Source organism: Notamacropus eugenii, chromosome 1 (genome assembly GCF_028372415.1).
Source record: "Notamacropus eugenii isolate mMacEug1 chromosome 1, mMacEug1.pri_v2, whole genome shotgun sequence".
Lineage (NCBI taxonomy): Eukaryota > Metazoa > Chordata > Mammalia > Diprotodontia > Macropodidae > Notamacropus > Notamacropus eugenii.
In genome coordinates, this window is record NC_092872.1 from 756,429,127 (window position 1) to 756,712,209 (window position 283,083).

Sequence of the window (283,083 nt, forward strand, 5' to 3'; positions counted from 1 at the left end):
CAGGGCTTGACTCATGGTGGATGTGGATAGATGACTGACTGAGCTTTGTCCCTTTCTAAAAAAGAGCCAAGAGCTGACATAGTCACATGTACTGGTTGGTCACCCCCCCACCCCCCCTGCACCACCCCCACCATCTGAATGTCCTCAGGGTAGACACAATGTAAAGGAATTTGTGAAGAAAGGCCCTGGAAACCAGAGAGATTCTACTGGAGAAGGAAGACCTTGAGCTGAACTTTGAAAGAAACTAGGATTTCTGAGGGACCAAGATGAGGAGGAAGTTAATTCTGTCTGGGTACAGGGTCAGGGGAGGGAATACTGTGTATCAGGAATAGTGAGAAGGCCACAAGAGTGAAGGGAATATATGAGTATGGCTTGTAGCCAAGCTGTAAAGGGCTGGAAATGCCAGACAAAGAAGTTTCTACTAAATTCCAGAGGCGTCAGGAAGACACTGCAGAGAACATAGTAGGGGAGTGACATGATCAGAACTTCACTTCAAGGAAAATCACTTTCACATAGAGGATGGATTGGAGAGGGGAGAAATGAGCCAGAGAAAGCAGTTAGGAGGCTATTGTAGGAGGTGATGAGAATCTGAGGAAGGGCAGTGATTGTGTGAGAAGAGAGAAGGTGGTGAACATGGGCGTCCCTGGAGGGCGAATCAAGAAACAATTAGATTTAGAAATTGATAGGGGGGGTTTCAGAGAGAGTCAGTGATATGAGCAGGTGAGCCAAGGGATACTGAAAGGATGGTGGTGCCATCAGGGGAAATTAGAGAGGTTGGAGGGGGTGGGGTGGGAAAGATAATGAAAGATCAATTTTACTCTTTCATTTTCCACTGAGTGAACTGTCCAAGGCTGCTCCACACCGCTCACAGAACTACAGAATATGACAGAAGGAAAGGGCCTACTGTCCATGTAGTCTGACCCAAACATGAAAGGAATTCTCTCTGCCACACCCTGGATCAGGGGAGAATCAGCCTGTTGGAGTTCTCCAAGAAGGGGAAGGCACCACCTCTGAAGCAATCCATCCTCTTTGGACAGCTCCCGAGGAGAGGGTGTTCTCATGGAACCTGAATCTGCTTGTGGGTTATTCTGGCTCTGCCCTGTGGGACCAAACAGAGCTAATGAAACATCTCCTCTTTATGAGGAGTACTTGAACCCAGATCTCATGTCCCCCCAAAGTCTTTTCTTCTTCAAGCTAGGCAGCACCCCCCCTTCCGATGACCCTGTCTCCTCCAAGAAGGTATTGGGAACGAAAAGAGGAGAGAGCTTAGGGAACATCCCAGCTCTCTTACAGAGATGAAATGCGCTGCAGCCCCTGCTCTGGTCATTACAGACATTAATGGATTTTTAGCAAAAGCTACAAATCTCACACTTTTCTAGCCCTTATCTAATGAACCTGCATTATCTCGAGTTCCAGAAGAGCCTTATGAAAATGCAGGTTATCTGGCAGGGCAGCAGGCAAGCTTTGCTAGTCCTTTCCCTTGGGCAGAGATGTGTGGATTAACTCACTTTAGCCTTGGAAATTTTGAAAAATCATCTGGAGGGGTAGATGAGAGAACAGCACTGTTTGGAGGGAGTGGGGCTGGGGGAGGTGGGGGTAGAAAGAAGATGAGCCCTGCCCCATTGGGGATAAAGTGGTGATAGAGGTCAGGACCCAAAAAGTGAAACTTCCAAGATAGTACCTAGGAGGGGGGGGGGGGGGGGGGGGGGAGGGGGGCGGGGGCAGGGAATGGGGATTATAAAGCCAGTTTTCCTGCTTTGCTACAGTGCTGAGCCATCCTGTGTAATCCTTGCTCACTTTCTCCATGTTCACCTAGCCCTGCCCTCCTCCCCAGTGTGCACGTGAATGATCATGGCTTCCTAGTACCTTTATTGTGTACATCCTAGTGTCTTCATGATCCTCCACTAAGAGAGTCACTCTAAGGGGAGGCCCTGAGGCTGGTGGAAAGATCCCCATGGTATACTGGAAGGCCTGAGTGTGAATGGCCACTCTGTTCCTTACAGCTCCAAACAAGGAGAGATTCCATTTCTCTAGTGCTTTGAGGTTCACAAAGGGCTTTACAAATATCATCCTTTTGGCCCTCACAACACTCTGGGAAGGAGGTGTTATTATTATCCATTTTTTACAAATAGAGAAACTGAGGCTGAGAACAGAGCAACTTGCCCAGGGCCACGGGCCAGCAGTGCCTGAGGTGGGATTCAAACTCAGGTTTTTCTGACTCCCATCCAACACTCTGCATGGCTTCCTGCATTCCCTCCTTATCTCTACCTTTAGACATTGTCTAGGCTCAGGCTCCTTGCTTACACAACATCTTCCCTGATCCCTCCTCTTATTTACATCATGTGTGTTGTGCATTTATGTGCCTGTGTGCATGGCACATAGCAAGGGCTTACTGAATGTCACCTGGATTCCAGGGAATCCCCTTCTGCACAGTGATGTCACTTAGGGCTATGGCCACTTCCAGGCAGCTCAGCACCAGGCATGTGCAATAGCGTGATCAGGCCTGACACATGCCTCTCAACTAGCTCTTGGGAGACCCATGATTTGGGTGCCTCAGAATCTGTTGTATTCCATGACTCTCAGACATGCAACACCACTGAAGATTAGTAGTATTCAGAAGATGGACCTTTTTATTCACAAAGACGCTTGAGGTTCTTAAGAGTAAGTTCCCAAATGCAATCTAACATACCCTCTTTCTATGCAGTAGTAAGCTCCACTCATCATCCATCCCCAGCATATTAGAACCAGCCCTCAGGATCACAGGATCATGAGGCTCTGAACTGAGTTGTCTAGCCTTCTCCATATCGTCTTCCTTGATACTCCCATCATTCCTTCTTCCTCTCTCCTCAAAATTTCTGAGTTTTGTCTGATCTGTCTTTTATCACCTATTTGTGTTCACACTGCATCCATCAGGTGAAATTTAAGCCTATGAAGGCCAGATTTGCTTTGTTGGTGTCTTGGTGTCCTGGTTTCCCCATGCCAAACATAGCATCATGTTTCTTGAATTTCAATCTAGTAAGGATGAACTTAGCCCGAGGTAGGTCAGAGTTAGATCTTGGTGACTTGGCCAAGATTACAGAGGCAGTAAATCAGACACAGGATCTGAAGCCAAGTTAAAGTCTTCCAATACCCACTGCTGCCTACCTAGAAGCAGGAATGACCTCTACCAAAAACCCAGCAACCCTTCCTGTGAACCTTAAAGTTGCCCTTCAGCTAATTAGAGTCTCCTGGAGCACTGAGGCATTAGGGAACGTGGCTGTCTTCCTAAAGGTACTCTGTGTCAGAGACAGGACTTGAATCCAGGTTTTCCTGTCTAAAAGGCCAGCTCTCCACGTTTCTCAGGCCTTTTCCACACTAAGCATTGCTGATACTTCATGACAGTGATCACATCCCCATAATTATCTTTTGCAGGCAAAACAATCAGTAAACACTTATTAGGGGACTGCTGTGGACCAGACATGGTGCTAAGCATTGGTTCTTTAAACAGAACTTGAATTGCAGAATCATTGTGGTCCCACTTCTATGGAACTCCTCCTTCTAACCAACATCCTTCCTGAAACATGGTGTGTAGAGATGAGAAAAATCCTCAAGATGCGTGTGACCAGGACAGAGCAAAATAATAGAATGTGAGTAAAGCAATATCATGTGTCATAATTCCCTAAATATAGCTTAACTACATTAGAGTTTTTTTTTCTTCACTTTTACTCTCTCCAACCTGAATAGCCTGTGAACTTGAGGGAATTGTAATTGAAAGGTAATGTAATCTAAAACAGTTTGAAAGAAAGATTGGGCTTGAGAGACTGCTACGAGTCTGACTCACTCGAAAGCAAAGATATCCTTGAGGCTATGGGCTAGCCTCAGAAAAGAGCTGTCAATACTTCACTGAAAAAAAGAGGCTACTTAGCAGCTAGAATTGAGCAAAGAACAAATATGTGACAGCAGCAGCTTAGAAAAGAATCCACAAATGTCAATAGCCGCTCATCAAGGATCAGCATATGGCAGGTACAACTGAGGAAGGTGCCAAGCAGTTGGCGACATCAGGAACTCTGTGAGTAAGTACCCAGAACTAGCTCTGGATGCAGAGAGAAGTATCCCAGCCTAGGATACAACCCTAGAAGCATTCTTTGTCTAAGCTTCTTAGATTCCCTATGTGAGTTCCCTTTCCATCATGGTATTCCTTTTCCCATTCAGGTTCCTTCTCTCATCAGTAGTATTGGAACTTGTGAGAATTTCTGTGTAGTGTATATGTGTGTGTGCATGTGTGGTGTTGTATGTACCATGTTCTTTGTATATGAAAATGGATTTTATTTAGTCCTTTTGCTATGTTATTTAGTTGAATGTTTTGAGTTAATGAGTCCTTTACTGACAACATACAACCATGAGAAGGCTGTTTTCTGTGGAGAATGGTTTGTGGATCATGCCTTAAAAGTAATGACAGGTTCCTGGCCACGAATGGAGCATGTCTATCAAGGGATGGAAGAAATGTATTTGGATAGAAATTTGTGTATCGAATTCAAATGGCTTTAAACTGAGAAGAAGTAGAGAGGGAAATTATCCTACCAGAAAAGAAACCATAACGCAATTAGAATCAATAGAGAAATATTTCTATATTCATAGTAGACAAAATCTAAGAAAGAAGCTAGCAATAAAAATCATTGCCTTGGTTGTCTATAGGAAAACACACAAAGTGTAGGCTACAAGCAAAATGAAGTAGAAATTCTGCTTTTGAAGTCTTTGAATAAAGGTTAATTGGATGACCCTTTGTTGGGGATATTCGAGAGGGGACCATTATTCAGATTGGGTTACAATCAATGGCTCCTGAGATGTCTTCTAATACTGATACTTCGAAATTCTGTCATTTGGTAGGACGTAAGTTCTGTCAGATCCTACCAAATTGTAGAGATCTTCCTACAGGCTGGTAATGAACTGGAGTCAGGAATAAAGGACCAGCCTCAGAGAAGCTCATCAATAGTTTGTTTCCACGTTGATTAGCTTTATGGCAGTAGCCATCTACACTGGTAAAGAGGAATTGTGACTATAGATCATTGAAGTTGAAAGAAAGTCTGAAATTCATTTTCAATCACCAATCATTTTTGAAGTTCTAATTATGTGCCAATCTTTGTGCTAAGTGCTAGGGTTACAAAGAAAGGCAGTAGTATGTTTTAGTATGTGTGTGTGCATGTGCATGTGCATGTGTGTGTAGTGGTTTTTATTACGTGGACATTATATTTGCTGAAAGAGGCAGGAAAAAAAGAAGCATGTGTGAGAAACTCAGAAAAACAGCTTACAGAGAAACATAGCTATTCCTGAGAGTGTTTGAGAGAAAAACATCCCCTTTGATAAAAGTCCTTGAAAAGAGATAGAGATGAGGGAGGACCCAAAAGCATTTAATTTACATACGGCTGTTTTTAGAACTTTGAAGATTGCATCTGGAAAATTCTGTAGCATAGATGATGGCACTGTATCATAGTGACTATTTGTAACAACATATCTTACAGAAATGGGAATTTATGTTTCTCAGCCTAAGACAGAGGTAGGTCATTACACACGAGGAAGCCCTATTTTGGGGCATGAAAAACAACAGAAGTAGAAGATAAATACTGGTGTTAGTTGCACATAGAAGATAGAAGATGAAGGAACTAAAAAGTACAGCTGAGAGCTTCTGACTAGAGGAAGAAGTCTACAAATTATGTGGAGGGCTGATCTGATTGGAGGATATCTGTGTTGCTGAGAGCTGACTAGAAAAAGCAAACTCCTCTGTTATTTGAAGAGTTGACAGGACAAAGATTGCTTTGTCCTCTATTGTCACCTACCATTTGAAAGAGAGAATATCCCTAAGAGCCCAATCTACATTGTCCTTTACTGCTGTCTATGGTTCAAGATGAGGAAAACTCTGAAAGCCCATGGAGCTGACCTGAGTAGCTTTGCAGATCCCAGGCTTAAGGGAACTGTTTTTCATTGAAGAAATGTCACACTGCCTCAGCACCCAGCTGAAGGAAGAAGGCAAAGGAAGCTCTGCAAATCCTAAGCTTAAGGTTTCTGTTGCTAAAAATAGCTTAACACTATTTCAACAACCCAAGAGTAGCAGCTGCTTCTTCCAGCAAAAGGAGGGAAAGGTCCAGAAGAAATGGGGCAAGAATAAAAATGTCTACATTCAAGAGCTGTGAGTCACCTGAGCACATGGGTTTTCCTACACCTGTGCCTCACAGGTTTCTATAAGAGGAAACCCGTCTTCCCCCATGTGTGCTGTGTACACTGGTGGGAGAACACGACATATATTTATAGGTAGACTATTATGTTGTGATTATCATCACTTTGCCTTAGCAAATGTTTCATGTTTAATTGCTAATAGTGTTATGTCAGCTGATTTGTTTAAATGGGAAGCACACTGGTGAGGGCTCAAGAGTTCAGTTATAACAGATGTACAGTTTTGTCCCCTAGGACCTTGAGAGTGAGTCATAGATGTGTTCCTGCGTTGACATGTCAAAATAAGCTCAAGTTTACTTTGGTAAGCCAACTCCAGACTGGGAAGAGAGTTAGGGGGAGGAGAGTAAGTTCCATGCCTCCATGTATTACTTCTGAATATGTATGTATGTGTGTACATGTATCTAAATAATTTTATTAGCTTATATGATATTTCTGTTTGCTGTTGCTGTTCAGTCATTTCAGTCATGTCCAGTTCTTCATGATCCCATCTGGGGTTGTCTTGGAAAAGACATTGAAGTGGTTTGCCATTTCCTTCTCTACTTCATTTTACAGATGAGGAAACTGAGGCAAATAGGATTAAATGACTTGCCCAGGGTCATACAGCTATTAAGTATCTGAAGCAAGATTTGAACTCAGGAAGATGAGTCTTCCTAATTCCAGGCCCAGCACCCTGTCCACCATCTATGCACCATGTAGCTGCCCAGTATTCCTACTTAACATATAATTGGTGACTACTACATAGAACCAGACACAGCTACCGCCTATTTTGGGGTCAATATGCATGCCTCCATCCTCTCCTGTGACAAAATCCAGTATGGGTCTCTCTGAGTTGGATGTGTGTTTGAATACACTGAAATTTAGTGCCATATCTACCCTTCAAAGTCCTACATCAAAGTGAGGTTCCTTTCAGCTGCAGTACTAGAACTATCAATGACCTAATGTTAAATGAACTAACAATATATATTCTCTCCAAGGGAATGATTTTAAATAAACTCAAAAAATCCAAATCCATGAGTATGATTCATTTTTCAGTTTGAAGAAACTGGCTTCACATCATCTTAGAGACAAGTTGGCACTATTTTGAAATTTACTGTCCAGAATAAAGATTTAGGATTTCCAGAATAAATGAATGCAATTTGTTCTCTCAGATTCCAAAAGCTTTTCTTGCATTTTAGAATTATAAAGGCTCAACGTGACTTTGAACCATATGCTTTTGCACATAATTGGGAAATTTAAAAACTATTGCAGAAAGCTATTTGTTGTTGTTTTTCAGTTGATTCAGTCATTTCTGACTCTTCATGACTTCATTTGGGGTTTTCTTGGAAGAGATAATGGAGGGGTTTGTCATGTTCTTCTCCAGCCCAGTTTGCAGAGGAGGAAACTGAGGCAAACAGAGACAAGTGAGTTGCCCAGGATCACCAAGCTAGTCAATTTCTGAGACTAGATTTGAACTGAGGAAGCTGAGACTTCCTGATTTCGGATCCAGTGCTCTGTGCACTATGGTGCCACCTAGCTGCCCACGATAACACCTCTTTGTACATGCAGTGTCTACTTGTAGTCTATGTGTAATGTCTAATGTCAACTTGTCATAGAAATGGGTCATGGCATCTCTTGACACAGTACTAGGAAAGAACCACGAACTCTTTGAGTCACAACGAACCAAGTCTCTCCATTATTGCTCTCTCTTCTACAATCTTGCCCAGAGGCTACAGTTTCACCTAAGTCACTGCGCTTCAGCAATTGCCCAGATCATGGAGGTGGATAGCAGCAGGACTGGGACCAAGGGTCCAGCTTCTCCAGAGATCCTGACCAAAGCTCTATAGGGCCTCCAAATCCCACTGACTTTCTATTCCTGCAGTGTGTGCTTAAAAAAGCAACAGCACTGGGGGGACCCAGTTCAAACTATGATGTCATTGTTCGGTGGTTCATCAGCATTACCCAGGATCACACAGCTAATAAGCCTCTGAGGTCATTTTTGAGCTCAAGTCTTCCTGACTTTAGGTCTGAAACTCTATCCACTGGGGCACTTAGCTGCCCCAAAGCATGATGGAGGAGTTTAAAGGCATGGAGCCAATGGGAAATGAAGAGGCATATGGCATGGACAGGTGGGAGGAACCCCCACAGGACCCTCCAATCAGAGGAGCCCCATTGAGGACGTGACCTTGCAGCTCAATAAGGATCCTGGAGGCTTGAAAAAGGTGAGATAACCAACTTCTCAGGACTCTTCCAGCTTGATAGCCTACAGCCCCTGTAGCATCTATATCCTATGATCCCAGGCAAGACAATAAGCATTTCTTAATCATCTATGAGGTTTTATTAATTACATATGTGCCAATCATGGTTTTAAATGTTGTGGATGCAAAGAAAGGCAAAAATCAATAAATGAACAAAAAGTCCTCCTCTCCAGAGCTCACTGTCTAATCAGAAAGCAACATGGAAACAACTCTATGTCCCAAAGACACATTGCAGACAAGTTGAAAGTGGGCACTATGCTCAAGGAGGACTTCATTTTTGGCAGAAGGGAGAACTCTCATCAAGACCTGAAGAGAACCATGGAAGCCTGCAGGCAGAGATGAGCATTTCTGGCATGGGAAACAGTCAGGGCAAATGCCCAGTCAGGAGATGGAAGACCACATGCCAAGAAGAGCATGGTAGCCAGCGGCAAGAGTCTGTAGAAGGAAGGAAGGAAGGAAGGAAGGAAGGAAGGAAGGAAGGAAGGAAGGAAGGAAGGAAGGAAGGAAGGAAGGAAGGAAGGAAGGAAAGAAGGGAGGGAGGGAGGGAGGAAGGAAAGAAGGGAGGGAGGGAGGAAGGAACAAAGGAACGAAGGAAGGAAGACACTGGAAAGGAGGACACCAGGTTACAAAGGGCTTAAAAATCAAACAGATCATTTTCTTTTGATCCTGGAGGAGGCAACATGCATCCACTGGAATTTATTGAGTCAAATGATTAAGTGAACACTTAAAGAAGCAACATGAAGGATGAACTGGCAAGGGGAGAGGCTAGGGGCACTGGGACCAACCATGGGCTAGTGCAATGGTCCGGTGGGAGATGATGAGGACTCACCCCAGGCAGGAGGGAAGGGGGTGGAACTAGAAAGTGCTGTGACCCTCAAATACACAGGCCTGGGTCATAGAGTAACATGGGGGGAGGGTTAAGAAAGAATGAGGAGTCAAAGCAGAGGCCTGGGTTTGAGCCTGGGTGACTTGGAGGAGGAGTTTGACCTCAGCAATAATCTGGAAGTTGGAAAGAGGAGGTTTGTGGGAAAAGATAATGTTCGGTTTTAGAACTTTTGAGTTCAAGATGTATACAAGATGACCAACTCAAGATGCCCAGTGGGTGGATAGATATGTCATACTAGGAGGGAGGTTAAGGCCAGATAAATAGATTAAACTTAAATTTAATAATAATAATAAATAATATTAAATAATCATTGTAAATAATCATTGACTCCCTGGGAACTGATGGGATTGCTGAACGAAGCAGGCTAGAGGGAGAAGACAAGAGGATCCTTACCAGCCTGTGGCAGAGTCATAATTAGGGGGTGTCCTGAGGATCAAGAACTTAGGAAGATTTTCATCTCATAATTTAACAATTTAGCCACAGGCAACTGACTTCTCAGTGCCGATTCTCATTATTTTAGAGTATCCTTCATCACCTAGTCATACCTTGCAGATCGTTGACACAAAGAATCAGAACATTTCAAAGTTGGATCATTTGGCCGAACTCCAAACTAAAGAATGAACTCCTTGATCCCATCCCTGACAAGGGGTCACCATCCAGCCTGTACTTAGAGGTCCCCAGGGAGCAGGAAACTGCCACCTCCTGCAGGGGCCCCTTCCAACTCTTTAGGACAGCTCTGAGGCTAGGTTGCTTTTCCTGAGATCAAGCTGCAATCTGTCTCTTTACAATTTCACCCCCATGCCTACCCCAACTCCACCTGCCCCTTGGAGATTAGGCTGATGTTGGAAAATCCTCCTAAGAGTCCTCCTAGTGTGGAATGTCCCACCTTGGAGAACAAGTGCATACTGGATGTATCCTAGCCCATCAAGGGGCAAGGGGAGACTCCTGATAGAAGCTTCCAGATGTCTGAAGGAGAAGGAACATTGGGGAACCATAGTCATTGTATTTGAAGCCAGTGTCAGTGATCAGAAATCTCTTGGAAATGACCCAATGATTCCTACTCCCCAGACAAGCTTTCAAGAATTCCCAGTTAACACAAGTATCAACATAGAAAGAGGGCCTCCTTTATCCATAGTAGACTCACCAGAGCAAAGCCACCTGTCTGTCTGGGCATGCTCTTCAGAGAGTCCTTTTTGGTTGGCAGTGTCTGGAACTGACCAATACCACTTGAGGCTGCCCATTGACAGTGGAGAACAGAAAGCATTGAAGGAAGGGGAGCCATGATGAGGGGTGGAGGGGCTCCTCTTAAGGGGAGGTGGGCACCAGCTGATGATCCCAAGGACTTATGAAAGACAGTACCTGCTGGGAGCCCTGCCTCCTCAGGACTAAGTGACTAAGTCTGTCCACAGGTCAGGGAAACCCTGGCTCAGTGGACGATGTCCTTATTCCTCAACATCATTGGTGTGACTTCTATTTTCTTCAGCCTTTCAATCACTCTTCTTTCTTTAATTTTATGATCTGTATGCTTGCAGGGGGATCCAGCTTCAGCATATGACATGGGGACTAAAGTGGATTTTACAAGATCTTGTGGAGAAATGTTCTGGTGGGTCCTATCCAGGTGCCACGTCTTCAAGCAAGAGCCTGGTCAGTAACTGGTTTCATGAGAGGTGCCGTGCAAAGTGACTAAGAGTGGAGAGGCCCACTCTCTAGTTGGATGACAACTGAGGAAAATGAGTGGATTTGGACATCAAGTGGGTAATTGTGGGAACTGAGGGAACCGCATTGGCTCCTTCTTGTGGCTCAATTTTGGAGCTTTGTGATAAAACTACTCAATTATGGGACTTGTGAGAAAACTTTATTGCATTGTTTGAATCTAGCCCTGCAAGGCTAGAAAGCTGGACGGTCTCTACCTGCAGTTTAGAGACTCTTAACTCAGGACCTTAGTTATGCTGACTAGAAACCCAGATCCAAGTCAGATCCAGGATTGATGCAAGGGTTTTTCTCACAATTGTATATCTCAAGCAGCCCCTATGACTTATCTGAACACTGGCCCTATAGGGATCAGTTATCCTCTCCATGGTCCTTTGATTATTTACAGACCCTTGATGCCCATGGGACAATTCTTTTTTTCTGAATTCAGAGAGTAGTATCTATCTGTTCATTCTTCCCCTCCCAACTTGGAAAATCCTTAATCTTTCTTACAATTAATAATCAGATTGCCTAACATGGGATTGTTTCCTTTTATTTAATTGGTCTTATTTGATTAATTGCTTTTAACGTATAAATATCTGTCTCCCCCTGGATTCGGGGTCCAATGCCAAAGTTGAGGATGTCTATTGGTCCCAATTTGTTGGCAATTGGCACATATCACTTAGTAAATCTATATGCTTGGAAGCTCAGACCTTTGCTTCCTCGGTCATTCCATCTTTCAGCCACCACACAACCACACAAGGAGGTATTCTTGGCCATAATCCTTCATGTGGACCATCTCTTACAGCATAGCACACTTGTAATCTGCGTCAGTTGGGGGAGGACCAATGAAGTCACAGATCTTTTGAAGTAGAGAATAAAAATCCTGTTTTTAAGATTCCTGACTCAAGAAGACTGAGTCATTTCCACTGCCTAGAATCCAATTACTCTGGCAGGTATGACATCTGAAGCTAAGCTATTAAAAGAAGGTATATTCCACATTGCAGTTTAACTCGGGCGGAAGTCTCAAACCGATAAACTCAAATAATTTGTTATTTGGTTAGCTAGTGTCACAGTCACAGTCTCTCTGTTTGAATATGCTGAAAACTCTTCCCCCAAATCAATGATGACTCATGATATTTGTTAAACTCAATTAAAGAATCATTTTATAAGGATCTACTATGTCCTAGAGTCTACGCTGGATGCATTGGCAGCACAGATGGGAATCAGGATGACTGTGATTAGATTTTGATGTTTCATTTCCACCCAGCTCAACCACTGCCCATCATCATTCCAAAACTTAAAATAGAAATCATGGGTTCTACTCACACTCATGGCAACCTATAGAAAAGGTTTTTTTAAATTATTTTTTCATAACATAATACAATTTAAAAATGTGATTGCACATGAAGCTGCAAATCTACTGTGTGTACAATTTGGTACTTCTTTTGAATATACAAGAAAATTAACATGTAAAATGCATTTTTCCTTTTCTTTCTCTACCCCCCGCCCGGCACAAATAGGTATCCTCTTATAGATATATATATTTATTATTCTATACATACTTCTCTTTATCCTTCTTTCTCTGGATGCAGATTGACTTTCTTCACATGTCCTTTTTAGTTAATTTGGGTATTTATAATAGTCAACATGGCTTGTTTGCTCAAAATTGTTCTTAAAATAGTTTTGCTGTTCCTATATATGATGTTCCCTTGGTTCTGCCCATTTTGCTCTTCATTATTTCATGTAAGTCTTTCCATGTTTTTTTTAACATCATTGAGCTCATCATTTTTGTTTTTCTAAGATCATGGAGCTCATCATTTTGGGGGTTGTTTTAAGATCATGGAGCTCATCATTTTTGTTTTTCTAAGATCATGGAGCTCATCATTTTGGGGGTTGTTTTAAGATCATGGAGCTCATCATTTTTGTTTTTCTAAGATCATGGAGCTCATCATTTTGGGGGTTGTTTTAAGATCATGGAGCTCATCATTTTTGTTTTTCTAAGATCATGGAGCTCATCATTTTGGGGGTTGTTTTAAGATCATGGAGCTCATCATTTTTGTTTTTCTAAGATCATGGAGCTCATCATTTTGGGGGTTGTTTTAAGATCATGGAGCTCATCATTTTTGTTTTTCTAAGATCATGGAGCTCATCATTTTTTGGGGTTTTTTGAGATCATGGAGCTCATCATTTTTTGGGTTTTTTTGAGATCATGGAGCTCATCATTTTTTGGGGTTTTTTGAGATCATGGAGTTCATCATTTTTTGCAGCACAGTAACATTCCATCACAATCATACACCACCACTTGCTCAGCCGTTCCCCAATTGATGGGCATTCCAGTTCTTTGCCACCACAGAGAGTGGCTCCAAACATTTCAGAACATAGAGCGTCTTTTCCTTTTTCCCTAATCTTCTTTGGAAAGAGACCTAGTAGTGGTGTAGTTCCTAAACCGCTCTGCTCTAGTCCCACTTTTGTTCAATACTGTGCCAGCTAACTAAGATACAGACAGAGAAGGACAAAGGAAGAGCTAAGATGTTGAGGAGCTGAATCCAGATTTCGAAGCTCTTACCAGAATGCATCAGTGGGCCATTAGTGCACAAAATGAAATGCGCAACTTCATCATCTTTGGCCTTCAGGCTGCATCTAACCCTGAAGACCAACCATTCCTCCTGCCTCCTTGGAACTCTTTTGCTTCTTGGCCTCCGTTCAGGTTCTCTATGGCCTCTTCATGCTTCATTGACCACTCCTCTGGCTCCTTCCATGACCCCTTTCTACACTTCTCTTACCCAAATCTAAGCAATTCATTAAAGTTCAGCCTCTAACCCTGAAGACCAGCCACTACTTCTTCTGCCTTGAGTCAGTTTTTTCTATATCAGGAATAAACTAGATTTCTTTTAAGTAAGAACAAGGGTGTCCATCGTTGCCATGACGATTTGATTTAGTGCTAGAAATTCTAGTTATAGCAATGAGATGAGAAAAAGAAATTAAGGAAGTAAGTGTATAAAAAGAATAAATAAAAGGATCTTTTTCATAGGTGATACAATCATATACTTTAAAAAATCCTACAGAGTCAATTAAAAATTAATTGAAATAATAACTTCTGTAGTTACTGATATTAAAAAATCCATAGAAATAATCAGAATTTCCACATATTGCCAAGAAAACCTATCAAGAAGAATTAGAGAAACACTATTTAAAACAACTACAGAATATACAAAATACATTGGAGTCTACCTCCAAAGACCCACAGAGAATACTACAAAGCAGTGATTACAGAAATAGACATGCCTAAATAATTAGAGAAATATACCTTATTGGGTAGACTGAGCCAATATGGCAAAAATGACAGTAATACCTATATTAATTTAATGATCAAGTGCCATGCATACCAAACTTCAATGCTAGTTAAAAACACAAAAACAACAATAAAATTCATCTGGAGATTCAGAAGGTCAAATCTCAAGGGAAATCATTAAAAATATAAGATATTATATTACAAAGCAGGAATCATCAAAAACAGTTGTTTTTTAAAGGGAGGTTGATCTCCATTTTATATCTGCTGCCTGGTCTCATTTTAGCTCCAGGGAACAAGATGCTCCACCCAAGATAAGCTCATCATTTTTAAATTCACCACCACGCTCTTCACCCTGTTTGCCTCAATTTCCTCATCTGTAAAATGAACTGGAGAAGGAAATGGCAAACTGCTCCAGTATCTTTGCCAAGAAAATCCCAAGTGACTTGCCTAGGGTCACACAACTAGTAAGTGCCTGAAGTTGAATTTAGACACAGGAAGATGAGCCTTCCTGACTCCAGGCCTGAAATATGTAAATTGAATACATGAGAACTGATGAGATACCGAAGCAGAATAGTATAGAAGTAGAAGAGAAGAAGGGGGAATACGCACAGCGAGCAGATGTTGCCTAGATGAAGATCTTGCAACGGAGCAAGAGAAGGAATCACCAGATAAGTAGGAGGATGACCAGGGAAGAGCATTATTATGAAAACCTAGAGAGAAAAGAATGTCAAAGAGAGGAATGTGAAGGTGTCAGAGGTAGAGGAGAAGTATAAAAGGGCAAGTGGTAAAAAAAAAAAAAAGTTATTAGATTTGACAACTAAGAGATCATTGATAACTTTGGAAAGAGGAGTTTCACTTGAATAATGACATTGGAAGCCAGACTGTAGGCAGTTGAGAAGAAAGGAAACAGGAATTGATTGCAGTCTGTCTTCTCAAGGAGTTTAGCCACAAAGGGAAGGAAAGATATAGGATGATGGCTAGTGGAGATGGATGGATGGATGGAATGAGTAAGGGGATTTTTAGGATGATAGAGACATGGGCAAGTTTGGATACAGTAAAGAAGCAACTGGTAAACAAGGAGAGAATGAAGATTGGTGAGAGAGAAGGCACGATAGTGGGGACAGTCTGCTAGAGAAGAAGTGATTTAATGGGATCACTTCTGCATGTCGAAGGAATAAAGACTTACTATTTGGCAAAAAAACAAAAAAAAACAAAACTGGGGAAAGTGGACAGGAGTTTGGCAGAAATTAGGTTCAGACCAACACCACGCCAAATACCAAGAAAAACTCCAAATGAATACATTGTCCTTAGCTCAATGTTTGGCATGTAATAAGTGCCTAAGAAATCCTTGTCAACTTAATATGACATGAGATCATGAACAAATTAAAGGAACAAGGAAGAAATTGCCTTTCAAATTTATGGACAGGGAACAGTTCATGTCCAAACAGGAGCTATAGGCCAAAAGATAAAATGGACAGTTTTGATTACACAAAATTAGAAAGGTTTTACACAAACAAATTCCATGTAGCTAACATTAGGAAGAGAAAAGTTAAATTGGAAAAAATCTTTGTAGCAAGTTTCTCTGATAAAGGTCTCATTTCCAAGATATATAAGGAATTTAGTGCAGCTAGGTGGCTCAGTGGGTAGAGCACTGGCCCCAAAGTCAGGAGGACCTGAGTTCAAATCTGATCTCAAACACTTGACAGTTACTAACTATGTGACCCTGGGCAAGTCATTTAACCCTGATTGCCTGCCTCTCTCTCTCTCTCTCTCTCTCTCTCTCTCTCTCCATGTATGTGTATATATATACACATATATGTATAAATACACAATATATGTATATATACACACATATGTATATATACATATATAGTGTATGTACACACATACACATATAAACATATATTTATGGAATTGACACAAAATTATAAGAATAAGAACCATTTGACAATTAATAAAGGGTCAAAGCACTTGTATAGGCGCTTCACAAGGAAAGAAATCCAAGACTATCAACAGTCTTCTAAAAATCACTAGTAATTAGAGAGAGAAAAATTAAAGCAACTCTGAGGCTCCATCTCATACCCATCAGATTGACAAAGTTAATAAAAAAGAGAAATGAAAAATATTGAAGTAGGTGTGGAAAATCAAGGACATTGAGGCACTGTTGGTAGAGCTGTGAACTAATTTGACCGTTCCAGGAAATAATTTGGTACTGAGTCCCAAAAGTTACTAAACTATGCATACCCTTTGAGTGAGCCACTGCTAGGACTATACCCCAAAGAGATCAAAGGAAGTGAAAATGGATTTTATACATATGTATTCATCACAAGTCTTCTTGGAGTGGCAAAGACTTAGAAACAGAGAGGGACAGCCATTAAGTGGAGAATGGTTGAACAAGTTATAGGATGTGGATGGAATGAAATGCCATTGTGACATAAGAAATGAAAATTATTTCAGAGAAACATGGGAAGACTTGTATGAACTGATGCAGAGTAAAGTGATCAGAGCCAGACCAATGTATATTATAACAGAAACACCATCAAACAAATGACTTTATGAGAATTAAGAAGTCTGATCAATGCAATGGGCACCTTTGATGGCAGAGGATGTTTGATGAAGAAAGTTACTCACGTTCTGATACAGAGGTATTGGACTAATGTACGGTGTGGGAATTGGTTTGGTTTGAGGAAGCTTATTTGGCACAGATGCTTTGTATATTTCTTTATTCATTTTTCCAGTGGAGTTGGAGTTAGGAGGGGGAAAAATCAATGTTTGATCATTGGGAAAAAATAATTTTCAAAAAGAAATGGGAGACCATTTCTTATTAGCAGGAGCAGAGAAGATGGAAATGTACATTACTCCTCCCCACCCTAGCCCCATTTCTCCCGGGAGGGACAAAAAAGTATATATCATCATCCCATAAATATAGATAATGGGGCCACAGCATAAAAGGCCATTGGAGCTGAAGACTGCTGGCTGAGTTTTCAGGGTGCACCACTCATACTGTAGCTGCTAAGAGGCCCTGGGATCATTTGATAGCGATTGCCAAGGGTGGTCACTCCCAGCTCCTACACAGGGGCTCAGTTCCATATCTCACTTACTCATATTCACCTTCCACAGGAAAGTTCATGTCAACATGCATCTGCGGGCATTTTTATATGTGCTATACTAGATTCCTTTGCCTAGAATTACCATGTATATGGGTTGTCTGACTTTTTGCACATGCATTTACAATACATTATGTATAAGTACATGTGTATATTTTCTATTTTTCTTTGTATGCTTTTTATGTATTCTTTTATGTGGAAAATGGAGGCAGCTAGATGGCATGGTGGATAGTTAGATTTAGAGTCAGGAAGTCCTGAGTTCAAGTCATTTAGCCACAATCTGCCTCAGTTTCCTCATCTGTAAAATGAAGACAATAATAGCACCTACCTCCCAGGGCTGTTGTGAGGATTAAGTGAGGTAATATATGTAAAGCATTTTACAAAACTTACAGTGCTACATTAATGTTATTATCATCATTATCATCCTATGTAGACACATGTTACTTCCAACAGAACGTAAGCTCTTGGATGATGAGGATGGGTCATTCATTATCTCTCTATCCCCAGCCCTTAGCACAGTTCCTGGCACCGAGTAGATGCTTAGAAACTGCTAGTTGATTGGTTAATTGATTTTGCTGATCATATTCCCCAGAACTAGGACATAGAATGTAAACTTGGAAGCATCCCCTGTGACGACTCTGGCTCCCTGAAACATTTTCCCAGATCCCTCTCTAGAGGGTGATCTGCTCAGAAAAGCCCAGCAGACTCATGGCTTGGTTATGGTACTAAGCTACCAGCACCTGTTCCCCCACAGTGGACACTTCATACAAACAGAAGTCACTTCGAGAAGAAAGCAAGGTAGTAGTCTTTTCTTTTAAACAGAAAGCTTAAAAGTCCTAAATTCATTTTGTTTTAGCAGTCAGTCAACACGGACTTATTCAGCACATAATATGTTCCAGGCACTGTATTAGCACTGGCAATATAAACACAAAAAGGAAGTCCGTCCCTGCCCTCAGAAAGCTTATGTTCTAAGGCACACATAAGAAGTATGTACAAGATTCATATTGAGCAAAGACAAAGATCCTGCTCCCCTGGAGCTTCCTCTCTTATACTGGGGTTAAGAAACAAAGGCCAGAATAATTGTACCAATAACCATTGATAGATGCAGCAGAGAGAGGGACAAATGTGAGCAGGAGAAAGGTCACCAACAGAGGGAATCAGAGAAGGCTTCATGGAGGAGGCAACATTTAAACTGGGTAGAAACATAATAGACAAAGGGGCAAAGAGAAAAGAAAAGAGGTAATATGAGAGGAAGGTTCTGCCCTGTTCTTCTGTGGACATTTTATGTATTGAATGGGGCAGAAAAGGAAAATTTTGTGTGAAACAGAAAACCCATTTGAGTTCTGAGGACTAGAGAGAAAATAGCCCCTCACAGGCAAAAAAGACTGAGAAGATGTGAGCTCTGAGCCAAACTCTGATTGAAGCCAGAGGTGGCTGCAGGACATCCTTTCCTAGCAGCTCTTTGAACTTTGAGGTTGACTGCTGAAGAATTTCAAGTCAAAAAACTGTTTGGGGAGTATGGAAAATTTGTGTTTCCCCTTGGTGTCATATATGACAGAAATGTGGATTGGGGATTTTGGCTTGTAGGTCACACTACACATGACGAGGCCCTGGTTTGAAGCATTAAATCTTGGATAAATCGTTGAGAAGATTCAGAGAAGTTGGGCTGGGAGCCAAAGCCTTAGACCAACACCAATGCAGGTTGAGCTATTTTCCTTTAAAAGACCATTTCTGGGACTTCATTGACTCAAGAAATGAAAACTTTGAGTGATTGACATTCCTTCCAGATCACCCACCTGGATAGGAATAACCACACAGTCTTGAGCCTGGCTCTGCCCACTTGCAATTCCAAGGCAGGAAAGCTTCCCTCAATTGAATCAACTTAGGCTGTCTTCAAGGTGTATTGTTAATTGAACATCCTTTCCTTGTGAGGACTAAGTAAATCTTTTGTCAACTATAAGCATCTTGTTGAGATCCAATATTGAGCCTAAATGACCAGAAAACTGACTTAAGTCAGGACCAGACCAGGCCAAAAGATATAAAAAGAAGTCTTTGGAGAGAAGCTAATCACAGAACCCGAGAAATTTGGAGAAAAGGAGCTGAGAGGTGACAGAGCCTTTGTAAACCGTTAAGTGCTAAAGAAAGGCTAGTTTTCAGTACCATTATTTATTATTGCTATTAATGTTGTTGTTATGCCAAAGGAGCTGAGAAAAAAACACAAGCTACACTCAGCTCATATCAGACTGAGCAGAAATGGTGGGGGCTCTGCAATTGATGTAGAGAACTGATCTGATTGGAGAACATATTAGATGTTTGGAGCTGATTGGGAAAGGCAACATCCTATGTAATTTGCCTTAGTTTCCTCATCTGTAAAATGTGCTGAAGAAGGAAATGGTCAAACCAATCCAGTATATTTGCAAGAAAACTCCAAATTGGGATCACAAAGAGTCAGATAGGGCTGAAATACAACTGAAATACAATAACATGTAATGTGAAGAGTAGGATAGAGAAAGGATATCTTGCTCCCCAGCACCATCTATAGCTTGGGAAAGGGGAAACCCCTCAAATCCTTGTTCCATGAGTGCAGATGAGAGAACCCCTCAATGCCTATAGAGAATAAGATAAAAGCTTGACAGATCCGAGGAGATTGTGAAAAGCAGTCACTGAAAGGTTATCATACTGCCTCAGTGCCTCATTCAGGAAACAGAATTGGGAAACTCTGAAGAACCTAGGCTTAAGGCTGATGTTAACTAATAGAGCTAAATGCTGTTTATTCAGCACAAGAATGGATAAGTTCAGGGAAGAGTAGGTGACATGTCCTATTGACTGTTTCCCAAGATAACCACAACAATCCAGGTCTTTAGGTCCAGAGTTGTGAGTTTCCCTGAGCGCATGAGCATTTCTACTCACCTACCTCACTGCTAGTTTTTGGTAAGTCTTTCTCCACTCTCCCGCAGGGACACTGTATAAACTGGTGAAAGACTGTGATCTCAGTTTATGAGTTATCAATTATGTTCTGATTATCCTTCGGTTTTTTCTTTTCATTTTTATAAATGTTTCATTTTTAAGAGTTAATGAGGAGCTAGAATGGCAGAAAAAAGCCAGGAAGTTGCCTGAGCTCTTCCCAGTTTTCCCACAGAAAAAACATTAAATCAAGGCTGTAAATGTATTCTGGAGTGATAGAACCTACAAAAAGACAATGAAACAATTTTTTTCCAGCTTAAGATAACTTTGAATGATATTAGGAAAGATCTATCTTACTTGGGTAAAAAGGAAGCACAGGCCAGTGCAGTGGCAATCCAGAAAGAGGCTCTTAGCCACAGAACAAGGCAGTAACTGAGAAGCCTCAGTCTTGGCTCAGCAGGCCAGCTCCGAGGCCTCTAGCCCCATTTCAGAAAGTAAATTGCCAGTCCACTCCAGCACAATGAGCAAGTCACAAGCAACTGAGGTCCCAGCATGGAAAGCCAGTGACTAGGCCCCTAGCCCACAGCACAAGAAGCTTGGGACAGTACCCCCGCCCTGTGCTCCAAGGACAGAGCTCAACTTTAAAAGCCATGAAATGAGCTATAAAATGAGTAAGAAACGATAAGAGTCCTGACTATGGAAAATCACTGTGGCAACAGGGAAGATCAAAACACAAACTCAGAGCAGGACAACAACGTCCAAATGCTGACATGCAAACCCTCACCCAAAAAGCCTGCTTGGAAGAGATAAAAAATAAAGAAATTACAAGTCAAAGAAAAGGGTAGAAAAAAATTGTAGAAAGAAATGAGAGGTATGTAAGAGAGAGTCAACAGCTTGGGAAAAGGATAAAAATTGACTGAAGAAAGCAATTCTTTAAAAAAAACTATAATTGGCCAAATTAGGTGGGGGGAGAGGGAAATCACTGGAGGAAACAACTCCTTAAAAAGTAGAATTGGCCAAATGAAAAAGGAAGTACAAAAGCTAACTGAAGAAAATAATTTCATAAAAATTAGAATTGGGCAAATGGAAGCTAAAGTTATGAGATATCAAGAATCAGTCAGATAAAATTGAGAGAATGAAAAAGTAGAAGAAAATATAAAAGCACCTTATTAGATAAACAACTCATCTGGAAAATAGATCCAGGAGAGATAATTTATGAATTATTAGACCACCTAAAAGCCATGATCCAAAAAAAAAAAAAGCCTGAACAGGATCTTTCAAGTAATCATCAGGTAAAACTTCCCTGACACCCTGAAACCAGAGGGTAAAATAAAAATTGAAAGAATCTACTGGTTGGTTGGTTGTTGTCCTTCATTCTCAAAGAGGATCAAAGTGATATCACTATGATAAAATCAAGTTTCACTGTGTCCAGCTGTGGCTGATCAAACCAATAAGAGCTCAGAATGCTCTACCACGGGTTGGGCACAGATAGTCTGTGTGAACATGTGGGTTGTTTGTATAAATTTGTATATCTACTGATCACTTCCTGAAAGAGATCCCAAAATGAAAACTCCAAGGAATATTGTAGTCAGATTCCAGAACCATCATGTCAAGGAGATAATATTGTAAGCAGCCAAAAGAAACAATCTAAATATCAAGATCCACAGTCAGGATTACACAGGACTTAGCAGCTTCTACATTAAAGGATTGGAGGATTTGGAATATGATATTCTGGAGGGCAAAGGAACTTGGATTACAACAAAGAACTATCCAGCAAAATTGAGCATAATCTTTCAGGGAAACATATGGACATTCAATGAAATAGGGGACTTTCAAACTTTCCTGAAGATCAGAACTGAATGAAAAAAAATGATCTTCAAATGCAAGAATCAAGAGAAACATAAAAAGGTAAACAGGAAAGGAAAAAAAAACTGTTATTCAATAAAGTCAAACTGTTTACATCCCTACATAGGAAGATGATACTTGTAACTCTGAGAAACTGTATCTTTATTACAGCAGTTAGAAGGAATGTGTTCATCCTTTGTTGCCAAAGAAGACCATGCCATCAGAGAAATGATGACATGACTTGCACTTGACTTTGTTGTGAGTGAGGGAGAGCTGTGCAGGTCACCAGCCTCACTTCTCCTCCAGAGTCATCTGAATCCAGTGACCAGATATTCATCAGGATGACTGGAGATGACCCAGGATGAGGCAATCGGGGTTCAGTGACTTGACCAAGGTCACACAGCTAGTGAGTGTCAAGTGTCTGAGGTGACATTTGAACTCAGGTCCTCCTGACTCCTGCACTGGTGCTCTACCCACTGCACCACCTAGCTGCTTAGATAGAAGGAGTATATATAGACAGAGGATATAGGTATAAGTTGACTTTGATGTGATGATATAAAAAAAAGTAAAGGGCTGTAAAAGCAAGCAAAGAGGGATTTTTGTTGTTTTCTTTTTGGAGTTCAGTTTCTCAGGCTCATTGACAACATCTGAAGCCTCAATCTCCTTTGAACCCTGATGGTTCACAGCTATGCTGAGTCACATAGATTTGTGCCTACTGATTGAGCCAATCAGGAGCTGAAATTTTGTTTGTTTTATATAGATATAATAAAGCATATATATACGCTTTATTATATATATATATACTGGGAGGGTGCCACTTTGTTCTGGGGGTTTGCTTATGAGAAGAACTTTTTGATTCCCTGGATGGGACTCGGAGTAGCCATTTGTTAAGAGCCCCCCAACTACTCAGAGGTTTGTGCTCTACCATCTGGTGGTACATGTAGGTGGTTGTATTATTTTGTTCAGACAGTAAGAGCTCTGTCTGTTGAATCTTTGTGCTAATATCTCTGCTTGTATTTTCTCTGTTTGTACTTTCTCCACCTTCCGGGTGTTAACCTTTCCCCTGAACTAGGCAATGACATATATATATGTATACATATTTAATTAAAGGATTGTTAATCCTTTTGTAGCTGTCTTTCCTTTATAAAGCAGATCAAAGAACCTGTGCTAGTAGGTCATCCTGGATGTGCTTGCTGGGAGTATAGCATGTTTTTCATCCACACTATGTAATGAGTGAGTTGTAGCCAGTGAACACCTCTCTGGGAAACCATTCTAACTGGCTAGCATGGTACAGGTGAGGGATAAGCAAACTAACCCCAACCCAGGAATAAAGAGAGCCTAATGCAACCACTGTATAAGCAAAGACAAGCAGGTTGGAAGTCTAATCCTTAGGGACACAATATGGTCAGACTTGCACTCTAGGAAGATCACTTCGGCAGTTATGTGAAAGAAACATTAGAGACAGGTGAGGCAGAGAAATCAATTAGTCGGTCCATGCTGTCATCCTTCTGGAGAGGACGGATGACTTTGTTGGGTGAAATCTTAACCTGCATGCAAATTGGATTAAAGTGAGGCAGAGATGCACAAAGACATCAACCTCACTCTCTCTTCCATAGTCATCAATGTTCAGTGGCAGGGCAAAAGTCAGGACAACTGGCGATGGCCTGGGATGCACTGGAGGACCTTGGTTTCTGACCAAGCTCTTAGAGCTCCCTAGCTCCCGTCTCAGCCGCCTTCATGGTTGCTGGGCCAAATTGTTCTCATCCACCTATGGAGGAATAGGGTGAGGGGAGGGGCCATCTTCACATGCTTGGGCTATACGTCCCCCTAATTCACTGATGCATGTTGGCCTCTGAGTTGTCCCCTGCCAAGATGGTTTTATGGCGGTGTCTGCTGTGCATGCTATACCTTGGAGCCATGGGTGAGAGTCGGGTGAGAGGTGGACACCAAAGGTGGATGAGCAGCCCTGAGAAGTGCTCAGCAGCCCTTATCTCAGGGATGCTGGTCCTCTCTACACACCCTATACACCCCAGTTAGTCAATAAACATTCATGAAGCAAGTATTTGTTCCAGGACATGAGCTCGGTGCCTGGGATGCAAATGCAGATAAAAACAGAGACCGTTCCTATCCAGAAGGAGTTTGTAATCTAATGGGGAAAGTTAACACACAAAAGAAGCTGAAAAGGGAGTGGGGAATAAAGTACCTGGTGTGGGGCATGGTAGAGAGCTCCAAAGAAGGGGAGAAAAACTGTGCTGAACCCCCCTTTATGTAAAGGCTCTGGAGCCCCTGGCCCTGCCTCCAGTCAGAGGGTCCAGTCAAAGAGCAAGAGGGGACGGAGGAGATGCTGCAGACCAGGTAGATTCAGTCTTACAGTATGATGAGATTTCTAAGTAATGAGTTTCCTGGGGGAAGGGGGGGAGGGGTCCAGAGCAGGGAGGCTAATGCAGAGCGGGGAGGGCACTGGAGCAAGAGCTTAGGAAGGCACGAATTAGAACAGTGTCTGTGTGACTGGGAAGAAAGGGGTAAATGAGGCAGATGTTGTGGAGACTAGACTTGCCAACTTGTTTACTGAGTGTGTGGAATGAGAGGAAGGAAAGAAATCAAGGATGATTCCAAGACTTGAAACCCAGGGCACTGGATGGCTGGCAATGTTCTTAACAGAAATCGAGGCTTCTGGAGGGGTGGGTTTGGGCAGTGCTGCATGCAGAATAGATTGTTGACTGCAAGGGGTGGGGCTGAGACAGCCATCTGAGAGTCAGCACAGAGCCTGAGTCCTTATAATGAAGCAAGATTCAAAATATAATACCCCCAAGATGGTGGGTTAGAGGTATCTTAGGTATTCTTATCACTCATTTTCAAAAACACCCTCCTCTCACATGCGCCTAGGGAGAGCACAGAGGAAACCCTGCACCGTGGGTGGATTCCCTCCCTCCCCTTCCCCTCCACTTTTTCCCTCTCCTCCTCCCTCTGCATTCATTCTTTCCCTGCTCCAGGCCAGCGAATTCCACCACAGCACTGCAGTTGTGGGTTTTAGAAAGCTCCCTCAACCACTGATGCCCAAGAACGTCATGTGCTCCTGAGGTGGATGGGATCTGAACCCCTGAAAGGAAAAGATCATGTCTTTAGGATCTGGACCCCAAAAAAGGAAAAGACTTTCCCACATGGCTCAGGTCCCTGGCATTCACCTGGGGCAATTGACCCTGCCCAGTTAATTAACTGCCCTTTCCTCAGCTGGATCTAGCCCCACCCTAGACTGCCACTCCCTCCATTCCATCTAGACCTCTACTCTGCTCCCACAGTCTTCTGTATATAAATCTTTCTTGCTTCCATTAAAGGGCTCAGATTCAATCTGGCCCACTCGTACTGACAAGTATCACAAATGCTCAGATTCCTTCAGAGACTGGCCTATGTGGCAGACTTTAGAATCACATCCACCCTCTATCAGTGTTGTAATAAACCTTGTCTGTGACCGAAAGAAAGCTTGGGTGAATTCATTCGAGGCAGGACCTGTGTGTCACCATTTTGAGGTCCAAGCACCCCTAAACCTCAACATTCCCACACTGTACTGAGAAGCTTGCCAAAGACCTCCAGCCTAGCAGTATTGGGTGGTTAGTGGGCTTCCTTTTTTGTCCAAGCCCAGGCTGGATTCATTAGAGGCAAGACCAGCAGCCCAGCCCAGACAGACAGCACAACTCAGAGACAGACAGACAGACAGAAAGACTAGCAACAACTTTAGAGACAGGTCATTGGATGCTAGCACCTTGAGCTAGAAAGGACTTTTGAGATATTCTAGTTTAAGCCCTTCATTTCACAGAAAAGGAAACTGAGTCCTGGAAAAGTTAAGTGGCCTGCCCCACATAATACAGATTTTGGTACTAGGGATAGGAATTCTAACCCAGCTTCTTTACCTCCAGAAAGGAGGCTGGGATTTAACATGGCTGCCCTGTCTGGTGGGTGCCTCCACCCTCTCTAGCAGCTCTCAAGGCTCTGAAATCACAAGGAGGCCATGAGGCCTAAAAACCTCAAAAGTCTCCTGAGGCTGGCAGCCAGGAGGGTGAAGACTTCTCCACCTCTGAGATCTGCAGGGCTCTCTGACTGTGGGCATGCCACTTTTTGGCTTTGGTTAGCCAATGGAAAAGTTGGCTCCTACCTTAGGCATTACAAGCTTCTTAATTGCCTTTGTCATCTAAGAGAACCATGATTTCTAAGCACATTAGGCCATGAACCCTTAGGAGTAGGGACTGATTTGTACCTTGTATCCCCAGTTCTTAGCATAGTAGGCACCCAATAAATCCTTGCTGAGTACTTGTCCTTCTAATGCTTTACAATGTCTGTGCCACAGAATGGACTGTTTTATACGTCATGAGGAATGGGTCCTAGGAACCACACATTGAGACCAGGGGCCACTTCCAAGAATGGGGTGCTTAGTGCTAAAGGAACTGGTGCTTTGGAATGACTTAGCAGTTAGTTGGTGTAGTGGACTGAATACCAGACCTGGAGTTAGAAGGGCCTGAATTCAAATCTAGCCTCAGACACTTACTAGCTGTGCAATCCTAGACAAATCACTTAATTCTGCTTGTCTCAGTTTCCTCATCTGTCAAATAAGCTGGAGAAGGAAATGACAAGCCACTCCAGAATCTTTCCCAAGAAAACCCCAATGAGGTCACAAAGAGTCAAACACATCTGAAACAACTCAACAGCAACAGTCATACCTTGGTCGTCATGATGGCAGCCAGAGGAGCCAGAATATATCAAGAGGATTGACAACTGGCCTAGGAAGGGCTTCCCACTTAATAGACCAAGGGGAGGCATAATCACCCCTGCTCTCCTCTTCTTCCCTCCGGAGCATGTGGTGTGGAACTCCCTCTGGGACTTCCTGGGTGGGAGGGAGCCCCTCTTCTCCACCCCCCTCACCCCCTTTTAGGCACCCATATGGCAGCTACTCCACATCACAGCTAGAGCATGATCCATTGGAAAAGCCTGGCTGCCTCTTTCACTCTGTGTTCCTTTTTCTGAGCATTGAAGCCCAAACAGCAATGCAGAGTTGGATATGCCAGCCTGAGAGGCAGCCTCCTGATGTTTGTCCTAGCAGATGGGAGGCGTTCCGTGGGACCACTGCAGTGATTCTTGGAGAAGATAGAGGGCTGATCCTAACCTAGATCCTAGTACACAGAAATACTAAAGAAGACCTTCTTTCTAGTGCGGGCCTTCACCCTCTGCTTTATGCCTAGACCCTTCTGGCAGTCAGTCTGGTGAACCCAGGGACTCCTCACAATCATGTTTTTCAATGCAAGACCCTGGAGCCGTGAGGCCTGAAGTCAGGAAGACCTGAGTTCAGATCTGCCTCCTGGGTTCCCAGACTTGGAGATCCAGCTAAAACACAGGAAGCATTTTCAGATTCCTCTTAATTCCAATGCCTTTTGTACACAGATGTTTGCATGCTGTCTCCCCATTAGACTGTGAAATCCTTGAGGACAAGAACTGTCTTTTTTCCTTTCTTTGTATAGACAGCAGCTGGCACATAGTAGGAACTTAATAAATCTTTATTAACTGACTGAAATCTAGCTTCAGACATCTAATAGCTGTGGGATCCTGGGCAAGGTCATTTAACCTCTCTGCCTCAGTTTCTTCAGCTGTAAAATGGAGATGAAAATAATAGTACTTACCACCTGCAGTTTTTTTTTGACAGACACTTCTTATGTGCCTACTACTTGCCAGAAACCTTATAAATATTAATTCAATTGACTTAAACAACAACCCTGCAAGGTAGGCACTATTATTATTTCTATTTTCCAGTTGAAAAAACTAAGGCAGACAGAAATTAAGTGACTTATCCAGGGTCACACAGCTAGCAAGTGTCTGAAGCTGAATTTTAACTTGGGTTTTCCTGAATCCAGGCCCAAGGTTCTATCCATTGCTCCCCTTAGCTGCCTCCTTTCATTGTGAGGGAAAATGATGGTTTTTTTTTTGCATGGCACTGAACAAACCTTAAAGCACTATGGAAAGGTTAGCCATTACCATTTTTAAAAATAAAAGGCACAGGATTGCTAAGGAAACTGATCAAATTGAAATGGTTACCAAAACATTAAAAAATAAACAAATAAAAGCCTGTTTAGGTTGAGAACCCCTTGTCTAGATGAAGAATTGATGATTTTCTCTTCATTTTCAGGAAGTTCTCTTGCTTCAGGCCAACTGTGAGACTCAGTGGACTTACAAAGAGCCAAATTTAGGTTGGATATCAATGCATCTGATTTTAGAGACATTGGCCTCCCTGCTGTCCGTTTAAACCACAACCACACCCACCCTCACCACACCCGTTCTCATAAACTTTCATTCATCAATCTCACAATATCCTACCCTGACTTTGTGGGTTATGTGCCTTACAATTTATTAACAATGTAACAGTGGACACAAAGGCATATTTCAACAATGTATCAGCTAAGAAAGAGATCCCAGGCAGCATTACCTTTAATCAACAACTGTAACTACTGACATCTCCACAAAGGATGGAACCTTAGCCTCACTATTCAGCTCTCTCAGGGTAGGGGTCCAAGTCTCTCCAGAAATATCTTCAGGATATTTTCTTCATTGCATATCTTCTCTAAGGGATCAAAGCTAAATTCAGTTCCCTCAAAATGTCTCTTCAATCTTTCTCAAACACGAGAGTTCACTGAGTCTCTCAGCAAAGAAATCTCTCTTCATCTTTTCCCTCTGAATCTCCTCCAGACTCTCCAAGCCAGGCAGGTCAGCCTTTCCAGACTGTACCCTGTGCCTCTGAAAGATTCTATTCATCTTAAAGAGAAAGTCATGGTATCCACAGCCTCTGAGGCAGGGCCAGGAAGCCAGAATTATCTAAGGAAAAACTTCCTAACAATGGAGGTGAGCCAAAAGAAGATCTTCAAGCAAAGACTGGATAACCATTTTTCAGGGATATTGGAGAACGTATTCTTACTGAAATATGCATCATAAAAACTATAGTAACAACCATACTCACAGCTCACATTTTACAGCAACTTAGAGTCTGCAAAGTGCTTAATTTCTATACTCAATCCACAAGCATTTATTAAACACCTACGATATGCCAGACACTAAAGACAAAAGTGAAGCAGGCCCTGCGCTCAGAGATTGGATTCTATCAGGAAAAACCAAGTGCACAATTGTACTTCTTTGATCTTCAGAGACAAGGCATGGGGAAACAATTTCTATTATTATTATGATTCTACTGACGAAGTAAGTAAAGTTTATTGTAAAAGAAACTTTACTTTACAGAACCTGAGGATAAGAAAAATGAAATGACTCACTCCAAGTCACCCCAGGTAGTCAGTGTCAGAGGCAGGACTCCAGATCTAGCCTTCTGTCCTGTAACCTGTGGAGGAACAGTGCTTGGGGCAGTTTATACAAAGACCTCAAGGGCCATGCCTTCCACTGGAGCCATTTGAAGTCTCTTTTCCAACACGGAGCTTCTGTGAATTTTAACTGTGGCCATCCTAATTGCCCTTTAGAATTGAGATGGTCCTTCCAAATTTGTTATAATCTCCCCACCCTCCTTCGCCCATCTAAAGTAGGCAAGAACCAGATAGCAGAGATCAGTCATGGTGGTGAGCTCTACACTGTGGGAGCCTCCAGGCTGCACCATTTGCTTGGCCTTTCTGAGCCTGAGCATGCTCAAGGAGGGTAAGGGGGGTGTTCAATGAATTAGAAGAGATACAACTGTCAATGCACCATTTGCACTGAGCAAAAGAGTGGATAATATTTGTTTATTTTTTTAAGGTGCTCAACACAACACCTTGTACGTAGTACGTTCTTATATAAATACTTATTCCCTTCCCCTAATCCAAGACAGAGAAATAATCCCCAGATCATGTGGATTAGGTTTGGGAATGAATGCTCTCAAGAAGCAGCTCATTGAGTCAATCTCTGCCTTCACTGCTTCAGGCCCCAGTTTCTCTTTTTGTTGCATTGGCCAGAACCTAAGATTCCATCCTGCCTTAATATTCTGAGCAATTCTCTTTGCAGGTGCCTCAGTCTAATGGCTCAGGCTGTAGGCCAAAGGAGGACCCCAAGGCTGCCACTCTGGAATCCTACGACAGGATGAGCCACTTGTCCATGACTAATCAGACACTGTACATCTTAGAAAGACTAACACCCGTCTGAGGGACCTCCAATTTCCCAAAGCATTTCCATGCATACTTCAGTCACAGCCACAAGATTTGGAGCTAGTCATCTGTGGATACCATCTAGCCTGGCCCCTTAGTGTAGAAAGAAGGAAATGAAGTAGAGGGAGGCCCAGAGAGCTGAAGTCACTTGTCCCAGGTCAAACAGGCTATACATCATAGGACTAGGATTCCAGTGCACGTCTTCTGCATTTATGCCTCTTGGATGGTCTTTTCACTGTACCCTGGAGCCTGCTCTGGCTTAGTAGCACCTCTTAAAAATGTTAGGAACTAAGCAGGCCAAATCAGAACTTTCAGTAAACATTGTTAAGGGGCTCCTGTGTGCCAGCCACTGCGTTAAACTACAAAGGAAAAAGAGAAACAGTTCCTTTTCTCAAGGGCCTTACCTGCTACTAGGCAGAAACAACACATTGACAAAAGAGTAAATGCAAACTGACATTGTGTTCATCCTTCATTGCTGAAGAAGACCAGGCCATCAGAGAAATGATGACATGACTTGCACTTGACTTTGATTTGAGTGAGGGAGGGTTGTGCAGGTCACTAGCCTCACTTCTCCTCCAGAACCATTTGAATCCAGTGAGCAGATATTCATCAGGATGACTGGAGATGACCCAGGATGCACTGGAAGACCTCAAGCCTTTTAGACCAAGGTCTTTACAGGCACTCCCTTAGGGTGAGGTAACTCCCATTCATTGAACAGGCCTGTTTAAGAAGTATCGAGGGCATGGCCCCTTTAATGAGGCCAAGAAAAAGAAAGACATCAGTCTGGGAGGGAAACAGCAATAGTTACTATTAATAATCACTCCAAAGCCAGGTGGGTCCAGGGGCCCATTGGGGAAAGGAAGGGAAGGGGAAGGGAGGGAAGCAAACTGACTAAGGGAAGAGGGACAAGTTACTGGGGGTGGGTAGGCTTAGGGGGAAGTACTGATTACTGGGTGTAGGGGGCGGTGCTCAGCGCTTGAGCTGAGTCTGGAGGGAACCTAGAGATTCTAAGAGGCAGAAGGGGAGTGGGGAGTACACTCTGGCCATGGGAGACGTTGTGGGTGGGGTAGGAGCTGTGAAAAATGATTATTGATAATCAATATCTTGGAGATTTCGAGCTTCTCCCTGCCCCCGTTTTCCAAAGTCCTGACTTTAAGTTCAGTTTTTCTTTAGAAGGACATTGCTGATAATGAGATTGCAAGGACTCTCCTTATCTTGGTCAGCCCTCCACCCAAACTCGCAAGTAATTTAATCCAAGGTAGGGAAGCCCTGGTGTTCTACTTAAGCTTGGGTGGAGACAGACTTTTTTGTCTACATAGCCCAAGGCTGGGAGTGGTCTGGTATGGGGGTGTTTTCTCTGTCCTGGAATGAAATGATGACAGAGTGACTTCACCCTCAGTTGGAAGGATATATAAACTATAAACTACACATGCGAACCCCAAAGGGAGCTCAGTTACAAACTGCAGGTCCCATGCATGATGCGTGCATGTTACCTGCTTTGAGAGAAATAACCTAACTCTGAAGGGGGACGGAGCTAAGGTCCTACCCTGCTGGGGCAAGGCTAGCTTTTCAATAAAAGCTACCAAAACTCTCCTTGAGACTTAATTGGCTCAGAGAACGAAGACTCAGGTCACGGATCTGGGATTCTAGTGTCCTGAGTACCAAAAAGCCAGGGCACAAGAAGTCAGCAGCTTCTCTGTCCAGTAGAACAGCACAGGCACCACAGACACAGGAAAGCTAGAACCAAAGGCTGCCACCTTGTTGAACATGCCATCCCTACACTTGGGTAACGCCCCCATGTTCAATGGGTGTCTTATCCTATTCCAATCTTGAATCTGACCTGCCAGACTGGCCTAAGGGAGGCCTGAACTACCATGCTGGACAAGAGAGAGATCGAATGTTGGATACAGGGAAGAGTGGGTAGGTCAGTTGGGCTACAGTATAATGTATTGTGAGATGGAAAACTGTGGGATAGTCTGGAGAAAGTGTGCTGGAGACATAACGTAAAGTTATTTTGTTTTGTTTAAGGACAAAAGAGCATGTGTTTTATCCTGGAGGAAAAGGGGAGCCACTGAAGGTTCTTGAGCAGAGGAGGAATATGTTAAAAGCCTTGCTTTAGGAATATTCATTTGGTAACTGTGTGAAGGATGGATTCTAGAAGGGAAAGACTAGAGGTAAGGAGAACAAATGGGAGGGGGAGGAGTTTATTAAGTACAAGGAAATAAGGGCTCAGAAAAGTTGAATGACTTGCCCGGGGTCAGAACAAGGTCAGAGACAGGACTTAAATCCAGGATTTACTGACTCCAAGTCCTGTACCCTCTGGCATCATCTTTCCTCTCAAGGTCGTGGAATGGACAGCCTGGGTGAGTTCTAGCTCAGCTCTTGGTTAGCAGCTTGGCTCGCCACAGGGATCTTGAAAGGGTACATGTTAATCTCCAACCACCAATCCATCATCATCGTTGCCACCACCACCATCATCACCATCACCATCACCACCGAAGTTATCATCACCCTTAAGAATAGCTCCTTCCTTATGTTTCTACAGCATTTGGGGTTAGCAGAGCATTTGCCTCACTGCCTTGTGGGTTGGGTAGAGAAGTTCATGGGCTCTGGACCCAGGTTCAGATGTCAACTTCTGACCCTTGGATGCTTAACCTTTGTGGGCCTAAGCTAATCCTTCTATAAAATGAGACAACTGGACTAGAGGACCTCTGGGATATCTTCCAGCACTAAGAATCTAGGAGTACAAGTGTGATTCATCCCCTCTCCCAAAAGAAAAATGGAGTCCTAGACAGGGGGTTGGAGGTAATCTAGCCCTGCAGACATTATCTGGTGAGTAGGAGGCTGGGAGCTGCTTCATCAATGCTTGTTGACTGACTGAGTCAGTCAGACTACTGCCATCACATAAGAGTGGGTACAAGGAGGAGAGGAAAGGGCAGGATGGAGAATCACCACTCCCAGAGTTCCAAGGACAGTGAGTCCCACAGAGGCTAATGTCATAGAACTCGAGGATCTCAGATCCACAACTGGTGGCCACCCTCCCACATGACCTTGTGGTTCACAATATTGGGTTCATTGTCTTCTTTGATCCTGATAGTGCTAGGAGAGAAGTATATCCTGATCCTCATTTTATGGATGGGGAAACTGAGGCAGGCAGCAGTCACGTGACTTGCCTACACTCTCTGCTGGGAAGCGTTAGAAGCTGGATTCCAACTCAGTCTTCTGACTCTGGGCCCAAAGCTCCAGTTTTGCTCGCCCGTCCTACCAGTTGACTCCACTGGGTTGACCAGAGGTCCCCTTCAGGCCCAGGACAATTAAGTGACAAGAGCAGGGCCATGACTTGGGGTGGCAAGGACACTGGAGGCCCCTGGTCGGGAGATGGGGCCGCCCAGGAACCGCTGTTCTAAGCCAACCTTTTTTTGGAGCCGAGGAAGCTGAGACCAGAGAGAGGTCCTGGGTCCCGCCCAAGTGTCGGGAGCCGGGCTTCGAACCCTTGTCCTGGCAGAGGGAGCGGCCCCGGCGCCGACGCAGCAGCGACCCCTGGCGGCCTCGGCTTTCCCGAGGGCGGGGCGGGGTCACGAGCCGGCGGCGCGGCAGCAGCCTCTGCCCGCCCCGCGTACGCAGGTGCGCCCGGCTGCGGAGGGGGCGGGGGCGGGGGCGGAGGCTGGGGCTGGCGCGCCTGCGCACTGAGCCCAGCCCAGACTGTCACTGGGGTCTCGCTGCTGAGCCGCCGCAGAGCCTAAGCGCGAGCGCGAGCCGGGGCGGGAGCGGACGCGGGCGCGGGCGCGTGCTGCGGCGGTGGCGGCGGGGCCGGCGAGGCGCGCGCCGAGGGGACCGAAGCGGCTGCCGCGGCTGCTGCTGCTGCAGAGAGACAGCCGAGCCCGCGACGGACGGACAGGCGGCGGGACCGGCGCACGGACAGACGGGCGGGCGGACGCACGCTCCATCCCCGAGTCCCAGCCCGAGCTGCGGAGCGCTTTCAGTTGCATCGAGTGGCAGTGCGTGCTTGCCCCGCGCCCCACCAGTAAGTGCCCGGCGCCGGCGAGCCTTCCTCCTCCTCCTCCTCCTCCTCCCGGGCCCGGGCGGGGGGCGGGGGGCCAGGCTCTCCTTCCCATAGTCCCAGGGTCCGGAGGCACCCATCAGAAATCCCGCCTGGGGCAGCCGCGGGGTCCGTCCGGGGGGAGGCAGCTGGGAAAAGGGGGGCTGCCCCTCGGGGGATCGCGCAGCCCGTGCATGAACAGCCCCGGTTGTCCCGCACGTTCGATCGGCCCAGTCCTCGATGGGGCGGACGGCTCGACGCCAGCCGCGTGTTGCTGCCTGGGCTGCTGGCCCGGGGTCCGCCGGGTGCGCACTCATGGGCCGGGCAGCGCGGGGAGGGGAGCGGATTCCGGGGCTGGCTGTTCGGGATCGCCCGGGAGGCCCCGGCCCCGCATCCTCGAGGAGCGCGGGGCTTTTCTGGGCCCTGGGGGCTCGCGAGAGGGTTGCCCGGGTGGTCCGGGGTGGCTTTGTCGGGAGCAGGCTGCCGCGCAGGGTCGTGGGGGCTGCGGGGCGGGCGCCAGGAGAGCCTTCCTCCGAGAGCCCGAGGGGCTCCCCGCCCGCCTGGAGGAGTGTTGCGGGCTCGCCGCCCGCCCGCCACCCAGCAGCGCGGGGGGATGGGCTGCCACAGGAGCCAAGGTCATTGGGGCTTCGGGTCGGGAGGTTCCTGGTGCCCAGCCCGAGCAGCCCCTTCTCGCGAGGTCCGAGGCAGCCGGGGCTCCGGACGTTAGATGGGGGGTTTAGGAGGTGGGTGCGGGCTCCCGCAGAGGACGGGCTGAGACGGCCTCGCTGCCAGCCTAGTTACCTGGTCGGGCTGCGACCTGGGCTTTCAAGCGAGCCTCGCGGTGGCTCCTCCCGCCCCGGGAAAGAAAGCAGATCTTGGGGAGGGGGAACAGGAGGAGGACGAAGAGGGAGGGTTTCCTTGGCGGAGGCGTTGAGGGTCCAATTGAGACAGATCTCCAGGGGAGCGGAAAGGGCAGGGGGGGATGCGTGTGGCCAGCTGGCCTTTTACTGCTTTACCCTCTCACCTGGCTAACCTGGGGGTCCAACCTTGCGTGCAGTCCGAGGCCGCCGGGGACTTCCCAGACTTACATCCTCCCCATCTCCCCCCGGTGCCCTGGTAATATCCGAGAAAAGGGCCCCCTGGGAGCGTCGGGGAGAGGGTCCTAGGGTACGGAAAGCCAGGGAACGGCTCTGTGGCTGGTGTACCAGAGCGGGGCGGGCGGGTATGTGAGGGAGTGTGTGTGTGTGTGTGTGTGTGTGTGTGTGTGTGTGTGTGTGTGTGTGTGTGTGTGTGTGTGTGCATGCGCGCGTGTGTTTGTGTGCCCGTGTGTGTGCGAGTGTGTACACGCACGTGTGTGTGCGTATGTGTGTACACGCACGTGTGTGCCTGTGCTTGGGTGCTGAGGAGGACGTCGACCATTCCAACACCGAGGGCTTCCAGAGACCTTAGAGGCCGGTATCTCCTATCTCTCCTCCCCCCGCCCCCATTTTACACTGTGAGAAACGGGGAAGGGGGCGGGTGGAGGGAGCTTGCCCAAATGAGGGGGGGGGGGGGAGTTATGTAACAATAACTTACATTTCAAAGCACTTTCGTGTTTACAAAAGGCTTTGTACCCGCCTGGGGCAAGCTCCGGAGCCCCTTTGGTCCCTTCCAGCCCCTGGCCATCTCTAGTTGTATAAGCAGAGGCTTGGGGTCCTCGGTTCAGGGTTGGGAGCACCTCCCGGCCCTTGGCCCTCCTTTCTCCTTCATAGCTCTTAAAGGATGCGTTTAAATGGGTCCCCTCAAACTCAAGAAATCCCTTTCCACCAAACAAGGTTTATCCATATTCCCAGGCAGTGGGATGGAGCAGGGCAGCCTGTAGGCCAGGGGGCTTCGTTAGCACTGCGTCATGGACGGTGGAGGATGATGTGTGACTTAAAGCCTAGGCATGCATTTAGGTGTTAGGACTAGGGAAGAACTCTGGCTCTGTGTATCTTCTGTTCAAGAAGAGGTTGGAATAGGTAAAACATTCTTAACCTGGGGTCTATCAACTTTATAATTAAATATATATTTCAATATAGTTGGTTTCCTTTGTAATTTTATGTATTTTATTTTATGCATTTATAAACATTTCTGAGGCTTCCCTAGACTGAACCCCTTGCCTGGATTCTCTCTAAGAACCTGTCCTCAGATGTTAGGTGCTAAATTTCCTGTTTGATTGGAACTCAGGGCTTAGATACTCAACATGTGTTCTTGGTTCTATACAGATTAGTCTCTCATTAGTCTCAGCTCATGTCCTAAGCTCTTCCTGTCCTCCAGACTGGTTTTCTTTCGTCCATCCATCCAAAAGAGGTGGAGGTGGGGGCAGAGAGGCAGGGGCAAGAAGGTGAAAAACCAATGAATTTGGAATCGGAGGACCTGAGTTCAAATCCAGGCTTTGCTGCCTCTCCATACAGCAAGGGGGTAGGGCCAGGCGATCTCTAAGGTCCTTCAGCTTGGTGCAGGGAAAGGAGAATCTGCTCCACAGTCAGAGGAATTGAATCTCACCTCTTCTGCTTACTGCCTTCCAGATTTGGGACAAAGCCCTCCCCATCCCCTGGCCTCTGTTTCCTCCTCAGTAACATGGAGGGGCTGGTCAGATGGTCTTGGAGATCCCTAGTGCTGGCCCTATGCAGCAGTCCTATGATCTGGAGCCCTTTCTTCTCCTACCCTCATCCAGCCGGGCCCCCTGCCCCCCTGCTCCTAGTCCCCAACTAGCACAATCTGTTTACTGGGGATTTTCTGAGAGAAGGAAAATTCAAAGCAACTGTCAGGGCAGAATCAACAGTCCCTTTCCCTCCCTTCCCTGCTCCCCAATAAGGGGAGCTAATGTGTCTTGTCCGCCAGTCTGGTGAATCACCCAGACTGGGAGGGCTCATCTGCAGAGGTACAGGAGAGATGCAGCCGCAGAGATCTGGCTGCCTGACAGCCCCCTCTCCACAGGAGAGGGTGGGGTGGGAAGAGAAAGGAAGAAGACAGACACAGGGAGACTGCTGCTTTGGGGCCAGGAAGGATGCTGTACCGACCCCTTCATCAGTGATAACACAGCTTCCCAGGGATGGCAGCATTTAGAACATGGGGGGGGGGGGGGGGTGGCATAGTCCCTCCCCCATCGCTTTTACTCAGGGGTAAAGTGAGATCTAGCAAAGTTGCCCAAGCAAAGCCAGGATTTGAACACAAGTTCACTGGCTTTAAAAACAGTTCTTTTTCTCAAAAAAAAGGGGAATATCTGTAAAGAGTTTTTTAAAACCTTAAAGTTCTGTATAAATCTTACCTATTAGTATTATTTCTCTGTGTCCTTTCCCCTTCCTCTTTTCCCCTTTCCCCTCCATCCTTTCCCTTTTCTTTGCTTCTTAATTCCCCCTTCTCTCTTCTCTCCTCCTTCTCTCTGCCTCCCTTTCTTCTCTTCACTCTCTCCCCTCCCCCTTTCTCTATTTTTTGAACTTCCCCCACTTCCCCATCTTTCTATTAGTTACCTTACCCCTCCATGTATCCCATTAAGAAAATTCAATTAATCCCAAGAGGCTGAGTCGGGGGGATGTTTGTTTCCTTCTAATCTGAGCATGTGAGTGCAAAAATAGAGTCCCTAGTCTTTGATGAAGTCAGAGAGATGGTAACAGTCAAGTTTCCCAACTCAACACAGGCAGCAATTTGTAAACAGATCCCCCCTTTTCCTCCCCCACTCCCATATTAGGACTTGAATGAATTCTGACAATTCCACATCCTTTTCCTGGAATCTTGCTGCTTTCCTGCTCTGCTGGTCTTACCTATATGCTCTGGAGTCAATGAGCCCATGCAGGGGAGGCTGTTACGGGGAAGGGGGAGATTCCTGGGCCAATGGAAGGAAAGTGAGGGACCCAACTCACCCAATGCTAGCCGGCATGCCTACCTCCCTCGGATTTCTGGTCCATCAGTTAGACACACTCTGGCCTCCTGTGTTGGAGGGAGGAGCAGAGGTTGCTGGGGGGTGGCCTGCATATTCAGCTGCAGCTCCCTTTGGGGAGGCCTTCCTAGAAGACCCCCGCTAGCCCCTCTGCCCTCCTGCAGTGATTGGCCAGGAGGAGACTTTCTTTTCCCGAAGGCTTTCCTGTTTGCTCCCACGTCCTGGATACCTGAAAGGACAGAATAGAACCTTGATTGTATCCTTACAGAAGAGATGAAATCCCAGTCACCCAAGATTGGAATAGACTCTTCCCAGTTGGCTGTGTGACCTTGGCCAAATCACCTCCCCTCCCTAGGCCAATTTCCTCACCAGTGAAGCCGAGGGGGAGGGCACAGGAGGGAAGGTGCAGGTATAGGCTAGATGATCTCTGAAGATGCCTTCCAACTCCAAGATCTTTGCTCCCTCCCTCTGGCCAAGGTGCTGGCCAGTGCAAGCATGGTGATAAATGGGAGCTTCCTTCAGGGAACCTATTCAAGGGTTAACCTAGCCTGAGTATAAATAGTAAGTCATTGATCTTCCTGGCGCTCTAGCAGTTAACTGGCAGGAGATCATTAGTAAAATAATACAGTTTCTGAAGGAAAAATGCCTTTCCTTAATCCCCTCTAATAAGAACCTGCCATCCCTGTGGGCAGAGGACATCCTTCTCACTCACTCATCTTTATGCCTCCAACCCTTTCCCTCCCCCATAGCTCAGGCCTAACCCAGGACCCTTCACATAGTAGGGCTCCATAAAATTTTCATTGGGTCTCATAAAGACCACAAAGGACTGTCCTGAGGGAGGTGCTTTGTAAATTTTAAAGCTGTAGAGTCAACCAAACATGGATTTATTAAGCACCTACTACTATGTTTGGGCTATATGTGATAAACCAAGGCTACAAAGAAGCCATCTCTGTCCTCACAGAGCTGCCTTTCTACAGAAGGGAGGGAACAACCTTTGTGCAGACACTTGAGGAAGATTGAGAGGGTGAGGACAGCTGGGAGAATCAGAAAAGGCTTCCACAGGAGGTCAGCAGGGCTCCTGACCTGAACCTGAAAGAGGCAGCAATCAGGAGAGGCTGTGGCTACAAAGGCATGGATGCCAGGGACAGAATGCTGAGGCTGGGAAGGAAGAATTCACATTCCTCTAGGTCTTGAATATCCACAAAGTGCCTTTCTTCCAGCCACATTCTGAGGCCAGTGGTCCAAGAACAGTTATCCCTGTTCTGCAGATGAGGAAACTGAGACTACAGGAAGTTAAGGAATGATCCAAGGTCACAAAGCCAGTAAGTGCCATAGCGCGGATTTGGGTTGGCCAGGTCTCATGCTCTCCTCAGATCACTAAATGTATCGATCAGTTCTCAGAATGTTTGTGTCTGGACCTCATTTACTGCTCTGGGGAGAGATGGCCAGAGACGCAGAGGAAGACACTATGACAGCTGCCCCTAGATATTCTAAGATCCCCTTTCTCTGGTGCATCTCTGGGCTCTTTGATTGAAGATGGGGGGGTATTTGGAGGCTCAAATTTGATTAATGTGCAGTTTCTAATCTCCATATAGAGGCATTCATAAAAGCTCCTCCTTCCTCCTTCACAAATAAAGACATAAACGTCATTTATATTTTTATAAACCTTGATGTCATTAAGCCAGTCATAGGAAAACACCAGCTTCTGCTTTCACTTGGGATCGTAGATCTAGAATGGGAAGAGACCTTAGAAACTATCCAGACCAACCCCCTCATTTTTCAGATGAGTAAACGGAGGCAAAGAGCTTGATGACTTGCCCAAGGTCACGCAGGTGATAAGTAATGAAGGCATGATTTAAGCCCAGTCCTCTGACCCCAGACATTCTGTATCAGCCTGAAGGGACATTCCAGGTTACCTAGTCCAGCTTTAACATTTTACAGATGGGAAAATTTGAGTCCCAGAGAAGGAAAGAGACTCACCTCTGGGCACCCACATGGAAAATAGCAGAGTTGGGAGTCACTCCCATGGCCCAGGGCTCTTTTTTGATGCCAGCTGCCCTGAGGTCTCCCCATCCATAGGTCATTGTGTCCAGAGCCGAGGTGGGGATTGGAAAGTGCTCACACAGTGAAAACCACACAGCCATCCTCCATGCTTTACAGTTTGTTTCTACAGATAACTGCCATTCCCTCACATGAATCAGAATAGAAACATTTCTTTGCCCTGGGCTCTCATTGAAAATTATCTAAATGGAAAGATCCCGTGGATGCTGCAGAAACTGTCATAATGAATGAGCTGGGGAAGAAAAAGCAGGATGCCACAGACTCGTCAATGAAGCTTGACGCTAATATCCAGGTGTCTGCAGATATGCTCCAGAGTGCTAGGCTCTCCAGTGATAATGCATTGCTGCAAAGTGCAGTCCTGGACTGAGAGCCCAAAGCCTTCCGTGCACTGGCTGGGTCTGACCTAAGCCAGGGCTGCCCAGCATGGTGGCCATCAGCTGGCTGGGGTGAAGCAAAAGCAGGGAACTGAAGGCAGCCTCAGACCATGGCTCCTGCCCATGCTCGGAGTTTGGTACATAGCATGTTCTGAGGAAGCAGAGGAGAAATAGAGGAGGATGGTGATGGTGGTGAGGAAGAGGAAGATGGTGGTGATAAGATCTGCCACAAGATAAATATCATCTATACTAGAGGGTGATGGGAACCAAGGAAAACCCAAACTTCATCCTGCAGGTGGCTCTCTCAGCTGGGCAGGAGCACAGTAAGGGTAGACATAAGCCCCCAATCCCTGAGAGGGAATCCCAGAATCCCAGAGTTAGAAAGGAGGGATGTCACCATTCGAGAACCCCCTATATGAGACCCAGGAAGGGATCTGATCTGGCATTGAAGCCCTGTCCTGGTGGGAGGCAGTCCATTCATCTGGGAGACAGTCTCCACTGAGAAAGTGTTCCTAACAGGGAGTCTTAAGTGGCCTCTGCAAATTGTCCTCATTTCTATCAGTTCTGCCCTCTGGGGCCAAATAGAGCAGGACTGACCCCTCTTCCACATCCCAGGTAAATACTTGAACACACCTCTCTTTTCCACTGGGGTCTTCTCTTCCCTGGCTGAGCACCCTCAGTAAACAGCAGTCTGCGCATGACATGAACTCAGGCCCTTCACCCTCTGCTGGCCTTGGATATTCTCCAGCTACTCACTACCCTTCTTAAAAGGCAGGCCCTGAAGTGAATGCACACATTCCATGTGAAGCACCCAGGGACTCTCCCCTCCTTATTTCTGAATACATAGTGCACAGGGAGCTGGGCCTGGAGCCAAGGAAACCTGGGTTCTAATCCTGCCCCAGACACTTACTAGCTGTGTGACCCTGGTCAAGTCACTTAGTCTTCATTTCCTCATGGAAACAGCACAGGGCTGTTGGATAGCTCCCATGCTCAGTACTTTGAATGCTGGAAGTTCCACATCCTTGGTGGCCTCAATATCTTGTTGACAGATTGAATGAGTAGTGGTCCATTCAAACCTCCAGATCATTCTCGGAACTGCTATCTACCTATATTTGTCTCCTCCCCATATTTGTATATACTAAGTTGATTTTTTAAAACCCTAATTTAAAACGTTTTCGTTTATCCTATTGAATTTCATCTCATCAGATTCAGCCTCATGCTCCTGCCTGTCAAACCCTTTTGGATCCTCTTCCTCTTCCCTCTAGTGTGTTAGCTCTCCTTCCCAGCTTGGCATCATCTGCAGATTTGATAAAGATGGCGTCTGCGCCATTATCCCAGGAACAGAGCCAAGCACGGAACTCTGGGGCTCTTGGCTGGAAACTTGCTTCCAAGCTAAGACTGAACCATTACTGAACACTCTTTGAATAGAGCTCCAGTTCCATAGAGTCTCTTCTAGCCTGGTCTCTGCATCTTTTCCAGAACAGTAGCAGGAAAGACTGTAGCAAGTCCTCTGCTAAATACAATCTAGACAAACTAGATCTGCAGAATTTCCCTGATCAACCTAGTTCAGTAATCCTGTCCAAAATGGAAAATAGGGTTAGATTGGCGTGACCTGTTCTTGATGAAGCCATGTTAGCTTCTTGTGATTGCCAGTTCATTTTCTAGATTGAGACTTCCAGGAACAGGAAGCTCGCCACCTTCAAAGGCAGCCAATACCACTTTTTTTTTTTAAATATTCAGTGATAAGCAGTTATCTACTTTTTTTTTTACATTTTTACTTAAAAGTTTTGAATTCCAAAATGTATTCCACCTCCCCTTTCCCTGAGATGGTAAGCAGAGATAGGTTTTAAATGTGCAATTATGTAAAACATTTCCATATTAGTCATTTTGTACAAGAAGATGCATAAAAGAAAAAAAAAGAAAGTGAAAAATAGCCTGCTTCAGTCTGTATTCATTCAATATCAGTTCTTCCTCTGGAGATGGATAGTCTGCTTCTTCATGAGTCCTTTAAGATTGTCTTGGATCGTTGCATTGCTGGGAAGAGCTAAGTCTCTCCTAGCTGATCATTGCTACAATGTTGCTGTTACTGTGTACAGTGTTTCCCTGGTTCTGCTCACTTCACTCTGCATCTGTTCATGTAAGTCTTTCCAGGCTTTTCTGAAGTTCTCCTGTTCTTCATTTTTTCACAGCACAATAATACTCCATTACAAGCATATACTACAGTTTGTTCAGTCATTCTCCAATTGATGGGCATCCCTTTGATTTCCAATTCTTAGCCACCACAGAAAGAGCTGCTATATTTTTGTACAAATAGGTCCTTCCCTCCTCCCCCCTTTTTTTGGTTGTTTTTGGGATATAGACCTTCAATACCATTTCTGACTGCCCACGGTTTTAGGAAATTTTTCCATCTATTTCAGAGTCAAAATCTTCGAGACAACTCTCCCCCAGTCCCCTTGCTTCTAGTGTATCCTTTGGGGCAGAGGATGATAAGTAGAATCCTTCCACATGAAGTCCTTCAGAGAGAGTCCTAGAATGTCAGAGCAGCAAAGGGCCTCACTTAGCACCTCTGTTGGCTCTTCAGTGAAATGAGAAGATGGCACTTGGTGACCCGTCCCAGCCTTGCCACTCCTGGTCCAACCCTGGCTGGTTGTGCCCACCACACCTAGTGCATGGGAGGACTAGACATTCCAACCCAGATCGACAGTCACTGCATCACATCCTGTTTGAAGGCTGCTGCTAGCCAGGAGCAGTAGTGGCTCAGAAGTCAGAGACATGGATTCAAATGCTACCTCAGTTCCTCACTCACCATGTAATCTTGAATTCACTTCCAGCTCCTTGCTCCTCATCTGTAAAATGTGGGTAGATAGGTAGGCAGGTGGTGCAGTGGATGGGCCTGAAGTCAGGAAGACTCAAGTTCATATCCAGCTAAAGTTCATATCCTTGCTAAATGTGTGACTTTGGCCGAGTCACTTAATCACTGTCTGCCTCAGTTTCTTCATCTGTAAAATAATAGCACTTACCCCTCATGGTTGTTGTGAGATTCACATGAGATAATGTTCATAAGGCATTTTATAGACCTTAAAATTCTCTACAAATGCTAGCAATCATGAGCAATTATTAGCTATAAAAGGAGGATTTTGAACCTTCAGGGTCCCTCTCGGCTCTGACATTCCATGCTCTATGCTCATCGTTTGGCTGTCACAGATTTTCAAGTTGGGTCCAGGTAACTGTTCCCAGGTTTAAGAATGCACTTTTGGAGTCTAAGCTCCTAAAATTTGAGCTCACTGGATTACTTCCAGCAAACATGTTTAGATCAAAACAGTGATACTGGCTCAGAGAACATCGGGAGACCTATAATTGTGAAGCCTTCCCTCCATCAACCTGGGGCCCACAGTCCATAAATAGCCCCAGAGTCTATGGGAAGAGTATATATAGACTCAGAGCACACACCCAGTGAAGCAAGCAGGTAGGGAATAAGGAAACTCATTCTTTTGTGACTGAGCCCTGACGACCTTTCTTTCTCTCCTTGTGGAGTCATCCTGCTACCCCCTGTCAGGCTCAGTGTCTGTGGCCCCTCTTCTGGGCTCTGATGGTCTGCTCCTCTGGACTGCCAGAAATCCCCCATCAGCTCTCTTCTCTGCTGCCAAAGGTCACACTCCTTGAAAAAGGCTTCCCACTCCCGGACATTGCCTGAGTGTGCCTGTGTCTGGAGAGGGTGTATCCCTGTTCCCCTTCCCCGGGGGAGCTCCAGACTATAGCAGGGACTGTGCCAGGTACAGGGGATACAGAGATAAAAATGAAACCGTTCCTACCCTCAAGGCTTTTTCATCTCTTGGAAAAGCAACAAGTAAATACAAAATAATTTCCAGGGGCATGAGCAATGAGGGACATCCAGAAAAGCCTGGCAGAGGAGATGGCCTTTATTCCAGAGCTAGGAGTTTGTCCTCAGGTGAGGACAAAAGGCGTTCCAGTTATGGGGGAGATGGGATGTCACAGAAGAGGAATAAACCTAGGCCAGCTTGGCTGAAAGATGTTTCAAAAGCCTGGGATGGTCAGCTGGAACCAACCCAGCCTGAGAGCCTGGGCTCTCAGGCTCCAACAAAGGAGCTTGCTCTTATCCTTGGGCAGCAGAAAGTCACTGGAGTCTCTTCAGTTGGGGAGTGACTGGGTCATCTTTGTGCTCTAGGAATAATGATGTGTGAAGGCTGCAAAGGACTCTAAGCCTGGAGAGGCAGGAATGCCAGGTAGGAGGCTACTGAGATAGCCCTAGGGAGCTGTGGTGGGAGGGAGGATTCAAATCCAGGTCTCCTGACTCAGATTCTGCTGTTAGTGTTTTGTCTGGAGCTTTAAAGTTTGCGAAACCTTTACACACGTTACCCCATCTAGTCCTCACAACAACTCAGAGGGGGAGGAATGACTTTTACTACGCCCATTTTCCAGACAAGGTAACTGAGGCAGTCACATAGCTACTAATGTCTGAGGTGGAGAGATGAACCCAATGTTCCTTCCCCAAGCCCATTGTCCTACCCAGTGCACCACCCTGGTAGGAGGAAGGCATCTGTGGTTTGAGGGGAGGCTGGACAAGGCTTCGCTTAAGGTGTGGCCCTTCCCAGCACATACCCTCCCCCCCTCCCCCCAGCATTACTGGGTAGGACTCACAGGCAGTCTGAGGCCTCTTTCTTTGAGGCAGGAAGCCTGAGGGTGATGTCATTGTCACCCCTAAGGCTGAGCCCAGGGCCCCTTCCTCAAAGTCCCCAGCAGCTCTGCACCTCCTATCACTGGAGGGCCCTCCACTCAGCAGCTGAGAGGTAAAGAAGTTGATGAAGCTTTGGGGGGAGGCTAGAGTGGGTGGGCCTGGAAGGATTCACAGATTCAGAGCTAAAAGGGACCTTCCGAGGCATGAGGCCAACCTCCCTATTTTATAGAGAAGGAAATTGAGGTCCAAGGAAGTCACCTGGGTGCTAAGTATCACCCTTTCCATATCCAAGATGCTGGGATTAGAAAGTGGGTCCCCTCCCCTTTCCCACCCCACCCTTTGCAGGGTGTAGTCTGTGAACCTGGCCTCCAGCCCCACTGACTGTGTCTCTGCTTCTCCCCCCTCCCTCCATAAACGCCTTGTTCCCTTATCACCATTTATATAGCACATCTGGGGTGAGTGACTGAGAGATGGCCAGAGGTCACTCCATCCCAGCTTCCTGATGGATCTGTGGGATGTCAGCAGGAGAAGCATCCCTCAAATGAGGCTTAGGAAACCCAGGGTCACCCAGCAGCGCCAGGTCATCAAACACAGGGCTTCTGGAAGGCAGTGGGGTTCAGTATGAGAGAGTGCCAAGTCTGGAGTCAGGCATTGGGCCTGCCCTTTCTTCCTGGGGGTCCTGGGATGAGCCTCATCACCTGTGTCCCTCATCTATGGAATGAGGAGCCTGGGCCAGGTGACTTCTAAAGACCTCTCCAAATGATTCCCATGTTCAAAATGAGGAGGTGGGTTACATGATCTCGAAGTGGCACCATTTTACAGATGAGGAAGACTGAGGCTCCCAATCCTACAATTCAGTCATTCAGGCAACAAGCCTTTTCTAAGCTCTTACTATGTGCCAGGCACCATGGGATATTTTATGAGGCATTTACTGTGGACAAGCCTAGCATAAAAAAATAATAATCCCTTCATTCCAAGAATTCCCTGCTTCCTGGAGGCTGCCTCCAATTCCCTCTCAGGGTCTCTGTCCTCCCCTGCCTGCCTCCTCCCTCCTCTGCTCGCCTCCTCTTCCTCTCCCCCCATCCTCTGACATGGCCAGCAGCTGGAACTGTGGAGAGTTTTCATTTTGGAGTTTAGTATTCCTTAGATGGATTGAGCACAGTTTTCTGTTTCCTGATTTTCATTTGAAATCAAGGCATTTAGAGATTTTATGTTTCTCTAATGGAAAGAAAGGCAATCATTTCCAGTGCTTCCACACAATGGCATGGCTCTTCTGGGGATGGTGGCACCAGACTGAGCCCAAGGTTTCTCCCTCTGGCCTCCTGCCTCCAGCCCTCAGGCCTCTTTCCTGAGCAAACCAATTATTTCTATTTGCCTCTCCCCTGCCAGCGACTTCCTCTGCTGGGCTCGGCCCATTTTATGACTAATCTGCCTTCCATGTTGGATGTAGGAGGGAGGGAGAGTCATTCATTCCCTCCTCCCCAGGCTTTTCATAGACTCAGAAGGCTTAAGGCCTGAGAGCTTCTCACATCCCACAACCTCATTTTACTGAGGAAGAAACTGAGGCTCCAAGAAAGGGAGAGAGCTGCTCAGGGCCCAAGGACAGCTGCCTTCAGTTTGAGTTTGTTCTGTAAACCCCAGAACTGGAGATATTTTAGGATCCACTAATCAGTTGGCTATCTGTACTTGTGAAGGAGAAGGAGCTGCCTTGGGAGGTAGTGAACTGTATGGGAAGGGGGTGGAGCCCAGCTGACGGGCTGGTCACTTCGGGAGGTGGTTGTGGAGGAGATATGGGGAGATCATCTCCATGTTGCCTTCTGTCAGGAGTTCTTAACCAAGACTGTCTCGGTGGGTGGATGGATGGATGGATGGACAAATACATGCATATGTGCATGCTGTGGCATTCATGAACTTGAGTGTGAAACTATACCTTTGTTTTCACTAACTGTGGAAATTTAGCATTTTCCTTTCAGGGATGAATCTTTAACAAAAAAAAAAATTCTCAGAAGAGGTCTGTGGTTTTCACTGACCGTCCTCAGGATCCATGACCCCTCAGTGACTTAGCTGCTGTGTGATCATGGGTCAGACCTGTCTGAGCTATTGTCTGTTTCTCTGTGTAGTGAGAAGGGACACTTCACATTACCTACTGTCGGGGTTGTTAGGAAGACAGTACTTTGCAAACAAACCTTAAAGAACACAGAAATAGGAGTTGGGGTGATGATTCGCTGGCATTCAACACCCTCTTGGAGACAATCAGCTGTTGTGGAAGTAACCCTGATCTTGGATTCAGAAGTCTAGAACCAAAGACATGTCTTGGACATTTCACTGGTAGTGTGACCCTGGGCCACACAGTGAGCTTTGCTGAGCCTTGATTTTCTTATCTGTAAAATGAGTTTGAAAACACTTCGTTTACCTGCTGGGAGAACCTAGAGCAGCATCCAGAACTTGGTTATGTTAACCAAAATTAAGGATTAGCCCTGGAAGAGTGTCTATGGCCTCCCAGATTAAAATTAGCTTGTTCTCTCATTTGTTGTATCTGACTTTTTGTGACCCCATTTGGGGTTTTCTTGACAGAGATACTGCAGTGGTTTGCGTTTTCCTTCTCCAGTTCATTTGATAGATGAGGAAACTAAGACAGAGTGAAGTGATTTGCCCAGGGTCACTCAGCTAGGAAGTATGCAAAGCCAAATTTGAACTAAGAAAGATGAGCCTCCCAGCAAATACCACTGTTCCACTCCGCTGCCCTGAATCGCTAAGAAGTCAGGACCCTTGAGCAGGTCCTGCCCAGAAGGGGGTCTTCACTCTCCTTCACTCAAAACCACCATGGAAAACTGTATACTTTTGTCCTTTCACGACTGTTGAATTCCTTCCTCTTTTGTCCCTTGCTTCCTATAAATGTGAGTTGGAAATCTCTTCAGTGAGAGTGAATGTTCTGGTTATCAGCCCCCATCTGCCAGAGCCTCTCTGCAGGCAATTTGCTCACAAAGGTGCCTCTGATGAGACGTTAGCTCTGTGAAGAGTGTGGATGGTTTTTCTTCCACGTTTCCCACTCCACTTGTTGAGAGGAACAGCCGTGTGGATAGAGAGTTTTATTTGGAGTCAAGAAAACTTGGCCTGGAATCGAACCTCCAACACTGTAGCTCTGTGTGTCCCCAGGGCAAAGTGCTTCATCTTCTCAGCCTCAGTTTTTACTTCTGTAATATGGGGATAATAACATAACCTACCTCAGGATTGTTGGGAGGATCTTTCCAAATTTCTTGTGTGGATTGTTCCACCAGCCCCAGAGAGCTAGGATCAGTATTGGTTGTAATTGTTAGTTACCTGATTTCCTGTCTTCTAATGGAGTTCAGATAGAAATGATTCTGAGAGGAGTCACTTTTCTGTTCTTTAAAGCTGATGTTCTAATAGATAAAATAGATGGATGTTGTGTATGGATATCCACAGATGGATAAAACAATTCCATTCTGTACTTGAAGGGAGGGGATCTGAGTTCTGCGCCACAACTCAGGCTGAGCATCCCCATCCTTAGGATGACTCCAGGGATTGACAGAGCCCTGGGGAGGATGGAATGTCCCCTCATCCAGCACCCCTGGGAACCTGACTTCTCTCGCTCCCTCTGCACGCTTGGAAAGTTCTCTGGTCCATGTAGCTCAAGAGATCGATCAGCTGATTGGTTGTTGTCCTTCATCCTGGAAGAGGAACAAAATGAGATCTTGTGTCGGGGTTAAGGTACAGTGGGTCCCACTGTGGCTGCTCAGATCAATAGGAGCAGCCGAGCAAAAGAGCCTCTCTTGCTTTATCGATGTCCATATTAGAATTTCACAAGGTCGCTGCTGCCACTGCACTAGAAGTCATCACACAGTGAATGAACAGGAGTGCCTTTATTCCCTGCTAGGCTTTGTGTTGGGTGGAACAGAAGGGTTTGGAGGGGCCAGAGCACTGTCATCTCAGGCAAGATGCTGCCATCTCAGGTAGGGTGCTATTCTGACAACAGAATTTTTGGGTGAAAGCCCTGGCTTCAATATTTGCTAGCTGTGCGGTCCTGGGCAAGACAATTTCTCCCAGTCTTTCTCTTCTGTAAAAGGGGTGCCTGCTGTGACTGTTTTATGGAAGGCACTTTGGAGACCTCAGAGCAGTAGAGAACAGGAGTTTTCATTCATTGGCACTGGACCATAGACAACTTCCAGGTAAGGGAGGTCCCTCTACTGACACAAGTTAGCACCCGCTCTCTCGGTGTCTGAGCTGCCTGAGGCACTACCAGCTTCAGTGATTCACCCTGATCACACAACCAGCATTGGTCAGAATACAGCTCCTCTGGCCACTATGCTGTGTTTTTGTTGAAAAAGATCATTGTTCTTCCTCTCCCCCACCTTCAGCCACTTTCTAGAATCAGGTGATCTCTTTGGAGCGGCGGGGATCTGGTCTCCATGCAGATGCCAAAGCAAGGAGGGCAAGTGGCCACTTGTGTCTTCTAGAAAGTGAATTTTGCTTTTCTACATTCAGCAACAGAATGAGCAGAGGGATGAGCCAAGCTGCTCCAGGAAGCTTTGGCTCGGGGCAGGGGGCGGGCCAGGAGCTCCCTCCCAGAGTGCTTTGAAGGCTGCTTGGTGCGGCTGAGCTTCATTTGCCCAGGAACTGGAACTCAGACACCCTTAAGGCCTTGCTGTGGAGATAGAGAAAGAGAGAGACAGAGATAGAGAGACAGAGAGAGAGAGAGAGATACAAAGAGAGAAAGAGAGAGAACACAGGGTTTAAAATTAGAGGGTACTTACCTTCCTGGCTCTGTGCCTTAGTTTCCTCCTTTGTTAAATGAGCTAGGTGACCACTGGGGTCCTTCTGAGTCTCTGGTCCTGTGCCATTTGCAGGGTTGTAGAGACCATTGTCTCCATTTCCAGTCACTAGACAAGTATTAAGATCCTCTTTCTGGGGAGCTCTGGGCTCAGCACTGGAGGAGAGGCCAGGGTTACTTAACGCCCAGTCAGTGGAGCAGGTTGTTCATTGAGTTGGGCTTGAGCTTTGCCTGAAGTAAGAATGATGGAGCCTACAGGGAGGATGATAGAGCTGGATGGAGGGGTGGATGATGGAACCCAGAGTATGTGCTGGATGAAATAAGATGCATCAATTTTCTAGCTGGAAAGGCTCCAGCAAACCCCCAGCTACCCAGGCTACCCAACAGGGCCGCCCCCTCCCCCAGGGGATCCCAGTGATCACTCCTTACTGACTGGCCACTGCAGAATCACCTCGAGAGAGCTTTGTCCTTATCACAAAAGCTCAGAGATTTAAATCATAAATGTCCTTTCCTGAGACTGGCCAGAGGGGTGACTCATGACCCCAGAGCCTATGGGAGTTCCCCAGGGGTTCCCTGACCCCCTCCCTCAGCCCAGGCCATTGGAAGGCACTCCCCTGGGGCGCCTGGCCCAGGGTCCCTCTCATTCCGGATAGTGTTGGAGCTTCCAGCCTTTCCGCCCTGTTGTCTGCTGATGATCTCATGTGATTCGGGGCAGGATCCAGAGATAGGCTCTCCTTTCCTAGTGCCTGGCCATACTGATTTCTGGAGAACATCAGCTCCCTGAGGGCAGGGCAGGATCTTTCCTGATCTCCCTATTTGATTTATTTCTTTAACTTTTTAAAGTAACATTTTCTTTTCCCCAGTTACATGTAAAACCAAATTTTAACATTCATTGGGGTTTTTTTTAAGTTTTGAATTCCAAATTCTACCCCTCTCTCCCTTACCTGATACGGTAAGCTGTCTGATACAGGTTATCCGTTAGCAATCAGTCATGTAAAGCATTTCCAGATTTGGTCTCTCTGCTTGCTGCAGCTTCTCCCCCCTCACCATTCCTCAGCCTTTCACTTTGTACACAATACTTGTATTTTCTACGCTGATCACATGCTGCTCCCCTCCCCCTCCCCCCAGCCCTTCTGAGAATGGGAATTCCCTAAAGGCTGAAGATCTTTTCACTTTTGTCCACCAGTTCCCTGCTCGATGCCTGGCACTTAGGAGGGATATAATTCACTCTTATTGAGCTGAATTCACTAGAACTTGCAGTTGAGAAAGGCATATGTGATATGTGCACAAATATCCTTACACAGAACAAAACGTAAGGTGTTTTTGTCTTATTTGGGCATTTTCAGTCACATCTGACTCTCTGTGACCCATTTGGGGTTTTCTTGGCAAAGATACTGGAGTGGTTTGCCATTTCCTTCTCCAGCTCATTTTATAGATGAGGAGACTGAGGCAAACAGGGGGAAGTGACTTGCCCAGGGTCACACAGCTAGTAAATGTCTGAGAACAGATTTGAACTCAGGTTTTCCCAACTCCCGATCTAGTGCTCTATCCACTGCACCACCTAACTACCCCAAGGTGAATATAATTAAATATAAATTAGTCACTCAAGCATTTCTTGTGCATCTACTGTGTGCCAGGCACTGGGGCTAAGCACCAGAATGCAAAGGCAAAAAAGAAGATGTCCCCTCCTTCAAAGAACTCACATTATTTAAGGGGAAACAGCAGGCATACTTTCAAATAAATGCAGAATATTTGGGGGAGTAGGGAAGGGAGGCTGTAGAAGGTGGGGGGGGTGTTGATCAGTGAAGGCCTCCCACAGGAGGTAGGCTTGAGCTGAACCCTGAAGGAAATGAGAGAGTCTAGGAGGCAGAAAGGAGAGGAAGTGCCTTGCAGGCATGGTGGCCCACCATGCAAAAGCATGGAGATGGGAGATGAGACTTCCTGTGCAGGAAATTGTCAGCAGGGTGGTTTAGCTGGATGGTAGAGCATGTGAAAAGGAGCCGGGTATCAAACTGGGAGCTGGATTATGTAGGGTTTTTGATGCCAGATGAAGGAGGAGCAGTGGGAAGCTTCTTTAGTGGAGGCCTGGCAAATGCAGGTGTGATTAGGCTACACAGCAGGACTCTGGCAGCCATGGGGAGGATTGGAGAGAGGAAGGACTGCATCCTGGGAAACCTCTCCTGAGGCTGTTCCAGTCATTCAGGGGAGGGGACCTGTTGGGGAAGTTATGAGTGGGGAGAAGTAGAGGTCATGGGGGAGCTACTGAGCCAGTAGAATTCACAAGGCTTGACATAGGGTCAAGAGAGGGATGACTGGTGGACCTGGTGATGGCAAAGGTGGTGGTGGATCTTGGCAGACATTGGCAAGGCCAAGCAGAGTAGATGCATAGTCAGAGACTATCCCAGCTTAGAGACAGACCATCTCATCTGCCCCTCTCATTATGCAGAAAAGGAAACTGAGGCACAGAGAGGGGAGATACTTGACCCCATACCACATAGCTGGAGCCATACCAAATGGAGGTACCAGATGTCTGAGTCCAAGTTCAGGGGCATTTCCCTTGCCCTATGCTGTACCTCAGGAATAGGTGAGGCTCTACCTATCCGAGCCCCATAGGGCCATGCTAAGGATACACAGTGAAGCTGTCATGGCACAATCAGCCCTTGGCCCCTGCTGAGGGGTCCACAGCCCAGGCCTGTCCTGTTAGGTCAGGAAAGAGGCCTTCGGAGCCTAAAGTGGTCACTCTTAGTGACGTCCAGCGTTTAGATGCTGACTTCCTTTCATCCAGAGTTTTCAGGTTCAGTTTTGTTTGGTTTTAAATTTATCCACAACCCAAATAAAAGGAGGTGATTTAAAAAAATTTTTTTTAAATTTTATTATTATTATTTTTTAATGTTTAGCAATCACTGCCATACAATTGAGATTTTATCCCCCCCACACCTACCCCTACTACCCCCCTCCCTCCCCACAACTGCATACAATTCTGTATAGGTTCTACATATACTTTCCTATTGAGTATATTTTCACTATAGTCATGCTATGTAGTCAGACTAAAATAAATGAAAGAAATCGTATAACAAATCAGAACATGATACACAAACACATACACATACACAAACGTGATCTGCTACATTCTGCGAATGACTTCCATATTTCTTTCTCTGAGTGTGGAAGGCATTTTACCTTGAGAACCACCTTTGGGATTTTTTTTTTTTAAGAAGTTCTTGCGTTATTACGAATTTCCAAGTCTACCAGAAAAAACTCTCGCACACTGTGGTTGTTGCTGTGCATAAAGTTCTCCTGGTTCTGCTCCTTTCACTCAGCATCAGGTCATATAAGTCCTTCCAGGCCTCTCTGAAGTCTTCTTGTTCATCATTTCTTATGGCACAATAGTACTCCATTACATTCATATACCATAATTTATTCAGCCATTCCCCAATTGATGGACATCCCCTTGACTTCCAGTTTTTGGCAACTACATAGAGTGCTGCTATAAATATTTTTGTACATGTGGGACCCTTTCCCATTTTTATGATCTCTTGGAGATACAGTCCTAGTAGCGCTATTGCTGGGTCAAAAGGTATGCACATTTTTGTAGCCCAAGGAGGTGATTTTGAGAGATTGTGAAACTCTCATCCTAGAGAAATTGACTGGCCCCACCAGCAGAGTGCACTGAGCAGGCCATCCTGTGTAGCCAATGCAGAGAAGAGGCATGGGCGCTCACCAGGGTGGCTCACCTCCTGCCCTCGCCAAGGCCTGGCTGAACTGGCAGGCTGCCCCTGCCTGCTTGTTCCCAATTGCCTTGGAGAAAGAGGGGGTGACCTTGGATAGGAACCCCACAGGAATACTGTTCTCCATATTGGACTCTTCCCCTCCATGGTTCAATAAAGGTGGGAGGCCAGAAGCAGAGATTCAGAGCCGGCAGGAGCTTAGGGGGTCCTCTGTGCCAACTCCCTCTCTGAAGCAGATGAGCAGACCGAAGCCAGAGCCTTGCCAAGCGGCCAAGCTCAGGTTCTGACTCAGGGTACCTGACTCCAAGGCCAATGCTCTGCCTTCTGATTCTCTCCCCTGCATCGCTGGGCCAGGCATCTCCCACTCCCATTTCCGTTCTTTGTCCTGACCCTCTCTGTACCTCTGGACCCTGTGGACTCTGGTGCTTAGTCTGAAATAACGTGGCACAATGGGTAGGACCCCCAGCCTGGAATCAGGAAGACTTGAGTTCAAATTCAACCTCAGACACTTACTAGTGTGACCCTGGTTGAGTCACTAAACCCTGTTTGCCTCAGTTTCCTCCTCTGTCAAATGAACTGAAGGACATGCCTAACCACTCTGGTATCTCTGTCAAGGAAGCCCTAAATCCAAGTAGAGTTGGACAGGACTGAACAACAACCAAGTCGAGGGGTTGCCTTTTGTTTTTCCAGACCCCAGCACAGTGCTGCCACAGAGTGGGTGTTTGATGATTGAGCAGCTAGTTCAATTGATTGATTGACTTTATGTCGCCTCCTTCCCAGCTCTCCCACCCCTCTCCAAAGGAGCCCTCTCTTCTAATGAGGAAGAGCAGGGGAACAAAGCCAGCTGATGGAATGATATTCACCATTCTAGACCCAAGCAGGGACTCTAGAACATAGAACAAGGAGGGACCTTAGAACATAGAATAGGAAATATCAGAGCTTGGAGAGATCTTGAGCACAGAACAGAGAAGTTCAGATCCAGAAGTGAGCTTGGAACATAGAACAGGGAGCAGCAGAGATGGGAGGGACTGTGGGAATGATCTAGTCCAAGTCCTCCTTTGGTTAGAGGAGAAAACGGAGACCATGGGAGGTTAGTTGACTTTCCCAAAGCCACAGAGTGGCAGAGCCCAGACCAGAACTCAGACGACCAACCTGGCATCCCTTCCTCCCATTCTAGAGCCTCTGGTCTTTCATTGTTCCCATCCACAGCTCTTGAGGCACGGCCAGATGTCAGCCTGCCCTGATTCTGCACCCTGGCTTTGGGTTTGCCTGCAGGACACTTAATTAGCACTTTGGAGGAGGCATGATTAGGTCATCGAGGTTTTTCAAAGTGAAATTAAATCCATTAAATTTGATGGAGATAAAGCTGAAGAGGAGAAGGGGAGTTAGAGCACACTTGGGCAGATGCTATAAATCAGTCCATCTAATGTGATGATCAGTCACAGCCAAAAGAAGATGGTTCCATTGCCCCCCTCCCCAGCCCTGCCATGCCCTGTTCTAAAGCCCTTCCAGCTCTGCCATCCCCTATTCTAAGGGTCGTCCTAGCTGTAGGTTCTATGATACAACACTACAGGGAGCCATCTGCACTCTTCCCTCCTGGCCAGTTTGTTTTGGAACATACTCGGGATGGAGGTGTTTAGTTTCTGAGTCTCTGGAGACCTAGAACACGAGCTCTTCTGTCCCCAGGTCATGATGTTTTGATCTGAAACCGTCCAGCAGGAGAATGCAGGCATCGGCAAGGCCTGACCTTGATCTTTCCAGGAGTCCAGGAGCTGGCCCTTGAGGCTGCTCCCTCCACTGGTGCAGATCTCAGCTCCTCTGCATTCTGACTGATCCTCATCCAAGTCTTCCTGAGTCTTCCCGGAGATCCATCCTGCCCCCTCCAGGCCTTACATCAGATCCTCCTGTTCTTAGAGCAACTGCGTCATGCTGCAGCTATGCTTTTCTATCACTGGCCCTCTCAAGGGAACTCAGATCATACTGACTCAGCCCCCACTTCTCTCCAGGAACCTCGGCAAGGGGCTTCTAGCCACTGCTGGATTGCCCGGAGGCAGTGCGCATCTCCTGGTACCCCAGCCTGCTTTGGAGGGACTTCAGCATTAGACACTTTTGTCTTACCTACATCCTTTTCTGATGGCTAAGGCAGCTGGGTTGCACAGTAGCTAGAACTCTGGGCCTGGAGTCAGGAAGACCTGAGTTCAAATTCAGCCTTTGCACTTATTAGCCCTACTACCTTGGGCAAATCACTTAACTTCTGTCTGCCTCAGTTTTCTCAGTTGTAAAATGGACAACAGCACCTTTCTAGTAGGGTTGTTATGAGGACCAAGCAGGACAAACTTTGTAAATGTGCCTGGCACATCATAGGCTCTGAATGAACATTTCTTTCATCCCTGATTATACCTTTCTAGGATGAAGTCATTTGCTGCCCACTCCCCAGCCAAGCTTTGCCATTGTCTCTTCTTAGTCTCTGCCATGGCTCCTGCCATCCTCTGCCATCTTTACTCTTCTTACTCCCATCTACCATTCCCTGGAGCATCCACGCATTGTGGGGAAGGAGGTATGAAAGCAGGACCCAGTTGTCTTGTCCAGTTGGGCCTTAGACTCAGCTCACTGTCCATCTACAGTTTCCATGCAAGGTGGATGCATTGAGGAACAACCTGTTGGCCTGCCCATCCAGCTTTGACAGGTGCCCCAAGTCATGCCATCACCATCTCTTTCCTTGCATGTATCTGTTCAGCGGCCGTCTTGTTCTGACAGAATCCCTGGATTTGAAGCTGGAATTGTCCTTAGAGACCACATCATCCAGCCCCATTCCCTAGTGACCATGTAATTCTGCTTTTCCTATTTTATAGATGAACACAGAGAGGCCTGAGAGATGAAGCCTCTTGCCTGAGGCAACCTAGGTCCCAGGAGCCAAACTTTGAACCCCCATTTTCTGGCTCTTCATCCTGTATTCTTTCCTCTAACCCGCATTCCTGAGGTGCCAGAATCATCTGTGAGATAACATTTGTTGCGCCAACACTCCATCTGCTGAGCTGGTTGCTGCCTCCTCAAGCCTTCTCAGAGATATTTTTGAGAAAGTCCGAGTCTGGCTAGGTCTGTGGCCCGCTGGGTTCATGACACAGAGAGCTGGACAAAATGACCTTGAAAGTTGCCTCCAGCTCTGAGGTTCTAGGATGAGGTGGAATCCCGGCTCCCTGGTCTAAGCACATGCGTGGTTTCCAGGGATGGTACAAAACAGTTAATGTAGCCAGTGATGGGGGGGCATGGATAGATTCAGTGTGCTCTCTGCCATGTGTATGTGGGGCTCCCTCCTAGAGCAGATCCTAGCCCAATCTACCTTCTCCCACCATCCAGAAGACCTGCACAGGGTTTACCCCATGCACCAGGGCCTGCCTCCCTCTCGGGCTGACCCATGGTCCCCTCCTGCTCACACTGCATGACTGCCCTTTGCAGACAACACCTCTCCCAAATGACGCGTTTCTTCTATGTGTAGTCGTTATCTCTCAGCTTCAGCTTGCACCTGCCCACCAAGCACATCCTCATTACTCTTTGAGTTGACCAATGCAAATGGTGAGGTATCCAAGGTCCTGAAGAGCCCGGGCCTTGGTGGCAGGTGAAACTTTGCCACTAGCTTGCTACAGTGTGACAGATAGATGATGGGCATCAGCTGAGAAATTGGGAGGGAGGAGGGACATAGCAAAGAGGCCAGTTTAGACTCGACCTCAGAAGCTTACTCACCACAAGAGCTGTCCAAACCTGGAAGGGGGGGCCTGGAGACAGAGTGGTGGGCTCCCTGCACTGGGTATATAGGCAGGGATCTTAAAGTGGAGGGTCCTTTCTTGTGTGATTTGCCCTAGATTGTCAATGAAATCCCTTCCAACTCTCACATTCCATGATTGGGTAAAAATTACTTCCCTGCCTTGAGACTCAGTTTCTGCAACTGTAAAATAGCATTGAATGCTATCATGGGGAAATCCTTTGTGTAGCATCATACAAATGTGAGTTGTTACACAAACAGGCTTTGTTTCTGGTCTGGGGATGTTGCAGGAATCTGCCAGGGGAGGGCAGATGATGGCAGGAGGCCAGATCACTTAGGAAGCTTCTCACCCTCTTCTTTCTTCTTGTCCTCCTCCTATGTCTCGCAGGGTCTCAGAAGACCCCAGGGGTGGCAGCTTCCTTCTCACTGGATTTGACCCATCCATCAGCCTCAGCTGCATTTGACGGTTGTGTTTTCTTGTGATTTGGGGTTTTCATTAGATACATTGTTTTGAGAAGATTCCCCAAATTCTATGATGCATCAATGAATCAGATTTTCCCATAAGGCATCAGGAAGTTGCTCATTCTCTTTTCCCTAGAATTAGTTACTAATATCAATGAAAGGGATATTTTCCTCTCACATATAAAATAGATTTTGACTATTTGGGGCAGTGAAAAACAAACAGAAAAATTTATTAAAAAAAAGGTGACGCCACAGTGCTCTGAGGGAGAACTGGGCTTGAGTCAGGAAGCCCCAAGTTTAAATCCTATCTCAGACACTTACTGGATGTGTGACCCTAGGCAAGTCACTTCACTGCCACCTGCCTCAGTTTCCTCATCTGTGCAATGAAGACGTTGAACTCATTGGTCTCTTGGGTTGGTCTTTTTGTACCTCTGATGTCTTCTCCAGCTCTAATGAGTGTTCATCTGCCCCATTTCAGCATCAGAGAACACTTGTTTTTAAGCCTAGCCAGATTTTTCCACAGGAGGCTGTTTGGCTTTAACCTAATTTGGCAAATTATGATTTCTTAATTAAGAACATTGTAGTGACTGAAGCACTTCTGAACTTGGTTCTGGGTTGGGGGGAGGAAGGGTTGGAGTTGGACAACCTGGGGACGGATCTTGGGTGGAGCCTGGTCATGGTCCCTCCATGGGCCTCAACTCTCTCATTTCTAAAATGGGAATGATCAGCCTTGCACTCTGACATACTCTCCCTAGGCTGGGGGGATCCTTGGAGGACAAATATGGTAGAATGTGCTTTGCCAGCTGTAAAGGGCTTAGAAACGCCAGCTCTTATTCTTCTGTCTCAGTAGCCACAAACTCTAGCGGGGTGTGATTGACATTGGTGGCTCTCCTTGGTTGGAAGAAGGATCTGTAAAGTTAAGGAGCTGCCCTGAAGTGCCAGAGGGATCCTCCTCTCCATCTCTGCTTCTGCTCACTGGCTCGCTTGGTGCTGCAGTTCTGGGGAGGGCTAAGTCCTACAGCTGGGGCAAGGGGCAGCTGGGGTCCAAGGGGCCTTTGGGGCTGAGGACTCACTCTGCTTCAGAAGAAAACCAGGAAAGGTTTGGCCAGCCTCAGCCAACACTAGCCAGCTGATACTGGGGGAGTGTTACAGGGTCTGCAAAGTGCCTGACATCCATCTCCTCCCTTATCCCTCACTTCAGAGTCCTAGAAAACTTCCCCAGACAGAACTCAAACTCTCACCCAATTTGCGGATGGAACCTAAGGCCAAGAGATGTTAACTGATTCCTCCAGGGTCACATAGCAAAGAAGGGTGGGATGGAGAGAGGGGTTACTGTCTAGCAGTTTCTTTCTTCATAAGACAAGTGCCAAGTCAGATCCTTAAGGGGATGAAAACTAGGAAGAGGATTTAGGAGTGTGGGATTTAAGGTGGGAAAGGCCCTTTAGGATCCTCATTTTATGGATGAGAAAACTGAGGCACAGAAGGGAGAGATATCCCAGGGTCACTTCGTAAGGTGGGGGAAGGGCTGAGGTCAGAATTCCTCAGGGACATCCTGAGACCTGGTCTCCCTCAAAGGCTTCCATTCTAACATGGACATAGAGGGAGGGAAGCGTAAATGGGGCACTAGAGAGAAAGTAGAAGCTATGGGGGAACAGGAAGGGCCTCATGCAGGGGAGATCAGAGCTGGGCTCAGAAGGGAGAGCATCCCAGGCCTGGGGGATGGCTGGGGCACAGGCAGGGAGAGTGGAGATATGGAGTGTCCTGGGAGAGGCCAGTGGGGCTGGATGGTAGGGAACAGGGAGGGGAAGAAAGAGGGGAAGGGGCCAAGCTGTAAGGGCCCTGAAGGTCATCCAGAGGACGGATGTAAATGAAAGCTGGTCTGAACCAGGCATTATCAGGGAGGAGTGGATGCCCTCCTAGAAAAAACATGGGTTTGGAGGTAGAACTGGGATCAGCTCCCCGACTCTGCTATTTCTTGGCTGGGTGACTCCAGGCAAGTCATTCATCTGGTCTGTCTCCCTGTGCCTCAGTTTCCTTATCTATACACTGAGGGGTTGGTAGGATCTGACGGCTTCTAAGGTTTCTCTCCTATCTAAATCTTGTCATTCTGGGCGCCTGCCCCTAGAAGAAAACAAGCTGGCCAGGGAATCACTCATAAACAGAGGCTTTTATAAAGCCATCCCCTGTCACCGGACACAAAGCAGCCTGTCTTCTCTGCTCAATCTCTAATTAATTGGACGGATTTTCTCAGTTAATTAAAGAGGGTGCAGGCAGACCACAGAAAATGGCTTGCAGCAAGTTAGGAAGCGAGACTGTGTGACAGAGCGCTTTCTCCCTCTCACAGCTAGGGAAGAAAGCATTTCTGCTGAGAACAGCTGCCCTTTCTAACACCTATTCCAGATGTGCATGGGGCTTCCCCAGCCAAGCCCTGTACCCTGGAGCTAAGGGAGGGCATGGCGTACCCCTGGTGTTTTGGGGAGAGGGGGGTAGCTGATGCCTTCTCCAGGAAGCCCTGGATACATCCCTTCCTTCTCATCCTATAAAGCCCAGCTCAAACCCCAATTCCATTTGGAAGCCTTGATCTCCCTGGGCTGTCCCATTCCCCCCCCCTTACCCCCCAGGGTCTTACATAGCACTTTGGGCCTCTCTGATCTGTGCACTGTGTAACATCAGGGTCTGTGATTTATCCCCTTACTAGATAGGCGGGAGCACTGGTCCACAGCCATACAAGGCTGTGCTCTCTATGGGGGCAGTGTTTGTAGGGGAAGATCTTCACCAAAGGCAAAATACCAGGCCTGAAGCCAGGAAGACCTGAGTTCAAGTTCCCACTTTAGACACTGACTAGCTGTGTGACCCTGAGCAAGTCACTTGACCTCAGTTTGCCTCAGTTTCCTCATCTGTAAAATGGGAATGATAACAGCACCACCTCTTTCCCAGGGCTGTTGTGAGGCTCAAATGAGATAATGTTTGTAAAGCACTTAGCACATAGTAGGCGCTGTAGAAATGTTTATTTCCTTCCCCCTCCTTCACCAGGAGCTCCCTATGGCCCATGCGATCACGTCCCTCCTCCCCAGCATTCTCTATTAGAGTATAAGTTTCTTGAAGGCAGGCTCCCTGGTTCTTTTACTTCTCTCTTCTTGCTGTGGTGAAGGCCCCGAGTCTACCTTGCCACTGTCAGGGAAAAGATCTGGGATGTTTAGCCATAAGGAGAGCAGGACAGAGGAGACAGTCCTGGTTCTCAAGTACTTGAGGGTCATCACGTGGAAGACGGATTGTCTGCTCAACCCCAAACCTTGGTGGAACAGGAAGCACTAAGGAGAATGACCAAGAGGCTGATTTAGAATTCAGGTCAGGAGAGCCTTGCTGGCTCGAGAGCGCTCCCAGTGAGGAGTGGACTATCTACAGAGGGGACAGGCTGTGTCTCACAGGAGGATCCAAGCAGAGACTGCCAAGGGGATCCAGGGGTCCGTGTAGGGCCTGAGTGGGCCACTGAGATGCTTTCTAACTCTTAAAAAAAGGATAAGGATTCTGGGTTCTTAGCACAAATCCTTGGTTCCCACCAAACACACCTGGACCCTGGTTTACCTTCTTACTTGACTGAGAGTTGAGCACCCTGAGAGCAAAGATCTCATCACCCCCTGCCTCTTCAAGACCATTGCCAGAAGGAAGGATCCAGGGGAGGGAGGTCATCACTGGGGGCAAAAGGGAATTGTATTTGGAAAATCTTGCCCCCAGGGACTTCTCCTGAGTCCAACTCTCCCCAGAACAGGAACAAGGATGCTCCTATATTTCTCCTCTCTTTATAAGGTTTACAAAGTTCTTTCCCTCCCAAGGAACCCTGTGAAGTACTGTGTGTGTGTGTGTTTGTGTGTGTGTGTGTGTGTGTGTGTGTGTGTGTGTGTGTGTGTGTTATCAGCCCCATTTCACAGGTAAAAACACTGAGGCTCATGATGTGGCCTGGGAGGTGAGAGGCCTGGCTTCAAATGCTAGATCTCCTGCTGACTCTAAGTTCCACCTTAGGCCAGACTTTTCTCCACTTTGAGCCTCTCTTTTCTTTATAAATGGCCTCCTGATTCCAGGACCAGTGCTCTATCCACTGCGCCACCTCGCTGCCCCTCTGCAAAGGAGAGGAGGTGCATCCTCCTGTCTCTTTGGGGGGGAAGCCATCTTCTACCCCTTTCCTTCAGTTCTAGTTGGAGCTGCTGTGTCTTGTTTCCTTATTTTGCGCTCTCCTGTCCTGTCTCTGGGTGTCCTTTGGAGAAGCCTCGCAGGGAACATCTGGGACCTTTTCCTCATCAGTCAGTTCTGCTGGGGCAGTGTCTCCCCTATGGCTCCCTCGTTCTGCCAGGTTCTCTGGCCTTGGGCTGACACTGGCTCATTTCTCTGCCTTTCCAAGCAACATCCCTTTATTTCAGGTCTTACACTCAGATTGAGCAGTTTACCTGATGCCCCCATTCACTTCCTCAGTGGGATCAGTGGCTTCTTGGCAGTGCCCAGGTCAATTCCACAAACATTTTCTAAAAGCCAGGGACTTCCTGGAGATATACAGATTAGGGAAACGACATTGTTCCTACCCTCTCAGAGCTTACTGCCTCAGCTTCTTCATCTGTAAAATGGATATCCTAATGTTTGTACCACATTCCTTGCAAGGGTGTTGTGGGGCACATGTTTGGTGAAGCCGAAAGCTCTCAGGAAGGTCAGTCAGGGAGCCAAAGGGATTCGAAGAAGGTGCTATCCAAATTGGGGCTTTGAAGGAAGACAAGAATTTCATCTAGGAAAGATAGGCGTGGGCTTCATAGAGACAGGTTTAGAGACTCATCTAGTGTAGCTGGAGGTGAGGGAATGGCCCAGGATCACACAGCTAAGGGGCCAAGACAGGATGTGAACCCAGATCTTCTCACTCCAAATCCAGGCTGCCCAAATCCAGGCTGCAGAGTCAGTTGTAGGGACAGTTCGGGTGGCCAGAACATCAGTGAGGCTGGACTGTATGAGGGGGAAGAGTGGGGAAAAGGCAGGAAAGGTGAGCAGAAGCCTCCAATGCCAGGGTAAGTCATCTGGAGGGTATCCTCCAGGCTGTGAGCATTGGAGAAGAGGGTGGCATGAGGAGGCTGCACAGAGGAGAGGCTGGAGCAACAGTTTAGACCTGAGGGGCCAAGGGTAAGGCCCAAGGGTGGCTGTGGGAGTGGAGAGAAGGACATAAGGGATGGATAGATAGAAGGATGAGGGGCAGCTAGGTGGCACAGTGATAGAAGATGGAGCCTGGAATCAGAAAGCCTCAGCTCCTTGAGTTCAAATCCAGCCCCAGACACTTACTATCAGTGTGGCCTTGGGCAAGTCACATAACCCTGTGTGCCTCATTTTCCTCATCTGTAAAACAAACTGGAGAAGGAAATAGCAAACCACTCCAATATCTCTGCCAAGAAAACCCCATATGGGGTCATGAAGAGTTGGACACGACTGAAATGAATGTGAGAAGGAAGGATGTGAAGGGTGGATGGATAGAGGGACAGACGTTTGGGGGGATAGGAAGGATGGAAGGGAGGGAGGGATATCATGGCATTGGCAGCTGGGCTGCTGACTGATCAGATGAGGCTTTTTCCCCACTAAAGAATCGCTGAGATCTGAGCCTTCTTTTGACTCTTTTTGCCCATAATGTGCTAACTGGTCTCTAGGAGGCCTTAAACTATAGAACATCACAGCTAGATAGACCCTTGGAGGTGAAATTGCTTGTTCCTGTTATTGTCCAGCTGGTGAGCCTGAGGGTTAGAGAGGGCAAGGCATGGTTCCTTCTGGGGGACCTCAGGTCTAGATGCTACCATGGATGGCTCAAGTGGAGTGGGAGGATTGGTTCTGGGAATCAGCTCATGAGGAGCAGGGATTCATTTTCCTTGGTCTCTGATGTAATTGTTGGGGGCTGAGGAAGGTGGGCAGCATCCTCGGACAGCTGGGCAGAGAAGGCTGGGCCAGGCAGGCTGGGCTGTGCTCCCTGCCAGGGGGGCAGTGCCTGCTCTGCCCAACTCAGTCCCCTCCCTGCTCCAGAGGAGCTTGTAGGCTGAGGGAGTGGAGGATGGTCCATCAGAGCTACGCACTCTCGATGCCAACACCAGCAAAGCCAGAAGGGCTAATTTTAGCCCTTGTATCCTTGGCATTGTCCCTCTCTGCTCCGAGATGTTTCAGGAGATACAATAAAGTGCTTTGTTCCCACATTCCCGGATGCTTTGACAAAAGGATGGCAAGGACAATGGGGGATGTGACTCAGGGCTTGGTGCCCATCCGAGGCAGAGGCTGACATTCCTGGAGGAGCTGAACAAGGCCAGGGACACTGTAAACACCACCCTGGCCAGGGAGCCGGGGGAGCCATCCATCAGACAGGGGCCTCAGCCACGCTCATGCATCAGGGCCCACCCTTGACCTCCTCCTGACCCCTGACCCTGATATGGAGCCAAGTGATTTCTAGGGGTACTTTTATTAAGGAGTCTTAGAGAAGTGTATTGACCACCCACGTGCTGCACCCTCTTCTTGGTTCTGCAGAGATGGCTGGTCTGTCCTGCTCCCAGTGAGCTTCTCCCATCCCCCTCTGGCAGAGCAGAAAAGTCCTCCATGACCACCTTGGGCCAGTCCCTTCCTCTCAGACTCAGTTTCCCTAGCTGAACAATAGGAACTTGGGCCTCCCCATCCTCTGCTGCTACCACAGAGAAGCCATTGTGGAAGATTGCTCTGTCCTCTAGCTTGTAAAACCCCTAAGAGCTCAGAAAATGTGACTGCTGTGATGACCATCATGATCACTAATGTTCACACGATTCCATGCATGCCCATTCCTGACACCATGCCCCTGTGACAAACCTTGATCCCCTGATCCTTGGCCCAGCTCTATCAGCTTTGCCAAGTTGTACTCAAATCCATTTTGGAATGGGGCAGAAAGCATTTGCAGAGGGCTTCCTGTGTGCCAAGCACTGTGTTGCTAGCTAGGAATGCCAATGACCAAGCCAGAGACAGTCCCTGCTAATTAGAGGAGACAGCCCTGACTTTATCAATAAAACATTCACAACTCGAGATGGTCAAAGGGGAGGATGTAGTCAAGTCAGGAGTCAAGATTCCCAGGCTTGCATCCTGGTCACCCTGCTACTGCCTAGGTCCATGACCTTGCAAGATATGTATTGTCAGCTTGATCCCCTCATTTTCAGATGAGGAAACTGAGGCAGAGAGAGCAGTAGCAAGTAGGGATCAGAATCAGAATGAGGCCCGGGGTCTCCTGCCTCCAAGCCCAGACTGCCTATCGCCAGATCTCAGTTTCCCTGTCTATAGAATGAGGGGGTGGTCCCTAAGGCTCCTTCCAGCAGTCACGATCCATGTGCAGGGAGAGCCAGGGCACCTTGGCCATCTCGAGTTGGCCACTCCTTGGCAGGACAGACTGCTGGACAGAAGGCTTGTTTGTAATTACTAATGAGAGCATTTCCTCCTCAAGGCTTCCAGAATTAGCGGTGTTCGATGCTCCCAGCTGACAGCCTGCTTCCTTTCATAGAAATCTCTGGGAAATAAATAGGATGGCTGGAAACAGGATACACAGGGAGAGAGGTAAAAATAAAATGCAGAGAAGTGGGGAAGGGGAGAAACCTTAACACCCCACAGATAAAAGGTGACCAGCTCCTATTTAGCACCTCTCTCCCTCCTATGTGTTGGACACAAGGCCCCATTATAGGGCAACCTGGAATCAAGAAAATGACTTTAAATTCTGGCCTCAGCCACTTCTGACTCCCCAGTGACCCTGGGCAAGTCACTTCACCTGTGCTGCAGTTTCCTCACCTGTGAAATGGGGATAGTAAAGATACCTACCTCCTAGGGTTATTTTGAGGCTCTAATAATAATGCAACCAAAGTCAACAACCCTGGGAGGGAGGGAGGTACCTTTACTATGCCCATTTCACTTTGGAGATGATGAGTTGAAGATGTCTCCTAGGCATTCAGTTAGAGACATCTAAAACTTATCATGTCCAAAGCTGAGCTCAGTACTTCCCTCCAAAACCCTTCTTTCTCTCTGAATTTCCCCATGCCTATCCAGGGTAATGTCTGCTCTCCCAGTGCCTCAGACTTCTAACGTAGGAGTTATCCTGGACTTTTCTCTCCTCCTCCCCACTCCTGTGATCCAATATGGTGCCTGTCAATTCCACCTTCTTATCTTTTTTATATTCACCTCCCTATCTCTCCTCTGACACAGCCCTCACTGAAGTGCAGACCCTCATCACCTCACACTTGGACAGTAGCTGCTGAGGGAGAGAGTCTGTCTGTCTCTGGTTCTCCTCCCCCAGTCCATCCTCCATTTGGTCATCAAAGGGATTTGGTCTCATCATGTGTCCCTCCCCCCATCCTCGCTCCCCCCCCCCCTTCCCCCTCCCCACCCCAATAAACTACAGTGGTTCCCTCTGGCCTCCAGGCTCAAACACAAAAAGCTCTGCTCAGTAACCTGCCCTCTCCCACCTCCCCCCGACCCCCACCAGCCTCCCAGCTGTTCCTGGCAGGCCTCCATGCCAGGGATTTTCACTGGCTGCTGTCCCCTAGCCTGGCATTCTCTGCTTGCTTACCTTTGCTCCCGGCATCTCTGCTTCCTCCCAAGTCCACTAGAAACCTCTCCCACTCTATCTTACTTAGGGAATCTCTCTGGGGATGATGTTCCTGGCCTTTTATGGTATCTCATTTGTGAGGGGACTATTTGCTTGTGGCCTCCCCTGTTGAACTGGGAGCTCCCTGAGGGCAGGCACTGGCTTTTGCCTTTCTTTGTATCCACTGCACTTAGCCAGCACCTGGCATGTAGTAGGTGGTTAATCCATGTCTGCTGAGGGGCAGAAAGGACTTGGGCACTCAGGTCTTCTATGAGCATCCCAGGGCTCATCCCTTCTCCTGCCTCAGGCAAATACTCTCTCTGGCCCTGCTTCCCTCACTGGGAAGCTGGGGAACAAAGGAAGGCTTATCTTTCTACAATTACAGAGAGACCACCCTGGCAACCCAGTGCAGATGGCCATCTCACTGGGTGGTCCTCTTCCCCCATCACACCCTGAACTGAGGACCTTCTTTGGAAACAATTCCTGCTGCAGGAATTGGTCTGTTCCTGAACTCCCTGGGGCTTGGGCCAGAGCTAGAGCCAGGAGGAAAGGACCTGAGCTCTGGGTCCTGGGAGCCCAATCTGAGCACATGCCAGAGCTGATCTCAGAGGTTTCCCTGGGAGGGATTCTTAAATTGGGGTCCATGAGCTTAAAAAACCTTTTTGAAAACTATTTGAATATAATTGGTTTCCTGCATAATACTGTGTGTCATTTAAAGACATTATTCCAAGAAGGGCATTCAGTTGGGGGTCATAGAATTCAGAGCCTGCTAAAAGGAACCATGACCCTAAAAGTGGGGGACCCCTGCCCTAGACCCTCTGGGGCCTCCTTCCGTATGGGGCCACAGGCTTCTAAAAGCTTCTGCCACATTAGCCAAGCTCAAGCCTTCCCTTCTTACCCAGTTCCACAATTTCTCACATCCTCCCTTCTCAGATTCCATTTAGGCCTTGTTGTCTCCACCATTATCATGAAAGGTCCTTGAAGACAAGGATGGGCTTTTTGCTTGTATCTGTATGCTCAGAGCTTAGCCCAGTGCCTGGCACACAGCAGGTGCTTAATAAATGCTCTGTCTTGCAGTGTTCAGATGCAGAAATTAAGGCTACCTATAGTCATATGAAAAAATATTCTAAATCACTAGTGATTAGAGGAATGCAAATTAAAACAATGCTGAGGTACCACCTCACATCTATCCAATTGGCTGATGTGACAGAAAAGTAAATAATAAGTGTTGGAGAAGATGTGGGAAAATTGGAACACTAATGCATTGTTGGTAGAGTTGCAAACTAATCCATCCATTCTGGAGAACAATTTGGAACTATGCCCAAAGGACTACTGAACTATGCATACCCTGTGATCCAGCAATACGACTACTAGGTTTGTATCTCAAAGAGATAAGAAAAAAATGGAAAAGGACCAACATGTATAACAGATCTTTATAGCAGCTCTTTTTGTGGTGGCCAAGAACTGGAAATTCAAGGAATATCCTTCAGCTGGGGAATGGTTGAACAAGTTGTGGTGTATGAATGTAATGGAGTACTATTGTTTCGTAAGAAACGATGAGCAGGCCGACTTCAGAAAAACCTGGAAAGACATATATGAACTGATGCAGAGTAAAGTGAGCAGAACCAGGGAAACATTGTACACAGTAACAGCAACATTGTAACAACGATCAGCTAGGAGAGACTTAGCTCTTCTTAGCAATACAATGGTCCAAGATAATTCCAAAAGACTCATGATGGAAGATGCTATCTATATCCAGAGAAAGAATTGTAGAGTCTGAATGCAGATTGAAGCATACTATTTTCTCTCTTATTTGTGTTTATTTGTTTCTTCTTTCTTGTGGTTTTTCCCTTTGGTTCTGATACTTCTTTACAATGTGACTTATGTGGAAATATGTTCAATGTGATTATGCACTTATAGCCTATATCAGATTGCACGCCATCTTGGGGAGGGGAGAAAAATTTAGAACTCAATTTTATAGAAGTAAATGCTGAGAACTAAAAACAAATAAATAAAATTCTAAATAAATAAATGCTCTTTCTGTCTAAGACACTGGGGGCTGTTGTAAGGAAAGTTCTTCATAAGCCCTAAAGCAGTGAGATCTGGGGCTGCTGGACTGGCGTTTGTTACCATGAGTATCCCTTGGCTTCCGGGCATAGGCTGAGACTGAACCAGCCTTCTGAGTCAGGGGTTCAGCATTGTCAAGAAACTCAGGCATAAATACTAGTGAATTGTGGAAAATGTCACTCTCCAGTGGTGGCTTGGGGTGGTCTCCGGGCTGGGGATTTCACCCCATCTCTTCCATGTTCTAGCTGCAAGACCTCAGGCAAATGCCAACTCATGCCAACCATGAGTATGTGGCCTTAGGTTGTCTCCAAGGCCTCTCTTCCCTCTTGGATCTTCTCCATTCTAGGATGTTAAGGTTTTTGGAGGCTGATCTAAAATTCCCCTTTCACAGACCATGCTGAAAACCAGGGGAGGTGTCCACACCTAACACAGCTGATTAACTTCCCTTATCTTTAAAGATCAGACCAAGAACTGTATGGAAATCTTTGATTTTTAAACCCCGCCCCCTTCCAAGTTCCCCCACTCCCACCCCTACCCCAGTTCCCATTGACTTTTGTACAGAATAAAAATGAGAGAGCAAAAGGCAGATTGGCAAAACCAAGCACCCACCTGTACAGATAGTATTCTGTACCCAGAGTGCCCCTACCCCTACCCCCTGGCAGGGTTCCTTGATATCTATCACCTCGTCACACCTTGTCAACAACCCCAGGGGAGGAGGAATCAACTCTGTGGTGTCTCTCTTTGTCTCTGTCATTGTGTGTGTTTGTCATTCTCTTTCTCTCTCTCTCTCTCTCTCTCTCTCTCTCTCTCTCTCTCTCTCTCTCTCTCTCTCTCTCACACACACACACACACACACACACACACACACACACGCACACATACACACGAACCTTTAAGACCTGGCCAGGGCTAGTTTCCCTCCTTTAGCCCAGGGCCATAGCTTTAGCCCACACTCAAGTTTCTGGCACTTCCTTCTTGGAAGATGGGGTTCAAGTGCTGACAGCCATTCCTTCATAAAGAATCCCCTTGTGCAGGCTCCTGGCCCAAGCTGGCTGCCATGGGTAGCTCTTTTCTTCCTCCTAGGAGTGCCTTTTGAGAACACAGAGTGTCAGAGCCAGATGGGACCTTCAGACTAGAGCATCTGCTAAGGACTCTAAGCCTGGCATCTGGGACCTTTTGTGAAAACTATTTTGATAACTGGATTTCAACATAATTTGTTCCTTTTGGAATTCTCTCTATTTTATTTTTATTCATTTAAGAACATGATTCTGAGAAGAGGTCCACAGGCTTCACCAGACTGCAGATCCAATGACTCACCTTATTGGGGAAACCAAGATCTGAAGAGTATACTGGAAAAAAGACCCCACTGGGAGACAGGAGATTAGGGCTCACCGTGGGACTCTGGGCAAGATAGTTCCTCTCTCTACATTCCAGTTTTCCCATATATGAAGCAGGAGAATTGGTCAGGAAGAAAGATGGACAAACAGAAAGGGAGAGAAGATAGATAAATGGATAAAGAGAGATAGATGACAGAGATAGATGACAGAGAGACAGGTAGATACCCAGACACATAGATAGACAGACAGATAGACAGATGGGTAGAAAGATAGACACATAAATAGATGGATAGAAAGACAGACAGGTAGATTGATAGATGGATGGATGGATAGATGGATGAATGGATGGATAGATGGATAGATAGATGATAGGTAGATAGAAGATGGCTAGAGATGATAGAAATGAGAGCTAGGTAATTCATAAGACACACTAATTGACCTCATGCTCTGTCATGTGGACACAAATACAAGCCTGCTCCACTGTGTTTGCCCTCAGAGAACTCATACTTCAACAAGGCAGACAGGACATAAAAGGGTGCTAGGAAGCGAGTGGAAGGGGTGAGGGCTCATGCAGTGTGGTGAACCCGGGATGGAGCAGGATAAGGCCAGATCATGCTAGCCCTTCCAAGTCTGGAGAGGTTCAGAGTCCACACTTCCTCTGGGGAGGTGACAACTCAGCAGGAGAGGACAGTGATAACAGCTGGTGTTTAGGGATTGCCTCAGAAGCCGCCTGTGAGGCAGGTGATACTCTGAGAGCATGGAATGTGATCTGGAACAGATGCTAGCCCCCTGCAGAGTCCCTCATTTTACTGCTGAGGCTGTTGGAGCCAGGGAGAGAAAGAAGCAGCCTGTGGGCCCTTGGCCCCAGACCCAGCCTAAATCCATTATTCAGGTGTGTCTTGGTTCCTGGGATTTCTCTAGCTTAGGTTCCTGAACCCTGCTCCATTTCACCAGAGCCACCTTTTTCAAACACTCAAGTTTATAAAGCTCCTTCCTCCCCTCATCATCCTGGATCTCCTATGTGCACAGACACAAAGGTAGTTAACATTGCTGGGCTTGCCCCAACATACCCACCCCACCAGGTGTGGTGTGTAATTTCAGCACCTGGGGGAGGTCTCCTGCCTAAGAGTGGGCAGCTCTTTAGGAAGATTCCTCAGGAGGAGGGAGAAGAGCCCTGGGCTTAGGAGGTGGGAAGGAGGCCCCATTGCCAGCTTGGACTCTGCCACTTTGACTAGGGCCTCTCTGGGCATTAGTTTCCTAGGTACTGCCTATTCTTACCCCCCCCCCCCCACACACACACATACACAATCTCTTTCTATGCTCTGACATCCCTCAAGTGCTCTATCTTATGGCCTCATGCCAAAGCTGTGCCCCCTCCTGCTGTCCCTTCACCCCACTTTAATTTCCAACCAGGGCACCATTGACAAAACTATGTATCAATGAATGCCTTCTGAGTAGGACTTGGAGATCCCCACCCCAGCCCTGGAAGCAGCCCTGAGGCTAGCCGGTTCAAACCCCCTCATTTTAGAGATGAGAAAACTGAGCGCCAAAGGAGGGGGGGCGGGCAACTTGTCTTCTTGAGTTCGTCCGGGTTGCCTGAGGTAGAGCCAAAGCTCCAGCCCAGATCTCTGATTCCCAGACCAACCCCAGGCTTAACGTCAAAAACCTCAGCAGGTTGGATCTTTATGTGCCAAGAGTTCACTGCAACCCATCGTCTGTCATTAGGACCTGGACCCTATCTCTGTGTGTGCTCCTGTGAGTTTGAAATTAGGGGGACTCATGCTAGAGGGACCCCAAGCCGTGTTTGGGCTCAAATGTGCACACACACGCACACACACGCGTGGGGGGTGGGAAATACCACAATGAGGAGGCAGCAGCTGATCATTCTAGTTGACTACAACCTTTGCAAATTAGAAGCCCACATGACAGGGAAATCACGTCACATCACCAAGAGGCCTATGTTGTGGGAGCGTCCTCTAGTATTTCGCTGGAAGCCTGGGGATGAGACATCTGCAGATCTTTGAGGGGGGTACTTTGATTTGGGAAACAAAATGATGACAAAATCATAATGAATAATAAATAGCTCACAAAGTTAAACTTGAAATCAAGCTGATTTTTCACAGTGTGACGGGGTCAGGTACAGCCAGCCCCCTGTCACAAACTAGTCTGATTCTCCAGCTCCAGGCACGGACTGAATCCCCGAAGGTTTAGGTAACAAATTTTGATGAACAATTTCATCTGTGAATTATCCTTTTCTTCCCCTAATTAATTAGTTCTGTGGCAGCTAGACCCCTGGGTGGCTCCCTGGCCTGCACCACAGGCAGCGGTGGCCCCTGCAGAGATTTAGTTAAGAAGCCCTTCGTGCATAAGGGACTGGAAGCTAGAAGCCAAGGTGGGAGACAGGGACAGGGGACAGAGAAGGTGTTGGGGAGAGAATGGGGGGAGAAAACTGTAGTCACAGATAAGTCAAAACTTCTTTTCCCATCAGAAAAACTGAGCAGAATGCCAGCTGTCTCGTTGGAGGACAGTGCCTAGGGCTGAGTGAATTGTCAGGATCCAATCTCAGAATTCAAGTTAATCTACAGGGAGGACTTAAAATTGCCCAAAGAATTGAGGGACACTCTGGTTTTGACTCATCAGTGTGTTTGCTGATAGGCAGAGAGAAAAATATACACAGATGGATGGAGAAGCTGGACTTATTCAGCCTAGAGAGGATTCTGGGGCCCTGGGGCCTTCCAGTATTCTGAGGGCCATCAGAAGGAAGGGGGATTAGCTTTGTTCTGCTCGGCCCCACAGGGCAGAACCAACAGCAAAAGGCAAAATTGTCTTGGCTCAGTGGAGCTGTCCACTGGGTTTCTGGAAGACCTGCTTCTGAGGCTCTTGTCAGGGATGTTGTAGAGGAGAATGAAGCTTGGGAATGGGTTGAACCAGAGGCCACTGAGGTCCCTGGCAGCTCAGAGGCTGACAAGATGCTGGCATTCTTGGGAAGAATGAATGTGGTCAAGAGGCAGTGGGGAGGAGGGAGAGATGGATCAAGGGGCTGTGGGTCTAGTCTCAGGAAGTCGTGAATTCAAATCAAACCTTGGCAACTTCCTAGCTGTGTGACCCTGGTCAAGTCATTTAACCTTCATCCACCTCAGTTTGCCCATCAGGTAAAATGGGAATAACCTACCTACTACCTCTGAGGGTTTGGTGAGGATAAAATAATGTTTGTAAAGTGCTTTTGTGAATCTTAAGCGTGCCAGAGAAATGCCCCCTGTGTTACCATCTAGGGCGGGGGGAGGAGGTCCTCCATGGACTGCTTCATCTGGTTAGTGAGGAGGTCAGACTTGCTGCTCTGGCATTCAGACCCCTTTATGCGTGACTCTTCTCTGGGTCTGACAGCATCCTTTTAGACAGCCCCATCAAGAGGCAGAGCAGAGCTGAGCTGTCTTCCCAGAAGAGATGAGGTAGTTGAGGCTGCCTCAGAGTACCAGGTTAATGCCCCAGGCTCTCTGACTTCAGGTCCACTAGACAGCAGGATGATTCACCTTCTCACTGTGCCTGGCACCATGGGTGTGCATGGGCATTTAGTGGAACTGTGAGTGGGAGGGGAAGAGGAGGGCAGCTCCCTGCCTAGACTGTGAAGGGAGGCATGCCAGGGGCCCTTACCCTAGGAGATGCCCTAGATTTTAAAACGTGCCTTTGTGTGGGTCACCGTCATTTGGGGATCTCACCCTCCCATCCCTTGCCCCACTGAGCCCTCCCTCGGAACAAGGGACAAACAGACACTGTAGAAGGACCAAGAGTGGAGAAGTCTGCACAAAAGGGTATGCATCATTCAGGACCACCAGCTCCCACCTCCCCACCTAGAAGAGGGAAGAGTACTTCATCATTTGTTTACTATTTGTTACAGTTTGGTTCCATTTAGTCCCATCCTTTTTTTTGCACAGAGAAGGAAATTAAGGCTGAGAGAGGTGTTCTTTAACACCAGATTGGAGCTTTGAGACCTTGGATTCCAATTCCAGCTCTGCCCTTGATTACCAGGGAGCTCTGGGCACATCTTCCCCACTCTGGGGCTCAGTTTTCTCTTCATTAAAATGGGAGCGTTATAAAGATCCCTTGACATTGGAGTCCCGGTCTGCCCACCACTCACTATTCCTGTCCTTCTTTTCAGGCACCATGGGCAAACAGAACAGTAAGCTGGCCCCGGAGGTGATGGAGGACCTAGTCAAGAGCACTGAGTTCAATGAACATGAGCTCAAACAGTGGTACAAAGGCTTCCTCAAGGATTGTCCCAGCGGCCGCCTCAACCTCGAGGAATTCCAGCAGCTCTACGTGAAGGTGCGCCTGCCCGGGATGGGGAGGAGGCCCAACTTTGGGGGGCAGCATCTGGGAGGGGGACCCGACATTGGGGGCAGTGCTGGCATCTGTAGGGAGGGCCACGTGTGGCTCTGATTCACCCTCAAGAGAAACATCCTGCATACGGTTGTCAAATGGTCTCCCAAAGGCAGAGGGGTCTGGCCCTCCCCGGCTTTCCAATGCCCCCTGGCTCCCTGGGGCATGTAGGAAGCATCGCAGAATTCAGCAGCATTTTGGAGGGGCTCCTCAGTGCAAAGTCCTAGGCGGGGAATCAAAGGAAGTTTACCCTCTCCTCAGGGGATACAGCCCAAATTCGTTGGCATAAATCATAGGGCCCTAGATGGAGAGCTGACAGGCATCTTTAAGACTAAACCCCTCATTTTACAGTAGAGGAAATTGAAGCAGTCAGAGTGACTTGACCAGTGTCACATGGCCAGCCAGTGTCTGAGGCAGGATTCAAACCCAGTCCTCTTCACTACAGCACAGTGCCCTCCCTTCACTGCCTGCACAAGCCAATTCCTCCTCACCTGTCCATGAAAAATCAGTTGGAGCCTTAGCAATTAGCCTCAGTACAAAGGGCCTGGGGTATACAGTTCATTTCAGAGAGCACCTGAGCCCTTTGGGGTGCTTGCTGTACTCTAAAACCCTCCCAATTCCCTTCATTCTCATTCCCTTGTTGGTTCTGATGGTGGTGTGTATTTGCTTCCTTCTCCTTTCAGGGCATCAGGGCTTTCTGGGTTGCCTCTGCCCATTCACTCTCTCCCCTGCCTACCCACCAGTCTGGCTTCTGAGATGGTCCCATGCCTAGAACCTTTACTTTCCACGCTCTGCTCCAGTACTGCCCCCTCCCCCATGTAGTCCTCCCTGATTCCCCCAGCTGACCAAGATCTCTCCCTCCTCACACTTGCCTCTAGGATGAATCGTTGGATCTCTGGTTACCTTGTATCATGCATGGCATACCCATAACCTAATCTAGTGGTCCCCCTCAATAGATGGGAAGCTATTTGAAGGCAAAGTCCACTTTATTTTTCAGGAGCAATGGGAGGGGGCTTTCAAAGAGGCTGATTGTTCCAGAGTGGAAGGGGCAGCCTTGAGAGCTGGTGCACTCCCCCTCTTTGACAAGCCTCAAGCGCTGTCTGCGATTCTTGATTGGAATTCCATTTGCATAGGGGCTGGCTGCTTTCAGAGAGTATGGTTCATCTCTGACTCCCAGTGCCTGTCTTAGAGAGGTGAGGCGATTGGGTCGAGGTTTTAGACCTGGTCAATGGTTGAGCCAGGACCTCAGTTCTCAGCTCCTCCTTCTAAGACCATCACAGACCCACCCAGAGCTCTAGAACCCCAGTCCTCGCTCAGCCGCTAACTCCCTCTGTGGCCTTGGACATTGTGCTGCCCCCATGTGCCTCGATGTCCTCTGTAAAATAAAGGTGTTTGAGTTAGGAAGCATCTGAGTTTCCCTCCAGCTAGTCCTCACTGTCATCCAAGTTTCTGCCATTGCATTGAAGGAAAGGAAGGTAGACAAAACAGTTCTGAAATGTAGTACAGACTTCTCTGCATGTTTTATATGGACAGATCAGATGTCCCCTGCATCAGTGGGGGGCAGAGAGGGGTATGGTCAAAGGAACAAGTCCTGTACAGAAAGAGGAATTGTTTAAGTAAATGGGGAGGCTGAGTACAAAAGAGAATCCCACAGTTGAGGAAAGAGCATTCGGAATGTCTGTGGAGGAAGTAAGGGTTGCTTATAGCCCAGCCAGCCCTGTGTGGCTGGACGGGAGGTGAAAGTAACTCCAGGTCTGGACCCACCGAGAGAGAGAGAGAGAGAGAGAGAGAGAGAGAGAGAGAGAGAGAGAGAGAGAGAGAGGCCAAGAGAGAGAGGGCTCTTATTGCCCATCCCCAATCAGCAGGGACAGAGTTTGCCTCTCAGTCATCCATAAAGCTCAGATCCTGCTACCAAGGATTCCTGCACATCTCTCTGGGTTCGGAGCCCTGTGGGGTGATGGTCAGGCTCCTAGCTCAATGTCATCTGTTAGGAGAAGCCAACCTTCTCCCCCATGGTGCTGGTCCACAGCTGTCAGAAGCAGCTGCCTCCCTAATTCATCTCTCTCCAGGACAACCCCCGTCTCCTGAGTTCTACTTTGTCTCTGTCATAGAGATCCAAGCTTCATGGGAGGAACAGCCTTCAAGGCAAAGAAAGCCAGCAGGAGAGGGTATCCAGACTGGCTTCCGTCTGTCGGCCTCCAACTGGTCCATTCTTATGTTGTACATCCAAGGCCTGAGGTGTCCCTCTGAAGAGCCATCCCAGGGTAGGGCCAGGGCTCCAGATATAGTAAGGAGGGGTCAAGGGAGGCATCATCGAGGAAAGGCAGGGCAAGCAGAAAGGATGTTAGCTGACCGACCGCAGAGAGGCGAGGGAGGGATTATGTAACAGGACCTGAGAGGAGTCGGAACTAGACAAGAGATGAGGATGGAATGTTTATAGAAACTTCCATTAGTGTGTTGGGAAAGTGCCAGTATTTCCACCCGCTGAGGCCCCTCCCCAGGTTCCCCCAGCGGCTCCCTATGGGCCTCTGAGAGGAGCTGAGCACAGTGGCCCGATCCGGCCAGGGCCGCTCCCTTGCGGGGAGCTCCCAGCCCCAGGCTGCTGGAATCCCTGCCTCTGCATGGGGCAGCCAGGACCTGGAGCCACACCTGGAAGAAGGTCCAGTCTGGCTCTCCCACCTGCTACCCCGTGGGATGCGGGGCCAATCACTTAGTTGTTGGAGACCGTTTCCTCCCAAATGCAGAAGGGGCTACCTCCGCCAGAAGGCACCATGGGGAAAACATTTTGCAGACTCTAAATCATGATGGACGGCAGTCAGCTGACAGACTTCTGTTATGTGCTAGACCCTGTGCCAGACTCTAGGTGGAGATGTGAGGGCCAAACCACAAATATCATTTACCTTCAAATGTGCTGATATTTGTAAAGCATCTTGCACACAGTAGGTCTTAATAAATGTTTCTTCTCTTCTCCTTCCTAGAAAATTAGATTCCACAGAGATGCATGGAGGTGGGAAATGGAAATGGGAGGAAATGGGGTGGAATGGTGTGTAACAACCTGGAAAGATCAACCATTCAACATGTATTGAGCACCTACTATGTGCTAGGCCTGTGCTTAGCCCTGGGGATGCTCCATGCCTGTAAGGAGCTAACGGTCTGAGCACAAACAGGTGCAGAGGTAGAGACAGGAGGCTGTAAGTGACCAAGCAAAGGGATGAAAGAGGGAGCCATGGAGAGGTCTGGAGTGGGCTCACTGCCCAGACAGGGAAGGGCCAGGACGTGCCTGCCTGCCTCAGTGTCCTTAGCTGTAAAATGACAGGGTCGAACTGACCCCTGCAGCCTCTGACCCTGACGGCCTCTGATCCATGCCTTTCTCACTCTCTCCACTGCACGCACCATGGTGTAATGAAATCTGCATATTGTCTGTTTTCAACAGTCCTCTTGATTGCCGGCCTGAGATGAATGAATCTGATTGCCGATTCAGGGGGGACAAACCCAGCATTAAGAGGATGCACACACTGGGAAGGGGCCTGGCCACTGCCCAGTAATTGAGTTAGGAATGAAATGCACCCCCCTTCAGACTGGCTGAACTTCCCAGGCCTTCCCTAGCCCCTGGAGCATAGAGGAAGCTAGGCTTAGGGGCTGGGGGCCCCCTGGAGCATAGGGCAAGCTGGACTTGGGGGCTGGCCTTCTCTAGCACCTGGATCAAGACTGAGGCCTGGAAGTGCTAGCTGGAGCTGAGTCAGGGTTTGTTGAGTGAATGCATAAAGGCATGGAGGAGGGAGCAGGAAGGCCCTCTCCTGACCTGGGCTACTGACTAGGGGGCCACACTGGCCTACATCTTGGCCCTTTCACCTGAAACTTTCTTCACAACGGCCTTGGAGGGTTGCTATGCCTATATACTGATCAGTCAATCCACAAGCTTTGGCTGAGACCTAGTGGGCTCCAAGAACCAAGCCAAGCATGGGAGAGGTAAAAGCCCAAGTGAGACAGGCCTGTCCTCAAGGACAGGATAAGCAGACAGAAGCTCCCAGAGGGAAGCCACTCCCCAAGATCCCTCCCTCCAGCAGGAATTTCGCCACCTGATGGGAACAGTCAGCCCCGCCATGCCTGTCACACTACATCTCTTAGCCCAGCCTTGGCCAAGTCCTTTCCCCTCCTGGGCCTCTGCTCTCTTCTGAAATCGCTTTTATCTGACTCAGAAATCTTGGGATCTAAAACAGAAAATCCACATGCCGAATCTCCAGATGAGGCTGCTTTTAATACATGGTTAGGGAATTGGATTGAATCAGAAAACCTGCCAGTGACCAGCTGTGTGGCCATGGGCAAGCCCATGACCCCCTGAGGCCTGAGTTTCCTGTTCTGTAAAATAGGGATGATAAACGCTACCCAGTCTCCTTCCTGGAGCTGTTTTGGTGATAAAATAAGGTAGTGCTTTTAAAACCACTTTATAAGTGCTAAGTTCTCTATAAACTACAAACGGCTGTGGAAACTCATTCCACCCAAAAGCCATCAGCCGGAAGAGCCCTGTGGGAAAGCCTTGCTGAGACAGGACAGATGAGACTGCGTCCGTTATCTCTCGCCCCTGCTGGAACTTTGAAGCTAACTAGGCCATCCTTGGCCCTTCAGTCACTGTCCCTGGCAGCAAATGATGAGGTAGGGATGCAAGGGCTACTTATCTTGAAAAGCTCTGATGCCATCAGGCCTGGGCCCTAAAAATAACTAACCCAAGGCCAGGGAGCCTCGGCCTCACCATCAACCCGAATACCAAGCCCGCAGCACATGCCCCTCTCCTGGCTGGGCTTTCCCCAGGGTGGTGGTGGCTGAGTTCTTTTCTCAGTCATCACTGAGGGTGAAAAGTGTTGGGCATTCTGAAGAATCTGACCTACATCTGAAAATAGCCAGGCCGGTCCCAACTCCAAGGATGGCCACACATAGAGGGTATACAAAGATGGTGTTTACTAATGTAAAGCCCAGGACTTGGGTTAAAACAGTCAGTCACAGGAGTACAAGATGGAAGAGACGTGGGTAGGATGTGGTGTAAATAAGATGGAGGGGCTCTCAGGATCTGTAAGCACACACTATTAGGGTCATGTGCCACATAGTTAGAAAAGCTCACGGAAACCCATGATGGTGGGGGTGCCCAAGTGCAGAGAAGAGGAGGGAGAACCTTGCAGGTGCAGGGCACAGCATATGCAAAAGCATGGAGGGGAGAGATTCTGAGTCACAGAGGGAAACAGGAACATTGAGTGTGCAAAGGGCTGTAGCAGGAAAGAAAATCTGGAGACAGATTGTGAAGGACTTTAAAGGCCATATAGTTTTATGCTAGAAACAATAGGGAGCCCCTGGGAAGTCTTGAGTTGTGGGGGTCTAACAAGGTCAGTCTCACTCCTTAGGAAGGTCATTCTGCCAGCTGTATTGCTGAGGGGTTGGAGGTAGGTGAGGCTGGCTATGGGGAGACCAGGGGACAGATGAGTGGCAGAGCTAGAATCTATGAGAGGCATAGCTACAGGGGGATCTAGAAGCCCCATGTGAGTCAGTGATGGAAGATGTGTCTGCCACGAAATCCAGTGACATCTTGGGCCGATTAACCACACAGCCAATGAGCATTTATGAAGCACTTACTGTGTGCAAGGCAGGAATCCTTAAGGAAAGGAGAGCCCTGCTGGGCTTTGTCCTGATCAGACCATATCTGCACTCTTACGTGCAGCTCCAGGGTGGGGAAAGGCCAGAAACATCACTTGGAGAAACTGGGGATATTAGCCTGAATGTGCTGGCTGTCACTGGTCAGAGGGATTGACTTGCTCTGGGTGACCCTTGCAGGCAGTCCCAGGCACAGGTGGGATCAGCCCTGGGGGGCAGGGCACAGGTGGGATAAGCCCCAGGTGCAGGTGGAGTTGACCCAGTTAGACTTGTTCTAAAAAAGAATTTCCTGACCATGGGAGTGATCGAGATGTGGTCAGTTGGCCTGCCCTGGTGACGCCTGACTTGTGTTATAAGTAGCAGGCTCTCTTTCAGGGCATGGATTGAACTAGAAGGCTGCTGAGGTTTCTTCCAACTCCAGAATTCTCTGATGCTGTAGCTAAAGCTGTCCAAGAGGAAAGGGACTTCTATCTGTTCCCCCTACCCCCACTCCACATCGCACACATGTAGGCATGATGCTCCATTTCCCACCTCCATGACTTTGTATAGGCTGCCCCCACTGCCTGGAGAGGTGGTGAGTTTCCTGTCTTAGAAACTATCTCCTGTCTTAGTGAAAACAGAGACTTGGTTACGTGGGTGCTGTGCAGTTCTGCATCAGCCCAAAGGTTGTTCCCGGCTTTAGTGAAAGTATAAGAACGTGGCTGGGTATTAGGTATTGTGACAGGCTCAATGTCCAGCTTCCACCTGAGTTAAGGGGAGGCCGAGCTGCTGCCTGAAGAAGGGGTGCTAAGGGGACAGTCCTGCCTCCCCTCTGCTCCACATGGCCTCGGGGAGCTGTCCAGGCTGTAAGAATCCCCAACGAATGAATGGCCATCATCCCCAAAGCACTTTGCTAGGAGCAGATACAAAGACAGAAACAGAGTAGTCCCTGTCCTCAGGAGGCTTGTGGGGTTTGTCCTTTGTTCTCGACATCAAGGAGATGATGCCGGGACTTGCATTGATTCGATTAGAGTGAGGCAGGACTGTGTGAGGTCACCAGCCTCACCATCTTCCCTTGAGCCGTCAGGGTCCAGTGGCCAGATGTCATTTACATTCTGAGATGGACGCAATAGTAGCAAATATAATGTAATTAGTAACTGTATGGGGCCTTAAGGTTTGCCAAGTCCAGTTACACGTGCTATCCATGTTGATCTTTACAATAGTCCTGTGAAGTAGGCGTTATTATTTGTCCATTTTACAGATGAGGAAACTGAGGCAGACAGAGGTGAAGTGACTTGCCCAAGGGTCACAGTACTGTGACACAGTATCTGAAGCCAGATTTGAACTCAGGCCTTCCTCACTCCCGGCCCGCCACTTGTTTATGCAAATGGGTAAATAAACATACATACATACATCTATAGAAAGAGAGGGAGAGAGAGAGGAGGAGAAAGAAGATGGTGGGAGAGAGAGGAGAGAGGGAGCGAGTGTGCTTGTGCACTGTTGGGTAGAGTAGGAGGGCAGCCAGTGAGACAAAGGAGAAGTGGACCCGGGAAGTCCATGAGGCTGAGGCCATCCTCAGCACTGAGAGGAGGGCAGATGGTGGATGAGGAGGAGGACATGCTGGATAACCTTCAAGACAGCAGGTTCAGCTCTTAGTTTAGTTTTAGTCACTTTTTATAAAAAATTTTTATTTATTTCTTCTGCTTTATGTCATCTTCATTTCCCAGTGGATCTCTGTCCCACCCCTCTCCAAGAACGGACCCTTTTTGGCACAGGACCCAGCCTAAAGGAGGCATTATGTCAATGTTAGTGGTGGTGGCTGTTTTCTTGGCTCTGCCCCCTTCACTCTGCATCAATCCATACACGTCTTCTTATGCTCCTCTTTGGGCCTCACATTTCTATCAGGCCCATGTGCCACATGGGCACCCACTTTGCTTGGCCACATTAATGCTGCCACTAGGAAGGCTTTGAGTTGTATGGGACCCTTCTAACTTCGTGTTTTTGTTTACCCTTCATTATCTCCTTCATAAAGAATTCTCAGTCACACCCTCATCCCCAGAGATTATGGGAAGAGGGTATGTAGAGATGCCAGCTCCCATCCCAGACAGTGAGGGGAAGGCTAGAGTGACAGCAACAGCAACCTGGCCTGGCTCCAAGTGAGATATCAGAATGGAGCCTCTGCCCAAGAGCAATAGACTGGGGAATATGCATAGAAGCTGTATAGTGGGACTGAGATGGAGGGTCCAGGCTGCCAGTTCTCTCTCTCTCTCTCTCTCTCTCTCTCTCTCTCTCTCTCTCTCACACACACACACACACACACACACACACACACACACACTCACCTGTCAATCAATAAATAAGCATTCACTAGGTACCTACTACGTATGAGGTGCTGGGAATCCAAGTCCAAAGGATGAGATCACCCACAAAGAGATCCTGCTCTAAAGATGACGGCCTGCCCGTGGGCCAGAAATGACACTATTGGCAATGGAGGAACATGCAAAGAGGTACCATGTAGGCTCTCTATCAGAAAAAGCTTCCGAATGGCTTTCTGGAAGTGGGATGGTCTGGTTGGGGAGGTAGTGAGCTCCCCCTTCCTGGGGATCTTCCAGCACCAGTTAGATCTGAGTGGAAATTCCTTTCCTTCACCATTGGACTCTCCAGTTCTGTGCTTCTGGCTTGAATGTCTTACTTCCTCTCTGCCTTTGGCCACATCCTTACTATTTTCTAAATCTCAATTTCCTCATCTGTAAAATTGGTGGGAGGGTTGGATCAGGTGACATCTGAGGTCCTTCCTGGCTCTGTGACCCTGTGGTGGCACAGAGTGATCTCAGCTGAGCTTCTCACTGCCTGTGAGATCTTGGATTTTCTGTGGGCCTGTTTATTCCTCTGGAAGCTGGATCTTGGACTAGATCCTAAGTGACACCAGGGTAAGGGAAGTCGGAAAGGGGGCAGAGCCAAGTCTTGGATCCCTAGATCCAGGATCTCAGGACGTGGAGAGCCCCTCTTGCCAAGGCCAGTCTCTTTCCAAGCTCAGGTCATCCCATTCTGTCCCATCTTCTCTGACAGATGAGATCACCTCCTTTATCTTCATCCTCTGCCTCTCCTCTGCCCTGTCTGCTCCCCTGCTGCCTGCAAACATGCCCATTTTTGCCCTGTCCTCTGAAGACCCTCACTCCATCCATCTGTCATCCCATATCTTTCCTCCCTTTTGTGGCTACCCTCCTAGAGAAAGCCATCTACACTGAGAACCTTACCTTCCTCTCATGCACTTTTTTAGCTCTCAGCAGTCTTGACTTCTGACCTCATCAGCCTACCAAAACCGCCCTCTCCAAAGTGATCAATGATCACTGAATGGCCCTTTCTCCATCCTCCTCCTTGACCTCTCTGAGGTCTTTTACTCTGCTGGTCACTCTCTTCTCTTTTATAGAAGAGAGGACTCTCAGGATTCTGTGACCTCCTCTCTCCTGGCTCCCCTCCTTCCTGTCTGGATACTCCTGCTCTGTCTCCTCTGCTGGGTCTTCATCAAGGGCATGACCTGAAGGCATCCCTTCAGGGCTCTACCATGGCCCTCTTCTCCTATACTAGTATATCTGTGTGTATGTGTATGTGTATGTACATATGTAGACACACATATATGTACATACATGCATACTATTATACTTGGCAATCAACGGTTATATGTTGTGTATGTACACACACACACATACACACATACCTGTGCACACACTATTATACTTGGGCATCTCATCAGCTCCCATGGATTCCACCATCATCTCTTTGCATATAATTCTTAGCTTGGTTTGTCCATGTAATCTGGCTCCTAACTCCAGACTTACATCTCCAGCTGCTCATTGGATATCTCAAATCTTACATCCACTAAACATCTTAAACTCACCACGTCCAAAACAGGACTTATGTTCTGTCTTCCAACAATGTACCTCCTTTTGGAACTCGATTATTCATGTTGAGAACACCAGTATCCTCCCAGTCACCCAGGCTTGCAACCAAGATGCCATCCCCTCCTCGCCCTCAGCCCCTCTGTCCAATAATCACTTGCCAGTTCCCATCAGTCAGTTTTCTCTTTCGTGATATCTCTCACATACACCCCCTTCTCTCCTCTAGTGTTGCCTTCACCCTGACATCAGAATTGTAAAGTGCTTAGCCCAGTACGTGGCACATGAGTGCTGTAGAAATGTGCGCTATTATTAGCCACCAAACCACCCCGAGCCTCCACCCTCCATGTGTAATTCCTTCTTGGTGACCAAGCCCTGCTCCGGGGCTCCTGCTCAGACTGCTCCTGCCTGCATAATACCCACTCTCACCCACTCTCTCCTTCTACCCAGTTAGACTGGACTAGGGTAACCTGTGCCTCACCCCAGTTCAAGGCTGCTATCCCTAAAGCCCTTCAGGGAAAGAAGGTGGGGCACCCCTCCCAGAGGACCACACCTCAGCTTTCCAGGACAATTGAAACCCCTTCAACTGCTGCTGAATCATTTCCCATGGAGCTCTGGCTCATGCTATACAAATGAATCACCAGAAACAGAGCACTCCCAGGAATGACTTTAACATGGAATCCATGGAAAACGAAGGAGTGGGTCTGCCTTAGCTGTGAGCCCCCTCCCAGTGGTACCCACCTATATTTCATGTTCCAAGGTCCTTTCCACTTCTGACGTTCTCCGATCCATGTTCTAAGACTTAATAGTATATTAAAAATTCTACATGTTACTTTCAAAGCTGTCCTACTTGTATGCGCTTTCTTCCATTTTTTCTATTCATTTTGTTCATATATTTTTACTTTCTTCCCTCTTTTTTTCCAATTAATATTTATTTTCTCTCATTCTTATTTCCTCCAATATCTAATTTTTAAATGAAAAATGAAACTCATAACAAGTATGCACAAACAGAGGAGATTGCCACGTTGTGTATGTGCCATTCTGCATCCCTGGGAGGAGGCAGGGAGCATCCTTCATCTTGGGTCCTCAGGATTGTTCATGGCAGTGATCCACGGTTTTTACTTTACAATCTTGTGTCTCATGGTGTGAATCACTGTCCTGGTATTTCTCACTTTGCTCTGCTTCAGCTCATTGAATTTCCATCTTCCCAATAGTGTCCGTTTCATATGGCTCAGAATTCCATGCCCTTCATAGACTTCAGCCTAACCATGTAGTGGGGTCCTTCAGTTAGTGCCCAGCTCTTTCCCATCACAAACAGAGCTCTGTGATTATTTATGTTTGTGTGGAGGGATCCTTTTCCTCTGTCCTTGACCCTTTTGGGTGGAGTGGTATCACCAGGTCAAAGGTTATTAACCAGATTGTGACATTTTTGGCATAACGTTTTCCAGAATGTCTGGACCACCTCACAGCTCTACCAACTATGTGCCTGTTTTCCCACAGCTCCTCCAGCATTTGTCATTTTCCTCTTTTGTCATCCTTGTAAGTCAGAAGCCCTGATCCCAAGGGATTCATGGATAGATTTCATTTTTTTTTATTTACTCACTTTTGGTTTCCTTTTTAGTTTAATCCTATGTATTTTACCTTAGGTGTTTAAAAACATTCTCCTGAGAAGGGCTCCAAAGGCATTACCAGCCTAATGAGGACACAAGAAAGATGAAGAACCCCTGTCTTGTGGTCTGGTCTGGCTCTGCCATTCCAAAGTCCCTCTGTCCAATGACCCCTCCAAACCCTGATATCCCAAGCGTAATGTTCCTTCCAGGGGCAGCCTGAATTGGGGGAGAGGAGTTGCAACCTTCTAGGACTGCATGGGAGGAGGTACATTGCAAGTGGTAACCTTTGACATCTCAAGCATGGCTGTCAGCTAGCTCAGGTCTGCCCACATGTCGCATGCCCTCAGACCCCTGGGCCTTTGGTCAGCCACACTCCCTCATCTTTGACTCTTTGCTTGGATCTCAGGCACCCCCACACCTGGGCATGCAGCTGCAAGGCTGGTTATTCTTACAGAGCCAGGTGACTAAGCTGAAAGTCACTTGACCAAGGAGCCAGATTGTTCAGAGCAAACTGCATTCCTCTCATCGTAGATGTGGCGCTGGGAATGGGCACCCCCCCATATTCCCACCCCTTGGCTGAGTCCAACCCCATCATGTTGTTCAGATGAGGAAAATGAGCCCCAGAAGGCCAGGGGACATAGGTGCTGTCCTATGGTGCGATTTCATAAATGTTTGTTGAATGACTGTCCTAGAAGGTCACACGGAAAGGAAGGGGAAGAAGCATTTATCAAGCATCACTGTGTACCAGGCACTGTTCTAAGGGCTTTACATATATTACCTCCTCTGATTCTCACACCAACCATGAGAAGGAAATGCTCTATTATTCCCATTTTGCAGATGAGGGAACTGAGGCACAGAGATGGGAATGACATGCCCAGGATCATGCAGCTGATCAGTATCTGTGGTCAGATTTGAACTCAGGCCTTGCTGACTCCAAGCTCTATCCACTGGGCCACCTAGCTGCTTGGTTGGAAGGAGAGGCTGGATTTGAGCCCAGATCATTTCACTCTCAAAAGCCAGGGCTCTTTCTACCCTACTCCCCACTACCCTGCCCCATCATAGACTCTTTCTGAGCTGGGAGGAATTTCAGAGGCAACTTACCCCAGGCCACCAAGGGCTTAGGTTCTCTGAGCCTTATTTCATGCCCCTGCCCTCCCAGTCCCTCTGGGCTTTCGGGAGGATTCAGCGGGCATTTGAAGTCTTCTCAGAACTCGGTGATAGCCCTGAGGTGGGGTCATCTCTATGGAGGAGGAGGTCAGTTTCTTCTGTAAAATTAGAAAGTTGAACTGGGGGCTCTCTCTATTCCCTTTCGGATCCCTAAAATCCTGCCTTGGATGCTTGCTAGCTGAATGACCCTGGATAAGTCACTTAACTTTTGTGCCTCAGTTTCCTCACCTCTATAATGAGGAGGTTGGGCTTGGTGACCTTCCCACTTGGAATCAGGGACCCTGTAGAAGCATTCACTTTCGCTTTGAGGTGCTCTGAATCCCCTCCCCAGGTGATGGAGCTTTTCCTGGGCTAGAATCAGAGAGCCAGAAGCCTGAGGGGCCTCACTTAGGGGCTGCTAGAATGTGCCGAGGGTGACCAAGTTCCTAGTAGGGAGGGCAGACTTAGCTGAGACACCCCAGTGGCATCCAACCCTGAAGACAGGGTGTGACGGCAGTAATGTGTGTATTCTGCCCCACAAGCCCAGATCCCTCCCATCTACAGAAACAGCCGGACTTGGCTCGTCTTTCTTCAGAGAATGTGTCCAACCCCTTACTCAGCTGCTCAGGTCTGAGTGGAGGCCCAAGGGGGCCCCTCCTCTATCATCATGAGTCAGGCTTTTTAGCCAAAATCCGAGGCTCCAGAAATAGCATTTTATTTGATTTATTCATCTAAAATGTGAAATATAAAAAGCCTTGAGTTTAGTGGATGGAGAGAGCCCCACAGAGAGTCAAGGAGCCTGGTGTTGCCTCCCACACAAACACCCACTTTTGTTTGACCTTGGCCACGTCCCCCGTTCCCTCACTTCACCTTTTAGGCCCTTCCCAGCTCTGATATCATCTCTCCCCTTTTCTAAGAGCAGCCCCAACTCAGAGCGTCATCACAGGAAGCCCTAAGCTCAGACCACATCTCCTAGCCGTGAGACTCTGGGTAGATCCTTTGACCTCCCTCAGGTAATAACTGTCCTTACCTCAGAGCATTTTTTGGGAGGGCCCAGTGAGGTGAGTGTGGTATCTTACCTCCTACTACCTTCTCAGACCAACCACATCGCCCTGGGGCACCCTGACCCATCACCACCACGAGCTCTGAGAGTTCACCAATGAACACCACCGTTCCTAGAGAGGACGAATCAGTCGTCTGCCCTGTCCCCCAAACCTGCAATTCTTTCCCTCCCATCTCCCAGCTTCCCCCGCTTCCTTCCGTCCTGGCTAAAATCCCAGCTTCTTCAAAGATTGCCCCAGTCTGAATGCCTTCCCAGTTACCCTGCATATACCTGGTAGGTGCCAAGTTACTTGCATGTCTCACCCATTAGACTGGGAATGGCTGGGGAGCAGGACTGGCTTTTTTGTCTTTCTTTGTAACCTCAGCAACTGACACCGTGCTTGGCATCCGGTAAGTGCTTCATAAAGGCTCCTTGAGTTGACCCAGCGGCTTTCCCACTGAGGACTGGCAGCTGTTTTTGCTACTTTTTAAACAGATCTTTATATATTTTACCTGCTGGATTCTTACATTATTTGCCATAAGTATTTTCCCATCGTAAGTTTTCTCTTACATTTTTTATGGCATAGAAATGTATAACTTTTATGAAGTCAGGTGCAGCTCTCTTGTCCCCAGTAATTACTCCAGTTTATTGGATAGGAAAGAAAGATTTTCCCCTCTCTAGGATGTTCAAGCACATTATTCCATTTCTCTTCAGGCTTTTAGGTACTTCATTTTTAAACGTTTGAGTCTGTCATCCAGCTGGAATTTACTGACAGATGGCGTGAGATGTGGGTCTAAATCCAGTCCCCCCAAAATTTGTACCCAGTTTTCCAAGCACTTTTATTAAATAGTTATTCTTTTTTAAATCTCAACAAATCAGTATCCAATTTTTCAAGTACATTTGTGAAATAATTATTCTTTTTTTAAATCTCCTATGTGTAAGCCTCATTTCTAACCCTGCTTCTCAGTAGTGACTGTTACTTCATATTAAACACCAACTGCAGGGTGGAGAAAAGCAGTTTGTGCTTAGAGGTCAGGGGGCTCGGTGTTGCTCTGAGAGGCTTTTCTCTGTGAAGTCAGGGAGAAGCAGGCTGCGTTACTTCTCTGATCTAAGAGGCTGGGGAGGCATCTGTGGAGGAGACAGAAGAAGGTTGGCAAAGGCTTCCTTGTCAGAAGGATTTAAGTGTTCTGTTATTAAAAGAGTTCCCTGGGGAGTCTGTGGGAGCTGAGGAGTTCAGTGCATTCTGAAAGACCGTCCTGTCATGGCTAATAAGGGGGCAAAGAGAAGGGGCTAAGCGTTGGAATTGGACTCTTCTTGTGAAAGTAAAAATACGTTAAGACACTTCAAAATCAGTGTCTGGAGAGAACAGAGAGGAGAAATTGTATTTCTGGGAGTGGAGATGGACTGCGGGGGAGCAAACAGATAACGAGCTGTTTTCTGGGCCCTTTGAGGTGTCCGAAATGCTGTAAAGAATCCTGGCTTGGCGTGTCTACTGACCTCATTTGCTAACACATAGTAATGAGTGTTGGGAAAGAAGGGTGCCCCTGGACATGGGATAAGTAACATTTGGAGCTGGGGGCTGCGGGAGTCCTGCCCTCTCATTTTTGCAGAGAGAGACACTGGAACCCAGAGAGGGGAAGGACTGGTCCAAGGTCTCACAGTAAGTGGCAGAGCTATGATTTGAACCCAGGTTTCTCTGACTTCAAATCTAGTGCTCTCTGCACAGGGGCAGAACAACCTTTTCTTCGGAGGCAGCTTGTTGGTATGGCGGAAAGAGCCCGGGGTCTGGAGTCAGGGTCAAATCCTGCTTCAGCACTGGCTGGCTGTGTGACCCCGGGCAAGTCACTTCACTTCTGTTTGCCTCAGTTTCCTCATCTGTAAAATGGGGATAATGATAATAATAACAGCTCCTACTTCCCAGAGTGGTTGTGAGGATCAAATGAGATGATTTTAGCCTGGCACACAGTAGGTACTTAATAAATGCTTGTTTCCTTCCTTCCTTCCTTTTTCCCCAAATATAATTTAAAACAGACAAGCTTCACCATCCAATGTGTTTAATTAAGTGAAACACCACCTTCCCCAGTAGGAGACTGGCTCTAACATTCTCAGAAGACAGAGGGATGGGTGGTGAACATGCTATACATCTTTTCCTGAGATGAAAAGGGGTCTGATATTTGCCAAGAGTCATAGAGGGGAATGTTAAGAGGCCCGACAGGAAGCTGTGGGACCGGGCATCTTCTCATTTACATCCTTAAAGAGATGGATGGAAGGGAAGTGAGAAAAGGGGAGAATGTATATACATACATATGCACACATATATACATATATATGCATGTACAATTTTTTGCCCCTGAGAAATAGAGTGGAGGCCAACACAGGCAAAAACGCTTCTGAAAATAGTTTAAGTGAGGGCGCCTTCGAAGTCAGCTTGCCACACGGTAAAGGGAAGTTTATCTTTTTCCCCAGTCCACCAGGGGAATGACCAATGAAGAGGGTGAGGTCAGCGCCCCCCTTCCATTTGACAGCTCTGTGATGGTGGGCGCACATACTGGTCCTGTCGTGGCAGACATCCCTTCATGTCTGAACCTCCAGTCCTTGGGCATCGTCAGACCCCTCTTGCCATGCCCTGGTGGCCACTCCTCCGGGGCGCTCCATCCCCTTAGACAGGCAGCTTTTGCAGGCTCTTCAGCATGTAGGTGTCCCCCATTCCTTTACGCCCAATTCATATATAATTTGGGGGGGATGCACCATCTCCAATAGTGGGCTGTAAACTCCCTGCAGGAGAGGATAGTTTCATATTTGTCTTTTATGTTTGTCTCTACTTGTTAGTGCCTGGCTCTGTGCCTGGAACGTATTCGGTTCTTTGTAAAGACATTAATTATCTGAAGAATTGGAATTACTTAAAGAAATGAGCAAAAGAAGGGGAGTGCTCTTAGCAGATGAGAATGAAAGTGACGGATATCAGAGGTCCAGGATGGTACAAGCTAGTAAAGTATCTTTATATACAGGGAAGGGAAGTGATCCTGTGATTCTGTGGCCCATATCCTGCCCTGAGCCAGGTTCCCAATACCAGGAGCCTCCTGGGATGCATCTGTGTGTTGGCGGTGGGTCCAGGGATGCCCTTTTAGGGACTTGTCCCGTATTTGGAGGTGACCTCCACTGGGGCCACCCCAAGGAGCTGTGACTCACCAGTCTAGGATCCTGAAGGATCAGGCTCAGCACTCGGGCATCTTCTGAGGTGCCATTGTCAGGTTGCTAGGGCAACTCCAGAGCAGAGTGCCAGCCGCTGAGAGGGATGTTACATAAGAAACACCCAGCAGCAGATGGGATGTGCAAGGGGATGCCCTGGAAAAGGAGGCAGAGTTGGGGCTGGCCCTGCAGCCTGAGGCAAAGGGGGTGGCATTGGGAAAGTGCCCGTGACGCTGCTCGGCTCCTTAGGATGAGAATCCAGTGTTCTCATTAGCTGAGAAGTGAAGTGTGCCAGGCAGGGACTGCGGGTATCCTCCCAGTGAGGATGCACAGGATGCAAACATCTTCCTTAGCATAATTTAAAGCTGCCCTGGCAGGGCACCTTGGGCCAGGTCCTCTGCAGAGGCCCTTCCCCCTCCAGTCTCAGCTTACCTTTCCCGCCTTATTGTTTCCTTTTCCTCGTCTTGGGACTCAGCCAAACCGGCTTTCTCCCCATTCCTTACATAAGACATTCCAGTTCCCAGCTGGGGACTCTGCAAGGGTCACAATCCATGCCTGGAGGGCCCTCCTCTGCTACATGAATCACTGGTTTCCTTCAAAATGCAGCCCAAATGATAGTCAAGGAGCATTGCTTAAGTGCTTGCTGTGTGCCCAGCACTGGAGATACAAAGAAAGGCAGAAATGAAGCTTTTCTTTACCCCCCCACCTTATTACTGGTGCCCACCTCCCAAATTACTCTGAACTTGGGCACAGTGATGGGACCTGGGATGACTCTGGCCTGGGGAAGCCCTGGGTGTGCCAAGGCTGGTTGGCACCTTCTCTGACTGGCAGTCTTAGCTGCCTGGAGCAGGAGAAGTTGGGTCCCACAGTCAGGATGTATCAGGGGCAGGATGCCAAGCCAGGCCACACTACTCCTCACATGGCATTTGCTCTGGCTATATTTAGAGGGCCGTGTTGTGTGCCCGGTGTGGATGTAACACCCTTGAGGGCAGAGATGGATTCCTGCTTTGCAGTGGTGCCTGAGAAAGAGCAGGAGCTTAAGAAATGTTGGTTGACTGAGTGGATGGATGGAAGGCTGTGTCGCTAGAGTTAGATTGGCTTCCCCATCTGATGCCCGGCTCACACTTGGCACCTCCCCAGCTTGGAGGGATCTCAAAGCACTGAGTGCTTTGGGGAGATGCCAGCTGTGAGCTGGGCACCAGATAAGGAAGACACAGAGAGGCCTCGCCCAGCCCAGGATGATTTGGCCACAGCAACACATGAGACCACTCCGTGAAATCCCCTCCCACAGACATTGATTAAGCAGTTCTGTGTCAGACTGCTGCTTGGCACTGGGGGTTTGGAGGCACTCAGAAGATGGGCAGTGCCCTGCATGAGCTCATGATCTGCTGGATGGGTGCAAGCTGATTCAAAAGGGAGAGTGGGCCACTAAGGGGGTGGGGCAGGGCAGGGGGAGGGGCTGTGTCCAGAAGCTGCTGGGCTTGCCCTCCTTCCCCCCACCCCTGGTTGTGCCCCAATTGTCAGGATGAAGATGGAGCATAAATGAGTGGCCAAAGTCATGAGGTGTGTAAGTCTGAATCAGACCGGGGCTTTGCCCATCACTCCCATGGGGCCCTCCCAGGCTTGACCAGTGACAACGCTCTAGCTGGCCTCCCAGGCTTGGCTTGTCCTCTCAGCTCCCCAGTTCTCCTAAGACGCAGAATCCTGGGTTCTGGTCCATTATTCTAGAAATCCGTCTCATGTCTAATGGACATGGCTTGTTGGCCAGACTGCCCAAGTTTCCTAGGAGAGTGCGGGGTCCTGAGAGGAATCCCAGAGTGTCCTGGTGTCTGCCCTGGGCTGGGCAGGTCTTGCTTCCTTGTATTCTATCCCTGGAGACCCCATCCCCCCAGGGGAGGCCTGGCCCAGGCGCCTAGGGGGATGGAAAGCAGGAAGAGCCAGTGGCCCTTGGGCTGGGAGTTTGGTTTGCACTGCTCCCAAGGCGCCTCTGGTCTCTCTTTGCCTCAGTCTCCTGACCTGTAAAATGGGAACAGTGCTTTGAAGAACTCAGAAGCGCAGCATTGGTTGGAAAGCACATCCATGGCCATCTAGCAGAATCCATCCACCAGACACTTAGGAAGCAGTTAACAAGCCCTGCTCACAAGGGCCTTAAACCTGTGACGCCATTAGAGCGCCAGGCCTACAGTCAGGGAGTCGAGTTCAAATGTGGCCCCGACACTTCCTGAGTCTGTGACCCCAGGGGAGTCACCTGCTCTGTGCCTCAGCGTCCTCATCTGTAAAATCAGGATCATAATAGCACCTCCCAGGTGTTTGTTGTGAGATCCTATCTGCAAAGGCCTTGCAGACCTTGTAGCACTGAATAGAGGAGGACTGTGACCCTCAGCCCAGCCCTCCCAGTGCTCTCCAGGGAGCATTTGGGCCACCAGGAGAAGAGGGACGCTCCCCACAGTGAGGGTAACAAGGCTCTGGGCAGCTTCTGTCGAATCTCAGCCCCAGGACAGACCTCAGGGTGCTTGAGTTACCCTTCATAGCTCTCATGCTCCCACCAAAGCCTCTATTCCAGGCCATGCCAACCCCTCCACTCCAATCATCTCCTGGCACTTACTGTAGATTTAGACCTCCAAAGGACCTGGACGGCTGTCACTGAGTCCCACCTCCTCATTTTACAAATGGGGAAACTGAAGCAAAAGTTGTGACTCTCTGAAGTCCACACATTGACTATCATTATTCAACTCCCCTCTCCCCCGTCCTGGACCCTTTATTCCCAGGCCCCTCCCCAATGTAGGAGTCTTGGTCCGCTCATCTCCCCATCGAGCCCCCAGGGCTATGCTTTGTCCAGTCTGCCTTGATAGGATCTTTCCTCTGTGCTCCCCTGACACTGCCCGTGCCCTCTGGTCCAGCTCCCAGGCTCCAGGTTCTTCTTCCTGCTGGCCACCGTCCACCCACAAGCCCATGCACCCCTCACCCCATTCAGTCAACTTCACTGGCTCCCTATTGCCCCCAGATGAAACATAAAATGTATAAAACACACAGTTGTCTGGCTTTTAATGCTTCTTCCTACACTTTATGCACTAACAGATACCCTATGTGACACTATTCCTCAAACTGGATCCACCATCCCTGGACTCAGGGCCTTTGCCCAGGCTGTGCCCCACACCTAGAACACCCTCCCTCCTCATCTCCACCTCTGGGCTCCCCTGGCTTCCTTTAGTTTTAGTTCCAGGAAGCCCTTCCTGATCTCCCTTAACCTCAATGCCTTCACTGGATATCTCCAGTGTTGAGGTCTACAGATCATTGTAAGTGATGATTTACACTTTGTCTCCCCCATAGGGGAGTCTTTCTTTTGTATCCCAGTGCTTAGTGCTGGGCACACAGTAAGTGCTCAATACTTGCTAGTTAACAATGGTTAGCCCAAGCTTTGTACTCTCCTTCCCCTCCCTCATCAGGTCCCCAACTATAGGAGCTGCCCAGGCTGCTGGATCTGTTAGCCAGCAGCTCTTCCGTGTGTCCCTTTGTCTGCTCCCACTCACGGTCCATGTCCTGGTCACTCCCATGGACTTCGTCACTGCTGTCCCTGCCTTGGGCCTCCCCAGAGCTGCCCTCCTGGTTTTCCTAAAGCTGACTCTGACTACAGACAGGTCAGCCTATTGGCAAGGGCTACAGATGTGGGGTCAGATGCCACTTCAGACACTTTTTGTGAAACCAGAGCAAGCCTCGGTCTTCTGTACCTCAGTTTCCTAGATTCCATGATGTCTACCCCCCCAGATCTAAGTCTCTGATCATAAGACCTTGTCCCTCCCCTGCCCACCGAGCTCCAGGATTTCCCCATAGCCCCTTGGGTACCCCTTGTTTTTTGGCATTCTAGTCCCTGGACCCCAGACTCCAGCCAGCCTTCCCAGGCAGCTTCTCCTGGAGTCTGATTTCCACCCAATCTGCCCTCTGTCTTTTAAAACCTCTCACTACAGTCCAAGCCCCAGGCCCCCTCCTCCCCCAGGCCTTTCTGATTCCCATCCCACCCCCCCCAGTCCTGTCTCTTTACCCTGTGTGCATGTATGTACATACATATATGTGCATGTGTATATAGGTGTATGTGTATATTGTGTGTGTAGGGACATAGATACATCTACACACATGCATATATACATATGTGCTGTTTTCCTAGGCCCAAGGTAAGGGTCTGATTCACTTTTGTCTCTGGGTTGTGGCCCCTCCACCCAACCCCCACCCCCATTGCCAACTGGGAGGCACTGAGTGAAGTCCTGTTGAATTGAATTAAACTTTTCCAGAGGACACAGATGGAGGGAGTGACTGACTGGGGGCCTGAGGGGAAGCTCTTTCCCCAGGACGCACAGAACCTCAGGAGCCTAGCCCACCCTGAGGACCCCAGCTGCCCTGGCCCGCAGGCCTCTGCCTTCTCCCTGCCCCATGGCCTCTGGCTCAGTTCTTTGTCACCATGGATGCCGGTTTGGGGAAAAATCTAGATTAATGGTGGCCTGCTCCTGCGGGCCTCAAGGGCCCCTCCACACCCAGCTGATGGTGCGGCTGGCTGTCTCCATGGCAACTTCAGAGAGCCATCTCACCACTTGGCTGGTTGGCAATGCCCGTGGCTGGCAACAAGCATGGCAGTGTTGACGGGCATGCTGATGTTCTCATTGTGGGGGAAATCACCCCCCCCCCCTCCCCCTGTGGCCCATTTCCCTCCTGCTGGGAGTCAAGTCCCTGCCAGGAGATGGGGGTGCAGTCATTATAGCCAGCTGTCCTGGGTGTGGGTGTAGCAGGGAGACAGGCAGACCCCCAGGTCCCCCAGTACTGACACCCCCAGGTCCAGAAACCCCTAGGTCTCTCAGCACTGACCCCTCCAGGCCCCCCAGGACTGACGCCCCCAAGATCTTGGACCCTCAGATCTCCCAACACTGACCCCTCCAGGGCCCCCAGGACTGAGCCCCCCACCCCAGGTCCTGAATCCCCCCAGGCCTCCCAGCAGGGGCCTCTGGAGCCCTCCACCTGGGAAAGGACAGCTCACCTGCCCAAACACACCAAAAGCTGATTAACAGAAACAATGATGCCCCATCTCAGCTGCACTTGGAGGTGAGCTGTGGGGGCAGGGTCTGTCCTGTGGGGTCTTGAAGTGCCCTTTGTTACTGTATTCTAACAGGGGCTGCCCTCCAGGTCACAGCAGGGGGTCACAGCCTCAGCTGCTGCCCTGGCATTTTGCAGAACTGGCAGGGGCCTGTAAGGCCAGCCAGGCCAAGCCGCTCATTTTTCAGATGAGGTGACTGAGGCCCAGAGGGATCAAGAGGCTTGTCCAGAATCACAGAGGGAATAAGTGGCAGCTCAGTCAGAACTTAATTATTGTTGATATAACCCACTAAGGTTAAGTGACTTGCCTAGGGTCACTCAGCTACTAAGTGCCTAAGATTACATTTGCACAACCAAGGTCTTCCTGCCTTCAGTTCTAGGGCTCTGTCTGCCTCTAGTAAACAGCTTCTCTCTGCCAGGCCACATACACAACGTGTGTTGGGGAGAGAAATGACAGACAGATGGACTGGTTTTTGTTCTGTCCGTCTTTTTTCAGTCACATCTGACTCTTCATGACCTCATTTGGGGTTTTCTTGTCAAAGATATGGGAGTGGTTTGCCATTTCCTTCTCCAGCTCATGTGACAAACAGGGTAGAGTGACTTGCCCAGGGTCACACAGCTAGAAAGGGTCTGAGGCCAGATTTGAACTCAGGGCTTAAGGACTGAAAGCCTGGCGCTCTATGCACTGTGCCACCTAGCTTCCCCACATATATCATAGGTACTTTGTAAATATTTGTTCCGTTGTACTGAATTGACCATCATCTCAGTTGCCCAAGGACCTGTCCCAAGGAATGGGACAGAAAAGTTGGAGATATGAGGGCAAGGTTTTCTTTCCAAAACACAGCTAATTTGGTGTGAATTTGAAAAAACACCACGTTTCAAAATTCCAGAGTAAAAAGGGGCCTTGGGGATTACCTTGTCCAGTGGGGAGGTCACAGAGCGCTTGAGGTCCAAGGGAGATGGGACTGGCTCAAGGTTATGCAGGCTGGTTCCAGCGCCCAGACCTCTCCCTTCCATCCTGGCCTTGTGTCTGGGCCACCAGCCTGGTGAGCTCCCAGGGAAGAATGCTCATCGGCTCAGGAAGCCAAGGTTCCCAGGGGACGTACATTCTCTGCCACTCCAGGGAATCTTCCAGGTTTCCTAGGTTTCCCTGGGGATGGGCACAAGAATGGTGCAGTGCCATCCAGGCCTGCCAGGCCTGCTTTCTTCCCAGACATGAATTTCCGTAATTCTGTGCCTCATGGCGCCTCCTGCCCACAGGTGACCATTGGTCCTGGGCTACATACAGCCTACTTGTGTCTACCTTACAGATCTCCCATCACCCTTTGAGTTACCAAGGTGCTGACTGCAGACTGCAATGTTCTGGGGCCCACACCCACAATCAATCAGTAAACATTTGTTACGCACCTACTACGTGTCAGGCACTTTGCTAAGCGAGGCGTTACTCCTGGCCTCAGACAGACAGACAACATGCAAAGCCGTACATACAAAGAGAGGATAATAAAAAATATGTAAGAGAGGGAGGGTGAAAATTAGAAGGCATCCACAGAGCATCACTGGTAAAATTTGGGTGGCTTTTCTAATGTTCTCTACCCCATGCCGGCTCTGGATTGGCATCCAAGGATCATAGGACTGAGAGGGTCCTAAGGGGTCATCTAGTCCCAGTCTATTCACTTTTTCAGATGACTGAAGCCCAGGGAGTGTAAGGGATCAGCCCAAGTTCACACAGCTACTTCATTAGTGGCAAAGTTGGGTTTCAAGCCCATGTGATGGAACACATTGTTCAGAGTGAAAGCAGCCTCGGACATCGGCAAATCCAGCCCTCTCATTTTATGGATGGGTTACCCGAGGTCCAGAGAAGGGATCCTAGACCTTGTCCTCAGGTCATACTGGGAAAGCAGGGCCAGAAGTTCTGGTCCACCACTCTCATTCCATGGATCAGGAGCTAGCAGGGCCAGAGCTCTGAGTCCAAAGGCAGGTCAGTTCTGCCCACTAACTCCTGGCCAACTTTTGCTCCTAGCATGGCTGCAGGGCTGAGGCTCCTGGGGGAGATAGGCAGGCCGCAGGTGAGTAAAGGCTACGCTAACTCATACCTTCCCAGGGAAAGACTCTCGCTCTCACATGTTTCCATTATCTAGTGATCTTAGAATAGATGATGAATCTTGGGCTCAGAGGATGGCCCAGGTGCCAGGTGGCTCCCCGAGGTGAGAGCATGCTCTGGGCCTCTCCTGAGTGACTTGGAGATGTGCAAATGGAAATGTGCACCCTAACCCTGCCTCCGTGGGTGAGCCTCCAAAGAAGGCACAGGGACTCAGGGACTGCAGTGACAATAGCCCTCAGAAATAGCCCTGGTCTCTCGGGAGCGACAGGTGCGCAGCGTGCTTTCTTCCAATGACTGTGTTGTAAGGGTAACAAGGATTTCCATCCCCTTTTTACAGAAGAGAAAACTGAGGGGCCCAGAGGGGGAGGCTGAACAGAGTTGATGGACAGGCTGGGATGCCAGGACTTGACTAGCACCTTCTGTCTCTTTGACCTAGACTAAATTCATTTCCCCTCTTTCTGCCCACATTGTAGACTGCAGCTGGCAGTTCCTATATAAAAATCAACAAACCCCAAACAGAATAATTCAATCCTTCCTGTTCCTGTCAGGTACCATCATCTTCCCAATGACAGGGATGGGAGGCTCCTCCGCATTATCCTCCTCTCCTCCTCGGGGCTGCCTAGTGGCCAGACCCTGGCCTCTCCCCCTCCACGCCTCTCCCATGTACCCCCTTCCCTCCATTCACGCATCCACTGCCCCAATGGATGCCATCCTCCCCTCTCCTCTGCTGGAGAGCAGCCTCCCACCAGGACTTCCTGCCCCAAAGCTCTCAGGCCTTGGCTCCAACCTCTGCTGTGCTGCCAAAGTGAGCATCCCAGAGGCCAGTCCTGTCTATGTTGTAGCCTTGCTCTGTAATATAGTGGCTTCCTGTTACCTCTGGTAATGAGTACCAGCCCTCCATTGGCCATTTAGAGCCCTTCCTTATGCCCTGGTCACTTCTTTCTTTCCTTTTTTCCTTTCTCTGTCTCTCTGTCTCTCTCCGTGTCTCTGTGTCTTCTCTCTCTCTCTCTCTCTCTCTCTCTCTCTCTCTCTCTCTCTCTCTCTCTCTCTCTCTCTCTCTCTCTCTCTCTCTCTCTAAAACAATGATGTACAAAGAACAGATAGTGGGATAAATTGGGGGTTGTCAAGTCTGGAAGATGAAGGAGTGCCAGGAAAGGTTTCCTGCTGAAGGTGGATGATCTCCATCTTCTACCTGTAAAGTTCCGAGCCCTGGCAGTCCGAGTAGGTTTGGATAGGGCCTCATGCTACAGCTGCCTTCTCTGATTCTTACTTACAGTGACCCCCCCTCCAGGCCTCAGTTTCCTCCTCTGTCAGAAGGTCCCACTACATTAATAACCCCAAGAGCTCTTAGGGGCAAAGTGCTAAAGAGACTGGAGATGGCATTTCCTGCCCGGCTCTAGCTGAGGGCTTCCCCATCTTGCCCCAGGGACCATCATTTCAGTCCTAGAACTTCCCTCCTTTGGGAAATAGGACCCATATCTAGCTCCTCCCTTGGGTCTTCAAAGATCCAAAGGAACAAAACTTGCAAATGAGTTCCCTGACAGGTGAGGATTCTCCTTAGGTGTTGACACCCTCTGAGGCTCAGGGAAAGGGTCAGCTCCCCTGGGCATCCTCTGCACTCCCACAGTGCACTGAACACTCTTGAAAGAATGAATGAAAAAAAAAACCGTTTATTAAGCACATACTGCATACCAGACTCAGTACTAAGTTCTGAGGACTCAAATACAGCAGTAAAAGATTGTCCCTGCTTTCCAGGAGAGAAGCCGTTAATAGGAGACAATCCCCCAGCAATGACTTGGGGGGTGCCGTCTCCCATACTGGCACTCAGCAGCCTCTCCTTTCTGCTGGTACTCGGGTCCCTCTGACCAGTAGGAAGGATGGGAAGGCCCGCATTTCAACCTGGAGTGGCCATTGGCTTCTGGGTGACCTTGAGCTGCCATTTTCTCTGTTTTTCCTCTCTGAATGAGACTCTTTGGGAGGTCTGTGGAGGTGTTGGTGCAAAGGGACCTCCCCAGGAGCTCTGGGTCTGAGCCTTTGCCTCTGGCCTGTCTTTGGGCCTCCTCCTGGAGGGACAAAGGCTGCCCAATGACATTATTTGTTCCATGGAAAGAGCCTGGTTTGGCTCCCGGCACCCCAAGGCCTTCGAGATTTGGCTCCCCAGGCAGGGATATGTAGCCTCAGCTCTCACCCAGAGGTGCCTAGGCTGGGTCCCTGGGCCCCAACCCTTAACCCCAAGATGCAGTTTACAGAATACAGGAAACCAAGGCCCTCCAGAGAGTAGTTTGTGACTTGGCTAAGGTCACAAAGGAAGTAAGCGGGTGGGAGCAAGGATTTGAATGAGCATCCTCCTAGGTAGGACAATAGCGAGGGAGGCATATGGTGGGAGGGGAAAGAGCTCTGAACTTAGCCCTGAAGGACCCAGCTCTGCCTCTTCCTGTCTTTGTGACAATGGGGAAGTATATTCTCTCTGCCTCAGTTTCCTCGTCCACATCATGAGAGGGTTGGATGAGATGACATCTGGGCTCTGGTGACCTATACTTCCATTGTACTCTTCACAACAGCCCTGTGAGGGAGAGTCTCCAGGAATCACCAAGCCCATGTTAGAGAAGAGGAGCTGAGGGTCATGGAGTTAAGGGACATATGTCCCCGTGGTTATGTAGCTAGGAAATATTGGATCCAAAATTCAAATCCAGGGAGCATCACTCCTTCCAGCCACTGCCTTGCGAGGGACCCTAGATGAAGACAGAGTCACCTCCCACTTCGGTCCCCTCCAGACGAGTCACTTTACCCCTTTGCCTCAGTTTCCTCATCTGTACAACGAGGGTGATATCAGCATCTGCCTCCCAGAGTTGTCATGAGGATCATGGGAGATTTGTAAAATGCTTTTTATACCTTAAAGCCCGATATCGACGCTGGCCAGAATTACCAATATTTGTTATTACTATTAATTAGTATTAGAGTTTCTCTCTGGGAAGTAGAGATCTGAGGGCTTTCCTAAGACGGTCATCTCCAGTGAATGGAGAGAGGGTGCTGATGGGCAGACACTCTCCCCCACACCCATTAAGGTCTCCTCCAAAGCCAACATTCTCTGAGATTTCTCTGAAGTCTCGTCTTTACTTCTGGCCTAGGTTCATGACTTCATTGCTTTTGGGAACTCCAGGTAAAGAAACTCCATCCACCAAAGCAGATTGGCCCCCCAGTCAGCAGCCTCTGTCTGTAAAGGAAGTTAAGGGACTCCTCCAGGACCACCGAGCCAGGAGGGCAGGGACAGGGGCAGGAAGGTCAGGAGCCTGCACCAGCATCTTCCTGAGACCGAGGCCAGCAGTTGCACTAGGGGTGAGGGATGGAATGGGCCCCCAGGGAAAGTGAAGACAGAGTTTCCATAGCAGATAGACCCAGGTTGTGGAGGTTGCTAGGTGACCTACAGAGGTTTGCTAATTGGCCTTTCTGAAAGGATCACATTAACTGCCACCCTGGGAAAGAGCCGACTGTAAACAGAGTAGCTGTGTCCAACATTTAAGGAATGTGTGGGCATTTTCAGATATGATGGAAAAATGGTAACGTCCCCAGAATACGAGGGCTCGGGAGCCACCAGGTTGGAAGCAAGGTTCCATCTGGGTCATCTGGATCAGAGGAATTGTGGTGAGTGGGATGATAGGATCCACCCTGGGAGTTCAGCCCGCTCCCTTTACAGGTGAGGGAACTAAGGCCCAGGGAGGGTCAGGACTTTCCTCCTTCCAATCTTGGTGTTTCTACAACCCTGTCAAAGGGTAAACTGCCAACTACAAGGTGAGAAGCCTAGGGAGAGTCTGGGCCTCTCTCTGGACCTCAGTGTCCGCATCTGTAAAATGAAGACATTGACCTGGCCAGCCTCCGAGGTCCCTCCCATTTCTGACCCTCTAGAGTCCACTAGGCCTGGTCCTTCCTCTGGGCTTCCATGTAAAAGGCAGGGTTCAAGCAGCTTGGGCAGTGGAAAGAGCCGAATTATAACCAGAGGAACTGGGTTCTCGGGCAGATTCCCCCCTGTCAGGGCTTTCCTCCTCTATTAAATGAGGCAGCTGTTCTAGACAAGGTTCCCTTCAGCACCAAAGTCGGATGATCTAGAAATGAGAGGAAAGGGGCCAAGGTACCTGAACCATGACATCTCACATGGTGCAGCCAGCAGGGCACTTTTCGTATTCCTTCAACGAAATTCATTTGTAGCATCTTTCCTCTGGATAATTAATTTCCAATTATCTATTTGTTGTAAAACATCAAGAGCATTTGGTTGACGAAAAAAAAAAAAAGCACTTTATCAGCACTGTGAGGAACCTTAGAACAGGGGATGTCAGAGCTGGGAGGGGCCTCACAACCAAGGATTGCAAGGGCTGTAGGAACTTTAGAGGTCACCGAATCCAGTCCCTCAGGAATCATGTCCCTCAGCTAGCCAGTGACAGAGCCAGAACTGAGGCCGTGCCTCCTGCCCCAGCCCTGGCAGGTAGACAGAATGTAAGCAGCCAGTGGTGGAGGATCAATCTGAGGAGGTTCCTGCAGCTGGCATCTTGCTGGGATCTGTCTCCAAGGAGGCCCTACCCCAAGATCACAGCAGGAGAGCTCACAGAGGCCTCAGAGGGACCCCCCCACGCCCCAAAGGACCAGACTCGGCCGGCCTTTCCTGCTCTCTATGCAGAATTCTCTTTAATAACAGGGACACTGAAGCCCAGAGGGGGATGGAATGTGCTCAGGGCCTCAGAGGAAGTGACTGCCCCCAGCACCCTCGGGCTGTTGGAACTTCATGTTCTCCCCCTCCCCCAGTGAGAGCCCTTGGATGGCGGCTCAGGGCTGCTGGGGCAGAAGGGGTAGGATCCCTATTCTTGTGCCCAGGAAGGCACCTTTGCCAGCCCTTCCCCCTTCCTTAAAGACTAAAGATAGATATGGAAATGAGAGCTTTCCTGGGAGAGGAGGTGGCGGTGGTGCCGCCACTGGCGATGGGTGGCAACCCTCATTTAATATACAAACAAGCAGGCATCTCAGCCTTACCCACCTGGGACAGGTAGCTCAAGCCCCATCCACCAGATATCGGTAGCTGCCTTGCCAGTCCTGCTTGGAATGGGAAGCAGCTCCCCTAGCGCCCAAGGGACTCCAAGGGCTCTGACTGAGCCTCACCATGACCCTTGAACTAAGTGGTAAGGTATCATTGTGCCCATTTTACAGATAAGGAAACTGAGGCTCAGAGGTTAAACTAAGCTACTCGTGGTCACACAGCTAGGAGGTATTAGAGAGGGGAGATCTGAACCCAGGTCTTGCTGATCCCGAGTCAGGCATGGTCTGACCTGCTCAGAATTCCCAGATTCTAATGGACCTCTGATGCCATCTGCTGACGTAGAAGTGGATAACAGCATGCTGATGCTCTGTCCCACTGAGACCAGAGAAAGATTGGGTTGGAGGCTGGGCCTTCAGGCTCCCACCCAAGATGTTTCTGTATTCACATTCAGCCCTCCAAGGCCCAATGCTGGGGGCTTGCCCTGAGGGCCCAGAGATGCCTTGCCGCCTTGGCCAGGAGTTCAGCCATCCACCTGTCCACACTAGGGGGGCGCCAAAGTCCCAGCTCCTCCTTGTTGGCACAGACAAGGGGAAGGGGCTGCTTCCCATCCCAACCACCCACAGCCTAGGGGAGGATGGAGCAGGCCTCCCTCAACTCAGCCGGGGGATTTGCTGCGCCAGGATTTGCAGAGTCCCAAATCAGAAGAGCTTTGGGCAACCAGTCGTGGATTTAGAGCTGTAAGAGTCGGCTCCTCTACATCCTTCCCATCCATTTTATAGATGTAGAAACTGAGGCAAGGAAAGAGTGCTGGCCATGAAGTCAGAAAGACCTAAGTGTCAATCTTCCCTCAGACTCTTACTAACTGGGTGACCCTGGACAAGTCACTTGATCACCACTATCTGCCTCAGTTTCCTCATTTGCAAATGAGGTTCAAAATAGAACTGACCCCTCCCCCTTTGTGAGGATATATAATGAGACAGCATATGTACTTTGAAAACATCAAAGCATGTAAGCAATTTTTAAAATTATTATCTAAATATACCCAAAGTTGCATGAGAGATAAGTGGCAGAGATGGCATTTGACTGCAGGCCTTTTGAATCCAAACCCAAAGCCCCTTCCCATCATCTAGGATGCCAGTCAATGACAGGACTCTAGTGACCTCTATGGCCATGCCATCCCACCCTGTTTAACACAGCAGAAAATGGAGACCCAGAGTGGTTCAGTGACTTGATTAAGGTCACACTGATAGTGAACACCAGAGTTTGGATTTCACCTCAGGTCCTCTGACTCCAAAGCAGTGAATGCCCTTCTCATTGTGTCCTCCATCCTTCCTAACCCTCAACTGGCTGCTCTACACTGGTCTCAGGCCAGGCCCTATCATACTATGTAGCCCCTACTGCTCAGGGAAACAGAGAGAGAGAGAGAGAGAGAGAGAGAGAGAGAGAGAGAGAGAGAGAGAGAGAGAGAGAGAGAGTGTGTGTGTGTGTGTGTGTGTGTGTGTGTGTGTCCACAACCTCAAGAGTCAAGTTAAGTCTGGGTTCAAGGGCTAAAAGACGAATCCAGGGTGTGATTCAGGATGAGGCCGGGTTCGTATAACTGCGTGATCTCTCACAGAACCCACTTGTAGTGCAGTCAGGCTCAGGGAGGGCAAAGGTGCTTACCCAAGGGTCCAGAGGTTTTATTGACCCCAGACCCCAACGAGGTTCAACCTTTCCCCTGCTTTGAGCCCTGGGAGGACATCACTAGCCTGATTTCTGTTTCTGACTTCGATGCCTCTGGTGCCCCTCCGAGCACAAGGCTACCTTCTCTTCCCTGCTCCGAGTGGTGAGTCACAGTCACCGTCTCTGTTTTCAAAGGACAACAGAAGTTAGGAGTCTGCGTGTCCTTAAAGTGAGGCTGCCCATACGACATTCAGAGCCCCTCAGGTACCCTGTGTGGGGAGGGTGGGGGGCAGGGAGGGCTCTGTGGAGTTAGAAGGGAAAGTGAAGCCAGTCACACGTGACTGATGTCGTCTCCTTTTGGGATACAGTTATGAAACCGGTAGAGCGCTTTAGATACAATGTTTGATACTGTCTGTCATGTAAACCAGATGAGTGTAGCACCGTTGGACGGTCAGACTCGGAGTAGTCATTAAGGATGGAAGGTCAGTGTGGCGAGAAGTCTCGGTGGAGTATCCGAGGATACTGACCAGCCTGACTAGTGATCCCAAGCTAGGAGGGAGAGCCAATACACTGGACGGCAGTTAGACTCCACAAAGCTAAAGGCTATCATCGAGTGCCAGCCTCTGTGTGGAAAACGCTCCTTTGGGAAAAGACTGCCCCCAGCCTCCGTGTCCTACTGGGTCTTCTAGGGTTGGTCCAGCACCTGGTCCCAAGAGGCCTGTCCATACAGGCTTGGGGGCGACCCAGCTCTGGTCCTGACTGCCATGGGCTTGCTGTGGGGCCTTAGGCAAAGCCCTTGCTTTCTGTGGGCCTCAACTTCCCCCTCTGTCAAAGGAAGGCGAGATGAGGCCCCTTCTAAGACAAACGTTCCACATTCTGTGTCTGCTAAGGCAGCTTCTCACAGCAGAGTCCTAGACTTGAGTTCTGTGGGCTCAGATCCCCATACCTCATCTAGACTCAGTTTCCTCATCTGCAAAACAGGTTAAAATGGTCCCTACCTGTGAAGACAGCTGTGACCCTCCCATGAGATGTTTGCCGAGGGCTTTGCTGTACTAGTCTCACTGGTGTCTGTCCAGGCTAAGGCTCTTCTCCCCTCCGCCATCCTCTCAACCCTGACATTCCTCATGTTCTGACCAGGGTTCTAAGAGTATTCCAAGCTCTCATGTTCCATGTCCTCTGTCCCAGCTCAGCCCCCCTGTGTCCTAAGGTCCTTCCCAGGCCGGCCCCACCTCAGCCTCTGCCCTGAGGTTTGCTCAGCTGGCCCAGGCTTCCTCTGACTGACCTTCCAGAAAGCATAGGATGCTGGGAAGGCAGAGGAAGGCTTTTCTGCATCTGCCATGGGTGCCACTGGAGCTGACCTCATCTCCCCGATCTGCATTTTTCCTCAGACTGTGCCCCACGCCCGTGGTGCTCTGCCTCTTCCTGGGACTTCCTCCAGTCTCAGACAGTCCTGCCTGCTACTGGAAGCCCTCCCCATCCCCTCTAACATGGGCACCTTCCTTCTGGCCATCCCATCTGATTTGTCCTGCCTAGGGACCGTTACATGGTTGTGTGCCTTGTCTCCCCCACTAGACTCTGAGCTCCCCCAGGCATGGACAGGCTGGCCTCTCTTTGTGTCACCCTGTGTTTAGCACAGTCCTGGCACGCATTAATAAAGGTGTATTGACTGACTAAAGAAAAAACACTGCCCCCTCCACCCTCCAGGACCTGGTTCCAGGCTCTGCCTTCTCCAGGTACCAAGAACAGGGAGCCAGCTCCATCCCCATGCAGCTGTTTGCCGGCTATTGGCTGCAGCCTCAGCCTGGCATCTGGCTGGGGCCACCGCATGTGAATCTATTTTTTTCCAAATCTAATTAAGACTAGCTTGCCTTGAAAAATCAGTTCACTTCCTGTCCATTAATGACTAATTCCCCGAGAGGCCAAAGCAGACAAGGGCTCTCTGGTCTCCAATTACTGACTGCTCAGTCCTCAGGTGAGCCCTGTTGGCTAGGGCCAGGCTGTGGCAGGCAGGGGGTCATTCAGGAGGGTCCAGACCACGGGGTTTGTCGCGTGCCCACCGCTTAGAGCTGGAAGAGATTGACAGAGGCCTTCTAGGCTGGTCCCATCACTTGTTAAAGGAGCAAACTGTCCCAGCCCAGATGATGCTCCTACAAGTAAGGTCTCACAGCCTCAAACCCTGGTCCTCTGATGCCCTCCGGGGCTCTTTGCATCTGCATTACACTCCCCCTTTCCCTCCTACAAGCCTGGCCATGTTACCACGGTAGAGAACTCATGCAGGACCACTGACCCACAAAGGGATTTCTACTTGGTGAATCCAGAAACCAGTACAGCCAACTTTTCTTTTTAATTAGCATTTTAAGATTTGCAGCTCACTTGACAGACTACTTTCTTCAGTCCTCATGATCTTAGAAGGTCCATACTACAGGTTTCACCCCCATTTTACAGATGAGAATCTGAGCTTCCAAGAAGTTCATCAACTTTCCCAGGGGTGACAGAGGTGGAATTTGAGCCCAGGTGCCCAGCCCCAAGCCCACCAGCTCTTTCCCACACCTGTCTTCCAGTAATAGTAATGACACCCATTTCTAATACCTTTCCTTCCCACACCCCTTAGAGACCCTTTACAGACAAAGAACCTCAAGATCAGCAAAGTCCAGAAACTTATCCAAACAGCTTCTCAGTAACAGGCAACTTGAATTCAAACTTGTAAATCGCCAGGTTTATACAGCCTGCCCTCACGGAACTCCCATTTTGTCTGGGACGTTCACGGATCATTTGGCTGACTTTGTTTCATTTTGTTCTGTTGGGGGTGGCCATTGTGGGTTCTGCACAGAATTGGGCCAGTCCAGAAGGATGCCTGAAGGAAGTGGTGTTCAGGCCTGCCACGAGGTCAGTGACAGGAGGAGTGATGAGGCAGGACCTGGTCTTCAGGCCAGTGGCTGGAGCGTGTCAGAGCAGAGAACGGGCCAACCTGGAAAGGATACCTCAAGCCCCTTGCAATGGCATTTAAATGTTAAAGAGAGGAGTGGGCATTTTAACCTCAAGGTCTTGGGAACCCAGCATTTGTGAATACATAGGGATTGGGAACCGAGTACTCTTAGCTCCCAGTTCTGGGTGCTTTTCAATGTCTAGATCCCCAATGGATGTGTTATAGCCCTGGAATCCTTGGACCAAGGATGTCTGGGACCTTCAACCCCTGTCTTCAGCTTCTATTGACTCACTTGGACCATGGTGAGGAGTATGAATCCTGCCCCTGGCTCATCTTTCTCTCTCCCTCAACTGCAGAGGAAGGATGGATGGCCACCCACAAGCCATGTGTTCAGAGTCCCTTTTTTGGGGGAGGGAGCCCTCACAGGGAAAAAGAAGGCTTGGTGGTGGAGCTTGTCCAGAGAGATGGGGTGAGAGAAGGTCCTCTGGTTTGAGAAGGCAGGAAATGAGGTTTCCTAGCATAGATGATAGATGATAGATGATAGACAGACGGACGGATGGGCGGATGGATGGATGGATAGAGATGATAGAGAAAGATGATGGAGAGAGAGATGATGGATAGACAGACAGGTAGGTAGATATTTATTTCCATTTCGTAAACGCTCACTCTATGTCACGCACTAAGTTCTGGGGACACAGACCCAAGAACAAGATGGTCCCTGGTTCTAGGAAGGGAACACAACATATGTAGGAGAGCTGGAAAGGGGGCAGGCAGATGGGGAGGAGAAGGGCCACGATGTGAGGCAGACATCACCCTCACTTGGCAGTTTCTCTGCACAGACCATGGGCACTGAGTGGTGGGGTCACTTGCCCTCAGGTCACGATTGAACCTTTACCTGAAATCCCCAGCTATGTTGCTGGAGTGCTTGCTGGCCCCAGTTGTCCCCTTCCAGGTGTTGCCCCAATGCCTCCATCTACAGAAAGCCTGCCTGGATACCCTTCATCCCACTTACCCTCTTTTTCCTAGAAATGTTGGCTTTAATTTGATCTCAGAGTACTGGGCATTCTCTCTGGTTTGTTCCTGGGGTCTGATTTTCTCTCTTTGTGTCTCAGCCACCTTCTGACTAAACCATGAGGGCAGGGCAGGAGTCCGACCTGGACTTTGTATCTCTTCCAGTGCCAGCACAGTCTTGCACATGGGAAATTAATAGTGAATGAACAAATGAATGAATGAATAGATAATGGGATGGGAGAGATGTGAGCCACCAACATCCACCCCAGGAGACTCTTACTTAAATCTTAAAGTCAGGGAAGGGCTCTGGGCCATGGATCCCTCTGGCAATCTGACCAAGCCTAAAGGCCCCTCTCAGAGGTCCAGGATCTAGGGATCATGATCCAGGATCATGCCCCAGCATCACCTCATGGGGGCTGTTATCCATTCTGCCTATCCCAGCCTGGCTGGTGATTCTGGGAAAGAGCAGAAGCCAAAAGAGATTATTTGGGGGCAAACATCTCTCAGAGGGATCCTGGGAAGAGGATGAGAAAGTCCATCTTTTAAAGGTTTCTAATGTTTTTAAATGCATCCAATAAAATGCGGGGAATTACAAAGAATGTACAGGTTTCTCATTGAAATTCGCACTCAGGTAAAGAGCCCTTGTGGTGGAGGATGCCAGTAGCTTATACTCTGACATTTGCCACCCACACTGGCTGTTACATCTGCCTCCTTCCAGCTGTACTTCTCACTCAACTGTGGGAAGCCACGGGAGCATCCTCAGGAGCCTCTCCTCCCCTTCTCTTTTCTGACTCTTTTTCCTTCATCCCTTGTAGTTTTTCCCCTATGGAGATGCTTCCAAATTCGCCCAGCACGCCTTCCGAACCTTCGACAAAAATGGGGATGGCACCATTGACTTCCGAGAGTTCATCTGTGCCCTTTCCATCACCTCCAGAGGCAGCTTTGAACAGAAGCTGAACTGGGCTTTCAACATGTATGATCTGGATGGTGATGGCAAGATCACCAGGGTGGAGATGCTGGAGATCATCGAGGTGAGACTCATGTTGAGGAGACCTTCCTCGGCTCCGCAGATCATCGGTCATAGCTCTACAGCCACAAGGGACACTTGAGTCCAATCCCATGTTACAAATGAGGGGACTAAGGCCTACTGAGGTGGCATGACTAGGCCAGGGTCATATAGCTATGTGCCTGAGGCCGGATTTGAACTCAGGTCTGCCTGACACTCATGGGGCGGGGAAAGGGGGTGTTAATACTTGGAATCCCAGCTACCAGATGGGGCCGAGGCTCAGAAGTTCTGAGCCCTCAGGTATCCCAGCTAAGTTCAGCATTAATAGGGCAGGAGCCACTACGCTACCTAAGAAGGTGGGAACCAGCCTGAGTCAGATCTAGGGCATGCCTCCTGCATTTGCAGCCTGGCCAAGATGGACACCCTGGCCTTAGAAGAGAAAAAGTATTTAACATTAAAAGTAGAGGTCAGACTCAATGACCCTATAAACTCCTCTGATCCTCTGCCCCCAGAGCCTCTCCCTTCCCATGGGTTCCTTTAATCCACATACATTTCTTAGATAAAGCATCTGACAGGTGGCATGGGCTTGAAGGTGGGAGAGCTGGGTTCTAGTTCCTTCAGCTCAGGAACCTCCCTTTCCTCACCTGGGAAGTTGTCAGTAACCTTTGAACCCCTGGTGTCTCAGAGATTCTGGGAAGTCTATGGAGTTGGGAATTGTGTGCAGAAGGCTAGAGGAGGGACGCAAAGATGAAATAACAAGACAGCCCATGGGGGCTGCCAGGCTTGAGAAGTGGTGTGGTGAGACAGGAAATTAGACTAGCAGCTAGGTTCGCTTGCTGGGTGATCCTGGGCGGGTCTGCCTCAGTTTTCTCAACCATAAAATGGGGATACTAATAGCCCCTGCCTCCTTAGGTTGTTGGAAGGACCCAATGAGATGTGAAGTACTTTGTAAATGTTGTTCTATAAAGGCTAGCTATCGCCATTATCACTCCTACTCTGTTAGGAGAGATTCACCTGTATATGAATTGGGGTGATCCAAGATAGACGGCCAAGAGATCCAGGCAGAGTACTTGGGGACCTAGAGGAAGGTGAAAACCTGAGTCGTGAGGGGAATCTGGGCAAGCTTCACAGTGGAGGCTGCCTCAGACTGAGCCCTGAAGGAAAGAGGAGGAGGATTTCAGAGGGTATGGAGGAGGAGGAGGAAGGTAAGGATAATCAGGATATGGACTGACTCCCAGCAGAGGAAATTCCTTCCTTCTCTGTAATGTACAATTTTCAATTCTTGCCTCGGGCATGGAGAGCTTAGGAACCTTGTCTAGAGTCACTGGCAGGGTCCTCCCAGCTCCTAGGCCAGCCCCATCTTCACTAAGCTGCCTCTTGTTGCAATATCACCCCAATGGAGCCAAGCTGGACTCTGACCTCCTTGTCTCTGACTTTCCTCCCTCCCTTCTCCCAGGCGATCTACAAGATGGTGGGCACCGTCATCATGATGAAGATGAATGAGGACGGGCTGACGCCGGAGCAGCGAGTGGACAAGATCTTCAGCAAAATGGATAAGAACAAGGATGACCAGATCACGCTGGATGAGTTCAAAGAGGCGGCCAAGAGTGACCCTTCCATCGTGTTACTACTGCAGTGTGACATTCAGAAGTGAGGCCGGGTGCACCAGGACTTGCCCATTTCTGTCAGCAGCTACACACACACACACACACACACACACACACGCACACACACAACATTGCTTGGATTACTTGTATCAATGGATTTGCTTTCTGTGTTTGAAACACTTGTGTGCATGAGAATTTTATTTGCTAAAGAATTTTAAAAGTCTCTATACTATAAAAAGAAAAAAAAAGAGGACCCCAACTGCGACCACGTGATGTGTCCAATGTCATTCCCTGCCCCCTGCCCTCCCTGCCTCCTCCACAGAGTGGCCCCCCAATCGTCTCCTCCCCCTACCCCTCATGCTCATCCTTCTGTGTCCCCTTGCCTAAGTGATGAATCCCCCGATTCTGTAACTAACTGTTCGATCTAAGCTGTGTCACCATCCCCGCTGCCAAGCGCTGCCAGACAGACAGACAGACGTTGGTGCTGTCCTGAGCTTCCTCCACTCTCGCTCACTGGGGGGAGCCTGGTCCCCTCTCCAGAGCTTGTGCTATCAGTGAATGTCGATGTGTCTCATCTGCATGCATGCCTCTTAGGCAGGTCTGCCTTCCATCTGGTCTCATTTGCATCTTTTCCATCTGGAAGACCTATGTGCAAGGAATGCAGTATCACATGTAATAACCCCTGCTCAAATGCTCCCTTAATTAAGACATCTATCTGTCTATCTATCTATCTATACACAAACACACAAAAGTCTATTTATTGGAAGTAAAAAAAAAAAGGTTATTGGAAGTGTATGGATTTCTGCTTGAATTTTCAGAAGCTTCCAAAGAGGTTGCAATATATGTCCCAAATAAATTTATAATATTTGACTTTTCCCCTAATTCTTATTTTCCGGCCTTCCCTGTTGGGCCACTAAGCGCCGCTGTCCCTGACCCCTGAGGAGGGGGTCATCACCCTTAAGTAAGCAAAGGTTTTCAAGAAATCCCTCAAACCTTACCCACCAAAAAGGGTCGATTCTATGGCCAGTGAGGCTAGAGATGAGATGACCAGTGATATCACTCTCAGAAGCAGGCTAGGGGCACCATGGGGCCAACATGGAGAGGTAGGGGGAAAGCAAATCATGCTAAGGTCACTTGAAGGTGACTGTCCACAATCAGTCTGAAGAGGAAGAGGGTCAGAGGAGATGCAGCTGCTGTCCCTAAGTTTGGCAGGATTGTCCTGGGGAAGAGAGGTCAGCCTTGTTCTATTGGTCCTGGGGGGGTGGGGGAGGGGAGGCACAGTCAGGATCAATGAAGGAAGTAGGGAGGAGAAAAATTTAGGTCTGATGTCAGTCAGACCCTCCAAATAGGGAGCACTGTTCAAGAGTGGAAGGAGAAGTGAGGAAGCTGAAGGTTAGGGCATCACAGATTGAGACAGAAGAGACCTTGGAGGCCATCAGATCCTTACTTTGCAGGTGAAGAAACCCAAAGGACTTGCCCAGGGTCACCCAAGGAGCTAGGAGCAGAGGCCGATTGTAGCTCAGGTCCTAAGGCAGCGTTCCCTACCAGACCATGCATCTGCCCAGAGTGGGGAACTGAGATGAGGCACCATCTTGGTTTTTCATAAGGACCAATATTTCTAAAATTCCAAAGGCTAGTGGGATCTTGGGCATTGATTCCAGGAGTAGGGAGGTGATCATCCCACTGTACTCTGCCCTCATCAGACACCACCCAAAGCTTCATGCTTAGGTCCGAGGTCTAAGGTTTCAGAAGGACATTGAGCAGCTGCAGAGGGTCTAGAGGAGGACAGGGGGAAGGTTGGGAGTCACTGATGTGGATCAGCTGAAGAAACTAGGTGTGTAGAGAAGGCTCAGAGAAGACTTGGCACCCCACCATCCAGGGTAGGGATTAACCCTGGGTTGTCTGGCCCCAGAGAGTAGGGTTCAGGGACAAAGGGTGGATGCCAAAAGGGGTCAGTTGGGGTTTGACCTTAGGATAACCTTCCTAACAGAAAGCTGTGTGGAGTTCTTCAAACAGACAACCCCTTACCAAAGGAAGTTCCATTCAGCAGCCTTGGAGACCCCTTCCAACTCTCGGGTTCAACCCTTGACTCATCACCCAGAGGCTGCATCATTCATTAAGCATGGCCCAATGTCACTGGAATAGAATGCTTGATGTTTCGGAAGCTGGCTGGCTTTAGGGTGTCTCTCTGTGGCAGCATCGGTCCTTTGCTGGAGCTGCTGTCTCATGGAGGGCCACTCTAGAGCCAAATAACCAAGAGAAGCCCAGGGAACATTTGGCTTGCCTCTTTCCACTCTGAGGAAGCGTGCTTTCACCATTTCCTCTCCCAACTAAAAGGGAGAGTCCAGCTCTGAGATGCTTTGGGAGTTGCTATAGTCAGAATTCAATAGTAATTCAATAGTAATGAAGTGATTAGTGGCTCTGCCTTTAGCTAGGCTGGTCCTCCAGGGACTGGTGCAAAGTCCATGCATTGCTTTGCCAGAACATAGGACCTGCCAGGGCCTGTACTTATCTGGCAGATCTTTGAAGAGCCCAGGGTCCCCGTGGGCCACAGTAACATTTATATGCATACAGACACACATATATCTCAGGAGACAGGAAATGAAGTGCCTACTGTGTTAATCGAAAGGGAGAGTGGCATAGTAGGTTGAGAGCAGGGCTTGAAAGCCAAGAACCCTGAGGTCAAGCCTGGCCTCTGACATGCACTGGGCATGTTGCTTCCCCATTTGGTGTTTGAGTTCAACTTTGAAGTCCAGTAAGGCACACAGAGAATGCAGAGCTACACTGGTAAAGGAACTCCTGTCCTGGGAGTTCACTGATCCCAGAATTGCAGCCTGGCACTGGGTGACGCTCACCCAACTGCCACTGCACTCAAGGTCACACTCGAGAGAAAGAGACAACATGTACACAGATAAGAAAATGCCAACTTTAGAGGGAAATCTTGGGTCATTTTGAGGGCTAGGCAGAGAGTGGCCAAAGGCTGAAGAGGGCAAGAATGAGGATGGAGAAAAGGTCAGTGGTAACTTTGGAAAGAACACAGGCAGTCAGTGAGGAGGTCAGAAGTCAGAGACCAGAGTGGAGAAGGGAGTTTGAGGAAAGGGAGTAGAAGAGCCAGTTGTAGATCATTTTCTCAAGGGATTTAGCCACAAAAGAGATGGGCACTCTAGAGCAGTGTCCTGGAGACAGATCAAATGAAGGGTTTGAGGATGGGGACACATGGGCGTGTTTGCACCCAGCAAGGAGACAGGAAGAGAGTGAAGATGAGAGTGAGAGGGCAGGGAGGCAATCTGCTGGAGAGAAGAGGATGGACCAGGCTCCTCTGTATGTGGAGGGGCTCTCTTTGGCAAGGGCCACCTCATACTACGAGGCTAGAGGCACCTGAGCGATGGCAGATGAGGAGGAAGGGACAGGAGAGAGCCCTTAGGTTAATGCAATGTGAAGCAAGGTTCTTAGCTAAGAGGGTGAAGGGAAGGGGAGCTCTGGAAGGTCTGAGGAGGGAAGAAAATGTCACTGCCATAAGTGGGACAGTGAATTGGTTAGGAAAACAGCACAGTGCCTGGTTACTGTTGTTGGTCATTCAGGCAGGTCCATTCTTTGTGACCTCATGGCCCATACTGTCTGTGGGATTTTCCTGGCAAAGATACAGTAGTACTTTGCCATTTCCTTCTTCGGCTCATTTTACAGATGAGGAAACTGAGGCAAAGTGAAGTGACTTGCTTAGTCACACAACTAGTATTTGAAGCCAGGCCCAGGGCTCTGCACTGACTCATCTAGCTGCCTCCTGGCACACAGTAGGCGCTTAATAAATGTTTATTGAACTGAAATGGTTAAATTGCCTTCTGGTTGAGGTTATGCAGACCCCATAAGAACAGTTTCTGGTTTTCTCCATGCAAGTGCATGAGAGAGAAGGCAGCAGATGTTGGAGTGACCCTTGGATAAGGTAAAGCTTGGAAAAGTTCAATCAGGTATTTGGGACAGGGACTCAAGAAAAGAGGAGGGGGGAGAATGGAACTGGTTCAGCAAAGGGTCAGGATGGACAAGGGACAAGTGTACAGGGTGATGGCCTGGGAGAAGACTGACAGCCAAAGGGGATAGAAGTCTTGGCCAAGATGAAGGACAGGGTTCGGCTGTAGAAAGCAGTGGGAAAGGACTGAAAAGATTGTGAGAGAAAAGAGAATTTAACAAGAACATGGAGGTGAGTGACAGCCAGATGGATGAGGCAGGATGGAGAAGGTCACAAGTAAGCTGAGGGACTGGGATGTTTGAGGAGTCTCTATGTATGTGGAAGTCCCCTGGTATGAAGGTAGGAGTTGGGGAAGGAAGGCCTGCAAGCCAAGGAAGGAGCTTATTATTGAAGAAAGGAGGATGTCTGCAGGCTGTAGACAACAGCTATCAGAATCCTGAGTGGTAGGGGTCCATAAGATGGCCTTCAAAGGAGGAAGTGTTGAACATTTCCCCAGTTGACAAAGGTCATTGATGAGCAGGACAATATACACGCATCGTTTGAAGAATACGCGGCTGTTCTAGAGCTATTAAGTGGAGAATTCAATGAAAGGTTCCCTGACTGAGAATCGTGACCTCACCCTTGGCCTCACCAACATGATGTCACCAAGACACCTAAAGAACCACAGGTGGAACTGACTGTGCTCCCAGGAGAGGACATTTTAAAGTCACTGATGCTAACAAAGAGTCAACTGAAATATGGAAAAATGCAGTCATTGAGAAGCACAAAAGCATTTTTCTAGCATGTTGCTGAAGGTGTAGGTATCCAACTGCACATCTGGAGGAATGTTGCATTGCTGTGGGACGTTGAATCAAAATGACCTGAATATGTCTTTGCAAGATAAAACTAAATCTACACATCTGTAGCAAAAAAATCCAAGCATTTCTAAAGGTCTCTTCTTCAAAACGTGTACAAAAGGAAACTGCCGTGAATCTGCATTCTCCTACCTTACCCACAAGATGCCCTTAAGGTCACAAAGGACTCATTGAGAGCGTCAGCTGAAACTGTAGACCTCCACACTGCAGTCAGACACAGAGTTATTAAAAGGTCAGTTAATATTAAAATGAAGAGAGCTTTCATCTTTTGAGATTACAAAGTACACAGTAGTTTGATTTTAACAAATGAATGTACATTTTAACGTATATCCAATTGAAGTTTCTTGAAGTCAGCCTTATTTGATTACAGTTCAGTATCGAGGTGGCCTTCCAGCGTGCAAAGGTTCCCCACCCCTGAGCTAGGGTGACAACTAAGAATCGCCTTCTCAGCAAAATTAAGCGTCATCCTTCAGAGAAAAAAATGGCTATTTCATGAGACAGGGCTTTTAGATGATGGAAAGACCAGAACTGAATAGAAAATCTGACTTTCAGATACAAGACTCAAGAAAAGCATAAAAAGGTAAACGTAAAAGAGAAATCCTAAGGGATTCAATAAGGTGAAAGTGTTTATGTAAGGGAAGATGGTACTTGCGACTCCTCAGAACAAGCAGTTTTCAGAAGAAATCACCACTCGTTAGAAAAAGGCAAATTAAAACAAATCTGAGGTACCACCTCACACCTGGAAGGGATGAGGGAAAAACAGGCACTGCTGGAGTAGTGAACTGATCCAACCTTTCTGGAGATCCATTTGGAGCTACGCCCACAGGGCTATAAAACTGATCGTACCCTTTGATTCAGCAGTACCACTACCAGGTCAAAGAAGAGACCAAAGAAAAAGGAAAAGGATGTCTACGTACAAAAAGATCGATAGCAGCTCTTTAGTGGTGGCCAAGAACTGGAAACAGAGGGGATGCCCATCAACAGGGAAAGACTGAACCAGCGGTGGCATGACTGCGATGGAGCACCGTTGTGCTACAAGAAAGGACAAGGCAACCACAGCAGGACTGCGTCAGGCGAGGCAGGAGGTCAGTGTACACTAGCAGCAGTGTCAGAGCAATGGTCGATCGTGGAAGGCTAGGCTGCTCTGATCGACACAACGGTGCCAGACAATTCCAAGACTCAGGGTGAAAACAGGCTCTCTAGAGACAGAACTGAACTCTTGCGTGCAAACTGAAGGATAACTTTCCTTTTCTTTCTTCCTTTCTCTTTGTTTTACGCTATGGCTAACAGGGAAGTGTTTTACACAATTTGATACAAGTAATACCAATTTCACATGGTGTTGTTATACCATATTTTTTGCCTTCTCAGTGAGTGGGGTAGGGATGGGAGGGAGAGAATCTGGGGCTCAAAATTTAGAAAGGAAAGAACACTGAAAACAATAGTTGAAAAAAAATAAACGTGGTACAGCAGAACAAAGTTTCTTTTTTAAACGTCAGCTGGGCTCCTTGAAGCCAAGGGGTGCAGGTGACACGGCCATCGCCCCCACCCCCAGCATGATGGCACTTGACCTTCCTGCCTGGCCCCTCTCCCAGCCCGTCGGTGCCAGCCAGGGCTTCTCTAGGGCTAGGAAGGCAGGTGACTGCTACCTGTTCTTAGGGCCAGGTCTGTGGGTGGAGAGAGGAGCATCCCCTTCACAAACAAATTTTTCTCCACTTAACTTTGGAATACAACGTTGGTGGAAGGGAATCAGTGGAAACAACAAGCACTCTGAAACGTTTATTGGGAGTCTGCAAAACCACGAGTGAACACAAACCCAGAGCAAATGCGCAGCAGCATCGACAACTCTCCCAAGAGAGGGGGATGGTCACAAAACTGAGCTTCTCAAGCCACACAGTGGAGGAAATGGAATCCTGGTTCTCTTTACATACAACTCAAGGTTGGGACCTACATTCTATCACTGGGGGAACAACAAGGCTTGTCTAATTTCTGAAAAACTTTTAATTCTCTAATATTCTCTTTAAAGCAGTGCAGTTTCACACGTAATGCCAGAGACACTTTGAGATGATAATGATGACCACTGGCTTCAATCTTCCTCCTGGTCTCTGTTGGCTGGCTGGAAAGGCAGGGCTTTCTGGCCCCTTTCCGGGTCTGGCATTCGCAGTATTCTGATCAGTCCACTTAGGGGAAGAGAGCTGGAAACACACAGAACGGGCCATTACTCCCAGGCCCTGGTTCCATCCCCTCTGAGGGCCTGACATACCTGGGACCACGCACTGGGCCAGCCTGGCTTTATCTCTCAAAGGCCGAAGGGAGGGATGGCAGAAGCCCCACACCAAGAATGGGGCGGCCCCCAGGGCTAACGGAATATTCCTGGTGGACCTCCCTAGTAGACAGGGACTCCCCAACACGGCCATTACAGGGCACAAGGAGGCCAGACTATGACAGTGTGTCCTGCGTCCCACAGCTCAATCGGGGCCCAGAGCCCTGAGTGACCAGCTGCTCAAAATACATAAAATCAAGGCCACCTCCTACTGTCCCAGAAAGAATGGTAACCTTAAAAATACATCCTGAAAGAAGTTGCAAGCAGGGGCCCCAGACAAGGATCCTTACCTCATGTGCTGTGGAGTGAGCAGGATGAACTGCCGGTAGAGCTGGGAATCGGCCATCTTCAGGATCATGTCCATAGCAATTCTTCTATTGACCATGTCCTAAAGTGGGGGAAAACCCAGAGGTTCATGGTCCTGGCTCACTGGGGAGACCCTGGAGCATGGAACGTCAGGTGCAGGCCCCAGAAAGGCAACGGCTCTGGAGAATGTGGTTACTAGGATGGAACCAACCCTACCTGGAGGATGTGGGGAGTGTGGGGCCAGAAGGAATTTTTCACATTCCCAAAACTCCTTGCTATAGGAAACATCCCAGTAAAGCGCATCTGGCTCTTAATTAAGGCTAGTGGGTGGCCATCCCCTAGTCTCCAGGTGACGCTGAAAGGAGCTTTCACAGAAGCTCAGAGTGCCCCTAATATTTACAAACTGGAAATAAATGAACAATCAGAATAAATTACGTAGCCACCAAACGAGTCAGTCATGACTCATGAACCTCTCAATTTCCTCTAGAGCACAGCTTAAAAAAAAAAAAAAGTCAAGCTACACTCCACTCCCTGATCTAGCGTCCTTCTCTTCTGTACAACAGGCCAAGCGCACACTTTAACCCTGGCCTGACCTGGCCCTGAGTGGGCCCCAAACTCGACCATACTCCTGAATGCATGAAAAAACAGAAACACAAGACAGCGCCCTCATCTCTCCTCTGCAATCTTTCCAATGAAGTGAGTGAGGTCGGGATGTCGCAGTCGTTGTGATCATTAACCATCCCATCAAATAACAAGACAGAGGACTGCCTGGTACAAATCCTGTGAACTGAAGGAACCACCACTTCCCATTTTCATTTTAAATGTGAAACACAGATTTGTCTTTTTCCAAGTGTGGCTAGGAAATACCTGGATGGATTAAAAACAGGTCACACCTGAACTTGTTTCTGTCTACATGCTCTCACTTCCCGTGATGCCCTTTCTAAGGGACCAAAGGAAACCACAAAGAAGTGGACGTACCATGTAGACATCAAACTCATCCAGGCATCGGAAGGGAGATTCTGCGATGGACCATAACGAAAGGATGAAACAAACAGTGGAAAAAGAGCGCTCCCCTCCAGACAAGGACCGCATGTCACTGAAAGAGGCGTGGTTCCCCTCTCCGGGCTGGACCTGGGGGAGAATTGAGAGAGGAAGGTGGCAAAGAGGTACTAGACCATTGGCCAAGACTCTCTGGGCAGAACCTCCCAGACCCTGGAGAGCAGCAGGGAACATGCTGAGACCCGGACAGAGATGTGCCCTGCCCAAGCTGGGCAGTAGGAGAATCAAGATTTGAACCCAGGGCAGTGGCTGAAAAAGAGCGTGGCCTTGGGCAGGTGGGGAACCTCTGCAAACCCTCTCCAGTTGGAAGCCCAGGACTCTAGTTCAGACCCTTTTCCCAACAGGCAGAGAGGGAGGTATTTCTACCAAAAGCGTGTCCTGCTGAGGGATCTCCAGAAGTCTTACAGTGGATGTACCAAGACTTCTGGGCACTGCAGGAGCTCTACAAGCTTGGGGATGTCTGCCTTGAGCTGGCACTCAAGGCTCCAGCAGGTGAATCAATCATAAAGAGGATGAGGATAATAACTGCACATTTATGGAGCACCTACTGTGTGCTCACCTCAGGACAATCCTGAGAGTTAGGTGCTTCAACAGATGGGAAACCGAGGCAGAGGGAGGCTAGGTGACTCACCCAGAGTCACAGGGTTACACAGTGTCTGAGGCTGGATTTGAGCCTAGCTCTTTATTATTCATATATAAAATGGGTGTGCCACCTGCCCTGCCCACATCAGGGGACTTTTCTGAGCCTCAAACGGGTGTCATCAGGTGAACACATTCTCCTCCCTGTAGGTCCGGGGCTGAGGGGAGCCCGGCGGGCATCCTCAGATGGCAAGGGTAACAGCATTGACTAGCACTGCCCAGGTCTTGTCCATGTGCCCTCCCCAGCCCATTTCCCTGCGCTGGTCTCATCATTTGGGGACTTCCCAAAGCCCAGAGCCGATGGTCTATATTGAGGCGAGCACCCAGGAGGGGCCAGGGAGAGCCTCAGGCCCAGGACCGGGAGAGAGCTGGCTGAGACTTACTGTGATAGCCAGGGTCTCGTTCTTGTGGTCAAAGAGCATCTTGCCAGAGTAGGCCCGCTGGGAGAGCAGGTTGTCGAAGTACAGTTTGCACCGTAAGGTGAGACACCTGAAGGGGACAGAGACCACCATTCGTAGTCTGCCTTCTCCAAGTTAAAGGGCTGAACCCCTAGACCTGCCCCCGTAGACCCCACCATTTTAGGGTACAGTCTGGGAAAACCCCTGCCACAAGGGAGCACGAGAAGACTTTCACTGACACTTTCTTATTTTCATTTGAGTCAAATCAGATTTTAACAGGGAAAATGACAAAGTCTTACTTACACTGGACAAGGAGGAGGTGCCACCTGCCAGGTTGGGAGCATTTCGGAAGACTGGGCTCCACCCATGTTGCTGATGCCCCACCACAAGCCCCAGAGTTCAGACAAGGAAATTTCCCCAAGGTAAAGGAGGGCAATGGTCCTCTCGGTTTTCAGTCTCCCCAGCAGGCCCATTCCCTGGACTGAGCATGGAGGTGGGCCCCGAGCCACATGCGCGCCAGCACTTGGAACCTCTCACTTTCTCTCTAGGAGGTGGATGTTCATAAACCCAAGGGGGAAGCTGGGCATTTACCCCCGAGTGTCCTTCTCTTGGTGGGTGTGCTCACCCCCCCAAAGTAAGTACCAAGGAATAAAGCAAAGCTTTGAGAAAGTTCTCCTGGACAAGGCAGAATGGACGAGCCAGAGGATCTCAATCTCCCTAAATTTAGTTACTGTGGGAGGCCCCCTCTGTTGGGCTGGCTTTTTGCTGCCTTGCCCCCAAAGCTTTCTCATTTACTCTTGACCTCTGTGCCTCAGTCTCCTCACTTGTAAAATGGGGGTCCTTACCTCAGAGGTGTGCAGCAATGATGCCGGTGAGACCATACCCAAACGCACACACCCAGGGCTTTGTAAGCCATGAACAATGACATGGGCCAGGCTGTGGGCACAGAGAGGCATGGGGGGCACTCACCTTCGGAACTGTTGGTAGGTCTTGTATCTCTGGGTCATGATCTCATCCAGCAATTTAATGAACTTCTTCAGGCTCTTCACCTTGCCCTCAAGGTCCTGGTAGGTCTCTTTGGCCTCCTTGTACTGCCTGTTGGATGAACAGAGTTAATTCTGAGTGAGAAGCCATCCATGCCTTCCAGGGTGCCCCAGGGCAGGGGCAGGAGGCCTCTGGCAGGTAGGCATCCTGGAGCTGGGCTCCACAGTACAGAGGCATCTGAGGCCTCACCCACCCTGAGACACTGCTTCCTCCCCACCCTGGGCACCCAAGACAAGCGAGAAGGTGAGCCAACAGGAAGGAACATTTCAGGGGCTGGGATGCCACTGGGGACCCCATTCATATGCTTTCTTTTTGCTGCCGAAAAGTGCTTTCAATGGGCCACTGCCGACTCTAAAAACTGCCCAGCTGCTCCTCTGCATCTCCCCCTGAGCTTTCTCCCCTCACGAAAAGGAGGCCCTGCTGTTCTTTTTTTGGGCAGCCCTTGCCAGTGCCCAGTGAAGTGGCCAGGCTAAGTCCTCGGTGTAAGGGCAGGCATGGGGCACTGTGCCCTTGACTGTGCTCAGGTTTCTGGTTTCAGCTGCCCTGCCATTTCTTGTGGAATCACTGTATACCACTGCATGCAGACACAATTCCTAGGTCTATGGGCTGCAGATGGGGCTTCTCCAAGAAACATGGCAGAGCCATGCCTTGCAGGCATCTCCTTCAGGCTATGCCCAGCCCTCCCCCTGGACTCCTGATCAGAGGCTCGAGTGTAACTTCCAGGCCCGTCCAGGCCCACTGGCCCATCTGGGGAAAGGATAGTCAAGGGCTGCTAGCAGACAGCTGGGCATCCAGAAGCCTGCAGTGTAGGCAGAGTCCCCAGGAGTTGACCAGGGACGGGGAGCCTGTAAAATGAGACTCGGGGGAATTGGACAGTTTGCTCTGCAGTGGCTCCTGATGGAGCCTCAGGACAACAGCTCGAGTCAGCTGGATGATGACAGCTTGGGAGAGGCCCAAGCATTGGTTAGCAAGCCCATTCACTGACAAAGTTGGGGTGGAAGGGGGCAACATGTCCTCCTCTGGGTGGGCAGGGTCCCGAGGGGTCAGAAGGAACAGCTGAAGCCAAGAGGAGACAAGTGAGCATCAAAGGAGGTCACAGCGTAAACTGAGATGCTCCCACTCCATCACGAGAGGTTCTTGTAGAGCCGATGAGCTCAGTGGCAATGAATGATCCTGGGATGCTGCTGCTCTGGGAGGGGAGGCCACTGCCAGTTCTCCCTGCGGGCCCGAGGCTGGCGGCCACCATGACAGCTCTCTTCACCCTTTGACAGGGCAGCCACTACCATGGCGCCCTTCCCACTCTCTAAAGGGGGTGGCTACCACAATGGCAGCGCTCTTTGCCCTTTGACATGGCCTCCGCCATGGCGGTGCTCTTTGTTCTTCAAGGGGGTGGTCTCTCTCTCTCTCTCTCCAAATGGGGCAGCAGCCATCTTTACTGGGGTGCCTTGAAGGATGAGGGAAAGGGAGCCAACAGGGACGGTGTAGAGAACACCAGCTAGATATCTAGCTGGGGGAAGGCTAGATGGCAAGGAGGAGGAGCAGGGATGGACAGACCTAAGGACGGCCGGCAGGAAGTGATAAAGGCACCAACATTCTCCCAGTACGAGGGAAAACCTTCTAATAATTAGAGCTATCCTAAAAGATACCGTAGGAGGTCATGCTCTTCCCAACCCTGGGAAGTGTGCTCTAGGAAGAGAGCTCTCACTTAGTCTAACAAACCGGCCACCAAAACGGTCACTCGTGATTTTTCCAACACAACCTGTCTGAGTAAAATCAAATCTCATTTGAAAAGAACAGACTGGGGCCATGGCTTTCCTGGTAAAGACTGTTTTCTTAAATGAAAAAAGAAAAAGGGAATTAGTAATTTATCCAAGGTCAGAAAGATAAGATGTGAAAACAACCGCAAAGCCAATCCCCAACAATTCGCCTGCCCCTGAAAGCCCAGGAGGGACATCAATTTTGTGGAAAGGAAACAATTCCAAGAACACAAGAGAAAAGCCAAGCAGGCCTGAGGCAGCCCCAGGCGACAGGCTTCCGCTGGCCAAAGGGCCACCTGGGAGGCCTGGCTGCGAGAGAGAAGCAAGGATGGCGCCCCCTACCTGATAATCTCTTCCCGGTCCCCGTGACTGTCACTTTCTGTCTGTATCTTCTGCCTCAGCCGAGTGATTTCCTTGTCAAGGAGGGAAGGCGTCTTCTTCACTTCTATTCGCTCAGGGCAGATCTTTTTGGCCAGAGCCATTTTCTCCTAAAAGATGAAAGTGTCATTTTGCTCAGTAACAGACTTAAAAACTCCTTTCCCGTGAATACCCTGGATGTAAGAAAGGCCTTAGGAGACACGACTCTGGCGCCTGGAGCCACACAAAAGAGTCGGGCAGGACTGAGCAGGGCACTCAGGAATGTTGCAGAAGGGCCTGACTATGTCAACCCAGCAGTGACTGGAAGGAGCTGGTGACTCCAGCAGGGAGTCAAGGGAACAACGGGCCGTGACCTCTCAATGATCACCCGTGTTCACTGGAAAGACACCTGAGCGTGGGCTCCCGGTGCCCCGTACATTTTTGGCTCCAGCACCCTCCCCTCCCACTTTAACCATGGCTGTAAGAGATGGCTCTGAAGAAGGGTGCTTGGGGAAAGAAAGGTAATGTAAAAAGGAGGTGTCAAAAAATTCTTTCAAAGAAATAATCTTGGGGCAAAGTATCCTCTCTGTGACCCTTTATTTACAAATCTCACCACAAATTCACACAACTGAGGCAGCCAGAAGGCCTGCAGAACACATGCTCTCCCTTGTCTTGTGGGAGCCTCCCGAACCTGGGGCTCAACCACCCGGGCCCTCCTCAGGTCTCTGCCTATCACCTGAACACTGCCCCCTGCTCCTCCATCAGGGTCAGGTCACTCCTCCTCCATCTCCTTCCCTCGCCACCTTGGCCATGCGTAGTCTCCTGTCTTGGCTTTGCCCTGGCCTACCTGTGTGAGCCTGAGAAAACTAAGTCTCTCAGGGCTCAGTATCCCCATAAGGAAAACAAGAGGGTTGAAGGTAAGCTGGGTCTGCCTGCTCCTCACGTCTCCTGGAGGATGGGGTCGTGGCCCCTGGGGAGGGACTAGCTTTTTATCTGTATTTGTAGCCCCAGAGCTTAGCACAGTGCCCAGCATACAGTAGGCACTCAGTAAGTATATCCCTGAGGGCTGTTTCCTTTGTGGTCACTGCTTCTTATTCTCCACGCAGAAAACCTCCTGAGGAGGGTGCCAGGTTCCCTCTCCTTCCCAGATGGGCAGGTACCTCGAGCTCCCTCTCCGTCTGGGCCAGCTCGTTTTTCTTGGCCTGGAGAGCGTCCACGTGCTGTGTCAGCCTGTCCCCATAATGGCGCAGCGACCGTTTCTGGGTGTCAACCTCTGCGTAAGCCTTATTCAGCTCCTCCTGTTGGAGTGAGAGTGGCGTGAGCCCCATAGCACCCCCAGAGCCTGCAGGGAAAGCCCCCCAGCCTCCGCTCAGGCACCTCCGGGAAGCCGAGGGGCACAAGTTTGGTGCGGACAGATCAGCTTCACACCAAAGCAGGGCCTTAGGCAGCCTAGGGGACCCAGAGGGGGCATGCAGGATCAGCCTTGGGGCCCAGACCTCCACAGGCCCCTCCAGCTCCCAGCTGGCTCTGCCGCCTTCTCAGATGAACTGTTAGGGCTTAGCACAGCACCTGGCACCTAGTAGGCCCTCAATACAAATAAAGTATGTTGTTTCATACTGTGACATAGTTGTGCTGAGGTGAAGGAGAATGAACTGAGGGCAACTGGAAGGATGCACTAACCCCAAAGCAGGAAAGCCGGGATGGGCAGGGGAAGATGATGCCTGGGTGCATCAAGTTTGAGGCAGCCCCCGAAAAGAGATGCCAATTCAATCCATGGGAACTGACGAGGTCACAGAGAGAGAAGAGGACCCGCTCTGAGTCCAGGGACAGTTACGGTCAAGGAGCACAAATATTCAAATGATGGACGTGCCAGAGAGGTGGGAGGTGAGAGGATGGCCAGATGGGCAGAAGGCAGACCAGGGAGGTCAGTGTCCCCAAACCTGCAGGAAGAGCTGCTGAAATGAATGAAGAGGGATCCACAGGACAAGGGTGGAGAAGAGGCCATGGCTAGAGATGGTAACCCAAGAAGGAGTGATGAGAGGGAGGGGAGAGAGGGCAGGAGTCATGGGAAGAAAGGAAAACCAGGATGTGGCCTAATGAGAAGGGAGAGCAGGCTGCCAGGAGGGCAGACAGGAAAGGCCCCAAGAACAAGGACAAAGGAAGGGCAGTCAGGATGTGGCCTCCTGCTCAGCCTCCCTGCCTCCGCAGGACAGTCCCTCCTTAGCACACAGGCAACACCTCAGTCCTGGCCATCAAGGATCATGGTACAGGCTTAATAACAGGCAGGAATATGGTGGATGGAATATGGTGGCCTTGGCTTTGACACGGAGACCTCCAGGTGCAGCCTAGGAACCACTAGTCCATTCTCACTGGCAACCGTGACTCTCGACTTCTGTTGGTCCCATGACCTTGGAGCTTCCACACCCTGCCCTCCCACTGGTAGCTCTGTCCCTCCCTGAGAGCTCTGCCCAGGGCAAGGTCTGACCACTGGTCTCATCTGCTAGAGAGAGAGGCAAGCGCTGCTCCTCTCACCTATAAATGCAGCAGGCATGGCTGCTCTCCTGGCCACATCACTGGATGATCTTGTGAACATCTCACCCCTCTTTTAGGCCACAGGGCCAGAGCTGCATGGTAGCCCAGGGCAAGGTACTGGAGAGAGCATTGGATCTGGAGCTCAGGGCTCTGGGTGCCAATCCTAGCTTGGCCCCCCCCCCTTCCCTCTCTCTGGCCTCCCTATCCTCCTCAGAGCCCTGAGAGGTGGCTCCAAACCCACAGCCCCTCTCTCATGGCTCAGGGGTCCCTGCTCCCCAAATTCTCTGACGGCAGGCAGATGGGGCACACACAGTGCACATGAGACACAAAAGTACAAACCTTCACAGGCTCTGCTAATTCAGAAACCTGATGGATTTTCAACTTGAAGTTTTCGTACGTCTGCTCGGCATCTGCTTTCTGTTTCCGTAAATTCTCCATTTCTTCCTTCCGAACCTTCATCTCGTCCTCCACTTCCTTCATCCGCTTTTTAATTTCTTCATCTTCCTCCTCCTGTTCACAAGAGAAGTCAAGAACAACATTTCTGAGTGCAAGAAACACGTCACTGCTCCCCAGCAGAGAGTCCAGGAAGCGCAGAACGGAGGGCCCGGAGGGAAGGAAGCTGGCGGAGGGGCCTGGAGTGCAGAGCAGACAGGGCAGAAATGAGGCAGGAGGCGAAGGCGGCCCAGCATTCCACGGTCTGCCTCGCTCTGTTATCACTCAGACAGAGGAGGGGTCAGACCCCAGCCGGGTGGCGGTGCCGAGGGGACCGGGGGGACAAGAGAACCCCATCGCGACAGCAGGCCCAAGACGTGGGCCAGGCCAAGCCCATCTGATGGCAGGCAGTGTCCTCACCAGAGTCGAGATGTCCACACACTGGCTTTCTTCTTCATTGTTAAGATCCTTTATTTCTCCGCTGATTTTTCTGATTGTAATCTGGAAGAAAAACACTTAGTTCTTTCTGATCCAGTGTCTAAGATATCGTGGCCGCCTCCCCCCCGCCCCCCCTCACGCTGGACAAAGCCAAGGCTGGCAATATCGCCAGGGCCCAAAGCATCAGACACAGCCCCCAAGAACCGGCAGGACCCCTGGGCCTCATCTCCTGCCCCTCCCTTCACCCCATCAGACCCCCAGACATGCAGATCTCACACACAAAGTACACATAAACACTGCTGCTGGTGGGTCATGCCTAACTCTCTGGACCCCAAATGGGGTTTTCTTGGCAAAGGCACTGCAGTGGTTTGCCATTTCCTTCTCCTGCTCATTTTATAGATGAGGAAACAAAGGCAAATAGGGTTAGTGACCCTAGTGACAGCTAGGAGATGAGGCTGCATCTGACCGGGGTCTGAGTCCAGCTAAGGTGCTCTGCACACTATGCACCCCCTCTTACTCTGCCCCTGCCATGGCCCTCTAGGTAAATATGACTGTACCAATGCTACAATACAAGTGGGCTTGATCTGGTGGGAGTCATAACTCCCTGGGCCAGCTTCCTCACTTACAAAATGGGACCCCCAGAGTGACGGTGAGGCTCTAAGGAGATAAAGGCAGCCTCTATGCAATCGGGAATGTTAACTTTTATTAATATGGCAGATCCATCGAGTAGTATGATGCAGTAAGGCCTGGAGTCAACTCCGGTGTCAGAGGCGTTCTAGCTATGAGGCCCTGGGGAGCTCGCCGGGTGTCTGCCAGCCTTGGCTTCCTCATCTTCAGAATGGGTACATCCCTACCAGGTCCTGCCTCCCCAAGTACATCACACAGACCACCAGAGACACTGCCCCACTCCCCCCCCGCAGGAACTTGGGGCCTACGGGCATTCACCTGCAATTCTTTCCGGTGCCGTTGATGGCTGTTGACCAGTTCCTGATGCTTCCGGATGTCGCTCTTGAGGGAGTGCATGTGCTTCTGGAATGAAGCCAGCTGCGCAGTTCTGTTCTCCACCTCCTTCTCCAAATGGCTGGGAAAAGACCATAATGCCCTAGTCAAGCGCTGCCCAAGCTTAGGCGTTTCTGAACCATCTACCAGGCCAGGCCCTGGGGGGATTTGATCAGTCCATCTGACTCTGGTTTGCAATGTGGTTTGCAATGAATGTCCTTCTCCAGCTCATTTTGCAGATAAGGAAACCAAGGCAAGCAGGGTTAAGTGCCCAGGTTCACCCAGCTAGAAGTACCTGATGCCAGATTTGAACTTAAGCCTTCTAGTCTCCAATCTTCTTCCAGAAATGATCACTTCAAATTTCCTCCCCTGATTAACTGAAAATGTGCAGGCTGGGTCAGGGAGTCAATGTGCAGCCTAGCAAGTATCCCCATCTGCCTCTTCCACTTCACAAACAACACTAAGCTTTCTCCTCTTAGAAAAGGATCCAACAAAATTCAAAGCAAATGAAAACATCAGACAGGTGAAGGAAGGAAGGAGGACAAAATGACCTGTTTGCTGGGGACAGGGAAGGGGAGGCAGTACTGGTTCCCCTCCCCCTCTCTAGGCAATGCTGCAACCACCTTGGGCCACCTGTCCAGGGCACCTTCCCTCAGCAGCCTGGGGAAAGACACAGGGACAGAGGAAGGCATTGTGCCAACCGTGAGACCATCCCGCTGGAGAGCAAAGTCTCCAGATAGCAAGGAGAGTCAACTTCAGACCGTCTACCCCTGCCCTGGGCCAAGAAGGCCACTGGCCACGGCAGATGCAAGGAATGGAGCAAGCCTCAGTCTCCAGCAGCTGACCAGCAGGGAGGAAATGTCTACACAGATCAGTAAGTAAAGCAGCAACACAGGTGCTTAAGAATTCTCTTCTGGGGAGAAGAAGGTGGTCAAGGGAGCCTAGGATGAGCAGGGCAGGGGAAAAGAAAGGAATCTGCTCTGACTGTTCAAAAGGAGTGGCTCCCCAAGCACCAAGATGCTTATGAAGAGGTCCAACAGCCCATACATCGCCCATGGACAGCCCGGTTCCTGGGCCACTGCAAAGAACGGCAGAGAGACTTAGGGAGGTTCAGATTGTCAAGAGGAAAGAAAAGGAAGCCTGCAGATGAAGGAGATTCAGGCCAGAGGGCTTTGATTGGATGCCTGGACAAATTTCAGACAAGTTAATGAACAAATATGGTAAATGCAAAAGGTCATGCCAGACTGGGCTGATCTGTCTTTTCTGGACAGTTTCTAAACTGTCAGGTCAGGGGAAACTAAAGACAGAACTCTTGGGTTTCAGGACATCTGACAGTCCTGTGCTCTGTCAATGGCAGCTTGGAATGAGGTCTCCACTAGAGTGCCCCAAGAATCTGTATATCAGTGACTTGGAAAGAACAGACAGAGCACGTTCAAGTCAGTGTGGGCATGGCACCAACAGGGTAACAAGCCAGGCCACGTTACAAGGCAAAATTTAGAAGGGGTAACTGTGAAGTCTTACTCTTGGGGACAAAAAATCAATTTCCTTAGAGCAAAGTTGAGTGGTGGGTCTACAGAAGACCCAGGGCTTCAGTGAACTAATCATCCAATCTCACAAGCTCCCCCTCTGTGCCAGCCACCAGGGGAACAAAGGAAGAGACAGCCTACCTTCGAGGGGGCAGCTGGTGGAGAGGACAACCAGGCCTGACCATCCGCCTGCCTCTCTGCCCTAGCACCACCAGCTGAAACATTTTCGTAGTCTAGGTGTCTCAAGGCGACTTGCTGTCTGCCAAAGCATCAGCTCCTTGAGAGCAGGGACTGTCTGCCTTTCCTATCCTTCTGCCCAGAGCTTAGCCTCGTGAATGTGCTCATCATAGGCTTTCTCAATTATGCTATGCTGTGTGTGCCCTGGCCTACCCATATGAGCAGGGCTGGGTACCCATTTTAGAAAACCCCTAGCCAACAGAGGATGGGGGACAACGAGGGGCCCACACCAGACAAGGACCAAGCAAAGGTCCAGGGAGGGTGAGCCTGGACAAAAGACAAGTGCAGGTGGACATGAGTGCCATCTTCAAGTATGTTGTCTGGTCGCTTAGGACTAAAGGGGAGGCTGCTGCAAAGGAATAGAGGCATAAAATGCAGAAAAGCCTCACAACTCTCCGAGTGGACCCCAGCACGGCCAGCTCCCGAGTAATGGAGCAGTGGGCTCCTTCTCTGTGGAGGGCAGGTCACAGAGGGAATTCTTTTTCATGTACAAACTGGACAAGATACATGGCCACAGTGGTCCTAACTAACACCAATGCCTCACAGAGCTCTACCATCATGTTCATCAGAGATGTATGCATCCATGTCTCTCTTTTAAAAAAAAAAAAGTTTTATGAACGTCTTTCATTTCAGAGGCATTTCTGCATCCCCCAGCCCCACCACCAGGAAGAGAATCTTCTCTTGAAACAAAAAACATGGGTGTGAAAACAACCAGTAAAGAAAACGTGTATGATACCATATCAAACACTGTGCCAATTCTCCAGCTATTTTCCCGTCCTGTCTGACTCTGTGACCCCATTTGAAGTTTTCTTGGCAGAGATACTGCAGTGGTTTGCCATTTCCTTCTCCAGCTCATTTTACAGAAGAGGAAACTGAGGCAAACAGGCCTAAGTGACTTGCACAAGGTTACACAGCTGGTGAGTAACTCAGGCATTCCTCCTGACTCCAGGCTGGTCACTCTGTGCACTATGACACCCCTAGTTGCCCATGCATCAATTACATTTTAATTAAGCACTAGCTGTGAGCTGGGAATGATGGCCCATGGGTGCTGGGGAGGGCAAAATAAAAATGTTTCCTGGACTCCCCCTTCCCTCTCTAGTGCAGCTTCCTGACTCTGCCACCCACCTTATTTCTTTCTCGACATCCCCAGTGAGATAGCGAGGCCTTGTTCTTTCCGATGAGTAGTAGCGCCGTTCAAACACTTGGTCACCTTCAGCAGTGAAAGCTTCATTGCAGTTCTTCGGGGGTTTCTGAGACTGCATCACAGCGCGAGCCACGGGGCTACTCTGAAAACCAAGAGGGGTACAACAAACAACTATCACTGTCGGTCAAGTGTGGCACCCAAACACTGGCAATTCTGTCCAGGGTGTCAAAAACAAGATGGAGCCCAGGGCTTTGTGAATCAGGACATCTATTCAATTTACTTAAAATATTTACAAAGGCTAAAAAGTCAGCTTTCAACGAAGGACGCACAGGTTATTCCTAACAAATCTTAACTCCAAACTCTTACAAACATTGCACTTAATTAATACTCAAATGGATACTGTAAGCTATTAAATTTAATTAAGTCCTTTGCTGATAAAAAAAGCAATGTATTTTGGTCCAGGGTGAAAATGAATTGGATATTTACATTGTGGAGACAAAGTTTTGAGAAAAGCCAAACTAAGTCAACTGACGATTCTGAATTAGTCTAGAAGACAACACTGTGCTGACAACCAGGGGGAAAATGGAGGAGGACATAAGTTAGGGAAGGAAAAAGGCAGGAGCTAACGTAACCCTAAGTCAAGTTTCTCCTCACTCAGGTGTCGTTTCACCATTCTCTATGAAATCCTGTGACACTCCATGAGCATCTACCATGAGACTGTGAGCTGGCTAAAGACAGCAGCTGGGTCAATGTGTCCTCTTTCAATGATGGACCAATGCCCAGGGACAGGTGGCACCTGAGAAAGACTGCTAAGAATGGACTAGGAGTTTTGAAAATGTACTCAGTCATTAAGTGGAAGAGGAAGGAGAAGGAGAAGGAGGAAATGACCTCTGCCCATCTGCTAGACAAGACACCAGGAAAACTGGGCAAAAGATGTTCACAGGAGACCAAATCCTATCCAGTCAGGCTGCCTGTGGAGACTGCCTCTCAGTAGGTCCAGAAAAGCCAAAGGTGACCTAGAAACCTTGGTGTGAGCAAAGAAACGACCTCAGGGATGTCCCTGAGGACCTGCCATATGGTTGAGGGGATAAGCCAGACAAAAAAACACAGGATGGGGAGAGGGTGAGGAAGTGGGCTGGACTAACATTCTCCATGGCTGCAACACACTCATGGTGGAACCATGGAGGCAGCAGCAACATGGTGTCCACTCTGGACACTTGGAGACTTGGCTTGTCATAAAGAGAGACCTAAGGGAATCTTATTTCTCTCCTCTTCTCCTCCACCAGCAGAGCATCCAACAGCTTCTTGACTGGCCTTTACATAATTTCACTCTTCACTTGGGGGAACTTCCTATTCAGGATCTGATTTTTACCCACAAGCAGGAATTGGCTTCTAGGATAGAAATGCTAGGGGAACATTATGGTCAGCACAGTGGGAGGTTACCTGAGATTGGATGGAAGGACAAATAGGATGCTCCACAGAAACAAAGACAACCCTGACCAGAGATAACACACAGATGGTAGCGTGCAAAGAATAAACTCAAAAAAAAATACAAGGTCGATTCAGGAGGGAGATGGTCACAGATGGGCAGATGAGGAAAGGTCTGCAGCAGAAAAGCGGTGCTCAGCTGAGACCACAAATCAGGGATTCTGTAAAGAGGAACTGAGAAGAATACACGCAGGAAGGAAGAAGGTCACTTTGGCTGGACTGGAGAGCACAGGAAAAGGAGTGACACAGAATAAAGCTGCAAAGGCCTTTCAGAGCCACACAGTCCTACCAGGCTTATTAAGCAGGGGTGTGCAAGGGTGAGAACTGTGTTTAAGGATAAATGTGACAGCTACGTGGAGGACATATTAGCGTAGGGAGACCAGCAAGTGAGCAAATTTTTGTAAAAACTGCCTCAAAGAACGCAAACATTCAGATTAAGCTAAGGATGGAAAGACTCTTGAAGGACAAAGGGGGTCTTGTTTTACGCTGTCAGGAAAAGAGGCTTAGGGAAGGAACAGCTAATGGGAGGAGGGAATGATAAATGAAAAGAGAGAAGGCAGAAGGGGAGTGCTGTGCTTCCTCTGCCCTGCGCTTTGGAAGAGCATTCCAGCAGCGAGGTGAAGGATGGACTGGGGATGCAGGGAGAGCAATGAGACCAGGATTGGGGTCCATATGGTCAAGGGGAGCTGGCAGCTCCCAGAGGAACCAAGAGGATGAGAGGCTGAAGGAGAACCAAAGATGTCTTTCGACCGCATGGAAGATGGTGCTACCATCAACAAAAAACATGAAAAGTAGGAAAAGCAATGAGTAGTAAAGGATTAACTGAAGTTGCCCAGTGGGGACCCAGGAAGCAATCAGGGCTGTAGAGAGAATCTGCGACTGGATCAAGTCAAGAAGGAGTGCCAAGGACAGAATCCTGGGCAGGAGTATAGACACTCATGCATGGGGAATGGCCAGAGGGTGAAAAACAAAGCCACAAAAGTGACTGGAGCAACAGAGGCTGAGGAAGGCAGAACCAAGGCCCAGGAAGTAAAGTGTAAAGGACAAAGTGACTGCTGGAAGGGCAAGAGCCATACAGAATCAAGGATGGCCCCTGCCCTCAAGGAATTCCAGGACAGATAGAAGGAACTCAGATTGGAGGAGCTGCCTCAAGAGGTCTCTTGCACAAGGTAGGGTTTTGACTGAGTCAGGAGACAAAGAGAAAGAAAGAGGGAGGGAAGAAGGGGGCGTTGCAGACCTAAGTGATGGTCAGAGAAAGCACAAGTGAGAAGACAAATGGGGTGTGTGAGGAATGACAAGAAGCTCAGTATCCTTGGGGGCTGGAAGACTAGAAAGGCAGGATAGGAAGTAGGAAGGATTTTACACTGGATCTGTAAGGTCATAGGGACTGAATTTATTGAATCTCTTTAGTGTGTGTGTGTGTGTGTGTGTGTGTGTGTGTGTGTGTGTGTGTGTGTGTATGTATGTATGTGTGTGTGTGTGTGTGTGTATGTGTGTGTGTGTGTGTGTGCACGTGCGCACATGCCCCAGGCTGGGGCCACAAAGGGAGGAAGGACAGGAGGATGAAAGGCAGCTCAGTGGCACAGTGGATAGAGAGTTAGGCCTGCAGTTGGGAAGACCTGGAGTCTGGCCTCAGACTTACTAGCTATGTGATCCTAGGCAAGTCACTTAACCTCTGTTTGCCTTCATCTGCTGGAACAGGAAATGACAAAACATGGCAGTATCTTCGCCAGCGCCTGGCTCAGTCACCACAGCACATGGTTAAAACATGCTCATTGATGGCTGGGTCAATTTCTTTCGCAGAAATCAAATTATGGAAGGGGGGAGCCAAGATGGTGGAGTAGAAAGACGCACATACACTAGCTCTTCCCCCCACAGCCCATATAATACGTATAAAGAAAGACTCTCCACAAATTCTAGAGCAGCAGAAGCCACAGAACAATGGAGTGGAGATTTCCAGCCCAGGGTGACCTGGAAGGCCAACAGGAAAGGTCTGTCACACTGGGACAGGAGTGGAACCCAGCCCAGCCTTAGCCTCGAGGCACAGCTTCAGAATCCGAGCAGACCTGGGGGCAGGGGGGCAGTAGAGGCGGTTTGCAGATTCCTCAGTCCACAGGCACCAAAGGTTAGTGAGAGGGTTTTTCAGCTGGCTGAGAATGGAGCTCGGTCTTCCCACAGCTTGAGCCTCAGGCAGCCAGTGGCGGCACAGGCCTTATTGGGCAGCAGCAGCTCCCACAGCAGTCTGCATCCACTGTTGGAGCATAAAACCCCTGGGGGCACTGAGCAGCTGATCCTTACCCCAGCCCTGTGTGGAGGCCCTGCCCCCACCTAATGCTCCTGGAGGAATTGAACAGCTTATCTGAATCTCAGCCCCCAGTGCTGGCTTGGTGGAACTGGAGGTCAGGTGGTTGTTGAGAGGAAACTCACAGATTCTGGGCACAAAAGTTTCTAGTTGCTCCCAGACCAGAGTACATGCTTGATTGTGCTACCTTGGAGGAACTGAGATCTTACAGATCCCCAGAGTATACCTTACTCTTGACAAAAGACCCAAAAGTCAAGTAACTGGTTGGGAAAAAGCCCAAAAAAGGGAAAAAAATAAGACTACAGAAGGCTACTTTACAGATATCTCCTCCCATCCTTTCAGATGAGGAAGAACAATACTTACCATCAGGGAAAGACATAAAAGTCAAGGCTTCTGTATCCCAAACATCCAAAATAAATATGCAGTGGTCTCAGGCCATGGAAGAGCTCAAAAAGGATTTTGAAAATCAAGCAAGAGAGGTGGAAAAAACTGGGAAGAGAAATGAGACAGATGAAAGAAAAGCATGAAAAGCAGATCAGCTCCCTGCTAAAGGAAACCCAAAAAATTGCTGAAGAAAATAACACCTTGAAAAATAGGCTAACTCAATTGGCAAAAGAGGTACAAAAAGACAAAAAGGAGAAGAATGCTTTCAAAAGCAGAATTAGCCAAATGGAAAAGGAGGTTCAAAAGCTCACTGAAGAAAATAGTTCTTTCAAAATTAGAATGGAGCAGATGGAGGCTAATGACTTTATGAGAAACCAAGAAATCACAAAACAAAACCAAAAGAATGAAAAAATGGAACATAATGTGAAATATCTCATTGGAAAAACAACTGACCTGGAAAATAGATGCAGGAGAGACAATTTAAAAATTATGGGACTGCCTGAAAGCCATGATCAAAAAAAGAGCCTAGACATCATCTTTCATGAAATTATCAAGGAAAACTGCCCTGAGATTCTAGAACCAGAGGGCAAAATAAGTATCCAAGGAATCCACAGAACACCGCCTGAAAGAGATCCAAAAAGAGAAACTCCTAGGAACATTGTGGGCAAATTCCAGAGTTCCCTGGTCAAGGAGAAAATATTGCAAGCAGCTAGAAAGAAACAATTCAAGTATTGTGAAAATACAATCAGGATAACACAAGATCTAGCAGCTTCTACATTAAGGGATCGAAGGGCGTGGAACATGATATTCCAGAAGTCAAAGGAACTAGGACTAAAACCAAGAATCACCTACCCAGCAAAACTGAGTATAATACTTCAGGGGAAAAAATGGTCTTTAAATGAAATCAAGGACTTTCAAGTATTCTTGATGAAAAGACCAGAGCTAAAAAGAAAATGTGACTTTCAAACACAAGAATCAAGAGAAACATAAAAAGGTAAACAGGAAAGAGAAACCACAAGGGACTTACTAAAGTTGAACTGTTTACATTCCTACATGGAAAGACAATATTTGTAACTCCTGAAACTCTTAGTGGGATTATACACATACACACACACACACACATACACACACACATACACACACACACACATTCACATAGAGAGAGACAGAGAGCACAGGGTGAGTTGCACAGGAAGGGATCATATAAAAAAATGAAATTAAGGGACAAGAGAGGAATATATTGGAAGAAAGGGAAAAATGGAATGGGGCAGATTATCTCTCATAAGAGGCAAGAAAAAGACTTTTCAATGGAGGGAAAAAGGGGGGAGGTGAGAGGGAAAATGTGAAGCCTACTCTCATTTGACTCAAGGAAGGAATAAAATGCACACTCATTTTGGTATGAAAACCTATCTTACAATACAGGAAAGTGGGGGAGAAGGGGATTAGCAGGGTGGGGGGGATGATGGAAGGGAGGGCAATGGGAGGAGGGAGCAATTAGAAGTCAACACTCTCGGGGAGGGACAGGATCAAGAGAGAATAGAAGCAATGGGGGGCAGGATAGGATGGAAGGAAATATAGTTAGTCTTACACAACATGACTATTATGGAAGTCATTTGCAAAACTACACATATATAGCCTATACTGAATTGCTTGCCTTCCCAGTGGGGATGGGTGGGGAGGGAGGAAGGAAGAGAAGTTGGAACTCAAAGTTTTAGGAACAACTGTTGAGTATTGTTCTTGCATACAACTGGGAAACAAGAAATATAGGTAATGGGGTATAGAAATTTATCTTATCTACAGGACAAAAGAGAAGATGGGGATAAGGGAAGGGAGGGCAGATTGGTGGTAGGGGAAAGAATGTTTGGCACTTTGGGGTGGGGAGAGATGGGAAAAAAAATTTGGAACTCAAAATTTTGTGGAAATGAATGCTGAAAACTTAAACAAATTTTAAAAAATAAATTAAAAAAAGATTAGTTTCTCCAAATCTCATATTTCTTGCTCTGTTAACCTGGGCATCTTATGTTTTTGATAATGTTTTATCAATTTCATCTAAGCTGTCAATATTATTGGCTCATATTTAGGCACATAGTTTCTAATTCCTTTATTTTTTCTTCATTTGTTATAAATTTTCATTTTTAATTTCTGATAATTTGGTAATTTGACTTTCCTCAATTAGAAAATTAAATTAGTTAATAGTTTGTCTATTTCAATGTGTTTTTTTAAGCACAGCTTCTAGTTTTAGTCATTAATTCAATGTGTTTTTGCCTTTACTTGCAGCTCTTCTATTTTGGTGTTTAATTGGCATTTTTACAAGTATGGTTGCTTCTCTAGTTAGTTCCCAATTTGGTGCACAATTTGGGGATCTATTCCTTTTCTCTTGTTAACTAAAGTATTCAGAGATATTTATTTTCCCCTAAGGACCACGTGGGCTTGTATCCTAAAAACTTTCGTATATTGTTTCATTGTTGTCATTATATTTAATGAAGCTACTGCTTCGGTGACTTGTTTGTATGCCCATATTTCAAGTGAGGTCTACCAAACAAGTTAAACATCATCGGAGTTTTTCAAACCAAGGGAATACCTTCCTCCATCAGGCATTTTTCACACTTTATCTCACACCTACCTTCTTATGGCAAGAATTAGAAAGTAGCTCAAAGATTCTGAATTACAGCACGAATCTGGAGCGTTTCCAGAAAACCCAAAGCTTTTCCACCATTACTGTGATAGCAGTCATGGGAACAAAGATTTCTGTACATCACATAACAGATAATTGTCCTCTATCACGGACCATTCCTAATGCTACATCTCTTGGGGATGGCATTATCCACTACCAACAGTAGAATGAATGGTCTTTAGGCAACCTCCTCTTCCACAAAATTACATGTCATAAGTGCTTTCAAAGTGTTCTTGAGACAACTGACCTCAGCTACCTAAAGACGCAATTTTAATCATACCTCTTGCTTTGGAGGTGTTAATTTACTAGTAAAAATATTTAAGTAACATAGAGGCAGGGTGACATAGTAAGAAATCCACTGAAATTGTAATCAGGAGAGCCTTGGGTTCCAATTCTACCTCTAACCCTAACTATTCCCTAGAGCCTCAATTTCTTCATTTGTTGTGTCTGATACATGTGGTTGTAGTCTACAGCAGCAGTAACATTGTAACCTCTCCCTACTGCAGATTAAACTAGCTTTTCCTTCCAAGTTGCAGAATGAGTTTGCTCTGGCTCCATTCTGAGAGCCAGTGTGTTACATTCTTTCCCATCCAGAACTTTTTTTTAAAAAGAACAAATGAAATAGACGAAAACCGCCAATCTGTTTCACGTAGCCCAGACTGCCTTGGGAGAAGTGGCCCTCACTCCCTTAACACCTGGAGTAAGTACGTCCACATAAATACAGGAAAAACTGTCTGTCCTTATACAGATTCAAAGACAGACAATTCTGACTACCCTGCCAATGGAAAAAGTCTGCTTTTTCAATGCAGAATGTCCACCTTTCTACAAGTTCTCCTATCTTCAGAATCAAATCAGATACTGACGCTAACTTGAGTTGACCATGGGCAAGTCCTTTCACACTTGACCTCTTTGGGCCTCATCCACAGAATGAAGGCTTGAATTAGAACAGTGTTACCCACCTGAAGTAATTCTTCAGACTTGAAAATATTTCAATCCATTATTTATTCTAGACCTTTCCCACCCTCTTTAGCCTTGGTTTTATAGTTCTTAGAAGATCAGGAGACAGGAAATAGGAATTATGGAGAATGGAAGGAGTAAAGGGAGACAAATTTTAGTTTATAAATTTCAGAAACATACAGAGTTTTGGTAGTATAAGTTTTGCAGACATACAGCCAGGAAATGCTAGACAAGGTAGGGTGTATATGAAGTCCCTCTGAACCCTAACAATCTGTAAGCATTTATCGTTTCCTCGTAAAGGCCTAGATTTTCTGCCCATATTTTTTTATGGGTCTCATCATTAAACTAGTTCAGAATCTGCTATACAAAAAGAAAAAAAAAATCAGATTATGTAAGTCCACTATTTTGTGTAACGATAACCTTGGCATTTTGTATTTTTGTAACTATTCATCTATTTTATGTAGGGTATCTCTCGATCTTATTGTCATATAATTGGACAAAATAATTTCTCATTTCCTTTTTTCAATTTGATGTGAATTTGGCTTTTTAAAAATAAAAATTAGCTTATATTAATTTTAAGAAATTAAAAGCTGGTTTCATTTTTTTAGTGGATATTTTGCTTTCAGTTTTCTCTCTTTAATTCTCAGAATTGTGTTTTAATTTTAAACTGGGGTTTTCAATATCAAGGTTTTTTTTTTAGTTGCATGTCCAATTTTATGATCTATTCTTTCTCCCTTTTATTAACGTAAATGGCTAGAGACATAAATTTTTCTTTAAGGACTGCTTTGGCTGCCTCCCAAGAACTCTGGCATGTTGTCTCTTACAATCTTTAATGATTTTAATTAATTAAATTTAATTAATCTACTGTTTCTATGATTTCTTCTTTAACCAGTTTAAACACTAATTATTTAGGATAAAGTTAGTCTTCAATTATTTTTAACTATATTTACTCAGCAGTTCTTGATTGAATATAATTTTTATGGCACTGTGGCCTATAAAAGGTGAGTTTAATATTTCTGCTTCTCTGTAGACAGTCCTCACTTTCCATAAATCTGCACTACGAAAATCTGACTCTTCAGCAGATGAGGCTTCAGCTCCTGGCAGAAGTGGCAGCAGTAGCAGCGCTGGTGCCGCTTCATGCCAGGGGTCCTCCCCTCCAAGCACAACAAGCTACCTGTGGAATGGTCGACTTACAGTAAATGAGAACAGGCTGTACTTTTTGGTGAAGTTTTGATGCCTTGAGAATTCATTTTTATAAAGGTGCCATGTACAACTGAGAAATATATATAATTCTTCCTATGCACATTCAGTGAGTTTTAATTGTTTTCCAAAATTCTATCAAGCTTCTGAACTACTTTTTGCTGAGATTATCTATGTCTGACAGGGGTATACTGAGTTTCCCTAATATTATAGGTTCTACCATCTTTCTCCCTATAACTCATTTAGCTTTTCTTTTAAATTTTTACATCCTATACTATTTGAAATGTAAATGGCACGTAATTATAGACACATATTTAATGTATTATTATACATGTTGTGTGAACATTTATCTGTATACATACACATATATATGCATGTAAAACGATACATTTGGTATTGATACTACTTTGTTGTCCCTGGTGCCTTTCAGCAAAAAGCAGTTTTCCTACTTGTCTCCTTTGCCTCCTCTGTGATCAGTGACTACACCTGCCTTTTTGCTTTAGCTGAAGCATAACTGATTTTGCTCTAGATCCTTATTTCAACACTGTAGGAATCGTTCAAGAGTGCTTCTTACAAACATCTTGTTGGATTCTGCTTTATAATCCCTTCTGCAGTCTTCCTTTCTATGGGTGAATTGATGTGATGGGTACTCAGGGTCCTGTTTGCTATTCTGCATTTTCCTCCCTCTTCATTGTAAAAGCAAAGAGGGGAGGACAGCAGAATGTGCCTGCTCACAGCCATGCCCTAGATTTGAGCCTGTCTGCTGCCCTGGGTTCCTCTGTTATTATCCCCAGACCCCTGCTTCACAACCCACCCTCTTAGGACTAATTCCCCCCCATTCTGCTCTCACTAACCCCCTCCCCCCATTCTCTACTTCACTCTTTTCTCATTCCCTGATTTTCCGTTAAGTACAATATGTCTGCACACTATTTTGTGTGTGCGTGTGTGTGTGTGTGTGTGTGTGTGTGTGTGTGTGTGTGTGTGTATGTTCTTTCCTTTGACCATTTCAGATGACAAGTCAGCCACAAATGAGTTCTGAAAGGAGGAAAACAACGTTTAAAAACAGGATCACATGGATTTAAAGTGAATTCTGTAAAACATTACAGAAAAGGCAATTCCAGTAATTCATAAGCTATTGGAAAAAAAGAGTAAAGGCTATCCTACCAAATCCCTCCCAAAATGAAAAATATGGCATCAACATCAAAACCAGAGAAAAGTTAAAAGTGAATACTGATGCCAAAATTTTAAATAAAATATTAGCAAGGAAACTGCAGTAACATCCCTCAAAAATAACACGTTATGACCAGCTTGTATTCTATACCAAGTAGGCTGGCCTGGTTCCAATATCAGAAATCATCAACCCACGTGACCACAGTAATAACCAAAACAAAATCACATGACGTCAACAGAGGCAGAAAAAGCTCTTGACAAGATGCAACATGCACTCCTGTTCAAAATGCTGGAATGCACAGGAATACATGGGAAAACAAATGGCTGGTTCAGCCATTCTGGAAGCGATGACCGAAAAACGTTCACCTCTGTACCTGTGGATCCAGCAATTCCACGACTAGGCCTAGACTTCCAAAATGTTAAAGAATAAGGAAAAGGAGCAGCTCTTTTGTGGTAGCAAAGAACTAGTTAGGAATGAAGGCAAGCTGGGAAGACATGCACGAAGGAACGCAGACAGAAGTCAGCAACCAGGACAACAGTTCAGACAACTACCAGACACATTCAGAATGACGGTGTTACGGTTTCATGAGTCTGAAGGATGGAAGGAAGGAAGCGTTAATTAAGCACCTGGTACGTGCCAAGCGTTGGGCTAAATGCTTCACAGTTACTCTCTCATTTGGTCCTCACGACAACACCAGGTAAGTGCCATTTTTACCCCCAAGTTACAGCTGAGGAAACTGAGGCAAACAGGTGAAGCCACTTGGTCGAGTCGTGACGTATCTGAGGCTGGATCAGAGCTTGGGTCTGCCTGACTCCAGGCCCAGGGCTCTATCCAGTTGCCTCATAAAACATGCTATTCCTCTCCTGACTGACAAGGACTTGGGGTGCAGATGGAAATGGAGACTCTTTGGACATGGTCAATGGGAGAAACTGCTTGGTTCTCTAAGAGTTGTTTTTCTTTTTCATAGCAGGGAGAAAAGGTGAAGATGAACTGATTGAACAAAATCTGTTTTAAAGAGGCTATTCTGAGAACAAGGTCGGCAGGGTAAGGGGGCCCAGAGTCAGACTGCAAGGACCTTAAAGAAGCCAGGCACCAAGTAGGGGCAGCTCTTTGTAAGAGTTTATCACTGAAAGGGAAAGAGATTCAGAATGGCTGGGTAAGAAGAGGGCACCTGAGTCTAGTGAGATCTGGGCAGTAGGGACATACCACCAAGGAGAAGGCCACTGGAGATGGGAAAGGGAATGAGGAATGGGAGAAAAGCTGCCAAGTTCTCTGGGATGACAGCCCAGGATGAGACCTTAGGTAAAGATGGAAGAAAGGAGAGAGGCACAGGATGCAGCCTATGGGTGCATGTGACAGTTCCAAGAACAAAGAGAGGGGATAGTAGGGGCTGATCTGAGACAAATCCGGCTATTTCCCTCTTGGCTAAAGGAAGATGTGCAATCTAAGTGGAATCCAAACAGGCTTTCATAAGCCAAATACTGAGGGATCTTTGGACTGGCTTGCCCTTGAGCCTCCATGAAAAATAACAGAATTGCCTGTACAAATTTTCACTTAGATACATCTCTGCCCCTGCCAGGACTTCCTGCCCAATTAGGAGCCCTGACTGAGGGCACTACGCACTGGAAAATGGGCACATGAACCATCAAGGGATACTGCCTCTGTTTCCCAAAGTCCCAACCTTTCAGCATTCACCAAACACGATGGCTTGGGCCTGAGCAGCTACGGTGACTGAGGATGTCTGCAGCCAAGCAACACCAGGATCCGGGGCAGCTGGGGGGCCCCCAGACTGAGGATGCACGGGACGCCCGCTTTGGTCACATGGAGAATTATTTGTATTTGACTGCTAGTGGCCAAAGAGGGGCAAGGTTTTCTTGGGTAACAATCGTCACTGTCCTTGGTCTTGTGAGACAGGCACAAACATCTCGCCACACAACAACAGTGGTTAAGAGAAGAAAGGACACATCTCACTGAGCAGACTCAGCACTGAAGATGCGCGGTCTTACTTTAATCAGCAGCACAGTCTCTATTCTCCTCATGTCAATCAGGCTGTTGGCCACGACTGCATTGTCTATCTCTAAAGCCGTGAGCACTGTGGGAAACTCCGGGTGATAAGCCGCTCTGGGAGGGGAGAAGAACCAAGTTAGTACGCCTTTCCCATCCCGAATGGTGAAAGCCCTTCTGGATGACAAGGAGAGGCAGGAAGTTCCTAGGCCAAATCCCTCCCCAGTCAGTCAGGCAGTCACAGCCAGCGCACTGCAGATGTGCACGCCTCCGAGGAGAGCCTGGCCTTGGGGAACGACTGGCAATGGAACTGCTAGCACATGTCAGAGAAAGAGGGCTCTCATGGCACGGGGCCTGAAGTCAGGAAGACCTGAGTTCAATTCTGTCTCACATACTCAACTAGCTGGAAAAGTCATGGTGAACAACCTTTCAGGGTTGTTGTGAGAATCAGGGCTGTAAAGTGCTCAGCATAATGCCTGGCACACTAGAGAATCACCTGTTCCTGTCTCCTTCCCCCCAAGCATGTCAAATTATTTACTAGTGATGCTAATTTGTACCTTTTTACTGTGAAGAACAGCTTTTGGTTACATAATAAATTACCACTGGTGGGAATACTAAAATTCCATTGACTCATAGAAATATCTCCTTTTCTAGGTTGTGTGGTGGGTTACTGTTACTGAAATGAATGTACCACAACACATAAATTACACAGGTAAAAACCTAGGCTTTAATATGTTTAAGCACAGGTTCAGAACTAAAACAAAAATAACCGCCCTGAACCTGAATTGGAGTTTCTGGAAAGCTTTTGGAGAGAAAATTACTGTCAGCAAGACAAGGGAAGAAATTCATAATCCCATGCTTTCTTCAATGTCGTAAAAGTTGAACAAATGTAGTTAAATAGAAGCCTAATCTTTTCCGTTGCGTAAGGCCATAAAGGTGGTTAACCAGACTCTCTGGGGGAACCAGGTCAGTTCATAGATCCACCTCTTTCAGACTAGGGGAGATTTCCATGTGTACAGAGCTTGTGTCAGGCTCTAGAAATAACCACCTCATCCTGGGAAGCTCAAATTCTTCAGCCTGCCATCTGAGGGATGTCCCCAAACCCCTCCCCGTAATTCTATCATCCCATAAGTCAGGTCTTAGCCAAGTGAGGCCAGTAGTCACAGAAAACAGCCCAAATATCTGGGAGAAATAGCATAATAAAATATTAATAACAGGAAAATGAGAGTCCCATCACCCTTTTATGCCGACTTGGTTAGACTATGGAGTGAATCCTATTTCAGCAGCCCACAATCATGCATTAGTCAGAAAAAGCTAACACTTGTTCCCTGGCACTGGAATTAGAACATTTAATTCTAGTTAGTCAGTCAACAAGAACGAATGAAACACCTACTGTGCGCCAGGCCCTATGTTGAAAGGCATTTCTTGCTCTCAAGGGGCTCATGGTTTAATGGGTGAGGTAGAAGGGAGGAACCAGCACTTATTAAGCACCTACTGAGTGCTAGGCAAGTATCTGAATTATCTTAGGAAGATTCTGAAGCTGACTGGGCATAAAGTCCTAAAGGCTGAGGTCTTCTCTTGAGCTAACCTGAGAAGCCTTCAGACTCTACTGCAGAGAGTGCAGTCTGACGGGCTGGTCACACTGTGAGAATGCAAAATGTGTCTTTGCCTAAAAGACTAGGTTACAGAGAGCTCAAGCATGGCGGGCGCTCACATGATGGTCAGAAGAAGCGATACAGAATCCAGGTCTCTCTGAAGAGCTCTGGTATTGATTCTAAGACATGGGAGACATTGGCACAAGACTGCCCAGCAAGGCACGCCCACATCAGAGAAGGGGCTGAGCTCTCAAAAGAAATGTGAGATGTGCCAATTTAGAGGCTTCCCAGCTTGCACTGGTCTGATCAGCTATGGCTGGACACACTGTTACCTGACCCCAACACACTGATGTCACAGAATCCTTACAACCACCCTGGAAAGCTGGCACTATCGCTATGCCCCTTTTATAGATGAGGGATGGTTAAGTGACTTGACTAGGCTCACAGAGCTGGTGTCTGAGGCCACATCTGAACTCAGTCTTCCTCAGATCAGGTCTAGCACTTGATCTGTCAATCAACAGGCCAATGGATGCTTCTGCAGGGGACGGGGAAAGAAGCGGGGAGCACCTCCCACCCAGGCGCTCTGCTGACCATTTTGAAGCCCGTCCGAGCTCCTGGGCCAAAGGGATGGCCAGCTAGCGGGTGGCAGGGGGCCTCACCTGCGCGTGACGTCATACACCTCATTCCGAAACTCAGAGACAATGATCTGAGGGCGGGAAGATGCCGGCGGGTAAAGCTTCTTCATGAGCCCCTGGAGGACTCGCTCATCTTTATAGTCATGACAACAAAAGGCAAAAATGAGGCCTTTTAAGCAGCACTCAATGGCCAAGGCCAGATCGGGGTCCCGTAGGCGGATGCAGGCACCTAGAGAGAGAGGGCGTTGAGGCCCATTAGTTGACAACTGCAGTTCCCACAGGGCAAAGGTTCGAGTAGGGAGCCTGCCCTCAGCCTGGCGACTTCCAAAGGGATGAGACGACTGTGGGGGCTCGGGGAGTCAAGGCTGGTTCCTAAGCTGGCCCCAAACCCCAGCCATATGACCCCCACAAGCGAGGGACCACTGCGTGCATGCGAAGGACCTTCTGTCTGGTGCTAGTGGCCCAAACCCAGCAGGGCGGTGCCCCTCCTCTAACCAGGCCCAGGCGCCCCCTACCTAGTGGGCCCACAGGCTTGCGAGTGAACTGCCCCTTCCTGTAGGCCTCGTCAATGGCTTCCAGAAGGGCTGGCACCTGGGAGCCAAACTGCTTCAGCCGGTTGGTCCTGGCTTCCTTCAGGTGGTGCAGGTGTTTGCACTTGGTAGTCAGGATCTGCTGCACATCAGCCTCTTCTTGCCTAGACGTGAGTGACATTATCACAGGAGGCTAAGGCGTAGATGGCCCGAGGGGGACCGCCTCACTGCATTGTGGGAGCCTAGCCACACTAAGGCTGAAGCCCACCCTCTAGGGAGGAGGGCAGAGAGGAACCCAGAGGAAAGAATATGCTCCTTGACCTCCTCCCCCTCTCTGCTGGGCAAAGAAGCGGGAGAAATCGTGCTGCACTCAAGTCCAGGGATCAGGGCTCCTATCTGAGCTGTGTGGTCCCATATGGTCAAGCCACTTGGACTGCAAGGTCCTCAGTTTCTCCATCTATAAAATGGGAGTTGTTGGATAAACATTGTGTAAGATCCCTTTGGGTTCCATTTATCTAAAGCTTTTTGAACTCTGTAACTAAAGTGAGCTCCAGAGGTCACTGGGGACCCTGATAATGAGAGATCAAATGGGGGTGGGGGTGGGGGAGTGAGGAAAGGGTGGAGGACACCCCAGGGCACGGCTGCTGCCACTCCAGCCCAGCCCCCAACGCAGCCTAGCCCCAGCCCCAACCCAACCCAACCCAGTCCCAGTCCCAGTCCCAGTCCCAGCCCCAGCCCCAGCCCCAGTCCCAGATGCTGCCCAGCCCCAGTCCCAGTCCCAGATGCTGCCCAGCCCCAGTCCCAGATGCTGCCCAGCCCCAGTCCCAGCCCAGCCCCAGCCCCAGCCCCAGCCCAGCCCCAGCCCCAGCCCCAGCCCAGCCCCAGTCCCAGTCCCAGTTTCAGCCCCAGTCCCAGATGCTGCCCAGCCCCAGCCCCAGTCCAGCCCAGCCCAGCCCCAGCCCCCGCTGCTCCACGTACAAGATTTTCGCATGTTCTTCCTTGTCTTTCTCTATAGCCTGCATGAAACACTCCATCTCTTGTGCCAGTAAGCTTTCCTGGTCCTGATAGCTCTTGCTCTTCTCGTTCAATGCAGCAATCTTCTTCTGCCGCTCCTGCCGTGCTGGTTCCAAACTCTGATCGGCACTGCAGGGACCGAGCAGATGGCGGGATACCGCGTGAGCCACAGCCACAGTCACGGCCTCCCAGCCCCAAGCCCCCGATCCAGTGAGGAGGGCCCCATACCTCCTCTTGAGCTCCTCGATTCGATTTCTCAGCTGCTCACCATCCCTCTCCAATCCTCTAAATTCATTACGGCTGCGATTATGTAAAACCTGATGTCAACACAATAGGTGCCACATGAGGGAGGCAGGGGAAAATGGATCATTTTCCTAGAAACCTTCTGAGGGGGACATGATGGGAAACAGGGCCCCCAAGAGCCCTGGCCTCCCCCCCAGAGGGGCCCCAAGATGACTGTGGAGGCCAGCTCCCCTGGAGTCTTGCCCCTCACCTCAGCATCGTTGCAAGCCTTCTTCTTTCTGATTAGATCCTCCTTGGCTTCAATGCATTTGGGCTCCAGGGCCATGGCCTCTTCACTGATCTTTTCCAAGTTATCCTGAATGGCCTTAAATTTCTCCTCAGCTGCATTGACTTTGACCTTTAAAACAAAAAGCACCTCTTAGAAAAAACCCCCACGTCCAAACCCTTGCAAAGTTGAATAAAAAAAGGAGTCAAAATGGTTTAAAACTCCCAGAGCCAACCACAGGCAGCCTGTCTGACCTATGGCGGGAGATCAGAACGGTCAGGACAAACCTAACAAGTGTTCTAAAGACCTACAGCACGGTGCCATCCCAAGGCCCCCAGTCTCATGGCATCCTCTCAGGCTTGGCCAGTCGGGCCTCACCCACTTCACAGCCTCTCAGCCAGGGCACCAAGGCTCACCTGCCATTCCTCCACCTTCTGCGTCAGTCGGGCCGTGCGCTGCTCGCCCACACTGACTTCACTTCTCATTTCTTCAATTTCCTTCTCATACTCGCCCACCTACGACAGAAACAACACAAGAGCCCTGAAGCCCTCCCACGGAACCCCAGCTATTTCCCATGAAGAGACTCGCATAGACATACCAGGGCCCAAGCCATCTCGTGTTTCAGATTCTCCAGATTCCTCCTCATCACGCTCAGGTCGGCGATGCTCTGAAAACGCTCCTCCTTCTCCAAGCACTGCCGCCGGAGCTCGTGAAGGCGCTGTGAACAAAACATCATTCCTCAGAACAGCTGGCCAGGGAGGGTATGTGCACGGCCCATGGCGGAATCCAGGAAGGGGAATGGGGAGCTTCTCTGGACTGCTATCAGCACAACATCCACGACATCTGCTCTGGGCCCTCAGGACTGTTTCTAGGGGATAATCAAACTTTTTGCCCAATAAAGCTGGAAACCATTTTGTGCATGTTTCTGAACAGGCTTAAACGATTTTGGTGAGCTGCTTGCTGTTTGCCTCCAGTAAGTAACTGCTTTTAAAAATGCAGACATTCTGAAGATAAGCCAGAGCAGTGAACGACTTTGACCTGAGCCTCAGTTTACACAGGCAGCAGGAGAGAGGTGAGGCATCACCAAATCCCAGGAGCCTCATTTCAGGATTGTGGGACCATGGGGGCCATCAGACAGCCGGGGCAGTCGCCCTCATGTGCCTCAGCAACAGATCTGGGAGAGAAGAGAAAGTTGTCCCCAGGAACCGGGAAGCCGGCAGTTCTAACCTCTCCATGGACGGCTGCCTCTAATTCACAGACTGAAGCCCAGGAAGGAAGGGTGTGAGGTCATAGTCTGCACTGTCAAGGCTGGGCCACAGCAGCCAATGTGTTCTATGTGGGGCTGACTGGCTGACAAAGCTGGCCCTTCCATCTTTGAGTGACCCTGGCTTCTTCCCAGGACTGGTCTGTCCTCACTGCCTTGGACCACAGGGCTCCCTGAGCTGCTGGCTCAGGCAGAGGAAGCTGGGAGCTCTTGGAGGGTTTGTATGCAGCAGAGGTTTAAGAAAGGCATGGACCTGTAAGCTCAGTGACCAGCCCCAACCTCTGGTTTTCACTTTCTATTAGTTTGCTCCTTTCTTGCTGCTGTTATGCTACCAAGTCAACCCAAGTTCTATGCCTCTCGTGCCTTCCTCAGTCAAATGGCTAAGAAAAAGCCTTTACACTGGCTGTCTCCAATTCCCTTCCTCTCATTCAATGTTTTCAGGCCTCTGTGATCTGGCTGATGAGCTCTAGAACTGTTCTCCACTCCCTTGGGCTCTCTCTCCTTAGACCTCCTCCTCAGTCCTTCTGGCTGATTTTTCACCCCTCAGGGATCCATTCCCATGAGTGGTCACCCAGACTCTGCCCTGGGTCTCCCCATCAGCTGACCAAAATTGACTACAGAACCCCCCCCCCCACATCCCAAACCTCTTCCTCCTCCCAACATCACCCTCTGCCTGATGTCACTATTTCTATGGAGGACATCCCCTCCTTTCAGTCTCGGGGCTGTGGGATGACGATCTGACCTGATTCTGGCCTCCACCTCCACAGAACCAATCTCCCCTCAAACCTCACTGCCCCAGAACCCTTCCCTCCATGCCCTGACAGCCATCACCTCCTGCCAGGACTTTCTTCACATCCCAATCCACCCCCAAGCAATTGGCAAGGTATGGATACAACCTTGTAACCCCGTCCAGCGGCTCCCTCCAGCCTCTGAGTCAGAAGCCCTCCCACCGAGGTTCTGACTAAGCTTCCCAGCATCACTGACAAGGACCTTGCTCTCTCCTCCCTGGGGAGGACAGGCCTGGAGGGGCCCTTCCTGAGCACCCCCTCCCTCTGCTCTTCACCCATCCTGTCCCTTCTCTGGTCACTGCACCCTCACACTGGCCCACATCCTCTGGAAGGCCCTCTCTCCTCACTTCCACCCTTCTGGTCCTTCACATGCAACCTTGGCCCCCAGCTTCTGTGAGGAGCCTTTCCTGACCCCTCCCCCACACATGCTCATGCCCACCCAGCCACCCATCCATGTTGCACAGAGAAGGCTTCCCTTTCTCCTGGTATCCCCAGTGCCCCATACATGGTGGGTGCTGCATCGAGACTTACAGACACCCATGTTTTATCAGGAGTCCTTCATGGACTAATCAATTGCCTCCACCACCTCTACTGGAGCTGAGGGTTCAGGGAGGATGAAGGAAGGACCTCTCCTGGGATCATTATCCCAGGAAGGCTTCCCAAGTCTGCTTCCCTATGATGCCCTCACTGCCCTCAGGGGGTTGGAATAGGCTGGAGGTGGGGAGAGGAGAGGGGAGCAGAGCCCCAGCCCTGGGGTGGGGAGGGGGCCTGGGAAGGGCAAGGGGAGAGGAGCCCCAGCCCTGGGGTGGGGAGGGGAGCCCCAGCTTGAGGAGGGAGAGCTGTGAATTTCAGGGATGCCAACACTTTCTCCCTGGAGGCTCCAGGGGCAGGGATGGGTCCTAGGGAAACACGGACCTGGGGATGAGCCCACACCGTCTCTCACCCACCTCCTCCCCTTGCTCTATCTGGTCCCGAGTTCTGGCTTTCGTTTCCATGATGTAAGAGTAATCCTCTTTCATCTGTTCCAGCTGGGTAGCTTTCATGAAGAACTAAGCCAAAAGAAGAAAAAGAATTAAGTGCAGCAAAGCCATTCTGGGTGGGGGGCAGGGCTGGCACTCCACCCATTTCACAGATGAGGGGTCAGTGCCCAAGGCTGGATCTGAACTCAGCTCTCCCTTCCACATGGCCCTGGAGAATCAAGAATCCAATGAGACCTCAGAGCAGAATTTTCTTGGGGGCCTAATGGAACTCCACTCCTGAGAACAAATCCTGACAGACCCCTCCACCCACCATCTCAGAGGGAAAGTCAGGGGTCACCTCGTCCACTCCTGGCTCTCTACCATCCCCCTGACTAGCGGTCAGCTGGCCTGGCAGAGGATGTCCAGGGATAGCAGCGGCAGACGGCTCTGGAAGCGGGAGCTGGCAGGACAAAGGCCTACAAGCCTTTCTCGTGTGGGATCCCTGAAGCTGTCAGCTCACTATGGAGACACGCCCAGAAAGCTGAAGCTCCTTTGTCCAGGGCTCACAGACACAGGTCCCTGGACGAACCTGGACTGGTAAAGGACAGCACTGACTGGTAACCTAAAATAGTTCTTTTTCATTTTTCATGTGTGCACAGCAGAACACGAGAGGATCCAAAACAGAGAGCAATAAACTTTCATTTCAAGGAAGATTATGTAATAAACACTAGGCAGTACGCTGAGAACTGTCCAGCTTGGCTTTGCTTCCTTGGGAGTTTTGTTCCTTCCCCAGAAGAGGAAACTCAGGCAAACAGGGTGAAGCGACTTGCCAAGGGCCACACAGCTAAGTGTCTGAGGCTGGATTTGAATTCAGATCTTCCTGACTATAGGCCCTGTGCCACCTAGCCATCTCCTGGCTTCAAGCTAACCAATATTGGATCCATATGTTATCACTCCACTTCCTGATCAAGCCCAGGGTCAGAGAGGTAGGCTCCAGACTCAGGCCATGCCAGCCCCCCAAACTGGGCTTCCTCAAGCCTGGCTGAATCTCTTTCCTGTCAGCGGCCTGCTTTCTGTAAAGTTCTAAAACTTCTGTTTTTCCAGTTACTGAGGACACTGTAAAATCAGGCAGCAATCCAAGGTCAAGAGGCTTAGGAACACAGCGCACACAAGGTAAAGGAAGCCAAGCTGCCTGCCGATCACTTTACATGGCAGCCCATTGACCGTCTGGGGCGCCAGCTCCAATCTTGGCTTCCATTCAGTCACCTGGCTCCTCTGGGCCATCGAGCGCTCTCACACCAGGCGAGGAGGCCTCAGGCCATGCTCTTAAGGGTCTCCCTTACCTTGTATTTGTCCCCTTCATTCTTGGACTGAAGGAACTGCTTGCTCATCTCTTGGGTTAAAACAGAGACAGGATTATCCACCTGGAAAAAGGCACACGGGGTTTTCAGAAATCACCTTAGTGGACCACAGAGGTTGGCCAAGGACCTGAAAGCAAACAGCTCCACAGGTGAGCCAGGCCAGGGTTCGGGCCCAAACCCGAAGGCTGCCATGCATCACTAGTCACAGCAGGACCTGCCAGAATCCCCCAGCGCGCCTCAAGGCCCTCAAGACCTGAAAGGGACACTGGCTCCAAGGCCAGTGAGCCAACATCCCTAGACCTCAACTGTCTTAAAGTGAAGGGATGGGCCACAACACCAGGCGAGGAAGGAGACAGGCCATCCCCACTCTCCTGGAACCTGCCATGCAGAAGGAGCAGGAGCCAGGTAAGGGGAAAGGGCTGGACTAAGAGGATCCAGACTCTGCCCCCTCCTCAAGGCACTGAACTCCATGGCCAAGAGGTGCTCTTCTAGCCATGTACATCTTTTCACCTATTAAGCTACAAGCCTTTGTGCTGAGGACCTGAGTGATCTGGTTAAGCAAAGGGTTAAGGTGCCAAGGGGGTAAGGCTATACCACAAAGAGAATAAGGGTAGGCTTCCTGGAAGAGGTGGGGTCAAAGGTGACCTAGAATGGATGGGGGAAGGAGGGTGGTCCATTATGACCAGCAAAGGCAAAGGTATAGTGGGAGGAAAGGCCAAGGCCACCAGCGCTATGGGAGCACATGAAAGCACCAGAGCGAACTGTCACTCACGCTCACCCAGAGTGGGGCCACCAGGGGTCTTGGCAGCAGGAACATTTATAAAGATGACCCTTCTGTTTTTCTAAAAGTACAAACTTTTTTGGCCCAGAATTCCTGACATTACCTGTATGTTAAAATGATCAAGAATCGCTGTGAGTTCTTCTTTCTTGGAAGAAACCAGGTTTCCTAGTTATAAAAAACACAAAACAGAATATACTATAGTGACATAAGACTGCTTAGACCACCGAGGAGCCCCCACAGGCATCCCTTTCCCATCATCTGCACTGATTTCTGCCTGGAGACTCATTAGGACTGCTTTAGGACTTCAAGAGATCTGTGCCTTCCTCTGCCCAGAGGGCAGATCGTGACCCCTGTATCCTATGTCCTTCTAAGCACTCAGAGGGCACCTTGGGGAGCTACTCCAACTGAAGAAATTTGCCCACGAGTCAAACTCTGGTGACAAGAGTCTTGGCCTTGGCCAAGCTGACACATAAATGCAGAAACAGCCCCTTCAGGACTGGGGTCTTCACTTAAAAGTGAGTGTCATGACTATGACATGGGGTAAAAAAATCAAAGCTTTCTGTATAGACTGATGTGAAATTCCCAAGAAATAACTGGTGCAGGAGGCAAAATGTAATCTCATCTCAGAGCAGAGAGCTAGGCCCAACATGCAGAAGTCACAGAGAGAGTGCCCAAGACCTGGAGCTGAGGAGAACCTCCCAGTGATGAGAGGCCCAGAGTGCAGTGCCACCTTGGGAGGGCTGGGTTCTCCCCCCAGGAAGGTCCCCTGGCATCCCAGGACTCACCTGTCTGGCCCTTCAGCTTATAGCTACGGTTGCCTTCCACGCTGATGTGCTGGTGCACAGTTATCGCGTCCCCATACACACTTGGCTTGAACGCATCTTCGCCTCTGTTCCTTAGCGTTATTGAGACATCCGCAGAACTGCAGAGACCAAAAAGGCCACATCACCACAGGGAAAGTGCTCCACCGCATGACATGGACAAACCCTAAACTCCTCCTCTTGAGGGCACAGCCAACATCCCACACCATCCAGGCTGGACCATGGGTGATGGTCTCCGCCTCTGTCCTTGCTTGGCGGCCCACATGTCTCCACAGCTTTCCAATACCACCCCTCCCTCTCCCCCGCCCCCTCCCAGCTCAGATTGACTCGGGCTCCCTGCTTCTGTTTTCTTCCTTCTCCAGTCTATTGGCATAGAAGCAACAAAGACTCTTTCCTAGTGAATCCTCCAAACCCTCCAGTGACTTCCTAATGCTTTCCAGGCTCAATAGACATGTCCTGGAATTCAAGGCTCTCCAGCCTGACTTCACATTATCACTGAATCAACAATCTGGCTGCTCCTCCCAGACCTCGGATCCCAGAGGGCCCTGAATGAAGCCTGAGATGCCCCAACCAGAATCCTTCTCAATCAACTCCTCTGTCTAGGCTGCCAGGAGCCCTCACCTAATATTCCCAGAGTCCTCAACATGCTGACTCCAATAGTCCTATATCTGACCTCCCACTAGCAGCAGGGGACAGCTGGTCACCCTTTCTCCTCCTCACTGCTCCCACCCCAGGTCTCCTCTGCTGAATCACCAGCCGTATCCCGTTCCCTGGTGCTACCGCTGTCACCCCCACCATTCCAGGCACAGCATCTGAAACCTCACTCAGCCCCAACTCATCCCTCTCCCTTATTCCTCATGTCCAAAGAGATGGGAACAAAAGCTTGTTCACATCCATCTCTCAATTAAAAACGACCATCACCATTATTATTTTGTGTGTTTTCAATGGTGAAAATACACTATCAGTTTACAAAACAGCTCTTGAAAAAAACCTGAGTACAGATAGTCTAAAATGAAGCAGACTCCAGTCAGGAGACACCACGCACATCACGGGGAAGTAACTCTGTGATCTCTAGATTAAGAAAGCTCAGCTGAAAGTCACTGCACAGAAAATCCCAAAGGGAACCTGGGCACACTTACAGGAGACGTTTAGTAAACAGCATTTTATCTTCCCCAAAGTGCTAACCAAAGGACAACACTAAACTGGTGCCTGGCAATCTGGATCCCAACTCCACAGCTGCACAAGCTGTAACACCTCTGGGCCCTTCCACTGTTACTGTAATCAGTGTTAGGACTGTAAAGGCTGCCGCAATAATGCTGGTGAAAGGCGAGGAGGCCTAGGACAGAGACACAACAAACGTACTGAAGACGGCGTGATGTCCCACTGGCTCCTCTCGCCTCCCTCTCCCTGCCATCTGGCCCCAGTCTGTCCCATCACTTTTTGCCCCTTTAGCTGGGAGTCTGAGGAGCTGAGGGGGGCGTCTGCAGACCCCTCATGCAGCATCCATTAGACACTATTCACAATCAATGGTCAGTGAGACTCTGCTATCCAGAGGTGGCCCCTTGACTTCCAGAACGGCCTAATTCATTAGTCAGCTTTCCCTTTAAACTGAGCTGAACCCTGCCCTCATCTGCTCCACAAGCTCTCAGCAAATGCACTATTTGCCAGCCCTCAGTGAGAGCGCATTTAGGCGTGGTGGCCACTTGCCAAGGCTGGCCCTGATGTGCCTGGGCTCCTGCTGAAAGCTCCAATGTGGCTGCTTCCCATGGAGCTCATTCTCTTCCCCTGCAGAGCCTCCCTTTCCTGACCTTCCTGAGGGTGGCTCTTCCACACTCCCTGAAGCCTCCCGCTCCCTCATGCCTTAACTTCCGTGTCCACATGCTGCCTTGTGACATGGCCTTGTTCCCTCCTTCCTGGCCATCTAAACCCGTTCTGAGTGGAGCTCATGGGCTCCCTTCATGGCCTCGAGCTCCCCAGAGTGGCCAGAGTCAGCTCCGAGCGGGGGTGAGTGAGGTTGGGGATCTTGTCTCCCTCCTCCAGCAGGATCACAGCCATGTCCTGTTACTCTGGGCTCCCCACAAGGAGAGGACAAGGGATGGCTCACTTTCCCCATTTCACTCACCTCTGGCCCTCTTTCACAAACCCTTTCAGAGAGGAGCCTCTATTGGTGGCCGTGGCTTTTCCTCCCAGACCAACTATGAGAGCCGTCAGGACCGCGCTTTTCCCACCTGCAGGAGTTAAAGAGACAGAACACATCAGCAGCGTGCCCATGGGGGGAAGGGTTTTGTTCCACCAACTGAAGCCAGAGGAGAATGCTGGGTTCCAATCTCCTGCCATGTGCCCAGCTGGGAACTTCCTCCCTCTCCTTCTCAGGGCCTTGGCCTCTTCGTTTCTGCAGCAGATGGTGGGACCAGAGGAGCCCCCAGGCACTGCCAATAATAACCTATGACCCTGGGATCACTGGCAGACGCAGGGACTTTCCAGACAAAATCAGGGACAGAATTTTTCTCATTCTATAGGATATTTTATGTTTTTAATTGATTATGATAAAATCTTAAAAAGTAGTCTATAAATCAGAAAGGTAAGTATGTCTCAACATACTTTCTTTCATCAGTCCCATCAATCATGGAGGAAAATGATTCAGCTCAGAAATCACATTTCTGGAGGCATGAACAGCACCACGGAGGAAATCACCCCCATCTCTCACGTCTGTTTTTATTTGTCAGTCCATGAACTGGCCACTAAACAGGCTTATTTCTGGGCTTATGCATGCTAACACATCCTTCCTACCTGATTCCATCCTCACAGAGCCTGACTGTGAATTCTGATATCAAAGGGGCCATGTATCTCACTGGGTACATCACAAACAAGTGCTTTTACAAGCTAGTTTTAAAGAAGAACCACATCTAGACTGAGCATTTTGTAGCCTCCAAAATACAGACATGCTATATGATGCCGACCTAGGAGAACACCGATGCAACTTTAGCATGGCTTTTCATGCTCAGTTTAGAGACAACAGAGTGTCGCTGAATCCCAGCAAAACCACAAGAAACCATTTCTCTTCTTAAATAAGAAAACAACAAACCCAGTGGAGAGTAGTCATATGAGTCACCAAGAGTAAAGCTGACAGAAATGGTGGAGGAAGCAGGGCTTGCCCATGTGCCCCCTGAGCCCCAAAAGGGCTGGGGCTCTTCCTCCCAGAGACACAGGGTGCAGGCTGGGCTGTCAGGACAGCCCAGGGCATGGACATGATTCAGGGAGGAGCGAGAAGGCATACCCAGAGATCTTCATGCGTTTTACACACATGGCTGAACTGTTTGAGGTGGTAATCAAGCAATACATGGAGACTCTCTGTTTCTCTATGTGGAGATTTTCTCCACCATGACACACGCACACACACACACGCACACACACACACAGACACACACCCTCCCCACAATTGGCCAGGAGGCAGCCCTGGGTCCATTTCCAACAAGGCTGAAACCTCCAGAGCAGGGCTTTTCATCACGAATGCTCGGCTGCCCCCTCCCAAAGGCAAATGTGTTCAGGTCTCTGGATCTCAAAGCAACGTCAACTTACTTCCGTTGTTTCCCACCACAAAGTTCACATTGGAGCCAAATTTAAAAGGCCCGAGCATCGAGTGGCACATGAAATTCTTCAGCTGGATGCTCTCAATGATCCCGACTTCAGCTGACATCTGTTAAAGAAAACATGGGGGTCAGAGAAGGTATGGCCTATGGGCTCCCTAGCCCCTCAACAGCTGACACAGACCCCAGCCCTGCCCAGCCTCAAGGACTCTCACCTCAGTAAGAGACTGAGAGTCAGAGACCATTCACAGCATGAACATCCCTGACTAAAGTGACTCAGGACACAAAAGAAAAGGAGACAGCCAATCCCATGGGGCCCTTCTTCCTTCTTCTGCTACCCAGGGGCCAAAGGACCCTTGATTTTGGGTGATAAGCCTTAATTTCTCTAGATGCTCCACCCCTGTCTAGCTAGCAATGAACAGATGGAAACTGGACTGAGTCAATCCCAGCGATCATGAGCTTCTTGCTACAGATTAACCTGAACAGAAAGGAAACGAATGGAGCAGCTGCAAGCAGAACTCGGGGAAACCCAGACTTCAGGTAGCTCACAGCAGTCCTGTCACTCATTCCCTCCCTCCTCTCAGGCTAGGGCTAGAGACGTTCCTACCGATCAGCCACCGCCGGCCTCATGCTCCTCATCTGCAGAGCTGGAGGGCTGGGTTAGATCCTAACAATGACTCACATTCCCACAGCTCTCGGATCAGCGATGACAGGACATCACCACCCACATTTTACAGAGGAGAAGACCGAGGCTCAGGGCTCTGAAGGAAGGCCCCTGGAGAATATTGTCTTCCTGGGTCCACCATGCCCTTCTGCCCTCCCTGCCAGATTCTCAAGATTCCCCAGACCAGCCTTGCTGCCAGCCCAAGATGCCCAAGCCTCTCCAGCCTTGACAAAGGCTGAAGCAGTTTCTGCTTAGGGGGCACCTCTGGGCCAAGGTCACACCTCCCTTGTCTACACCCACTAGCCCCAGTTCTGGTTTTCTGAAGTGAGCATGTGGATGTGGGGCAGAGCTCCTGTATGTGAACCCTCCCAGGCTCAGTGTTCTGTTTCAGCTCTAAGTAACAGAGCCTATGCTGACCCAGGGTCTACTTGGTGCACACAACCACTCAGGAGGGAGATGTTACTGGGATCTCCATCATACAGCTGAGGAAGTCAAGGTAGAGGCAACTCTGAACTCAGGCCTCAGTACCTCCAGTCTGGGGTTCTGCCCACTGTACCCCAGAGTTGCCAGAATCTATGATCTTGGGATTTTTGTCTGCGCTACACTCTTTAACAAGACAAACATCCATCTATATCTCAAGGAAATTCACCCCCAGAGCCTGTCATCAGCCCAGATGCTCGATCTGTTGGGAGTCACACTTGGCAGTACTTTCAGGGGCCTTTGGGGAACCCTATGGGTCAGAGGACAAGGACCTCCCCTCCCCAGGATGGGTGGCCTTCCAACGTAGGCTGTCGAGGGAGCCCCAGCCCGTCTCCCAGGAACCATCTCACTATCTCACATCACTTACTGACTGAGCAGCCGAGTTCCCGGGGGACAAAGCCAGGGAGAGCCCCTCCCCCTCCTGCTCTTCCTCGCCGTCCTCTGCAGACCCGAGCTCCCTCTCATGCCTCTGTTTTTTCTGGGTCCCAGTAGGCAGAAAATGCTCTTCTTTTCTTTTAGCCATTGGGTCTGAAACATTGAGAAACCCAGAGATGAGAACACACAGGAGCCCCAGCCCCAGCCCTCCCACTTCAAGGCATCCCTTCCTCCCCAACACCAGCACAGAGCCCCCTCCCCTTCTGACCGCTCTGTCAGGAAGTGTTCCCTTCACCAACTGCCCCTCTCAGCCCCACTTTCTGGGTGGGATCCCAACATGACAAAGCCCTCCTTCCCACCACGGTGCACCAGGATGCTGGAAGACTCTCCCTCCGATTCCTCTTCACTGTTTCCTAGCAACGAGTCACTCTTATTTCCAGTTTCCTTGGCAACATAGCACCCTTTCCCCTTCAGCCCTGGACTAGCACTCTCCTTTTCTACCTCTTCTCCCCATAGCCTACTTGTCTCCCTCCTAAAGCCCAGACCTCACCACAGCACTCTGCTACCCCCGCCAAGCTACAATGACTTCCCCAGTGGGGAAGTCCTTCACACTGGGGACAGAGTCAGCCTTGGGCAGCTTAGCCAGCCTCAGCCCACCTGCTGGCAGCTCTCCTGGCAGGGCATCCCTCCTGCCAATGACACTCCTAGCCCTACCCCTCCCTCAGGAGACCTATTTGTGATACATGGTGGGGGGACCCCAACATCAAATTGTCTCAGCCTCCCTAAGAAAATGTCAGTATCTTGAGGGCTTGAATCTTCCTGCCCAGAGACTGAAGGCTGGTCAAGTGAGTAGAAAATGAAGGGGAAGTGTACCTCTGAACCCCTGGCCAGCAATCAATGGGGATTTATGTCTTTTTTTTTTTTTTTTTTACCAGTTATAAGGTAATCCTGAATCAGGCGAAGCTTCTAATCCCTCATCCGTCCTCTTCCTCAGAGCAGTTCCCAGCCTACACTGGGGTCCTCTTCCTAGGCTGTCCCAGTCAAACAGGTCTGGATTTAGGGGCTGCAGGAGAAAATTAACTTATTAAAAATGCAGGCCTTTGTAAAGCAAACACACACTACAAGGAAGTCCAACTTGAAGCAAGTGCGTTTTCCAAGCCTGTGACTGGTCCGCAGCTTGGGTTCTGTTAAGTGCTGGAAACTTGAAGTCCATTCACTGGGCTGTCCCTCCCAGGGGAAGGAGGACTGGCACCGAGCAGCGCCCAAGCAATGTTCCCTGACTGACCAACCCATTCCATGCTCTAAAGGAGAAGGGTCAAACACGAGCCACATTAAAACCTAACTAGGACCCAGGACCAGCCCCACTGATCACCAGGGAACAACTTGGCTATTCTTTGGCGACATGCCAAAGGCTGTGCCAGACAACGTCATCCACCTCAAGAGAAAGAACTTACAGACACAGATCAAAGTGACCGTTTTCACTTTCTTTGGGTTTTTTTTCCTTTTGCTCTGTTTCCTCTTTCACAGCGGGACAATGTGGAATTACGTTTTACATGATTGCCCATGAAGGACCTTTATCAAATTACCTTCTGTCTTAGGGAGGATGGAGGGGAAGGAAGGAGGCACAAAAACTTGGAACCTGAAATCTGATTTAAAAAATTGTCTTTACATTAAGTTGGAAGAAATGAAGTACCATTAAAAGGATAATTGGGAAATGCTTAAAAAAATGCATAAAAATATGATAGAACGTAACATTAATAGGTGCTTTCCTAGGCCAACATGATGATCTCTCCCTCTCCCAGGATTCTATGTATGCTTTCGTGCTGCTCCCCTCTTCAGGTTAAGTCTGACCCCCCCCTGTTCTTGGCCACGGAATGACTGGCTGGATGGAGGGATTGCCTGCAAAGATTTCCAGATCTATTTCCTCCTGGTCCTCTCCTCTCCTCCTCTGCTCTGTCTAACATACAAGTACCTAAGATGGCACCCTTAGACAGAGACTCTGATTAGGGCACTTATCTCCAAGTATGTTTTCTACAACAGAAATAATTCTGGGAGAAACAAGAATGTATTAAATGAGTCTGTGTGCCAGGCACCATGCTCACAATGCAATGTCCACAGAGGGGAAGGCACCAGCAGTTGGTGATGGTGGGCCTGGGATTGAGAAGGGGAGAGACAAGGGGCCAGGAAACAGCAAAATTCCTACTGTCCATTGGTTTCTGAGATAAGAGTGCTGAGGCCCTAACCTAGAACAAATGAAAAGTTCACCAAGATGCCAGGGTGCACCACACAATCTCTACAACCATTATCATTTTGTAGAAATTAAACTCTGGCTACAAAAAGCATCAGACCAGCTCCAATGCCTGAGCTACACCAGGAAATGTCACCAACGAAATGCTGAGAGATGAAGATCCATGTACAATCAATCAACTTATTAGTTAGGCTAAGAGCAACCAGTAAACTGAAGTCACTGGTGTCTCTCAATAACCCAAGACTCGGAGTGAGGGCCCAGAGGGCCTTTTAAACCCAGGTGTGGCTTCCTCCAGATTGGCCTGACAGAACATCATTTAGACCTCCCCAGCAAACCGAGGCAACCCTCGATGGTATGTGGACTGGCCTTCAGGAGCAGATGAACATGCCCCTCTCAGATATTTAAGGAAGGCTAGGGGCTTCATGAGACCCAGTCACCTCTAGTGATCCTGGCTAGAAAACTTAAAACATTGCAATCAGCTTCCCCCAGTTTTCTGGAGACTAAGTCACCCCTAACCTTGATTAGAAGGCAAGAGTTACATGAAGAACATCCAATGAGGAACCCCTACGTGCACTTTTCCCACACCCCTCTCCTGCTCTCTTCTTTATCTGAAATGAGGTATTTGGCTTAGACCCTGACAAGAACAAGCTGAAAGGAGAACCCAAAAGACACTATGAGGATCTGACTGGTAGAGTGAGTCCTTACAGATATGTGAGCCAAGGTTATTTACCACTTGGACACAGAAGCCAAGGTTACGCGCGCTTTATAAATCGGCATTAACTCCAGCATCATTTAACTTCTTTAGACTGGCCTTCATTCTTCACCCCAGATTTGATTCCCACAAAGGGAAAGACCTTCAGATTTATTACCTAAAACTGCTCTATGATCTAAGTTAGCAAGTCATTATATTGATATACGTAAGACATTCCAATTCTAACTGAGAAATTAGGACCTCATGAGCTCTCTTAAACTGCCTGATTTGTGCAGAAAATGAACACTGCAGTTGCAAACACAAATGAAGCCAATTTTCACACTTGCTATGAAAGCGCGCTCAAGGCCTTCGTTTGGACAGTCAGAAGCAGCTCATCTTGCTGCTTTCTCAAGAAAGGTTCAGTTCAGTCATTTGCTCACTCACTCACTCCAGCTGTCCATCCGTTCCTCCAGAAACGCTGCTAGAATCTGAGCACAGAGGAACAACACCTTCTGCGAGTCGGTGACTTTCTGGCCTAAGTCCAACAGCCACAATGAGATACTTATTTTATTCCCATTGTAACAAAATACCCGGGACGGGGCACGCAAAAAGATTAAGTAAATAATTTCACATGGTCCGTGGCTGAGAATGTTCAAATGGACTAGATGTTTCACCCAGATAGACCACTACTTAAAAACCTGCTCTAAACATGGAGGCATATATTTAAGTTACAGCTTACAGGCTTCCCTCGATTTTTAGAGCATGCTCTATGTACTTGAGTTTATCTCAAGGACCTAATCTTACACACAGACAGGGAGAGAAACGAACATTATGCCATGTTATGAATGACTAATTATTAATTTGTGATCCACCCTTTTTCTTTTAAGGCTCAACTCCTGTTAAGGTCCCTAGTCTCTGAAGACCTCATCCTGCTAGGAGTCCTAATTTCTGTTTAGTCTATAAACAGAGTCCCAAGCCTTTGGCTATGGAAAGATACACCAGTCCTGGATCCCCTACGTTAGAGTGTAGGGTGACCCCACACATGAAGGAGTGGAAATGGCCTCCCCTACTCAGATACCTCGAGGTTGGTATTCTCAAGATGAAGTCACACTCTCAACAAGAGGAGCAGAAGCCTTTGAACCCACCTCCTCACTAAATGCCCACCCCTCAGGGGGCAGGCTCACCTGTCAGGGAACTGAGCTCCCTTTCAGAAGGGATTTAAGGCATTTCAGGGTCTTTCTTGGGGCCTTCGGTTGCCAGAGGAAATCAATGAGACCATCAATTTATTGATTGTTGGCTAGCCTAATTAGTAAACTGATGATTCATCACCCAGAGACTATCTGGGGTTTTCATTGCTCACAACACAGAACTACCACTTGGCAGAGGACAAGCCCAAGTACTGGTGGTCTTCACTGTACGGAATAAATGGCAGGCTGTAACTTCGGTGGAATAACTGAAATCTTACATACTTGCATCCTGTTATAGCCACTTGGATGCATTTCAGCCATATCTGAGATAAAGGTTGAATACTGCATCCATATTTTCTACTGACCACCTGCCACAATTACACAGATATCCTAAGGGAAATAATACTCCCTGACTTGGCATCAGTGGCAGGTCAGAGTCATAGAGGCAGCCAGCTGGTATTGACATAACATCACAGCAGGCTGGCTCAGTTCAGTGGGAAAACTTTCTGTTTGAGAGGAAATATCACCGCAGGGAAATCGAGTCAGGAGACTTAGCCCAAGTCTGTGGCAGTTTCCAGATGCCACTCCCAATGATCGCAGCTGGAATCTGACTCAGACTCAGGAGATTTGACTTTTAGTAGCTTGAGGCTGAATAAGGTTTTTGCTATTTTCATGTTACTGCAACAAATCAGCTCGGAATGAAAACGAATCAGGCCTTCCAAAATCACTCAACATTGTTTTCTTTTGCACACTGTACTTCTCAGCCAGTTTAAACTCATCCAGGTCTAAAAGCACTCAATCAAACAACTGTACTCTGTAAATTCACACAGTCAAACATAATCTCTCAGAAGAGACTGGCAGTGACTTGCAGACTAACAGATGGGGATTGTATCTTTGATGGGGTGATAGGATCCCCAATTTTGCCATACACTTCAGCAGCCCAGATCATGGGTGCCTCTGGCCCACCCCACCCACTTAGATAATGGACAGTCCTTTCCCTGGCTCAGGACCCAGCCCTGACTCCTTTATACCTTTCACTCTGGCACTCAGCCCATCCCGGTCTCTTTACCAGCCTTTTTTTATCACAAGTATCAGTCTCACTCTCATCCAGCTGCAGATTCCCCAAGTATCTCACCTGTGCCCTTTGACTGGAAGATGGTTTGAGTGTGTGAATCCATTCCAGGCAGGTATCACCTTGTACCCAGATATTTCAAGGTTCCCAGCAACCCCAAACCACATTACATTAACAAAAGAAAATCTCTACAATTGGGATCTGTTAAGACTAAGTTGGTTAAAGTTGTAACTTCACCACAGACCATTTTAGATATAACTTCATAATTCACAATAAAATGCCCAATTGCATAGGTTTTAACATTATGCCAGTAGTCTCCAAAAACTTGATTAATAATTTTACAAGATCCAAATCAAAAACATTTAAAGTCTCTAATGATATAAAACCACTTCCTTAACTGCATGTCATAAACAATGATTTCCCTGAATTTACAATATAAGGAAATTTAAAAACATATAATAACATTCAAAATAGCATGAATTTAAAGCAAAACTTTAAATATTAACCAGATAATATTCATTTAGCAAATGTATTTCCAAATTATCTTACATAAAACCATTTCTTCTCTGCCACAGGGCCTCTGGAAAGGCATCAGTACAAAACACATTTCATTGACAAACCAAGTAATAAAGAATACATCCACAGGCCAAATGAAATGGCAGCTGAATCTCACAGGATAATTACTGGGGAAAACAGACACATACATACATACATGTATGTATACAAGGCTTTTCTGGCTTAGGGTCACAGCTATTAGCTGGAGGTCAGTTCAAGATGTGCCAGGCTAAACATGATTAGCCACTGTGGTTAAAATACCTTGTTCTATCCGCAGGGCTTGGAAGATCTTAAAATTCTGCAGTGCACAGACGAGGACTTCTCAGAGCAATTTCTGAGGTCAAGTTCACAGCAAGAACATGAACATTCCTGATGGGGGTTGGATAGGAAGCCCTAAAAGCTCCTGCCTTTCCCACATGGCCCAGTGAATTCTTCGGTTGTGGTCCTCAGAGTCTGCACCTGGCCCCACCCTAGACCACCACTCGATTCTATCTGTCCCCGCACTACCTGGCCATTCCTAGATCACAGTCATCTTCCCACAGTCTTGTGTATAAAAAGGTCCATCTTGCCTCCATTAAAGTGCTTGAATCCATAAGTCTGGCCCGTTTGTCAATACAAGTCAGTACAACTTGTGAACCACAAATGCTCAGATTCTTAAAACTCAGCCAATAATGAGGATTCTTAAAATCTCACCCACCTCCAACCTATGTCTCAACGAACCTTGCCTCTGACGGAAAGAAGGCTTGGGTCAAATCCATTTGAGGTAGGACCTGTCTTGTTTGCTCCTGAATTTGGGGGTTCTCAGCACCCCCTAGACCTCGACAATTACCTGTTGTGTTTCTAAAGGAACAGTTCAAACAAATGTATGATGTCATTTCAAAAATGGTATATATGTAACCCACAAGAACCCAGATTTAAAAACCATCTGAATTATCTAATTATTGCCAGGCACACTACTTTTACCCATACTACAAAGGGATAAATGGAGCTAGATCACATTTTCCCAACGCTTTGTCTTAATGCCAAACAGAACAATTTTTCACTTGTCCTAAGTCCCACCACAGAAGAACATAGTCCACTTCAAAGGAGGCTAGAATTAATTTGCTAACACCTAGACCTACTGCCCAAATGGTATCAGAGCCAATCACAAATCCTATATCGTTATATTTTTGAAGGCCCATTTATTTCAAGCAATTCACATTATAAAACTCACTTTTTATTTTATTATATCTTTCTCCAGCTAAACTACTGCCAAAGATTTAAAGCAGCAGATGCTCATTTTTTGGGCACCGACTCCCCCAAGGATTCTGATAGGTGAGCACATCTTGACGTACTTTTCTGGACAAAACCAAATCTGGATTTATAATCCCTAGTGGGAAGACTTAAAAGGAGCCCCAGGGGTGGCATTCCCAGCTTCTCTAACCTTTTCTCTAGGTCCTCTAGCTGGATCAATTCTCCATCCTCTTCCCTGACCTGAGGATTTTCAGACCCCACCCCCACTCCCGCTCCCTGCCAGTAGCCTCTGGTCTTGTCTCAATTCAGGTCACTTTGGTGTGGACTGCAGGAGAGCTGCAATGCTGGGAGCACCAGGCCTGGAGGCAGGAAGGCCCCTGGCCCCAGACTCTTCCTCCTGGTGTGTGCCCCTGGGCAAGTCACTTCACCCTCTTTGCCTCAGTTTCCTCATCTGTCAAATGAGCTAGAGAAAAACATGCCAAAGCCCCAATGGGGCCCCAGAAAATCAGGCCCAACTGAACAACAACCCGGACAGGCAGTCCTGGCTGATGTGATCTCTAACCCCAACATTCCTGGGCCCTAGAGGCCCAGCCCACCATCACCATCGCCATCACCATCACTAGCCCTCCTCCTGGGCCCTGGAGGCCTAGCCACCATCGCTGCCCAGCCTCCCTGCTCAGCCAGCCCTCCTCCTGGGCTCTGGAGGCCCAGCCACCATCGCTGTGCAGCTTCCCTGCTCAGCCAGCCCTCCTCCTGGGCCCTAGAGGCCCAGCCCACCATCGCCATTGCCATCACCATCACTAGCCCTCCTCCTGGGCCCTGAAGGCCCAGCCACCATCACTGTCCAGCCTCCCTGCTCAGCTGGCCCTCCTCCTCCTGGGCTCTGGAGCCCCAGACACCATCACTGTCCAGCCTCCCTGCTCAGCTGGCCCTCCTCCTCCTGGGCTCTGGAGCCCCAGACACCATCACTGTCCAGCCTCCCTGCTCAGCTGGCCCTCCTCCTCCTGGGCTCTGGAGGCCCAGCCACCATCACTGTCCAGCCTCCCTGCTCAGCTGGCCCTCCTCCTCCTGGGCTCTGGAGGCCCAGCCACCATCACTGTCCAGCCTCCCTGCTCAGCTGGCCCTCCTCCTCCTGGGCTCTGGAGGCCCAGCCACCATCACTGTCCAGCCTCCCTGCTCAGCTGGCCCTCCTCCTCCTGGGCTCTGGAGGCCCAGCCACCATCACTGTCCAGCCTCCCTGCTCAGCTGGCCCTCCTCCTCCTGGGCTCTGGAGCCCCAGACACCATCACTGTCCAGCCTCCCTGCTCAGCTGGCCCTCCTCCTCCTGGGCTCTGGAGGCCCAGCCACCATCACTGTCCAGCCTCCCTGCTCAGCTGGCCCTCCTCCTCCTGGGCTCTGGAGGCCCAGCCACCATCACTGTCCAGCCTCCCTGCTCAGCTGGCCCTCCTCCTCCTGGGCCCTGAAGGCCCAGCTGCCATCACTGGCCCTCCCGGCCCCCCTGCTCAGCCGGCCCTCCTCCTGGGCTCTGGAGGCCACCCTCCCAGGGCCATTCTAGCCGTTCCCAGTCCTGCTGTAAAAAAAGAATCCTCGGACGCAGAGGACAAGTCAGAGGAGAGACCCCATGGTCGAGGGGGAGGCCGAGGGGGCGGCGGTCTCGAGCCCTCTGCCCACCCCGCCAGGCCCATTTCCTCCAAGCCCCGGCACCACGAGCTGCTGGGTCCAATGTGGCCCTGGGAGGTCTCCAGGGCCTGGGGTAAAGTTAAGGGAATCTGAAGAGCTTCTCTGGCCCAGCTTTGGCCCCGCCCACAACCCGAGTCACGTGGGCCCGTGGGGGCGGAGCTGAAGGGAGGCAGGGCAGGATGAGAGAAGTAGATAGTCTGGGGGCCCTGGGCAGGGAAGGTCGGGGGGGCCCCCCTAGGCGGGGCTCTCACCATCAGGGACCCCTTCACTTCCTAGTGGGAGGCTGCGGGCCAGGAGCACGCACACCTCCCGCAGGGCCAGCCTACACCACAGGTCGGGCAGAAACTCCCCCTTGGGGGACAACTGTCAGCTTGGGGCCAAGAGCATGGGGGAGGGGACTGCGGTGGGGGCCCCCCAACTGTCAGAGGAGCGTCCCCCGAGATTCTGGGCTTTGTGCAGCCACAAGGCCGGTGGGGCTGGCCTGGGGGTGGGGATGGGGGCTGGACCTGTCCGGTGGCCAGAGATGGGAGGACAGCACACAGTGTAACAGTGATAAGGCAGGAGGCGAAGCCCCAAGGCCAGGGACCTGCCGCCCCCGCACACCTCCCCTGGGGCTGAGGACGCTGCCCTCCCATCTGTGCCAAGAGAAGTGGGGGGGGGGGTGCCCCGATCAGCACCAAGCCCAGCCCTCCCTCCCAGCCTTTGCCTTTCTCATGCTGTTTCCAGCCTCCAGGAGGGGGCTGCTCCCCCCAAGGGGCCGGGACTGCCTTTGACGGACCCTCACTTACAGCAGGTGCTCACTACGTGCTCGCAGACCCGCCCCACCAGTCCCCCGAAGAGCCACGGACCCTCCGGCCCACCCGGGGGGAGGGGGGCTCCGTCCTGTCCCCCCTCCGCGCCTTTTCTCAGGCTGTACTCCGGGACTGGCCTAGCTCCATCCCCACCTAAGTGTACGTGGTCCACCCGCCCCGGCCGGGATAACTTGAACTTGACCCCGGGGCCCAAGCCCCCCTTCTCCCTGCTCCTACCTGGCGGGAGGACTCCCGAGGAGCCGCGGCGCGGAGGTCGGCGGCGGGGCCGAGCCGCCGGGATGGGGGTGGCGCAGGTGCCCGGGCCTTCCCGCCCACGAGAGCCCGCGGCTCAGGCTCCCCACGGAGCCCCAGAGAGTAGCGGCTGAGAGGTAGAAATCCTGCAGCGAACTCCCGCGGAAGGGGAGGGGCCGAAGCTCGCTCCGCGCCTGCGCAGTTGCCGCTCCGCCGCGCCCGGCCCCCTCCCGAGCCTCTGCGGGGGAGGGGCGAGTCCCGCGATTCCTCGAGCGAGGCCGGACGGGGACAACACCGCGCCTGCGCCCCACAGGGCGGGCCGTCAGGGGGCGGGGCAAGAGAACGGCGCTTCCGATTGGCGGGAGGGGCCGCCCGTCCGCGCAGGGGCGGGGCCTGGCGCCAGCGCCAATTTAGAAAGGGGAAGCGTGCGCCGGCCCTGTCCGGAGGCCTCCGCGCCCGCGCCCGACTGCGCCCCGGGGGTAAGTGAGGTCCGGGGTCCGAGAGCGGGGACGGCGCCCCGGGGGAGGGGGAGCGTGACGGGGCGGCCGAGAGCGGGCCTCGGGCCTCGGGCCTCGCCGCCGGGATGGGGGGGGGGGGACGCCGCGGGCCTGGAGCCCCGCCCCCTCGGCACCACGTGACCGCGCGAGCCCAGGGCCGCCCAGGTTCCAAGCCCGGGAAGGGCCTGCGGGTTTTATCTGAGGGCAGCCCGGCCCGGCCCGGCTTGGAGGGACGCTGGACCAGGAGAACGTCTGACTCCCAGGGGGCTGAGGTTTGGGCGGGTGAAGGGCCTCTGGTTACCGGGAGTGACAGCCGGTGCCCCTGCCCGGGTGCCCCGTGCGCGGACCTGCCTGCGGCAGATGGTGCCAGGGATGCCCCTTACACTCGCCACGGCCCGCAGCGTCCTCTGGGAGTCCTGGGCCTCTGCCTGGCACTGCCCCCTTGGTGGTCTGTGTCCCCCATCCAGGGAAGCGGCCCGGCCCGCGCTGTTGGGGATACAAGGTGACAGTGAAGGCATCCCAGCTCTCAGCCACTTTTACCCCGATACGGGAGACAGAACCGTAGTAAGGACACGCAGGATACACCCAAAGAGAACGAGCAATGCCTTCATCAAGGGTTGTGGGGGTGTCTGAAGAGAGGGGCCCTGACACGGAGGAGGAGGGGGAGCAGGAAGACGAGGTGTGGGTTTGGCTGGATCGCAGAAGGGCCGTCATGTCCCTTGGGCTGGGCTTGCCAAGGACTTCAGAAGCTCCTAGTCTCTATTTCATCCAGGGGGCACCAGGAATGACCTGGCTGAGAGTGCCTTGGGTCCGTGTGCCTCAAGCTACAGTGTAGGGGTGCCCCGTCCTGGGAGGGCCCTGAGGCAGAGTCCAGTCTAGGCTCTGGGGAGAGGGGATGTAAACCCGAGCTAAGGGAGCCGCTGTGTGAGCGCAGGAGATGGACCGGGAGACTGAGCATGAGCAATGAGCCAGGTAGGAAGACCTGGAGAGGATCATAAGAGCGGCCAGGAGGAGAGGCGGTCCGGACTCGGGATGGTCGGCCAAGACGTTTCCCACCCCCAGTGACTGAGTGCTCCTTTTGGAGAGGGCAACTTCAGTGATGAGGACGGCAGGCAGCTGCAGTGAGGAATGAGCGATAGAAGTGGACGGGTCTTTTCTGAGGAGTATGGCCGAGAAAGTGAAAAGCTGTAGGCTGGTAGCGGAGCGGCTGCTGGGTGAAGCTGTTCCTCTGATGGGAGACCGGGGAAGAGCTCCTCTCCAAATCTCCATTTGAGACCAACTGTCTCTCCCTCCCACCAGGCTGCACACCCTCCTCCTCATCAATACTCTGCTCTTCCAGTGAGGCCGGCCCTCTGCCTCAAGCCCCCAAATCTCTTTTGGAGGAGAGGATCTAGTCCAGTCTTCTCCACCAGCTGGTTTGCTTTTGGTATCTTTGGCCCTGTCCATCACCCCCTACCCCTTAGCTTCCTTTTGTGCTCTGTCCGTGCCTCGGCCCTAGACCCAGGTCCTGCCTCCAGCTCCCTCCCTGCAGCCACAGTCCAGGGAAGAAAGCCTTGTGGACATGCTGGTGGACACGAAGTGTTGACCAAGGGCTCTGGTGCCTGCCTGTTGGAAGGGAAGAAGGCTGCTAGGTAGTGAAAGGCATGAGAAAGGGACCTTAATAAAGCATTTGCAGAGGGGACACAGAAAGCAGCTGCCTTGCTGAGAAAGCACTCATGGAGGCTCCTTTCCCAAGCCCAGGTGGCTTTGGGGCATTGACTTTTCATTTTCCTCCCCTCAGGGTTCTTGAGGACCTTGAAGGGCTGGGGGTGGGGGTGGGGATTTAATTAGCCTTTAGAATGGTGGCAATAGCCAACTAGTCAAGTAGAAGTACTGGCTCCCCCAGAGGAGCAGGGGTATGAGGTTGGAGAGGCCCTATGGCACAGGAGTTCCTGGCTCCTCCATCGTAGAGCTGCCCTGAGTGACTTCTTAGGTGTGGGATGGCTTTCTGCCAGGCTCCTCGTAGAGTGTTGAGCCGCCCTTCCCCTGTGTAGCCCCCTTGTTCTCAGACCCTCGACATGGACGCCCTGACAGCAGCCACTGTTATGGGGGCACTGCTAGGATGCACATGAGAACAGTTCCCCAGGTTATCCCCTGGCCAAGGGCAGCCGAGATAGGGGCTCCCTCTCCCCTCCTCTATCCTCCTCACGGCCTTGGCTGGGCTCCTTGTTGGAGTTGGTCATTGATCCAAGGCCTTTGGGGGGTGGGGCAACCTCAATCCCGTTTCCATGCGAGGACATTCCATGTCATCCCCCGGCTCTTACTCCTTTCACACTAACGAAGGACTTTCTTCACCTAGCTTGGTTGGTGCAAGGATTCCATTGAGCTTTTCTGGTAAGGGAACCAGATAAATTGTGTCTTATCAGCCACTTTCCATGTGTCCCAGTGATGACTCATGGTTACTCTTACTCTTATCTCTTTCTTCACTGTGGGGTGTAAGGTCCTACTTTCTTATGTCTGTTCACTGTTCTCCATGGTCTTGAAATGTCTTAATTGTCGATCATTGAATTTATGCTGAATTTTTTAACTGAGCACTAGTAAAGGGGAGGTAAGGCACCTGCCTCCTTTTTATGACCTTTTCCAAGTGATGACTAGATTTCTTATCTGGAACCATTGAATACTTCTGTTAAACAGCTTTCCTACCTTCAGTGCTTGGAGATCAGCACAAGAAGACCAGAATGGGGGTGAACGATCTGTGGCCGATTTTGGAGCCTGTTAAGCAGCACACCCCTCTCCGGAGCCTGCAGGGGAAAACACTTGCAGTTGATCTGAGTCTCTGGGTGTGTGAAGCACTTACAGTCAGAAAGATGATTGGCACCATTGTCAAGCCCCACCTCAGGTGCGTGTGGGTTTGTGGTCCCCACATCCGCCTACCATGGCCATGGCTCTCAGGTCTCACTGGTTCTATTGGGTGTGGCACCCCTGGATTTCCTGCTCCTCATTCAGGAGATGACATATGAGAAGAGAGGTGAATGTTTCACTGCACGCTAATTCTATGTCCTCCTGATCTGCCTGGCCACTGGACCCAGATGGCTCTGGAGAAGGTGAGGCTGGTGGCTTTGCTCAGCCTTGCCTCACTTCAATCCAGTTCTCTTGGAGGTCATGGCATTAGCTTCCTGATGTCATGGTCCTCTTCGAGAACAAAGGACAAACAGCCGTTCCACGGTGGGCCCTGTGTGAGGAACACACACGGAACATTCCCAGGCTGCAAGGGGCACACGACAGGGACACATGGAGCTGAATCTACAGTATAAATAAAGTCGATCCAAAACCATTTCCTGGGGTGGAGGGGTCAAGAGATACCTTGTTTGAGGCGGGTTTCCGCACCTCTGATAGCAGGGAATGCCTGGGGCCAAGTGGATGGGAGGGACAGGAAGATCTGATGGGGATGGGCAAAGCCTCGGAGCATTCATTTAAGCTTGTTTGTACTGGTCAGGAACTTGTTTTTTCGGGTCTCCTCTCTGACTTTAATGGGAGTAAGACTGCTCTTTGTCACGGAAGGTGACGCTCCCAAGCTGAAAGCGGACGTGATGAGCAAAAGGAATGAGGTGCGCTACGGGCCCCCCCAAAACCGGGCCCACAGGCCTACAAGATCCTCCTTCAAAGCCATCTTAAAAGAGGTGAGCAGCCAAACCAGCGTCCTGTCTGTCCTATCTGACCCCCACATCTGATCATTGGGGAAAAACACTTGCTAAATTGGGTTTTCTAGCATCAAGTTTTCCATGGTATCTGTCTACTGAAGAGAGCCTCAGTGTGGTGAGATGGTGACTCAGAGCAAGGTGGGCTTTGGTCAAGCTCGATGCATTATTGTCTGTCTTCTCGTACTTAAACTGGTAAAAGGTTACTGCTTCTTACACTAAGCAACCCCTTCTCCATATGGATGAGACTTCTCTGTATTTTCCATTTGACGTGATTTTTATACTGTTACCTGAAACAGGGAATGTGCCGGTTGTTATTACAGAAAATCATAATTACTACCAAATACCCCATGGCACTTCCTGTCTAATACTAGGGATTCGACTCTTCCTTTGGGGGAATTTCCTTCCTACCACTCCATTTGTTACAAAAGGTCTCTTTCTAACAACCTCAACCACTGCTGATGCGCTTCTCAGGCTGAGCCCCTTGGCTTAGTTTAGGTAAAGAGAAGTGAGGAGGCAGAAGCAGGTCCTAGTGATCATTCAGTGGTGTAAAAAAAATTATACTGTTACAAAGATTGCCTGCCTTAACTTTTAGGTGAGCATTTGACTTTTTCATGCCAGAACACCCAGAGCTAGCATGGGGAGGGAGTCAGAAACTAGGGTAGGTCGAGAGACTTACCCAACATCGCCTAGAGCGTATTCTCTGGCAAAAGGCAGTAAGATGATCAGTCAGCTTTCACCATGGCCCTTGGTGGGTGGACAGCATGAGTCCAAGTGTCATGGCGACATGAGAAATGGAAGATTGCTGGTCATGTGCTAAGCTCATTGAGAAGTCTTTAGGTGTTAACATTGAATCGGAAGAACATGATGTTGTAATTGAGGTCACTGTCATTCAGAGACTGTGGAAACTACCTGTTTACTTATCCATCAGTCAGTCTTTCTCTCATCTGTTCCTCTCTCCATACCATCCATCTGTATTCTCTCCATCCATCTATATTTTCTATCATCCATCCATCTAGATCATCTGTCTGTATTATCATCTGTCATTCTGATCGAGATCATCTGTCGGTAATCTCTGTATTTGGAGTTTGTATATTCTTAAAAGATAACTTTTAAACTTAACAAATTGCTGCCTCTTTGGGTGTCCTAATCCCTGGAGAAGTATCTTTCAGGAGACAAGCTAGTACATACAGGAGGCACTTAATAAATGCTTATTGGCAGATTGATGAAAGCAGGCCCTGACTTTAGCCGATTCTGTTCTTAGTGCCTCGACATGTTGGAGTGTTTGGGAATTCCATGGGTTCAAGCAGCGGGAGAAGCTGAGGCCATGTGTGCTTATCTCGATGCCCATGGCTACGTGGATGGGTGTCTCACCAGCGACGGAGACGCTTTCCTTTATGGGGCACGAACTGTTTATCGGAACTTCACTATGAATACAAAGGTACATATTTTTCTTTATGTATGTTTTCAAAAATTGGTTTTTTAAACTGATTATTGCCAAGTGATTTAGATGGAGGGGGTGGGAAGGATATGTGGCTTTCCATGTTGTTCCAGCTCCTGAGGCACCCTCCAAGCCAGATGGGTCTATAGGCAGCCATGGTGTGTGGCCCCCAGCAGGCAGGTCCCTTGTCAGAGAGCTTCCTGTTTGGGTGTCCTCTGTCCAAGTGAAATCACATCCCCGGTGCCCTCAGCTGCCCATTCCTGGGTACAGTGTGCAAGTAAATTGCCAGCTGCACGTGCTTGGCCCTTTTCTCCATAGATGTGTCTTTAGCCCTTGCAGTGATAGAGGCCAGTGAAGATGTCGATTATATGATCCAGAAAGTTCTTCAGTAGCTGGTCCACAAGGACCTTGGCTGTGCGCCCAAGATGCCTGCATGTGCCTCTCACATCATGACTGTGTGTGACCCTCCTTGAGCAGGTTAGTCTGCTCCCCCAGGCTTCACCATCCTCATCTAGAGAAGTGAGGCTTCTTTACTGCTGTTATGCTCTGGACCCCTTCGGTAGACACTCTTGGCCCCAGGACAGGATGGTCCTCCCTTCTCTCTCTGACATTATGATTTTATTTGTTTCTTCTCCATGCTCACATATGTGCGTACAGCCAGCTCTGTACAATATTTTTGAAGGAGACTTAGATCCATAGGGATCTATGAATATTGGCTCTTTGGAAGACTGAACACATGCACACTCCCTTTCTTTTAGGACCCTCATGTGGATTGCTATACAATGTCCTCAATTAAGGAGGAGCTTGGCTTGGATCGGGACTCCCTGATTGGGCTGGCTGTGCTGCTGGGCTGTGACTACCTTCCAAAGGTAAGCCACAAATGGTTGTTTTTGCCCCATATTCACACGATAACTCACCATGGCCCCTTTGCTTGTCTTGCACCAGCCCGGTAGCTCCCAAAAGGCCAGAGTGTGAGCGCACCTTTTAACATAGAAGATGGTCATGGACCCCCACATTAGGTTTACTCTTAGTTGCCATTGACTGAGAAGACATTATGACAAAATGGTCATGCTTGGTGCCCCCGTGGGTTCCCAGACCCTTTGCTGCCAAGGCTCCCCTCCTTACCTGCCCAGGACTAGGACCCACAGGTCTTTGCTTTGGGCATGTTTCATATTGGCTTACAGCTGTATACCTGCCCCATCTTCACTCACCCCAGGAGGGAGTCAGCCCTTCAAAGGCAGGCTCTATCTTCATTTTTGTTTCTGTAACCCTACTCCCTGACATGGTACAGTAGGACCTCCATAAAGGTGTGTTGAATGAATGTACAAAACCAGTGGTTCTCAAGCTTTTTGGTCTGTGGACCATTACACTCTTCTACTCCTGTGGCTTATTGCTGTCAGTACTTACCATACTGGAAATTAAAACGGGTCAGTTCTTAAAAATACTTGTTAATTCATTTAAGGCAACGATAAATCGGTTAACATGAATAGGATGTTTTTATTCAAAAATAACTTTTCTGCAACAAAAACCACAACGAGGGGCATGGCATCATCTTACGTGGGGTTACCAATCTCTGTAATGTCTCGCTTGGTAAGAGATGTCTGCATGCTCTCAACTGCTTTTGCATTCAGTCAGCTGCGATGTGGTGTTTGGTTGAAGTATATGAAGGACATCCTGCCTCGCAGTCATAGAGCAGGGAAGGGAAACATTTTAAGAAGCAAATAACGTCTTGATGTTATTGTGCCAATGTCCTCGTGGCTGCCTTGACAGGGTCTCGGGCAGGACCACCCATTGAGACCCGCTGGGCAAAACCAGGAGCCCCTTGGGGTCCATGGCTGCGTCTTCCTGATCAGTGTAGGGGACGTAGTAAGCGCCAAATAAACGTATTAAATGACTGAATCCCAGAAGGTGAGATGCATCAGCAGCCCCCTTGTCCCCTCCCCCACACTCCCAAAGTGGCACGTGATTTGAGTAGAACTATACAGACCATGAATGGCATGTCCACCAGGCGTGCTGTGCCATACACAAAGTAAGCAACGCCATTAATGAAACGTTATGCAACTTGACTGCGTGGACATCACGGCTTTAGAAGGCTGCTGAGTCAGGTCTCTAATGATTCTTACCTCAGCACTGAAAATGATTTCTGATTTCATCCGTATTAACTCTTCTCCCAGGAGATGATTCCTTCTCTCTCCAGACCTGTCAGGGATCCTCGAGGGTCACTCAATGGGGTGACAGACTGCCCTTGGTGCAGGGGGAGGACTCCACCTTGGTGTAGAGCTGACTGGAGCAGGTGTTCCCCTGGCCTGCCTCTCGCACTCAGGCCAGCATGTCTCAGGGATGCTGCAGAGTGAGGTAGAAGTAGAGCCCACGTCACGAGCGGGAAACTTAGGTTCATGTTCTTTTTCCATAAATTTAGTAGAATATGGGAACTGCTTTTTCCTCATGGAATACCAGTCTTCGTTGCTTCCTCTGTTTTGTTTTGTTTTTTGTTTTTCACCTTCCCATGAACTTTCTGCTTTTGCCCCTGGTGACTTCAGATTTGCTCTTGCTTAGGAACATTCCATTATGGCTAATTATGCAAAATCACTTCACTTTTCTTGGTGGTGTATTATCTGACATCCGCTTCATTGATGAACCTACAGTATGGGTTGGTTGTCATACTAAACAAACATGATGTGCAGGTAGCAGGAGAGTCCCGGTCTTGGTGTCGGGAAGACCTGGTCCAAGGTGCTCCCCAGGCTCATGAGGTTGTAGATCCAGGATGGTTGGGGCTGTGTGCCCTGCATGTAGTGGGGTTATCCTTATGGTTTAGAGACTGTCAGCACATTTGACAGCACACGTCATATGCCATATGTGCCCGGTGCCGGTGAGACAAATGCAGAAGCAGACGGTCTCTGGTCCTCAGGTAACTTACATTTTTTTTTTTAACTTCTTAAAAATAAACAGATGTTCTATCTCCTCCCCCCCCCCCCCCATTAACAAGCATTTATTTCCTTTCCTTTCCAGCTACTCCCCCACCTCCAGTTAAAAAATGAAAAGCAAGCCTGGTGTAACAAATAAACGTGGTCCAACCAAACATTCCTGTACAGGCTGTGCCTGCATGCATTCTGAGGCTGTCCTCTCTCTGTCCCACGGTGGGAGTTCATCTTATCACAGGCCTGTGGAATCTTGGGCCCCAGCATTGATCTCAGAGTGAAGTCCTTGTTGTATAAACTGTCCTTCAGGTTCCCAGCTCACCACCAGTGCACTAGCTCTAAACGTGGCTCTTTCATTCTGTGTGCTGTCCCTGTCCTCTGCTCTACTCATGAGCCTTTCTAGACCAGTAGCAAATTTTTTAATGATTGCTTCTGTGTAATATAGTTAGGTATCTCTTACTATTGAGTCCTCTTCCTTTCCAATTTTTTTTATTATTTCCTTTGATATTTTTAACCTTTGTTCATCTAGATCAATTTCATTTTTTTTTTTTGCCTCCATCAAGTAATCTTTTGGTAGTTTGTTTGTCATGACACAGAATAAGTACATTAATTTAGTGTATATTATCATCTTTATTATATTGGCACAACCTATCCATGATCTATTCATATATGTTCAGTTAAGTCAACATTTGTGTAAGGAATGCCTTGTACTTGTACCCGTATACTTAATGTGTGTGTATGTTAGCAAGCAGCCTCCCAAACATGTCATAGCATCCACTGAGAATGACAAGTAGCTGCTGTCTTCACACTTTCCTTCTTCACTGAGTTCAGTACTTGACTCACAGTCCTGTCCTCCCCAACTCCCACCTTCATACTAGGGGACTTCAGCCTGCATGTTTAGACTCCCGCTCAAATAACTCAAACTCTTCTACCCCACCCCAGTGACACCCAGAGATGGTCATCCCTTTGGTCTTACCGTCACCCATAAATGCACCACCTGGTCCATATCTTGTAGTGGTACTGCTGGGAGAAAGAATATACCTAGTTTGATGGCCCTTTGGGCATAGTTCCAAATTGTTTTCCAGAATGATTAGACCAGTTCACAGCTCCTCCAACTCCATTAATGTCTCTATTTTTCTACCACCCTTCCACACTTGGCATTTTCCTTTTCTGTCATTTTAGTCAATCTGATGGGTGTGAGGTGGGACCTCAGAGGTGTTTTAATTTGCATTTCTCAAATCAATAGTGATTCAGAGCATTTTTTCATATGACTCCAGATAACTTTGGGTGCCTCAGTGATACAGTCAATAGAGTGTCAGGTCTGCAATCCAGAAGACTCATGTCTTTGAGTTCAGATCTAGCTTTAGATACTTAACTAGCTGTGTGACCCTGAGCAAGTCACTTCACCCTGTTTGCTTCAGTTCCCTCATCTGTGAAATAAGCTGGAAAAGGAAACCAGTCTAACGTCTCTGCCGAAAAAACCCAAATAGGATCATGAAAAATTAGTAATAGTAGTAGCAGTGTTGGTCTTTTGTTCTCAAAGAAGACCATGAATGAGGGATGTGCAAGGTCAGCAGCCTCACTTCTCCTCCAGAGCTGTCTGGATCCAGTGGCCAAAGTATGGATCAATTCTCTGCTGTGTGTGCTCATTTTGGCTTAATAATTAACACCAAGAAAACACAGGTGCTCCATCAGCCACCACCATATCATCCATATGTGGAACCATCGGTTATAACAAATGAAGAAGTTTTGAATGTTGTGGATAAGTTCACTTACCTTGGCAGTGTACTTTCCAGGGATGTACACATTGACAATGAAGTTGATGCAGCATTGCCAGAGCTAGCTCAGTGTTTGGGAGGCTCCAAAGTAAAGTTTGGGAGAGAACAGGTATTAGACTGACTACCAAACTGAAGGTCTGCAGAGCTACTGTGCTGACCTCATTGTTGTATGCCTGTGAAACATGGACAGCCTACCAGCGCCATGCCAGGAAACTGAAATGCTTCCATTTGAATTGTCTTAGGAAGATTCTGAGGATCACCTGGCAGGATAAGGTACCAGACATTGAGGTCCTTGCTTGAACTGAATTGCCAAGTATTCCAACTATACTTCAGAGACCACAGCTATGATGGGCTGACCACGTTGTTCAAATGCAAAATGTACGCTTGCCAAAAAGACAGTTTTATGGAGATTTCACATGGGGCAGGCGATCACGTGGTGGTCAGAAGAAGTGATACGAGGACACTCTCAATGCCTCTCCCAAAAACTTTGGATTTGATTGTGGGACAAGGGAGACACTGGCACAGGACCACTCAGCATGGTGTGCCCGCATCAGAAATGGTGCTGTGCTCTATGAAGAAAACAGACTTGAGACAGCACAAAGAAAACACAGGATGCGCGAATTTGGGATATGCACCCCAAATATTCATATAGACTATCTGTGCCATCTGTGGCAGAGCATTCTGGGCTCGTGCTGGTCTGATCAGCCACAGCTGGACACACTGACACTTGACCACATCATGGTGATGTCACTTTGGTCAACCATCCATGAACATGACTGGAGACGGCCCAGGATGCAGTGGGAGACCTTGGCCTTCTCAGGGGCTCACTTAAAGCGAGGTAATGCCCGTTCAGTGAATAGGCCTCTTTAAAAGGTTGTCGGAGGGGGCAGCCCCTTTAATAGAAAAGAGAAAATAGATGCATGAAAAGTTGGACACAAGTGAAATGACCTGACGCCATGACAGATAGCTTTTATTTCTTCTTTTGAAAACTGTCTGAACACATATATTAGCTCTGAAACCCATAGCCCATAAATTACCTGTAAAGAAGAACTCCCAACAAATTCAGGAGCAGCAGAAGCCACAGAACAACAAAGTGGAGGTGCGCGCTGGACCGGAGCAGAGCCCAGCTCTGCCTTGGCCACGTGGCACCAAGAGGAGCGGATCTGAGCAGGCTTCCCAACGGAATCTCCAGCGCGGCACAGGTCCCTCCACACACAGGTGCTGAAGGTCAGTGAGAGGGTCTCTTTGGCGGGTCGAGAGGGGAGTTGGATGTCCCCATAACTCAGGGCTCCCAAAGCAGGCAGGAGCTTGGATCCATTGTTGAAGGTCTCCACATAAACCCTCTGAGGGAACTGAGCCCCGTGAGGCGGCCCTGCCCCCACCTGAGCACCTGAACTTAATCTCACACTGAATAGCAGCCCTGCCCCTGCCCAAAGCCCTGAGGCTGGGAAGCAGCATTTGAATCTCAGACCCCAAGCTCTGGCTGGGTGGATCTGGAGGTGAGGTGGGGGTGGACAGGACACTCAGAAGTCAAGTCACTGGCTGGGAAAATGCCCAGAAAAGGGAAAAAAAATAAGAGCATAGAAGGCTACTTTCTTGGTGAACAGGTATCTCCTCCCTTTCAGATGAGGAAGAACAAGGCTTACCATCAGGGAAAGACACAGAAGTCAAGGCTTCTGTATCCCAAACATCCAGAATAAATATTCCATGGTCTCAGGCCATGGAAGAGCTCAAAAAGGATTTTAAAAATCAAGTTAGAGAGGTGGAGGAAAAACTGGGAAGAGAAATGAGAGAGATGAAAGAAAAGCATGAAAAGCAGATCAGTTCCCTGCTAAAGGAGACCCAAAAATGCTGAAGAAAGTAACACCTTGAAAAATAGGCTAACTCAACTGGCAAAAAAGGTACAAAAAGCCAATGAGGAGAAGAATGCTTTCAAAAGCAGAATTAGCCAAATGGAAAAGGAGGTTCAAAAGTTCACTGAAGAAAATAGTTCTTTCAAAATTAGAATGGCACAGATGGAGGCTAATGACTTTATGAGAAACTAAGAAATCACAAAACAAAACCAAAAGAATGAAAAAATGGAAGATAATGTGAAATGTCTCATTGGAAAAACAACTGACCTGGAGAATAGATCCAGGAGAGACAATTTAAAAATTATGGAACTGCCTGAAAGCCATGATCCAAAAAAGAGCCTAGACATCATCTTTCATGAAATTATCAAGGAAAACTGCCCTGAGATTCTAGAACCAGAGGGCAAAATAAGTATCCAGGGAATCCACTGATCACCTCCTGAAAGAGATCCAAAAAGAGAAACTCCTAGGAACATTGTGGGCAAATTCCAGAGCTCCCAGGTCAAGGAGAAAATATTGCAAGCAGCTAGAAAGAAACAATTCAAGTATTGTGGAAATACAATCAGGATAACACAAGATCTAGCAGCTTCTACATTAAGGGATAGAAGGGTGTGGAATAGGATATTCCAGAAGTCAAAAGGAACTAGGACTAAAACCAAGAATCACCTACCCAGCAAAACTGAGTATAATACTTCAGGGGAAAAATTGGTCTTTCAATGAAATAGAGGACTTTCAAGCATTCTTGATGAAAAGACCAGAGCTGAAAAGAAAATTTGACTTTCAAACACAAGAATGAAGAGAAGCATGAAAAGGTAAACAGTAAAGAGAAGTCATAAGGGACTTACTAAAGTTGAACTGTTTACATTCCTACATGGAAAGACAATATTTGTAACTCTTGAAACTTTTCAGTATCTGGGTAGTTGGTGGGATTACACACACACACACACACACACACACACACACACACACACACACACACCACAGAGTGAATTGAATAGGATGGGATCATATCTTAAAAAAAAATGAAATTAAGCCATGAGAGAGAAATATATTGGGAGGAGAAATGGAATGGGGCAAATTATTTCTCATAAAAGAGGCAGGCAAAAGACTTTTTAGTGGAGGGAAAAAGAGGGGAGGTGAGAGAAAAACATGAAGTTTACTCTCATCACACTTGACTCAAGGAAGGAACAAAATACACACTCATTTTGGTATGAAAACCTATCTTACAATACAGGAAAGTGGGGGAGAAGGGGATTAGCAGGGTGGGGGGGGATGATGGAAGGGAGGGCAATGGGAGGAGGGGGCAATCTGAAGTCAGCACTCTTGGGGAGGGACAGGATCAAAAGAGAATAGAAGCAATGGGGGGCAGGATAGGATGGAAGGAAATATAGTTAGTCTTACACAACACAACTATTATGGAAGTCATTTGCAAAACTACACAGATATGGCCTATATTGAATAGCTTGCCTTCCCAAAGAGAATGGGTGGGGAGGGAGGGATGAAGAGAAGTTGGAACTCAAAGGTTTAGTAACAACTGTCGAGTACTGTTCTTGCTACTAGGAAATAAGAAATACGGGTAAAGAGGTATAGAAAGTTATCTGGCCCTACAGGACAAAAGAGAAGATGGGGACAAGGGAAGGGAGGGATGATAGAAGAGAGGGCAGATTGGTGATAGGGGCAATCAGAATGCTCAGTGTTTTGGGGGGAGGGGAGGGGACAAATGGGGAGAAAATTTGGAACCCAAAATTTTGTGAAAATGAATGTTAAAAGTTAAATAAATAAATTTAAAAAAAAAAGAAAACTGACCATTCATCAACTGAGGAATGGTTTTTATTTTTATAAATGTATGTATAAATTATAAGTCAGTTTCATATGTATTTGAAAAATGAATCCTTTGTCAGAGAAACTTTCTCCAAATCCCCCCTCTCCAGTTCCCTGTTTTCCTTCTAATCTTGGTTGTGTTGGGGTTTTTTGTGCAAAACCTTTTCAACATAATCAAAATTATCCTTTTATTTCCCATGATCCTCTCTGTCTCTTGTTTGGTCATAAATTCTTCCTTTATCCATAAATTTGACAGGTAAAATTTTCTGTGTTCCCCTAGTTTGCTTCTGGTATCACTCTTCATGTCTAAATCATCCTCCCATTTTGACCTTACCTTGAAGTGCGATGTGAGGTGTTAGTCTATACTTCGTTTCTGCCAAACTGGTTTCCATAGTGCGGTGCATTCTTGCTTCCCAAGCTTGGACCTTTGCGTTTATTCCCATTAATCCTGTCGTGTGTCCTGTAATGGCTCACTTTGTATCCAGCCGGTCTGCTTGTTGTCTCCCCCAAAAGAAGCTCCGTGAGGCTGGGGGCTGCCTTTGCCTCTTTTTGTATTCTCAGTGCTTGGCACACAGTAGCATTTAATAAGTGTTTGCCAAGTGATGGATGAGGTGGTTAGAGAGGAAGAAGCCAGGGTTGAAGTTCAGTGGCTTTGTTAGGATTGTGAGGTCTTTTGAGGCTGACATAGGGGGACAGAGTGAGATATCTTTTATTGGCCATTTGTTGCGCATTTTTTTTATTGTTTTTTTTTATTGAGTTTTTTTTCAAGTGTTTTTAACTCCCTAATCAGGCCCCGATCAGCCCCCAAACGACCCCGTCAAGAGCTGGGCAGGACCATCCCCTGCTCTAGGCCCACAGCCGTACTGTCTGATGCTGATGAGCTTGTCCCCTTGATGAGGTTCCGCCCTTCCCATGTGGCTCAGTCTCCTCAGCCCCTCGCAGCACCTCCTGGGACTCTTACTTCAGTACCTTTGGTTGGTGGGTTCAGTAGAGACGTCTAGTCTTTATTCATGTGTCCCTGAGCCAGCCATAAACTCTGGACCCCTGCCACGCTATGTTCAGGGATGTTGTCTAGGGTCCCAGAAGCCACTCAGTCAGTCGTAGTGTCACTGCCTCCGTCTTCGAGGCTGTTTGGTGACCATGGAATGGATCTGCTCGTTTCCCCAAGATTTTCCTTTAAAACGTTCGTCCAAGAGTCTGCTGCAGAGCATTTTGTTTCTATGATTAACGGAGCATTGCTTTTTTTCTCTTCTTTCTGAAGGGTATCCCTGGAGTTGGAAAGGAGCAGGCATTAAAGCTTGTACGTGCCTTGAAAGGGCAGAGTTTACTGCAGAGGTAAAATTCAGAATAAACTCTGTGATGTCTCCTCGAATGGTCGAACTTGGTGCTTCTCCAATAATCATGGGTGGCTGCTGTATGTCGTGTTGGTTTAGTCCCCAGTCCAACCTCATGGGAGACTCCTCTGAAGGCTGGATCGGGCCGGGCAGAGCCCTGGGGATTGTGATGGGGTAGACCAGGATGCATTCCCTCACTGCAGGTGCTTAGAGGGCAGTGTTTGCAGCAGGCCTTAGACTGGCCCACGTAGACCCAGCCCCTGCGTGTGAGCCAGGGGCAGGAAAGGAAGGGAAGAATGAGTGACTGAGGGCTTGCTGTGTGCCAGGCGTACATGTGCAGATGGAAGGGAAGGTGGCTCTGCCTTCAAGAAGCTTCTGTTCTGATGGGGGACGGAAGAGAGGAAGAGAGGGAGGGGGTTTGAGGTGCTTACTGTGTGCCAGGTGCTAGGCCGTGCACTTAACAACTGTCATCTCGTTCGATCCTCACAATGATGGGAGATAGGTGCTATTATTATTTCTGTTTTACAGATGAGGAAAATGAGACAGGTTTAAGTGACTTACCTAAGGTCACACAGCTAGCGAGTGAGGCTGAACTTGAACTCAGGGACAGGGATGGGGAAGGAATGAAGGAAGGCTACAGACTGACTCCAGGAGCCACTCACTTGTGGGAGTAGAGGGCAGATCTTGTGGTGACATGAGGTGATCAAGGTAAGGAGGCCCCAGGTGCTGAGGGGAGGCCCAGGAGAAGCCAGCAGAGAGGCAGGGACATTGGAAGTCCAGAAGGTGGCAGTCAGGAGAGGCAGGTCTTGGCTCACTCTAAGGGAAACGTCCTCATGCAGAGAATATCTCTGAGGGTCAGGCCCCTGCTCAGGAGGGCCCCACGCCAAGGCCTCACACCAAGCCTGAGATCTCCTGGATCAGGGATGCCAAGAACAGGATTCTGGTTCAGGGCAGGGGCTTGGACTGGAGAACCAGCAGCCACTGAAGGCCCTTCCAACTCTTTAAAAGTTTGTTTTTATATATAAAAAGTTGCTTTATATTCCCAGATTCTAATGTAAAATTCTACGTGTTCTCCCAGATTACATTTTTTCCTAGGAATGTCTGAGGAGCACAGACAGGCTCAAGCCTCTTTTTGTTTTCTTTATTTTCTCTGCACCTCTTGTTATGAGTACAGCTGTGATAACTTCAGTTAGGAATGAGTCTCATAACAGTCTGCCAACAGCTGCAAGAAAAGACAGATATGACATCCACACAGTCTGTAACGCCTTCTCATAAATCGTGTAATGCCTTTTCATAAATCAAGTTCTGTGACCTACATAATGTTACATATTGAAGCATGCACATGTACCAGCTCCCCAACATTTCTGCCTGGCTCCCCTACTCTGGGAGATCCGCAAATAGTAAAATTTAAAAACAGACCCAAACACGGTCCATATTCCAACAATCTTAGCTCATATCTCACTAACTCATGCATTGTGATACTTCTGGTGCAAGGAGAGCACTTGGAGATCTGATTTCCCTGCTATTCGTTGTCAGCCTAGAAAGGCAAGGTAACATTTTAAAGTCTTACATGAGATTGCAGGAAGATGGTTGAACAGGAGGCCTCCCTCTTCTAAGTTCTTTGAGAACCATTTTAATCACTTCTTTTAGAAGAGAAGCTCTGGTTTGCACAGTCTCCCTGCTTTTCCAGCAGAATAGACCGTGTGAGCAGAGGAGAAGGAGGCCAGGTCCCTGGAGGAAAGCAGAGAGGTCAGTGGTGCCTCTCCTGCCCTCAGGCCAGTCCGGGACAGGCTGCCCTCTTCTGGAAAGGTGAATTTGTCCGGAAGGAGAGCATCTCGAAGGCTTTAGTTCAGAGCAGTGTACATCCTCCCTCTGATGTGGGTGAGCAGGTGATATACAGGCCAGTTTTCTTTCTGGACTTGGGCATCCTTGTCTGTAAAGTGGGGATGCTCTGGGCACTCTCTGCTGTATGGAGTTGTTGTGAAGAAAGTGATTTGGAAATCTGATGCCTGAGCGAGAACTGATCTGCCCTGATGCCCTGGCCTGCCCCCCCACCCTTTCCCCCACTGATTGTGTTGTTACCTTTCCAGGTTTGATCAGTGGAAGGAGGAGTCCAACAGCCTTGACCCAACACTAGCCACAGTTAAAAAGCCAGCTCATTGCTCCGTGTGTGCCCATCCAGGTAGGTGAACACTTTTGGTGCTTTCGGTCATGTCTGACTCTCTGTGTCCCCGTGGACCACAGCATACCAGGCCCTTCTGTCTTCTACTATCTCCCAAAGTCTATCCAGGCTCATTTTCACTGTTCCCATGGCACTATCTGTCCTTCTTTGCCATCTCCTTCTCCTTTAGCCTTCCATCTTTCTTCCCGTCAGGAGCTTTTCAAAGAGTCTCCTCTTCTCATTATGTGGCTAAAGGATTTCAGCTTCAGTATTTGTCCCTCCAGTGAATAGTCTGAATTCATTTAAGTATTGACTGGTTCGACCTTTCTGCTGTCCAAGGGACTCTTGAAAGTCTTCTCCAGAGCCACAGTGGAAAGCGTCGATTGTGTAGCCCAGCCTTCCTTACAGTCCAGCTCACAGCCGGACAGTGCTCCTAGGAGAGCCATAACTTTGACTGTGTGGACCTTTGTTGACCAGGTGATGTCTCTGCTTTTTAGCATGCTCTTCTGATGAGACAGAACTTCCCTTCTGATGAGCAAGCATCTTGTCATTCCATGGTTGCAGTCACTGTCTGCAGCGATCTTGGAGCCCAGGAATATAAAATCGGACACGACGGAACCCGTCGTCCTGATCTTAGTTCAAGCCATTCCTTCCCTTCTCCTCAAGAGGCTTCTTAACTCTCACTGGCTTTCTGCCCTCAGTGGCATCATCTGCACATCTGAAATTGTTGATGTGTCTGCTGGCAACCTTGATTTCTAGCTTTTGTTTCCTCCAGCCTGGCATCTCGCATGATGCCCTCTGCATCTCAGTCAAATAAATATAGTAACAGTATACAGCCCTGTCACACCCCTTTTCCATACTTAACCCGTTAGTTGTTCCCTGGTCAGTTCCACTTGTTGCTTCTCGACCTGGATCCAGGTCTTCAGGAGGCAAGTCGGATGAGCCAGTGTCTCCAAGGACGTGGCACGTTTTGACCCATCCAGTCAGAGGCTCTAGTGGAGTCAGTGAAGCAGCAGCAGACCTTTTCCTGAAACTTCTTTGAGGATTCTTTTCTCCATATAATCACAGAATTCTCTAAATTGTCTGAAATCGGAAGGTGAGGTGCTGGGGATACTTAGGCCAAAGGCAGCTAGTACCTGTCCTCAGGGAGCTTTCTTGGTGTTAGGGTGACCCAGCCCCAGACACATTTTCTTCCTAGCCTCATTCCTGATTTTCTGGACTCTCAAGCTGTTCCTCTTCCGTTGCCTTATCCTGGACCTCCCCTCGCACCCAGGACCTGCAAGCATCCCCGCACCCTTGAGATGTTTATCATGTTCATCCTCCTCTTGTCCTCCTGGAACCTCTGCTTTATGGAGGGGCCCAGACTGGCCTGCCCTCCTTCCCTTCCTGGTTTTATGGACATCAAAATTGCCCTGAGTATTGGTCTCAGAAGTGGGTGTACAGGATGACCGAGAGTAGCACCCCACATGGCCCACCTCTCCTGGTCCGCTGGCTGAGCTAGGTGGTCATCCCCCAGCAGCTGGGCACCTGATTCATCTCACCCCTACCACAGCAGCCCCTTCTGGTGGTCATGTCCCAGCAGCTGGGCACCTGAGTCATCCCGCCCCTACCACAGCAGCCCCTTCTGCTGCCCGTGTAAATGGTGGGGGGAGCGAGGAAGAGATACCAAGGCTGTGTCCTTGCTTCTCCAGATCCTTACCGTCAGGGATGTGGGAGGGAGGCAGGGAGAGTGGGGAAAGCAGAAGCAGCAGGATCAGGAGTCCTGGGCATGGGAAAGGTCCGGCCTGCACAGGCCTTGGCAGCCTCCTCCACTACATGTCACCTGCCCAGACGCTTCTGTCCTCTCCACCCTTCATCATCCCCACCGTCTCTCCCTCCCTACTTGTTTTTTCTCTATGACCTACCAAACTGGCCTCACTGGATTCTGCCAGAGCCTGTCCATCTCCCTGCCTTCCCTGCATCCACACTCTGATTCCACTTCCTCTCACTGAATCCTCAGTCCTCTGCCCTGGGCTTCTGAGCTCATCGCTTGGGTGTGGCTGCTTTCTCCAGGCACCGGTAGTCTTTTTCAGTGGCCAGATCCAATTGCTTCTTATCTGCCTGCCTCCTTTCTTACTCTGGGCACTTTGGACGAGTTCTCTTCCCAGATCCTCTCAACGCTAGGTGTCCCCAGAGTCCTGTCCTCGGCCTCTCTTCTCTGCCGTGGCTTCAGTCATGGTGTCTGCATCAGTGACTCCCACTTTAGTCAGGCATTTCCATGAGGATGTCCCACAGCCCTCTCCACATGTCTGCAGCAGCACTTAGGATCCCTCCCTCCAAACCTCCCTCTTACCACCCCATTTCTGTGGACATCCAAGTTGACAACCTTGAGGTCCTCTCTCTCATTTGCTCCACTTATCTAATCACTTGTGAAATGGTGTAAGTAAATTCTGTGCAACTTCTGGATTTCTCCTTTTCTTTCCTCCCAGAGCAACCACCCTGGTCCAGGCTGGCCTTCCTTCTCTCTCCTCTGGACTGTGTCGATAACCTTGCACGTGATCTCCTGGGTCGATCCAGTCCCTCCTTTGTGGGCTCCCTGGCCCACTCTCATCTTTCTGCTTTTACCCATGGCTCCCCTGTACACACCCTGTGGCCCAGCCTTGCTGGCCTGTGGTTCTTCCTCACCCCCATGCCACATTCCACCTCTTCTCTCTCTGCTTTTCCATTGACTGTCCACCATGCCTAGAGAGCACTTCCTCCTTTCCACCATCTCTTGGCTTCCCTTAAGGCTTGGCACATAGACTGCCTCCTGCAGGAGGCTAGCTTCTTCCATCCACTGCCTCTCCTTCAGATGGGAGCTCCTGGGGGGCAACACTTGCCTTCTGCCCTCTGTCTGCATCCCAGCATTCAGCCAGCCTGTGGCCTGTGGCAGAGGTTGGATAAAACCTCATGGTAGATTACTTGATTGGTCTTCATCTCATGTCTGTTTTGTGTATGTTATATAATGCACATGCTACAGCATTACAAGGGTAACATATGTAATGTGTTAACAAACACACATCTGTTGGAGATGTGTGCTCAGAAATTTTTTTGCTGATAGGGATGCACCATCAAAGCAGTTTGGAGAGCCTGACTTAGAACATAGGATCAGAGTGAAAGTAGCAAGAGGTAAGACCAGCCAGAGATTGGGGAGCCAAAGGCTGGATGTTCTGGGGTTAGAAAAAACTAGCTTTGTTTTTCTTTGCAATTTGGCATAAATTTCCAGGAAAAAATGAATCCTCTAAGGCAAAAAGTTAGCATCCCAATTCAGAGTCTTTGTTTTGAGTCTGGGACTGTCATATTTAAAACATTTTTAAAATTTCAGTGCCCTAATTAAGACGTTTGTGGGTGTTTGTGCATTTTGAGAAATGAAGCTGAATTTGTAATGGACATTTGCAAGTAGGAGGTGACTCAGTGGCTTGTGTGTCCTTGCAGGCTCCACCAGGGACCATGAGCGCAATGGGTGCAGACTGTGTGGAAGCGAGAAGCACTGTGAACCCCATGATTACGAGTACCGCTGCTTTTGTGAGTGGCATTGCGCAGAGCACAGACGACAGCAGGGTGCTGTCGAGGACAGTGTCAAGAGGTAGGTGGCTTCTCCTTCCCCCACAAGAGCCATCGCCGCGTGGATATCTGTGGCTCCATCACAAAGGACAGACCCACATGGGCCAGTCAGGTTCTTCCCAGCTCCCTAACTGTAGAGGTGGCCAGTGGAGAGCAACTCCCTCTCAAGGTTGGGCAGGGTCCAGGACAGAGCATACACTAGTGTGGAGGACCCAGGGGGGCTTGGGAAGCACTTCTTTCTGCAGACACAGTCAACCCTGTGACCCCTGAATTCCCTCCAGTTTGAGGATAGCGACTGCTCTATGGACTAACTCCTGAGGTGATGCTGAGCCCTGCCATCCTTTGGCCTGATCCTCCTTTATGGAGGTGGCCTCCCCAGATGGCCCACATGGCAGCACCTCTCCTCGTCAGCAAGCATTCATTAAGCACCTGCTGTATGCTGCGCATGGTGCCAAGGTCCCTGCCCTGGAGGAGCTCACAGTCCTATGAGGAAGGCCACAGCCAGGCTCTATCTGGGACTGAGAGAAGATGATTAGCAGACAGAAGGCACAAGAGTTGGGGACATTTGAGTGGGGACTGAAAGGAAGCCTCAGAAGTCAGTGGTCAGAGCAGGGGAAGGAGAGCATTTCAGCCCTGGGGGACCGCCAGAGACCATGCTGGAGCCTGGAGATGGAAGGTTTTGTTGGGGTCAGCCAGGAGACTGGCATCAAAGTGTACCTGGGAGGGCGTAAGGGCCAAGACAACTGGAAAGGGAGGAGGAGGCAGGCTGCGAAGGGCTTTGAACACCAGAGCATTTGGTATTTGATGATACAGGTGTTGGGGAGCCACAGGAGTTTGTTGAGTGGGGGTGACGTGGTCAGATCTACACTTTAGGATAATCCCTTAGGTAACTGGATTGAGGAGGGGCCTGAGGCAGACAGACCCCCCCCCCCCCCCAGCAGTCACTGTCATAGTCCAGGTGTGAGGGGATGAGAGCCTGTACCAGGGGAGGAAAGGGGGCATATTGGGGGAATGCTGTAGAGGTGAAATCCCAGGCCTTGGCCACCATGGATGTGGGGGGGCAGGATGAAAGAGAGTGAGGAGTCCAAGGGGACACCTGGCCGGGGAGCCCGAGGGCCTGGGAGGAGGTGGTACTGTTGACCGTACTAGAAAAGGCAGGAGGAGACAGGATGGAGGGGATCATCTGAGCACGTAGAGGGGTCAGCTTTGTCAGGAGTGAGGCTACTTTATGTGAGACAGGGTTGAAGGGCGAAAGGGCGCAGAAGGCACCTGAGTGAGGGGAGACAAGGAAGGGAGAAGAGGGAGCCTCAGGAGAATGGCCTCAGTTTTTTCTGTAAAATATGAGTCGGGATGTGAGCGGAGAGAGTGAGAGCGGGGAAAGCCCTGGTGAGAAGGTGTGGAATAGGAGGGGGAGGTGATGGGAGAGGCAGCAGCGAGGGCCCAGAGGAGGCCGTGGGACGTCAGTCTCTAGTGGGCCCTGTCTCCACCTTCACTCAGCAGCATGTGAGTAGATAGTAATAGTGATAGCTAACATATAAAGCATCTCCTATGAGCTCAGCAGATATTATCTCATCGGATCCTTGACGTAATCCCAGGAGGTAGATGCCTGTTTTACAGATGAGAAGACAAGGCAAACTGAGTTAAGTGACTTGGCCAGGGTCATTCACACAGCTGGGAAGGGTGTGAGGCTGGATTTGAACTCAGGCCTTCCTGACTCCAAGCCCAGTCCTCTAACCACTGAGCCACCTAGCTGCCTACAAGTGAAGGTAGCAGGTAGACTGAGACTGGGCAAGGCTAGATGAGCAGTGTGATGGGGGGAGCAGGGACTGCAGGGAAGAGGGTCATGGGCCTGGCTCACCCAGCAGTCAGCAGGGGGTAGAGGAAAGTGTGCTGGCCAGAATGCCAAGAGACTGTGGTCACATCGGGTGTTTTCATAGTTTATGAGCATAGATGTGGTGTTTTGTGGATGACTGGAGGTTGGGCCATCTGTCTGTGGGGCGAGAGTTTGCAGGAGGTGAGCAGGCTGAGGACTGGGGTGCTTCAAGTCCCCAGGCTGAGGGCAGCAGTTGGGGAGCCAGGTACCAACCCTTCTTCCACCTCTGACCTCTGGGCACAGATGAAGATTGATCCCTGACTCATCAGACATTTGAGGGCTTGACTGGTCTAGGTAGATTACTTAGCATCTGTGGGCCTCCTGTTCTCACCTCTGAAGTGGGCACTGGGGGCTTGGTTGGAGTCTCCTCTGAGAGTATCTGGTTTTCTCTGGTCTACTGGTACCCCCAGGCCTTCTCCTGGAAGAGGGAGAGCAGCCTTCCTTACCTGTGGCTCCCTCTGAGTTCCCTGCTAAATCATCTCTCTTTTCCATAGTTGCTTCACTTTAATTCAGCCTGAGGGGAGGCCTAGGCCTTGTGTAATTCTTGTGAGTACTTCCCCTGCCTACCCCAGTCCCAGAACTGCCAGAGGAGCCTGGGGGGCCACCGTAGATGGGACCTGCCTAGGGGGAGCTTCTCACCTGACTGGGAGTCTCTGTTGGACCTGGCCTTGAAGGGCTCCAGAGGAGGCACATCCTTTGGAGAGCCCCATGACCACCCCCCCACTCTTGTGATCTGAGTGCTCTGAGCTCCCATGTCCCAGTGTGTTCAAGGGTTCACAGCTCCCCTGCCACTACAGCCCTGTGAGAAAGGTCACCAGAGCATTAGAACCCCGCATTTTCCATGAGCACTTAGAGGTCTGGCAAGTCAAGTCGAACCCGCTGCAGGGGTCTCACACCTGCCTTGAGCCCCTGGCCCAGCTTCCCTACTCCCAGAGGTGACCGTCCACCAGGGAGGGCTCAGCTTCCCTGGCCTCACCCTGGCACCCTCTGACCTTTTGGCTTGTGCCTTCTCTCCAGGAGAGCTTGCAGCTGTGAAGGATTCCCGTTCCACGAGGTAATGACCAGGCTGGGCAATTGCACTTCTATTCCAGGGAGTTAAAATCAGCCAAAATTCTCAAGTTCTGTTCACCTCCTTCTCCCTTTCTAGGTTATTCAAGAATTCCAGTTGACCAAGGATAGACTGACAAAGACAGTCTGCTACCAGAGACCCGACTTATTATCTTTTCAGGTATGTTCAGGGATGGCACCGAGGCACTTGAGGAAGCCCCGAGAGGTTGTAGGGATGGGGAGAGCCCAACCCGGCCCCACGGGTAGCTTTGTGCTGTCTCCTCTGCCTTCCTCAGAGTCAGTCAGCAAGTCTCTGTTAAGAGCTAAGTGCGGGTCAGACACTAAGTGCTCCAGGACTGTCTGCACAAGCCAAGAAAATCCCACACGTAGCACAGGCTTTGTGTAGACGAGTTGAAGTGAATTTGCTGCCTCCACCTGTAGACAGTCCCTTGGCATCAGCCACCTGACCCAGAGGAGTTTGCCATTCAGTTGGCCTCTTCATTGATCAGAGGCCCAGCCCTGTGCCCCCCATTGACAACTCTTTGTAGACTGGAAGTCTTCATGCCTAGTCTAGTTTCAGGCACACAGCAGGTGCTTCATAAGTGCCCATTGACTGACCGGCCCACCTTGCATTCCCCCAGATGTTCATGGGAGGGAATGGCTAACTCCATGCTGCATTTGCTTGGCTTTCCAGGTATTTGCTTTGGAGAAGATGGAGTGGCCCAGGCACTATGCGTGTGAGAAGTTAATGGTGCTTTTAACATATCACGACATGATGGAGAGGAAGTCTGGCCGGATAATCCCCAGCCAGCTGCAGCCAGTGCGGTGAGGGGCTCAGGGGCAGCTGAGGGACGTCTCTGTCCTCTTCGCTTCCTGGAGGACTCGGGGCTCCTACTGAGTCAGGCCGGATGGTTACCAGGGAACACAGAAGCCTTGGGTGCATGGCTGCTCCTGGTGTCAGGCCCGGCCTGAGAAAGGATCCAGTGTGGGCCATTCCTGTGTCTGATGTGGGTGGGCCAGTGGGAGAGTCCACAGATGTCCTCCCAGAGGAGTCATGGCCTTCATAGCTCAGAGGCAGTCAGGGCAGGGGCAGATAGGGGTCAGGGCTCAAAAGCCAGCACTGATGGCATCACCTCTGCCTCCCTGCCTCGGTTTCCTCATCTATAGAATTGTAGTGACAAGCCTTGTACTCATAACAACAGCTGACAGAGACGTGTGTGGTGCTTTACAGCTGACAAACAGCGTTTCCTAAGCACCTCATTGGAGCCTGTCCACAGTCCTGTGAGGTGGGTGTCCCAGTAACATTTCATTTTCCAGATGTTACTGGGTCTGAGAGAGCTAAGATGACCTGTCCAGGGCTACATGAAGGTCAGAGGATGGATACAGTCTCGTTCTGATCCCCAGGCCCAGCCTGGCCACATCTCCTGGTCCTCACACATACCCTACCCCCCACCCCCACTATGGTTGTGGTAAAGGGAGACTGAAGCACAAAGGTCCATGCACAGTCAGTTTATTAGCAAGGCTAGTGATTGCCAATAAAAAGGACCCAGGATTCACCTGACAGCCAAGCAGCCCTTTTCTGTCAACACTGTCCCAGGGATGTTAACAAAGTGAAGACTGTGATTGGTCTGATAACAGGTGGTCTTTCATGGGGCTTGACTCAGAGCAAACATCCTGTGGCAGCTGGATTGGCTTCCTTCCCCTGCTCCCTTCCTCAGGGGGTGGCTGTGCCGAGGGTGTGGTCCAGCTGCCTCTGTCTGTGCCCTAAGTGTGCATCCCAGTGACGGGATACGCTAACTAATCAGGCATGCAACATGACGTGGGTATTGTGTTTCCAGGTCATTCTTGGGGGTTGGGAGGTGCCAACCCTGCTGAGGCCTGGGAGGAATAAGGGAAGAATCTTTCCAGGACGCACATGGACAGATTGATTTAGGCTTCAGTGTTGTGGTTCAACGCACTATTTGTGGAATTCATGCCCATGGCATTAAGTGGGATTCTTTTTTCTTCCCAGGATAACCCACACCCGCATCAGGAGTGGCGTCCCTTGTTTTGAGATCCAGTGGCAAAAACCAGGTGCGCATAGGGCGCTGTGGGCGATTCCAGGGGCTTCCTGCCTTTGTGTGCTGGGTCTGGTGACTTGGGGGCTACACCCCATCCTGGGCTAGGGCTGCCACCCCCTCCCCATTGTGTCTTGCTCATGAGGATGGTGCTGAAGGTTTTCCATTGGGCCCCAGACATGGTTCTGAGGAACAGGAAGGAGGGAATTCCTCCCCACAGGTGCTTCTCTCCAGCAAAACAGAGTTTCCTTCTCTGTGTCTTTTCATTCTTTTTGCCTTGTCCAAAATTGTCATCGCTCCCCGTCTTTTTTGTGTTCAGCTGAGACTAGAGCTTGTGTCCATCCCCTCATTCATTTCTCTCGGAGTCTGCCTGTTTCTGTCCATGCCACATGGCTGGATCCATATGCTCCCCTTTCCCTGACTGGGGGGTAAAGGGATGGGACAGGCGACCCTGTCCCCAGAGTGTCTGTGTGTACATGTCTATGCACCTGATGCGTGTCTGCATGTGTGCATGTGTATCTGCAGGCGTGTATTTGTGTGTGTGTGTGCGCTGCCCTCCTTTGGCCATCTTAGACCCAAGGAGGGCTGCCTCCCTTAGACCATGCTCCCTCCCCCGCATGCCACATTTGCAGAACAGGCCTGCGCTGCTTGGGACCCAGGTTCCCAGGAGTGTACTCTCTGTCTATATATCTGTCTCCCCACCCCGCCCCGTCTCTCTCCAACTGTCTGTCTGTCTGTCTGTCTCTCTCCCTCCCTCCTTCTCTCCCTCTCTCTCCCTCCCCCCTTCCATCTCCCCCTCCCTCTCCCTCCCCCCTTCCATCTCCCCCTCCCTCTCCCTCTTTCCCTTCCTCCCCCCTCTCCCTTCTCCCTCCCTCCCTCTCCCCATCATTCTTGGGGTCTGTGCCCCAGCAGCATCAGATCCCTGGGCTCAGCATTGGGCACCACATCTGCTGCTGTCTTCCTGTGTGCCCTTGAGCAAGTCACCTCATGAGTCTTGATCTCAGTTTCCCCTTATAATAAGGGGATTGGGCAGGATGAATCTTCAGATTCCACACAGCTCTGAAATTCTGTGATTCCAGATCTCAATCTGGTGGTCCTAGAATAGTCGCTTGCTGCTCTTAGGTCATGTCAGTGGATGTCATTCAGTCGGCCAGTCATCACTGATTAAGCACCTGATGTGTGCCAGCCTCTGTGCTATACCCTGGTGATCCAAAGCATGCCCCACTCTGTGGGAGCTGCCAGTCTGACAGGGGAGGGCACAGGCAAACAGCGGTGTCCAGATGAGCCGCAGACAGTTGCCCTGGGAGAAGAAGAGGGGAGCAGGGCAGGGAAAGCCAGCCAGGCATGGGGCTGACCCTCTATGATGACACTGGCCTCCATGGTGCTGCTACACTTTCCCTGAGACAAGAGAAGGGTGGCCATGGTCATAAGGGCATTTGTGGGCACTGTTGGGTTCCAATGCCACTGTGGGGTCAGCTGTGGTCACCTGATAATGAATTGCCGTTGGCAGAGGAGAGACAGCCCTTGGGGGTGTGGGGAGGTGTTAAGATGAGCAGGGAAGGGGGTGGTTCAGGGAGGGGGTGCGGTGCCCACTAGTCACCCACCAGCCCTCCCACCTCTGTATTTCAGAGCACTATGTGACAGCCACTGAAGCCGCCCCTGATGCTAATGTCCAGCCAGGGCCACCTGTTGTGTCCACGGTGGAGGAAGCCTCCTTGTTCAAAGCTGCCTACCCCAGTGTGGTCACCCAGTACCAGGAACAAGTGATGGAAAGCCAAAGGAAGAGGTCCAGAAGTGAGTCTGGAGATGGAAGGCATAGGGCCAAGCTCAGAGCTTTCATCCCTGTTCCTGCCTGGTGTGGCAGGCCTGGCTCACTGGGGTCAGCACTGTGTGAGACAAAGGCTCACTGAGCCCAGGTCAGCTGAGCTGAGCGAGTGCTGTCTCCTTCAGGAGATTCCGGACTGTCACCCTCAAAGCAGATCAGGGTTCGAGTCTTGCCTCTTGACACATCCCTGGGTCTCCAGCATCCCAGGCAGCTCCCAGACTAGGAGTTACTGGGCTGGTCCCTGCTGGCATTGGCAGAAGGAGGCACATGTCTCAGTGAAGCCGCTGGTCCTGGCCCTGCCCTGGCTCTCCGTAGTCTGTAGAAGGCTCATTTCCATCATCTGTGTACATGGGCCCTTTACAAAGGAAGGCAGAGCCCTTCCCAGGAGCACGGGGCCCTGAGTTAGGATGGTTCTGGCATGTAACCTTGGACAAGTCAGTTCCCATTTGCCTGGACATCTTCTGTAACAGGAGGAACCATGCGATGTGTCAAGGGTCCGGGTCCGACTTTCTCAACTGCAGTGAACCTTTATCTTACAGGATTATTGGGGACTTTGTTGCTGGTCAGAGCTGTGATATATTTGATGCCCTAGTAGGACCCTGCGGTGTGGGATCCGTTATGATGACCACAGTCCAGGACTGGCTAGACACCTCCTCGTTTTGTTGTATATTTGTTTGTTTTCACTTTTCTTGAAGAAAACAAACTGATTTTATTTCTATTTCTTCACAGGTAAGAAAAACAAGTCTAAGGGAGGTGATTTGCCAGAATTGGAGGAGGTGGCAGATCTTCTGTCCCATGTGACACTCTCCTGTGAAATGGTACAAGGGCAGAATTTCAAGTCAAACCTGAAAATTCCTCCTGATGAAAAGTGGCCCCAGAAAACTGCCCCAGCAGTGGACAGCCAGCTTTTCTTGGGGGCTCCCTTGAATTCGGAGCCCCGACAGCCCCCTGCCCCTTCCCCTCCAAGACTCAGGACCGCACAGCACGATGTTGCTGGTGATTGTTCATCATCCATGTCCAAGCATCAGGATGATAGCACAGTGATTGAGGCCCTCCAGCTGAGCTCCATTGACTGGGAAGGCACTTCCTTCAGTGCTTCGCCAGGTGCGCAGCTACCCACGACTTCTGCCCGCTCCTCAGACGCTGGCAGAGACCCTGGGCAGCTCTGTCCTGCAACAACGTCTGGTGCTGTAAGTATCTGTGACATAGGTAGCCAGGACCCCCAAGATTCTGACCCTTTCAGAGGGCATTCAGCTCTCGATTTGAGCCTTCTGTCTCTAAAGGAGCGAGTGTGTGCCCAGTACTCTTCCCCTCCTTATGGGTGTCCTACCCACTTGCCACTTCAGAGGAAAGAAGGGAGCCTTGCTGCTAAAAGTGGGTCTTCTTCTGAGCGCCAGCAGATTGATCATCATCCACCAGGTCATCTCCTGGTGTTTGGTTTGCAAAATAGCCAGGAAAAATCTGACATGGCACCTGGGAGAACGCCATTCCTTCAGGAGAAGCCCAGAGTGGGCACTCATGTGCCCCACCTCTCCAGGAAAGCAGCAGGGAGGCACGCAGGCCTAGAATGCACCCGAGTTCAGCCTGTGTCTCAGACTACTCTGAAGAAAGTCCCCAAAAAGAGTGTTTGCCTCCCCTGTAGCTCCTCTGATGAGGAGAATGAACCGGCTGGCAGAAATGAGAAGTGCCCACATCAAAAAGGGAAGCTGTGGCCTCAGCAGCATGCCCCTACCTGGCTCCACCCCAGCCTCCCCAGGCCAGATCCCACAGAGGCATGTCAAGATGCCCAGGCTCCCCAGTCAGCCAGGGCCACAGAAAGCACTCCACGACCAGCACTGTGCCCACTTTCACCCCTTCCTGCAGAAGAGAAATATACCAGTCTTTTGGAGAGCCCTCTTCCTTTGGCTGAGAGATTGAAACTGAAATTCCAGAGCAGTTGACAAAGCCATCCAATGGGTACATCATGTTTTGTCTTTTCTTTGGAGCCAATGTCTGCTAACTTGAGCCCAGGCTGGAGTTTCAGGACTTGAGAGAGGCCAGAGCAAGGATGTGGTCACTGGGATGTGGTGTGGATGCTGCATGGGGGGCTTCTGTTTAGTGAAAATATCAAGATTCACTTAGGGAAAATGACGTATTCAGATTGAATCTAAATTAAAGTGGGGAGCAAGATGGGGGTTAGAGAGAGGCTCAAGAGTATAGCCTGACCTGTTCCTGCCATGCTGTGACTTCTGCCTGACCCAGGAATAGAGGAGACCAGAGCCATCCTGGAGCCCAGGCAGCCCCAGCACTCTCCCTCTCGTTGGGAACCGAGAGCAGCAGGCGTACAACACAGACTGCGAATCACCCTGTTGATTCACCAGTTACACCAGTTACAGTCTGACAACTGGGACCAACCCAGGAGCCTTGGAGCTTTCCAGCAGTTAGACCAGGAACCAGACTCACCGTTCCATAACTGCATCCTACTTGGAATTTTTTTTTGTATGTGAAAGTAATTAACCTACATTTTAAACATTTTGTTAATTCATGCTTTTGACTACTTCAGATCCCATCCCCCACATGTATATATGCGATTGAGCATGTCTGCCCTATATCAAGCTGCTTACTCTCCCAGTGAGAGGGAAACTGAGAGAGGCAGAAAGAAACTTTGGAACTCAAAATTTTTAAGAAATTAATGTTGAAAATTGTTTTTACATATAACTGGGGAAAAAATTTAGTATCTCAAAAAGAAAGAAGAAAAAAATAGATGATGCCCAGAATCAACTTTGGAACATGCAAGGGAGCTCCAGGTCAATAACAACACTGATTTTCACTCTAATGTTCTAAAAGGCTTCACTAGTACATCGAACTTTGAGGGAGACGTGGAACAGAAGGGGGTGATGAGTTCTGTTCCCGATTTTTAGGCTCAGATATGGGCAGACTCCGAAGTCATTAGTGAATTGTCCCTCATCTCTCCACCTATTGCATCCCCACTAACTGGAAAAATACCCCAGTTTCCTGATGATGACTGTCTGGAGACCGGGATTCAGATGGCCTCCAAACCTTCTGAAAAGTGCCAATTTTATGGTGGACCCAGGATGGTGTGCTGATGCTCACCAAACGCACTGTTGGTTGACCTCCCAGTCTCGCCATCGATCCTATGTCAGGGGCCACATGAGCTGTAGAAGTTATTCCTACATCGCCTGGAACCAGGGAAGGACCACCTCTGACGTGCCAGAGAAGAAAACAGGATTTAATATGTTTTACAAAGACATGGTTGGCTTCTTTGGGATCTCTAATCAGGAGAAGATGTGATGCATTTATTCCTTCAGCAAAATGCTGGGTTTCAGCATTCTAGTCAGCATACTATCCCCGTGTCGTGCAGCTCAAGTGATCAGCTGACTGCACCCATCCATGGATCGTCAGTCTGTTCATCTTGACATGGAGACTCTAGGTAAGGAGATGATGGTGCCTGAGGGTCTAAAGGGATGACGAAGCAGCATACCCAGTGTGTTGGCCCATGCTGAGCTGCTTCAGGGCCTTGCAGAGGGTGAGAAAGGTCAGCCCATCTCAGATGTTATTTTATAGCTAGCAGGAATTTCAGAAGATCTTTCTAGAGCCACCCTTTCGTGTTCCCAAGGAAGCTTGGTGCCTACCCATACTCACACAGCTTAGAAGCACCTGAGCAGGGATGCGGTTTTTTGTTGGAGCCCTGGCTTAGCGCCACAACATTCCCTCAAAGGGCCATGCTATGTGTGGGTATGACATCCTCACAGTGAGCGGAATCCAAATCTGTTTTGTTTATAGAACATTGTTGGGAGCATCGTGTGTGAGAAATCATTCTATCCACCAGCATCCTTCATAGCTCAGAGAGCTGTTAAAGCTCCTCAGTTTCAGTGTCTGTAAAATAAGAGAGGAGGTTCAGTGTGGTAGGTGGAGTCCTGGTCTTGGAGGTAGGAGAGATCTGGTCTGTGTGCAAAGACTGCTGCCAGGTGCACCGTCCTCAGCACACAACAGGTCTTGGCCACTGCTTGCCGACTGATTAATATATCAGCCTTATTTTCCTCATCTGTAATGGCAGCAGCAACATGTGCCAGGCCCGCCTTCACTTGGAGGTTACCGGGGCCAAATGTGCTAACAGCGCATGGGAAAGGACTCAGATTAGTGACTGGGAATAAATGTGTTCTTTTCCAGTGGGTCTAAAATGGAAGCTTTTTGTTACTATCGACAAATGCCTTAGATCTGTTAGAAGCTTTAAAAACAATTCTTAAAGTTACTGTATGTATGTTTTTGTATGAGTTCAGAAGACAAAACATTTCAAGACATTTAACACTGGGGATTTCAAGAGGGAGGTGACAGTGGTTTGTGAAATCAGTAACATTTTTGGATTGACTTTTTGTCTTCCTTAAATTCTTGTTTGTATTGTTTTGAAATAAATTTCTGTTTAGAGAAATGAAGCAACTTTTGTAAGATTGAATTTGACTTTGCGAAGTATGAGCAATTTGTTGGATTAAATCAGAGGTTGAGTTTAAAATTTCCTGAATTTGTTGCTTTTCCTACTAAAATACTTGCCTCATACATACACATGAAATCTGTAGCCTGTATACATAAACATATGTATATATTCACACATATACACACACATGCATATACACGTATATACGCTCCCTTTCTCCTGCCTCCAACAGCTGTCATTGCTAGCAGAAAGCAATGAAGGTCATTGAATATCGTTAACATAAAAGATCTGCTGATGGAAAATGAAGTTACCTGGAAAGTTGTGAGCCCTTTCTCTAGAAAGGAATGCTTTGGAAGGAGTTATGCCCTGCCCTCTAGCCATCCTGGACTAAGAGATGGCAGGAAAGAGGGAGTGCATTCCAGGGATGAGGGGCAGCCAGTGCAAAGGTGTGGAGATAGGAAATGGAGTGTTTGTGTGAGGAGCAGAAGAGTACCCAAGGAGGAGAGCTAGGTCATAAATCTGGAGAGGTTGCCTGGAGCCAGGTGGCGAAGGACCTGTAAATGCCAAATAGAGGCGTTTGTATTTGGTCCTGTGGATAATGGGGAGCCACAGAGGTGAAAGTGGCTCTGTGGCAGATGGGTTGGAGACAGGTAAGGAAGGCCAGAATCCACATGCTGGCCGTGTGAGTAGGGACCAAAGGGATTTTCTTGAAGATGGGGTGTGCTTGTGTGCTTCTTGCTCCATAAACTCCAGGGGCTTCCTGTTGCCTCCAGGTCAAATAGAATATTCTCTTTCACTGTCAAGGTCCCAGCTAACCTGCCCCTCTCCTTGCAGCTTTCTTATGCATCACTCTCCCTCTCCCATCCAGCCACAATGGGCCTCGAACAAGACTTCATAATGTCTCCAACCAAGGACTCTGGGCATTTCCTCTGGCCATCCCCCTGCCTGGAATGCCCACTCTCCCTCCTCATTGTTACCTCCTGGCTTCCTTCGAGAACCAGCTCAAATGCCCCCTTCTCCAAGAAACCTTTCCCAGTCCACTTAGTGCTAGTGGCTTCCCTCTGCTGATAACTTCTGATTTGTCCTAGATCTTGTTTATACAGGATGCAATGGGAGACTTTGGCCTTTGGTCCCCTATTGCATCCTGAGTCGTCTCCAGTCATCCTGATGAATATCTGGTCACTGGATTCAGATGGCTCTGGAGGACAAGTGAGCCTGGTGACCTGCACAGCCCTCCCTCACTTAAAACAAAGTCAAGTGCAAGTCATGTCATCATTTCTTTGATGGCAACAAAGGACAAACACAACCTGTGAATAGACCGAGCTGCCTGAGCGGGTCCCAGCTATCTGGGTAAGTCAGCTCATCCTCCCCTTTCTGTCTTCTTCCTCTCTGAAGGAAGGAAAATTTGGAGATTTACTGGCTAGATTGATTTCATTCTTTCTTTCTTTCCTTCCTTCCTTCCTTCTTTCTCTTTCTTTCTTTCTCTCTCTTTCTTTCTTTCTTTCTTTCTTTCTTTCTTTCTTTCTTTCTTTCTTTCTTTCTTTCTTTCTTTCTTTCTTTCTTTCTTCCTTCCTTCCTTCCTTCCTTCCTTCCTTCCTTTCTTCCTTTCTCTCTCTCTCTCTCTCTCTCTCTCTCTCTCTCTCTCTCTCTCTCTCCCTCCCTCACTCTCTCTCGCTTGCGCACTCGCTTGCTCGCTCAAATAGTGGGGTGTGTTCCTCAGCAGTACTTTACCTGCCTCTGAAATGAAATACAATTGGGGATGTTGGTGTTGGGGAGGGACCTCAGACTCCTTCAGCAGTGGAGCCAGCATGAAAGATGGCCCATTGAGTGAGGAGTCTCTGAGAAGCTGTAGGCCCTGGTACAGGATGGGGTGAGGATGGGGGCTTCTTGTCTGTGGGCAGCAGGGCTGGCACAGTGGGGCAGACAGGACAAGGGGCCTCCTGTTTGGGGACTTGATGACCTTGGGCTCCCAGTTTGGGTCTGTGCCAGCAGTCAGCATGCTTTTAGTTATGCGTAAAGGTCAAGGTGACACATTGGTCTGCTGGTTTCTGAGAGATGAACAGGGGTAAGCCATAATTGTCCTTTCCTGCTGAGTTCCTACATGACGGTAAAACAGATTAGATAACGTGGCAAAGGGCAGCTTCACTGGTGCCTGCGCTGGCACCATTGTCTCGTGTATGGGGATGGGTGTGGGGTGCTGCTGCAGGGGTCCAGCAACCACACCAACTAAGACTAAGGTTCTCAGCCTGTGGATGGTGCAAGTCAGAAGTCACACCTGACTCAGAGTACCGACTGTCATCAATCCATGCTGAGGTCACTGACCTCGTACCTCAGGTTGAAGTCAGTCCCTTCCCACGGAAAAGCAGGTTTGATGCCATTAGGCTCCTTTCATGTGGCAAAGCATGTGGTGCTGATTCTCTTCCAGCTGATGTTTACAAGGTAGGGGGACCATTGCTCAGACAAAAGCTTACTGAAGTTTTCCAGGTTATATGGCAAGAGGAGGTTATCCCCCAGGAGTTCAAGGATGCCTCCATTGTCCATCTCTGTAAAGATAAAGGGAATAGATTGTTCTTCAACAATCACAGGTGGGGGGGTAGGGAGGGGCATCTCTCTCTTAGTCATTGCTGGTAAAATTCTTGTTAGAGTCCTCCATAATAGGTTGATCCTTCACCTGGAAGATGGGCATATACTTGAGAGCCAGTGTGGCCTCAGAAAGGGCCAAGGAACAGTCGATATGGTGTTTGCTGCCCAACAATTCCAGGAGAAATGCCAGGAGCAGAACAGAGGTCTGTACACAACATTTGCAGATCTGATCAAGGCCTTTGACACTGTTAGACATGAGGGCTTATGGAATATTATGTCAAAATTTGGTTGCCCAGAGAAGTTCATCAATATTGTACGTCACTTTCATGATGGCATGTTTGCCTGGGTTCTGGATAATATACAAAGCTCTCGTGCCTTCCCAGTCACCGGTGGAGTGAAACAGGACTGTGTGCTTGCTCCCATGCTTTTTAGCATGATGTTTTTAGCCATGTTGTCAAATGCTTTTAATCAGGATGAACACAGAATCAAGGTCAACCACCATACTGATGGCAATTTCTTCACTTTGAAAAGGCTCCAAGCCAAGACCAAAGTGGAGGGAGGGTTTGTGCATGATTTTCTGTTTGCAGATGATTGTACACTCAATGCAGCCTCTGATGCTGAGATGCAACAAAGTATGGATCAATTCTCTGTTGCCTGTGCTAATTTTGACCTAATAATTAACACCAAGAAAACACAGGTGCTCCATCAGCCACCACCACACCATCCATATGTGGAACCATCACAAAGGGAGAAGTTTTGAATGCTGTGGATAAGTTCACTTACCTTGGCAGTGTACTTTCCAGGGATGTACACATTGACAATGAAGTTGATGCAGCATTGCCAGAGCTAGCTCAGTGTTTGGGAGGCTCCAAAGTAAAGTTTGGGAGAGAAGAGGTATTAGACTGACTACCAAAGTGAAGGTCTACAGAGCCATTGTGCTGACCTCATTGTTGTACGCCTGTGAAACATGGACAGTCTATCAGCGCCATGCCAGGAAACTGAATCTCTTCCATTTGAACTGTCTTAAGAAGATTCTGAGGATCACCTGGCAGGATAAGGTACCATACCCTGAAGTCCTTGCTCGAGCTGAACTGCCAAGTATTGAAGCTATGTTTCAGAGAGCACAACTCTGATGAGCTGGCCACTTTATTCGAATGCAAAACATATGCTTGCCAAAAAGACTATTTTATGGAGAACTCCCATGGGGCAGGCAATCACATGGTGACCAGAAGAAGTGATACAAGGACACTCTCAAGGTCTCTCTCAAGAACTTTGGATTTGATTGTGGGACATGGGAGACACTGGCATAGGACCACTCAGCATGGTGTGCCCACATCAGAAAGGATGCTGTGCTCTATGAGCAAAGCAGAATTGAGACAGCCCAAAGTAAATGCAGGATCCACAGATTTGGAGTAGCCACCTCAAATGTGCACATGGATTATCTGTGCCCAACCCGTGATAGAGCATTCTGAGCTCGTAGTGGTCTGATCAGCCACAGTCAGACACCTTGAAACTTGACTTTAGCATAGAGATACATTTTGGGCCTCTTTGAGAATGAAGGACAACAACCAACCGACCTCAGGTGTAAAAATGAAGAGGCAGTTGGTATGGGGTGGTTAGGGCTGTGCTGCAGGTGGCAACATTCACAGGTAATGTTGGGATGGACACCATTTTTTCTCTTGTCTGGAGCACCTGCAGTACTTGGTGCCACCAGCTTGTAAATGCCTGGCTGGGACACTCTTATGAGATGCTTTTCTCTTCCTTTCTTCCCTCCCTCCCTCCTTCCCTCCTTCCCTCCCTTCCTTCCTTCCTTCCTCCCTTCCTCCCTTCCTCCCTTCCTCCCCCCCTTCTTTCCTTCCTTCCTTCCTTCCTTCCTTCCTTCCTTCCTTCCTTCCTTCCTTCCTTCCTTCCTTCCTTCCTTCCTTCCTTCCTTCCTCCCTTCCTCCCTTCCTCCCTCCCTCCCTCCCTCCCTCCCTCCCTTCCTCCCTTCCTTCCTTCCTTCCTTCCTTCCTTCCTTCCTTCCTTCCTTCCTTCCTTCCTTCCTTCCTCCCTTCCTTCCTTCCTTCCTCCCTTCCTTCCTTCCTTCCTCCCTTCCATCCCTTCCTCCTGAAATCATTTATCCTGGAGATCAGGTCTCAGTAGGTTGCCCAAGGTCAGGGAAGTAACAAGTTTGAAAAGACCCTGGGGAGGGGAGGATTTTAGGGGAGTGTCTGCTACAAACCTAACCCTGTAGTAAAATGTTCCTCATTTTCCAAATGAGCCCAGTAATCTTTGTGCCCCATAAGGTGGCCAGGAGAAAAGTGCAGTAATTTAATTACATGAATTTAATTTGTTGTACCCTCAAAGACCTGCTGCAGTTTCAAAGAAAACCACCAGTGGAAGAGAGAGGCAGCTTCCAGTGAAGGAGCGCTCCATTTCCTAAGTGGCACCCCTAAGTTTGGGGGTGGGCCTTAGAGACCACCTCATCCAACCCATTCGTTGGAAAGATAGGGAAATGTAAGAACAGAGCTCGGAACTGGCATGCCTAGTGTGAGAAGGCATTGCGGGGTAGAGTTGAAGAGTCTGAACGGGGTTCATGTGCCTGGCCCCGCACTGATCAGTGTGACAGATGCGTGGCTCTGTGCCCAGGACCTCCTGTACTGCGCTGTCACCAGGATGCGCTGGCCACAGCTGCTCAATAAAGATTTACTCCGTGAATGGAAACCGGTGTTGAGATGTCGGGCAGGCAGGTTGTCGTCCCTCACAGTGTCTTCAGAAGGCACCTGAGATGAATCCCAACCCTCCATCACCGGGAGAACAAGGGAATTGGATGGACAAATCATCCCTTTCACCCTGTGGGTGGGCTCTTTACTGCGCCCTCCTGTGCAAACCATACGGAGAGACTCTTAAATAGTAACAGTAATTAGTATTGATGTAGCACCTTAAGATTGCTAAACTCTTTACAAATATCCATTTGATTCTCATAACGACTCTTAGCAGTCGGTGCTATTATTATCCTCATTTTATAAAGGAGGAAACTGAGGCTGAGAGACTAAGGGACTTGCCCAGGATCACCCAGCCAGGAAGCATCTGAGGCAGGAAAAACCCAGGTTTTCCTAACTCAAAGTCCAACACCCTAGGACAGCTGGGTGGTGTAGCAGATAAGTTAGGAGTCCTGGAGTCAGGAAGACCTGAGTTCAAATCTAGCTTCAGACACTTCCCAGCTGGGTGAACTTGGGCAAGTCACTTCACACTGTTTGCCTCAATTTCCTCATCTGTAAAATGAACTGATGGCCAGGAAAAGACCCAGGGAGCATCCTCCAGGGCTCCCCCCTTGAAGGAAGGCTGGTTACTTGGTTAGTGGGGAAACCCACTTTTGATGCCACAGGGACAGTCACTGGCCCCTCCAGAGCGCCCCTCCCCCAAGGGAGCCCCAGGAACCAATGCTGGTGGAACTATGCCCATGTGACCAGGAGGGACATTGGAGGAAAGAACGTCCCTCAGGTTGGAAAAGTGGTGGAGCCACCTTCCAGTACCCTGTCCTCCCCAGTCTTCTCAAGACCTGGAACGACAAGAAAGCCTGGGTGCTGGCAGTGCTCCAACTTTCTCCACCTTTCTCACCAAGCCCTGGGCAAAAACAAAGGCTGAAGGTAAGGATACCCTCTTTAATATGGCTAAGTTCTCTGCTTTAACCAGTTACTCAGGCCCTACCTGTCCCTTGACCCGTAGGATCATAGGCATTGAAAGGGAAACTAAGGAAAGTCTGCAAACATACCCCTTCCCCAGCCTATTTGAGGATCTGTTGTTTAAACACTCCATCCTTATGCCCTCCTCTAGCCCTGCCCCCTTGCTGGAAAGGGACCTGATGGTGAAGTTGGGGAGCCAGTTTTCTCTAGTTAATCCTCCCATCTCCCTTTTCCCTCTGTTCATTAAATCTTCCCACGTTTGCTTGAGAGTGTGGGAGACAGTAGAGCCAATTGTTTGGGATCTGGGAATTCTAGGGTGAGCTACTTCTGCCACCCCAGCCATTGTTAGTCTCCCAGACCCTAAAGTGCTCCCCCATCTCAGCCAGTATCTGATTAAGCCTGAGACCTGGGAAGGACTACAACCTTTAATTCAAAAATTCCTTAAGTATAAAATCCTTGTCCCTTGTTCATGTCCATGCAACACTGCAATCCTTCCTGCAAAAAAGCCTAATGGAGAATACTCACAATTTATTTTTGCCTTTGAATGTATTCTTCTTGGGGAATCAAGTTCATATCTGCTAACATGGACAGTCTTGCCCCAAAACTTTCCAGATAACCCTCATTTATTTGGCCAGGCTTTGGGAAGGGATTTAAGGCACCTGAAACTGGCAGGCAGTAGCTTGATTCAGTATGTGCATGATAGTCTTATTTGTAGCCCCACCAAGGTAGGTTCTTTGGCTGCTGCCACAAAAGCCCTTAATTTCTTGGGCATTCAAGGCTATAGGGTCTCTTGGAACAAAGTTCAGATAGCATGCCAGTCCATAAAGTATCTGGGCCATGAACTCATGCACATCTCTCTACTTAACCTTTGAGAGAAGGACAATCCTGTCTATCTCTGTTCCAGCCACTAAGAAACAAGTTTGAGTGTTTTTAGGCATGACTGGATTTTGTAGACTGGATTTCTAATTTTGGTTTTATTGCTAAACCCCTTTATGACCCTACTCAGGGCACTGACTCAGACCAGGCTAAACTAATTTGACCACCACCCCATCACTAGACTTACCCAGTCTGGGAAAACCTTTCATTCTGTATGTTGATGAAAGGAGAGGACAGGCTTTGGGAGTCTTAAACCATTCCTTGGGACCTGACCCCAGGCCAGTTGATGTTTTTATTTACTCAAAATGTGCTTTCCTTGTTCCACATGCCCATGGAGCAGTCTGGAAAGAAAGGGGATATCTGGGGGGCAGAGCCAAGATGGCAGACTAGAAAGACACACTTATGCAGGGTCCTCCCCACAGCCTATAAAATACCTGTAGAGAGGGACTCTCAACAAATTTTGGAGCAGCAGAAGTGGAGAACAACAGAGTGGAGGAGATTTCCAGCCCACGGTGACCTGAAAGGCCTACAGAAACGTCAGTTGCGCTGGACACGGAGCCGAGTGCGGAGCCCAGCCCAGCCTTGGCCGAGCAGTGCGGTGGGCAACGAGACTCTGGGAGGAGGACACCTCGGGGGTGGAATCTCCAGTCGCAGTAGCGGGTCCTCAGATCCCTTGGCCCACAGGCGCCAAAGGTCAGTGACGGGGTTTTATCAGCAGGCCAGGAAGGAAGAAGTGCCTTCCCATAGCTCCAGCAGCAGGCAGCGGCCACAGAGCCTGCACAGCAGCCCATATGGAAGCTCCATTGTTGGAGCATAAAAACCTCTGGGGGCATTGAAGAGCTGAGTCTTGCCTCAGCCCTGGTTGGAGGACCTGACCAAGCTGGTCTTTGTCTCAAACTGAATGGTGGCCCTGCCCATCCAGCTTATCTGAAAATCAGCCCCCAGTGCTGACTTGGGAACTGAAGGCCAGGTGGCTGTGGAGAGGTATCTGCTAAGATTCTGGGCACAAAAATCCCTCTCTGCATTCAGACGAGTATATGCTTGATTGTGCCACCTTGGAGGAACTGAGATCTCACAGATTCCCAAAGTATACCCTACTCTTGACAAAGGACCCAAAAGTCAAGTAACTGGTTGGGAAAATGCCCAAAAAAGGGAAAAAAAGTAAGACCATAGAAGGCTACTTTCTTGGTGAACAGATATCTCCTCCCATCCTTTCAGATGAGGAAGAACAGTGCTTACCATCAGGGAAAGACATAAAAGTCAAGGCTTCTGTATCCCAAACACCCAAAATAAATATTCAGTGGGCTGAGGCCATGGAAGAGCTCAAAAAGGATTTTAAAAATCAAGTTAGAGAGGTGGAGGAAAAACTGGGAAGAGAAATGAGAGAGATGCAAGAAAAGCATGAAAAGCAGGTCAACACCTTGCTAAAGGAGACCCAAAAAAATGCTGAAGAAAATAACACCTTGAAAAATAGGCTAACTCAATTGGCAAAAGAGGTACAAAAAGCCAAAGAGGAGAAGAATGCTTTAAAAAGCAGAATTAGCCAAATGGAAAAGGAGGTTCAAAAGCTCACTGAAGAAAATAGTTCTTTCAAAATTAGAATGGAACAGATGGAGGCTAATGACTTTATGAGAAACCAAGAAATCACAAAACAAAACCAAAAGAATGAAAAAATGGAAGATAATGTGAAATGTCTCATTGGAAAAACAACTGACCTGGAAAATAGATGCAGGAGAGACAATTTAAAAATTATGGGACTGCCTGAAAGCCATGATCAAAAAAAGAGCCTAGACATCATCTTTCATGAAATTATCAAGGAAAACTGCCCTGAGATTCTAGAACCAGAGGGCAAAATAAGTATTCAAGGAATCCACAGAACACCGCCTGAAAGAGATCCAAAAAGAGAAACTCCTAGGAACATTGTGGGCAAATTCCAGAGCTCCCAGGTCAAGGAGAAAATATTGCAAGCAGCTAGAAAGAAACAATTCAAGTATTGTGAAAATACAATCAGGATAACACAAGATCTAGCAGCTTCTACATTAAGGGATCGAAGGGTGTGGAATATCATATTCCAGAAGTCAAAGGAACTAGGACTAAAACCAAGAATCACCTACCCAGCAAAACTGAGTATAATACTTCAGAGGAAAAAATGGTCTTTCAATGAAATTGGGGACTTTCAAGCATTCTTGATGAAAAGACCAGAGCTGAAAAGAAAACTTGACTTTCAAACACAAGAATCAAGAAAAGCATGAAAAGGTAAACTGCAAAGAGAAGTCATAAGGGACTTACTAAAGTTGAATTGTTTACATTCCTACATGGAAAGACAATATTTGTAACTCCTGAAACTATTCAGTATCTGGGTAGTTGGTGGGATTACACACAAACACACACACACACACACACACACACACACAGAGCACAGAGTGAGTTGAATATGATGGGATCATATCTTTAAAAAAATGAAATTAAGCCATGAGAGAGAAATATATTGGGAGGAGAAATGGAATGGGGCAACTTATCTCTCATAGAAGAGGCAAGCAAAAGACTTTTCAGTGGAAGGAAAAAGAGGGGAGGTAAAAGCTTACTCTCATCACATTCGACTAAAGGAAGGAATAAAATGCACACTCATTTTGGTATGAAAACCTATTTACAATACAGGAAAGTGGGGGAGAAGGGGATAAGCATGGTGGGGGGGATGATGGAAGGGAGGAGGGAGCAATTTGAAGTCCACACTCTTGGGGAGGGACAGGATCAAAAGAGAGAACAGAAGCAATGGGGGACAGGATAGGATGGAGGGAAATGTAGTTAGTCTTACACAACATGACTATCATGGAAGTCATTTGCAAAACTACACAGATGTGACCTACATTGAATTGCTTGCCTTCCAAAGGGAATGGGTGGGGAGGGAGGGATGAAAAGAAATTGGAAGTCAAAGTTTTAGGAACAACTGTCGAGTATTGTTCTTACCACTAGGAAATAAGTAATGCAGGTAATGGGGTATAGAAAGTTATCTGGCCTTACAGGACAAAAGAGAAGATGGGGACAAGGGAAGGCAGGGATGTTAGAAGAGAGGGCAGATTGGTGATAGGGGCAATTAGAATGCTCAGCGTTTTGAGGAGGGGGAAGGGGGAGAAATGGGGAGAAAATTTGGAACCCAAAATTTTGTGAAAATGAATGTTAAAAGTTAAATAAATAAATTTAAAAAAAAAGAAAGGGGATATCTGACAGCAAAAACCTCCCCTGTTAAACATGCCCTTCTATGTTTTGGCCTTTCCATAGTTGTCTTTAATTCTCTCCAGAGAAATTATCTTTTGTGCGAGGGAAATTGTCTTTTCTTTATACTCCTTTTGTGCCTGTTTGGTCTGTGTTTGCCTAACCTCCTTGCCAAGTTTGTCTTCCAGAGTGCAAGCCATCAATTTCCAGATGACAGCCCAGGCTATATACCAACCTCCGACTGAATCTAAGGTCTCCAGCCCACTGGACCTGGCATGGCCCAGGTTCTGAAGTCTGATCCCTTGAACAGGACCCATCAAGGCAGGGACAGCTCTACGCCCCTTGCCATCAGGAAGCAGTTTCAGAAGCTGAGACCTTCACCCTTTACCCCAAAAGAATTTGGGTCCAATCTGTTTAAGGGGGAATGATGGGGTTCAGACTCTGGGAGCTTCCTTGAGCTCCCCTTGAATCTTCCCACTTAATCTGGCCTTTCTTACTCAAATCTAATCTTCCCATTTGCTCTGGCATTCTCAGGAAGCCCATGGACTTTTCATTATCACTGTGCTCTGGTCTCTCTTGCACTCCCCACCCTCGATCCCATCAAAACCGCATTCCCCTGGCTGCTGACCACTCCCATCAAGATCCTCCCTAGAGTCTATCTGTATTCACCCCAGAATACGGGTCATTCCCATACCGCCCCAATCCAGACCTCTGGATTGCTCCACCTGCTTCCCACCCAATCCCTCCTTTGTCTGATATCTCCTGATTGCCTCCAGTTGTTTCCAACCCTGGACCAATCATCCCCTCCTTGGACTTCTCCTCAAGACCCTCCCTAAATCCCTCCTCTATCACCCTAGACTACCAGACCACCCCCAGATCGCTCCTATAGTCTTTTCTGTATTCAAGTTCCATCTTGCCTCCATGAAGGTGCTCAGATTCAATCCAGCTCAGACTCAGTCTGGCTGGGATTCTATCTGGCCCTCTTGTGAATACAAGTGCTACAAATGCTTTCGCTGCTGAAGAGTAAACCTAGTATGGTGAACCTTTAATAAATTGTTTTCCTTTGGTTTAAAAAAAAAAAAATGAACTGGAGAAGGAAATGGCAAATTGCTCCTCTATCTCTGATACAAGAAAACCCGAAATGAGGTCCTGAAGAGACAGGTGTGACTAAATAAGTCCAGCTCTCTATCATGCCACCCAAGAATAATAGGAAATGATGCTGGGCTTATTAGAAGGGATAGGAATACTCAGAGGATCTCTGATTTTCCTAGCAAAAATACTGTCTACCAGCGGTGATTGCAACCTCACTACACTGACTGGATCATTTGGGAGAGTTATTGTAGCCAAGACTCTGCCCTCTGAGTGAGATGAGGAGATTGTGAAGACTTTTCATAATAAAAATATGGGGAATATTGGATTTCCTAAATAAAATTTCTCTTCCATAGGGCCTCTCTCCCTGGATACCCGAGTTTCAGGTATCCAAGGCTTGTGGACAGTCAGATTCCCGCCCCCCCCCCCCACCCCCGCTTACCAGCTACCAGCTTTCTTTGTGAAAGTGCTGTGGGCTGTAGCTGAAACTTGGAAGTTACTAAAATCTCCCCATTGTTTGTTGTACTGTTGCCACATCAACACTACCAGTTCCTGCTTCTCCCCCTCCCCTCTTTTCTAAAACCACATCAGCAGTTAAGTTAGATATTAGATGAGGTAATTGTGTTGGGATAGGTGAAGATTTCCCGGGGTTTGCCTAGTTTTTTGCTCTTAGATGGTGAGCCTGCCTGCCAGCCAATGGAGAGGTGGGATAGTGGGGAGGTGGGATTCTCTGCATTAGGGTATAAAAATTGTGCTTCAGTTTCTGTAAGTTGCCTCCCTCCACTAGATTCCCTGACCTGGTGGAGGGACGTCCCTTTCTTGAGAATTGTAATAAATCTTCTTCTTTCTGTTCTTATTGAGAGGCCTCTTTATTTATTTAAGATTTTGAGTAAGGGTCTTTTTATTCCCACACATCTCCAAGAGTCTCTCTTGGTAATTACCCACAAACTTTGGTAATGTATACAATCTGATGTCTCATTGTATTTTGGGGGACCCCTACCTTACCTCGCTAGAATGCCCCAGGCACCAGAATCCCTAGTTACAGCTCTGAGCACAAACAGTCCTCTTTTGTAGGTGAAGCTGCTGAGGCCCAGATGGGGAAGAGGCTTGTTCCCAAGTCATCCGAGTCATCTGGCTTCAAATCCAGTCTTGTGGAGCAGAAATGTTGACTTAGCTTTGTCAGGAAAAATTCGATAAATGGCCATTTTGGCATCGAAAACAGATCGCTGACAAAGGACTCAGTTACCTGCTGTGGTCAGAATGTCTTTGAACGTACTAATGTTTGACTGAATCCGGTCTGTAGGCACTAGAGCAGACCTGGGCACTTTGCTGGGCGAGCCCGGGGGAGCCCCCTCAGCACTATTGCACGCCAAGAAAATGAGGGGAAGACGTTAACCTTGCGATGTCCTCAGAGCTCCCTGTATTTTTAGATGTCTGCGATCAGTCTTGGGGCCTGGATCGGAATCCTCATCATCCCAGCGATCTCCTACTCAGCAAGTCTATTTGAGCTGAGCAGAGTCTGAACATCTTTGGAGCCTGGAAATAAAAGAAGAAGATGAATGACGATTATTAGAACTATTATTGTTCATTGTTGTCATCAGGATGATTCTGTGTCCATGGCCTTGGAGTGAGAGAGCCTGGGTGCGAGTGTCAGCTCCATCCATTCTTCCTGTGGAACGAGCAGCGAGTCACCTCTTTAAGCTCCTCCTATGTTTGGGGTCTTAGAAGGATAAGAACCCAGGCTTTGACCTGCTCCTTGCAGTTTAGTAAGGTGGGAGACAAATGCACAAATAGCTCAGATGTGGGTGAGAATGTTCATGCAGGAGGTCGGAGAGAGAAGATGGTGAGATTTGGGAGGGACAGGCTCAATTCAGTCTGTGGTTATTCAGTCTTTTTTCGATCATGTGTGACTCTCCATGACCCCATTCTTGGTGAAGATCCTGGAATGGTTTGCCATTTCCTTCTTCAGCTCATTTTCCAGATGAAGAAACTGAGGCAGACAGAGCTAAGGGACTTGCCCAGGGTCACACACCTGGTAGGTGTCTGAGGCCAAATTTGAACTCTGGTCCTCCTGACTCCAGGCCTGGCACTCTGTGCGTTGTGCCTAGTAGCTAATTCATTCCAGTTTAATTCAGTTTAATAAGCACTGGTCACATGCTGACCATGTGCTAGCCATTTCCTTCAGGGATGATAATGAGAGCATCCAAATTGGCCTAAGAAAGCCAGTGTTGAGTTCTTGATCTGCCACCACACTGGGTTTCTGCAAGTTTCTTCTCCAAGCCTCAGGATCCTGGTCTATAAAACTTGCATTGCCTGCTTGAAATGGCTGCTTTCATTCCATTCCATTCAAGAAGCATTCCTATGAAGTGCCTAGCATGGTTCTGAGCTAGGCTGTCTAGCTGCCAGGTTTGGGGATGCCACAGTGAAAATAGCCCCTGCCTTTGAGCTCAGGTTCACCTGATTTGGGCTCAGATAAGACAATATTAGTCAGTTATCTGGTGAAGAACCCTAAGCCTGAAGCTAAAATATCAGTGACTAGTTTTTGCGTGTTTGTTTATCTAGTTGAGGGCTAGATCACAGAGCTTCCTGGAGCAGGTGGCACCTGGGCTGCTCCTTGAAGAAAGGGAGGGATTTTGAGAGGCAGAGGGGAGAGGAGGTGAAGACTTAGCTCCTAATTCTGTTTCTCTCCCTAATCCCCAGGGTGTAGGACCCTAAGAGCGGGCAGTGAATCTTTTTAAGAGACACTCAATGCAAGCCAAGTATTTTAGGATTTTATGTAATTACTCGTCTCAGCCCCCAGCCTCCCAGCTCCAAAGCTGCTGTCCTCTCCTCTGGAGGTTAGGCTGAGTCATGCTCTCCCATATCACTCACCCCACCCAAAGGAGCCATACTATGATGTGTAAACCCCGGAAGTGAGAGAAGGTGCAGGACCAGAGGAGGACAGGATGACACAGACCTGGGAGTCTGGGAGCACTGCCCTCACCCTTCCTCCAGCTCCCTGTCTGCTGAGGGTGGCCACTCTGTGGGATGGAAGGCATGGCTCCATTCCTCAGAGGCTGGGGCCTGGCTGAGCCCCTACAGCTGTCTACACCCCACCCCACCAGCCAAGCCAGCCGCCCAGTGGGCATCGTGGGTATTCACCAATGGGCAGCCAGGGGAAACAGTTTCTCTAGGCTGCTTCCTTTGCATAATTCATGCCTGCCTCTAGTGGAAAAAGAAGACTTTTAGTCCAGGTACACTGGGGGAAGCAGGAGGAGCCCTGGGGGTAGAACAAGAGCTCCCAGCTTTGAGTCTGACTCTGCCACTTACAGCCCGGGGGTGGGGGGCTTCCTGGGGCCCCAGTAAAAGGGGAAGGTCCATTCCATCTCCAGAGAGGAATTGTACCTGGGACTACATTGTTATGATGATAGGGACCTTCCAGGTGAGGAAACGCCCTTTACCAAGGCAGATTGGCAACTTCCCTGTCATTTTATAGTTTTTAGAGAACTGTCTGAAACAATGAAAAGTGCCCATTGTCATGAAGTGAGTGCCATTCCGAGGTGAGACTCAAACCCAGGCCATCCTGGCAAGGAAAGACTGGCTTACCGCTTTTTAACAGAGATGTGTAGGGATTATACAGGCAGGGATGAGGAAGGGGGAGGAAGAAGAGGGAGGGGAGAAGTCAGTGGGCCAGTGCCTCGGGGCCCTTGGGCCTCCTGGTCTTTCTATCTGTGCCAGAGACCAAGTGGAAGGTAAACCCTTTTACAGGAAGGCGGTGATGAAAGAGGGGCTTCCTCTGGGGAGGGGCTCTGCAGGGTAAAGCTGAACCCATGTTCATGGACCTTTGATGTCCCCTGAGCTCCACCCCCCACCCTCAGTCACACACACGCACACACACACACACACACATGCACACACATACACATATACACACATATACATACACACAAATACACCCTTCCACCTCATCTCCCATTCAGTATATTTTCTGCCCCTTGGAAACCGAAAGGCGTGAGGCAGGCAGGCAAAGTCCAGAAAAGCAGTTGAGGCCCCAGGCCAAGGCCATGGCCGTGTGCCTTGGTGTGAGCCCACTGATGGCAGGTGTAGGCAGTCATCTAACCACCTTAAGATGGTTTGTTCCCCAGCTGTAAATAGGACCATCTCTAGACACCGGGTCCCAGGGCTTAGAGTTGGAAAGGGCCTTCCTTATCTGCTCCAACCTCTTCATTTTACAGATGAGGAAACTGAGTCTGGAAGAGGGAGAATCGACTTAACCGACCAGGACCCAGCTCACCCCAGGAGGCAGCTTAGTACAGGGAACCAGGCAGATGAGGACATCAGGTGTAGGATCCCCCTCCCTATGGAAGGTTCATCTCTGGCACCATCTTGGCTGGCATGGAACCTTCCTTGATGATCATGGTGCACAGAGCACCGGGCCTGGGGTCAGAAAGAGCTGAATTCAGGTCCCTAGCTAAACAAGTCACATCACCTCTGTCTGCCTCAGTCTTTCCATCTGCAGCATGGGGTCGTGGTGAGGCCTGAGTGAGATCACACCTTCGATCTCTGAGTTCTTGTGACTGACTGGCCTGGATGGCCCTCCCACTGCAGATGTTGGGCACCTTGTGCAGGGACAGGAGTCCACGCCTCACCTCTGCTTCACTTGCACATCTGCAGCTGGCTTTGTTACTTCTTTGGGCTCCTTCTGGATTTCCAGATCATTCCTGACACCAGTGTTTTTGGGGGCCAGACAGCTGGGACATGCACCACATGAACATATTATATTTATTTTTTCCTTTTAAAGGAGGAAGGAAACAGGCATGTATTAAATGCCTACTGTATGCCCATCGCTGTGCTAAGTACTTTCCAAGCATTATCTCACTGATCCTCACAACCACTGTTATTGTTCTCATTTTACAAATGAGAAAGCTGCAACGTGCAGTAACTTGCCCAGGGTCGCACAGCTAGGAAGAGTCCAAATTGGAATTTGAGCTTGTCTTCCAGATTCCAACGCTAGTGCCCTGATTGTTGTAGGAATCCTCAGCATCAAACACCAGGGATTTCATCAGGTGGGATCTCTGTCCACCAGGATGGATCACAGCTGGCCTGCAAAGGCTCCTGAGTTTGTGGGAGCAGAGATTTTAGACCCACCTAAGAGGGGCTCATGGCCTCCTTCCTCCAATCCAGACACCTCATGTTACAGAGGGAGAAACTGAGGCCCTAGTCACAGAATCATGAGCTCAAAGTCACCTGGGAGCTAACCAGCTCTAGAAGGAAAGGGGCACAAAAGGAGTCACTGAAGGGTGTGAGACAAAGGCAGTGCAGTGTGCTGGCGAGAGCACCAGCTTCAGAGTTGAAAATGTATGGGGTCAAACCCTGATTCTGGTAGCTGCCCCGTTATTGGAAGGAGCTTTCATACCCATGATCAAAAGCTATCATCGCTTTAGAGACTGGTGTGGTATCTGTGCACATGACTACAAACACATGTGTGAGTAAGCATATATGGATGGGTGTGCTTGCAAGTGTGTCCATGTGTGTGTGTATGCAAGTGTGTGTGTGCCTGCAAGTTTGGGTATGTGTGCGAGTGTGAGTGCAAGCATGTGTGCATATGTGTGTAAGTATATGTATGTATGTGCATGAGTATGTGTATGTGTGTGTATGTGAATATGTGTCTGAGTATGAATGTGTATGAGTATAGATGTGTATGTATATCTGTGTATATGGGTGTGGGTGTGTATATATCTGCATATATCTATATATGTGTGTGTGAGTGTGTGTGTATTTATGTTTGTGTGTTTATGTATCTGAGTATGTATATGTGAGTGTATGTGAATCTGTGTATATGTATGTCCCTGCATGGTAGGTATATGTGAGTGTGTTTGTGAGTTCATGGGCAGCTGGGTGGCACAGTGGATATAGCACTTAACCTGGAATCAGGAAGACTCAACTTCCTGAGTTCAAATCTGGCCTCAGACACTTCCTAGCTGTGTGACTCTGGGCAAGTCACTTCAGCCTGTTGGCCTCAGTTTCTTCTTCTGTAAAATGAACTGGAGTAGGAAATAGCAAACCCTCCTGTATCTTTGCTAAGAAAGCCTCAAATGGGGTCACAGGGAGTCGAACATGACTGAAAAATGACTGAACCACATGTGAGTGCATATGTGTTTGTATGTGAGTGACTGTATATGTATGTTAGTGTCCAGTTCTCTATCCACTATACCACACAACCTCTCATGAAGGCAAATAAATGGTGCCTTCGCCACCAAAGAATGTCCTTCTTTTTCTGTTCCTTTGCCTGTCTGTCTTTCAGGACCTCTGTCTCTTTTCCCACCACTCCCTCCCTTTCTCCTTTTCTCCTTCCTCTCTCTTCATCTCTCCCTGTCCCCACCCCATTTCTGTCTCCCTATTCCTCCCTCCACCCTCTGTCTCTGTCTTTCTCCCTTCCCTCCTTCTCTCCCTCCCCTCTGTGTCTCTGTCTTTCTGTCTCTGTCTCTCTCCCTTTCTTCCTCCCTCCCCCTGTGTCTCTATGTTTCTAACCATGGTTTCTCAAGTACCCATGTTTTCCCTTGGGGCTCTTGCCCTCTGTTGTTGCAGGTCATCAGTCTTTGGTGCCTCAGTCAATGGTTTTTCAGAGTTGCTGCTTTTGAGCACATTTGGTCCTTAGGGCCCCCCCTTCTGGTGATGCCCTCGTCTCTCCCCTCAGACCACAGACACATACACAGCCTATGTGGAGACCTGGTTTTTGAGTCCTCCCTCCAGTCCCTCTCCATGATGAGATTTCAGAGTGAGACCTTAGTGGAAGGGAGAAATCTTCTCTGTCAAATGTAGTCAGTCAACAGGCATTTAATTAAATACCTACTATGTGTCAGGCACAGGATAAGCTGGAGAGAATTCCAGAGGGAAGGCACTAGCATTAAGTGGGATGAGTGAAGCAACCACACCCAGACCTATCAGTGTTTGAAAGCTTCCAGACAACTTAGAGATGCAGAACCAAGGTCTGCAGGCTACAGGGGCCTCACCAGCTGTGTGACCCTGAGCCAGTCACATACCTTCTCCGAACCTCAGCTTTCCCACCCATAAAAGGGGGAGAATAACGGCGTCTACCTCATGGAGGTTTCTGTGAGACTCACCTGATCCAAGACGCATCTTATCTGAATCGAAATGTGAGCCCTTGTTATTCTTGAAGTTGACTGAGGGGCAGTGCGCTCATCCAAGCCATGCTTGGTCCATCCCTGGGCCAAGGCCCATTACAGGCATAGAGTGAACTTAGCAGATTGATTGACTTCTCCACTCCATGGAACAGATCAGACCAAATTCCCTGGGTGCTCTTGGAGGTCCAGATCTGGAGAGCTTCCAGGGATCTGAGATCGTCTAGAGCCCAACCATCTCCTTTTACAGAGGGGGAAACTGAGATAGAGGGAGAGGAAGTGACTTGTCTCAGGTCACCCATGTGATGAGTGGCCAGGAGGACTCACACCCAGGGCTGGTAGCTCTTATCCCATTAACTGTGTGAGGTAGGTCCTATGATCCCATTTAATAGCTGAGAAAACTGAGGCTGTGTCATGCACTGCTGCCTCCACACTGCCCCCTATGCGTTAGCCCTGATGGCAGAGTCAGCAGCTGAGGACCCAGACACGTGTGGCTGTTTGAGTGTAGCCTGCACCTCCAAGGTTTCAAACCAGGGTCCCAGGAGAAGAGCCTTATCTCCTTTGTTGGTTGAGGTTGAGAGCTCAGGTTCGAAGCATGAGCCGCCTCCTCCCCTCCCCCATCCCAAGTGAACATCCTATGCCTCTGCTCCCTCAGCTTGTGCTAAGTGCCCCAGGAGCTACCTGGACAGCAGGGACCCAGTTCAGATTTCTTTCTCCTTTTCCATCCTTGAGGTGGGAGGGAAAAATAGCAGAGGGGGAAACTGAGGCCTGTCCTGAGGGAATGGCTAGGTATGACTCTAAGGTTCCTTGGAAGCCAGTCCCAGTCCTGACATTCCACGTCTTCTGTTCTAAGGACCTTCCCAGTTCTCCCATTCTGTGTTCTAAGCTCTCCCTCAGCTCTGACATTCCACATTCTCTGATTAGTTTTATTCTTTTAGTCTCTAACATTCTGTTATACCAAAGCTATTATTTTATGGGCTCTGTATTCTAAAGCCCCTCCTGGTTCTGACATTCCTCAAAACAACTTTTAAGACAATTTAGTTGAGGGTTAGAGCTTGGGGAGATCCTGAGAGGCCTCAGGACATATGGCTTCCTGGGGATAAAGCTTCAGACTCCAGGTTTTGTGTTGGAGACAGGGAAAGGGAAGTAGACTCTGTCAGAACTCTGTTCTAATTAACTCAGCGCTAAGTTCCATTGGTCTTCTCTGCACAGCACCTTACTTAAGAGTATTGTAATCTCTTAGAAATGTTGTCTGATTGAAGAGTTCTCCAGATGTTTGTGTTCTGCCCCCAAACCCCAACTCCTGAAATTCTGGGCTCCTGGTTACAGCTCGTGTTTGAGCAAAGCATACCAGGGCTACAAGGGACCCTCAGACCCAGAGCTGGGAGAGACCTGAGCACAGAGAGTGAGGGATGTCAGTGTTGGGGAGAGCCAGCTTTCTGACTTTAGCCAGATAGGCATCCACCTCCTCAAAATAATCCCTCCCTCCGCCAGCTTCCAGCTTTGATCTGCATTAGAAGGCAAAGCTGTCGAGTTAGCTCACACTGATTAGGTCCCTACTGTGTACCAGCTTCTTGGCTAAGTGCTGGAGATACAAAGAGGGCACTTCCAATCTAATGGGGAGACCCCCTGCAAAGAGCTAAGGACAGACAAGGTAGAAATGGGGTAAATACAGGGAATTCAGAAGACCAAGGAGGACTGGGAAAGGTTTTTGTCATTGGCACCTCAGGGTGAACGAGGAGTGAAGGAGAGGATGGGGACAGCTGGTGACAGGCAGGGAGGGAAGACTGGCGTCGGGATTGATGATGACGACAGCCACAGCTGCAGTAATGATTGCATTCTAGAGCCTGAAGGTTTGCAAAATGCTTTGCCAAAGCTATTATTTTATGGGATACTCTCTGCGTTGGCAGGTAGGGGCTATTATTATCCCTGTTTTACAGATGGAGAAATCGAGGCAAACAGGTTAAGTGGCTTGCCCAGAGTCACACAGCTAGTAAACATCTGAGGCCAGATTAGAATTCAGGAAAAGGAGTCTTCCCTGACTCCAGGCCCTGCTCTCTACTCAATGCATCACTTAGCTGCCCATTTAACAGATGAGGAAATTGAGGTAAACAGAAGTTAAAGTGACTTGACCAAGCCAGGAAGTATCTGAAGCTGGCTTTGAACTCTGAGACTGCTGGACTCCCCTGGGCCTCTTTACCATATCCCTCCACCTGCCCTCTCAAGTCTGCTTCCCAGTCTTGATTAGAGTAGGATCTTAGCCCCGTGTCTGTCACATAGTAGGAGCCTAATAAATGCTCGTTAATTGATTGCTAGGCCCTGGGGCCCACAATGGGGACTTCTGTTTGGTCGGTGAAAAGAGCTTCAGTGCCCTGAGTTCTAGCTCTGGCTGAGCTGCTTCCTGGCTGTGTGACCTTGGGTCAAATACTTTCCTTTTCTGGTCCCTCCTCTGTGCTCCATTCCCTTCAATTCACTTCAAAGCAGTTCTTTCTTAAAGCAGCTCTGATCTGCAGGAAGCTCTGGTAGTCCTTGGAGGAAACTCTAGAGGTCCTGCCCTCAAGCAGCTTCCATTCCTGTGGGGAGGGGCGTGGGAAGGAGTAAGGAGAAGGGATACAGAGTAACCATGCTCCCTAAGGAGAAACAAAGTGGATACAAAGTGGAAGTGAAGGCTGGGCCAGTGATGTCATTGGCCTAGAGAGCTTCCAGGTAAAGAAATTCCCTCCCCAGCATAGATTGGCACTTGCTTTTCTAAGAAGAGTCGCCTACAACACGGACGCCCTAGGGTCATACTCCCAGGTCTTCCTGGCTTCAAGGCTGATTCCCTGTGGTCTACAGGAGCAATGAGAGCAGAAGAGTATTAACAGGAGGTCAGGAAAGGCTTCCTGTAGATAGAAGTGGGCTCTGAGAAGGGCTTGGAGAGAAACAAAAAACATTTGTTAAATTGAACAGATTATGCAGTATCCACATGGAACTCAGCATGACATCAGCACTAAGATATTTCAGGAAAAACTTAGTCATTCTATCCAGTCTACAAGCGTTTGTAAGTACCTACTGTGGGCCAGATACTAAGACACTCAGTGAGAAGGGTAAAGGAGTTCAGGAAACTATTCTCTCTTCCAAGCAGCCTTATTTCTATGGGGGGCACCTTACCCTTCTAGTGAGCCTAGTTCTTGACCTTGGAGTAGTCCGAGGCTACCCACGACATCTAAGCACTTGCTGAATTTCATTAGAAATGCAATGTATACTTAGTTGACTATATAAACAACCTAGTTTGAAATCATAACCAGTCCACAATTTGTTACGGCTTTGGGCACATCATGTAATTTTTGGAGCCTCAGTTTCCCTCCTTGTAAATAAATGGGTTGTGTGATCTAAAAGGTCCCATAATAATTTTTGTTGTTTTTCAGTCATGTCTGACTTTTTATGACCCTATTTGAGGTTTTCTTGGTAAAGATACCAAAGCAGTTTTCCATTTCCTTCTCCTGCTCATTTTACAGATGAGGAAACTGAGGTAAACAGGGTTGAAGTGACTTGCCCAGGGTCACATAGTTAGTAAGTGTCTCAGGCTACATTTGAACTCAGGAAGATGAGTCTTCCTGACTCTAGACCCAGTGCTCTATGCACCATGGTGCCCTAGCTGTCCATAAAATAGCTACAAGGCAGTGGGGTGAGTGTATGGGAGGAAACAACCAAATAAAGAGAAAGCCAAGCTGGTTGACCCTTCTTTTGCTTCCATGTTCACTTTCGAGGAGAAGGCTCTTCAGACTATAAAGGACAGGAACAACCAGGACCAAGGTAAAGAAGGAGCTTTGGTGCTGGGGCCCTTCGTGAGGTCGACCCCAATCCCATCCAAGATTCGTCCCATTGTCCTGAATGAGATGGGAGCCTTGGTCAATGAGCTTCCTTAGGCCATGAGGAATGGGAGCAGGACAGGAGAAGCACTAATGTTCTGGTTTATAAACAGAAAGGAAGAGAGTGGGAGAGTGGGAAATGGAAATCAGTGAGGAAGCTTGACTTGGATTCCTGGCAGAATTATGCAATATATATTATAAAGGTACGGTTACTAAATGCGTAGAAAGGGAAGCAGTCATCACAGAAGCCCCACAAGGCTTCATCAAGAATGCTTAATTTCCTTTTTGTCAATGGAAGTGGCCATGTTTGTTGATATTTAGAGTTACACCCTCAAAGAATGTGATGTGCCAGACTGACTACAATTCTTTCCTTTTTTGACAGGATAATTAGGTTGACAGATCAAGAAAATGTTGTCCATATTTTTGCTATAAAAGTGACTGGGATCCCAGGGCCACATCTGCTCACTGCCACCATGACTTGCTTTGCACACAGAATACTCGACCATGAATAAAAATGAGTCAGAAGGGCAAACTTCCTGATCAGTTTATTAAAGTTGACCAGTCCTGCTGTCTCTCTATTGTCCATTACATATCTCCAAGAGCCATGATGGAACCCACTGGAATTCTGCTACTGAGGGGGGAACTGAGTTACTCACTGAGAATCATCATCTTCCTTCTGTAGTTTAGAACAATGTCATAGGACACTAAAGATCATCTCGAAGCAAGAGTATGGAAGATATTGCCCAAAACATAGTAGATACACTGAGAATACCTAGAGAAAACTGGGACCAAGCTGAGGAGTCTGAGCTGTGTGTTGTCTCTTTGGGAAAAGTTCTCAATCCCTACTGCTTATCAAGCAATGGGCAGAATCTCCTGTTTGAGAGTGAAAGGGGCAATACTTGGCAGAGGTCAATGCCAGTGATGATGAGAAAGGAACAGAGGATCAGTGGAGACAAGCGATTCCAAAGCTTTTAAACAGTGCAATGGAAATGCAGACGAGGCATAGCTTGGATCTGTCCCCGATGCCTCTGGATTCTCTGAAAAGATTGTGCATGTCCCAGGGACAGCTTGGCCTCTCACCAAGGCGGCTCTGACTGAACTACTGGGAATGTCCTCCTAGCAAGACATTGTAACATTGAGGCTGTCAGACCCCCCAAGGAGATGGAGCAGAAAGAAGTGGGAAGCGGGGAGAATTCACCAAACTTGGGGCTACTTATGCAGATAAGGAGCCATTTGTCTCCTGGGCTGTCCTATCTGCCACCCTCCCCCCTCCAAATAAAAAATTACTGATTTGTGTTACTTCTATTTGGATTTTGACATTTTCCATGTGGTTTTTATATTTTGTATTTTCCATGTGGTTCATATGAAGGCAGTAGAATCATTACTTTTGGAGGATTATCTATTCTGATCTTTCATTTTATTCTAATTTTTCTCTCTGCCTCAAGCCTCTCCTTACCCCAGTCCACCCTCCACTCAGTTGCCAAAGTGATTTTCCAAAAGCTCAGGTCTTACCATGTCAATAAACTCTAGGATCAAATATAAATCTCTGTCATTCAAAGCCCATTATAACCTAGTACCCTCCACCCTCTCCAGGTGTATACCTTACTCCCCTCCACGGACTGTACAGTCCAGACTATGGACTCCTGTCTCTTCTTGGCAAAAAGCTCCATTCTTTCCTGGCTGGCCCTGGTGCCCAGCATATGTCCTTCCATACCTCTAGCACTTAGCTTCCTTCCTCCCTTCCTTCCTTCCTTCCTTCCTTCCTTCCTTCCTTCCTTCCTTCCTTCCTTCCTCCCCTCCCTCCCTCCCTCCCTTCCTTCCTTCCTTCCTTCCTTCCTTCTTCCTTCCTTCCTTCCCTCCCTCCTTCCTTTTCTTTCTTTCTTTCTTTCTTTCTTTCTTTCTTTCTTTCTTTCTTTCTTTCTTTCTTTCTTTCTTCTTTCTTTCTTTCTTTCTTTCTTTCTTTCTTTCTTTCTTTCTTTCTTTCTTTCTTTCTTCCTGCCAAAGGTTTCCCCTAATCTCCTCACTCATCTCCCTGTCATTTTTAGACCAGTCTAACAGGTTCGGAACAGGTTTTGGAGTGCTTGATCTCTAAAATTGAGTATAAATTCCTCTTTTTAGCAATCGATGTCCTTCACAGTCTGGCTCCAGCCAACCTTTCCATGCTGAGTAGGCATTGCTCATCTTTGCTCAATCTGTGATCCAGCCAACCAGACCCATGGCTATTCCTCTCCCACAGTGCCCCATCTCTCATCCCCATGACTTTCCACTGGCCTTAGAGTCACCTCTTAGAATTCCTCATTTCCTTCCAGGCACAGCTGCACCCTCACCCTCTATTTGGAGCCTTCCTGGATTTCCCCCAGCTGCTTATGCCTTCCTTCCTAGAAATTACTGCAGGTTGTTGTCCTCTGTTCTGGAAGAGGACCAGGACATCAGGAAGGTGATGCCGTGACTTGCAAGTGAATTGGATTGAAGTGAGGGAGGGCTGTACACCAGCCTCACTTTCTCCTCCAGAGTTATCTGGGTCCAGTGACCAGACATTGATCAGGACACAGTGTCCCCTCTGAAATGACTTCCTCAATTCCCAGTCATAATGGAGGGCCAGACCTGAGAAGGTGGATGCTTCTCCCTTCTAAGGCTTTTAAGGGGTAGCATGTTGCCCATCGATGACGAGTTAGCCAGATTTTGTTAACTTTTAGAGAGGGTATTTATCAAGATGCTGTAATCTGAAGTAAGAAAGAGCAGTTAGCTGTGGATAGAGTTCAGATCTGGCCTCAGATTTACTTTCTGTCTGACCCTGGGCAAGTCACCTAACCCTTTTGCCTCAGTTTTCCTCATGTGTAAAATGATCTGGAGAATGAAATGGCAAGTATCTTTATCAAGAAGAACCCAATAGGGTCATGTAGGGTCTGACACAACTGAAATGACTGAACAACAACAACTATGAAGAACAGTCGGTACAAAAACATTGCTCCCCAAGTGGGGCTTTACTCCCCCCTGCAAATGTGAGGGAGAGTGGGCTCAGTCTTAGAATAAAACGGCAGCCAGGGAGATGTGCAGAGAACAGAGAAGTGCTATCGTCATCCCTATCATCATCGTCGTCATCAGCAGCATTACCCCACTATGGAAACATGATGGGGCTGGACTAGAGTGTCACCAGGGTCCCTTCCAGCTGTCACTTTTTAAAAACTCATTTTAAAAATCATTTTAATTTGAAGTTTTGAATTCTGTCTCCCTGAGACACCAATATCAGACATAGGCTGCACTTGGGTAATTATGACAAACATTTCCATATTAATCATTTTGCATGAGAAGACTGAAATAGAGAAGAAACAAAAGAAAGTGAAAACTAGCCTGGTTCCATCTGTATCCAAACAACAGCAGTTCCTTCTCTGGAGGCAGGTAATCTGCTTCATTATGAGTCCTTGGGAATCTTCTTGTATTGCTGAGAAGAGTTGAGTCATCCACAGTCTTCATGGTACAACGTTGCTGCCTCTGTGGACAACGTTCTCCTGGTTCTGCTCACGTCACTCTGCATCAGTTCGCATAAACCTTTCTAGGTTTTTCTGAAATCATCCTGCTCGTCATTTCTTGGAGCACAATAATATTCCATCACAATCACATACCACAGCTTGCTGATCCCTAACTCATGGGTATCCTTTCAATTTCCAGTTCTTAGCTGAAACAAAAAGAGCTGCTATAAATATTTTTTGTACAAATAGGTCCTTTTCCCCCTTTTTGGGGATGTCTTTGGGATATAGGCCTAGCAGGGGTATTGCTGGATCAAAGGATATGATATATGCACAATTTTATAGCCATAGTTCCAAAATGCTCTCCAGAATGCCTGGATCAGTTCACAACTCCACCAACATTGCATTGTATACCTATTTTCTTGCATCCTCTCCAAAATCCAACATTTCAGTTTTTTGTCATATTAGCCAATCTAATAGATGTGAGTTGGTACCTTAGCAGCTCTCACTTTTAAAGGTTATTAGTAGATGGACTGGGAAAAGGAGTTGCCAAGTGGAGTATTCTAGAGAATAAAAAACACATTTTTTTTAAAACTAGGAGCTATTGTCTCCATGCTGATGAGACCATGAATGACAGCACAGGGATAGTATGGTGTACTTGTTTCTGCTGAAATGAAAGGTGATGAAATGAACATTGTCTGCAATAACAGTGACACTATTTTCAGCACAACTTTGAGTGACTAAGTCAGTTTGACTGTTAGAGATGCCCAAATTAACTCTAAAGAATATATGAAGGAAGATACTATTTGCATCCAGAGAAGGAACCCATTCTGGGTAGATTTGAAAAGAGTCTAGGGCCAGAGGACAGAGGTCAGAACATAGAACATATCAGAGCTGGAGTGGAGCTTAGAACAATGAATATGGATTGTCAGATTTGGGAGGGCCCTTAGAACACAGACCAGGGAATGTCAAATCTAGCAGGGTGATTAGAACATGAAACATGGAATGTCAGAGCTGGAGTGGAGCTTAGAACAATGAATATGGAATGTCACAGCTGGGAGGGGCCCTAGAACACAGAACATGTTAGAGCTGGAGTGGAGCTCAGAACAATGAATATGGATTGTCAGATCTGGGAGGGCCCTTAGAACACAGACCAGGGAATGTCAAATCTAGCAGGGTGATTAGAACATGAAACATGGAATGTCAGAGCTGGAGTGGAGCTCAGAACAATGAATATGGATTGTAAGAGCCGGAGGGCCCTTGGAACATGGAAATGGGGATATCAGAGCTGGGAGGGGCCTTCTCCCTTCCTGCAGAACCTTACAAACTCTAGAATGTCAGCAAAGAGAATTACACTGGAACATAGCAGAGTCCAGGACCTTTACTTTACTGATGGAGAAACTGAGGTTCAGAGGAGGGATGAGGTGCCCTTAGAGTCACCCGACCAAGGAGCTGCATGTCCTTCTGGACACCTCCATTCCAGAGACACCATCCTTAGGGTGCTGTGGATACTCTGACCTTGGGCAGCAGCAGCAGCGCCTCAGAACATTGATTCCAGGGGCCATGGTTGACTTGGGGTGAAGAAGACCTGAATTCAGACCTGCCCCAGATACTGACTGGGTGTGCCACCTGGGCTGCTCTTGCCTCAGTTTCCCCCCATACACAGGGGTCCCCTCCTGCTCCTTGGCCTCCCCCCTTCCCTGAGCCTTCCCTTGCCTCAGTTTCCTCCCCTGGGCCCTCTCTGGGACTTCCCTGTGCCTCAGTTTTTTCTCCTGTAAATGGCCTGGGTTTCCTTGGGCCCTCCCTTGCCTCAGTTTCCCCCCACTCCATACAAGGGGGTCCCCTCCTACTCCATGTCGCTGCTTCTTCCCAAGAGACTCCTGGGACAGCAGCCGGGACAGAGCCTTTCTGCTCTGGTCCCTGCTCCCATCAGCCGAGTTTGTTTTCTTTGGCTCTTTGCTTAATTAGTTCCACAATCTAATGTGAAGTCCAGTTACCCGAGCTAATTGGTTTCCTTACAACAAGATAATGCCTTTTTTCTTTCCTTGGGGGCCCTTCTGTTTAAAGGCATTTTCACTGGGGGGCGATAATTGGAAATGAGGAGAAAGTCACACCTGAGGAGTTCCTTGCCCTGCTCCAGCTTCTGGGCTCTCCTTTGAACTCCCTTGGCTTGGCCTCAGGTGCCACTTCCCCAGGGGTCTCCTCCCCTCATAAAGAGGGGCCCTGAGCTGCTGCCGGCCTCTGCAACGGTCACTCACTGGGGGCTTCTTCTCTCAGCAGCTGCCCCAGCAGGATGGACAAGCTGCAGGAGACTCTGCTGGGCCTTGAGGAGAGCCTGCCCTGCTCCAGCCCGGCCTTTCTCTCCTCTTGGGACTGGAAGGACCCAGCAGGCCCCTTCGACCTTGGCCGGCCCAGCTCCCCTCACAGCTTGTCTCCCACCACGTCCTTTGCCTCTTCTTCCTCACCTGCCCACCCAGGGGTGACTGACCTGGCCTGTGGCCACAGTACCGGCCATGGGGGCAGCAGTGGCGGTGGCAGCTTGGTGGCTTGTGGCATGCTGGCCTTCCCTTCTGCCTACCTGCAGAGTCCTGGCACCAGCAAGGCCCCTAAGGGCACCAAAGTCAGGATGTCAGCCCAGAGGAGGCGGAAGGCCAGCGAGCGTGAGAAGCTTCGGATGAGGGCTCTGGCTGATGCCCTCCACACCCTGCGAAATTACCTGCCTCCGGTCTACAGCCAGCGAGGGCAGCCTCTCACCAAGATCCAGACTCTGAAATATACCATCAAATACATCGGGGAGCTCACAGACCTTCTGAACGGGGCCCAGCGGACCTAGTTGGAGCCCGACCCTGCCCTGCTCCATAGCTGGTGGGCACCTCAGGCCCTGCTTTGGACAGGGGAGTAAACCGAAACCCAGAGACAGCTGAAACGCTGGCAGGTCTGGACCTCAGCCAGCAGTGACTTGGTACAATAAGCCAGCATTATCTGTCCAAGAAAGACAGGGACCCTGGGGCTTGGGAGACTTCATTTCTCCAGCAGCTGAAAGGGACCTCGGAGGTCAGTCATCTTAACCCCACAGGCCCCAGAATCTCCTCCACAGAGTGCCTGCTTAGTGGGGTACTTGGATTTCCTTGGGTGATGTCTGGCTTGTATTTCCCTTTCAGAAACTTTGGGAATGTGAATCTCCAAAAGGATGTTTCTGAGTTGGCTGGAGCAGCGGCCCTCTGCTCACAGAAAGACAAACCTTCAGGCTTCCAGCTTCCTGGCAACTTCCCTGCTCCCCATACCAATGCCCAGACATAGCTCAAGGGCAGAGGGACCCCTCACAGGCCATTAAGGGCCTTGTCAAGGTAGATTTGAAAGGATCGATGCCTTCTAGAATACCCTTTGTCAATAACAGGAAATGTTGATCTTTGCTGGCTGTTTTCCTGGGGGCTTGAGTCGCCTGGGGCTGTTCTCCTTCCCCCACTCCTTGCCTGGACTCCTTCCCTCTCACCCTTTCTGGGGGGCTTGGTCTGCCTGCTGAGAGACTAAAGGGCTGTCTTGTGGTCTTATTAGGGGGCTGGGATGGGCAGAGTCTCCCCTCCCCAATCTGAAAGCTCCTGTCTCAGGTGTGTTCGTGGAGAAGGGTTAAGGGTCCCTGGAAGGTGCTGTCAGAAAGCCTCCTCAAGCTCCCCAGGAAGGCACTAAGTCCCCACCTTGTTTGGGCTGGCAGGTGAGGCTGGGTGGTAGGGCTGGGGGTCACCAGGTGAGCACAGGTAATCTGGCAACTGAAATCATAAGAGATCTCCTGGGCCTGGAAGGAAGGGCTGGAGATGGGCAGGGTGGGCTAGAACACGGAGGGAGGACTACAGTAAAGTAAGGGGAAAAGGTTTCGCTGCAGGGCTGAGTAGGCAAGGGAGGCCAGCCAAGTCTGTCGACCTCTCTGGGTATGGGGCCTACCCCAAGAAGAAGGCATAGGGCTGTAAAATGTAGAGCAGGAAGGACATTTAGAACTCTCCTCCTTCATTGTATAAATGGGAAAACTGAGGCCCAGATAGGGGCTTCACCTTGCCTAAAACCTTACAAAGTGAGCATTGTTGGAGAACAAGATGGGCGGACCCTGTCTTTCAGGAATCTCAGCCCTGTGACCTTCATTCCCAGGATCAGGACAGAGTCAGGAGAGAAGGCCCAACTATCATAGACAAAACATAGCCCACCAGAATGGGGGACCCTCTAACACCTGGCACGCAGCCTTGTATATGGCAGCTTAATAAAACTGCTCAATTCAAGTGAACTTCACCTTATGGGAAGTCTGCTTTTCTGGGGTCTAGATTAGGTCTACAAGGTACCTTAAAGGTCAGCAAGTCCATTTTAGAGATGAGTAAGCTGAGACCTAGAGGAGTGGTGTTTCGGGGGAGGTCACACAGAGAGATGACAGGCTGCATTTTGGGGCGCTTTCCCAGGTACCACAATACCCCTCCCTGGCTGGGTCTGCATAAGACAGAGTTTCCCTTAACCTCCCCCACCCACCCCAAGAACAAGAGCGCAGATGTTTATGGGGGAAGGCAAGGGTGGGGAGGGAATAGCAATTTTCAACACCCCAAACTATAATAAATGCTCATCACCAACATGGCTCTGTGTTTGTTTCTAATGCTGGTGATGTTTGCTAGAAGGGCCCCCAGACAGGATGCATCCAATGCCCTGTGGGAGTGAGGGGGACGGAGGAGTCCAGGCTTCCCTGGGAAACTAAGCAGCAGAGCCAGGATTTGCACCCATGGCCTCTGACAGCCTTGGCTCTTCCCACAACACCATCTGGTCTTAATGTGCTTACTGAAAATGGTTCTGAGCAGAAGGGTTTGAAAGGTGTAGGCTCATCTGCTATGAAAGGGGCCTTGGGTTGAACTCATCAGGATGCCAAGGTGGGCAAGGGGACCCTTAGGAGCCTCTGTCCAACAGGGTGGCTTTGGATAAGTGATGTGGCCTCCCGAGGACTCTGTTTCCCTCTCTGTAAAATGACAGGATTGGCTTGGCTGGCTTCTAAGGCATGACTCTAAGTGTGTGTTCAGGGCCTGGGATCCCCAGTCCTAGGATCCCAGGTCCTTATTCTTTGTGGCTGCAGAGAGGAGGGACAAGAGCCCTTCTGATCCTTACCTTCGTGGTCCCTCTACCTCCTGCTCCCTTGGCCGTGACCTTACAGTGGGGAAGAGGGTCTGTTCTGGGACTGACAAAATCATTTCCTCATACAGCCCCCGATGTTTGTGCCCATATCATCATCCTTCTGTTTTTACAGAACAGACAACTGAGGCCCGGTGTGCGGGTGGGGGGTTCACAGCCTGCCAGACTGAAGAGGCCAGAAAGGATGTCTGAGACCAGAGTCCAAGTCTTCTTCTTATAGGAGCTCCTGGGTTCATAAGTCTTCCCTTTGACTCATCCTAGCTGTGGGACCCAGGCAAACCTCTGATATTGCAGATAGCAGAGGAGGTGCCCGCCTATGTTGGTAAAGGGTATTTCCTCATCTGGAAGTCCCTCAATTCTTATTCCTATCATTTAAGGGGTAAGTGTTGGAGGTGAGATTTGAATCCACAACTTTTAATTGCACCATCATAGCTAGTCAGGGTTGGAGCTGCGATTGGAACCCCTGTCTCCTGGGCCCACATATGTACCGGGCCATCTTGTGTGTCTATTGAAGGCTGTACTTGGAATCAGGAAAACCTGGTTCAGATCCTGCCTCAGACACTCACACTTCCTTCCTGGGCCTCAGTGTCTTTATCTGTAAAATGAGCCTGTTGGACTCTCCGTGGCCATGCCAGCTCTGTACCTGTGCCTCAGACTCTGACCTGTAGAGTGAAGCCCTTGGTGGGCACCAGAGCTGCTCCCCACCCTTTCCAATGAGGATCTGCCAGAAGGCTGAGGAGTCTTCCAGTCAAGGCCCCTTCCGCCATCTGGAAGACCCCAGGGAGGGAGGGCTTCCTCCCATGCCCCCAGCCTGGCCTCCACACCTCTGCCTGCTAACACATCTGGCCCCGGGGGAGGAGCTGAGAGCTGTAACGGCCACATTTGGCTCCCACAGGCCCATGTGAAATCGCCTTCAGTTGTGTCGTCTGGCCAGGGGGTAGGTCATTAGGAGGAGACAGAGCCCTCCCCAAATAGTTCCAGAGGCATTTCACAGCTCCCTGCCTCTGGGGCTGGAGGCAGCCCCTTCTGGTCATTTGAGACTGAGAAAATGGCTCCCTGTTGCTCAGAAGGCCTGGGCAAAGCCTCGTCTGGTGGGCCCTGTGCCCCTATGGTGGTCTCCAAAGGGTCTAAATGCTGTTAGCAGTGGGGCCCACTGGTCACAGAACAGAGAACGTCTGAGTGAGGAAGGACCTTAGAACACAAAAACAGAACGTCAGAGCTGAGAGGACAGGGACCCTATAGAACACAGAGTGTCAGAGCTGGGAGGACCCTTACAGACCAGAATGTTGAACATTATACCTGGAAAGCCCCTTAGGACCTAAAACGTACAATGCAATAGCTCGGAGGCTCCTTGGGCCATAGAATGTCAGAGCTGGGAGAAGACCTTAGGACAGCGTAGTCCAATCTCATTTTACAGATGGTGAAACTGAGGCACAAGTCACCCTCTTTAAGTGCTCATCTACATTCAAGATCACCTCTAGTAATAGACAACTGGCTGAAGTTTCTTTGTTCTTCCGGGAGATTCTGACTCATGAAGGACACCAGGACAGAAATGACTTCTGTAAATCACCTTCAGATTTATCCTTTAGCCCTTTCACGGATGTGTTTTTTTATTAAACCCCCCCCCCCCAAAGTCTGTGCAGCCTCCCTATCAGTTAACCTATCAGTAGATTTTCGTGTATTCATTCAATAAACATTTAAGAGCTTGCTGTGTGCCTAGCTCTGTGCTGGGCAATGGTGGGGGGGAGGTCAGGGACAAGCTGTGCCCTCCTGGGGTTCAAGTCTGGGAAGGGAATAAGACTCCGACCCCATGAAGCACAACATGCCGCCATCACTGCCTTAGAGACAGGAAGCCCAGGGCTGAAGGCAGTGGGAGGGGAAGTGGGGGAGGATCAGGACAGGTTTCCTGGAGGAGGTGATTCTTGAACTGGGCTTTAGAGGCTGGGCAGGAATGAGACAAGAGGACACTGGAGACACAGTGAGAGCACAGACAGAGACAAGGGGAGCCTAGGAGGGGGGCAGAGCAGAGATACCCAGCTCAGCTGGAGTCTAGAGTACCTGGGCTAAGGTGGGCTGTGGCACTGGGCCTCACTGTAGAGAAGGCAGGAGAAGGAGCTGGGACTGGGTGGTCCATAGGGAGCCAGGAAGGTGTTTGAGCAGAGGGAGGGAAAGAAGGGAGGGTTTATTAAGAGATGATAAGTAGCAGGCACAGAGGAGCTACAGGCCCAGGTCTACAAACAAGATGGCTTAGGGGCAGGCTACTGGAGGAAGGAGAATAATGGCTGCTTGGTCAGGTTAGGACCATAGTGGGGGATGAGGGTGGATGAATGGGGGAAACTGGGAGGTAGATGGTAAAGGCAACATACCCATTTCACATTTGAAGAAATGAAAATTTAGAGAAGTCAATGACTAGCCCAGAGTCATCCATCTGGGAAAGGAAGCAAGAACTGAATCAGGGTCACTTCTAGCACTTTCCACCATACCACCCTGATCTAAGGACAAATTATGGCCACTCTCTGGGCCTTAGTTTCCTCCTCTGTAAGATGGGATGGTTAGATGAGACGCTCTCTAAGGTCCCTCCCAGCCCTGCAGAATGATCTCTGCCTGGTTGAGTTTGGATTTTAGGCAACATGGCACCTTGGCAGTTCTTGAGCAGGTGGTGGAGTGGCACAGATGGCGACTGAGCCAGTTGGTTCATGCAAAGCTCCTGGACACCCTCCAGGGACAGGGCTTTGGAGATTTTCCCTACGTGGGATTGGGTTTGCACAGGGCCATCCACATTCCTTGATCCAACATGCGCCTTGTATGAGATGGCTGCCTGGTGATCAGGGTTGGTTTGTGCTGGGGACCTCCTCCCTCTCCAATGCAAACACACACGCATACACACACACACACAAATATACACACTTTTCACACACATCCACACCACAGACACATCCATACTACCCACATATACAAATACACAACTCTCTCACATATATACCACACACAGACATACACCTCACCCACATGTTCACACAAACCACACATGCACATAGACCTTACACATACTCACCTCACACAATCCACACCATGCACACATCCACACCTTACACACAGCTCTCACAGACATAGATAACACATACAAACACACTCACTTCACTTACACAAATATACAACTCACCCCTATATACCATATACAGCACAACACACCTCACACACATATACATGTCACACAGACACACACCTTTCATACACACCTCACACACACACCTCACACATATCTCACATCTATACAAACAGGCACACAAACGCATAGCTCACAGACATCCACATGCACCCCCCACATCCATACCACGCACACACACACATATACATACAATAAAAGCACATACTTTACACAATACATAACAGACACCTGACACACACACACACACACACACACACACACACACACACACACACATACACAAGCCCTGATTTTAAACCTTGCTTTTAGAGGAAAACATTTTTATTTTTATGTTGGAGTAGAATTGATTGTGCTTCAGCTGATGCACAAAAGAGAACATTTTTACAGCTATCACAGAATTGGGAAACACTCAGATACGTTGTCCTGGGTGTTTCTAGGCCCCCAGACACTCACCGGTGGGGTGACCTTGAGCAACACTGTCATCTCGTCCCCGAGCCTCAGTTTTCTCCTTTGTAAAATGAGGGGGTTGAACTAGGTCGCCTCTGAAGCCACTGCCAGCTCTAAAACACAGCTATTTTCTAAGTCCTACCTCCCTGGGGAAAGTGGGGAGCTGCAAGGTACCTCTGAGACCTTCTTTACAGATGAGGAAACTGAGGTCTCAGTGAGATGGTCACCTAGGGAGTATTGGCTTTTTTAAAATTTCTTTACTATAAATTGGCTTTTTTAATTATAATTTATTTGTTTTCAGTTCTGTCTCCAGGCAGTGTGGTCACAGGAAAAATGCTGACGCCTGAACCTGGGTTCTATCTGTGTAACCTCAGGGGAGTCGCTTCCTCTCCTCCAGGCTGCAGGCTCTTTTGATGAAAGTGGGGTGTGGAGCAGATGCTCTTGGAAGCCCCTTCAGCTCCGCAGCCAGGGGTCTTTCAGGCAGGAGAACTAAGCCCTGGACCCCTCGGCAGCCTGGAGCAGCCCAGGGACCCCTTCTCACAGTGAGGTTTTTGAATGTATATGGATATGGATATGGATATGGATATGTATATGGATAATTATGAAGGGAATCAATAGTACTGAGATATCAGTATCAGAATATTAAAAATTGCCAGCCGAGGAGCAAGGCTTCTTGCCAGCTTCCAGGACCCATTAGAACTCAAGTCTAGCTGGTGGTACCATGAGGAGGCATGAAGGGAGGGAAGGTCCCTCCCCTTCTCCAGGCCTCAGTTTACCCCACTATAAATGACCCACTTGGACCAGGGGGTCTCAGAGCTCGTCCTCATCTTTGGCATCCTACTTCATACTACCAAGCATTAAAATAAGGGGCCCCTCGCATCCATCTTTCCCCACCTCCAGAGCCCACAATCACGTCAACAGGTGAACGGGCTGACCATAAAAAGAGACCCCCGGGGGCTCATTTCCTCCTCACTCCTGTTAATGGGGGGAAAGAGAAAACAACAGCCAAGCCAGGGGTGGTGGCCCCCTGCCATAAAGGCCCTGACTTAAAAGAGCCAGAGGTGTCACGGAAACACTTCGGGGCCCTTTTTGTTAAACAGAGGAGGTAGCTCTGACCTTTCGCTTCCGCTGAGGCGTCTGATCCAGAGACCGACTTAGAGGAACCCTGGGACCATCCCAGCCTCTCTGGGGAGAGAATCCTCCCAGGCAGCTCCGAGGCTTTTATCCTCAGCCCCCTCCTGCCTGCTCAACTGTCCCTCTAACATTGTGGCTCTCCAGGGACATCCTGGGGACGGCATCCTCAGGACCTCCACGCTGCGGCAGCAGCCACTGGCCCCGTGGCTGGACTCAAGAGTCGGCTCTTCTCTCCCTCTGTCTCTCTCCCTCTCCTCTTTCTTTCTCCCTCTGCCTCTCTCTGTCTCTCTCCTCCTTCCTCTCTCTCTCTCTCTCTGTCTCTGTCCCCTCTGCCTCTCCTATTCTCTCCTCTCCTGCTCTCCCTTTCCCTCCCTCCCTCTATCTCACAAGATCTTTGGGTGAATTTGTGAGGGATCAAACACAGTATTTGTAAAACACTTGGCACATTGTCTAGCACATAGTAAGCCCTTATTAAGTGACTGTGCCCTTCCCTCTCATCTTCTTCCTCCCCTCTTCCCCCCTCTTCTGCCTCCACTTGGAGCTAGAGGCCCAAGGGATCTCTGGTCCAGGTCAGCAAGCTCAGGCCAGGAGAGGACTTTTATTTCATCCTTTGGTTAAAGGAACTTGGAAAAGAGATTTCCTGGGGCTCATGCTAACTTTCTAAGTATAGAAAGGACTGTCTGGAGAGAGAGGGGCAGGCCTGTCCTGTTTGGGGGACAGGAGAACCAAGGGCAATCAGCAGGTATTTATTAAGTGCCTACTGCATGCTGGCCACTGTGCTAGGCACTGGGTACCAAAGAGCAAACACGTAGCCCCTGCTGTCAGGGAGCTCACTTTCTACTGGAAGAGACGACCAGAACACTGCGGTGTGAGCATAGGGCAGAGTAGCTGGGAGCTGATCTTGAAAACGAGTCTCTGGGCAGGCACAGGAGAGACCAGGACTGCCCTTTGCAGAAGGCGGGATCAGAACCAAGTCCAGGAGCGAGGGTGGTGGGTGGGCATGGCCAAGAGGCCCCTAAAAAGCTTCCTAACCACTGGAGGGGTCCCAAAGTGATCTGGGGGTCCTGGTCAGGGCTGCCGCCCACTGCTTAGCTTTGAAGGCCCTTCACTACCTGGCCCCGACTTAGCTTTCCAAAGTCCTTGACTATTGCTGCCCTCTCTCTCTCTGCAGTCAGACAAATGGACCCTTTCTCTGTACTGCAGCATGGCCTTGACATCTCGCATCTCCATGCTTCTGCATCAGCTGTGCCCCTCTTCATGTCTGCCCCACAGAGCCCCTCCCTTCCTCTGAGAGGAGGCTCAAGTACATCTGGGGTTGTTTCATTCTTTGTCTGTGTGGTCCCAGACGCAGTTCCTGGCACACAGATGCCTGGGATAGATGCATCCTGGGGGAAGGGGTTCCCTGAACCGGAAGCCCTCTCCTCTCCTGTCTGCAGACCTGGATGAGGGGGAAATAGCTGGTATAAGTCACACGCATGACACCTATGCAGGACCTTGAGGTCAGGCAGGAATCTTGCCACCACTCCCCAACATATGGAAGAGTGAGATAAGAGTCACGTCAGAGGCCTGGGGGAAAGAGCAGTCAAGGAAGGCTTCATGGAGGAGGGAACGCCTGAACTGGGCAACCCCAGTGAAGAACCCAAAAACGTGATGCTTCACACCTGGCTTTCTAGGCTCAACACAATGGAATCAGCCCCAGTAGCTGAGGCCTAGAGGGGCAGAGCACTGGCTGAGGCCACAAGGAGGTGTGGGAGCCCACTCAGGATGAGGTTTTCCTGTGGGCATTAAGGCTTCTCCTCCAGGGTCCATCACATTCTCAGAACTTTAGGAGAGCCCTGGCCTGGGTGTCGGCAAGCCCTGGGCTGTGGGACCCTGGCCAAGGGGCTCCACTGCTCTGTGTCAGGGGTTGGACAGGTACCCGGAGATCTTCACAGTCCTCCCTCTCCCTCCTGCAATACCAAGAAATCTCCCACTATGCATCTGTTGTGTGTGTGTTCATCCTTCGTTGCCAAAGAAGACCATGCCATCAGAGACATGACTTGCACTTTTTGAGTGAGAGAGTGCTGTGCAGGTCACCAGCTTCACTTCTCCTCCAGAGCCATCTGAATTCAGTGACCAGATGTTCATCAGAATGACTGGAGATGACCCAGGATGAGGCAACTGGGGTTAAGTGACTTGCCCAAGGTCACACAGCTAGTGAGTGTCAAGTGTCTGAGGTGAGATTTGAACTCAGGTCCTCCTGACTCCTGTACTGTTGCTCTACCCACTGCACCACCTAGATGCCCTTGTATCTGTTGTGGGTTTGTACGGAGCAGCCCCTTCAGAGAGAGGAGTATCAGGGACACCGTGGGGCAGTGGGCTAGAGACCCGAACTGGACCATAGGCACACCTCATGATTAGAGATCGTTCATTCTTTGTCTTTTATCTCCAGCACCTAACAAAGGGCCTAGCACACAGGAGGTGCTTAATAAATGCCTGCTTACTGACCCCAGGTTTCGTAGTTATTAACTCACAACCTCTTTGAACCTTGGTTTCCTCCTCTGTAATAATACTGTCTATTTCACAGAGTTGTTGAAGGATGTGCTGGGGGCGGGAGAAGGAGGGGGAAGAAGATGGGGAGATGAGGAGAATAGGGGGAGGGGGGGAGTAAAATACCTCAAACCCCCAAACAGTAAAGCCACCTACATCTCTTCTGAGGCAGAATGAGCTGCACCAGGAGTTCCACAAGAGGGGGCTGAAGGCCCATCGACCGTCCAGCAACATGCTTTTGGCTGCTCAGAAGAAAATGGAACCTGCTCATTGTGGGGGGCCTGGGTGTTTTCTGGGTCACGCAGGGATTCTTCATGTAGCGTCCCTGAAGGGGACTTGAATACTTCCAGGGCTGGGGGAGCTCCCTCCCTCAGCACTAATCTGCTGGGTTGTTGGCTGGTCTTCTTCCTCTAAACGCAGGATTTTGAGTGATGGAAGGATGTTAGTGACTCTGGAGCCCAACCCAGGCAGGAACAGAATCCCCAGGAGGCAGGTGGCCCTCCAGCCTCTGCTGGAAAACCTCTGACGAAGGAGGATTGACTTCTCATGTCAGGAGGGAAATCTGCCTTCCTAAAATATGGCCTCTTCATGTCCCACACTCTCTCCCTGGGAGCAACCCTTCAAAGAGCAGAGCAGCCAGCAGGTCCCCCAGCCCAAGCCTTCTGCTTCAGCACCATGCCAACGGGGCTAGTTCCCTGGGGTCTAGGATGGGTGTCTCAGCTCAGCCTGGATCCTATTGGCCACAGCTCCTTGCAGAGGCCCCAGCACTTTGGAGAAGTCCATAACCATTTCTTAAGCCCTCTCATGCACTAGACCCTGTGTTGGCCACTGACCCATGAGGTCCCAGAGAAGGGGGCAATGGCCTCCAGCTCCAGTCCAAGTCTTCTGCCTTCCCCAAGCTGGGTGGGACCTGCTCTTCCCTGGATCCTCCAGAACTGCTCCCACATCACCGTCTACACGAAGCCTTTCTGGGTTCCCCCACACCCCCAACCTGCTCCCAAGGTGTCCTGGTATCCATTCTGTATGCACACATCCAGGCTCATGTCATCTCTCCCCTTAGGATGGAAGCTCGGGCAGGGACACTTTTGCCTTTGTCTCTCTATCTGTGGTACAACCAACGCAGGTACCTGGTCCTTGAGAGGTGCTTCGTATAGACCTAATAGATTAGCTTAAGTGTTCCACCTTCCAGCTATAGGCATCCTACTACTTCGTAAGGCTAATGTTTATGATCTACAAAAAGCCACCCATTGGTGAAGAGCATGGGATCAGTGAGGCGTGGCTAAGTAATTTTTCTGAAAAAGAGCTGGAGGTCTTAGTGGACCACAAGTTCAATACGAGTCTACTCCCAACACAGCATGACAGTTAGAAAAACCAACATATCAGGGTGGGGGGTTGTGCTCAGGAATAAGAAACAAGATGATCATCCCACTGGATTCTGCCTTGGTCTGATCACATCTGAATTAACATACTTGGGTCTGGGCCAAGCAGTTTAGGAAATGAATTGGAGCTGCCAAGTTGGGGAATGGCCTTGTGTTCTTGCTGTATGAGGATCCAATGAAAAGTTAGTATAGAGAAGACTGTGGGAGCAGGCTGTGATGGAGGTGTTCAAATCTGTGAAGGGATCCTAGGGCAGAGATTCTCCTTGGTCCCAAAGGACAGCACCAGGAGCAAGAAGAAAATTATAAGGAGACCAAATTTGGCTAAAGAAGGAAAAGGTTTCTGCCTAACACCTTGAGCTGGCCCATAGTGCAGGCTGCTGTAGGGGAGACCACCCACTCTTTGGGAGCCTCCAAGCAGAGGCTTAGCAGGAATGCTGAGGAGAGGGTTCCTACTCATTCATGGACCAGACTAGATGCCCGTGGAGGTCCCCACCAACTTGGCATCCAGTGGAGTAACATTCATTCCTTCCTCTCTAGTCTGAGGAAGAAGAAATCAGAGCACAAGGTTTTCATGAATCAGGAAATAGTGTTCATTCAGCTGTGCAACTTCTAGGAATGGAGTCCAACCTCAGCTTATCCCTCTATAAAATAAGAATCATATTTAAAGATGACCTACCTCAGTATGGTAAGGGAAGTGCTTCATGGAAAATCAGACCACACGCAGAAGATCTACTATGATGGGCTTAGAATCTGCAGGTTGGAAAAATAGAAGGTAGGATCTAATTTAAGAGGCTGGGATTCAGGAGAAAAAAAAATCATGTTACAAGTGAGAAGTCTGTGACATTAGTCAGAAGAGGGAGCGATGTCTGGGCCCAGGAGGAGCAGACTGGAGAATGTGTCCATGCCATCTCAGAGATAATGGTTGGGGAGTGAAGGGTAAAGACTGGCAACGGGGACTGATCACACAGCACCTGGAAGGAGGGTCTTTTCTGCCAGTTCTTGGACTTCTCAAAAGAGAAGTCGCTCAGCTTCAAGGTTGGGCCAAAGGCCTTGCCCCTGGATCTGCGACGCCCCACCATCCGCTCTAGGAGAGGGAAAAGGAGAAGGCTCCCACACAAGAGGAAGTCCTCCAAGTTTGCATTGATATATTCTTTAGAGGGAGACATCTCCTGCAAAGTTGACCCCTCCGCTTTTCCCATCTCTGCCATATTGGAGGACAGTCCGTTTGGGGGATTTCTAGCCTGTTGCTGGGCAGGAGAACAAGGTGTGAGGTGGGGTCCTAGTTTCCTGACCCATAATAAACACTTTGCTTAAGTATCAGAAAGACAGAAGGAAAACAACACTGAGCCTTTTCACATGTTATTTACCAGAAAGGGTTATTAGTAAATCCATCTATGTACTCATTTATATAAAAACAGCCTGAGAAATGGGCAACATTCACGAAGACACCTAAATTATGTGTACGTCCTTTCTCCAAAAAGGGAAGCTTAATTTTCCTTGCTGAATTGCAGAGGGAAGAATGTACTCTTTTACTAATCCATAGATTAATTTTTGTTCATGTGTGTGATGCTTTTTAGTAAGAGTACTGAAAACTAAGTGTTGAGGGGAAGAAGAGTTACAAATAGGAAAACTCAATTATGTGAAGAATTTAGAGTGTAGTTCTGATTGGCATCTAAGGGATATCAACGATTGCCTTCTGCTGGTGCTACTTTGAAAGTATCAGAGTGGTCTAATAGGTAAATAGGTAAATCAATGCTTTTACTTTAAACATATGAATCCTGTCTAGAAATAGGAACCACTTCTGCCCGATAGAATGTCACTTTTGGTGATAAATGTGAACATAAAACATATCGTCTTGATTGCTAAACAGTTCCTCTTATTTAACTATTATATGCTTCTGGAATGACAAATTCTAATCTGTAAATGCAACGTCCTAGAGAGAATATGGTTAAACCTAGCAAAGAAGTATAATTTTAATAGTTAATTATCATTATAAAAGTAAGATTTCAGTTTGTTAGTGTGCGGATGAACGCCGTGAAAGTTGCTTTATGTCATTTGCTCGAGGACGTATTTTTGTTTTGGCTTGTAAGCTTTGAAAATGGACTTGAAGGTTAAATACATATTGGCCTCTTATCTGAATAAGTGTGCAGATTTAACTGGCTTATTTTATATTAGCATGTGTCCAACTGACAAAGATAGAATTGGAAAAATAATCTTGGTTCCCTTGGAAATGTTTGGTTAAAATAAAAATGTTTCGTGTATGTTCAAAGATGTAATTGCAATTTTAACACCTTCAGGGTAAAACATGGGCCTCATGAAAAAAAGCACACATTTTCATAGATAACGTATAGTAAATTGTAAAGTCTCTGCCCTCCATACGAATAAGTGAAATTTGTTTTGAATGTTAAACTAATTTCTCTAGGAAACTTGTTTTTAGAATCTTCTTGAGAAGAGAGACTGGAGTTATTTAAATCACTCACTAAAGGATTCTGTCTTACTGAGGTTTACTTCTGAAAGTTGGGGCCCTGAACTGGGAAACTGGAAAGACATTTAATTGGGAAATAACATGAAACAAATACAGTGAGAATTTTGCAAATATAATGAAAAAAGGATGCCGTAAATAAATGCTAAAAGTGTGAAGCCAAAGTTAAAGAAAACGTATTGAAGTGGTACACTAAGCTGATGATCACGCTTCGTTCTGACTTCGAACCCTTGCTCGGAAAATCAGTATTTTTTCTTCCAAGTGTGTGCATGTTGCCCTGTTAGACCATAAATAAAAATGACTGAAGGCTTTAAGTATTTTATGCACACTAACGCTTTAAGTTTCTTATAAAATATATACAAAGATAAGATGTAACAATTGGAGAAGCACATGGTAGCATGTAAATCTTAAATGGTGCTTTAGAATTCTTGCCACTTAAACATTTTATATCTTCAGATGTCTGTAAAGCAGGATACAGTTTCTATTTTATTATCCCAACATAAAAATAAGCACTTTGCTTTCCAGGAGTGTGTTGACATTTTCCTCATTGCCAGCTCCACGAGAGGGAGATGGTCAGGACACATCAGGATCCCTATTATACACACTGAGGAGAGCCTTGTGGTCAGATCTGGGGCAGCTTTGCAGGATAATGGCAGGGCAGGAGATCTGAGGCCAGACTCTCCAAACTGGGAACAAGAGGAGGGAGGCCTGGGGTGACATGGCTAGGGACATTGTAAAGAAGGTCAAGCAGAGGGGTTTGTTTTCTGTGAGTGGCCAGGTCAGCACATTGTTCCCTGGTGCTATCTGTACTTGGGTATGGAAGACAAGTTCCAATGAGGACATATGCACAGGTAGAACCCGGGAGACAGGAAGGGTGTCCTGGGGAGGCAAGAGCCAGGAAGTAGTAGAGGAATCCCAAGATGCAGAATTAGGCGTTACAGGGAATAAAGGTACCAGGAGTCCTAGCATTTCTGTGGAGTTTATAAATCCTACTTGATTAAGCCCAGGAGACGGGTGCTACTGTCATCCTCATTTTACAGCTGAGGAAACTGAGGCAGGTGTTAAATGGATTGGCCAGGGGTCACACGTCTGGCCTAGATTTGAACTTGCCTTCCTGACTCCTGGTTCACCACTCAAGCCGCTGCATCCTCTAGCTACCTCTAGGCTTGAGTCTTAGCTCACACACCCTCTAACTGTATGATCCTGGAAGAATCCCTTCTCTTTTCTAAAATGAGGGGGGGTTGAATGAAATTCCTCCCCCTTCATCTCTGACCTTATATCTTGGTATTTTTCTCATTGGCCAGGAGCCATCCAAATGCTTGCTGAATCAAGATGACTCAGGGACTGGAAGCTTCCCAACGTATAAAAGAAAAGTGGCTGCCATTTTGGAAGTAGAGTGAATGGGTCGGGCCCTGGGTTTGAACCAAGGACAGATCTGGTCTCACTTTGCTTTTTGTTCCTCAGGTTCTGTCTAACGAGGAGGCTGGCCTATGTGGTTTCTGGGGAGCTAAGGGGACTGAAGGGCTCCCAGTTTCTCCTAGAAGCCTAATTAGGTGGTTGAAGGCAGACTTCTAATGTTGTTCTGTTTCAAGGACCAGACTCAGTTGTAATCAGAACTTTTATTTCATACTTCTGTCTGGACCCACACTCCGAGTTCAATCAGAATTGAGCCATCAGCCACCTTCAGTGTCCTGTAACAGATGGACATCATCAGAGCAATAGCGTCTGCCCAGGACAAGGACACTTGCTTTCTCTAAGGAGGGCAGGCTGTAAGCACTTACTGTTAGCTGTGGTCAGAGAGATGGCTCCTGATGAGACCAGTCCCTGTGAGTGGTATGGTCTGGTGCTACGGCCTGGGCAGGAAGGGGGTAGAGGATTAGCACCCTCCTAGCAGATGCTGCCAACTGGCCCAGGCAGCCCAGAATGTGCTTGGTAACTAAACTGGAACACAGGGTGCACAGCACCTGAATGGGACAGGCCACTGAGTGAAAGCCAAACCCATCCCCCCAAAGTCTCACCCCCACTGAGTTGTGGAACTAAGACAAACCTGGAATTAATTATGAGGAAAGCACTTGGGAATACATTAGATAAAAGGCGAATTCTTCTACTACTAACCCAGTGCTTCCCTATAGGCAAGTCTATTCCAGGGCCCTCAATTGCCTCATCTGGGAAGTGGGCACAATTCTTGCACTTTTGTGTCTCAGGAGAAAGCATGGCATAGTGAAGAGATTATGTCAAAACCAGGAAGACTTGTCTTGCCTCTCACAGCCTGGCTGTGTGATCCTGGACAAGTCACTCTCAGTGTGCGGGGTGACAGTTTGGTTGGTAAGGGGTTTTCCTCACCTGGAGTTCTCTGTACCAAAGAAATCATGAAACCATTCCCTGTCTCCATCCCACTGTGGCCTTCACAGGACTCCCATGAGAAAAGGGTTTGGAAACTTTGATCAACTCCTTCGTATACTATGCTAGCATCCAGCCCACTGTGACAGATGGTTCAGACACAAACCATTTCCCAGGACACCACAATTAGTTAAGAGATCCCTGGGTTCAATCCGACAGGCTGACCCCATCCTGAGGTCAGAGACCACTCACCAACTCGTTGCTTCCCTGGGATGCAGCTTCTCGCACAGAGAGAGTCTAAGTCAGGCTGTTGAGTCCTACAGAGCACCACACTGCAGTGGAAATACACCTGGCAACATCAAATGGGTGGGGTGGGGGGGATCATCAGTCTGATTGCTAATGCTGCCTCCAAGGCCAGGTGTGGAGTAGAGTCTCTAGTACTGAGTCTACAGCCTTCTCCTCAGAACTCTGACCCCAGGGTACTGGAGTGGTTTGCCATTTCCTTCTCCAGCTCATTTTGGTGGTGAGGAAACTGAGACAAATAAGGTTAAGTGACTTGCCCAGGGTCACACAGCTAATAAGTGTCTGAGGCCACATTTGAACTCAGGAAGAGGAGTCTTCCTGATTCCAAGTCCAGAGCTCTATCCACTGGGCCTAACTGCCCTTACCACACAGTAGGTACTTCAATAAATACTCCCTTGATTTTGTCTTGCTCCCTCTCTACCAAAGGGCTTCTGCCTCTGTCTTAATATATTCAGTTATGTAAAAGTTAACATGAGATTCACTTAAAGGACATTTTCCAAATGGAGAGAGGCAGGTAATGAGGACTTAACGATGTTTGCCTTACAGCCCTATTGAGAATTCTAACCTCTAAGGCAGCCCATGGCGCTTGTTAGCATGCATCTGTATATTTTATAAGGTATAGAAGACCAGAGAGGTGATGGGATCTTTTTAGATGCACTGCTAAGCCCCACAGGCTCCCTCTCCTCACCACCCACTGGTCACAAGTCCGGTTTCTTTGTCTTTTTGTTTCTAAATTCTCTAGACTGTACTCTTGTCCCAAGGGCACAGATGAGGGCTAAGACATACTCTATCAGCAGAAGCTGAACCCTTGGGTGGGGGAGGCCATGGATCCAGTGGTTGGTTTGGATCCGATTCTGTCCACCTCGTGTCGGAAGGTAGCTTGGCAAGCCAGAACATGTTAAGAGGATGGCGAGAGGAAAGAAAACCAGGCCAGATGAGGATGGAAGGATCTGGGAAGGTCTATGCTAGAGATGAAAAGATTGGGATTAGCCAGGGAAAGAAGGGACGGTGTTTGAAGGCCTGTCACAGGGGAAGTGAATCAGATGTACTCTGGCCTCCTGCAGTGGGCATGAGGAAGACCCTCACAGAGGTTCCAGGGAGATCTCCTTACACACAGATTTCTGCTCAGTATAAAAGGTAGAACCTTTCTGTAATTGAGTACCCAGTAACCTAACAGGCTGCGTGCCACAGGAAGTGGTGGAGGCATTCACAGCAGTCAGTCTCCCACCCAGCAGACTAGACTAAGGTCAGTTGAGGTTTCTTTCTACTTTCAAATAGAAAGTAAGCTTCTCAAGAGCAGGGGTTTTTGCTTTTGGCCTCCTATCTCCAGAATCTAGCACAATGACTGTCGTATAGTAGGCACTTAATATTGCTTCTCAAATTAACTGTGGATTTTTGTATCAATTTCAGAAGTGGAACAGACTCACATCCTCCAGCAGCGCCCTCTGATCCTTCATGAAGGCAAACATTTTTACTTCGTATCTCTTCAGGTGATGGGGAAAGAGTCCCACATCCACAGGATGGAAGATGGTCTCATGGAAATCCTCATCACTGGGACAGCTTGGGGAAAAAAAAAGTGACCCTTAAGGGTAAGGACTGTGTTTTTTGCCTTTCTCTGTAACCTTGGTGCTTAGCAAGATGCCCTGCACAGCACACAATAGGCACTTTATAAGTACATGCCTATTGACTTGACCAGAGTGCACACAAGGATATAATCCATGCTTGTTCAGTCCCTTAGCTGAACCCCTCTAGTCCCTTTTGCCACTCTAGGGCCTGGGCCCATGGGCAGGGCTCAGTTACCTGTCGATAATGATATCCCAGCGGGGCTGGCTCTCTCCATCCTGGGAAGTGGTAGCCCAGCAATCTTCAAGGAATAGTTCTACCTGCAGATTTTCCCAATGCAGAAGCTCCACCTCAAAGAGCAGGGAGTCTCTCAGGTACTTGTGGACTGGGTACTCATCCTCCTTGTAGAACTCTGAATAGGTTCCATCTAGAGAAGGCATGACTCGCCATTAGGCTTCTCTAAGCTTTTTCTGCTAGGATAAGCTCTTCTATGAGCACAGAGCCCTCGGGGTGTGCATCATCGGCATGGGTCGGGATCACTTTACTGATGATCCTGCTTGGGTCAGTCTACAAGCATCTAAAAAGGACCTACTATGGGTCAGACTGTGGGGATGCAAACACAGACCACGAGCCCAATGTCTGCTCACAAGGAGCAGACGTTATAATGGAGGAGACAAGCAGTCTGTGCAGAATAAGTAATTAAGCAGCAAAGAGGTACAGTGGGTAAAACTTTGGACCCAGAGTCAGGAAGACCCGAGTTTGAATCCTGCACCAGACTCTGCCCATGGACCTCAGGCAAATCATTTCACTTCTCAGCCTCAGTTTTCTCCTCTGTAAAAAGGAGATAACACCTGCCTCCCAGGGTTGTTTTATATAAAGTTATTTGCAATCCTCCAAATGTTCTATAAATGCTAGTTATTATTAAACACAAACGTGTACAAGTAATTTGTGTGGGATGACGTTATCTTCTGTGTGTGTGTGTGTGTGTGTGTGTGTGTGTGTGTAGGGGGCAGGGAGTAAAATAATGGTGCTTCAGCTGAACCTGGAAGGGAGGGGCTTCACCAAGTTGAGGGAGTGTGCACCAGGAATGCTTCGAGCTGGCAGGGAACATGGGCACAGAAGCATCGGCACTAGGCTCAGAGGGTCTGGGTTCAAATCCCAACTCTGTTCCTTACTACCGGTGTGACCATCGGCAAGTCTCAACTTCTCCTCCATAAAACAGAGAGAATGTTCTAAGGGCCCTCCTGGTTCTGATCTTCTGAGTTCTCTATACCTCCCTCCCCCACGTCTGCATCCCATGCTCCTACCTTTGGACAGCTTCATGATCAAGGCAAGACGACCATGTCCTGGCTTAGAACCAGGCACTTGGCTCTTCTCTGGTCGATATCGAACCGTGGTGGTTTCATTGATAGGATAGCGACAGGTACATTGGAGTCTAAGGAAGAGAGAGGGATCCAGGGAAAGAAGAGCACCTCCCCAGGACAACTCTTTTCCCTTCTGCGTGTGTCTCTGTCTTCTATCTCACTCTTCCCTCACTCAATAACAACTCCAAAACCCAATCTAAATCCACCACCTTTTTTTTGGGTGGGTGGGAGCATGTGGAGAGCAGGCAGAAGGAGGCTGCTTGAACAGCTCCAGCTCACCTGTAGATGGGGTCATCCAAGCCTGGGCTAAAGAACAGGACGTCGTTCTCATAGGTCAGGGTGTGCTCTTCAAACTAGGGGCATAAAGGAGAGCATGGAGCCCACAGGGGACATGGTCACAGGGCTTGGGAGCTCCCAGCCTTAGACAAGGCCTCTTACCTTTCTGCTTGTCCCGCAGGTGTTGACCCCGAAGACAAACGTGGCGCTTGTCTTGTTGACCAACACTGGCCCACAACGCTTGTCCCGAAGCACAAATCTGGAGGGATCCAGGCTTGGCACACCAGCCAGGATCAGGGCCGTGACCACCATGGAGCCATTGGCTTGGCAAGCTAGCCCAAGAGCCAGGTCTGGTGTTAGATGTCTATTCACTGAGCACCCATTACCCACCTGGCCCCTCATCAGCTGCTAACTTTAGACTGTTCCCTCCTGAAAGAATACATCCCTTAAATGTGTAGAAACAGCTATGTCTTCTCCAGGCTAAATGTACCCTGCCCCTTTACATGGCCCTCATCTGTAGTGGTCCTTTGCCCTCCTGGTTGCTTGAGCTTATTGGCATCCTTCCCAACCTCTGGCATACAGAATGGATGCCAAGCCTCCGGAGAGTCTGAGCTAGGGCAGAGGGATGGAAGAGCAACTCCAACGGTTTTGAGCCAAGACTGTTGTTGACCCTGGAGTCTCATACTGTTAGGAACCCAAACCTTTCTATTTCAAACCTCGATGAAGAGTCTTTGAGAGCTCTGAGGTTTATGAGGGAGGGAGAAAGGAGGGAAGGAAGAAGAGGAACAGATCCCCTATAGCCAGATGCTAACCCTTTTCTACGGTGGGTCCTAGAGAAACTTAGGGAGAAAGCAGCAGTCAGATTGTGGAGGGCCAGGGTGGGGTAGAGAGAAAAGCCAGCTGGGTCTGAAGCCCAGTTTAGACAGCCGTTAGCCAAGTGACCCTGGGGAAGTTTCTAAATCTCTCTCAGCCTCAGTTTTCTCTTCGGTAAGATGGGTACTATAGTCCTTTTCTCAGTATACTCCTGGTGAAGGAGGAAGTTAAAAGCTAGAAACATGGGAGTCCCTTACTATGTAGGGGTGGGGAACCACAGAAGATCAGATTCCCTGTCAGAGGTTGGCCCAGCTAGCAAGATGTTCTCTATCAAGAGCCCTGAATTTAGCATTTGAACAGAAACAAAACTTAAGACAAAGTTACCTATTAGGTCTTTGGGGGAGAAGGGACAAGTGATGGAGTATTCCCTCATGTTGGCAAGGGTGCGATTATTCTTCATCTTCAGCTGGAGGCAGGCTCTAATCCCTGAGGGACTGATATCCTGGGAAAGAATAGATGGGTATAGGGGAAAGCCCATGACATCATTGTAATTTCATGGAGGTTAGAGCATGTGCAAACATGAGGCATGTTTGCACATTCCCCCCTCATATCTACATACTCCTAGGCCAGGTGCTTAGGGCCGGTCCCTTTTCAGCTCCAAGATAACACACAGGTAGCAAGAGGCAGCTCCCATCTCTTGGTCCAGAGTTCTTTCTATGAAACCACCCTGGGATCAGGGGAGCTGGTATTTGAGTTGGACTTAGGAGGTGGGACATTCTCAGGCAGGAGCCAACATACACCGATAGCCAAGTGAAAGCAAAGTGGTTAGGGGCAGACAAGCCTCCAGTTTGCCTAGAGAGCACTCTGGGATGATGTCAGAAGTCTGTGAAGGTTTCTGGATGCCTGTTGAGCATACAGCCTTGGCTTGGAAATTCTGTGATCGATGGAGCTACATGCATGAGCTACATTCACGGTGCTGACCCTCAGGGTCTTCTCTCCCACTTGAGCATTAGAGGTTGTGGCCACTGAATAAGCCGAGTTTCTGACCTCATTCCCTTCCATTGCTAACTGCTCAGAAGCAGTTCACTGCCTGGGGACTGACAAGGGAATGAGTCAAAGTTCTTTTTAACAAGTCAGATAATGCCCTTCATGCAAATTGCCTTCTTTTTACCCAGCATTAGTCAAGTCAACGAGCATTGACGGAGCACTTACCCTGTACGAGGCCTGACAAGTTCTGAGGTTACAAAGGCAGAAGTGGTCACTGCCCTGCCCCTTCCACCAGGGCAGACCCTAGGCCAACACCTAGGTAAGGCACCGGCAGGGGAAATTAGAAGCCCTTTCAGATGGAGGGCACCAGTAGCTGGAGAGAATAGGACAGACCTTCTGCGGAGGGGGGGGTTCTTGTGGGAATCCAGGGAAGCCAAGAGGCTTTTCAGTATTGTTATACTGTTGAACCAACCCCAACATGGCTAGGAGAAAGATTTCTGGACTCCACTGTGGAGAAATTCAGGCCCTGGGAAGTCTGACTTGCCCAGGGAGTAATGGACAAAGCTGTCAACTGACTAATCCCAAGCCCTTTCTATGCTGCTGTGCTGCATGGAGAACACTGAAGGAGCCCCTCAAACAAAGCCTTCACATCCTGTCAACAGTCCCAGGGATGCTCCAGCTGCCACATTCTGGCTTCTCTGATGAAGTGCATCCTCCACATGTTTCCCATCACAGGCAGTTTCTCCCCAAGGAGGGAGAGAGCAGATTGTTGTCTTGCCCTGGAGAGGAGGAATCAGAGATGCTCCAAGGGACAGGAGGCTGGCTCAGCTGTTTTGTGGAAAAGCCTTCCGGGCAGGAGCCAAAGAGCCCTAAGCAGCCTGCAGAACTGAGCTGATCTCACTCCAGCTGATTGGTTGAATTGGAGGTGGGGCAGAGGTGTCAGTGGATGTCTTTGCTGGACAGATTGGGTGAGTTGCCTTTATCTCCTCCCCAGCCACCCCACTAGGCCCTGTTTGGAAAAGATTTCATGGCTCCTTTTTATTTGGCAGGTCCAGTCCCCCCTGCAGAGGCAGATTCCAGAAGGGCTGTAGAGAACAGAACTCTTAGGTACTGGCTCAGACTCTGTCACTGATGTTCACTACCTGTGTTACCCTGGGCAACTGACAACCCTGCTGGGCCTCACTTTCCTCATCTGTAAAATGAGGGGTTTGTAGGAGTCAGCCTTTGATGTCCCTTCGGACCTTAGATCTAGGTTGCTAAATGGAACCCTGGATTTGGACTAGAAGACTTTTGTTTGAAACCTGGATGTGCTCCTTGCTCCCTATGTGACCTGCCCTGGGCCTCAGTTTCCTTCTCTGTATCATGGGGAGGGTTGAAGGAATCCCAAACTCCTACCTCATAGACCACATGAGCTGAAAAGTAGGGGACACGAATGACAAGATGTGTGCCATTGTCGTGAAAGTCATAGTTGTATTTCTGGGCGGCTTCTGGGGTCAGTCGTGTGTTCAAGAGAAAGGGAACCCAGCTCTGGTCTACATTGCCACGGGTGAGTTCAAGGTAGAGATTTTCGGCATCACAGTGCCCTTCCACTTTGGGCAACACTGCAAGGAGACCCAGGGGTTGCTTCTCCGTAAATCTATCCCCCTCCCCCATGACACGGCAGCCCTCTTGGGCTCTCTGGAGACCTCACCCACCTACATCATGGACAATGGAGACCATCATCACTGGAGTAGTAAAGACGTCATCACCTGCTCTGAGGAGGAGGCTGGCGTTCAAGGTATAGATCCGAAAGTCTTCGCCTGGATACTAGAGACAAGAACCCATGGTTCAGACATTCGTTAATCAATGTGCCTTGAATTACAAACTAGGAGAACCAGGGAGAGGGATACCAAAGAAACACAGAACCAAAAAGGGCAGGTCCTGTGTCAAGAGGTGGCTGACAAGACAATTCATGTCCTCCCTGGCCCATTCCTGAGGTCAAGAGAGAACAGAGGAGGTCCCAGTGGAAAGCTAAGGAAGCAGAGGGATGAGTCACACAGGAGATGGGGGAGGGGTGTGATCTGTGTATTAGGGAGTACTAATGGGGGGGATTTGATCCACCTCAGTGTTTAATACAACAAAAAGCCAAACAGTGCCTGCTTTCAAGGAGATGACATTCTACTAGGAGGGACAGACCACGTAGACAGATAGAAGCCTAATTCAAGACAACTTCACCAGGCAGAAATACAACCAGATGGGGACAAAAATGAGGAGAGGCTTTGTGTAGGAGGCAGCATGTGAGGTGTGATTTGAAGAAAGATAGAGGATTGAGGAGAGAGAAATCAGAAGGAATGTGTGTTCATGCATTCACTTCAACTCCATTTATTGAGTGACTGTGTAATGAGCCTGTTTCAGAAGTGCTGTTCCTGTGATTTTCAGGGATGGTTTAAATCTAGATACCTCAATATCTACACCTGGCATGTGGAAACCAATTTCAATGATGAAATCCCTGCTTCCGTTTGCATGCAGAGCCTCGTAGATTTGGAGGTGACTCTTATTAGCTACTGGGACAAGGACGGTCTGATTATTCATGGTCAGGCTGATGAGCTCCACGTCAGGAAGAAATGTGCCCACGGATATGTTGAAGATGCGGAGGTTGGGGTTGGTATCTAGGAAATTAACTTCAGACGTTAGAATGCCTACAATCTACCAAGTCCTATGCTGACCATTGGGGACATGGAGATATGCCTCAGGTCCTTCCCTCAGGGAGGTCACAGTCCAATGGGGAAGAAAGCAATACCTTCAACATAGAATTTGATGCAAGGATTGGAGAGATGTAGGGAGGGTGGGAAAGAGAACATTAAGCCTGGTATGAAATGTAGAGGAGATGTACCAGTGTTCCAAGCTTTGGGATGACCAAAGAGAGAGGATGGGTCTGGGGGAGACAAGGACTGTTACCCACTGAAGGCCTTACTGTTGGTCAGGATGGGTTCCTGGAGCTGCAGTGGGGTTCTTACAGTCTTCACAACGGTATGCTTGGTCACACCCCATTTGTCATCTTCCCACCGGTGCTCCAGAAACAGGGCAATGTGGTAGGAGGTGCCATAGTGTCCTGATTGCACATGTGTCTAAGAAAGGGAAGAGAAAGAAGGCAAGGCATTCCTTCTGTGGCAAACAAGATAGTATAGCAATTTTGGGGCAGTGACCATCTCCTTTATGTTAAGGATGGGGAAACTGAGGCACAGAGTGAGTTAGTAGCAGACCTGAGACAAGAAGCCAGGCCTCCCAAGTCAGCCTAGGGCCTTGTTCATTGCATTCCAACTCTCAGATTATCACAGTCAAGACTTGAATTAATGAACAAGCACTGAAGTGCCTGCTCTGTAGTACAGGTAGTGTGCTGGACACTACAGAAAGACAAAAGTGAGACATACCCTGCCCTCAAAGCCACAGAAAGCATCTTCCAAGGTATCTGTAGGTACTCTGAATCCTTCCATTTTTCCTCTGTGGATGTAGTCCAAGCCTGGATCTATTCTAGCTCAGAAGGGCCTGATTATAGAGACCCTATACCTCATCCCCAGACCAGAAGCTTCTACCAGGCCTCACATGGACCACCTTAGAGATTCAGGCAGTAAGGACCAATGCCGTGGGACACTGGGGGCTCAGCAAGGTGCTTTAGAGATCATTCAAGTGAGGCCCCTTCATTTTACACATGAGGAGCCAATGCCCAGAGCGCTTGATTTGGCCAAGAATCTTAGCCAATGATCTATTACCTAACAGAGTCAGGGTTTGAACCCAGGTCCTTTGACTCTGAAGCCAGTTTTGCTCTCCTGTAGCTCGTCTCCACTAAAATCTCCCACCTGGCTACACAACTGGGTGTGTTTTGAAAGACCACAAATCAATCAAGAACAAGTTTCAGGTGGTGGGGGTGGGGGGGGTGGGGTGGGGGGGTGTAGCTTTCCTCCTGATCTGGGAAGGCTTTAGGGAGAGGTCTGACAGTGGCCTGGACTTCTTTCCTGAGCCTCAGAATTGCTCAGTGTAGAGAGACACGCCAACCAGGTGATGAAAGTGAGGCTGCAGCAACTCAGAAGGATGTCCCCTATGACCAGGATCAATGAGATTGATAACATGGATCCTTGAAGGATTGACTTGCAGTCTAAGATCCTTCCCCTCAGCCCTCTCGTCATGTCCAGCTTCCTAGTTTTCTGATATTTTGCCTGACAGTTCCAGGAGCCTCAGTTTCCCCACTTGTAAAAGGAGGGTGTTGGATTCAATGGCCTTCCAGTTCTAGCTCCCTGATACCAAGTCCCATTTCATCCCTTCCTCTCTGTTCCATCTTATACACTTGATGGATTTTGAGCTGGAAATGACCCTTAGCAATCAGAAATCAAGAGATGGAAGAGACTTTGGGATCATCTGGTCCCATACTTCCTTATGTTACAGAGGAAGAAAGAAGTCCAACGAGAGTGATTATAGCTTGCCCATATTCTTTCTACTTGCCATGATGCCTACCCAATAACTCTCTCACCGGAGCTTCATCTGCCACCAGTAATTTGTCTCCTGGCTTTATAAGTCAGGAAACTGAGGCCAAGAGAAGGAAAAGGGACTTGCCAAAGGTTACACAGGTAGTGGCAGAGGTGGTACTTGAACCTAGAGCCTTGGGCTACAAATCATTAATACTTCTGCCACAAGTGGTGAAAGGTCATCCTTACTTTACTAAGACTACAAGAAGATCTAACATGCTTTTAGGGACATTGAAGCACCTCATACCTTCCTGTACTCCATGTGGGATAACATGCTAAGAAAGTCTTTATTCTCGCTACTGATTTGCTAGACTCTCTTGAAGAAGGTTCCCAGGCTAGAAGTATTCTGAGCTCTCACCGCTCCCCGCTCCCCAGGGAAGTTCTAGCTCTGGGACTCATGCCAACCTTGGTGGTGGTGGGGGTTTGTGTCCCTTGGTTGTGACTGGACAACTCACCTTGTAATACCCGCCTTCTGCACCAATCGGTACCGTAATGTTAATGGTGTCCCCATCACTCCTCAGACTGTATCTTCTAGAGATAAGATCTGCAGCAGTCAATTTGTGTAGCCCCACACCCATCTCCACAGACAGGTCCTTAACGTTACTGGCCCCCATGAGGAGAGGGCCGATGTTCTTTGGCATGGTCCAAATGATCATGTCTTCTGTATATACCATATCATCTTAGATGAGAAAACACAAGCAGACGTTGGCTATGGCCTCCTTATCAGAGGCAAGAGTATTCAAATCGCCTTTGGCAAACAAGAATTTGGCACCTGCTGTTTACTCAGGACTTTGAGGGAATGTGAGAGTTTTACAGCATGGACCCTGACCTCAAGAAATATGTTACAGTCTTGTTGGGGAGATGAGGTCATTAGGCAGATCATTCAGAAAACAAGTAAATCTTGGCCTAGGGGTTGGGGTGGAAACTAAGTACAATGGGTGATGGATGGTGGAGGTCAGCATATCCTCTTTATTTTCTGGTCTCAAAAAGTTGCCTAGAGTATTAAAAGGTTAAGGCCCTTACCTATGCTTATGTGACCAGGATGTTTCAGAGGAGGACTTGGACCCAGGTCTTCTGAGTTCTAAAGTCAGCCATGTTACCCCACACCGCAAGTGTGCAACAATAAATAATGGATATTTATATAATGCCTCAAAGTCTATAGAGTGTTTTATATAAATTCTCAAAATAAAGTTCTAGAATTATTATTCCCATTTCCAGGATGAAGAAATTGAGACCCAGAGAGAAGTAAATTGTCCAAGGTCATTCCCAAGATCATAGCTCTCATAGTAAAAGCCTGGGAAGTCATGGAGTCGAGATCCTTCCATTCTATAGATGAGGACACCAAGGTGTAGAGTGGCCAAGTGACCTGCCCCAGTATCACAGAGTTAGCAGATACTTGAAGTGGCCTTCAAATCTAAGCCTCCCTGACTCTAATGCCAATGTCCTGTCCACTACACTGGGCTTTCTCCTAAAGTTTGAGGATCAGATCTTCCTCCTTCCTGATCCATCACCTCACTTCCCACTATGCTACCCTCAGACACTTTGGGTTCAAGGTTCACTTCAGCCTTTTACAGAGGAGCCATGAGTCTTATGTGTCTTAAGCAAAAGGAGTTTGAGGAGATGACCACAGTCTAGCTTTGAAGCCTGTGGTCAATGAGCCTGACAATGAAAGAACTGGAGGAATAGGAGTGAGCTATGCAGAGACAACAAAGAACATGACTACACTTGGGATGGGGATGGGGCAGAGGAAGAAAATAGCAGGAGCTCAGATATGGATGCTAAGCTGAGTTTGGCAATCAGAGATGATGGGAAGGAGACTGGCCTGGTCTCCTAAGTCCCTTCCAACTCAGATTCTAGACTGCACAGTGACTAGTGAAACCTTCATGATATCTTGAAAAGGATAATGGGCAGGGAGTTAGGAAAGCCTCAAGTCAGAAGCCTTGCTCAGTTGCTTAGTGACCATGGGATCCTGAACAAGATATTCTGGTTACATTATCTGTCATAGGATGTTGCCTTCTCCTATCTCATGGGGTTGTTGGGAGCTTAGCACCTTGGACAGCCCCAATAAAGAAATGGGAGTCATCTGGTCCCATAAAGAGGGGAGAATGGGCCATGTACAGGTCTAGAAGGCCAAGTAGAGGCATTTGGCTTTTATGCTAAAAGGGTGCAGACCCAGCTTGGGCTCCTGAGCATCTCTAGGAATCTCCAGCAAGCCTTGGTCTTATATTGTAAATGCCCAAATTTGACCAGGAGAAGGAGGAGGCAAAGAACAGGGTTGTTGCTCATCTCTTACCTGTAGGACAAGCAACAGCAGTGTCCACCATGAAGATCATCCAGTGCTGCTTGTAGAATGTGCTAGATCTTATGGCTGAGAAAGTAACTCCTTGAATCTACCAAGAAAAGAACCCAGTGAAATCCCGAGAAACTGTTTCTAATGGTGACTGATTTCTAGGCCTGTGGCAACCACCATCTTGGTTGTAAGGAGTTTGGGCCAACCTCCACTTGTTGAGCCTCTTGGGCATTGAATCCTGCTCGAAGGAGGATCCTTGTGTCTGTCATGTTGATTCCATAGCCAGCGCTATGGGCATCGCTCACCAGCATAACCCTTCTTCCAGTCAAGGTGTGAAAAACAATCTGCCATATGGAAGTCATGCCAGATGTTGCCTGGGCCAACAAAGGATGGTGTTGGTAAAGACCTAGAACCTTCTTTTGTTCCAGTTTCCCCATTGCCAGACTCAGATTTAACAAGAAGGAAGCTGACATCTCATTCAAGTCAGAGACTAGAACTGAACATAGGATGGTTGATAGGCTTACCTCCGGGAATGCTGCTGCCCAGTCTTCAGGCTCATCTTGGAGCATGTCAGCTGGAATGAAGGGGACTTCTCTCTTAACAGAAACCTTTGGGAGGAAGTGTGAGAAATAATTTTCTTTACCTAACTAAAAAAAAAAAGTCAACAGAACTCTGAATTTGAGGTCAGAACGGTCTGGATTCAAATTGTGCCTTGGGTACTTCTTAGATGTGTGCCCATGGGTAAGCCACTTAAGTTTTGAACCTTAGTTCCTCTTTGGTAAAAGGGGTACAGTTAGCACCTCTCACAGGGTCCCAAGGATCAAGTGAATGTATGAATTGCTTTGCAGACCTTGAAGTGAATGTATGAATTGCTTTGCAGACCTTGAAGTGCAGCCTCAAGGGCAGATGCTATTGTCCAGGAAGGTGGGCTTCTGCCACTCATGTTCCCCTTCCTTCTGGTGATTTATTGAAACTCCGCAGCAGCCCTGCATTCTGGAAGATCTTTCCAGGGAGGAAGGTTACCAAAGTGGTCCCAGGGATGGCCTCCATCCATCTTCCTCCTTCAGGCCATAGGGCCCCCAGGGTAGGAACAGATTTGCACACACTCTTACCTCCATGTAGTTGGCTTCACACACAATTTCTCTGGGATACCAGGATGAGTGAGAGCAGCTCACACTTCTCTGATAAACAGTAACCTCTGTGCGCTGGGGATCAGAAGCGACGTGGACCTCCACGGTTACTGTAAAACTGACATCGTTCTAGAAGGAGGGAAAAGACAGGATTAGATTGGAGGGGCTCATCTGCCAGCCAAGTACTTGGAGTTTGTTCAGGACCCAGGGCAATAACATCTAGAGGGAGCCCAGCCAGACTAGACATCACACATCCTGTCACCAGGACTGTTCTTCTGTTGCTGTGAATCAGTTTTGCATCTGAGACCACATGCCATCTTAGAGTGCAATGGGCTGGTTGCCCCTCACTGGGGGTCTTTAAGCAAGGTCCACGTGGCTACTTCTCACATGTGATAGAGTGTGGATTTCACCTCAGGTATGAAAGGCTTCTAAGGTCCCTCATAGAATCCCAGAATCAGAGTTGGAAGGGACTCAGCAGCCATCTAATCCAACTCAAAAGGGATCTTCTTTATTACATATCTGAGGAGTGGTCACCCATGTGGACATCCATGTCAGGAGGTGAGACAGTGACCACCTCTGTGACCCACCATCTTTGGAGGCAGCTTAGTATTTCTAGATGCCTATGAGATTTACCTTTCATTGTTTCTAGTTCTGACCTCTGAGGTCATATTAAAAACAAGTCTAATACTTCATCGCAGCCCTCCAAATTAGGGATCTTTTTGGCTCCTCACTCTCATCCACTGTTCATTCTCCCTCCCAGCTCAATGCCACCTGCAAATCTGAGGAGAATATCAGGGGCACTTTTGTCTAAATCATTGACTAAAAAAATGCCAGAAGAACACAGCACCACAGATAGACTCCTGGGGACCTCCACTGGAAACCTCCTAGCCCTCTGACTCTGACTGGAGATACTTGGCCAAAACCAAGGTAGATGACCATGCTTAGCCATGCTTAAGCCTCAAGCTCAGTCATCTTGTCCAAGAAGGAAATAAACTTAGGCAGCCATGAGCTGCTTTTGGTCATCCTCGAGTTCCTTTCTAGATGGTGTCAATTATCCCTTTAATGGTCGGTTCTGGGACATTCCTAGGAATGTAAGTCAAGGTCACTGGGCTTTCAGACTCAGTTCTCTCACTCTTTAGCCTTGAGATTTTGTGATTCTAGCTCAGAACTTGACTTTTGTAAAATGCTGTATGTGAGCACACTGACCGTCAACTATAGGTAAAGGCTGAGGGGATAAAGAGACAATCTGCAGATCCCTTCTCTGTGCCTCAGTTCCCTCATCTGTAAAATGAAGGGAAGGTTGGTACTCTCAGGGAGTTTACATTTGACAGGGGAGGGGCAGAGGAAGGGCCGAGGAAGGGCCTGTGCATAAACTCTCACCCCAGCTCCCATTAAATGTGCTCTCAGAGGCTGCATCTCATTTACCAAATGCCTGATTTATCTCATGTGGGGAAAGCAGCTTCTAAACCTCACAGCCTTAAAGATGTCAAATTATCATCGCCATTCCCATACCCACCCCCTCCCTCAGTGTCCAGCACTTAGCCAATGCTGAAGCATTGGCAGAGAGTGTGCCTCATGAAAAGCATGTGCTGTGCCCGAATGAGATCAAACCAGATGTGGACGGTAGACTCACTTTGATGACAGAGTAACAGCTCAGGAGAGATGCTCGGAAATCCACGTTGCCCCAGGCATCAGAAGCAATGGTGTAGCCACACTGATTGGCCAAAGCCTCGTCTATCTTCCTTGTTGTGCCAAACTGATCTGGGAACAAAGTCCTGCCTTCAGCATCAGTCTTTAATGCTTGCCAGCTGGCCTGGCAGTCAAACAACCTCCGTTTTGGCTCTGGTCTGACCACCATCTAGCAGGGTTACCTTGAACAAGTCCCTTTCCTAGGGTTGGAGTCTGAGGACCTAAATTGGAATCCCCATAGTAGGTGCTTAATAAATGTTTAGCGATTAACTTAATCTCTCTCACTGAGCCTCAGTTCTCTTATCTGTAAAATGGATGGGGGGGTTGAACTGGATAAAGTTTCCTCTCACTCCAAGTCTATAATATTCTGTGACCTCTATTATAGGGTCACTTTGAGCCCCAACTCCCTCAACCATGATCTTCCCTAGCCATCATGGATGGCTAGTTTTGTATACAGTAGAAAGAGCACTGGTTTTGGAGTCTGGGACCTAGATTCAAATCTACTTAGATGAGCTTGGGAAAGTCCCCTGACCTCTTGGGGCCTCAGTTTCTTCAAGTGTAAAATGAAGATCTTGGAGTAGATGACTTCTAAGGTTGTCTCTAGGTCTAAAAATCTATGACTCTATGGGAACCACATTTTTGTGGTGAGTTTTAATGGGCCTGTTATGCAAGAAACCCCATCTTAGATTTCTGGCAATGGGGTACTTTACTAGCCCTCCATGTTCTCTGTGAGCACAGGCAGCATCTGTATCCCCAGAGTACATCATCACCGACCACCACTGGCAAATGAGTCTGTTTAGTCTCTCTAGGCCATTGATAGGCATGGGGCAGTCATAAGCATTTGAGAAGGGTAGTAGGGAGCAAGAAAGACCTCTGAGGTACTGCCACAACTTGTTTTATAGAGCATGTGTGGGATGCTCTGATATTAGAGTCTCAGTGGATGCCATAATATCTTAACACCATGAAAACAAAGGAGGGCATAGCATCCCCTTGGCGCTAGCCCTAGTCCCAGCTCAGGCATCGCTTCCTACCCAAGACCCTTCTGGCTCCCCCTGCCCTATCTCATCACCATTTCCAAGTACTTAGTGGTCTCTCAATATTCCTTTGCCAATATTTGAGTATTATACCCTCCCTCCCATGGAAGGGAAGCTCCCTGAGGGCAGGTGCTCTGTGGTCTTTTGGCCTTGTATTTCCAGTGCCTGCCATGCAGGAAATGCTAAGGTATTGAGTTGGACCAGAAAGGGAAGTGGTCAAGGGCTAGATCAGAAGAACTTGCTCTGCTCACCAACAGCGTAGAAGTCCAGATACTTGTTCTTGAAGAAGGTCCCATTGAAGGTCAATCGTGAGAGGCTCCCAAGGCATTCCAAGGTCACCAAGTCTAGCAGTTGACAAACAAAGAGAAGGGTCTACACAGCAAGCCACCATGCCTCTCACCCTCTAGGATACTTCCAAGTATACTTGAGAGCTATGAGAGGTGGGGTGGATCCAGTGGGAAGAATACTGGACTCAGGACCCAAGTGGACATGGGCCAGGCCCTTGCTTTCCCTGGGCCTTGGTTTCTACATCTGCAAGGTGAGGAGGTTGAGCTAGGTGGTCTCCAAAGTCCCTTCCAGCTCTAGACCTACCTGGAGCTGCCTTCTCTTTCATCTGTATCAGAGGAGCCAATGCACCCAGGAGGGCAAATCTATAGAAGAGGGGGAAAAAAATGCAACCACTTATTGAGAGGGAGAGGCAGAGAGAGGTCTCTAGGGCCCTTATCCTCCAGGAGAGCAAGCAGGAAAGAACACTGCATTTTTGAGTCAGAGGACCTGGGTTTGAATCCTGCCTTTGTCACACATTAACTGTGTCAAATTTCAGCAAATTCCTTCTCTCTGTGCCTCAATTCTCCCATCTGTAAAACAAAGGGTTGTACTAGATGACTTCTTGGCTTCTGGGAGAAGGATGAGATACAGAGTAGAGAAGAGGTCCACTAGCTGAGTCTGAGAAGGAGGAGGCCCACTGGGAATGGCTGGCTCATTCCATGCCTCCTACACCAATCCCTTTCTGTAGCCCCAGATTTTTTAAAGAGGGGGAGGATCACCTACCCAGCAAAATTGAGTATATTACTTCAGGGGGAAAAATGGTCATTCAATGAAATAGATTACTTTCAAGTATTCTTGATGAAGAGACCAGAGCTGAATAGAAAATTTGACTTTCAAACACAAGAATCAAGAGAAGCATGAAAAGGTAAATAGGAAAGAAAAATCATAAGGGACTTACTAAAGTTGAACTGTTTACATTCCTACATGGAAAGATAATATTTGTAACTCTTGAAACTTTTCTCAGCATTTGGGTGGTTGGAGGGATTATATACATATAGATGTATATGTGTATATGCATGTGTGTGTGTGTGTGTGTGTGTGTGTGTGTATGTATGCATAGACAGAGGGCACAGGGTGAGTTGAATAGGAAGAGATGATATCTAAAAAAAATAATAAAATTAAGGGGTGAGAGAGGAATATGTTGGGAGGAGAAAGGAAGAAATAGAATGGGGCAAATTATCTCACATAAAAGGGAAGAAAAAGCTCTTTAAACAGAGGGGAAAAGGGGAGGTGAAATGGAAGAAGTGAACCTCACTCTCATCACATATGACTTGAGGAGGAAATAACATGCTCACTCAATTTGGAATGAAAATCTATCTTGCACGACAGGAAAGTAGGGAAGAAGGGGAGAAGTGGGGGGGGGATGATAGAAGGAAGGGCAAATGGGAGGAGGGGTAATTAGAAGTAATCACTTCTGGGGAAGGACAAGGTCAAAAGAGAACAGAATAAATGGGGGGCAGGATGGGATGGAGGGAAATATAGTCTTACACAACATGACTATTATGGAAGTCATTTGCAAAACTACACATATATAGCCTGTATTGAATTGCTTGCCTTCTAGTGGGGATGGGTGGGGAGGGAGGAAGGGAGAGAAGTTGAAACTCAAAGTTTTAGGAATGAAGATTGAGAATTGCTTTGGCATGCAACCTGGAAATAAGAAATACAGGCAATAGGGTATAGAAATCTATCTTGCCCTGCAAGAAAATAGAGGAGATAGGGATAAGGGAAGGGAGGGGTGTGATAGAAGGGAGGGCAGATTGGGGAAAAGGGTAATCAGAATACACTTTGTTTTGGGGTGAGGGGGAGGGGAGAGATGGGGAGAAATTTGAACCTCAAAGTGTTGTGGAAGTGAGTGTTGAAAACCAAAAATAGATAAATAAATTTAAAAAAAATAAAGATAGGGAGGAGGGAGAGTCATGAAAGCAGCTTAAAATTGAAGAGACAGAATCCATCGAATGTGAAAAGAATTTACAGAAAAGAACAGAAAGACTGTCAGAGTGGACACAGTCAGGCAGGGCAGCATGGGTCCTACCAAGCTCAAGAGACATTTTCCATGACATGATGGCGACTGGCTATTTCCTAGGAGATATCTTTTCTGACCTTTGGAAATGCTCAGGCTTGTGGATGTCTCACAAGCTTACCAAAGGTTTGGAAGAGAACATTTGAGAGGAAAGAAAAGGCTTTGGTGGCACCAAAGGTGGTGCCAGGACCTTGTGCTCAGCCCCAGGATGGGCTGTAGATGCTGGAGGGGGCTGGGTCACCTTGAAGGTCCCTCTGGCTCTGGAGGTTCAGGAGTCCTTCTGACTCTCCAAAGACCAGGAGCTACCCCTGCCCTTTAGGAGGTCCATTTCTGGATGCTCTGGCCCTTCTTTGGCTCCACCAGACTCCTCACCTCACCAGCAGGTGCGCATTCATGGAGCTCCCAGAAGAAGCAGCAGCCCCGGGTCTTCGGTCCTTTTTCTTCATAGAGAGAAAGGAGCCCTTGTCCTTCTCACCAAAGCATCTGGGAAGGGTCAGTTTTGCAATCTCCAGGGAACGCTGCCCCAGCTGCCTTTTATCTCTTTTATAGGAGCTGGGGAGTACCCACAGGTGTTCCTTGGCCAGACAACTCCTCCTTCTACCCTCCCGGCTGCCTCCCCTCCTGCCCCAGACAACCCAGAAACACCATTGGCAGCAGAGTTGGTGAGGAGAGTGATGGAGGGAGGAGGGCAGCTTCTGGGCAAGGCGGCGTTGAAGGATGGTTGGCAGTGGGTCACTCCCTCCAGTTCCTTCTCCTACCTCTCCCAGGGTCAGTATGTTCTCTCCCAGTTAGCAGTGAGTCCCAGACCAGCTGGGCTGATAAGAATCATGGGCAAAGGCCAAGCCCACTGAGGGCCCCAATCATGGTTCAGAGGTCAGCTGGCTATTGTGCTCAGTCCCACCAGCTGTGTCATGGTCAGGGAGTTGGGCAGTGTGAGGAAAAAGCCAAGAGAATGGGTTGGTTGCCATTTTTAACCCTCTGTCTAAGAGAGGGTCAAACACACAAGCCAAGTTAGAGGTTCACAGGACATTAGTCGTAAGTGACCTCATGGAGTTAGGGGGCAACGTGGCCAGAGAGAAGAGCTTAGAGTTCCAGTTCTAGATTCAAGCTCTCGATGTAGGAGGAGCCTCAGAGGTAGCTGGCCCAGCCTCCTCATTTACAGATGAAGGCACTGAGGCCTGGAGAGGTTAACTAGACCAAGGTAGCATAGAAAAATGGGTGCATTTGAATTCAGGTCCTCAAACTGTAGAGCCTGAGCTCTTTCCACTACACCTAATCCTGCCATCCAAGGGATGCTGACAAGTGCACTGAGCCTCTCTTTCCCAGGTCCGTGGAGTATAGGCAGGGTTAGTGGCTAATGGTGGAGGTCCTGCAGGCCAGGCAGATGTTTGAGGGAAAGTGGGATGTCTGGCGTTCCCTTCCTCAGCTGCAAAGCCAGGATGCAGTGCTGACAGGAGCTTCAGGAGGACACCCTCCCAGCCAGGTGTGCCTTGGCCAGGTGAGTGGCTGAGGCCAGGCTGCCCATGAGGTTGTGCAGGAGACACCACAGCCCTGCCCCTCCCCCCAGCATTCCCAGGGCCAGGAACTCTCTAGGGGTGCCTGGAGAAAACTTCAAGCTTGAAGATTTCCAGTGATGGGGAGCTACCTCCCAGGCAGCCCACTCCACTTTGGATGCCAAGCCTACCTGATGTTCCCCATGAATCCTCTCTCTGCCCTCTGGGGTCAAACAGGACAAGCCAAACCCCCGTAAGTCCCCCAAATACTCAAACCCAGGTCTAACAAACAACCAGTTCTCTCTCTTCCCTATCCCCCACTTCCTCCCTTCAGTCCAAGGTCCCACTCTCCTCCCATGACCCAGGATCAAACCTCCTCATCCCCTCTGGCATTTCCACATTCCCAGCATCTCTGGCCTCTGACCTTTCCTCTCTCTTCACTTCTGGACTCATCACTCCATGCGTAGATACCTCAGCAGCCCCCATTGGTCTCCCTCTGCTCATCCTCCACTCACAGCCAAAAGGCTTTCCCATCTTGGCCGCAGCCTTTCCAACCTTATTGGAGATTATTATCTCCCTGCCGCCTGTCTCTGCAATCCACCCAAACTATCTTTTTCTGTTCCTCACATACAATTCTCTATCTCCTACCTCTAGACCTTTGTACCAGCTGTCTCCATGCCAGGAATGCACTCCCTCTTCTCCTTCAAGATCTGACTCAAGCACCACCTTCTACATGTGGACTTTCCCCACCGTTCCCCTCAAATGAGGATCAAATGAGACCATCTGTAGGGCTTGCAGTAGGTGTCTAATACATACTCGTTCCCTCCCCAAGCTACTAGTGTCCTCTCTCCTAGACGTCTTTGTAGTTAATTGTTCTGTATTCAATCCCCTTAATTTATTCTACATATATGCATACTTGTTGTCTACCCCATTAAACTCTCATTTTAAGCCTGGTTCCTTGTATGTAGTAGGTGCTTAATATGTGCTGGTTTGAGGAATCCTATGACATCTCGTCTGATTAGATTCCTAACATTCTAAACTCCCAAGTGGTGCCATTTGTGCATCTCATACGTAAACGATCTTTGCCCAAGTTAGTGGCAAAAATGGTGAGCAGGACAAAGCCATGCAGAGAGACTTGGGGCCCTCCACTGGAGACCTTTGGGTAACTTGAATGATTCCTGGCTCTTTGATGGTTCTGAGTCCACAAAGCTGGGCCTTTACCCAACCCACAGCTGCAGGGGAGTGATCAACCAGTCAATCATTCTATCCACAAGCCCTTATTGAGCACCTACTTTGTGCCTAGTGAATCAAACACCTACTATGTGTACAGAGAATGGAGGGCTGGACTTGGAGTCAGAAAGACCAGAAAGAAAATCCTGCCTTAGCCACTGACTTCTGGGTGGTCCTGGACAAGTCAGTTTCCCCATCTGCATTTTGGGAATAGAAATAGCACCTACCTCTCAGGGAGAGACTTTGCAAACCTCCCAGTTAATTCTCTTTGGGTGCTCACTCTCACGAGTGTGCAGGTGATGCTGGAGTTGCCTCTTGAAGGAGAAGTGGGATTCCCGAGAGGAGAGAGCACAAAAAAGGACTTTGAGGAGCTTGTGGGGAGGCTATGGTAGGGCTGGGGATGGGGCACAGGGACTTGTTCAATCTTGGCCCAGTGAAGGAGAGGGTACAAGGAAGCCTTTGTTGCCCTTAATCATCCACTCACAGGTGGAGCCAAGAAGTCCCAGAATGGAATTTCCATCCCCTGAGATTTCGCTCTTTCTATCCTCTCTTCCTCCTCCCCACAGGGACAAATGCAGTGTCTTTGTTTTTCGGCCGGAGGTGGCATCTGGGGCGTCCCTCCCCCTCTCCTTTTGGCTCTTCGGTCAATGACGCTGTCACTGAAGGTGAGTTGTCGCAAGGGCTGGACCTTGTCACTGGGTGGCCCCCTCCACGCCTCTATTCGTGGCATAAAGATTCATCTCAGCAAGAGGCCCTCCACACTGACCAGCAGATTCTCCTTCCTTTTACTCTAGGTCCAAGGAGGGCACAAACATGGGATCCATGAACTTGTTTGGTTTTCCTTCTATGTATTTTATTTCATTAAATGTTTCCCAATAACATGTAAAATTATTTACACTTATTGTTTAAAAATAATATTTTGTTCCCCCATGATGACATGTTAAAACAATTTTTAACATTTTTTTAAAAAGTTGTGAGTTCCAAATTCTAACTCTCCCTACCTCCACCCTCACCCCCAGAATGGTGAGCAGTCTGATGTAGATTCTACATGTGAAATCATTAACATTCATTTTTTGAAATTTTGAATTCCACATTCTGCCCCTCTTTTCCCTCGCCTCCCATTTATATATGTGAAGTCACAGAAAACGTATTTCCATACTAGCCATGTTGCAACAACAAAAAGGAAAAGAGAGTGAAAAAGAAGCTAGGCTTTGCTCTTCATCTAGTTCCCTTTATGGGAACGGATAAGATATTCATCACGGGTCCTTTGGAATTGTCTTGGATTATTGTCTCGACCAGAGTAGCCAAGTTGTTCACAGTTCTTCATCATACAGTGCTGCTGTTAATGTGTACAATGTTCTCCTGGTTCTGCTCCCCTCACTCTGCATCAGTGCATGTAAGTCTTTCCATGTTTTTCTGAAATCTGCCTGCTCATCATTTCTTAATCACAATAGTATTCCCTTACATTCGTACACCACAGCTTGCTCAGCCATTCCCCAGTGGATGGGCGTCCCCTCAGTTTTCAATTCTTTGCCACCACAAAAAGAACTGCTATTAATATTTTTGCACGTGTGTCCTTTTCCTTTTCTTTGGTCTCTTTGGGATGCAGCCCTGGCAGTGGTATTGCTGTTTCACAGGGTATGTTGTAGTTCCAAATTATTCTCCAGTATGGTTGATTAGTTATGAACTTGGTTTTGCAAAAATTGTTTTTAATAACTGTATTTCAGTATAATTGGTCTCTTTAATAATCCTTTGTTATTTTATGCATTTCAAATATGATTCTGAGGAGGGAGTCCATCAGCTTGTCAGAGTTGCTGGACAGAGTTGCTGCCAAGGGGTCTATGACACATAAAAGATGATGATCTCCCACTCTGGCTACCTCTTCCAGCCATACAGATCTAAGATTATGACACCCTAGGATGTCAGAGCTGGAAGAAACCCAATAAGACAGTCAGAGCACCTCACACCTGGATAGGAAGCCCAGCCCCAACGTCACCAGCCTTTGCTTGGACATCATATCCAATGAGGGGATACCTCAAGGTTCCTGGCAGCTCTCTTTGTGGAAAGGTCTCCCTGATGTCACAACTACAGGTGCCTCTTTACTCCTTTCCCATCATTCCTGGTTCTTCTGTCTGGGGCCCAGGAGATTGAGTGAATCCCTGTGCCCGATGCATCTGTGGGGGATCTACACAGGACTTTGTCACCCAGGATACCAGTCAGTGGGGTTTGGTCCTGGGAGAGACTATGGGGAAGAACGAGTATTGAGTTACCAGCTGTGTACCTTGGGCCATTCCCTTCTGTCTCTGGGCATCACTTTCTTCACATTCCCTCTCAGGTCCCTTCTAGCTCTGCAATCACTGGTTGCATTGGAGAGTAGACTGTGAATTGGGTTAATTGAGCCTGGAGGGCACAATCCTTATTTTCATGGAGCTTCCAATCCAAAGGGGAGGAGACTGAGGGCAGATAATGCATTCAAAGCATCTGCCCTACCCAAGACCCCCAGATGCCAAGAGAGCCCCTTCCCCCTTTTCTGTGGAACTTGGAGGTGGACAAGTGCCTTCCTCCTACCCCTACTGTGGGGGTATCCACTCAGTGTGGTGTTATTCTCCCATTTCCCAGATGAGAAGATTGAGGTTCTTGTCCAAGATCACAAGAAGCAACTGCCTGAGCAGGTCTATCCCTGACTCTTGCTCCCAGGGTCTTTCCTCCACCCCATGCTGCCTCTGGAAGAAGATATCTCACCTGTCATCTAGAAGAGGGGAAGAAAAGGTAGGGATTCCAACGTTAGCAAAGAGAGGCAGGAAGGGTTGCTGTTGGACTCTTTTCTGCTGGATGCTCTTGGCTCTGGGCTTCAATTCAGCTGCAGATGGAACACAGGTTGGCCATCCTGAGAAGATCTCCAAAGGAAGATAGTCACCTGCCAAAGCTCCCCCTTTCCACAATGTCTCACTTTTTACAGTGTTCTCATCATGAGGCAGTGCAGACATTATTATGTCCCTTTAACTGATGGGGAAACAGGTTCAGCAGAACTCCTAGGGCTCAGACTCCTGCCCTGGGGAGAGTGAACATGGCTGTACTGGAAGGGCTCCCCTCCCCACCAGACTCGTGTGGTGACTTCGCAGTAGGGCTAGGGGGAAAAGGCAGTCCACATTAGCTCAGGCTCCCAGAACTCCAATGTGCCTCCAGAATTCTAGGGCTCAGGAACTGCCAGGGTGAAGCCTTGTGCCCAGCCCCACCTTCTACCTCTAGGGCCATGCACAGTTGGGGCGGGTGCCTGCCTCCTCTGCCCAGGGAACTGAGTGCAGGGCTCCAGGCTCTCTGGGGTATTCCTCCCTGCTGCATCTTGCTGGCATCTCTCCCTGGCTGCCCTCATTGGTCGTGAGGGTTGTGCAGATGCCCAGGCTGATTCCCTGGGAAAGGCCTCTGTCTTCTCTTTCATCACTCCCTCAGCAGCTCTGGCTGCTCCCTCCCCCCTTGACTGAGGCTTCCTCTAAAGATGGGTGGTTGTGGTCCCCAAGACTCGCATTAATGAGGGCAGAGCCTCAGTCAGTCAAGTTCACTGCCTTTAGGAGGGATAATACTCAGGGCCAGAAGCTATTTTCATTTGCACAAAGAGCAGGTAACAGGTCTGACCCCAACCTGATGGAGAACCTTGCTCCTCCCTCAGATCAGAGGGGACTGATGAGTCGGGGCACCAAGTGGGATATCCCCTCCAGGTGGGTAGTTCCCTGATGACCAGGTCCCTGAGGTATGAGCATGTGGCATCCAGTCCAGAAGGGCCCAGACCAGTGAAATGAGGGGCAGTAGTGTCAAACTCTGATACAAATGGGCCACTACACAGTTTCTGAAAGTATAGGGCTTTGGGTGTGTGGAAGGGGGTTGCAGATCCTGGGACTGGGGGTTTAGGAGGGCACAACCCGTAGGGTAGACTTGGATGAGTCATGGGCCTGGAGGTTTTCTGCCTCAGACAATCACGGGTTACTCTGGACTAGTCACTTTCTTCTATGAAGAGTCAAAGTTAGTGTGGGGCAGCAAGGGCTTTGGCCTAGGGCACAAAATTTAGAGGGTGCTGAAAAGACTCAAAGTCCTTTTGCAGCTTAGAAATGACAGGACTTGGCACTGACTTAGCAAGAATGAGCTATAGTGGTAGCCAGAAACTTGTGGGCTAACCTGAGCCCTTCCCTGCAGCGGCTTCCAGGGGCCCAGGCTCTTTGCCTCTCGGACCAAGCAGGGGATCCAGTGCACTTCTCAGTTGAGAGCACCATCTAAGCTGCTTGCCCTGGATACAAAAATTCCTACATAGCTTCTGTCTCTCTTGCCTCCTCATCCATAAAATGGGGGCGATCCTATCGCCTTGCCTCCAGGGTTTGCTGTGAGAAGCCAGCCAGTGAGATCATGACTGGAAAGCACTTGTGGGATGTCAGCTATTATTAACATCACCCTTTGGCTTCCCCATCTGCCTCTGTAGCCAGCCCTCCCCCTGTGCCCGCAGGGAAGGCCCCTGATGTGCCAACCTCTGCCTGAGCCTGAGCCTGAGCCTACTATGGAGGGGAAAGGCCATTTTCCCCTGGACATCACTGGGCAGGACTGGGTCAGCTTCGCTTCTGCTCAGCTGCCTGATAGGCTTCTTTGTGGTACATCAGGAAAAAGAGCTCCCCTCCCCTCCCCTCCCCTCCCCTCTCCATTTTTAGTCAGCTTCCCACCTCCTGAAGGGGGCTAGAAAGACACATTTTGTAGCAAACACACAAGAGCCCAGTCGCTGGGGCAGAGGAAAGGCCCTGGACCCTGAAAGGCCTCAGGAGACCTGAGTTCAAATCTTCCCTCCCCCACTTCTGAGCTGTGTGACCTTGGATGAATCATCCTGTCTCTCAGAGCCGCAGTTTCCTGATCTATGAAATGGGAAAGATAATTCTTAGGCTGCTTTCCTCTTGGCTAGTGGGGAGGAGTCAGTCAGCCAGCCAACTAGCATTTATGAAGCACCTACTAAGTGCTGAGTCCTCAGAACTGGGAACACAGAGATAAGGGGAGAAGAGTGCCTAAGGAACTGGAAGGGGCTGACTCTCCTTCCTGGGCACCGGGCCCTCTTTTTTTGGTGGTGTTTTTTGACACATTCTTTCTCTCCTTTCTCTGCCAAGAAAATCCTTGTTCGCAGACAAGGGGGGGTGGTTGTTGGAAAGAGCCAGGAGTCATTGGAATCACAACCAGGGGATTAGGAGGGGCTGGCCGGCACAATCTGGGGAGCCTGGCTGAAGTCAGAAGTGAGCTGTGATGATGGAGGAGGACCCTTCCCATTCTGAGAAGCTCTGAGCCCCCAGGCCTGCTGCCCCTTCGTGAGACCCTCAGCCTGGGGGCTCCTGGGTGTCCTGAGAGGGCCCTCCACCCCAACTTCAAACAGCAGAAAGAAGGACAGATGGGGTGTCAGTGGACCCCGCTCTGATACCTGCTTTTTACCTATGGCACCCTAAGCAAGTCAAAGTACCCTTTGGGTCCCAGTTTCCTTGTTGGTAAAATAAAGGAGCTGATGAGATGATCTGGAATTGAAGCGGAGAAAAAGAGAATGAATTTGGAGTCAGAGGCCTTGGGTTCCCATCCTACTAACTACCTAACCCTGGGCCATTCCCCCACCTCCCTCAGCCTGCTTCAGGAGTGAACAAATGGAAACCTATCTATCGAGACTTGGAGTTCACCAAGCCCTGGAATCCCAACAGACACCCACTCCTTGTTCTCTGGGAGTGTGCGTTGTAAGGGGGGAGACGGCCTAGGGGGGCTTCAGTTAAAGGAGGCCCGGGGCTCAGGTGAAGAGGGCAGACGGTGCTCAGACACCCACTCTTTAAAAACATGACATTTTGTGGGTGTCTTCTGGTGTTTTGTTGTTCAGTCATTTTCAGTTTTGTCTGATTCTCTGTGACCCCATTGGGGGTTTTCTTGGCAAACATATTAAAGCAGTTTATCACTTCCTTCTTCAACTCATTTTACAAATGAAGAAACTGAGGCAAACAGGGTAAAGGGACCTGGCCAGGGTCCTGCAGCTTGTTTCTGAGGCAGATTTGAACTTAGTTCTTCCTGACTCCAGGCGCTGCCGTTCTACATGACCAAGATTTCTCACGGTGTCGGCGTCCCCCTCCCCCTTTTCCTTTTCCAAAGACTGGCATTTTCTTATTAACAGTTTGGAGACTTCCTCCGTGGCTGGGAAGACTTTGGAGTTCTTCTGAGAAGGGTTTGTTCATGTCCTTTGACCACTTATCTATTGGGGAATGGCCTTTGGTTGTGTGTGTGTGTTGTCACACATCTATACACACATCGCACATACATCATAGAACTTCTTTAGTGTCACTTTGAATACGACCACATCCACTGAAAAAGGGGGTGCTGGACTCAGACCACCGAGGCCCCTTCCTGCTCTAAGTCTCCGACATGTGTGATTCTCCACCTCGGAGGTCCTGCCCCTTCTGGGTGTGCCCTGCATCACCTGGGCAGTCGGGGGTGAAGCCCAGGGCCCCCTTTCCAGAATCATTTAAATGAATATAATAAACTGTGGAAGGAAATGAAGTATATTGCAATCAGGTGAGATAATATTTGCAAAGTGCTTAGCTTACTTAGCGCCTGGCATTTTATAACCACCATCATAATCATTATCGAGAGTGGTCCAAACAAATATTTTTAAAAAGACCAGGAAGCCCAGGTACGCTGAGTCCAGAGTGAGTGGACAAGCCCACCTGGACTTAAGCCATCACTGTCTGGAGACTCTCATTCATAGCAGGTCAGTCCGATGGGAGGAAGGGCCTACTCTGGCCGCTTCAGGGGCAGAGTGCCCCCAAATGGATGTCCCACACTGGAGGTCTGAAGTCCTTTTATGTCCTGGGGAGAAGTATGGCTCAGCAAAGGATGAAGTGCCTTCTGTACTGACCTCCGATGCACCACAGGAGGGCACTAGGGCCCTTCAGTAAGGTGGCATTCAGCAAAGGCAGGAGAGATGTCTTCCCATTTTAGGGGCTAACCCACATCTCTACTTCATGTGCTGATCAATTCAAATGTACTTTAATGGGACACTCTGAAGAGCGCCTTCCCCCACATCAGCTGGCCTGTGACAGAAAGATTTAGGGTGCCTTCAGAGGCCCTTAGACAGGTCCCTCCCTCCTCACATTCTGCTCAGGCTCTTTGGATTCCCCCTTGGATTTATGGACACACTGGCATCTCCCATCAGAGTGGAAGCTGCCTGAGGGCAGGGACTGGGTCTTTTTTTATCATCCCTTAGCCTCAGTTTCTAGTCCAGGACCCAAGCATATAGCAGGATCTAAAAAGTGTTTGTGAAATTAAAATGAATCGAATTTAATTATGTTGAACAAAATTAATTACCCAGATGCCTGTCTGCTCTGGGAAGGATCAGACTGGCATGACTCCGTGAAGTCTGAAGGCAGAGATGAGACATACTGCTGTCCACATGGCGAGGGCCAGCAGAAGGCTGTGTCCTCATGACCCAGATTTGGGCAGGTCACAATAAACTCTGGAACAGTCTCAGGCATGTGGGAGACAGCAGTGGAGGGCCTGTGCTGACAAGTCTTCCCATCTGTTGATGATGCCCTTGATTTCAGTGGGACAGAGGGCCAGGTGCTGAGGTGTGATTTCTCTCAGGCTTTGGGGGCAGCTGGTTTTTGGTCACCCAAAGTCAACCCTCAACAAGCCTGGGAAGCCCTTTCATACTCTCTGCAGGACTCCTTCCTTCCCCCCAGGTCCCCCGGACCCCCCTAGTCTTTCCCTCCTCACCTGCAAAGGTGAGGAGATGATCTGGGGTTGTTAGATCAACACTGGATTTGGAGTCAGGAGACAAGGTCTGAGTTTAGAGTTTGGAGTCAGGAGAAAAGTACCAGTTTTGAGTCTGGCTTGGTCAGCCAATAACATTTATTAAGTACTTACTATGCACCAGGCCTTGGGTTAAGGGCCGGAATACTTAGAAAGGTAATGACAAAAAGACAGTGTCTGCTCTCAAGGAACCCAGCACGTAATGGAGGAGACGACATGAAAACAACTCTGCAGAAACAAAAGAAATCCAGGATGGATGGGAAGTGGCTGGCAGAGAGAAGCACAACATCGAGCCTGTTAGGAAGGTCTTCCCACCTTCCCTCTCTGCTAGAGCAGGGCTCCAGGGGCCAAAGGCTTTCCTGTCCTCTGGCTGCAGGGGGCCAAGGAGGGGGGTGTCTGACAAAAGGCCACTGACTTTGGCAAGTGATCAAAGGTGGCCTTTGAGAAAGCAGCTTCAGCAAAGCCTAAAGGGGAATCCTCCTCCGAATTACCCTCTTTGTGTTGGACCTCTCCAGTCAATGAGGTCAGCAGCCTCCGAGTCAACCTTGACTCTTCCCCACTGTGCTCCAGTATCTGCTCAGTGGTTCCGTGCTGTCCATCGTCTCTTCACAGCATGAAGGGATCCTTTCCCCTTCACTTCACCATGTCTTCTAGGTCAGGCCAGCAGCACCTCTGACCTGGCCCATTGCAATGAGCTTGGGTCACTCTGTGCTCCAGTCTAGCTGCCAAATGGATATTTCTAAAGCTCAGATCAGACCGCCTTGCCCCCTCCTCAGACATCTTGATGGCTCCCTACTGTTCTAGGATAAAACACAAACCCTCCTCCTGGCATTTCCAACTCCTCCCAATTGGGGAACCCCTGAGGCTTCCCCCAACACCCTTTCTATTTCAGGGACACTGTTCTCTCTCCACCTCATGGTGCCTCGTGCCTGGATCGCACACCTTCCTCTACTTTCTCCTCTTTGTAGAATGCCTTCAAAGCCAGTTCCAGTAACGCTTCCCACAGGAAGCCTTTCTTGATCATCCCAGTTTATTCAAGAGGAAAACTCTTGAAATATCTTTGAACTAATTTGTGTTTCCTTCGTACATGTGGAGTATTTGTGCAGGTTCCTGTCACCTCACTCCTGCAGGAGGTGAGACCCCCTTCTTCCTCCAAGCTTCCTTTTTTCTGTAGAGAGTTCCACTGTCCATCCAGTTCCTTAGGGCCATGCCAGTCTCCCTCCCCTCTTCCTTCTCCGTGTGCACTATCAGTTGTCAAGGATTGCAACTTCTGCCTCCATGGCGCCTCTTACTTCTCTCCCCTTCTCTCCATCTTCGCAGACCCTCATCTGGTCCTCATCGCTCCTCACTTAGACTATGGCAATAACCTCTGATTTGGCCTCACTGCCTCTAATCTCTCTCCTCACCAATCCATTCCTCACTCAGCTGCCAAATGCATCATCCCCAAAATGCTCTCTTAACCATGTTGCTCTGTCCCTCCAACATCTTCAATGGCTCCTGCTGGCACCTAGAACAAGGCACAGAATCCTCAACTGACTTGCTCCTTTTTTGGATTCCCCCAATCAGTCTTGTTCCCTATTACTCCCCTTGCTACACTCTCCGGACCTGTCAAATTAAGATGTGCCATGTTTCCTAGACTCAGCATTGCCTTTGTGAAAGTCTTTGGGCATTCAGGCATGTGGTCATTGAGAGCAGAATGTCTTCCAAAAATTACTTGAAAAACAGGCCTCCAACTTTTGCTTGAAGACCCCCAGTGAGGGGAGAAGCTATTACATCCTCAGACACCCCATTCCACCTTTGGACAGCCCTTGCTGCTTAAGATTTTTCCTGAGGTCAAGCTTGAATATGTCTCTGCTTTGTTCCTGCCTTTGCCTTCTGAGGCTAAGGAGAATGAATCTAGTCTCTCTTTCAAGGGCTCTTCAAATACCTAAACACAGCTATCTATCCCTGTCACATATCCCTGAGGCTTCTCCAAAATAAGCAAATCCAGTTCCTTCAACTCAGCCTCATATGAAGGCTCAAGGCCCTTCCTTAGCCTGGACGCCCTCCTCTGGACTGTCCTTCCTATGATATAGTTCCTAGAACCAAACCCAGTGTTCCAGGTGGGGCCTCATCAGGGCAGAGAAGAGAGGAAACTCTCACCTCCTTCCTGCTGGATGACTGCTCATCTTAACCTGTATGGAGTTCTTGGCTCCTGGTATTGATCTTCCAGGCCATTAATACCCCAAGTGCTTTTTGAATAATTGCCTCCCCAACCTTCTTTCATCTTGGCCTTGTGAAGTTGAGTTTTGGAAGTCAAGGACAAAGCTCGATGGTCATTCCTATTGAATGTTGCCTTCCTAGAGTCAGACCAATGTTCTGGCCTGTTGAGATCCTGGCTCTATCATTCAGCATGCCAGTTTGGTGTTATCTGTGGATAGGAGGTGCCCACCATCTCTACCTTTACACAAATCATTGATACAAATGTAAACAGTACAGGTTCAGGCGCAGATCCCTGGATGGCTCCAGAGGAGATCTCTTTCCAACTGTGGAATCATTCATGACTGCCCCTTTGTCCAAGAGCTCAGAATTCACCCAATTAGATGAACATCTCATCCATATTTCTCTGTCCAGTACACAGGTGTAGCATAAGATACCAAATCCAATGCTTTCCTGAAATTTGAATAAATTGTATTTACAATCTTTCTTTGGTCTCCCAGGCTAGTAACTTTTTCAGCAAATGAAATGAGGGGAAGCTGGCATGATTTGTAATCATTGTCTCCTTGTCCAAATATTCATTAGCTATTACTAAAACAACATATTCTAGAATTTGGACAGAAACCCAAGTCGCTGGCCAATGATTTGCTACACTCCTTCTTTAGCTGAAAGTCAGGATTACATGGTCCAGTGTAGGGGTCTTCCAGAGCTTCCAAAGATGACTGGCAGTGGTCCAGCCATCCTGCTAGTCAATCCTTTCAGCCCCTGAAGATGTAGTTTGTCCAGGAATTAGCATTGTTTCACAAGGAGTTCAAATTAAACTCATGCAGGGCAGTGAGGGCTCTCCAATACTCCCCCTTGGTCACTTGTTTTGTTCATTCTACTCAAAGATTGTGGCAGAGAAAACACCCACAACAACCAGAAACAAAATGAGAACTGAGCTGCTATCATCATCTCTCCTTCTCTGATTTTCTTCTTTTCCACAATGTAGCTTAAAAAAGCAACCCATGGCTTTTTGTGGTCCTTATCTTGCCCTGCCAGTTCCAGTTCCTTCTGAGCCTGTTCTACAGAAACCATTCTTCCAACACAATGCCATGTTTCACTATTCATATTTTATTACCCACCTTTATTCCATTTTCTACCCGTCTTAAATGTCTGTGCATTGGGTGAGCTCCCAGTGCATCTACATCAGTCTCTTTAGACAACTTCTCCCTTTTCCTCCTCACTGAAACCGTTTTGTGAATTCATCGATTCAGAACTGGGGGGAACCTGGAGGTCATGTGGTCTAACCCCCCCAATAGACAGATGAGGCAACGGCGATGCAAAGAGTTTGTGGCTGACTCAAGGTCACACAGGTAGCAAGTTGCAGAGCTGGGAACCCAGGTCCTCTGGCTCCAAAGCTCAGGGTTCTCTTCTCCACTCTACAACACTGGATTTCTCTTGTTTGCTTAAGATTTTCATTCTTAATAGTTTCCCATGGATCCTGGGCTGTTTTACCCCCTTGGGAGTTGAATCCATGGGAACTTACCTCATCTTCTCCTGAATCTTTTGAAATCTGCTCTCCAAACCAATGTAGTCAAGATTAAAATGAAAGCTGAAAACTGGCAAGAGATTTTGTAGATAGTTTCTTTAAATTTAAAAGAATATGAGTCATTCCCCAATTGATAAATAGTCAAATGAGCAGGCAGTTTTTCTATAAAGAAATCTAAGCTATTTATAGTCATGTGAAAAATCCTTTCGATCATTATTGATTAGAGAGATGTAAATCCAAACAGCTTTGCAATATTATTTCGCACCTCTCAGATTGACTAAAAGGATAGAAGAGGAAAATGACAAATGTTGGAGGGGATGTGGAAAAACTGGAATGCTAATACACTGCTAGTGGAATGGTAAACCAATCCAACCATTTGGAGAGAAATCTGGAATTATACCCAAAGGGTTATTAAACTGTCTATACTCTTTGACCCAGCAATACCACTAGTAGGTCTGCTTCCCAAGGTGATCAGTAAAAAAGAAAATGAACCTATATGTTCTAAAATATTTATAGCAGCTCTCTTTGTGGTGGCAAAGAACTGGAAATTGAGGGGATGCCCATCCATTAGGGAATGTCTGAATGGTTGTGATGGAACATGACTGTGCTGTAAGAAATGATGAGCATGTTGATTTTAGAAAAACATACAAAAACTTGCATGAAATAATGAACAGTAAAATGAGCAGGATCAAGAGAATGTTGTAGACAGGAATGGCAATATTGTTTGAAGAATTACTGGGAACAATTGCATATTCTGAGTATTATAAATACTCAAATAGACCACAAAGGACCCGTGAAGGAAGACGCTATCAGCCTCCAGAGAACGAACTGCTAAATAGAACTATGCATAGTATGATGTGTGTGTGTGTGTGTGTGTGTGAAATGGTGGACTTCTCCAGTGCAGGATAGGGAGGGAGGGAGAGAGACAGTTTGGAACTTAAAATAACAAAAAATAAATTAAATTATAAAAAAAGAAATTTGCTCTTCCCAAACCTCGAGTGCTTATCCCAATGGGCTCAATTTTCTCTCCCCTCCCACCAATACTAAGAGGGGTGCTCATTCCTTTTCCCTAAGTTTCTTGTCATTCCATGCAACCTAGGACAGCATTTCACTTTTTTGATCCCTTTATCATTTGAAGGATGACATGAACATTTAGGTAAGTCAAGTAATTATTAGCCAGCATGCTTTAATTGCAATTCCTTTTCACTATCACTATACCATGCCTCTGCACTAGGCTTATAACCAGTTTTCTTGAATTTCCCATTGATTCCCTCTTCCTGTCCAAGTGGTCTGTAGTATATGCCAACAATAATGGTGTAATTCTCTTTCTTTCATCGTTGTCCACATCAGTACGATGCCTCATGATTTCCCCTTACATTCCCTCATGTGGAGACATATAAATTCATAACACACCACTCTACTCTGTCTCTCTTTGAGAGATTCCATTTCTTTCAAGGAGATGTGTTTCAGTCATGAGTTTCATCCCACCAAGGCTCAGTGCTGATGTCTGTGAGGTCATTTGCCTCCTTAGGGGTGCTGGCATGCATCTCTTGTTTATTCCCCTTGCTTATTATCCAGCACATTGACTTTTGACTGATGGGTTTTATCCAGATCCTGGGGGTATTTATTCACATCTGGACCCTAGGTCATCGCTCTCCTTTCTCCCAGGGACTTGGCTCACAGGCTTCCATTCTACTTCTACCATTGCTCTTACACTCAAGGACTTCACAATAAATGTACTGTCTCTTCAAGGCCTTTGGACCAAAACCCCCACTCCAATGATATCCACTTTAATTCAATATTAGTCACAGAGATGGATGGCTATGACTTTTATCCCAACTATTATTGTTTCATCTCGAGCATCTAGAATCCTGAAAGTCCTTTCAGATGATAGCTTCTTAATTCAAGATGATAGGGTTATAGCTAGAATTTGAAGGGACCTCAGAGGACCCATCACTAGTAAGGCAGGATTAATACTTCATATTCCTGACTCTACGTCCAACCTTATTCTAGCCAATACACCAAACACCTTCAATTCCTCACTCTGCCTCACCCTTCCTGACTCAAGTCTTCATGCTCATCACGACCTCCAGTCCTCTTGCCTCTCTGCTGTCCCACTCTGTGACTTCTACCTTTATGCTTCCCTCTCCCCTCAATCCCTCAGCCCACCATGCTGCTCAACATATTGCAGTTCATGTCTTCCCAAGTTCCAATTCCGAGTCAGCATTCTCTAGTGCTAGTGCTGCTAAATGATGCTAGAGGAAGGCATACCTCTACATTGGCAGGGCCCATGACAATTTTGTATTAGTTAAACTCAACTGGGGTCTCACTGCTGCACGGTACTCCTTTTACTTTCCTCATTAAATCTATCATACTCCCAATAGTCTCTGTTCAAAACTTTCTCTTCTCTGTTCAAGCCACCAAAGCCACCTCCTTCCCTCCTTCTTATCCAAAGACTCTGACTCATATTTTGCCTGATAACTGAGGCCACCCTTGTGAGTCTTTTATCCCACAGTTTGTATGCTTCAAATCTCCTCAAAATCTTCCCCTTTCTCTCCTCCTTTGTGCCTATCTCAGAAGAATAGGTGACATTTTTCCTTGTGGAGCCCATCCCCTCTGCTTCTGCCCTTGATCCCATCCACTAAAGTCTCTTCTGGGGCACTGAAATGTCAACCACTCCTCTCCCCTTGTAATTATGAATCATTGAATGTCCACTGCTTCCATCCCTGCTGATTTCAAACATTCCCACAACTCCCCACCCTTCAAGAACTTTCCCTTGATCTGGCCAGTGTCACCCTGGATCACTTCCCTGGATCATCCTGGAATCTCCTCCTGTTCAGAGGATGCTCCCAGAGGAAACACTACTTGAATTATTCCCACTTTGCTACCACCCTCCACTCCCCTCCCCACTCCCATCACAGTCATGGGGCTCCCGCCTTCACACCTGATGGAAACTGTCCCTCTAAGGCTGCCATTAACCTATACAAGCAGGTGCCTTTTCTTCATCTTCGTCATTGTCTGTAGCAGGTGACAGACCATGCAGACCTTCTCTTCCTGGTCTTTTACCTTTTATCTCTGGGTTTTTGTGGTGGATCTCTTCACTTGTCTGACCACACCCCTCAGCCTCTTTGGTGGGATCATTAACCATGTCCTGCTCTCTTAGCATGGATGTATCCCAGGGCTTTGCTCTGTGCTCTCAGATCTATAGTGAGCTCAGGACCCAAATCATCACCTACCTGTTGGCCATTCCCCACTGGAGATCTCAAATTCAACATGGCCAGGACAGAACTCATCCTTTCTCCTACAGCCATTTCATTTCTAAATTTCTGTATTTCTGCCCTTCCAGACACCTGGAATCCCCAGAGTCATCCTCAGACATGCCCGAGGCACCCTCAACTCTGAGAAGCAATGAGGTACAATGGAAAGAGCCCTTGCTCTGGAGTCAGAGACCTTGAGTTCAAATCTTACCTTTGATTTTCCTGTGTGACTCTAAGCAAATCACTTCATCTCCTTCAGACTCACTTGTGTCAGCTCTAAAATGAATGTTAAACTAGATGGCCACACAGGTCCACCTTCCATTTCTGGATCTAGGGTCCTGTGATCCTTCTCTAGTCCTTCTCCAGAATACAGTGACCTTAACAAGTCTGCAGTCAGAGGGGAAGGAGGCAATGTTGTGGGAGAGGCTGCTGGTGCATGAGGCTAATTATTGGAGCAAGGGGAAGGAAGAAGGGGGTACATTGTGATGAAATGGCTTTGACTAGGGGACTGATCCAGGAGTTGGAAAGAATCTTGTCCTTTCCAGGCTTTGGGACAATCTTCTCTGGCTCTCCTCTGGGTCCCCTCACATACCTTTGGGTCACTCTAACCAAAGAAATATTAAACATCTACTTTGTGCCAGCTTTGTGGGCAGCTAGGTTGCACAGTGGATAGAGCACCCGGCAGGTCTATATTTTTGGCCAAGAAAATAGGGTCATGAAGAGTTGGTCACGACTGAACAACAAAAGTTTGTACAATGCACTGTACTAGGCTCTGGGGGTGGGGGGCACAAAAACAGAAAATTAAATAGTCTTTGTTCTCTAGGACCCCCTTGTAGGGGATGGGGGGGGGTGGAGAATAGAGTACAACAAAGGCACAAAAATAAGGGAGCCCAAGGTCATCTGGAGAGGGAAAGAGGGGGAGGAGACAGGAAGATGCTGCCCCTAGGAGCTGGTACTCTGGGGGAGTCCTGATGAAGACGGTGCAAGAGGCAGGGTTAAGGAGTGGGCTTACTCCATAAGTGGGAGGCAGTATGAGCAATTTGGAGGCCCGGGATGAGATAGGAAGGTTAGGGGATAACAGGCCAGTCTGGCTGTTCCCAGCACTGTGTGCCTGGTACACGGTGGAGACTTATTCAGTGCCCATGAAGTGCCCAACATGAAAAGCACGATACTAGAGGGTATTTTTTTTACTGTCATTTAACAGATGAGGACCCTGAGCAAGGTAAGTCGCTTCCGAGCTGTTACAGAGCTAGCTAAGCGCAGCAGGATCTGAACCCGCTTCTATCTTTGCCTCTCCAAATCCTTCCTCCGCCGTCCCACCCCCACCCACCCTCCCTCTCCCCCTCCAGCTTCCCTCCCCAGACCCGGTTGAGTGCTGCAGCTTGTTCAGCCTCGAGATCTCTGAACATGGCTTCCTCAGTCATCCTCCAGGGGCTTCCAAGGGCTAGGGTTAAACATAAGACCCGATTGGGGTGCTCGCTGCCCCTAGTTCCTGTTCTGCCCCGCCCCCTCCCCGTGTGTGTGTGTGTGTGTGTGTGTGTGTGTGTGTGTGTGTGTGTGTGCGCGCGCGCCTCACGTGGATCTGGAGTTTCCTTAAGCTCCTTGGTCTGGGCGCTGTCAGGGGCTTCATCTGCCACCTGGGTCTGGGGGCTGGCGGCGGCGCGGTAGGAATCCTCCTTTCTTTACACCCCCAACTTCCAGCTCCAGATTCCAAGAGACACACTACCACAGAAACAGCTTTGCCTTGGCCTTTTGTGGGGGATCAGAAGAGCGGGGTGCGCGAGTGTCTGAAACTAGAGAAAGCC

The 283,083-nt window shown here is 48.6% G+C and overlaps 5 protein-coding genes and 1 long non-coding RNA gene across 8 annotated transcripts; 4 read left to right on the plus strand and 2 right to left on the minus strand.

The window, feature by feature from the left end:
• The first annotated feature begins 34,000 nt into the window (after positions 1-34,000).
• On the plus strand, positions 34,001-112,297 carry VSNL1 (visinin like 1). The gene is made up of 4 exons (XM_072643880.1): positions 34,001-34,347; positions 74,290-74,456; positions 109,630-109,845; positions 111,277-112,297. Exons 2-4 carry the CDS (start codon positions 74,295-74,297, stop codon positions 111,472-111,474), a joined length of 576 nt encoding a protein of 191 aa, XP_072499981.1. The 5' UTR covers positions 34,001-34,347; positions 74,290-74,294; the 3' UTR covers positions 111,475-112,297.
• A 5,711-nt stretch (positions 112,298-118,008) lies between these two features.
• Positions 118,009-168,952, minus strand: SMC6 (structural maintenance of chromosomes 6). Its single transcript, XM_072643998.1, has 28 exons — positions 168,670-168,952; positions 159,908-160,038; positions 158,968-159,128; positions 157,449-157,566; positions 155,992-156,097; positions 153,834-153,970; positions 153,152-153,213; positions 152,250-152,330; positions 150,895-150,996; positions 148,494-148,613; positions 148,312-148,410; positions 147,881-148,027; positions 147,616-147,704; positions 147,352-147,516; positions 146,359-146,537; positions 145,868-146,072; positions 143,616-143,730; positions 131,415-131,575; positions 128,473-128,608; positions 127,510-127,590; positions 126,997-127,167; positions 125,286-125,423; positions 124,111-124,256; positions 121,937-122,062; positions 120,953-121,058; positions 119,850-120,002; positions 118,856-118,953; positions 118,009-118,437 (listed from the first exon to the last, which is right to left on the minus strand). Exons 3-28 carry the CDS (start codon positions 159,121-159,123, stop codon positions 118,329-118,331), a joined length of 3,306 nt encoding a protein of 1,101 aa, XP_072500099.1. The 5' UTR covers positions 159,124-159,128; positions 159,908-160,038; positions 168,670-168,952; the 3' UTR covers positions 118,009-118,328.
• A 105-nt stretch (positions 168,953-169,057) lies between these two features.
• GEN1 (GEN1 Holliday junction 5' flap endonuclease) lies at positions 169,058-200,978 on the plus strand. 3 transcript variants are annotated; one of them, XM_072644244.1, is made up of 14 exons: positions 169,058-169,163; positions 171,855-172,059; positions 172,657-172,840; positions 174,123-174,299; positions 175,058-175,168; positions 183,928-184,001; positions 186,091-186,182; positions 189,615-189,765; positions 192,634-192,670; positions 192,764-192,844; positions 193,358-193,488; positions 194,675-194,736; positions 196,350-196,514; positions 197,275-200,978. In XM_072644244.1, the coding sequence occupies exons 2-14, from the start codon at positions 171,899-171,901 to the stop codon at positions 198,483-198,485; spliced, it is 2,637 nt and encodes an 878-aa protein (XP_072500345.1). In that variant the 5' UTR covers positions 169,058-169,163; positions 171,855-171,898; the 3' UTR covers positions 198,486-200,978. The 3 variants fall into 3 exon arrangements, with proteins under 3 accessions (XP_072500345.1, XP_072500201.1, XP_072500268.1); XM_072644100.1 differs by lacking the exon at positions 169,058-169,163 and adding an exon at positions 171,337-171,554; XM_072644167.1 differs by lacking the exon at positions 169,058-169,163 and having other exon boundaries at positions 171,954-172,059; positions 172,722-172,840.
• Positions 200,979-205,591: 4,613 nt separating this feature from the next.
• On the plus strand, positions 205,592-213,255 carry LOC140527409 (uncharacterized). Its single transcript, XR_011974802.1, has 2 exons — positions 205,592-207,189; positions 208,524-213,255. It is a non-coding gene; the product is annotated as an uncharacterized lncRNA (long non-coding RNA).
• A 15,880-nt stretch (positions 213,256-229,135) lies between these two features.
• Positions 229,136-229,675, plus strand: MSGN1 (mesogenin 1). Its single transcript, XM_072647150.1, has one exon. It carries the CDS (start codon positions 229,136-229,138, stop codon positions 229,673-229,675), a length of 540 nt encoding a protein of 179 aa, XP_072503251.1.
• A 15,065-nt stretch (positions 229,676-244,740) lies between these two features.
• LOC140527458 (uncharacterized) lies at positions 244,741-264,581 on the minus strand. Its single transcript, XM_072644443.1, has 22 exons — positions 264,144-264,581; positions 262,016-262,074; positions 261,676-261,768; positions 260,335-260,462; positions 258,684-258,830; positions 258,096-258,179; positions 257,778-257,945; positions 257,575-257,671; positions 255,737-255,960; positions 253,736-253,889; positions 253,222-253,430; positions 252,477-252,588; positions 252,178-252,383; positions 250,180-250,297; positions 249,145-249,314; positions 248,986-249,059; positions 248,650-248,777; positions 247,580-247,769; positions 247,207-247,339; positions 245,729-245,825; positions 244,918-244,989; positions 244,741-244,827 (listed from the first exon to the last, which is right to left on the minus strand). The coding sequence occupies exons 1-22, from the start codon at positions 264,215-264,217 to the stop codon at positions 244,820-244,822; spliced, it is 2,745 nt and encodes a 914-aa protein (XP_072500544.1). The 5' UTR covers positions 264,218-264,581; the 3' UTR covers positions 244,741-244,819.
• Between the last annotated feature and the right edge of the window lie 18,502 nt (positions 264,582-283,083).

Coding starts and splice junctions, on each gene's coding strand:
- GEN1 (XM_072644100.1), top strand. CDS start 171,449: ATGCGAGGACATTCCATGTCATCCCCCGGCTCTTACTCCTTTCACACT. Junction 192,845..193,357: donor CCGACTTATTATCTTTTCAG/GTATGTTCAGGG, acceptor TTGGCTTTCCAG/GTATTTGCTTTGGAGAAGAT. Junction 194,737..196,349: donor GATCCAGTGGCAAAAACCAG/GTGCGCATAGGG, acceptor TCTGTATTTCAG/AGCACTATGTGACAGCCACT.
- LOC140527458 (XM_072644443.1), bottom strand. CDS start 264,217: ATGAAGAAAAAGGACCGAAGACCCGGGGCTGCTGCTTCTTCTGGGAGC. Junction 252,589..253,221: donor TGCCAGGTGTAGATATTGAG/GTATCTAGATTT, acceptor TCTTGTCTCTAG/TATCCAGGCGAAGACTTTCG. Junction 252,384..252,476: donor CTCCATTGTCCATGATGTAG/GTGGGTGAGGTC, acceptor GTCTCCTTGCAG/TGTTGCCCAAAGTGGAAGGG.
- MSGN1 (XM_072647150.1), top strand. CDS start 229,136: ATGGACAAGCTGCAGGAGACTCTGCTGGGCCTTGAGGAGAGCCTGCCC.
- VSNL1 (XM_072643880.1), top strand. CDS start 74,295: ATGGGCAAACAGAACAGTAAGCTGGCCCCGGAGGTGATGGAGGACCTA. Junction 74,457..109,629: donor TCCAGCAGCTCTACGTGAAG/GTGCGCCTGCCC, acceptor CATCCCTTGTAG/TTTTTCCCCTATGGAGATGC. Junction 109,846..111,276: donor AGATGCTGGAGATCATCGAG/GTGAGACTCATG, acceptor CCCTTCTCCCAG/GCGATCTACAAGATGGTGGG.
- SMC6 (XM_072643998.1), bottom strand. CDS start 159,123: ATGGCTAAAAGAAAAGAAGAGCATTTTCTGCCTACTGGGACCCAGAAA. Junction 153,214..153,833: donor TAAGCTGAAGGGCCAGACAG/GTGAGTCCTGGG, acceptor TTTTATAACTAG/GAAACCTGGTTTCTTCCAAG. Junction 125,424..126,996: donor AATTAGCAGAGCCTGTGAAG/GTTTGTACTTTT, acceptor TCACTCCAACAG/GAGGAGCTGAATAAGGCTTA.